The 268895-nt window shown below is 46.4% G+C and overlaps 3 protein-coding genes and 1 long non-coding RNA gene across 11 annotated transcripts; 3 read left to right on the forward strand and 1 right to left on the reverse strand.

Annotated features, from left to right (window-relative positions):
* Window positions 1-7299: 7299 nt before the first annotated feature.
* On the forward strand, window positions 7300-132671 carry DOP1B (DOP1 leucine zipper like protein B). Of its 3 annotated transcripts, none has more exons than XM_070466955.1 (37): window positions 7300-7447; window positions 13320-13484; window positions 43574-43755; window positions 44161-44331; window positions 51053-51242; window positions 53621-53719; window positions 54045-54168; window positions 56195-56304; window positions 57844-57958; window positions 62968-63088; window positions 65118-65237; window positions 67587-67689; window positions 68843-69034; window positions 72320-72977; window positions 75618-75889; window positions 86392-86544; window positions 87631-87731; window positions 88939-89129; window positions 91731-93333; window positions 94054-94165; window positions 95000-95188; window positions 98365-98487; window positions 99904-100038; window positions 104545-104600; window positions 107299-107403; window positions 107514-107580; window positions 109462-109606; window positions 115802-115887; window positions 116111-116220; window positions 116357-116503; window positions 117953-118014; window positions 118527-118655; window positions 126925-127061; window positions 128857-128912; window positions 129191-129352; window positions 131104-131233; window positions 132095-132671. In XM_070466955.1, the coding sequence occupies exons 2-37, from the start codon at window positions 13347-13349 to the stop codon at window positions 132347-132349; spliced, it is 6849 nt and encodes a 2282-aa protein (XP_070323056.1). In that variant the 5' UTR covers window positions 7300-7447; window positions 13320-13346; the 3' UTR covers window positions 132350-132671. The 3 variants fall into 3 exon arrangements, 2 of the variants coding, with proteins under 2 accessions (XP_070323056.1, XP_070323057.1); XM_070466956.1 differs by having other exon boundaries at window positions 115805-115887; XR_011487420.1 differs by lacking the exons at window positions 129191-129352; window positions 131104-131233; window positions 132095-132671 and having other exon boundaries at window positions 126995-127061.
* An 11756-nt stretch (window positions 132672-144427) lies between these two features.
* LOC139034838 (uncharacterized) lies at window positions 144428-147023 on the reverse strand. The gene is made up of 2 exons (XR_011487428.1): window positions 146933-147023; window positions 144428-145545 (listed from the first exon to the last, which is right to left on the reverse strand). It is a non-coding gene; the product is annotated as an uncharacterized lncRNA (long non-coding RNA).
* Window positions 147024-147052: 29 nt separating this feature from the next.
* On the forward strand, window positions 147053-188845 carry MORC3 (MORC family CW-type zinc finger 3). Of its 2 annotated transcripts, XM_070466964.1 has the most exons (17): window positions 147053-147144; window positions 159717-159789; window positions 162245-162377; window positions 163312-163525; window positions 164064-164212; window positions 165652-165799; window positions 167922-168050; window positions 168251-168373; window positions 171768-171865; window positions 173252-173356; window positions 174726-174848; window positions 174956-175030; window positions 175861-175906; window positions 177080-177246; window positions 180604-181492; window positions 184754-184911; window positions 187369-188845. In XM_070466964.1, exons 1-17 carry the CDS (start codon window positions 147106-147108, stop codon window positions 187520-187522), a joined length of 2823 nt encoding a protein of 940 aa, XP_070323065.1. In that variant the 5' UTR covers window positions 147053-147105; the 3' UTR covers window positions 187523-188845. The 2 variants fall into 2 exon arrangements, with proteins under 2 accessions (XP_070323065.1, XP_070323066.1); XM_070466965.1 differs by lacking the exons at window positions 147053-147144; window positions 159717-159789 and adding an exon at window positions 161797-162090.
* Window positions 188846-197993: 9148 nt separating this feature from the next.
* On the forward strand, window positions 197994-225631 carry CHAF1B (chromatin assembly factor 1 subunit B). 5 transcript variants are annotated; one of them, XM_070466970.1, is made up of 14 exons: window positions 197994-198077; window positions 198706-198933; window positions 199850-199982; window positions 201480-201597; window positions 202674-202777; window positions 207068-207164; window positions 209102-209186; window positions 210444-210537; window positions 217276-217345; window positions 217446-217570; window positions 220543-220690; window positions 221473-221904; window positions 222516-222610; window positions 223479-225631. In XM_070466970.1, the coding sequence occupies exons 2-14, from the start codon at window positions 198808-198810 to the stop codon at window positions 223562-223564; spliced, it is 1713 nt and encodes a 570-aa protein (XP_070323071.1). In that variant the 5' UTR covers window positions 197994-198077; window positions 198706-198807; the 3' UTR covers window positions 223565-225631. The 5 variants fall into 5 exon arrangements, with proteins under 5 accessions (XP_070323071.1, XP_070323073.1, XP_020769577.1 ...); XM_070466972.1 differs by having other exon boundaries at window positions 224750-225631; XM_020913918.2 differs by having other exon boundaries at window positions 217446-217537.
* The last annotated feature ends 43264 nt before the right edge of the window (window positions 225632-268895 follow it).

A 268895-nucleotide genomic window follows, 5' to 3' on the forward strand; every position in this document is an offset into this window, starting at 1 on the left:
TTGTGTGGCTTGAAGGACTTGGGAGGAATGTCCTTATCTTGTTGGGTTATGGTTTCCTCCACAGCGGGTTTCCCATTCAGATTTTGCATTCTGTGTTCTTGCCAGGATGTGCACCACCCCTCTCATCTCGTTCATCCTGGACAACTTTGTCCAGGCCATTTCTTTGCTCCGACAGACATGGATATCTTCTCCTTAACCTGTTCTGCTCCCCTGTGAGCTCCAGCCCGGGGTGATGCTTCCAAGTCCTCCCTGAGCCTCTGTCATCATCTCTCTGACAACAGGCAAGCCCACCACTTTCAAATCGGGTTGGTTTTGCAACCAGCCTCCTGGGTTCTGGTTATGCCCTGTGTATTTAAAAAAAAAAAAAGATTTGGTGACTAAAGGATGTTACAAAAGACAAGAAATATACTTGCAAAGAAAGTAATGCCTTTGCAAAGTAGCCCGATCTCTTTCTTCTCCTTTTTTTTTTTTTTTTTTTGGTCTCTAGCCGTGTCCAGACTTGGTATTTTTTGGATCAGCCTGTATCCCACTCAGAAGTCACTTTTCATGACTTTGCTGGTGGTCCAGTGGTTAAGAATCCGCCTTGTAATGCAGGGTTCACAGGTTCAATCCCTGGTCAGGGAACTAAGATCCCACATGCCATGTTAAGCCCGAGCACCACAACCAGACTGAAGCCCGTGCGCCACCATGAAGATCCTTAGTGTCTCAACTAAGACACGATGCAGCCAAAAATAAGTTAATATTTTTAAAAAATCAAAGCTTGCAAGAGAGTCAAGATTTCAGAAAGAATGGCTAGCCAAACAAGAAAAACCCAACATGTACAGGATGGACAAAATACAAAGGAAAGTAACCACAGGTTTACCGCAGTGAGAAACAGCAACGCTGTCACTGGCTTATGACCACGAGGATCACGTCCCATTTCCTGACAACAGCATTGCAGACATAAGTCATAACACTGGTTTCCATTCAGGAAATCAGTGAAGTATGGAAATGCTCAAGGTTTCACGGACGTGGAGGACCAGGACTAACCAGGTGACACTGGTATTTCTGGTCCATGACAGAGGGCATGGTATTTACGAGTCTCCATTCTATGACTTGTATTGGCAGCCTGGCTGCTCACAACCCTCACGTCACTTTTCCATCCACTTTATGTAGAGGGAAGTCTGAATCACTTCCTCTAACCTTCCCTACAGTGCGTGATTAAATATTCGTTTCAGACCATAGCTCCTAAGACATTTTAATGACTGCTTGGCTGGTTCTAAAAACATTCTAATGGCTTTCCGTAAGTTTCCTGAGTACCTTTCCTACCCTGGCCTCCTGCAGCCAGCCTCCAGACTCTTGCCAATGATGGGCAGAAACACAGGAACCATGGAGCCTTTCAGGCTCTGTCTGATGGGATTAGACAGGAAATGTACCCGTAAACGGGCTGATCCCTCTCTTCTCCATTTTTTTTTTTTTTTGTCTCTGGCCTGTCCTGACTTGATACTTCTTGATCAGCGTGTAGCCCACTTAGAAGACCCCTAATTGTAAGCTGCTGATCAGAGTGGCATTTCTCACTCTTATGGAAAGGTCAGAGGGGGCTTTTACTGAACCATCTTCCCAACACCCTCTTCCTGAGAATTCTCTCTTGTTCTCCTGTGAGGAGCTGCAGCAGCTGCCAGGTGACTGTCCTGCCAGCCTCTGTTGACTGCGCCAGTTGCAGGCCCTTCCTCCGAAGGGCAGGACCAGCTGGGCTGGATCAGGGAGTGAGCAAGCGGCTCCTGTGAGTGACCACGCCCCACCCCACGTTGCCTAGGGAGCCTGGGGAGCCAGGCACCGCCAGAGAAGGACGCAACTGACTCTAAGGAAAGCAGCTTCAGAGAACAGATTTGTGGACACAGGGTGGGAAGGAGAGGCGGGACACACTGAGGGAGTACCACTGAAACACACAGGACACCACGTGTGAAATAACTAGCTACTGGGAAGCTGCCGCATATAACACAGGGAGCTCAACCCCGTGCACCCGAAATGGGTGGGATGGGGTGAGGGCTGGGAGGGAGGTTCGAGAGGGAGGCTGTGTATGTGCTCAGGCATGTTCCACTCTTTGGGACCCCCATGAACTGCAGCTCTCCAGGCTCCTCTGTCCATGGGATTCTCCAGGCAAGAACACTGGCGTGGATTGGCACTTCCCCCTCCAGGGGCACGTCCTGGCCCAGGGATCCAACTCCTGTTTCTTGCATATGCTATACTGGCAGGCAGATTCTTTACGTATACACAGCTGATTCAAGCTGTGAGGCAGAAACCAACATAACATTGTAAAGCAATTACCTTCGATTAAAAAACAGTGGTTCAGTTAAAAAATAAAATAAAGCAGCTACAGGAACTTCCCTGGTGGTCCACTGGTTAAGAATCTGCCTTTCAAGCAGGGGACGTAGGTTCAACCCCTGATTGGGGAACTAAGATCCCATGGCAATACTGAGCCCATGTGCTCTGAGCGCACTTGCTACAACGAAGACCCAGCACAAATAAACTTTAAAAAGCAGCTATAGACTGCCCCCTCTCCCTCCCCCTAAAAAAGGCCCCTCTCCTCACAGGGGCATCCATTCCCCATCTTCAGATCATCCCTGATATTCTGGATTCTAAGAGATGCTCTTAGAAACTCTTATTCCCTTAAAAGAAGCTGCCCTTTTCCTTAAGACAGTTTGAAGTGGCTTATTGTTACTTACAACCAAAAGGAACCTAACAAATTGTAGTGCGTGAAAACGTTTCATAGTATGCTGTAAAGGAAAAAGAAGAATATTTAGGCTTGGAGTCAGAAAGGGGGAAAAGTCATGAATTGAGAATCCATGGCATGCTAGGCCATAAGTCATGCTTAATACTTTTCCAACATTGTTTCATATAATTCTCACCACAGTCCTTTGAGATAGATTTTTTTTTAAATATTTATTTATTTGGCTGCACCAGGTCTTAGTTGTGGTACATAGGATCCTTGATCTTTGCTGTGGCATTTGACTCTTAGCTGTGGCATGTGGGATCTAGTTCCCTGACCAGGGATTGAACCCAGGCCCCCTGCATTGGGGAGCGGAGAGTGTTAACCACAGGACCACCAGGGAAGTCCCTGAGGTAGCTCTTAATGCCATTTTTCAAATAAATAAATACAGATTTGGAGAGGATGATTAACTTACCAAGATCACACAGCTAAGAGCCAAGAGTCAGAATTGTATCCAGGAGTGCTGCTGCTGCTAAGTCACTTCACTCGTGTCCGACCCTGCGCGACCCCACAGACGGCAACCCACCAGGCTCCGCAGTCCCTGGGCTTCTCCGGGCAAGAACACTGGAGTGGGTTGCCATTTCCTTCTCCAATGCCTGAAAGTGAAAAGTGAAAGTGAAGTTGCTCAGTCGTGTCTGACTCTTCTTGACCCCATGGACAGCAGCCTACCAGTCTCCTCCGTCCACGGGATCTTCCAGGCAAGAGTACTGGAGTGGGCTGCCATTGCCTTCTCCAATCCAGGACTGACCACAAAATTCCCTGGTGCCTAGCACTTGGTACATCCAACTTCACTATTGCAAGTCTAAAGATCACAGGCAACTCCTTTGGTGTAAAAATTAGAGGAGATGATACATCAAATCTAAAGGATTTGTAAGCCATATGGTTATTAGATCCCCAAACCAGCCTCTATGTGAACTTTTCCATGAACTAGACAAAAGAAATATGGTTTTAAAGTGGCATATTTTCAGCAAAATGGATGGACCTAGAGATTATCATACTGAGTGAAGTAAGTCAGACAGAGAAGGAGAAATATTGTATGATGTCCCTTAGATGTGGAATCTAAAAAGAAATGATGTAAATGAACTTACTTACAAAACAGAAGCACACTCACAGACTTCAGAATGAGATTGTGGTTGCTTAGCGGGAGGATAGGGGGAAGGGATAGTTAGGAAGTTTGGGATGGACTGCTATGTTTAGAATGGATAACTAACAAGGGCCTGCTGTATAGCATGGGGAACTTTTCTCAATGTTATGTGACAGCCTGGATGGGAGGCGAGCTTAGGGGAGAATGGATACATGTATATGTATGGCCGACTCCCTTCACTGTCCACCTGAAACTATCCCAGAGTTGTTAATAGGCTATGTGCGTGCCTGAGTGCTTAGTTGCTTCAGTCGTGTCTGACTCTTTGCGACCCCACAGACTGTAGCCCACCAGGTTTCTCTGTCCATGGGATCCTCCAAGCAAAAATACTGGAGTGGGTCCAGGCCCTCCTCCAGGGGATCTTCCTGACCCAGGGATCAAACCTGTGTCTCCTGCATTGTAAGTGGATTCTTTACTGCTGAGTCACCAGGGAAGCCCCCCCAATACAAAATAAAAAGTTTTTTTTTTTTTAAAAAAAGGAAAAAAAGAGAAATGCATAGAATAGAAATAAAAGGCAGGAAAACAAAGTGGCATATTTTATTTTTTATTTGTTTGGCCCTGCTGCAGGATCTTAATTCCCCAACTAGAGAGCGACCTGTGCCCCCTGCAGTGGAAGTGTGGCAACCTAACCACAGGATCACTAGGGAATTCCCTGAAGTGACATGTTTTAAATGAATAATCTCATACAACGTGTTTTTAGGCACCGAATGGAGCCAGAGATCCCACCCACGTCAGCTTCTCTGTGACACACTTTTCAGGTTGTCACATGTTTTCAGTTTTCTAGGTTGACACCTGTGTGGGGAACCCAAACACAGCATCACCTTTACCCTCACGTACTGAACTGCAACAGGATTGTGACAGCTGAAGAGCCCAAACAGTGACGCAGCGGAGATGAAACAGGAGATAATGATCCCGACAAAGGTTTACTTGTTCCTGCAAGTCAACACAACGTAGGCACAGCATCGACTACAGAGCTACGCAAGACTCCTACCCAGGTGGGTGGAGAAGAGACTGGCTTAGGGAGTCACCAGTAACACATCCTGGAGACTCAGGATGTGTTTCCCTGGCCAATCTCCCTAATAGGGGGGACCAGCCTGAGCCTGGGGTCAGGCAGATCCCCTGGAGAAGGGAATGGCTACCCACTCCAGTATTCTTACCTGGAGAATCCCATGGATAGAGGAGCCTGGCAGGGTACACTCCATGGGGTTGCAAAGAGTAAAATGAGATACGACTGAGCGACTAACACTAAACACTAAGCCTGAGCCAGAAAATGTCATTTCCTGTGATTTATAGAGCCTTCTTTATTGTCAAAAGGTTTACAGTTCTGATTTAAATTAAATCGGAAGTGCCCTAATTAAAGTTGTATTATGCAAGGCACCTAGGCTATTTACATAACTTAAACACATGAACATAGCTCAGTAATAGATCAAGGGTGACAAGGCAACTGGAACCAGGTAAACAGATCCTTATAAGAAGACAGGTTTGAATCTTAGTGCTGTACATTTACCATCAAGCCTGATTATAAATGGAGTTCTTCTTTTAAGGGTTTATATTATCCTGATTTGTTAAAGTTAATTTAAATTAAGTTCCCACACACCTGGCATTCTTCAGCACTAGGTGACCTAACTACAAGGCACACGTATTATTTTATATAAATGCATTAAGACAAAATTGTACAAGGTGGTCTTGGCACAGACAGGCTGATTACCCTTAACGGTGGATACAAGCAATTCTTCTATCTCTATTGCTGTTTTGTCGCCAAGTTGTGTCCAACTCTTTTGCAAGTCCATGGACTGGGGCCGACCAGGCTCCTTCTGTCCATGGGACTTCCCAGGCAAGAATACCAGAGTGGGTTGCCATTTCTTTCTCCAAGAGATCTTCCCAGGGATTGAACCCATGTCACCTGCATTGCAGGCAGATTCTTTACCACTGAGCCACTGGGGAAGCCACCTTAACTCTGTTAGTTCAATGTAATGTGGAAAGTGGTAGGATTTGAGGAGCCTAAGAAAAAAAAAGGAGAAAATAAAAGAAACTCATATGTTTGTCAACTTTGTTTGTGTAAAGATGGAGTTTATCACATCTTCATTAGGAAATCAATTTTCATTAATTCTTTGTCTTGCCAAATGCTCAATCCTTTAAGTTTTCTTCTGTTTCCACTTTAAGACCATTCCTAGAACTATTAGAGGGCTTATATCTGGGACACTTGGTATGGATGGAATGGAGATGGAAAATCAGAATCAGAAGCCTGGGTCAGAGGTCCAGCATCTCAAACTATTAAAATATTCTTGGTATTTTGGGTGAGGAGATAGAGCCCCTGGGAACGTGATACAAATTCTATACCCTTTCTCCAGAAACACAGATAAACACAACATGTTCTATCCAATTTCAGCATGTTCATAGACTCCCCACTCCCATCCCCTCAGACTCTTTCACGGATGGCCTAGTATTTATCAGCCCCAGATTAGATCTGATTCTGCAAAAACCACAACCTCAATCAACAGGTGGCACTGTTCTGGTTGGCTGGGAGCCCCAAGCTGGGGTCATGAGGTGCTCAGGTGAACTCTGCCTGAGCCCGGGCATCAGGTGCCTCTTGCCCTGCAGCTGTCAGGCCAGGCTGGGTGAGTCTGGACTGTGTGGGTCCCGAAAGGGATTAGGGGTTTATCTGGAAATATTAATGCCCTTTAGGCTTGATGTGAGGTCTCCTTCCTGAGCCAGAGCTACATAAAGAAGCTCATTGCAGGAATTATCTCCCTCACCTCCTCTGATGCCAAGGATGGGAAAAGTGAAGCTGGGGTGGAGCACCTTAGCCAGGGTCCCCCAAACCTCCTGCGGCCCGAGCATGTATGGAAGGGTTTGCTCTGCTTCCTCCCCGAGGCTCTGGGGTGTGGTCCCGATGGCCAGGTGCCACGGACCCCACCGGTTTCGGGTGCAACGGTTTCTCCTTGTCTGTCACTCCAAACCCCACCTGGGACCCGCTGATTACCTGACTCTGCGGAACACCGGATGGAAGCGCGGTGCTTGCCAGGCCTGGGCTCAGACCCAGCCCCCGCGCGCAGAGGACCCGCCTCCCTGAGCCCGCCCCGCCCACCGGGACCGCCTCCTCGCCCCGCCCCCTAGCCCAGGAACCGCCCTGGAAGCCCCGCCCCCAGAGTAGAGGACACGCCTTCGGCCCTGCCCTCACGAGCCGAGGGCTCTTCCCTTGGCCCCGCCCACACGCCTCAAGGGCCCCCACCTCCCGACGCTGGCCCCGTCCCGTCCTCAGAGGATCTCCGCCCTTAGCCCCGCCCCTACGCGCTGAGGGCCCGCCCTCGACCCGCCCCCATAGATCACGTCCTCACAAGCCACGCCCCAGCAGAGGATCCGCCCTTGGCCACGCCCTCCCCAGGCGCCGCCGAAGACCCGCCTCCCGGCCGGCCCCAGTATCCCTGAGCCGCTGGGGCTCGGGCGCGGCTCTTCCTCCGCGGTCCCGGCGGACCCGCTCGACCCGTGGCGTCCAGGCCGGCTCCTCCGTGCCTCTCCCGTGGGCGCGCCTTCCGCGGAAAAAGCTGCCGCCGCCGGTAAGTGGGCCGCGCGCTCGTCTGCCAGACGGAAGCCGAGGGAGCCGGGCGGCGTCTCCTCCCGCGGGCCCGCGAGCGGCGGTGGCGTCCTCGCCGGGTGCCCAGGGGTTCGGGCGGCGCCTCGGGGGCGCGCCCGGGCTGCATGCAGGTGGCTAGGTGGAGCGCGCACTGCCGCAGCGCAGGGACAGCCCGAACGAGCCCCGCCAGTGGGCGTGGGGGCGCCGGCCCGGGACCCCTCGACCCCACCCTCCGAGGCTGCCCGCCAGCCTGAGCCGGGCCCCCACCCCTACCCCCACCCCCAGGTCTCACCGGCTCCCGGCGGCGGAGGCGGGCAAGCTCAGCCCGCGTGCGCGGGTGGAGGTCAGGTGGGTCACGGCTCGCCAGCCGGTCGGCGGATGCTGGAGCCGCGCGCGCCTTTGTTTTTGCTCCCAGTCCTGTTCGGGAAGCTGGGCTGAGAATTGAGACCTTTTGTGAGATGAAGGTTTTCCCCGTGAAGGAGCGACCACCCCCGCCACCACCCCAAGTCTTCCAGACTGTCCTCTGGAGAAGGGAATCTGAGCCGCAGTGCGCGCTCGGCCCGCCCGGCCCCTGCGTCGTCCTGCAGTCTCGCCGCCGGCTGCTGACGCCCTGAATGGTCCTTAAAGCATCTCTGCCCTGCTTATGGAGGCTGTTACCCTCAGGTGTTTTCCCTGACCTCGGACAACTGCCTTACCCTCGGGAGAACCCTGGTAGGATTTTTTTTTTTTGGTAAGAAAGTGGAGGCGCCTCTTCCGCGCCAAAGCTTCCCATTGTACGCCTCACGTTTTTCCACTACAATCTAGTTACCATTATGAAAGACCCCATTCAAAATTATGTGTGGCCTAGAGTCGATTAAACCGCTTGCAGATGAATGTTTTTCTTGTGCTGTAACAGAGGATCATTATTTATCGATAAGTGGGTCTCTCTCATGAGAGGTGTGACTTTTTGACATTTTTTTTCACTTTTATGTTTTCATCTCAGAAAACAGGTCCTTCATGTCAGCATCTCTAAAACTAACTTCTTTTGGATCTAGGTGGTTGACTTTTCACTTCAGCTTGCTTTTCTAAGAAATTAAGCGTGGTTAAGGTGAGAGATTCCCAGCTGAGAGTTTTCCGTGTTTTTCCTGCGGATTCATCTGGCCCCATGTGCTTGTTTATAGGACTGCTGTTTTGGGTGTAATGGTTACTAGGTTGTTATACTCACTCTTACTGAGTTAGTCAGGAGAGCTCGAAAAAGGTTACACTCTTGAGTTTTACCTGTGGCGTAATATGGTCGAGGCTCTGTGGCACCCGGCTGGCCTGAACTGGAATCTTGATTCTGCCAGTTGCCTGCCTTGGGACCCTGGCACTTTTTTTGGAAGGCCTCAATCCCAACATCCTCATCTGGAAGCTGATGATACCCATCTCTTAAGACTCTTGTGTGTGGCGTGAGAGAAATACATGCAGAAATGATGGGTTTACCAAGCCCACCCAGGAGTCTTGCTTATGAGCATAGCATCAGGTGCCATATTTTGAAATAAAAGAGCTTGCTTGACAGTTTCCAAACTTCTTACCTGGGCTGTTAGTGACATCAAGGAGGCTTTCTTATAACCAACCATAACGTTGAACTGCTCCAGTTACCCGCTCTTACTGGGCTTACACCTTGCTGCCATGAGCAGTGGTGCCCCTTAGCTATCCCACCTCCTAAACACACGTGCTGTCACTGACACGGCTGTCTTCCTGCTAGCAAGTGCCCGCACTCGTGGACTTTGAGGACTTCTCCGCTGTTCGTTGGGCTCCCTCTGCCCTTCTTGCCAGCATCACTCTGGTACATCAGCCTACCCTCCATCACTCTGTGTACACATTCATTTTTTAAAACGTATCCTTTAGTTTTTATTGTATTTTCATTTTTTTGGCAGTACCTTGAGGCATGTGGGATCTTTGTTCCCCAACCAGGGATGGAACCCATGCTGCCTGCATTGGCATCAAGGAGTCTTAATTACTGGGCCGCCAGGGAAGTTCCATGCCACGTTAAACTGAAATTTCATGTTTAGGCATTTCCTCTTTTATTAGGCTCTGAACTGTGGGAGTCAAACTCTGCCTTGTTCCTGTTTCTTTCCCCGGTGCTTTGACACCTAATAGAGTGAACATACTGCGTGGTGTATTACAGTGGTTCAGAAATATGGAATATCAGACTTACAAATCTCCTGGAATTAAAAAAAAAAAAACAGACCATTGCGATGTACTAAATTCTTATGTCTTTACTTGGCAAAACAAACTACATCTCTCATTACCATCCTTATTATTTTCAAAAACTATGAAATATTATTTCAGAAAAGAAGGCAGGCCTTTCCAGGAATGAGCCAACAATCCTATTGTGTACCTATACATAGTACAGTGTATTTTCTTTTTTTTGAAAGTACAGTGTATTTTTGCAGAGAGGTCCAGCATGTGCAAAACCCTTGTGGAAGGATGAGTTATCTCAGGACAAGCAGAGTGCTGCAAGGAGAGAGGCAGGTAGAGCCTTGCAGGCCCAGAAGTGGGTTGGGCATGAAGGAAGTGTGGGCTTACTATACATAGGCTCAGTGGGAAGAGTTTCACCATGGTGGGGAAGTGCTTTATGTTTTAAGAGGACTTGGAGTGCTGTGTGAAAGTATACACAGGAACAGAGGGACAAGAGTCTGAAGGAGAAGCCTTAGGATGCTTCTGCAAGCTTGCAGGAGGAAGCTCACCCAGTGGAGAGTCCACGGGTGTTTTGGAAGATGAGCTAACAGGATTTGGGCTCAATGTGGCCAGTGAAGAGAAGGAAGAGTTCAGGACGACGTCAAAGTTCTCATAGGTGGAGGGGCTGCTTTCTGAGGAAAGGAAGACCAGGGAGGGAACGTGCTATGCAGGTAGAATCAAGAGTGGAGGGCTTCTTTTTTTTTAAGTTTATTTTTAATTTGAGGATAATTGCTTTACAATGTTGTGTTGGTTTCAGCCGTACAACAATGGAGTCAGTCAAAAGTGTACATATATTCCCTCTAAGAGTGGAGGGCTTTTTTTTACACAAGCAACTTAAATGCCCACTGACCGATGAATGGATAAAGAAGATAAGGTGTATATACACCAAGCAGTAGAATACTGCTCGGCCATAAAAAATGAATAATAACCATTTGCAGCAACATGGATGCTACTGGAGGTTATCATCCTAAGTGAAGTAAGTCAGAAAGACAGGGAAGGACAAATAACATGATATTACTTCTTTGTGGAATCGAGAATGTGACATGAATGAACTTATCTATAAAATGAAAACAGACACACGTGAAGGACAGATTTGTGGTTGCCGAGGGAGAAGGGAGGGGTGGATTGGGAGTTTGGGGTTAGCAGATGCAGACTATTATATATAGAATGGATAAACAGCGAAGTCCCACTGTATAGCTCAGGGAACTATAGTCAATATTCTATAATAAACTTACTGGAAAAGGAAAAAAGAGGGGAGGGTTTTTTAAAAACAGTGTTATAAAGTTAATAAGTTACAGACCATAAAGTTCTTTCAGTGTATCATTCAGTGATTTTTAGTAAACTTACAGAGATATGCAGCCATGGCCATAATCCAGTTTTTAGCACATTTCCATTACCCATCCCCCGCCTCCATAAAAAAGATCCCTTGTGCTCATTTGCAGTTACTCCCTGTTCCTGCTCCCCACCCTAAGCAACCACTAACGCTTCCACTTGCCATCTCTACAGACTGGCCTGTTCTGGGCATTTCATATAAATGGAGTCATATGATGTGTGGCCTTTTATGACCGGCTTCTTCCACTGAGCTTGTATCTTCCAGGTGCATCCCCATGTAACATGTTCAGCGCTTCGTTCTTTCTCATCACTGAGTGGTGTGCCATCATATGGCTAGACCACATGATGTTGATAGACACTAGAGAGTCTAGTTTCGGACACGCTAAGTTTCAGATGTGTAGAGAAGTCAAGGAAGCATTGGCATGAATTTGGGTCTTCGAGGGGGAGGTTTGGAGGGCTATAAACCTGTGAGTCATGAGCATGAAGCTGGTATTAATTAGTTAAAGGAATAGATCATTGAGGGGAGAGAGAGAGGGCGAGAGGGGCCCAAGCATGGTGCCCAGGAATGTCAGCATCTGGCAGGCGTGCAGATGAGGGTGGGCCTGCAGGGAGATGGGTGGGAGCCAGCACAGGGCAGATGGCCCAGAGGAGTGTGGGCTGCTGGGAGGCTGTCTGCAGGAGGAGGAAGTGGCCTGCTGCACCGTCCTCCTGGGAGGGGAATGAGGAAACAGAGTCCACTGGCGTTGATGATTTGGAAGTCAGTTGTGTCGGCCTTAAGAAGATCACAGGGGCCCCGGAGCCATCAGAAAGCGAAGAGGAGAAGACCTCGAGAGTCTTAAAACTTCCCCATAGCCAAGAAACGAAAAACTGAGGCTTAAAGATCACGTTGTCCCTGCAGCTCGGTTTCTTCATGAAGTAATGTTTGCCTTTTTATCTGATTGATGACATGCAGTTTGGTTAGCAAACTGACGCTACCTCGGGGGAATTTACTCACATCACCATTACTCCATGCTTCTCCTTTCAGAGCATGAGCTAGTGAGATACCACGTAGGATCATAAATCAGTCAGGATCATGCTTAGCTGTGAGTAACAGAACACTTGATTTAACAGCTTAAACTCAACTCTTAACATGCAGAAAGCAATAAGTCCAGGGGCAGAGTGTCCAAGGTTGGTGTGGTGCCTTCCTTCCACTTAACGCATGGAAGTCATGCCCTAAAGGTGGCTCTTTCCCCTGGGTTGCAAGGTGAGGCTTCAGCTCCAACATCAAACCTTTGTTTTGAGGCATAAAATAGGGGAAAGGTGGAAGGCAAAAGACCGGAGGAGTCCACCCTACCACCGCTACCTCAGGCTTTGCAGTAGCTGCAGTGGTTCATGTATAATGAATGCATCTAGCCACAGGGGAAGAAAAAGAAAGAAGTAAAGAATGTACAAGGGCCAAAAGAAAATGGCAACCACCTGGACCCTGGTGTAACACACGTCCATCTAGACTCCTTGCCTGTAGACAGAGCTATGGGGCCAAGCAGATAACTGGTGCTTAGAAAATGAACAGTCAAGGCTCCCCAGGTGGCGCAGTGGTAAAGAATCCACCTGCAATGCAGGAGACGTGGGTTTGATCCCTGGGTCGGGGAAGATCCCCTGGAGAAGAAACGGCAACCCTGCTCCAGTATCCTTGCCTGGAAAACCCCACAGACAAGGGAGCCTGGTGGCCTACAGTCCATGGGGGACACAAAGCCTCAGACAAGAGCACACCCACATGCCAATGAACAGTCACGTGGTGGATTTCTGACCCCACTGCTGTCAGACCCTTCACGCTTAGGTCCTTGGGCTTTGTAACTTTTTTTTTTCCCTGCCTGATTTTCTTGTAGAATACTTACAGTCCTCTCTTGGAGTCTAGTTGTAAAGGATTTAGTGCTAAACCAGATGTTCAGTTAGGACCACAGATCTGCTTTTCCTTAGGGCCAGTAGATGCCCCGTGCTGGCAGGAACCACGTGCATTCAGAATTAGCAGTTGGCAGGAACACGCAGTTAGCCACTTTGTGAGTTTCGCTCCTAGAGTTCACTTTGTCCATTAAGTGGAACCCTAAGTGTTTTCCTTCTTTCGGCTCCATTTGTCTCCCTCAGAGTCCAGGAGGACCAGAACCATTTATCTTTTATGTCCCCTAGTGCCTGGCTCAGCAGCCTTGCTAAATATTTGAGTTGGATCACCCAGCCCATCCGGGCACAGGAGTGTTTGTGGCCACGTGGCCTCCAGGGGAGACACTGGGGACACTTTTCATCCTCGAAGAGCTGCCACATATGTTTCTCCTTCAATTCCCTCTTAGATACCTTTTCTGCTGTGAGAATGTAAGATGGATCCAGAGGAGCAGGAGCTGTTGAATGATTACAGATACAGAAATTACGCTTCTGTGATTGAAAAGGCGTTAAGAAATTTTGAGTCCTCGAGTGAATGGGCGGATCTTATATCTTCCTTGGGCAAGCTCAACAAGGTATGTGGGGCTGGGAGTGTTTGCACTGGGTGGGGGGGGGGGGGGGCGGGCACACAGCTGTCCTTTTATTGTTTCAAGGACTTGTCTTTTTAATATTACACTGCATGCCGATTACAGCCGTCAGATAAGAACTGCCGCTAATTTGTCACCCAAGTTACCTGCTGTTAACCTATCAGCGTATGAACCTCCTCTTCCAGCCCTTTCTTTCTGAGCACAGCACCTATAGTGTGGATAAAGTCCATATAACAGCTGAACACTTTTTTTCTCAACAATATTTAGGTCTAAACAAGATAGATTTATAAACGATCCAGTTATTCAAAGGATTTTTATGGCTTTTTTTTTTTCTTCTCTAATCTTTTCCACCATTTTACTGCTAACTGGTAACGCCTAGAAAAATAAAGGATGAAGCAGTTATGGAAATCTGTCCAGAAATTGTGTGTGTGTTTGGACAAGGGAAAGTGGGTTGGGTCTAAGAAGACCAAAACCGATCACGTGTAGGCTTGACCTCGTGTGCCGTGGATGGGGACCTTTGTTTATTTCCGTCCTGCCCAGAAGGAGGGTGACTACTGTGACCTTTAGGAAGACAATAAGCTGGGCTCAGAGAGGCTGTGCCCAGTTCTGTTGCCGATTACCTGGGCTCCTGGGTGTGACAGCTGACTTTGGAGCCCAAGAGTGTTTGTGGCCACGTGGCCTCCAGGGCAGTGGGCTGGGCAGTGCTTCAAGGGGCCAGGGGGAGAGAGAAGGAGGGCAGCCTTATCACAGGGGCAGCGCCTGGGCAGCTGTCCAGCACCAACTGCCCGAAAGCAGCTATCAGCACCCACAGATGGCAAAGAGGAGATGGGCAGTTATTGCAGGTAGTGCCCAGGAAGCTGCGCGGTCTCTGCAAAGTATATTTACAACATTTGAACCCTGTGGCTGGTGCTGGCTGGGAGGAAAGTGATAGTGTAAGTCACTCAGTTGTGTCTGACTCTTTACGACCCCATGAAATGTAGCCCACCAGGCTCCTCTGTCCATGAAATTCCCCCGGAATACTGGAGTGGTTGCCATTCCCTTCTTTAGGGGATCTTTCCAACACAGAGATTGAACCCTCATCTCCTGTATCGCAGGCAGATTCTTTATTGTCTGAGCCCCCAGGGCTGGGGTGGAAACATAGAATACTGCTTTTTTGTTGAGTTAAAATTCTTGCAATGTAAAATTTGCTGTTCTTTTTTTTTTTTTTTTTAATTTTTGTTGTCTTTGCTGGGGTTTTGTTGCCGGGTGGGCTTTTCTCTAGTCGTGGCGAGCAGGGGCTACTCTGTACCTGCACAGGCCCCTCGTGGCGGCGGCTTCTCTTGTTGCAGAACACGGGCTCCAGGGCGCAAGGGTTTCAGTAGCTGTGGCCCCAGGCTCTCGAGCACAGCCTCAGGAGTTGTGCACAGACTTGGTTGCTCCGTAGCATGTGGGATCTTCGCAGATGGGGGCTCGAACCTGTTTCTCCTGCCTTGGCAGGTGGATTCTTTACCACTGAGCCACCAAGCCCCAATCAACCATCTTAAAATACATGGCTTTTAGCGCATTCATGATGTTGAACAACCGTCACCACTGTCTACTTCCCAGACATTTTCCCCACCCCAAGGGAAACCCTCTCCATTTCTGTCTTTACCTAGGCCCTGGTAGTCACTAATCTTCTTTCTGTATCTCTGGATATTTCACATAAAAGGAGTCGTACGATAATGTGGCACTTTTGAGTCTGGCTTCTTTCACTTAGCGTGTTTCTAAGGTCCATCCACATTGTAGCCTGTATCAGTACTTCATTGATTTTTATGGCTAAATAATGTTCCTGGGTATGAACAGACCACATTTTGTTTAGCCATTCTTCAGTTGGCCCTTCTGAGTAGTACTGTATGAATATTTGTGTACAAGTTTTTGTTTGAGCACCTGTCTTCATTTCTTTCAGGAGCGTACCTAGGAGTGGGATTAGTCACGGGGTCACTCTGTATTGAAGTTACTGAGGAACCATTGAGATGTTTTCCCCAGTAGCTGCCCCTTTTCACATGCCCACCAGCTATGTATTAGGGCTCCAATTTCCTCTTGTTCTCAGTTTTCAGGGTGGTTTTCTTTTTTGACAATAGCCATTGTAGTGGGTGTGGAGCGGTGTATCTTACATATCTTAGAGTTTTGATTTGCATTCTCCTAAAGCATCTGCCTACAATGCGGGAGACCCGGGTTCAGTCCCTGGGTTGGGAAGATCTCCTGGAGGAGATGGCAACCCACTCCAGTATTCTTGCCTAGAAAATCGCATAGACAGAAGAGCCTGGTAGGCTACAGTCCATGGGATCACAAAGAGTCAGACACGACTGAGTGATTTCACTTAGCACTAATGACTAAAATTTTGAGTATCTTTTCTCTTGCTTGTTGGCCATTTGCATATCTTCCTTGGAGAAATTTCTATTCAGGTATTTTGTTTATTTTTTAAGCTATGCTATTTGTCTTTTTGTTGTGATTTGTAAGAGTTCCTTTTACTTTCTGGATTCTGATCCCTCACCGGATTTGTGATTTGAAGATTTTTTTTTTTTTCCCATTCTTCAGGCTGTTGTTTAGGTTTTTGATTGTGTCTTCTGATGCACAAAATTTTTAAATTTTTGATGAAGTCTCATTTGTTTTTTCTTTTGTTGCTTATGTTCTTGGTGCATATCTAAGAAAACATTGCCAATTCCACAGTCAAGAAGATTTACCCCTGGGTTTTCTTCTTTAAGAGGTTTTAGTTTTTACAATTAGATCTTTGATTCATTTTGAGTTAATTTGTATTTTTTGCTGTTGTTGTTTTTCATAGATGAATATTGAGTTTGTAGTAAGAATAAAATTAACTCATAGCACACATGCAATTCAGACATTCAAAATTAAACAATCTAGGATTGGGAAATGCAAACAATGTGATACACAAACACATGATATGAATTAAATACATGATAAATGCAATAAAAAAGTACATGATAAACACATTAGCCATATTATTGTATGTAACCAGAGACATTAAATGTCTCAGATGGAAGGAGTATAGGTTTGGGACCTGTGTAAGCATTCTAATGTTCTGGAAATATTCTTTTTTTTCTTTAAATTTAATTTTTTATTTTATATCAGAGTACAGTCGACTTACAATGTTAGTTTCAGGTATACAGCAAAGTGTGTCCATAATACATATACACTTTCCATTCTTTTTCAGATTCCTTCCGCATGTAGATTATTACAGAATGTTGAGTAGAGTTTCCTGTGCCATACAGTGGGTGCTTGTTCATTATCTATTTAGTATCTATATAGTAGCATATGTATGTTAATCCCCAAATCCTAATTTCTCCTCCCCCTACCCGTCCCCTTTAGCAACCATATCTTTATTTGTGAAGTCGGTGAGTCTTTTCTGTTTTGTAAATAAGTTCGTTTGTGTTATTTTTTTTAGATTTCACATATAAGTAGTATTGTGTGATACTTGTCTTTTATATGCTTCAGTTAGTGTGATAAGCACCAGGCCCGTCCATGTTGCTGCAGCTGGCATTATTTCATTCTTTTTCATGGCTGAGTAATATTCCATTGTATACATGTACCACATTATCTCTGTCCATTCATCTGTCGATGGACACTTAGGTTGCTTCCATGTCTTGGCTATTGTCAGTAGGGCTGCAGTGAACATTGGGGTGCATATTTCTTTTCAAATTATGTTTGCCTCTGGATATATGCCCAGGATTGTGATTGCTGGATCATATGGTCGTTTTTGAAGGAACTTCCATACTGTTCTCCATAGGTGCTGCACCAGTTTACATTCCCACCAACAGTGGAGGAGGATTCCCTTTTCTCCACACCCTTTCCAGCATTTATTGTTTGATGATAGTCTTGCTGACCAAGTTAATTTTTGTACATGGCTTGAGGAGGCTCCAACTTCATTCCTTCTCATGTGGAAATCTAGTTGTTTTACATGTGGAAAGCCATCTGTTGAAGAGACTGTTCTTTTGAAGGGCCTTGGAATCCTTGTTGAAAATCGGTCATCTATAGGGAGATGCTTAATTCTGGACTTTCCTCTTTTTCCATTAATCCAGATGTTTATCCTTTTGCCATTTTGTTTATTATAGTTTTGTAGTAAGTTTTGAAATGGGGAAGTAAGAGCCCTTGAATTTAGTTGTTCTTTTTCAGAGTTGTTCTGGATTCCTTGACATGCTGTATGAATTCTAGGATCAGCGTGTCAATTTCTGCAAAAAAGTCAAGTGGGATTTTGCTAGGGATTGCGCTGACTCTTGTAGATTGCTTTGAGGAGTATTGCCGTGTTCACAATATTGTCTTCTAATCCATGAACACAGAATATTGTTCCACTTATTTAGGAACACACACACACATATATATATATTTAGTTTATTTGTTTTTGGCTGTGCTGGGTCTTCCTTGCTGCACGGGCTTTTCTTTAGTTGCGGTGACCGGGAGCGCATCTCTAGTTGCAGTGTGCAGGCTTCTTGCAGCGTGGCTTCTCTTGTTGCGGAGCACAGGCTCCAGGGCGTGCAGGCTTCAGCAGCTGTGACTCGTAGGCTCCGTAGTTGCAGTTCCTGGGCTCTAGAACACAGGCTCAATAGTTGTGGTGCATGGGCTTAGTAACCCCAAGACGTGTGAGATGTGAGATCTTCCCAGAGCAGGGATCGACAAACCGATGTCTCCTGCATCACCAGGCGGATTCTTTACCACTGAGCCGCCAGGGAAGCTCCGAACATGTTTGTTTTGAAGTAGGTAAAATTACGAACTTGAAAAGTGCAGTTCTAGAGCAGTGAGCAGTGAGTTACCCTATGAAGCAGACTTTGTTTCAGCGTGCCGGAAAAGCTTTCAAACATGTTGGATCATTGTAACCTGCCTTTTAAGTGCAGGATATTGAGTACAGTTGAGTCTTTCTTTAAGGAGCTTTGGAAGCGTTAGCCAATCCTTTCAGTGGCCATCTGCATGCCTAGAATGTGCCAGCAGGTACCAGGGTGCAGCAGAGAGCAAAATTGATAAGGCCCTGCCCTCATTCTGGTGGGGATAGGGAAGCTGGATGGGAAACAAAAGATACACGTTGTTAGCAGGTGATGTGTGGTGGGAACGGTAAAGAAGGCGGTGCCTGCTGAGCGTAGCTGAGATGGTGCCATGGGTCCAAGTACAGAGGCTCTGGAATGTCTGAGGCTGGGGAGGCTGTCACCGAGCAGGCCAGGGATGGGGAGAGGGTAGGAAAGGAGGCCGCAGAGGAGAGGGGTAGGGAGGGCGTCTCATCTTGCCAGTCCTTTGGAACTGACATCTGAGGGTGGCCCCTGAGTTGGGGGCGGCTGCCCAGCAGCGGGCATGGCCTGTCTTCCCTTTTAGGTGCTGAAGCCATCTCCAGCTGCTCTGCCGGGTGGGGTCAGGCAGAAACAAGGAGATCATTTAGGAGGCCCACAGGGAAGAGTTTGGATTCTGTATATACTTCGGAGGTGTGGCCAAGAGGCTTTGTCCTCAGAGCAAATGTGAAAGGCGAGGGAAAAAGAGGAGTCGAGTGTGACTTGCAGGTTCTCCCGGGTCAGGGGGCTCGAGAAGCTGAAAGGCAGTGATAGAGAGACTGGGGAGCAGCCGGCCCCTCGGGCCAGGCACGGAGACCACGGGTTCCCACTGGAAAGCGTGCGTTTAAGCATCCGTCAGATGTCCCTGTGTGACCCCCATGGGCCATGGGATGGATGTGAATTTAAAGAGACAGCTCTTTGTTAAAAGTCGACCCCCAATTCCGTGTAACCCCACTCCCGTGTCCTCTTCACTCCAGCTTTCTGCTCTCTGATGCCACGATGGGGTGATGAGGGTGAGCTGCCCCCTGCGTGAATTTGCAGTGTCAGTGAGATGAGGGTGACACTGTCTGTCCCCCTCGCAGCCCTGCCGATGGCGGTGGACATCCGGAGAGAGCCCACTGTGGGCCGGGGACCTGGCGTGCATCCTCGTCCAGACGCAGAGCATGGCCTGAGGCCAGGCCCAGACTAAACAGCCTGTGCCTTATCAGAGCCGGCAGGTAGCAGAGGGGGCCCAGCCCCTGAGCAGAGCCCTCGGCCCCCGGCCCCTCTCACGTCTGTGTCTGTGGCTCAGAGAGGACAGGGGTGCCCCTCTGCTTGTTTCGTTAGCCAGACGAGGGAGACCCGATGATCAGCCCCCTTTTGCAGGTGAAATTACCTAACTCACCCCATGTCCTGTGGCTGTGAAGTGGCTTTTGTGGGTTGGATTGTGTCCTTGGAAATTGACGTGTCCTCACCCCCAGTATCCCAGAGTGTGGCCTTATTTGGAGATCCAGAGACAGGTTAAAACGAAGTCCTTATCCAACATGACGACTGTATCCTTGTAAGAGGAGGCAAGTTGGACACAGACACAGAGATGCCGAGAGGAAAGGTGCCCTGCAAAGGTGAAGGCACAGACCGAGCTGATGCGGGTAGAAGCCAAGGAATGCTGAGATTGCCCCCGAACTGCCGGAAGCCGTGGCGCAGCCTGGAGCGGGTTCTCACTCACAGCCTCGGAGGGAACCAGCCCTGCCGACGCCTTGATCTCAGCCTCCTGGCCTCCCAGTTCCTGGCCGTAAGCCTCCCTGTGCCTGGGGCTTTGTTACAGAAGCCCCTGGCAAACTGACAGAACAGTAGAACCAAGGTATATACTGAACACTCAGGTGCTAAGGACCTGACGTTGAACACCACTTCCTGCTCCCATGGAACATAAGGCTTTGCTGGCAGCAGACAAAACAGCGAATAAACACGTGACGTCAGGTGCTGAATGCTAAGAAGAGAAATGAACCGGGAGAGTGGGTAGCAAGGAAGGAGGGCGGGGCACTCGCTCAGGCAGAGAGGCTCTCTGATAACATGACATTTGAGATTTTGAGCAGAGGCCCGGATGCGTCGAGCTGGCTGGCAGGGACGCCATCTGGGGCTCAGGCCTGAGTCCAAGGTCCAGGAGGGGACGGGCATGGCTGGAGAAGGAGAGGTGATAGGAGATGAGGAGGAGAGGGAGCCCTCCACCCTGGGCAGGTCTCGGGGCTTTATCCTTCGGTGAGGGGTCCCACTGAGGTCCCGGGAAGGCTTTGAGCAGGGTGACCCATCATTGCCTTTTCCCGGGAGAGGAATGCCTCTGACTGATGCCTGGGAAAGGAACCTGATCAGGGGAGCCTGCGGGAGGGAGGTGCAGTTTCAGCACCGGGTGGGTTGGAGTTACTGGACGCAGAGGGTTGGGGAAGGGGCTGGAGGGAGCAAGCCTCCTTCAGCTTAGCGATCTCTTACTCCTGGGAGACTCACAACTACTGCATTCAAGGAGTAGGAGTTGATGTGAATAAAGAATTTTCTTAGGGCTTCAGTGATGGTCAGATTTCTTACATGGACGACTCTTGCATGGGTACAGAAATTCAGTGAGTAAATTAGTGAGGAGTTAATTTTAAAAAAAATCTTTATGATGCAAGAAGAAGCAATGTCGTGGTCTTTAAGTTGCAAAGTTAGGTCAGCTTGTGTTCTAATGAAAGTAGACAATTGCAGGTTCTAAAACATAAACCATGGTCTTACAGCAGAAGTGCCTGTGGCTCAGCTCTTCACAAGAGAAAACCAAGCCCCAAGAGGCCTCCTTTGTCAGATTACAGACAGGTTCTAATTGTATCGTTTCTAAAATTTGCTAAGCTTTCAGTACCATTTTTAAAATTTTTTTCTATGTTAGGGAAAAGTTTATCTTTTGTAGTTGTTATGTGTATCAACCTGAACACAGTAATTTTTGCTTCATTGTTTGAGACTTCAGGCTGTCACCTTTCACTGATCATTTTAAGATAAATTTTAATCAAGTGCATGTTGAACCCTTATGAACCCAACCACCATACCAAGCCTGGACTGTAACTTTAATTATGGAAATGAAGGATACTTTATTTAAACTCTGTACAGTTAAAAAACCTTGGCACTAAAACTTCTTTTTTTTTTTTTTTAAATGTTGTAACAGTCCTAAATGAGCCACCTTCTTTTGACTGTTTTTATGCAATATCCTACTGTTTCACAAAATGGCCTGAAAGTGGGTGACACAAAATGCAAGGGATGTAGGTCTTGGGTGTTCCGTGTTTCAGCTTCTAAAGTCTTACTGCCTAGTGACAAGTACCTGCTTTTTAAAGCAGAGCCTCTTTGTTGTGATGAGAGGAAGGTGGCTGGAACTCGCCAGGTGAACTGTTCTCTTTACAGACGAGCTCCGAGACCTCTTCTACCTGAAAACTTGATGAGGCTCATCTGGATCCTGATGTTTACCTGCTCCCTGATGAGCTACTTCTCTATTAAACAGTATTAGTTCCGCATCTTGCAGGTCTGGAGGCTGGAAGTCCAAGATCAGGGTGTCAGCAGATTTGGTTTCTTCTGAGGCGTCTCTCCTCGAGTCAGATGGTTGCTTCTCACTGTGACCTCGTCCCTCTGTGTTTCTGTGTCCTAGTCTCCCCTTCTTATGAGGCCACCAGTCACATTGGACACACCTGTGTGACCCCACTTTACCCTTGTCACCTCTTTAAGGGCCCGCTCCAGTCCATCTGCATTCTGAGGTACCAGGGGTCAGGGCTTCCACACGTGAATTTTGGGGACACGGTTCAGCATGTAACAGAGTGTAATGATGAAGTACAGGTCATCTCCCCACAGATCAATGTTTTTAAAAAGCTCATTTTTCTCATGGAAGCTCATATGTCTTTCATCACGTGCCTCATGGAAGGGTAGAGTGTTCTTTATTTCATCTCTTCTTACTGCCCTGGAGCACCTTGAAGACCTGCATTTCTCCTGTGTGTGTGTGGTGATCCAAGATGTGCCCAGAACTTCCGGGTCTCTCAGGGCAGCCTTCCTGACCACCTTAGTCCACTGAGGACGCTGGCTGTAACCATCCCATGGCCTGGGGGCTAATCGACAACACACATTTTATTTCTCACTGTTCTGGAGGCTGAAGTCCAGGTCACAGTGCAGGCAGACTCAGTGTCTGGTCAGTGCCCTCTTCCTGGTTCACAGTCAGCCGTCTTTGGTTCTGTCCTCACATGGTAGGGGGCAGGGAGCCCTGCAGGGACTTTTTTTATAATAAAAGGGCACTAATCCCGCTCACAAGGGCTCCACCCTCATGACCTCATCACCTCCCAAAGGCCACTCCTAAGACCATCGCACTGGGGGACACAGACTTTCAGACCACTGATGGGCCTGATGGCTTCTGCTCCACCCAACAGCACCTCACCAGCCAGTTAGTGGGGACTGTTGTGGGGTGTCTTTTAGGGAAGGCCAGCCCTCCAGGTTGGGCTTCCCCATGTTTCCCCCCCGAGAGGGCCCCCCAGTCCTCCTCCCCAGCCTGTCCTCCATCTGCTGAGACACAGTTGGCATTGCCACCCGTGATCCCCACTGCACCAGACTCTGCTTAGTGTGTGAGCTGAAAGTAGGGCTAGGAGCCCCCTCCTTCAGCCCCGTGACGCCTGGTTCCATCATGTGAACTCACCTTTGGGGCCCCATCTTATAGAGAAACAGCGTCTCAGTTTAGGGCATTTGTTTTAGTCATTTTCCAGCAATCTGCGCAATTGTCTGGAGGGGTGACCTTGAGGGTGGAAGGGGTCAGGTAAGTGGGGTGTCCAGGTCATACTGGAAAGACGTGAGCCCGAATGCCTCCTGAGAAGAGACCGCATTTGATGATGTTGGCAATGATTGACACTTCGCTTGTCGGCAGAGTGGATCCTGTGCACTGTGGGAGAGTGGTGAGCAGAGGGCCCGTTTGTTTCTGGCAGTGTTCTAATGTTCTTGGCACTGGGATTTAGGAGACGCAGCTAACAGAACTCCTGTCCCTGGTGCATGAAGGTGATGCCGTTGTTCTGTCATTCTTCACTGATGGGGGATGCCCCGGGCCCAGGTGGCATCACTGACTTCTACCCTCCCCACGTTATCCCGGGGGGTGCTGAGAATTGGCGGGAATGTTGCTGGTTGGGGTCGAGAGAGCGGCCTCGCTGTGAGCCGCTCAGACCCCACAAGGCCAACATAGTCCTGAAAAGAGCATTTCTCTTTGCTGAAAGGAGTCTGACACGCTTCCGATAATTTATAGCTGAGGTAATCTATTTTACATCTGCACAAAGGCTTTTTTCCTTTGTCTGGCTAGTCTTCTTTTCAGATATGCAGAAGGGATGGAAATAGTCCAGATTTGGGCAGGTGAATTATTTTTCCAGTAAGCTAATGATGAACACTCATCTGAAAAAAAAAAAAGAGAGAGAAAAGGCTCATCTAGCAGAATGGAGTGTATGGACAAGGGAAAGGGCTTGTGATGCAGTTACATGTTCTAAATCCTATCAGGAAAGCTAAGAAATGAATTGTGTCCCCCCCAACCCCGACTCCTGCCACCAAATTCCTGTCAGCACAACCCCCAGTGTGACTGTACCTGGAGGTGGCATTTTCAGGAGGTAAGAGAGGTTCGGTGAGGTCATAAGGGTGGGATCCTGATCCAGTGGGACCGTGGCCTTCCCAGGAGAGCAAGCTCTCTTCGCTCCACATGAGGACCCAGTGAGGAGGCACCTCTGCAAACCCAGAGGAGAACCGAATCAGCTGGCACTTTGATGTCGGACTTCCAACCTCCAGAACAGTGGGAAATAAACTTGGTTGTTGAAGCCACCCGGACTGTGGTGTTTTGTTATGGCAAACTAATACAGAAGGAAATGAGTCAAACCGGGCTATTTTTCAAAAAGGATGACCGATGGAACATGAACACCAGTACTCAAGCTTGTGTTTGAGACAAATACAAGCGTTCCCATTTACTTATCTTTTTTAATGGCCTTTTCTTTTCTTTTTTTTTTTTTTTAATAGCTTTGTTGTACTGTAAGCTGTATGTATGTAAAGTGCATAATTGATGAGTTCTGATGTGCGGGGGCATCTCTGGTGTTTCAGACGGTAAAGAATCTGCCTGCAGTGCAGGAGACCCAGGTTCAATCCCTGGGTCAGGAAGATCCCCTGAAGGAGGAAATGGCAAGCCGCTCCAGTCTTCTTGCCTGGGAAACTTCATGGACAGAGGAGCCTGGTGGGCTAGAGTCTGTGGGCCGCAAAGAGCGGGGCAGAACTGAGCGTGTACACACGTAGCCTTCCCCACATAAGATAACGAGCATGCATCCATCACCCCGGAAGTTTCCCCTTAGCCTTTTGTGGTCCCTCCTCCGTCTCCTCTCTTTCCCCATCCCTAGGTAACTGCTGGGCTGCTTTCTTTTACAATCGACTAGTTTGCATTTTCTAAAATTTTATATAAGCAGACTCATACAGTGTATGTTCTTTTTCACCCTCTCCTCGCCCCCCTGCCCCAGAGTCTGGCTTCTTCTTTTACTCAGCAAAACTCTTCTGAGAGTCATCCAAGGCCTGTGTATTGATAGTTTATTCCTTTTTACTGCTGAGTACAGTTTTATGGATATACACCATTTACTTGCCCATTTGCCTATTAATGGACACTGGGTTGCTTCCAGTAGGCAGGTAAATATTTAACTTTTAAAAAACTGCCAAATTGTTTCCTGAAGTGGCTGTATCATTTTACACCCCACCAACAGTTATAATAACTCCAGTTCTTCTATATTCTTATCAACACTTGGTATGGGCAGTCTTTGTTTTTTAAATTGAAGTGTAGTTGATTTATAGTATTATATTAGTTTTAGGTGGGCAGGACAGTAATTCAGTATTTTTGCAGGTTATACTGTATTAAAAGTTCTACAATAACGGCTATAATTCCCTGTGCTGTATTATATAATATATCCTTGTTGCTTATCTATTTTATGCATAATAGTTTGTATCTCTTAATCTCATACACCTAATTTGTGCCTCACCCCTTCCCTTACCCCTTCAGTAACTACTGGTTTGTTGTCTATATCTGTGAGTCTGTTTCTGTTTGGGGCTTCCCATGTGGCTCAGCTAGTAAAAAATCTGCCCACAATGTGGGAGACCTGGGTTCAGTCCATGGGTTTGGAAGATCCCCCGGAGAAGAGAAAGGCTACCCACTCCAGTATTCTGGCCTGGAGAATTCCATGGACTGTATAGCCCATGGGGTCTCAAAGAGTCCGACACAACTGCACGACTTTCACTTTTTGTTTTGCGTATACATTCATTGTGTTATTTTTTAGATTCCACATACAAGCGATGTCATAAAATATTTGTATTATATGATGTCTCTCTGTCTGATTTATTTCACTAAGCATAATATTCTCTCAGTCCATCCACATGGCTGCAGATGCTGAATTTCATTCTCTTTTATGGTTGAGTAAATATTGCATTTTGTGTGTGTGTGTGCATGTGAGCACACACACCCTCCACATCTTTATCCGTTTGTCTGTTGATAGGCATTTAGGTTGCTTCTATGTCTTGGCTACTGTAGATAGTGCTTCTGTGAACAATACATGGGGAGTATGTATCTTTTTAAATTAACGCTTTTATTTTTTCTGACTTGTCAGGAGTAGAAATTAGTGGATCATATAGTCATTCTACTTTTAGTTTTAATTTGGTGACCTCCATACTCTTTTCCATAGTGTCTGCACCAGTTTACTTTCCCACCAACAGTGTATGAGTGTTCCCTTTTCTTCACATCATCTCCAACAATTGATATCTGACTGATGATAACCATTCTGACAGCTGTGAGGTGATATCATTGTTGTTTTGATTGCATTACTTTATTAATTGGTGGTGTTGAGCATCTTTCCACGTGTCTGTTAGCTGCCTGTATGTGTTCTTTGGAAAAACGTTGGTTGAGGTCTTCTGCCCATTTCTGATTGAGTTTTTTTTTTTTCTTTTTGATATTGAGTTGTCTGAGTTCTTGGTATGTTTTGGATATTAACACCTTGTCAGTCTATCATTTCCAAATATTTTCTCCAATTCCATAGGTTTTCTTTTTGTTTTGCCTGTGGTTTCCTTTGCTTTGCAAAATATCTTTTAATTAGGTGCTATTTGTTTATTTTTGTTTTTATTTCCTTAGATCCAGAAAAATATTGCTGTGATTTATGTCCTAGAGTTCTGCCTATGTGCTTTTATAGGAGTTTTACAGTTTCAGGTCTTACATTTAATCTGTTTTGGTCTTTAATCCCCTTTGAGTTTATTTTTATATGGTGTGAGGTGACATTCTAATCTCATTGTTTCACATGTGCCTGTCTCATTTCCCCAGCATCAGTTGTTGAAGAGACTTTTTTCCACTTTATGCTCTTGCCTCCTCTGTATCTTTAGATTAATTAACCATCCAGGCATGGATTTAGTTCTGGGCTCTCTAGCCTGTTCGATTGATCTATGTGTCTATGATCTATGTGACCCATGTGTCTGTTTTTTGTGCCAGTACCATACCGTTTTGATAACAATAGCTTTGTAGTATAATCTGAAGTTTTGAGAGGGTGATACCTCTAGCTTTGTTCTTTTTTCCCTATTGCTTTGGCAATTTAGGGTCTTTTATAGTTCCATATGAATTTTAGGATTATTTGTTCTAGTTCTGTGAAAAAATGTCGTGGATATCTTAATAGCAATTGCATGAAATCTGTAGATTACTTGGGGCAGGATGGCCATTGTAACAATATTAATTCTCCCAATTTAAGAGCATAGGATATGGCAGTCTTTTTATTTTTGGCATATCAATGGATGTGTGGTAGTATCTCCCTGTATCTTTTGAATTTCCCAAATGATTAATGATCAGATGGTTAGTGTGTTATCACTGTATACTTGTTTTAACCTGATGAAAATATAACACAAAGAGAACTCTAAGAATCTACATCATTTCTATATATGTAATAGTGAAACATTGGGAACGACCGCCCTCAGTAGGGGATGATACCACAGTGTGATGACCAGCAGTGTTCACCGGAGGTAGACTGGTAGTTACTAATGTGAAAAATACTCATGATAAAGTCAGGGGCAAGAAAGGCAGGTTGAACAGTTCATGTATAGCTGTGTCTCGTGTGTGTGTGAAGAGAAAAAGGGAGTCGGGGCATTGTATAGCGGTGGACAAGACCTCGAAACCCTTTATTGTTAGACTAGTTCACTTGCGGCTTTTCATAATTCTAAAGCAGGTTCTCGCAGCGTCTTCCTCCCCGTGGCTGTTTGTGTAAGGTGCGTCTCCCGTGGTGGAGCTGTGTCAGTGAACATGGAGTTAAACCTTTGAGCACACAAGTCCGTGTGGACTTTATTCTACTCCACTAATTGCCTGCATGGTGCCAGAGCCACACCTTCAGCTCCGATGCTCTATACCTGTATCTGCGGGACCTTGTTTTCCACCCTGGCCGAACCACTCTTCGATTCCAGAATTTTTCTACCTTTCCCATGTGGTTTTCTTCCAGGTGAACTTCAGAATCATTTGCAAAGTTTAAAAAAAAAAAAACCTCTTACGGGGTGGTTGGTATTAGGTATCAGTTACTGTATATTTCAGGGAGAATGACATCCTCACACAGTCAGGCTTCCTCCCACCTGGAAATGTGGTGGTCTCTTCAGTGACCGAAAAGCATTCACTCAGGTTCCTAAGCATTGGATTGTGCTTCTTACATAAATCCCTCCTGTCTCTTAAATATATTAGATATTTTATGCATGTATTTTTTGCTGTTACCAGTGGGATTATTTTACACTGTATGTTTTAATGACTGTTGCCACGTAGGAAACGATCAATGTACAGAATTTGGAAACTAGCCAACTTGGTGAATTTACTTCTCGGTTTTTTTCAGCTAATTACATTGAGTTCTTTGGGTAGACAGGTGTACGTACCATCAACCAGTCCTGTTAGTGTTTTTTTTGTTAGCATCTTCTGGATCTAGGTTAAACACTGATGAGACTGTCAGGGGCTCAGTAACAGTAACGTTAGCTGCCGTAGCAAAGAAGTCCAAATCTTGAGTGCCACCCCACGGCTGAAGCTTCTCGCTCATGAACTAGTTCTGCCGTGGTGGTCCAGATTGGGCGACTGACGTTCACTTGATCATTCCACAGACTCACGCCAGGGACCCTGCTGTCCTTAACACGTGGCTCCCACATTTACTGACATTCTGTCCCGCTGGAAAGGGGAGGAGCCTCTAGGTGTGAGCTTGGACTTTAACGGCACAAGCTGCACTGTGTCGGCTCAATCACGTCTGACCCTCTGTGGCCCCGTGGCACATGCTACTTCCAATCATATATTTAAGGGAGAAAAACGCTCGGCTGGCACAGCGTCCCTGGCCCAACTCTATCCCTTACTGCAGAAGGGGACTTGATTCAGGTGGGCCGTCCCTGCCCCTGCCCACCTCCCCACCCCACGCCCCAGGGTGCACCAATGTTAAGGGGAGTGCCTCAGCTGGGCAGGTTCATTGTATTGCTTGCCTCATCAAGGGCCAGTTTGCTCCTTATTTACTAACCATAATAACTTCTTACCTCTATATGGCAAGAAATGTATGAATATGTTCATTTCCTGATCAGTATGTCCATTACCTGATCAGTTTGTAAGGTGTTGATTGCTTTTGTCCAAGCAACACAGTTCTGCCTGCGTTTTACTCCTGTGCTTTCGGTGCTTATTGTCTGGCTTAGGTGTCCTCCCAGCACCTGAGGTACGCCTCTGAAGTGAACATGTTGTGCTAAGGTGTGCTGAGTCAGAGGTTGTAGGGCGAAGGAGGGAACACCGAGCTTGGGAGCAGAGCCCTGGGGCTCAGGGGCAGGCTCTGCACTTCGCAGCTTGGGGCCGAAGTGCTGGTCGCCCACCCGGCCGCCCCACTTCCTCCTCGTCGAGAGAACCCAGGCACGTCTAGGGATCAGGGGGCGATGCGCTGCAGGATGGTAGCCCCCGCCTTCCAGCCCCAGTGGAGTAGTATTGTCGAAGGACTTAATCCTAGTAATTCCATTATCCTTGGCACTTGGCAGGGATTAATCCAGATGCGGGCACGTGGCCTCCTCTGACTGTGAGATGTGGCCGGGCGGTTTCGGGAGAGGATTTCCTCTAATATAGAGAGACAAGAAAGGAACAGACCTTTTTTTTTTTTTTTTTTTTTGCTTTTCTCTGTAGTCATGTGAGAATTTAATGCCTGATGTGCAGTGGACCTCTGAGGTTATGGCAGGAAAACTGAAGAGAAGTCAGTTTACCATTGGGAGTATATAAGCATGAAAGCGTTTGGGTCCCTTTAGGATGTCACTGAGCTCTTGCATTGACCAAACACAGAAGTAGGCTCGTCTAGACCAGGGTTTCTTGGCCCAGCGTTGTTAACCTTCTGCGATCCCTGCACCACCAAGGAAGCCCCGCATCTCTTCCCTGAGACGGGGAGAGTCAGATCCCCTACTCTGTACATTCCAAAAGCTCCCCATCTGATCTGCAACCTTGGACCATCCGTAACCTGTGGGCGCCTGTTTCCTCTGTGGGCTGATGCAGGCACACTTGCTTCTTGACAGTAGGGTGTGTGTGTCTGTGTCTGTGTCTGTGTGTCTGTGTCTGTGTGTGTGTGTGTCCTTGATGGATGCAGAGTCTCCTGTGGTGACCTGTGCCCTCGCCACTGGCATTGGCATGGTTCTGGCCAGAATCAGTCCTTATGGAATAACTGTGTGTGTGTGTGTGTTGCTTCTTGACAATAGGGGTGTTTGTGTCCTTCATGGATGAAGAGTGTCCTCCGTGTGTATGCATGCATGTGTCCCGTTCATGGAAGCAGAGTGTCCTGTGTGTGCACGTGTGTGTCCTTCATGGATGCATGTGTCCTCTGTGTGTGTCCTCATGGATGCAGTGACCTGTGGTGACCTTTCCCCCCGCCACTGGCATTGCCATGGTTCTGGCCGGAATCAGTCTTTACAGAGTAACTGGCGAGGATTTTGTCTCCGCGTCCGCTCAGATTTCCTTGTGCGTACGGACCCCCCTCACGTCTCCGAGGAGACCGTATTCCTCCAGCACCTGCCCTGTGCCCGCCGCACGCTCTGCCTCTCAGCCCCGTGTCCCCAGCAGCTTTGAAGATGCTGGGTTTGGAGGAAGAAGGCAGAATTGGGCTCGAGCTGACCTGGAGTGAGCGAGCCAGGCCCTCGGGCCTCAGCCACCACCGCTGGGCATGCTGCTGGCAGCCCCGCCTCCCACCCCGAGCGGCTCCGTTCAGCATCACCTGCTTCCATGCAGGGGCGGACCCCAGGATGGGGGACCTGGACCGGGTGGGCTTCCGACTGGCCGGCGCCGTGGCGGAGAGGCTCAGCCCCGACCTAAGGCTGAACTACCGTCCTTGGCGCTGTGGCCGCCCCGATGGTCGCCCTTCCCCGGTGCCTCCTGGTGCGGGAGGCCCTTGTGGGCCAGGTCAGCCCAAGCCCCGGGGAGGGCGCGTCCCGTTCTGCTCCAGCGGGTGAGGGTTCGGGAGGTGCCCCCCGGGACTTGTAGTCCCAACACTGAGTCTCCCTTGAGCACACAAGTTCTTCTCTCCCTGGTGTTGTGAAGTTTGAAGAGTATTGAGTTCTACCAGTAAAGCTTTTGTGTCTGAAGCCTCTTTGGAATTTGTAACGAGACTCTTACCTGCCACATCTTCTTTCTTCCCTCCCGGCTCTTGACTTTTGACAAGTTGGTTACTGGCTTTTGGTTTGTCTGTCAAACCTGTCATTTGTATGTGGATTAAAATATGTTTAAAAAGCAGAAAATTAACATGTTTTCCAGACATTTCACCATCTTTGTGTCTAAACGGCAGGCTTGCGTTTATTGTTGAATCCGCGTATGCATGGCGGTTAATTATTTCAGCCGTCTCTGCATCAGGTATGTTTCAGGGTTTAGACTGCTCTCTGAAGGGTGCGTTTGCCCCTCGCGTTCATTTGCCGTTCATGTGGTTTACCACGGAGCTCAGTTGCCTTGACCTTCATGATTTTCCATCACTAGCCACCCCCCCTCTACAATGTAATGATTCCCTTTAGTGAACCCATTACACGCTTCTCACCCATTATTTTTCAAACCTAGAATCCTCCAAAATTCTCCGCTCCTTTTACTGATAAAGACAGCGAATGAAGCTCGGGCTGTTCAGCACACGGCGTTTCAGCCCCAGTGGCCCATCCAAGTCCACGGAGTGGGGCAGAGGGGTGGTTGGCGTGTGGACATGAGAGAGGCATGTCTTGCAGTCAGCAAAGAATCAAGTCTGGAAACCCGGAAAGCATCACAGTAGCCCCTGAAGTTCCTAAACTGGGCGGGGGGGCAGGGAAAGGAGGTGTAGTGATGGGCGAAGTGGTTCTTACAGCCCACACGTCGTCAGTTCAGAGGAGAGGAAGCAGAGAGCCGCATGTGCGCACACGTGTAGTAGCCTGCCCCTCCGTGAGGCCGCGAAGCGTTCATTGGGATATTTCGAGAAGCGTTTTCTGGCCTAGTGTCGGACTCCCGAGTCCCGTCAGCCGTGAGCCTGGGATGGCCCCTGGTGCCATGTGCATGCACACGCCTGCACACACATGAGATCCTGACGCCCTGGGGGGCAGGAGTGGCCTCAGCACCCCGGAGGCTTCGGCTCCCTTTGGAGTCTGGTCCGCGGGACCGGCCTGAGAGCAGGTGATGGCGGTTTTCTGTTAATAACGTGAGATGATGGGCGGCAGCTTGGGGCAGGCTGGACAGCCGGTGAGGGCCCGAGAGCTCCCACCCGGGCCCCCATCGGAGCCCCGGTTCCCTGTCACATCGGCTTCCTGATCTTTCTCATGCGTGAGGCCCGCCTGGTCCTCCCTCTGCAGCCGAACCCGCCGCACAAGCTGATAGAAATGAGTTTCTGAGACTCGCCGAGCGGAGCCCAGGCCCAGGGCTCGATCCACTGGTTCTTGGCACACGTGGTTGGTTCGTGCCCCTCTCTGTGCCCCGTAAGTTCTCTCCAGGCGTGGAGAGATTCAGCCTTCAGTCCATTCTTCCTGTGCCACCAGCGTGCTGTTTGTTCAGAAAGTACCAGTGCATGCAAGCTCCAGCAGTAAGGTAAACCAGATGCAAAAGAAATGATCTTTAAGAAAATTTTAAAAGAGAAAACAAAAATGTGTCCTATTGGGTCTCTGACGGATGCAGGAGGCCAAGTGAACCGCCGCGTCCCGGGCTCTGCGGGGGCAGCTTTATGGCTGGGACCGCGCGGCGTGGATGAGAACCGACTCAGTAAGGGCGCAGCTCTGCGGGCTTGCTCTCAGCGTTGATCAGAAAGCAATACAGTGACATGCGAGTCAAGGACCTTTTTCAGCAGGAAGCTTGTCCTGAATGAAGGAGTTGGACCCGTTTCACTCCCTCCCCTCACCATGAAAACTGAAGCTGGCCTCGCTGGCTGCCTGGGATCCTGGCCCCCCGCCCCAGTTCTCAGAGGCCATGGTGACATGCCAGTCTCCCCAGCTGTCTCCTGCCTGCCCCAAGCCTGTGAGGTGGCCAGTCACTGCCGTCTTAGGGCAGGCCGGGTGCTCTCCAGCGAGGCTTGCTTTAACACGGGAAGTCCTGGCGGTTTGTCCGTATGCAGTGCCTGTCCTGTTGTTACTCCGTCTGAAGGGCACCGTTGCTGTCCCTGGTAAGTATTTAACGAGTGTTCAAGCTTGTGCCACCTGGCCGGTCTGACTCACTATGCAGCTTCATTTTTGTGGCATGAGATGAACATCCTTATAAAAATGACCGACTTCCAGAAGGAAGACATGGAGGGCCGTACCATCTGCTTGACCAGAGCCAGGGTTTTAAACTGGCTTCCTCAGCATCCCTTTATAGACGAGCGTCAGGCATTCATCAGGCGTCCTGAGGTCAGCACTAACACCGGGAGAGCAGGTCTGGGCTGTCATTTTCAGATTAATTTATGTTAGAGTATGGAGAAGGAAGTGGCAGCCCACTCCAGTGGTCTGCCTGGAGAGTCCCATGGACGGAGGAGCCTGGTGGGCTGCAGTCCATGGGGTTGCAAAGAGTCGGACACGACTGAGTGATTAACACACATACTAGAGTGTAGTTGCTTTTCAACACTGTGTTAGTACCCACTGTCAGCAGAGTGAATCAGTTATCCGTATACATGGATCCATTCTTGTTAGATTCTTTTCCCATATGGCCATTGGACTATAGAGTTCACTGTGCTATACAGTAGGTCCTTGTTAGTTATTTGTTTTATATATAGCAGTGTGGACATGTTTTCTTCTAGGAGTTTTTAAAGGAAACATTTAAAAGTTTATTTTAAGGGTTAGAGCATTTTTAAAATGTAATTTAACTCTCCCCTCACCCATATTATTAAACTACCCTAACATTTTTAAAATTGTGATTAAAATACACATAACATAGAATTTATCATCTTAACCATTTCCAAGTATATTGAGTTACTTTTTGATTCCACGACTTGCCCTTTTGGAATTTTTAATCATGTTTCCTACGTAGAGCTGTTTTAATCATGCTGGGAGTCCTGGAGAATATCAGATTGTCAGACTGGATAATGTCAGAGTGAAACAAAAGAGAAACATAGACGTTGCCTTAGGTGGAGTGAAGCGAGACACTTCCTGGTCTCTATTAATGGAGCTCAGATGTGGTTCAGACCTTTTCTTTGCAACTTACATTTTGTATTTTATTATTTTGTTCTAAGATCAGTCTGCTGAGCCTGTGAATACAATGAGGTTAAAACTATTGTAATTGTATCTTAATTATAGCTCAAGGAATACTGTAAAATAATACAGTGCCTGGGTGAAACAAATAAGGAAGTTTAATTTCCTGTCTAATCATATTTTTCCTTTCTGGTTAGCATGTTAAAAGTAATTTTGAAAACATAGCCATGTTTTCCTTCCCAATTCATCTGTTTCCCTGAGTATTTATTCTACACTTGGAGAAGAGCGGTTCACTCTGAGTAGACATTGTTTTCGTTCAGTATTCCTGTGTGAGTGTGTGTGTGTCTGTGTGTGTGTATTGTTTATTGGCCAGTCACTTTGGGTTTCTGTTTTTCTAAACAATACGACCCAAACAATGAAGCTTCCCTGGAAGTATTCCCTGAGCTTATTAGCTCACTGGAGAAGTGTCTTGCCAAAGTGAAATGCCTGGATGGAGGCTGGAAAGAGGAAGGCAGAGTCAGGGTGGGTCTCCCTGACCTGAACCGGATCCAGCCTTGGCAGCTCTTAAACAGCTCGAGAGGCAGGAGGAGGGAACTGGGTGTTTTCAAGCTCTAGCTGGTGGGACTCGGTTCTGGGGTGAGGAGGCACTATTTCTATTTTGCTAACTAAAGGGTAAGAAACTCTTAACTCTTGAGAGGCTGGACCAAGTCCCTGGGGCCCTTCAGGACTGTTAAAAAAGAGGCCCTTTGCTCTCTGGTCAGGAAAGAGTGTTCAGTTCAATCCAAGGCGTGAACGTCACTCAAGAGTTCATGGTCCTTGCAGCTCAAGACCGGTCCGGCAAGAGCAGCTGGGTGAACACAGCATTCATCTCTTTCTTGGTTTTTGGTGGTGAAATATACAGGAAGTAAAATTCACCGTTTTAACTGTTTCTGAGCATGCAGTCCAGTGACTTGCAGCGTCCTTCACTGCTATGCAGCCGTCACCACCGTTTATCCCAGAACTTTTGCCTCTTTTTGAGCTGGAAATGCCCAGTCCATTAAACTCACCTCCGTTCCCCCCCTCCCCAGCCGCTGGGCACCACCAGTTACTTTCTGTCTCTTATTAGTCGACTATACTAGACACCTCATATAGTGGTGGGATCGTATAATATCTTTGTCTTTTTGTGTCTGGCTTATTTCATGCCGTGTCTTCAAGGTTCCTCTGTGCTGTAGCACATGTCAGGATTTCCTTCCTTTCTAAGGCTGAATAATATCCCGTTGTACGTACAGACCACATCTGTTCATCCATTCATCCATTGATGGGCTCTTGGGTTGTTTCCACCTTTGGGCTATTGCAAATTGTAGTGCAGTGAACATGGGTGTGCACATAACTGTCTGAGTCCCTGCTTTCAGTTCTTCTGGGTGTGTGCCCAAAAATGGAGTTGCTTGATCAAATGGAATTAATAATTTGGTAAGGAAATCAAGTGTTTAATGCTGTGAGGAGCACAGCAACTGACCCATCTTATATTCCCAGCAGCAGTTCCCAGCACTCAGTTTTGAATCCTCCTACAACAGAGTTGCTCCGAGGACAAGGTCTCCTTCTTCAAAAGCAGCAGAAGCTGAGGGCACCAGGAGCCCACCAGGCTCCTTCCAGAGGAGCTGCAGCAGAATGCCTCCCCCCGCCCCGACTTCCCACTGAGAAGTGTCTCAGTGGGCCGGCCATGCTGGCCAGACGCTTAGCTCATGCCCCAGGGTGACAGCGCTGGCACTGGAGTTAACAGCCCACAAGCAGAGGTGCTCCTGCATCCAGGGTGTCTGGGTGACGAAAGCTGCCAGGGCTGAACCCGCACTCGGTGCTCTGAATACATAACGGCCAGAGCGAGGAATACGTCTTCAGATAACTCCTGTCCTAAGTTTTCCTTAAAGACATAGAGCCGATTCTCTCCATTCATTAGTCCTCAGTGAGATAGTGGGAAAGTCTTGTGAAAGTAGAAAATATATAGATAGATAGATGGATATTTTTTTTTAATCTATTAGGTGTGTATGTATTTGGCTGCACAGGTCTTAGTGGCATCACGTGGGATCTTCTGTCTTCATTGCAGCATCCGGGATCTCTAGTTGCAGCATCTGGGATCCAGCTCCCTATCCAAGGATTGAACCTAGGACCCCTGCACTGGGAATGCAGAGTCTTAGTCACTGGTGTGTGTGTGTGTGTGTGCATGCTCAGTCGTGTCCGACTCTGTGACTCCATGGATCATAGCCCGCCAGGCTCCTCTGTCCATGGAATTCTCCAGGCAAGAATACTGCAGTGGATAGCCATTCCCTTCTCCAGGGGATGTTCCCTACCCAGGGATTGAACCTGGGTTTCCTGCATTGCAGGCAGACTCTCTACCACTGAGCCACCTGGGAAGGTGATTTTTCCAGTAGTCATGTATGGATGTAAGAGTTGAACCATGAAGAATGCTGAGTGCTGAAGAATTGATGATTTCAAACTGTGGTGATGGAGAAGACTCCTGAGAGTCCCTTGGACAGCAAGGAGGTCAAACCAGTCAATCCTAAAGGAAATCAACACTGAGTATTCATTGGAAGGACTGATGTTGAAGCTCTAATACTTTGGTCATGTGATGGGAATAGCCAACTCATTGAAAAAGACCCTGATGCTGGTAAACATTGAGGGCAGGAGGAGAAGGGGGCAACAGAGGATGAGATGGTTGGATGGCATCATTGACTCAATAGACAGGAGTTTGAGCAAATTCCAGGAGTTAGTGAAGAACAGGAAAGCCTGGTTTGCTGCAGTCCATGGGGTCACAGAGTCAGACATGCCTGAGTAACTGAACAACAGTTCCTCAAACGTTCTTCTTAAGACATCTAACTAGTGTCCTTATTTACTTTTGTGACAATGAAGGACATTATTTGTAAGTGATTAGATTTCAGTCAATTCTTTTAAAATGCAGTGCATTTTGTCTCCATCTTTAAATCTGATACTAGCACTATGGCTCAGATCATGAACTCCTTATTGCCAAATTCAGACTTAAATTGAAGAAAGTAGGGAAAACCACTAGACCATTCAGGTATGACCTAAATCACATCCCTTATGACTATACAGTGGAAGTGAGAAATAGATTAAAAGGATTAGACTTAATAGAGTGCCTGAAGAACTATGGACAGAGGTTTGTGACATTATACAGGAGGCAGTGATCAAGACCATCCCCAAGAAAAAGAAATGCAAAAAGGCAAAATGGTTGTCTGAGGAGGCCTTACAAATAGCTGAGAAAAGAAGAAAAGTGAAAGGCAAAGGAGAAAAGGAAAGATATACCCATCTGAATGCAGAGTTCTAAAGAATAGCCAGGAGAGTTAAGACAGCCTTACCTCAGCGATCAATGCAAAGAAATAGAGGAAAACAGTAGAATGGGAAAGACTAGAGATCTCTTCAAGAAAATTAGAGATACCAAGGGAACATTTCATGCAAAGATGGGCACAATAAAGGACAGAAATGGTATGGACCTAACAGAAGCAGAAGATATTAAGAAGAGGTGGCAAGAATCACACAGAAGAACTATACAAAAAAGATCTTCATGACCAAGATAACCACAATGGTGTGATCACTCTCCTAGAGCCAGACATCCTTGAATGTGAAGTCAAGTGGGCCTTAGGAAGCATTACTATGAACAAAGCTAGTGGAGGTGATAGAATTCCAGCTGAGCTATTTCAGATCCTGAAAGATGATGCTGTGAAAGTGCTGCACTCAATATGCCAGCAAATTTGGAAAACTCAGCAGTGGCCATAGGACTGGAGAAGTTCAGTTTTCATTCCAATCCCAAAGAAAGGCAATGCCAAAGACTGCTTAAACTACGGCACAATTGCACTCATCTTACATGCTAGTAAAATAATGCTCAAAATTTTCCAAGCTAAACCACAATGAGGTACCATTACATGCCAGTCAGGATGGCTGCTATCCAAAAGTCTACAAGCAATAAATGCTGGAGAGGGTGTGGAGAAAAGGGAACCCTCTTACACTGTTGGTGGGAATGCAAACTAGTACAGCCGCTATGGAGAACAGTGTGGAGATTTCTTAAAAAACTGGAAACAGAACTGCCATATGACCCAGCAATACCACTTCTGGGCATACACACCGAGGAAACCAGATCTGAAAGAGACACGTGCACCCCAGTGTTCATCAGCACTGTTTATAATAGCCAGAACATGGAAGCAACCTAGATGCCCATCAGCAGACGAATGGATAAGGAAGCTGTGGTACATATACACCATGGAATATTACTCAGCCATTAAAAAGAATTCATTTGAATCAGTTCTAATGAGATGGATGAAACTGGAGCCCATTATACAGAGCGAAGTAAGCCAGAAAGATAAAGAACATTACAGCATACTAACACATATATATGGAATTTAGAAAGATGGTAACGATAACCCTATATGCAAAACAGAAAAAGAGACTCAGATGTATAGAACAGACTTTTGGACTCTGGGAGAAGGCGAGGGTGGGATGTTTAGAGAGAACAGCATCGAAACATGTATATTATCTAGGGTGAAACAGATCACCAGCCCAGGTTGGATGCGTGAGACAAGTGCTCGGGCCTGTTGCACTGGGAAGACCCAGAGGGATTGGGTAGAGAGGGAGGTGGGAGGGGGGATCGGGATGGGGAATACATGTAAATCCATGGCTGATTCATGTCCATGTATGACAAAATCCACTACAATATTGTAAAGTAATTAGCCTCCAACTAATAAAAACAAATGAAAAAAAAAATTTCCAAACTAGGCTTCAACAGTATGTCAACCGTCAACTTCCAGATGTTCAAGGTGGATTTAGAAAAGGCAGAGGAACCAGAGATCAGATTGCCAGCATCCATTGGATCATTGAAAAAGCAAGAGAGCTTTTTATAAGCAGGAGAACTTTCAATAATAGACCACCTGACCTGCATCCTGAGAAATGTGTATGCAGGTCAAAAAGCAACAGTTAGAACTGAATGTGAACAACAAACTGGTTCCAAATAGGGAAAGGATACGTCAAGGCTGTATATTGTCACCCTGCTTATTTAACTTGTATGCAGAGTACATCATGAGAAATGCTGGACTGGATGGAGCACAAGCTGGAATCAGGATTGCTGGGAGAAATATCAATAACCTCAGATATGCAGATGACACCACCCTTGTGGCAGAAAGCAAAGAACTAAAGAGCCTCTTGATGAAAGTGTAAGAGGAATGTGAAAAAGTTGGCTTAAAGCTTAACAGTCAGAAAACTAAGATCATGGCATCCAGTCCCATCACTTCATGGCAAATAGATGGGGAAACAATGACTGACTTTATTTTTGGGGGCTCCAAAATCACTGCAGATGGTGACTACAACTATGAAATTAAAAGATGCTTGCTCCTTGGAAGAAAAGTTATGACCAACCTAGACAGCTTATTAAAAAGCAGAGACATTACTTTGCCAACAAAGATCCGTCTAGTCAAAGCTATGGTTTTTCTAGGAGTCATGTATGGATGTGAGAGATGGACTATAAAGAAAGCTAAGTGCCGAAGAATTGATACTTTTGAACTGTGGTGTTGGAGAAGACTCTTCAGAGTCCCCTGGACAGCAAGGAGATCCAACCAGTCAATCCTAAAGGTGATCAGTCCTGAATATTCATTGGAAGGACTGATGCTGAAGCGGAAACTATAATACTGATGCGAAGAACTGACTCATTTGAAAAGACCCTGATGCTGCGATAGATCGAAGGCAGGAGAAGGGGACGACAGAGGATGAGATGGTTGGATGGCATCATCGACTCAGTGGACATGAGTGTGTGTAAACTTTGGGTGTTGGTGATGGACAGAGAGGCCTGGTGTGTGGCAGTCCGTGGGGCTGCAAAGAGTCGGACACGACTGACTGAACTGAACTGTCATAATAAGAGGAGATGCTTGTCGATTGCTTACTCTGCGGTAGACCCTGTGTGTGATATATCATGATGCTTGCAACCTTGTGAGGCCCCTTTATTCCTGTGAAACTGCAGCCCAGAAAGGTTAAGGGGTTCACCCAACAGGATGGAACTGAATTCCAGACTATGACCCTGAAGCTTGCGTACTTAAATCAGGCATTGTAATAACCTCGGTCTCATTGTTTGTGTAACCTCAGTTTTGAAGCACTTATTAAATGCCAGCCTCTGTGAGAAGTGTGTTAACAAAATCACTGTGGCCCAAGCACTATTTTAGTCCCATTATTTGTGATGAGAGTGGTACAGAGGGCAGTCTGTATCATAGCTGCTCCAAGGAGCAAGCTTGCAAATACTGTGTGACCAAATCCTGACTGTGGGCTTGATGACCCCAGTTCATGATCTCTGGGTGTCTCTGCTCTACTGCTGAACCTGTGTGCTTTCATCTCACTTGCCAATCTGATGGGTGAAAAGAACAGCACTTCACGGAAGTTTTAATTTGTGTTCTTTTTAATCAGAAAGGATGAGCACCTTCTCGTTTTTGTGAGTACTGTCTGATTCTGTCCTTTGTTCTTAGTTGCTCAGTTGTTTCTGACTCTCTGTGACCCTGTGGATTGTGGCACGCCAGGCTTCCCTGTCCCTCACCGTCTCCCGGAGTTTGCTCAAACTCATGTCTCTTGAGGCGGTGATATCTTCCAACCATCTCATTCTGTTGTCCCCTTTGTTCTTGCTGGTCTTCAAATCTGACAGCTTCCTTCATCTTCAGCGTACCTGTCACTCAGAGGCCCTGACCCCTGACTCGGGTATGATGTGTTTGCTTGGGTTAGCGTGGGCAGAGTACAGTGAACAATTTATTCCACGTGTTCTGGTAGGGTCTCAGTTCTCAGTTATGTTTCTTTAACAAAATTAAATGGAGTAACAATTTTGAAGGAGAATGCAATAGCAGCCAGCCTTGTTCATTTGGAATGAATGGCTGTGCTTCCTTGTAATTCCATTTATATGGGAAGATTTGTATCAGTCAGGAGAGGGGAGGTTATGCCATGGTAACGAACAATTCCCCAAAACAAACAGCTCTGGTTTTCACAGCATGGTTGAGTTCTGCCTCTGTGGCTCAGCGGGTGGTTTCTGCTGTCTGTAGTTTCTCAGGGGCCCAGTCTGGGAGGGGCTGCAGTTCATGGCGGGGTCTCCATGATCTTAGAAGCAGGCAAAGAATACCCATTGGGCCTTGAAGTCGGCTTCTAAAGCCTTTACCGGGAGTGACACATGATGCCACTCAGCTCATGGGCCAGGGTAGGTCATGGTGCCCACACCGGTGTTCAGAAGCGTGGAGAAATGAGATCCTGCTGATGTACAGCCCTGGGGCTGGGGGTGGACAAACACTTGCAGGTCCCAGGTGACCTCCTTAGGAGCGGCAGCCCATCTTCTGCATCTCAAGTAGCAGAGGTCCTGAGACTGTGCTGAGCAAAAGTGAGATTGAAGCTCTGCCTGACGGACGTAACAGGCGAGGCCAGAGCTGGTTCTCCTCCTCTGGGGTCGGGGAGAAGGCCCAGGACCCAAGTATCGAGAGCCCGGTGGGTCACAGACATGGTTTCCTAAGAGCCTTGTCATCAGGATCGGCCCGCTCGCACCTGCTGAGCCCAGGTGGTGCGTTCCGATCCCACCTGCCTTTCTGCGTGTCCGAAAGTTGTCAGATGCCCTCTGTCCTGTGGGCTTCCCACGGTCGTCTTCTCTTGGCCTCAACGCCTCAGTTCTCGTCTGCTGTCAGAGGACGTCGTGCCAGGTCACTGCCTCAGTTTTTGTTTTTTTTTTTAACACGAGCACATTAAAGGACACTAGTTGGCTTTCCCTTTAAGTCACCCAGCTGTTACAAATAGTATTTTAGGGTGTTTCTTGATTTTCTCGAGATGATGTGTTTTTTTTTTTTCTTTAGAAGTAGTTTTATTGATTTTGAGAGTTCAGTTTACTCTATGCTTCTGGTGGAAAATGTCACTTTCCTTCTTTTCCCTTGACCTCCTGCATAGCCTCAGTGTGTGTGTTAGAGTTGAGATCATTTTCCTTGCTTCTGGAAAGCAAGCTGTCACGGGCCTGAGACCACACGGCTCTGACACACGTCGGGCGATGTTCCTGTGAGCTGTCTGCCTTGGGAGGGGTCACTGTGCAGGGAGAGGTTTCGAGAACAGCGGAGAAGAAGGCAGATCCGGCCCCACACAGCTCACATAGCTCGGCCCGGGAGCAGATGGTGCTTCGCTCCACACTGCCCATCAGCGACACGTGGAACCCGACGGAGCACAGCGCCATGGGCACCCTGCCCTGGGGTGGGGGGGCGCTCCTGCCTCCCTGAGTAGGTGCTAAGCTGAGTCCAGTGAGGAGAACATTCATGCAGAGCTGCTGGGGGTCGGCGGGGGGCAGGCAGGGTCCGCCGTGGACCTGTGTTGTTAGAAAGTTTGAAGCCAAAGCATTGAGAGATGGGGCTGGTGAATCGGGCTGCAGTCCGCCGTGGAGGCCTTCTTGAGCGACTTTGTAAGAAGCGTAGACTTCACCCTGTCAGCTTTCAGTAAATATTTGTGTGAGTCATGTGGATTGTTCCACGGGAAGGGCAGACATTTGGTGTATAAGACTGAGTCAGGAGGACCCAGCCAGCGCTCTCGGAGCGGCCACTCGATGCTGTGAGGAACAGCATGGCCCTGTTAGGAGGAAGTCCACCCACCGTATTTCTCAGGTGCAGTGAACACCCAGGGACGCCCTAGCACAGACCAGGTCCACAGTCCTGGCTTCCCAGCTGGCGCTAGTGGTAAAGAACCTGCCTGCCAGTATAGAAGCCGCAAGAGACAGGAGTTCGAGCCCTGGGTGGGGAAGATCCCCTGGAGGAGGGCGTGGTAACCCACTCCAGTATTCTCGCCTGGAGAGTCCCATGGACAGAGGAGCCTGGCAGGGTACCGTCTATGAAGCTGCAAAGAGCTGGACACAATTGGGCGACTTAGCACACACATAGGCCCGTGTCCTGCTGGAGGAGGCCCGCTCGGGGTGGGGGTGGGGACTGTCATCCCACACCAGCAGGGATCTGACTTCCTCCTGTGGAACTTACTGGCGAAGACGCCGGGAGTCCTGGCCTAGAAGCACATGGCTCCCCATCTCTGCTGAGCGCCCCCCCGACCCACACTCAGAACACCTGGCCGTGAAGCGCAGTTGGGAGGTTGATGGGAAATGCAGGCCTTCGGCGGCTCACACACAGGGCTCTTCTCGGGGACGGGGAGTTCTGTGTTCTGCCTGGTCTCGGGTGTAGACTCGAGGCTTCCGCAGACAGAAGCATGCGGCTTCACAGGAAGCTGGCCTAATGGAGACAGAGGCCGTTTGAAGGGAACGCATGTACAGCGTGCTCAGTCGTGTCTGTCTCTGCGACCCCATGACTGAAGCCCACCAGGCTCCTCTGTCCATGGGATTTTCTAGGCAAGAGTGCTGGAGTGGGTCGCCATTTCCTTCTCTGTTGAAGGGACACAGGGTCTCCCCCAGTCCTGAATCCATGCCCTGCGTCCCCTCCAGCAATGCCAGGGACTCCCCCAGCCCCGTCTCCCCGGACACTGGCTCGCAGCCCTGGACCCTGAGCCCTCCAGAGTATCCGTGTGTCTTCCTGTCCGCTCACATCCTGCCTCTTACACCCGTGCCACGGCCTGCTGGGTTCTTCCCGGCCCCAGTGGCTGCGTGCGCCTCTGTCCACGTCACCACCTTCTTCCTCACCTGCCTCTCCTCTTGTTTTCCAGGCTCTGCAGAGTAACCTGAGATACTCCCTGTTGCCCAGGCGGCTAGTCATCAGCAAGAGATTAGCCCAGTGCTTGCATCCTGCCTTGCCCAGTGGCGTGCACTTAAAAGCCCTAGAAACCTATGAGATCATCTTTAAGATCGTGGGGACCAAATGGCTGGCCAAGGATTTGTTCCTGTACAGGTAATGCTAGCTTCACCCACCACTTCCCTCTTCTATTCCCCAAGGAATCCACGTTTCGGTTCGCCAGAGCAGGAAAGGATGCACAAAGGGAAACACGAAGGGATGCGTCCGTTCGCCACGAAGCCGTCCGTCAGGAGGTTCCCCCAGCGCCCGCCCTCCAGAGTCCGTCCTCCCTGCCTTTTCCCCCTGAGCTGAGACGCCCTGTGTGCACACTGCCTGTGGCCTGCCCCGGGCCCGCCCTGCCTGGTGACCGTCCCGGGACAGCTGGGCACCTCCGTCACCAGCGTAGACAGCCGGCTGGTTGGCTGGCCGCTCTTGGAACCCCCTGGGGCTGGCCGATCCCTCGGAGCTTCTGAGCAGCCTCTCATTTTCCCTCCTCTCCCTTTTTTTTCTCTGTCCCCAAAGCTGCGGGCTGTTCCCACTTCTGGCGCACGCAGCCATGTCGGTGAGACCCGTGCTGCTCAGCCTATATGAGAAGTACTTCCTCCCGCTGCAGAAGCTGCTGCTGCCGAGCCTCCAGGCCTTCGTCGTCGGCCTGCTGCCCGGCCTGGAGGAGGGCTCGGAGATCTGTGACAGGTGGGTGTCGGCCAGAGCCCTTGGCCCCCCGCCCCCCGGCATGGGGGGTGCCCGCTTGCGTTTCATTCCCTTGCTTTGTGAGAAATGGGGGAGACATGCGGAGAAGACCTCGGAAGCAGGGTAGGTGCAGAAGTCAGGCCAACGTTCACGTTTCTGTGGCGTCTCTGCCTGACGAAGTACCGCGTGCCCCTTCGAATTTTACCACGTTTCCAGGTGGGGGTCAGGAGGTAAGAGAGTTCCCCAGAGTCTCTCGGTCTGTGGGCGGCAGGAGATAGGGTTCTGCCTCTTAACGTGTCAGGTTCTGAAGTTTTGCTCCCTTCTTCTGTATACTCGTGAACGTGAAAGCGTTCGTCGCTCAGTCATGTCCAACTCTTCGAGAACTTACGGACTGGAGCCTGGCCGGCTCCTCTGTCCATGGGGATTCTCCAGGCCAAGAATACCTGGAGGGGTTTGCCATGCTCTCCTCCAAGGGGATCTTCCCGATCCAGGGATCCAACCCAGGTCTCCAGCATTGCAGGCAGATTCTTTACTGTCTGAGCCACCGGTGAAGCCCATTGTTTACTAGGCTGCTTCCAAATGAAAAAGCAAGGCTGGGTTTCATTGATGGGTAGGGCTCAGCTTGACGAGTTTCAAGCACCTTGGAGAAATTTGGCAAGCTCACAGGCATAGAAGTTCATGCAATGGTGTCTGTTTGTTTTTCTTTCTTTTAATTGGAGGCTAATTACAATATTGTGGTGGGTTTTGGTCACTGCTTAGGATGGTAAAGAATCCGCCGGCCATGTGGGAGACCTGGGTTCAATCCCTGGGTTGGGAAGATCCCCTGGAGAAGGCAACGGCTACCCACTCCAGTATTCTGGTCTGGAGAATTCCATGGACTGTATAATTCATGGGGTTGCAAAGAGATGGACACGGCTGAGTGTCTTTCACTTGGAATGGGAGAGAGGATTTATCCATTCAGACCATGGCATGTACACGGAGAATCGTTTCTGGAGAATCGTAGTGTGAAAACTCAACTTCCAGGGTGTGAACTGTTCTGAGTGATGCCCCAGTGATGAGCCTCTCTTCACAGGACCCATTTCCAGAGCCCACATGCAGCTGGCCAGGAGGTCCAGAAACCTGCATGCTTGCACAAGTTTCCACGTGATGACCCAAAGCCCTTCCCCACACCAGAGGTCCCAGCCATTCCACCTTTGCCTTATAGTGTCAGCTGTGGCTGGAGGGTCGGGGGCATGGAGTGGAAGCAGGGAATCCATCCAAGGCCCACTCAGAGTGCTCCCCTCAAGGAAACCAGATAATCAGAATGTTTGCAGGATGGTGGCTGGTGACCCAGGGTGCGTTAAAGTCGCGAGCATCCATCCTCGCGTTTGATATGCACTTGGCCTGTTTCAGGTTTCCACTCAGAACGGGTGGTGGGTCTCCACCTCCCCATGGGGAATCCACCTCGGTGATCTGCCGAGTCACTAGCATCCACTTTCTTCGGAGGCAGGGTCCGTCTCGTTGCTGTTTTAAACCCAGCACCATGGCCTGCAAGGCCGGGTGGGCGTGTGAGTTCAGGAAGAATCAGGGTCATGCAGAGTTAACAAGCCAACCTTTGCCCAACTCTGCTCTTCACTCCTAGCCCCAGGCTCTTTCTAGAAGTTCTGGTCCATTCATGTTTTCCTAACAGATGTTTGCTGTAAATGCTTCCCTCCACCGCCCGCCATCATCTAAAGATGAGCACTTCAGCTCCCACAGTGTAAGGCAATTTTTTTTTTTAATCTGTAAGAATGAATCACACCAGAAACCTGTCAGTAGTCAGGGTGTTGTCATATATTCTCCCGGCTGATCAATGAATGTTCATTTAAACAGTTGCGCTCCAGCCGATGAGCACGAGTGTTTTCTCCTAATATTATGATTTCTCAGCGTTCAGCCTCTAGCTGAGTAAAGCCCCGTGAGTCACGGGTTACACGCGGCTGTGACGCAAAGCCCGATCCGGCGTCTGCAGCGCTCAGGAGTCTGAGTGACCGGCCTTCCGAGGTGGAGGCTGAGGCAGGGTTGTGTGGTCTGTGGGCGCGGGCGTGTGGGCCCAGCGATCAGGTGGCTACATGTATCCAGATCAGTTAGAGAGGGTTCCTTCCTAACCTGCTCAGGAATTGAGTCAGACACCCCACCCCCAGGAGATGCTCTGCAGAGGGTCTGGGGGCGGGGCAGTCACGATGTCCGAGCTGGTGGAAGATGCTGAGGGGTGGGTGAGTGAGCGTGTCGGCGCTGCTGAGTCATGGGTTTCGTGGAGGCGGGGACAGTTTCTGGTCCATGTTTGTCAGTGAACCATAAGGCAATGGAGATTTTGGCCGGCGTTTGGACTTGTTACTCACCCTGGCTTTCTAATAACCCTTTGATGTCCACAAACCATTCCCACCCAGAATCCCTTTTGTAAAGTGCACACGAGGTGCCCGCGTGGCTTGCTGTGGGTTGCTATACGAGGAAGACAGGATTCGTGGTTGGAAGGCAGGCAAAACCCGGCTCCCCAGACATGACCCTTGAACTCGATAGCTCTCAGCCTAGGGTGGCGCTGGCCCCGGGGGACACTTGGTGACACCTGAGTACAGTTTTTGGGTGTTACAGCGGGGTGGGGCGGGCGCTCCTGGCATCTCGCAGGTAGAGGTGAAGGGTGTGCCTGAACGTCCCAGGATGCACACGATTGCCCCCACCGCAAAGGAGGGCCCAGCCCAGGGGTCCACGTGGTACACGGTGAGAAACCCTGATTTAAATGGCAGTGGGCAAGTCTTCATTGGCCTCTCTTCTGGCCAAGGCCCGCACCATGCTGATGAAGCCCTACTGGTCCCAGAGTTTTCTCCCCCTTGTTGTTCAGTCGCTAAGTTGCGTCCAACTGTTTGCAACTCCAGCCCCACGGACTGCGGCACACCAGGCCTCCCTCTCCCTCACTATCTCCCAGAGTTGGCCTGGGTTTACATCCGTTGAATCGGTGATGCCATCCAACCATCTCATCCTCTGCCGCCCTCTTCTCCTTTGACTTTCAATCCTTCCCAGCATCAGCGTCTTTTCCAGTGAGTCAGGTGTGCGCCTCAGGTGGCCAAAGTGTTGCAGCATCAACATCCGCGTCAGTCCCTCCAATGAGTATTCAGGGTTGATTTCCCCCTTCTCTGGTGTATGCCTGATGTGGTGTTGCAGGGTGCTGTTGTTATTGCCCTGCTGGTTCAGATGGTCACGCCCCAGGCTATTTGGTGTCATGACAGTTTAGCTTTCATGAGGGTCCATTCAGAAGTGACCACAGGGCCAGAGTCAGGAAGTGCCCAGGGCCCGCGGCACACAGCCCGACTTCCTCACTGGCTGTCGGTTGAGTAGAAGAGAGAGTGTCAATGTCGTAGGAATGAGCTTGCGTTCACAGAGGACAAAAGCAGCAGCTAAAGTGACTGAGGAAGGGGTTGGTGTGTTTGTTTCGTTTTATTAACCGTTGATTTTAAATAGAAAAGATTTCCATTCTGGATGCTAAACCGTGCACACTTATTTTGGAACTTCACAGTTAAGGTGATATGAGTAATTGTTTAGTAGACAGTTAATTAGCCTTTTTTTTTCTTTCCCTGATAGCTCAGTTGGTAAAGAATCTGCCTGCAACACAGGAGACCGTGGTTCGATTCCTGGGTCAGGAAGATCCGCTGGAGAAGGGATAGGCTACCCACTCCAGTATTCTTGTGCTTCCCTTGGGGCTCATCTGGTAAAGAATCTGCCTGCAATGTGGGAGACCTGGGTCTGATCCCTGGTTGGGAAGATCCCCTGGAGAAGGAAAGGACTACCCACTCCAGTATTCTGGCCTGGAGAATTCCATGGACTATACAGTCCATGGGGTCGCAAAGAGTCGGACACGTCTGAGCAACGTTGACTTTGGCTTTTGACCCCAGTTATCCTGCTGTTTACTTTGCTCGCCATAGCAGTCTTGTTGTTTAGTTGCTCAGTCGTGTCCAGCACTTCTGTGACCCAATGGACTGTAGCCCTCTAGGCTCCTGCCCATGGGATTCTCCCGGCAAGAATACTGGAGTGGGCTGCCATTCCCTTCTCCAGGGGACCTCCCCGACCCAGGGATCAAATCTGCCTCTCCTGCGTGGGCAGGCGGGTTCCTTACCACTAGCACCACCTAGGAAACCCCCCACGGCAGAGTCCTTTCGTAATTGCTTGTTTTTCTGACCTGTAACATCATTTCAGTTTTTAATATCCATTCACTTTTAAGGTAAAATTTTTATTTTTATATTAAGCTGCTTATTTAATGTGAAAGCCACTCAGTCTTGTCTGACTCTTTGCGAACCCATGGACTGTACAGTCCATGGAATACTCCAGGCCAGAATACTGGAGTGGGTAGCCTTTCCCTTCTCCAGGGGATCTTCCCGACCCAGGGATCAAACCCAGGTCTCTTGCACTGCAGGTGGGTTCTTTACCAGCTGAGCCACAAGGGAAGCCCCTTTCTTTAAGAAAACTAGGCAGTGTTCTCTGAATTTTGAAGAAGGGATAGCGTAAGTGGCATTCCCCTGGCTCTCGGATGGTGGAACCCCCTCTGCCATAGCCAGTGTTCCATGGAACATGCTTTGGGGATACGCTTTTGTAAGCAAGGGGCAGGAGACAGCAGTGTCCACGCTGTAGTGTTTGTGATGGGTTTTAGCTTGGCGTTGGTCTTGTGTGATAGGGACGCTGGAGAGGGGAGCTCTCCGGGGGCTTCCTGGATTAATCTGCTGCTCTGGGAATCCCTTCCTAGCTCTGGACCGTCCTGTCTGTCCGCTGTGTCCACACTGACACGTCTGCCCCACTCACCGTAACTGCAGCTGCTGAACAGTGCTTCTACCCCAAATTAGGGCTTTTGGTGGTTTTCAGAGCTGGGCAGAGATAAGCTGTATTTGTTGGCTCAGCCTTGATAGAAGGCTGATCAGTACCTTTAGCCACTAAACCATGCTGTGTCCTTCTAAGCATTTGGCTGTTTCTGATGCTTCTTCATTTTGTTTTTTTTTCCTCTGCGTCATTCGCTACGAATATTTTATGAGTCAAAAAGGTTCACACTAGGTTTAAGGAAAACAAAATTAATTTTTAATGTCGAAAGGTAGTATACGTTTTTTGGTACGAAATGTTTAAGTATATACTGAGCAAGCTGAACTTGGGCAAACTCCGGGAGATACTGAGGGACAGGGAGGCCTGGTGTGTGGCGGTCTGTGGGGTCACAAAGAGTAGGACGTGACTTAGTGGCTGATCAACAAGAGCAAGCTGCAGGCAGCATGGGTCACAGTGAAACGGGGAGAGGAGCATTCGTCTGACAGTTTTCTGGAGGGCCAGCTGCGTGTCAGACGCTCATCTGCGCACTGGGGAGGGTCAGCCACCGGAGCAGACCCGTGTTGAGTGTGTACTCAAGAGACGATCGTGCATTTTCACCTGTTTTCTCCGCCATGGCTGAGAGATGACATGCACACGGCTTTCATTTGTCCCAGGCTCCAGTGCCAAGAAGCAGATAAAGGATTGCTGATTCCAGAACCCCGCTGCTTTATACTGGGCTTGTCCGCCTGTCTTTTCCCCCCCGCCCTGTGGTCGATGCAAATAGAAAGCATGTGAAAGATGGAATCATTTCAGATTTCGAGTCAGACCCTCTCCTTAAGTGAAATCCCTTTGTAGGAGCTGCCTCCACAGTCCTACTGATAAGTGCTGTCACTGGGCCCACAAGCTGTGTTTTCACAGTTGGCGGGAAGGGGCCCCACTAGTCACAGGCGCCCTCCAAGCGGAGAGGGGCTCACGTCGGTCCGTGTTGGTGGAAAAACAAGTCCACACGGCGCCCCCCACAATGCTGCTTCTCTCCGAGGAGGTCCGTCCAAGTGCTGATGTGATGTCATGACATCCCAGGTAAAGATAAGACCTGAATCCATGTGGTGGTCCACAGGAGGGCTTCCCGCAGTGGGAGCCGGGATGTGGAGGTGCTGGGGGCAGACTGTCGGGAAAATGGCCCCAGACCTCCTAGAACATACCAGGGAGTGGGAGGCCCAGGCAGCCACTGTCCCCAGTATTTCTGAAGTCCAGTGTCCCTGGGCACGTGTGGGGCCGTGCTCTAGTCAGGAATGTCTTTATCACTGAGTGATTGAGTGATAGTCACTCATTCGTGTCCAATTCTTTGCGACCCCATGGACCGTAGCCCACCAGGCTCCTCTGTCCATAGGATTCTCCAGGCAAGAATACTGGAGTGGGTTGCCATTTCCTTCTCCAGGGGATCTTCCCGACCAAGGGATCAAACACAGTTCTCCTGCATTGCAGGCGGATTCTTTCCTGTCTGAGCCACTATGGAAGTCTTTATCATCACCTAGCTCTTTAATCAGTCATGTCAGCCTTTGTTTTGTTTTGTTTTTTTTTGGCGCATTAATGGCCCCTCATGCTCTTATACAGGGAGGCGGGTCTGCTCATCTCCTTGGGGCAGTGGGCCCGCCTCCCACAAGCAGGGTGACATCCGTGGCGAGGCCAGAGGTGGAGACGGATCTCTGTGCCCCGAGGGGAACATGACCGGTCAGATGCTGCCCTTTGGCCAAGACACGGCCCCTCTTGGTGACACGCTTGCCCTAGCAAATTCAGTTTTCAGTGACAGCCAGCAGGCGGACGGACAGACACTGAAGGGGCATGCGGCGGCCGCGGCAGCTCAAAATGAGGAAGGTGGCGTTTCCCTGGCCTGCGGGGAGCGCCCTGACGCTGTGCTCTCCCGTCCTAGGACGGACGCGCTGCTGCTGAGGTTGTCCTTGGTGGTCGGCAGGGAGGTCTTCTACGCCGCCCTCTGGGGGAGTGTCCTGGCCAGCCCATCCATCCGCCTGCCCGCCTCGCTCTTCGTGGTGGGCCACATCAACCGGGGCGCGCCCGGCCGGGAGCAGAAGTACATGCTGGGGACTGACCACCAGCTCACGGTGGGTGCCACGGTCCTGGCAGGGGGTGGGGGGCAGGCGGGCACTGCGGGGAGCGGAGGTGTTCCGAGAGACCGGGCAGGCGGGGAGGCGGCCTCACTGTGCGGCCCCGATGGGGACGCGGGTCTCTGACACCCGCATCACCACATGCTGCTCACACCTGAGCAGGGCCCTTCAGGAGACCCCGTGGCTTCTGCAATACAGGTGGGTCCTGAGAGCCCCCGGCCGGGGGTCTGCTGTTGAGCCGCAGCGTGTTTTCAGCCCCCACCCCCCCCACCTCCGTCACGCTGACCGCTGACCGCCACCTGCAAACCGGCTCCCTCCCCGGCTCCCGCCGCCCTCCCGTGTGTTGTCCTCCTCTCCTCCGGCTGCTCGCACACCTACGTTGTCCAGGCCCGTCAGGGGTCTGGCCCCAGGCCTTCTTCCCTGGAGGTGACCTGCCTTCTCGTGACCTTGAAAACGGAATTTCTCAGATTTGTTGTCTTTTCTCCCCAAACTTCTCCAGTTCTCCACTCCAGAATACTGCAGTGGGTAGCCTCTCCCTTCTCCGGGGGATCTTCCCAACCCAGGGGTCAAACCCAGGTCTCCCACATTGCAGGCAGATTCTCTACCAGATGAGCCACCACGGAATCCCAAGAATACTGGAGTGGGTAGCCTATCCCCTCTCCAGCGGATCTGCCTGAACCAGAAATCAAACCGGGGTCTCCTGCATTGCAAGCGGATTCTTTACCAACTGAGCTATCAGGGAAACACTCCCAAACTTCAGTTCAGTTCAGCTCAGTCATGTCCGACTCTTTGCGACCCCATGGACTACAGCACGCCAGGCTTCCCTGTCCATCACCAACTCCCAGAGCTTGCTCAAACTCATGTTCATTGGGTTGGTGATGCCAGCCAACCATCTCATTCTCTGTCATCCCTTTGTCCTCCTGCCTTCAGTCTTTCCCAGTGCAGGGTCGTTTCCAGTGAGTCAGTTCTTCGCCCTAGAAGGCCAAAGTATTGGAGTTTCAGTTTCAGCATCAGTCCTTCCAGTGAATATTCAGGACCAATTTCCTTTAGGATGGACTGGTTGGATCTCCTTGCAGTCCAAGGGACTCTCAAGAGTCTTCTCCAACACCACAGTTCAAAAGCATCAGTTCCGCTCTGAGTCACAGCAATTCTCCCTAACTTAACACTTGTTTAATGGTGTGCAGTCTGTCGCCACCTAGTGGTAGACCCTGCTTCAAACTGAAAACGTTCAACACTGAATTCAGCGTCGAGAAAGCAGGCAGCGATTCCTTACCCCTCTGAATCCATTCCACTTTGCACCGTGGAAATAATAGATCTTCCTGTGGGGCTCTCCAAGGAAAAGAGTGATGAAGGGACATCGTCCGATGCTTGGGACAGAGGAGACCCTCACAGACACGCTCCCTCCTCTGGCCCTCATTCTCTTCCTCCATTTTCACCTCGCTGCTTTGGCTCCTTCGGTCTTGTTCCCGGACCGTCATGTAATTTTCTAACTGATTTCTCCCCATCTCTTCCCTCTCCCATCCAGTGCTTTTTTGGTTGCTACGAGACTTCACTTTGCTGAAGCATAGGTTTCCTTAGATTTTTTCTGTGCTTGAAAAATTGCCGGCTGCCAGCAGATAAAGTCCATTCTCAGGAGTATCCTGATGGCCTGCTCCCAGCCCCCCAGAGGCCTGACTCTCCCCTCTCGGCCATCTGCGCTCCCAGAGCCCGCTGCCCCTCCTGACCTGGCACGTCTATGACGCCGTCTTTGCTCGAGCCGGTCCCTCCCTTGTCCCACGCTCACTGCCTGTCTCTTCCCTCCCATCTCAGTGTCCATCTGGCCTGTCTTTCAAGCTCAGCTTCCCCACGAAGCTTTGCTGTTCCCCCAGTTGAACGATCTTACCCTCTCCTCTTCCCGGTTCTCACAGCCTTTTGTTAAAACTCTTCTTATGCCTGTTTTTCTATCCTGCAGCTGTAGCACATGTATCTGTCCTCGGAAAGGACCCTCAAAATCCACACTGAATTGGTTTGGAGACCATTTGGCTGGATGTCATTGGAGTTTTAGTATAGTCGAAGGTCCCTTATGGAACCTAAAAACATTTCTTTCTGGGATTGTAGGATCTGAGGTCTTAGAGCCTGGCCATCCGGGCCAAGCCCCTCTACTTCTGAAATGGAGCAGCGAGGTCTTCCCCACGACACAGAACCCCTGCTAGCGTCTGGAGCTAGAACCAGGTTTCCCGTATTTACACCGTGTTGTTCTGTTCCACGTGACGTTAACATGGTGGTTTCAAGACGACCAGGAAAAGTTGTTTTCATTTTTACGACTAAAAAGAATAGCTGCCGATGATGTTCAGTGTCTTGGGTGTGAAATGTTCATGGCGTTTTGTCCTTTGCAGATCAAGTCCTTATGTGCATCCCTGTTGGACTCAAACGTGCTGGTGCAAAGAAATAACCTGGAGATTGTCCTGTTCTTCTTCCCCTTTTATACCTGTCTGGTGAGCCGTCTGTGTTCTTCCGGGGGCAGTGTTGGTCTTCCCCGAGGCCATGGGGTCGGCGGGAGAGACCCGAGCCGTCTTGTCAGGAGGGGCGGGCAGGCACTCGGTGACCGCTATCCGCGGTCAGCTCATTTCTGTGCGGGTGGTGTTTCCATAGCAGAATCAAGTATTCTGCCCTGGGCAGTATGTGAAGAACCCAGCCCTTTTGAGAACCCCCTCTTGAAGATAAAGCTGTGTAGGCTGGTAAAGAGGGTCCGCATGTCAGAAGGCCAGCGATTTACTGTGTCATCACCTTGCAGTAAAGTTTCCTCCATCCTCCTCCTAGGATTCCAGTGAGAGAGCCATCCCCCTGCTCAGATCTGACATCGTGCGTGTCCTCTCAGCTGCCACTCAGACCCTCCTGAGACGGGATATGTCTCTGAACAGAAGGCTTTACGCCTGGTTACTTGGTACGTAGGGGCTGGAGAGCCAGAGGGAAGGTGCTGATTTGGGGAATCAGTTCTAATCGTGGTGATGCATTTCTGGATGTCGTCAGTGTGGGAAGATGGCATGCAGACCCAGCTGTCAGCTGGTCAGCAGAGTTCTGCTGTCTAGCTCGCTGCTTTGGTTATTTTGCAGTGAGTATAGAAAATCCAGGGAAGTAACGGGATCTTTTGGAGAAGGAAATGGCAACCCACTGCAGTGTTCTTGCCTGGAGAATCCCACAGACAGGAGACTAGCAGGCTACAGTCCATGGGGCCACAAAGAGTCAGACACGACTGAGCGATCACACTTTCACTTTCTTTGGGTGACTTCGGGAGCGCACAAGAACCCCAGTTCATGCTTCTGTGCACGTGTTTTCTTGTGGACAGACTGCAAGAAAAGAGCCCTTGACTGTCAGTTGAAAGGCTTCACGGGGACGAGCTCAGGCGATCACAGGGCCTAACAGGTAGCACTTTCTGAATGTCACAGATTCCCAAGTTCATGTCCCTAAGAGAAGATGGTGTACAGAGTGATTGTGAAAGGACTCCAGAGTGTCTCTTTTAAGACTTTATTTTTTTAGAGCAGTTTTAGGGTCACAACAAAACTAAGAGGAAGGTATGGAGAGTTCCCATCTAGCCCTTCTCCCCGAGATGCACGCGGGGCTCCCTGCAACCAGCATCCCCCAGCAGGGTGGCACGTTTATCACAGTTGAGGGACCCTACACCGACACGTTGTCATCATCTCAGCCACACACACACCTCCCGCCCCCGTTTATTCCCACTCGGCGCTGTGCATTCTGTGGGTTTAGACAAAGGTCTCTAATAATACATGTCTCCCATTAGAGTGTCACCTGGAGGATTTTCACTGGCCTGAAAATCCTCTGCTTCTCAGCTTTTTTTCTTTTTAACCCTCGTGGTGCCCAGTTGCTCAGTTGTGTCTGACTCTTTGCAACCCCATGGACTGTAGCCTGCCAGCCTCCTCTGTCCATCGCATTCTCCAGGCAAGAATACTGGAGTGGGTTGCCATTGCCTTCTCCAGGGGATCTTCCCCATCCAGGGATCAAACTCACGTCTCTTGCTTGGCAGGCAGATTCTTTACCACTGTGCCACCTGGCACATCAATGTCAGAAAGTCCTCTTAACCCTTTCTTCCCCTGGTTATAAAACTTTCCGAAGTCATAGCATGGAAGCTTATGAAGGCTCTCCAGAGGGATATTTACAGGCTCTTTAAACATTTTTTTGTTAAAAGGATGATTTTGTCAAATGCACAGCTCCCTTCCAGGGGGGCTCAGCACCTTGTCTGTAGGGAGGACCTGGGACCCAAGCTCAGTAACAGCTTCCACTTGTATAAGCCATGACCCCAGGAGTCCAGACTCTCTGCTTAGAAAGATGCTGTGCCTTGCCCTAAGGACTTTAGAGACTTAACCTTGAACCTGGAAATCACTCAGTCGTGTCCGACTCTTTGCAACCCCATGTACTGTAGCCCACCAGGCTCCTCCGTCCATGGGATTCTCCAGGCAAGAATACTGAAGTGGATTGCCATTTCCTTCTCCAGGGGATCTTCCTGACCCAGGGATCGAACCCAGGTCTCCCGCATTGCAGGCAGACTCTTTAACCTCTGAGCCACCAGGAAAGCCCTTTAGAGACTTAGCCATGGCTCAGAATGAGGGCATACAGATGAGAATACCTTGATTTCTCATAGTGCTGTACACGTAAGCACTGGTTTTCACAAATGATAGTCATTCTCTTTGATTCTTATAATCATATTTGTCAAAGACAGTCAGGATGAATTCTTGGGTAGACTCAACTGAGGTCCGTTGAAATGGAATTCTGCCTGTCTGATCCCTGGCACACCACTGTCAGAAAGACAGGACTTGGTTTCGCTGGATCTGATTTTGGTTTTCTGTTAGAGGAGTTCTGTTTTTTGAAATACCAGAGCATAAGACCTTTGCACGATAAGATGTTCTCTAAACATGTAGATTTCTTTACATCTCATGGTTCTTGTTCTTTTATAGGTTCTGATATTAAAGGAAATACCATCGTGCCGGAATCTGAAGTCTCAAATGCTTATGAAGACCAGTCCGTGTATTTTTTTGAGAAATACTCCAAGGATCTTTTAGTGGAGGTAAAGGAGCATTTCTGGAAAGGGGGTCCCAGTCAGGCCCTTCCTAACTGTGGTTTTCTGGTGGGGTTCCTTGTGGGACCTCAGAGTAGACATGGGGCCCATTCCTTCATTCGCAGTTGGGAAAAGTCCATGTGTGGTCATCCCCTGGAATCCACGGGACTGGTTCCAGCCCTTCCCCCACCCCCACCCTGTGGATACCAAAATCCACAGATGCTTAAGTTGCTCATATATATGACACAGCCTGGTGTTTGCATGTAACATATGCTCATTCTCTCGTGTACCTTAACTCATCTCTACATTATTTGTGATACCACCTCTAGATGATTTGTGACATAAATGCTATGTAAATATGTTGCAGAACACAGTGTAAATGCTATATAAGTAAGTTGCCAGTGCCTGGCAAGCTCAAGTTTTGCCTTTGGGAACTTTCTGGAATTTTTTCTCCCCAAATATTTGCAATCTGTGGATGATTGAACCTGAGGATGCAAGACCCTTGGTGTGGAGGGCCACGGGTTCTCCTCTTGTGCCGTGTGACTGCTTTTACTTCTGCCCCAGAGTGTTCAACAAGTAGAACAACCCGTAGTGTCACTCTGAGACTGGTGATTCTTTTTTTTTTTTTAATTGGAGGCTAATTACTTTACAATATTGTAGTGGTTTTTGGCATACATTGACATGAATCAGCCATGGGTGTACATGTGTTCCCCATCCTGACCCTCCCTCCCACCTCCCTCTCCATCCCATCCCTCTGGGTCATCCCCGTGCACCAGCCCTGATGCATCAAACCTGGGCTGGCGATCTGTTTCACATATGATAATATACATGTTTCAATGCTATTCTCTCAAATCATCCCACCCTTGCCTTCTCCCACAGAGTCCAAAAGTCTATTCTTTACATCTGTGTCTCTTTTGAGAGACAGCTGATTCTTAAGTAGGTTGATAAGGAGTCTGGGCCCTCAAGGAGAAAGGGACAAACTTTTTTTTTTCTACATTCCTTCATCTTAGTCACATAGACGTTTTTTTTGTTTTCTTAAACTCTTGAGTTGTTATGACAACAATCTATTTCTTCTAACTTTCTTTAAACCCAGAGCTAATGATTACACAGCAAAACAACTCACTTTGCTCAAGAGTATGTTTTTCCTTAAACTCTATACTAATGATTCTGTAGCAACAGTGCATGCTGCTCAAGGACATGTTTCTCTTCCTTAAGAACCTTCTGACTCATCCTGTTATCTTAAGGGGTATGTTGAGGCAGTGGGTCTGGTAAGACCTTTCTACTGTTAGTAACCAACTGAAAAAGTATATAAAGCCCCACCCGAATTACACCTGCTTCTGATGTCTATGTCGGAAGTGTTTCTCTGTCCACTAATAAAACTTTTGCCACATGAAGCTCTGAGTGACTGATGCCAAGTCTCTGGTCCCAAAGCAAAACCCTCTCCGGAGATTCCGAATCCAACACCATTCACCATAAGCCATCAACACTACACTGTATATAATACCCTAATGTGTGTGTGTTTTTTTTTTTTTTTTAAATCAACATCAGGGTCTGGCTGAGATCCTGCACCAGAAGTTCGCGGACACCGACGTAGAGGAGCGCCACCACGGGTACCTGAAGCCTTTCCGCATCCTTGTCAGTCTGCTCGACAAGCCGGAAATAGGTAACACTAGACGTGCTTTACCGTCACGTGCCGAAGGAGGCTTCCCTGCTGAGAGGGAGTTATTATCGGTGACGTGCAATCACTCCATTGTTTGGTAGTGGTTTAGTTGCCCATCTGGGTCCGACTCTAGTGACCCCGTGGACTGCAGCCCGCCAGGCTCCTCCATCCATGGGATTCTCCAGGCAAGAACAGCGGAATGGGTTTCCACTGCCTCCTCCAGGGGATCTTTCCAACCCACGAATCGAACCCAGGTCTCCTGCATTGAAGGCAAGTCTCCTGCATTGCCAGCGGATTCTTTGCCGACTGAGCTACATGGGAAGCCACCCTGTCGTTTAGAATACAGTTTAATCTTCGGAATTTCAGAATCTCGAGGGACTTCAGTCATGCTCTGTGCTTCAGTTTTCACTATTTGCTGCTGCTGCTAAGTCGCTTAGGTCGTGCCCGACTCTGCAATCCCACGTTCTGTAGGATTGTAGCCCACCAGGCTCCTCTGTCCATGGGATTCTCCAGGAGAGAATCCTGGGGTGGGTTGCCATATCCATCTCCAGGGCATCTTCACAACCCAGGGATCGAACACGGATCTCTCGCCTTTGCAGGCAGTCTCTTCTTAAATTTTTTGCACAATTCCTTGAATTTTTATTTTAGGAAAATACCTTTGAGCTGTGTGCTCACTGGCACACGTGCCTGCAAGGCACGCACAGTACTGACTTCGTGAGACCGTATTTCAGTTAAATGGCTTTGGTTGTATTCTCACGAAAACGGGACACGCCTCTGTCTTATTGCCTTGGGAGCCCAGACAAGCTCCTTCTGCCGTGTAGGCCTCAGTCTTTTCCTCTGTCACATGAAGGGGAGGGTCTGATTTCGGCAAGACAGCAGTGAGTGATAACTTGAAGCGAGATCTTAGACCCCTGCCCAGGAATTGAACCTGGGTATCCTGGATGAAAGCCAGGAATTTTGGCCAGTAGTTCCGCAAGGGCTAGAGGCGAGAAGCAAAACTCCACTGGCCCTTGCCGCCATTGAAAAATGCATTTGTCAAAGAGACAAAAGCTGTAAAAACAGGTACAAAGTGTATCATTAGAGACTCAGAACAATAAGCGGGAGAGCACGCAGAGAAACAGCTCGCTTAGTTAAGACAGAAGGAAGGAGAAAGAGGGCTTCCCTGATGGCTCAGTGGTAAAGAATCGCCTGCAATGCAGGAGATGCAGGAGACCGAGCTTCAGTCCCTGGGTTGGGAAGATCCCCTGGAGAAGGAAATGGCAATCCACTCTAGAATTTTTGCCTGGGAAATCCCATGGACAGAGGAACCCGGTGGGCCACAGTCCAGGGGGTCGCAAAGAGTCGGGCACGAATGAGCATGCACACGTCAGGTCCATCGGTAAGGCAGAGGAAGGGTGTGGGTGTCCCATCTCCTGAGGAGAGCAGTAGAGAGGTGGTTAAATCACCTGCATAGGGCAGTTCCTCCAGGTCTTTGTTTGCCTCTGGCCAGTTAACCCGATTTCTTTTCCCACACCCGACGAGCCTAAGGACCCTTCCCAACATGCATGTGCAAGTTTTTCCCAAGATAGATTCTAGCCCAAAGGCCAGCGGGGGGAGGCTTAGCATTACATATTATGGGATGTATGGGGGTCCCCTCTTTTGACCCCCCCAAGCAGCCTTCTTGTGCTTGTGCAGTGTCCCCCTTCCCCCAAGGAGGGGAAATACATGAACTCATCATCCTTTACGCAAATGGAGTTCAGCCCCTCTGTCCCTGCCCACGGCTGTCTTAAAACAGGAAGGAAGCCTGGCTCTTTACCCTATTTCTGCTGTTATTCCTATTTTGAAGTGCAAACAGGAGGCTGATGGTAAATATCCAGCCTCCAGCCCACCTGCCTCCTTTCCTCAAGAAATGTAAACAGGAGGCTGGTTGTAAACGCCCCGCCTAGAGCCCATCTGTCTCAGGCCTCAGGTTAAACTAGACTGTGGGTCGGGAAGGCTCCCCCTTTATGCACTGTGGTCCTCTGGGTGTCGGTCGGGGAAAGTGCTTGCTTTAAAAAAAAGAAAAGAAACTGCTCCAGTGTCCATTCACCCTGAGAAATCAGCGTCTCATGCCTTGAACAGCGTCACTGGCCAGGAAAGCCCTTCTTCTGCCCTGGATTCAGTCTTGATGGTGTCCTCTGAGCCATCTGCTCAGGACAGCCCGCTGCCGAGGTGCTATTTGCAGAGAACAGGAGCGGAGAGTGTTAGTGAAGTTCCTCTCCATCAGGCGTCAGGACGGGGACCTTTCCTTGATGCTTTCAGAGACGGGCATGGGGCATCTGTACAGCAGGGGAGGTGCTAACCTCTAGGCAAATAAAGGGTGAAGTAGGCTTCTGGTCAAGTTAGACAGAAGGGAGACTGCGGTCCTAATGTGTCCTAACTGTTGTTAATAAAAACAGTGAATTTGGGGGGCAATCACTTTGTGCATCATTAATATGTGTTGTTGTTCAGTCACTCAGTCGTGTCTCTTTGCGACCCCGTGGACTGCAGCACGCCAGGCTTCCCTGTCCATCACTGTCTCCCAGAGTTTGGTCAAACCCATGTCCATTGAGTCGGTGATGCCATCCAACCATCTCATCCACTGTTGTCCCCTTCTCTTCCTGCCTTCAGTCTTTCCCAGCATCAGGATCTTTTCCAATGAGTTGGCTTTTTGCATCAGGCAGCCAAAGTATTAGAGCTTCAGCATCAGTCCTTCCAATGAATATCCAGCGTTGATCTCCTTTAGGGTGGACTGGTTGGATCTCCTTGCAGTCCAAGGGACTCTCAAGAGTCTTCTCCAACACCACAGTTCACAAGCATCAATTCTTCAGCGCTCAGCCTTCTTTACGGTCCAGCTCTCACATCCATCCATCCCTGGCAGCTCAGACAGTAAAGAATCCGCCTGCAGTGCAGAAGACCCAGGTTTGACCCCTTGGTCTGGAAGATCCCTGGAGAAGGGAATGGCTACCCACTCCAGTATTTTTGCCTGAAGAATTCCATGGACAGAGGAGCCTGGCAGGCTACAGACCAACTCGCAAAGAGTGGGACACGACTGAGCGACTAAACATATACATCATTAATATACATCCATGCATACGTCATTCCTCCAAAAACCCTGAGTAACTTTTCTGACTATACATATTCTGCAGATGGAGACTAGGGTGGAGCAAGTCTGAGTCACTTTCCAGGGCCCACCGAGGAGCTGGGACTGAAACTCTGGAGTCTGACTGTATAGCCTGAGCTCTCTTTGTTAGGATGTTGCTCCTTACTTGATGACCTTCTGACGGCCCGTACCCGAGATGTTAAGTCTTGTAACACAGATGAACTTAAGTGCATGACAGGTGCAGCTCTGGTTGCTCCTGACCAAATTCAAACCATGAGGCTTGTGTCTCCAGGCTCTGACCTTGGAGATGGGTGTTTTATGTCAAGGCCTTGACCTGGGTCAAGTGAGTGTTGAACTAACTTGGGCTCCAGGTTGTATTTTCTGGAATGGGGTGAATGATGGGCTTCTGCCTCATCACAGAAGTTGAATTTGTCTCTCTGATAATTTAGTTTCCCATAGAAAGGTACACTTGAAGGGCAAAAGAGTGGATTGATAATGCAGACTGGAAGGCATAGGACGGTTAGTCTTACCTGTGCTTTGGCTACCTGGCTTTAGCCAGTTCCTCATTTCTTCTCCTTGAATGTCAACCACAGGCTTTGCTTCACTAGTAAAAACCACTTGGGTTAGAAAGATCCCTGGAGTAGGAAATGGCAGCCCACTCCAGTATTCTTGCCTGGAAAATTCCATGGTCAGAGAGGAGTCTGGCAGGCTATGGTGCAGGGGGTCACAAAGACCCAACAAGACTGAGCACACACACACACAGTCTTACGCTGTAGATAAAATACACCTGGGGCTTATCATGAGAAAGGGGGCATTTGTCTTTGGAAGCATAAGAGATGAGATTATTTGCTTATTCTTTGTTGACAAAGCTTCTGTTTTCTCTGCCTCCTGCCATGTTCATTCCTCTGATTACAAGGGTGGGAAACCCTTCCCTTCCATCAGGCCTGCGGGTTGGTGCTCGAGGAGCAGACGTGTCCGGCCGCTTTCCACCTGCCTGTCTGGCAGGATCCAGTGCTCTTGTGCCATCTTAAGCTTTTCTGGGTTGGTGATTATTTCTCTTGTGTCATTCTAGCTCATCGTTAAAAGTATTCAGAATAGGGAACTGCCCTACTCTGTTGGGGTTTATGTAGAGGGATTGTCTCTGGCCGCGCAGTTTCTGTGCTCTTAATATTCATGCCCTGCCTCCACCTGGGAGAATCCACCTGGGCTAGTCACCCAGCCTCAGTAGCCTCATAATCAGGACATTACACCTGATTACATACCTGGTTCTTTGGATTAAGGATTAAATAAGGATTAAGTAAGTTAATAGTTACAGAACGCTCACAATAGTGGCCAGTGTATAGTAAGCCCTACAAAAATGTTCCCTTGGACAGCAAAATCAAACCAGTCAATCCTAAGGGAAATGAACCCTGAATAATCATTGGAGGATCTGATGCTGAAGCTCTAATACTTTGGCCACCTGACACAAAGCACTGACTCACTGGAAAAGACTCTGATGCTGGGAAAGATTGAGGGGAGGAGAAGGGGGCAACAAGAGGATGAGATGGTTGTTTGGCATCATCAACTCAATGGACATAAGTTGGAGCAAACTCCAGAAGATAGTGAAGGACAGGGTAGCCTGGTGTGCTGCAGTCCATGGGGTCACAAAGAGTCGGACATGACTGAGCGACTGAACAACAAAAATGGTGACTATCTTCATGGATGTTATTCCCCCAACTAAAGTTGTGATTTTCACAACCAAAGTTAAGTTTCTGTACATTTAAAACTGTATAAATTGTCTATGTATATAGCATTACTCATGATGTATTTTACACATTTGTCATTTATTGGTTGAAAAATGGATTCTTTTAAAAATATTGATATTTTATTTCTTATTCATTCATTCGTTTGGCCATTTTCTTTTTAATTGCAGGGCCTCAAGTTGTTGAGAATTTGTTTCTCGAAGTCATCCGAGCATTTTATTCTTACTGCAGAGATGCTCTTGGCTCTGATCTTAAACTTAGCTACACTCAGAGTGGAAATTCGGTGATAAGGTAGGGGTGTGGCTTTCAAATTCACTCTTCCTCCCTCCCTAATGCTTTTTTTTGTTTGCCATAAATTGTGATGTGATGAGACAGTGGAGATGTAGCAGGTCAAGTCACTCCTTAAGATAACTTTTGCTCTTAAATCGGTCAACCTGAATCGACTTTTCCCTGTTGAATACTGAGAAGGTCACAAGGAGTTTGATCTTGTCTCTGCCCCAACCTCAGCAGTACAGACTGTATTTTTGGCAGAGTGTGAAAAGTTGCTCAACAAAGGCAGCTGGGTCTAGAACACAGTGTGAGTTACCGGGAGGCGGGCGGGCAGGAGGTGGGGTCGGGAAGTGGGGCTGGTGGGTGTGAGTCTTCAGGAGACAAGTCAGAGGGCAAGGGGGGCCCCGGGGCTCGAGCTCCAGGACCCGAAGGCACAGCGCGTGGGGTTTGGGAGACAGCAGACAAGGCGGTAACTTACACAGTGTGTAGTTATCAGTCAGCCCTGTGTCTTGTTCTGTTTTTGTTCTTTTCAAGGTAGTGTGTGTGCTAAGTCGCTTCAGTCGTGGCCGACTCTTCGCAGCCCCACGGACTGCAGCCTGCCAGGCTCCTCTGTCCATGGGGTTCTCCAGCCAAGAATACTGGAGTGGGTGGCCACGCCCTCCTCCAGGGGATCTTCCTGACCCAGGGATTGAACCCCTGTCTCCTGCCTCTTCCTTTTCCCTTTATTCTTAATGTAATTTCCTTTCCCCTGACTTGGCATTGGTCTACTGAAGATTTAGGGTTTCCCAGGTGGCTCAGTGGGAAAGAACCTGCCTGCCGATGCAGGAGAGAAAGGTTCCGTCCCTGAGTGGGGAAGGCCCCCTGGAGGAGGGCATGGCAAGTCACTCCAGTACTCTTGCCTGGAGAATGCCAGGGACAGAGGAACCTGGTGGGCTACAGTCCATAGGGTCACCAAGAGTCAGACAGAACTGAATGCACACACACACACAAGTATTGAAAATTGAAATCTGTTAGATTTTTCTGGTTATTAACTGTAAGTATACCAAGAGTCTTTTGTGTTTGTTTTTTCCTCACAGAATGAGTGTAGTTTACTGTTTTCCTGAATATGAAAGTAATACATGTTCATGGTAGACTGTACCAATATTTGAAAGTGTCAAGAAAAAAAGATACCATCCATAATCCCACTGCCCTTCTGAGAAAAACATAGAACATTCCAGACTTTCAATGCATAAGTATATAGGTGCCTATCTTTTCTTTTTAAGCTGAAGTTACAGTAACTGTTCAGTTGCCTGTTTTTTTTTTTTAATGCAATTTTTTTTTCATTTATTTTTATTAGTTGGAGGCTAATTACTTTACAATATTGTAGTGGTTTTTGTCATACATTGACATGAATCAGCCATGTTTTTAATGCAATTTATGACTGGCTGTACAGCCTTCTCCTATGAAGGATAATGGTTGCCTTAGAGTCCTTAGTAAGGCGCTATCACTTACTTAAGAAATCCTGATTAATTGATCAATCTCTTACTGACTTTTGGGTGGTTTCTACTTTTTCAGTATTTTATAAAGACATTCTCATAATACCCTTGTGTGCTTGTACAAGGGTTTCTGTAGCATAAATCCCTAGAATGAATTCCCTGAGTTATAGAAGATGTGCATTTAAATGTTAGCCAAATTTCTCTTCCAAACGGCTGTACTATGTTATTTTACCAGTAGAGCATGTAATTACCAATAGTTGGACTGAAGCTGGTTTTCCATATCACATTCTTTTTTCAGTAGCTCTTAAGCTTGCTTCTGAGGGAATGTATCAATATAAATACTGTTTAGGATGGCACGTGCTTGCTCTTCCCTATATAACAACAGTAATATTTTATCTATGACCACGTCTGTCAGCCTCTCCAGAAATAAGTCGTGAAAGATTAGAATGGGTTTATTCACACACTGCACCCCAGGTGAATGAATGGCACAGTGAATTTGCACTGTTCAGACATGGTATTCCCATAATACAGGACCGGTCATAGATATATTCATAAGCATCCTTCTTCCTTTACAGTGCAATAAAGGAAAACAGGAACGCCTCTGAGATCGTTAAAACAGTGAATTTGCTGATCACATCCCTGAGCTCAGACTTCCTCTGGGATTACATGACAAGGTGTTTCGAGGACTGTTTCAGGTAAGCCTCCAGGTCAGGCTTTATAAACATGTGGGAAGAAATTGAGGCTGTCGTGAATTTTCATAGCTGCTCATTGTGGTCAGGTTATACTCAACGGCTAACACTGGGATGATCACTGCTGAGTACATGATTGGATTCACTTAAACTCATAATAGAATTAAGAACGTTGCCATTGAGACGGTTCACATGATGCTGATGCTTCCTTATTAAAGTCAAACTTTAGAAACAAACCCATGCATTTCCTGGTTGGCATCAATCTAATCTGGTTTCTTCCCACGGTGCCCTTAGAGGCCTGATCTATCCAACAAGCTTGGTTTTGGGGCCCAGGGACTGGAGAGAGAGTGTTTTTTAGATCATCAGTCATCTTAAATTCTTCCTGAAATCAGCGTATAACTGTTCAGATGAAAGCATTTATGTTCTGAGCTGCCGCAATCAGCTTTCCCGTCACTTTCAATCAATCTGGTGTATTGCACCGACTCCGAACTGTGGGACGGTGGCCAGCTTGGGACTGCAAGCTTCCCCTCAGGGCCCTTTCCCAGGAGATTTTCCCTGTAAAGGAGGACGGGTATAATCTCTCAGACCCAGTTCTGTCCTGTGATTCATGCTATAGAACTGAATTCCTGTCGCCCCTTTGGAACGGCCTGCGCTGTCACACTGACTTCCATACCTGCAGCTGTAATCAAAGCGTAACTTACTAACGTTGGTCTCAGGCCATCCCCTGCACACACTCCCAGGAGAAGGAGGCACATCCATCATGCAGGAGAGCCCGAGATCAGAGACGTGACGGGTCCCGTGTGACACAGCACAGCAGATCAGCAGCAGCTGAGCCTGGAACCAGGCCTGCCTGCCTGACGTCCCAGCTGCTCCTGCCGTATCCTTGCCGCTTCTGGTGCCAGTCCCAGCAGGCGCTCCAATCTGCGATGAATAAATTACTTGTAATTGGATCCACGGTGACAGCAAGGCCATGTTATACTGAGACCAGAGTGTGTTTTGGTCAGCTTAGTTCCATTTCAGAGTTACGAGGAACACTTTCTTTAAAAAAGAAAATTAACTATGAAACATTTCAGGCACAGGAAAAGATGGGAAATAATGTCAGACACACTTGAACCCATTGCTAAAATCGTGGACAGTATTTGACTTTTGGTTTTCACATTTTTTTTTAAAGGAATAAAACGTTACCACCCAGACAGAGCTAACCCCTTACATTCCCACTGGCTTCCCTCCTTTCATCCCAGCTTTAATCACTGTCCTAAAGTTCATGTCTGTCCCAGTGATGTCTGTGCTTTTATAACAAAGATTAAAAAAGTATCCAGTATAAAAACAAGTATCCAGAAATGATACAGTCTGTTTTGCCTCTTCAAGTTTTACATCAATGGTATCAAATTGTATATAACTTTTCACCCCTGCGTGTTTGGTTGGGAGGTGGGAGTCGAAGCCCTCTGGAGATTGATCTGTGTGGTGACTTACACACCTGGTGGGTTTACCTTGGGTGCAGTCATCCAGCGTGTGGATAAACCAGTTTCAGTCTTTTAATCACTGCAGGTCGTACCCTGCTGACCGCACTGGTCCCGTCTCTACATGCAGACCTGGGGGTCCGTTTAGAATAGGCACCTAGGAGCAGACTCTTCTGGACCTAGTGAATGCAGTTCTTCCATTCCTTACCCAGATAAACACTGACATACCTAAGCGATCATTTACAGGGAAGAAAGTTAACTCAGGTCGAACTATACTGTGATAGCAAGATGAATCCAAAATTTGTTGTTTTGAGAATCAATATATTGATTTTTTAACTTAGGTGTCCAGTTGCCTACTTACTGAAAAGGAAGTGTCGAGTTTGAGAATAAGATAAGCAGCTGCCAGTAGAGTTCCCCAGTGGAGCAGCAGTTCTCTGGGAGCTGAGACATTCTAGGCTCATGGGGACGACGCAGGGTTGGGGTGGGTGGGGGCGCTGTCTCTGGTTGCTCCCACAGCAAATCGAACAGCTGTCCTGCATTCTGTAGCCAGGCTCCTTCCCTGGGAACACACCTTTGGTTTTGGGCTGCGGACCTGGAATTGTTGCTGTTGACAGCTTGAGATCAGATGGGTATGGAATCCCATGGGGGCATGGACCACCCTCGGCTGCTATGATAAAGTTCAAGTCAGAGTCAACCTGTTTCGGAGATAATCAGATTCAAGACTTACTGACGCTTCTCTGTGTCAGATCGTTTTCGGCATCAAGGCTGAATTATTAGACCTACAGAAGCTGTCTTTCAGTGTGATTGAAATAGAACAAATAACTTTATTGGAAATCATAGGAATTGCTTGACAGTATTACAAGAGAGTGACTTTTCTTTCCTATGGCTCATGCAGAACCACGAAGCGGAGTCCCAGTGTTGGGAGAAGCATCGGCCCTCCCCCGACGGTCTCAGAGCTCTGCACCCTCCTCGTGTTCCTTCTGGACGTGATCCCCCTGGTAAGTCCTTTGCTCTCAAGAGATGGCTCTGTGCTGGCTGTCGTATACATTCTTATTTGTGGTGTTGGTCTTTTTCTGAACCTCATCTTACCAAGGGACTTCTCTCATATAGCTCAGTCGGTAAAGAATCTCCCTACAATGCGGGAGATCTGGGTTCGACCCCTGGGTCGGGAAGATCCTCTGGAGAAGGGAATGATAACCCACTCCAGTATTCTTGCCTGGAGAAGCCCCACGGACAGAGGAGCCTGGCAGGCTATAGTCCCTGGGGTCGCAAAGAGTCAGACACAACTTAGTGACTAAACCACCACCACCCCACCATCTTACTGAAGAAGTGGTTGTAAATAGACACATAGCACTTTTAATGTTTGTTTCAGCATGGAAGATGTGATCGCATATCTTTTAGGCCCTTGTGATATAAGGGGTTATAACTCTTCAGCCAGTGGTAAGTGGGCTGAGCTGCAGTTACAGAGAACAGATAAGGAGCTGGGTGGCATCCTTGGACAGCAGTTACTTAGGAATGAGTATCGTGATGTATAGATAGTTAGAATGAAAGTCTGACTCTTTGCGACCCCATGGACTGTACCCTGCCAGGCTCCTCTGTGCATGGGATTCTCCAGGCAAGAACGCTGGAGTGGGTAGCCTTTCCCTTCTCCAGGGGATCTTCCCCACCCAGGGATCGAACCCAGGTCTCCCGCATTGCAGGTGGATTCTTTACCGTCTGAGCCACCAGGGAAGAATTGTTATTCCTTTTTTTAAAAAAAATTGTGGTCCCGCTGCCCCGGCACATTGGTTCTCTGACCAGAGATCAAACCCTCACCCCCTGCGTTTGGAAGCATGGAGTTTTAACCACTGGACCCCCAGGGAAGTTCCAGAAAGTAAACCTATTTCTTAAAGTTGCATCCTTGGCTAATTTTCTCCAAGGAAGCAGATTCCCTTAATAGAGACATGAATTTGGCAGTCATTTTCTACTAGAAAGAGGGAAGCCACTTGAAAGGAGAGAATGTCCATGGATGTATTTAGATCAAGAAGAAATACTATTTTGTTTTCCGACTTGGAAAAAAACATGTAACAAACTTACGCTGAGAAAACACTTGTGTTTTCTAAGGCGCTGCTTGCTGCTGATGACACATGAGTTAAACCCCCTGTTTCACAGGAACTTTACTCAGAGGTGCAAACCCAGTGCCTCCCACAGATGCTTGGCTGCCTGCTGCAGCCTCTGGCCGAGGAGATGGAGATGCTGAGCTTGTCCGAGCTCACGCACGCCCTGAGGACCTGCTTCAAAGTGCTCGGCAAGGTCCAAATGCCGCCTTCCTACCTGGACACGGAGCCCACCAGTGGGAGCTTGGTACGTGCTGGGAGGAGCCGGTGTGGTTTTTCCTGGCTGACGGGCCCTTGGGCCTCCCTGGGTAGGAATAAAGGCTAGAAGACGTATCGGTAATATCCAAAACGTGCTCCTAAGAGCCTCATACGCTTCATGAAAACTTGTCGTGTTGAAGTAACCCCGTTCATTTCACCCTCTGCCCTGCTGTCTTTCGGCTGAAGCCCACTACTAAGCTAATGGTTACACACAGCTCACCATCTCGACCTTTCTATGTGCATGTTTGTATATGAGGAGTTTTGCTTTTTTTTTTTTTTTAAGTACAAGTGAGATGGTAGTCCCTGGGGCTGCAGTAACAAAGTGCCACGCTGGGTGACAGAACAGCAGAAATTTCCCGTGTCACAGCTCCGGAGGCCAGATGTCCGAGGCTAAGGTGTCAGGGTGGTTCCTTCTAGGCTATGAGGGAGTGTCTGTTCCGTGCATCGCCCCTGTCTTCTGATGTTCCTGGCGTTCCTTGACTTGTAGACCCGCCGCCCCAGTCTCAGCCTCCGCCTTCACATATCTCCCCCGTGTGCATATCTGTGTGTGTCCAGATTCCCCTTTTTGTAAGGACACCCATCATACTGGATTAGGACCCACCTAATGACCTCGCTGCACTTGGTCATCTGCAAGGACCCTAATTCCAAATAAGATCCCAGTCACAGGTACTGGTGTCAGGACTTCAGCACTTTTTTTTTTTCTTAAGGGAGCATAATTCAACCTATAACAGACATTATTTCTCTGATTTGCTTTGGTTTTCATCCAAACACTCCTCGGAGAGCATCTGTATCTGTATACAGACAGAGGTATCTTGCTGGTTTCACTGTTTCTTCAACCACTCCCCTATCGAGGTTGTCTTTGTTTTTGTTTTTTTCAGTTATTTCTAGCTTTTCACTGCTACAGTGCTGCTGTCAACATCTTCATACAACCTGCTCTCAGGGCTGACAGTGTCTCTGAGGAATCAGTTTCTAGAAATTGGAATCAAGCCCATTTCTTAATGTGAAGAGATGCTGCCAAACTGTCCTCCAAAAAGACTATAACAATATGGTTCCACGAGCAGCTTGAGGCCCATGGTCTTTGAATTATTTTTTATTTTCTGCTTTGTTCAGGGATTTGAAAGTTCTGCCCTTGAGAGCCATTCGGTGCAGTAGCAGATAGGAACAGGCTAAAAAAGGAAAGCTTTCCTGAAAGGAGGGTGGCTTCCCTGGTGGCTCAGAGGGTAAAGTGTCTGCCTGCAGTGAGGAAGACCTGGGTTCGATCCCTGGGTCAGGAAGTTCCCCTGGAGAAGGAAATGACAACCCACTCCAGGCTCCTCAGTCCATGGGGTTGCAAAGAATCGGACACGACTGACTGAGCAACTTCACTTTTTCCTTTTCCTGAAAGGAGAGCCATGCGTGTTGGTTAGTGCTGGGAGGCAGGTAGGCTGCCCGTGGGGCTTGAAGCTCAGCTTGCAGAGTAGTTACCGGTTCTTCCTTCCCTCTCAAAGCTAGTTTTTTTCTTCCCCTAGCTGTTACAGCTGTTGGAAAAATCCTAAAAAGGATGTAAACTGTAAAGTACAAGCATGTGTCATGTACAGATATAAATAACAATGTTTCCAAACATTTACATAATACTGTATCATTCTTCCCCAGAGAGTGGGTCAGGTGATGATAAGTTTTCAGTTTAATGTAGTATTCCCTGAGTAACAGTATGTAAGAGGTTGATTCATTGAAGTGTCATCCTTTTGAAAAAGCCACAGAATGTATGTACATGTGTGTGTATGTGAGTCATGTATGTGGTTAATATTTTGTTCTTGCTGTCTCTTATTCATTCCTTTATGCCTGTATTTTATGCTCAACCCAGTTTCCTCATTCGTATTCTTAAATGTCAGAAACTTTTTTTTTCATTTCATTTTGCTTTCTTAAAATTTGGCTATTTCACGTTGGAGTACTGTGTCCAGTCATTTAGTCTTGTCCGACTCTTTGCGACCCCATGAATCGCAGCATGCCAGGCCTCCCTGTCCATCACCAACTCCCAGAGTTTACTCAAACTCATGTCCATTGAGTTGGTGATGTCATCCAACCATCTCATCCTCTGTTGTCCCCTTCTCCTCCTGCCCCCGATCCTTCCCAGCATCAGGGTCTTTTCCAATGAGTCAACTCTGCGTGAGGTGGCCAAAGTACTGGAATTTCAGCTTCAGCGTCAGTCCTTCCAATGAACACCTAGGACTGATCTCCTTTAGGACGGACTGGTTGGATCTCCTTGCAGTCCAAGGGACTCTCAAGAGTCTTCTCCAACACCATAGTTCAAAAGCATCAATTCTTTGGCACTCAGCTTTCTTCACAGTCCAGCTCTCACATCCATACATGACCACTGGAAAAACCATAGCCTTGACCAGACGGACCTTTGTTGGCAAAGTAATGTCTCTGCTTTTTAATATGCTATCTAGGTTGGTCATAACTTTCCTTCCAAGGAGGAAGCGTCTTTTAATTTCATGGCTGCAATCACCATCCACAGTGATTTTGGAGCCCCCAAAAATAAAGTCTGACATTGCTTCCACTGTTTCCCCATTGATTTCCCATGAAGTGATGGGACCAGATGCCATGATCTTAGTTTTCTGAATGTTGAGCTTTAAGCCAACTTTTTCACTCTCTTGTTTCACTTTCATCAAGAGGCTTTTTAGTTCTTCACTTCTGCCATAAAGGTGGTGTCATCTGCATTTCTTCATGTCTGTGCTTCTGTGTGGTCTGTCACAGCCGGTGTGTTTGGCCCCCCCAGGCCCACATAATTCTCCAGGCAGTGCTACTGCAGGCGGGTGCCGTTTTCTCCTCTGGGCTATCTTCCCCACCCAGGGATGGAACCTGCGTCTCTTGCACTGGCAGGCCGATTCTTGACCCCCTGGCGCCCCCTGGGAAGCCTGTAGTGGAGGAGAGCCGATGAACAGGGTTGTGCTAGTTTCAGGTGCACAACAGAGTGACCCGGCTGTCCACACACGTGCATCCTTCCTCCCCGACTCCCCGCCCATCCCGGCTGCCACGTCACACTGAACAGCGTTCCCTGTGCCGTACAGTGGGTCCCTGCTGGCAGAAACTGTTTTTAAATAACTTTTTTGGATTCTGAAGGGTCTGAATAACTAGTATGAAGAGGGCCATCTGATGATACACATGGAGATCCTCTTGGCGTGGAAAACTGTGGTCTCAGGGAGGATGCATTCATAGCTTGATTCCCTTGATGTTTGAACCCCTCGGTCTTACAAGATCCACGATACAGACTTCCTTTTTCTTTTTTTTGCAGAGTCCGGTCAGAGGTGAAAACACCGTAGTGATTGCCAACACAGATGCAGTGCCCGTGGGCGACGAAGACGCACCGTTTCCCCCGCTGAAATCAGAGGACAGCGGCATCGGGCTGAGCGCCTCGTCGCCCGAGCTCTCAGAGCACTTGCGGGTGCCCCGGGTTTCCCCGGACAAAGACGACGTCTGGAAGAAGGGCGGGAGCATGCAGAAGACGTTCCTTTGCATCCAGGAGCTGATCGCCACCTTCGCCCACAAGAACATTTTCGGGGCGCAGCTGACAGCATCCGGGGAAGAGGCCAAGTCAGCGGAGGAGCCTGCGGGCCGGCGGGATGAGAGCGGGAAGGGCTCATGGGAGGCCCGGCCCCTGGGCGGCGTGCCCCAGTTCAAGCAGATGCTCTCTGACCTCTTCACGGCCCGAGGGTCCCCCTTCAAGGCCAGGAGTGTGGAGCTGCCCTCACCCCCGCCCCACAGCCCTGGCCACAAGAAGGACGAGGGGTGGGCCGTGGACCAGGTGGTCCTTGACCTGGGGGGCTCCCGGGAGGGCGTCCGGGAGGCCTTCGCAGCCGCCTGCCACCTGCTTCTGGAGTGCGCCACCTTCCCCGTGTACCTGTCTGAGGAGGAGATGGAGCGGCTCTGTGAGGCCCTCTTCCAGCCTCCGGGTGAGGGGCGCCCCGGGAGCCTGCCGGGAGGGGTCGGGGAGTCTCGGGCCCCTGAGGGTTATAGAGGAGTTAAAATTTCACAGCGACTGAGAGGGCGCTGTCTGCCCACCCCCATTTTCCTTCCTTGTTTCGTAGTTACTGTATACGGTTTGGGTTTGTCTTTACCAGACGGAAACCTAAGGAAGCTCCCTCTATATCTTTACAATTCCTTTCTTTTCTCTTTTGGCTGCACCTCATGGCATGTGGGATCTTCCCTGTAGGTAGTTCAGATGATAAAGAATCTGCCTCCAATTCAGGAGACCTGGGTTTGATCCCTGGGTTGGGGTGATCCTCTGGAGAAGGGATCATCCACTCCAGTAGTGTTGCCTGGAGAATCCCCATGGACAGAGGAGCCTGGCGGGTCACAGTCCATGGGGTCACAAAGAGTCGGACACGACTGAGCCACCAACACTACACTACGTGGCATGTGACATCTTAGTTCCCTGACCAGGTATTGAACCCACGCCCCCTGCAATGGAAGCGCAGAATCTTAACCCCTGGACCACCAAGGAAGCCCCTGGGTCTGTATTTTTTAACCTTCGGGTGCCCAGCACAGCCTGTTAAAAGGTCTGAGACATAAAAGGAGCCTCACCCTAGTCAGTACATAGACTGTTTCGTGAGACCTGTTACTAAAGCTTTATGTGTTGTGTGCCAGGGCTCCCATAGCAAAGTACCACCCACTGAGCGGCTTAAACCACAGAAATGTGTTGTCTCACGGTCTGGAGGCCAGAAGTCTGAGGTCAGCGTGTTGGCAGGGCCGCGCTCCCTCTGAAGGTGCTTCAGAAGGGTGTGTTCCGGCCACTCCTCCAGCCTCTGGTGGTTCCTAGGCCGGTGGGAACCCAGCCCTCATCTTGCCATGGCATTCTTCCCTTGTACATGTCTGTGTTCCCGTTTCCCTTCTCTAAGATGCCCATTCGGCTTCCCAGGTGGCGCTAGTGGTAAAGAACCCGCCTGCCAATGCAGGAGACATAGGAAGCACGGGTTCAATTCCTGGGTCAGAAAGATCCCCTGGAGAAGAGCATGGCAGCCCACTCCAGCCTTCTTGCCTGGAGAATCCCATGGGCCGAGGAGCCTGGTGGACTGCAGTCCGTAGAGTTGCAAAGAGTCAGACACGGCTGAAGCGACTTAGCACGCATGCACTCAGGGCACCCGTTATATTGGATTATACCCACTCCTTCTCTACCAGGGCCTGTTTTAAGTCATTACGTCTGCGACCAGTTTCGCAAGAGGGTCGTTCTCAGGTCCTACGGGTTTATAAACTTCAACATAAGAATTTCTGTGAGGACGCAGTTTAAACTGTTACCGGCAGCACGTTAAGCCCAAGCTGCCACAACAAAATACCATAGGCTGGGGGACTTAAACCGCAGAAATGTGTTTTCTCACAGCTCTGGGTCTAGAAGTTTGAGATCAGGGTGCCAGCATGGTCGGCGTCTGGTGAGAACCCGTCCCTGTGTTACAGACTGCCACCTTCTCACATGTTCACATCCTGGGATGTGTGTGGGGGCGTGTAGGGGGTCTTTCTGGTGTCTTCTAATAAGGGCTCCAATCCCATCATGTCGGCCACCCCTCAGGACCTCATCTAGACCCAGGCACCCCCTCCAAATACTGTTACCCTGGGGAGCTGGGGCATTTGCATGTGAATTTTGAGCACATGCGGTTGAGTCCATTGCAGGCAGTGAAGACTTTAAAGAAAAAAGGATCAAGGGGAAGGTGTAAGAAAAGAAGAGTGATTAAGTTGGTAGGAGCTGAGGGTGAAGATTTCCCCTCTCATTATCACCTCTATTAAACGTTCCATGCAATGTGTCTCTTGACTCCAGAGCTGCAGATGACAGTATACTTGGAAGAAATGCATTTAGAATTGATATCTTCACTATATTTTTAGCCTCTTGTAAAGCTAATGCCATGCGCCCTACCACCAAGAGAACTCTGAAAACACGTTCGAGCTCCGCACCAACAAGTGTAACTTTTCCTATATGTAAATTTTACAAGTATTTTCATTCAGATTTTACTGTGTTTACATTTTGTGTCTGTGTGTGGCTGTACTGGGTCTTTGTTACGGTGCATGGGCCTTTCATTGCTGCTCAAGGGCTTTCTCTAGCTGTGGTGAGTAGGGGCTACCCTCTAGTTGTGGCCTACAGGCTTCCCGTTGCGGTGGCGTCTCTTGTTGCAGAGCGCAGGCTCCAGGGCGCGAAGGCTTCGGTCATTGTAGGGTATAGGTTTAGTTGTCTCAAGGCATGTGGGATCTTCGCAGACCAGGGATCCAACCCGTGCCCCCTGTGCCGCAGGCAGATTCTCAACCACTGGACCACCGGGAAAGTTCCATCATTGACAAAATTTTTAAACAAGAGAAGCATGTTTTGAATCATCTCAAAGCCCCAAGAGTGACATTTGCAGAACTTGAACAGTCTGTTAGCACATGACTTTGGTCTCATCGGTCCCCTGGCCCTGAATGGGGACAGTGGACTGTGTCACCACCGGGAGGTTATCACACTGCTATGCAGGTGGCCTCCTGGATTGGAAGGTCTTAGAGGCCGCTGGCTAGTGAGCCAGTCTTGAGAGGTTTTTGTGTGTCTTCATCCTCTCTGGTTGTCATCCTTTCAGGAGCAGGCGATTCCGGTTTTCCACCTTGGCTGAAGTCCCTGATGACCATCTGCTGCTGTGTAACTGACTACTACCTCCAGAACGTGGCCATCTCCACCCTGCTCGAAGTGATCAACCACTCCCAGTCCCTCGCCCTCGTCATCGAAGACAAGATGAAACGCTATAAAAGCTCCGGATACAACCCATTTTTCGGCAAGCTGCAGATGGTGACGGTTCCTCCCATAGCTCCAGGAATACTGAAAGTCATTGCAGAGAAAACAGACTTCTATCAGGTATTTCCCACCAGGAAGAGGAAGGCTGGGACCCTGAGACCTTCTTCGCAGACTCTTTCTTTGAAGTTGTCCCTGAAGTTTTGGGGGTGGGGTGGGTGGATGTGTGTGTGTGTGTGCACGTGTATGCATTCAGTTGCCTAGTCATGTCTGACTCTTTGTGACTCCATGGACTGTAGCCCACCAGGCTCCTCTGTCCATGGAATTCTCCAGGCAAGAAGCCTGGAATGGGTTGCCATTTCCTTCTCCAGGGGATCTTCCCAACCCAGGGATTGAACCTGTTATGTCTTGCATCTCCAGCATTGACAGGCGGATTCTTTACCACTGCGCCACCTGGGAAGGCCTAAGGTTTTGGTGGTGATGACAAAGAATATGGTGCCTTGCGTAGCAGCCAGAGCAGGTGGCTGGAGACCTGGGGCTGCTTTGTCTGTCTCTAACCCCAGCTCCTCAGAGAAGGCAATGGCACCCCACTCCAGTACTCTTGCCTGGAAAATCCCATGGGTGGAGGAGCCTGGTAGACTGCACTCCATGAGGTCGCTAAGAGTTGGACACAACTGAGCGACTTCACTTTCACTTTTCACTTTCATACATTGGAGAAGGAAATGGCAACCCACTCCAGTGTTCTTGCCTGGAGAATCCCAGGGACAGGGGAGCCTGGTGGGCTGCCGTCTATGGGGTCGCACAGAGTCGGACACGACTGAAGTGACTTAGCAGAAACCCCAGCTCCTGGCAGTTTCTGGCCCCGCAGCAAGTGTTCAGTAATATTTGTGTTCAGTTTTAGGCTGACTTACTCCATAAGTAAGAATTGCTAACTTATCTAAATACACAGAAAAAGAAACTCTGTCCCACTTTGTGAGATTTGAGGCTTTGAGGTTATTTAGCCTCAAGGAAAACTTCAGTTGTTCAGTCATGTCTGACTCTTTGCGATTCCATGGACTGCAGCACGCTAGGACTCCCTGTCCATCGCCATCTCCCAGAGTTTACTCAAACTCATGTCCATTGAGTCGGTGATGCCATCCAACCATCTCACCCTCTGTCATCCCTTTCTCCTCCTGCCTTCAATCTTTCCCAGCACCAGGGTCTTTTCAAATGAGTCATTTCTTCGCATCAGGTGGCCAAAGTATTGGAGTTTCAGCTTCAACATCAGTTCTTCCAATGAACATTCAGGACTGATTTCCTTTAGGATGGACTGGTTGGATCTCCTTGCAGCCCAAGGGACTCTCAAGAGTCTTCTCCAACACCACAGTTCAAAAGCATCAATTCTTCAGCACTCATCTTTCTTTATAGTCCAACTCTCATATCCATACATGACTCCTGGAAAAACCACAGCTTTGACTAGATGGACCTTTGTTGGAAAAGTAATGTCTCTGCTAAGAGCTTGCTCTAATTCATATCCATTAAGTTGGTGATGCCCTCCAACCATCTCTTCCTCTTAGGAAAGCTTAGTACTTGTCAAATGTGAGAAAGATTATTGCTGAAGATGGCGAGCAGTTGTTGTCCATCTTCCTTGGGGACAGAGTAAGAAAAGGTATTATAGGGCTCAATCAACTGCAAGAAGCTGAAAGCTATTCCAGCTAGCTCATGAAAAACAAAACAAAACTGAGGTTTATTATAAAGATGGAGCCCATGCAAGGCCAGGGTTGGGAGTGGAATGCCGCTGGCTCTCACGGGCCTCACCTGGGGAGCTGTCAGAGCCCAAGGCTCCTGTCCACGTCTCCCTGCCAGCCAGGACCTAACCTGCTTGTCACTTGACCTTCAGTCAGCCTCAAGACCCTCAAGCTTGGTTGTCAGAGCTAATGACACTGGCATCTCTTTTTCACAGTTCCGAGCTAGCCTTTCAAGGCTCTTAAATAGGCAGTCGGCAGGGCACGCCTGGGTCAGGCGGCTTCTGCTGTCCAGTCCACCACAACAGTGATCCAGGCCAGGGCAGAGTGGTCATGCGGTGTAGACAGGGACAGGGTCACTCACCAGGGCCTCTAGGGGGAACGCGTTTCCCCTGAGGGGAGGAGGGGCGCCAAATGCCCTGCAAACTCGGAGACCCTGAGGAAGAGAGATTCTCGATGCTTTATGTGAGGTGCGGGAAGTAAACTCTCCTTTGAGGACTTGACAGCCCATCCTCTGAACGGCTGTTGAAGTGGGCTAGCTTTTACCTATTGGGTTGACCTCTCCTCAAGCAAGTCATGTAGCTGAAGCCATCTCCAGCTTGGTTCTGCCCTCTCCCCCCACCTTTTTTTTTTTTTATTTATCTGGCTGTGCCAGGTCTTAGTTGTCACATATAGTATCTACTTTCCTAACCAGGGATCAAACCTGGGCCCCCCTCTCCCTGCATTGGGAGTGTGGAGGCTTAGCCACTGGAACACCAGGGAAATTCCTTTTTTTTTTTTTTTTGTTAACAGCATTATTTAGATATAATTCACCCAGTTCAAGTACACAATTCAGTGGTTTTTACTATATTCATAGAAATATACCATTTTCCTTGTTTTCTATGTGTGATTTTTTTTTCCCACCTGTTTCCCCTTTTTTATGTTCTTTTTCTTTAAGTGCTCTTTTCCAGTGTAATGTTCTAATCCCCTTATTGGTTTTTTTTCAATGTATTTTTGGAGTTTTTTTTTTTTTTTAGTGGTTAGTACTCTTAAGGTTTACCGCGTGCATCTTATCAGAACTGACTTCACTTCCATTCTGAATTCCTGGGAGTTGTAGAATTCCTGTGCCTGGCAGGCTGCAGTCCATGGGGTCGCAAAGAGTCAGACATGACTGACTGGCTTGACCCTTCTTCACCTCTTGAATAGCTCTGCTCCTCTTCCCTTTCTTGTGCTGCTGTTATTATGCATAGTACATCTAGGTATGTTATAAACTGAACAAGATGTGGCTGTATAATCTTACGATATTTTAAGAACTTGGTAAAGGAAAGGAAAACAAGTATATATGCATAGAGTTTGGTTGTTCAGTTGCTTAGTTGTGTCCGACTCTTGGTGATCCCATGGACTGCAGCATGCCAGGCTTCCCTGTCCTTCACAATCTCCTGGAATTTGCTCAAACTTGTGTCCACTGAATTGGTGATGCCATTCAACCATCTCATCCTCTGTCATCCCTTTCTCCTCCTGCCTTCAATCTCTCCCAGCATCAGGGTCTTTCCCAGTGAGTCGGTGCTTTGGATCAGGTGGCCAAAGTAGTGGAGCTTCAGCTTCAGCATCAGTCCTTCCAGTGAACACCCAGGACTGATCTCCTTTAGGATGGACTGGTTGGATCTCCTTGCAGTCCAAGGGACTCTCCAGAGTCTTCTCCGACACCACAGTTCAAAAGCATCAATTCTTCGGTGCTCAGCTTTCTTTATAGTCCAACTCTCACATCCATACATGACTACTAGAAAAAGCATAATTTTGAGTAGATGGACCTTTGTCAGCAAACTGACCTTTGTCTCTGCTTTTTAGTATGCTGTCTAGGTTGGTCATAGCTTTTCTTCCAAGGAGCAAACATCTTTTAATTTCATGGGTGCAGTCACCATTTGCAATGATTTTGAAGCCCGAGAAGATAAAGTCTGTCACTGTTTGCATTGTTTCCCCATCTGTTTGCCATGAAGTGATGGGACCGGATGCGATGATCTTCGTTTTTTGAATGTTGAGCTTTAAGCCATCTTTTTCACTCTCTTTCACCTTCATCAGGAGGCTCTTTAATTCCTCTTCTCTTTCTGCCATGAGGGTGGTGTCCTCTGCATATCTGAGGTTATTGATATTTCTCCCAGCAATCTTGATTCCATCCTAAGGTTCGTCCAGCCCGGCGTTTTATATGACGTGCTCTGCATGTAGGGCTTCTCAGGTGGCTCAGACGGTAAAGAATCCGCCTGAGATGCAGGAGACCCAGGCTCAGTCCCTTGGTTGGGAAGATCCCCTGGAGGAAGGCATGACAGCACACTCCAGTATTCTTGCCTAGAGAATTTTGTGGACAGAGGAGCCTGGCAGGCTACAGTCCATGGGATTGCAGAGAGTCAGACGTGACCTAGCAACTGACGCTTTCACACTCTGCATGTAAGTTAAATAAGCAAGTTGACAAGATGCAGCCTTGACGTACTCCTTTCCAGATTTTGAACAAGACTGTTGTTGTGTGTCCCCGCTCTGGCTCTCCTCACTTGTGGGTCCAAGTTCACGTCTGGTACTGTTTCTTTACTCCAGTCCACCTTCGCTTGTACTGTTGTAAAATACATCTCCACAAGTGATGGGACTGGCAGTGCAGTGTGCGCCTATTGTTTTATGCAACTGGTTTTTAAAATTATTTGTAAGAAGAGAAGAGAAGGAATATGCATTCATGCTGTCTCTTTATAATTACATAATTACTGTTTCTGATGCTCTTTTCTTTTTGTATGGATTCAGATAACTGTCTTGGGTCAATGATTTACACCCTGAAGAACTTTTCCATTAGTCTTGTAAAGTAGGGCTGCTAGTAACAAAATCTGCTAGATTTTCTTTATCTGGAAATGTCTTTATTTTTCTTTCTTTTATATAAGATAGATTTATGGGATATAAGATCATGTTTGTTTGGTTTTTTTTGTCTTTCAACACGTTGAATATAAGAATAAGCCCACTTTAATCTTTTCCACATACACTTGATTATAAAATATTTAAAGCAGCACTTGTTTAGTAATCCATAACAAATGCTCAGCTAAATGTTTGAGTGAACGTACATTTGAATTAATTGTTTGAATATGTCATCCACCAGTCTTCTGGCTTCCCTTGTTTCTGATGAAAAGTTGGCTGTTACCTTACAGGGGTTTGCTTGTAAATTATCAAATCAGTTCTTTCATGTTACTTTCAAGATTTTCTCTGTCCTTTGTCATTCCACTAGGATGTGTCTGGGTGTGTATCTCTTTGTATTTATCCTTCTTGGAATACATTGAACTTCTTGGATATGTAGATAGAGATTTTTCATCAAATTTGGGAAGTTTTCAGCCCTTATTTCTTTAAATATTTTTCCTGCTCATTTCTTTTTCCCGGCCCCGCGCTCCACTTACGTGTATGCAGGTGCCCTTAATGGTGTTCTGCATGTTTCTCTAAGGCTTTATTCATTTTTCTTTTTTTTTTCTATATACTTCAGATTTCATGATTTTTATCAGTCTTTTTCATTGACTCTTCTGCTAGTTCAAGTAAATTGTTGAGCCCCCTCTAGTGAATTTTTCATTTGTTATTGTACTTTCAACTCCAGAGTTTCTTTTTTGTAATAATTTCTAACTTCTTATTGTTATCGTCTATCTGATGAGGCATTGTCATCATATTTTTTTTTCTTCTTTGACCATGGTTTCCTTTAGCTATTCAAACACATTTATAATGGCTCCTTTGAAGTCTTTGTTAAATCTGGTTCCTCTCTTGGCTTGTACTGTCTGCTTCTTTAATCCCTGCGCGTGGGTCATATTTTCTTGCATCTTTGCCCTGTCTTGTAACCTTGATTGAAGGCTTTGTGTTCTGGCATCTCCCTCCAACTCCACCAGTGACTTGTTGTCTCTCTTGTTTGTTCAGTGACTTGACTGTTTTAGTTTCCCCTGCAGGGTGAGGCATTTGCTGCTGCTCCTTGGAGGCTGCCGCCTTCGGAATGCGCAGCCACTCTTGAGATGATGGTGATTTTAGCAAGATTTTCATTGACTTTCCCTGATTTCTGTTAAACTCTGTTGGTATCACACCCAGATATTAGGCTCCACTAATCACTGGATGATGGCTCTATTATTTTTAGCAATTCCCCAGGGCACAAATTACTCCACAGCCTGATCCAGTTTATACTCTTGACTCAGGTAGGTTTTTTCTTTTAATGTTCGTTTATTTGTGTGTGTGTATAGAACTATATTATCTTTTTGGCTGTGTTGGGTCTTAGTTGTGGCATGCAGGATCTCTGTTGTGATGTGTGGGCTTCTCTTTGCAGTGTGCAGGCTGACTTGCCCTGTGGCATGTGGGATCTTACTTCCCTACCCAGGGATGAACCCACACCCCCTGCATTGGAAGGCAGATTCTTAACCACTGGGCCCCCAGGGAGGTCCCTGTCTCAAGTAGTATTTTGAGGCCAGTCTTAGAGATTTGTTTTGACATAGGAGGATTTTTCGTAGCTCTCTGTGTCCCTGACAGCTCAGTTGGTAAAGCATCTGTCTGCAATGCAGGAGACCTGGTTCAATTCCTGGGTGGGGAAGACCCACTGTGGAAGGGATAGGATACCCACTGCAGTGTTCTTGGGCTTCCCTTGGGGCTCAGCTGGTAAAGAATCTACCTGTAATGCGGGAGACCTGGGTTCAATCCCTGGGTTGAGAAGATCCCCTGGAGAAGGGAAAGGCTGCCCACTCTAGTATTCTGGCCTGGAGAATTCCATGAACTGTATAGTCCATGCATTTGCAAAGAGTCAGACAGGACTGAGTGACTTTAATAAGATATTAAGATAAGATGTGTCCCTGTTTATTTCCGGTAAATGAGCTGGCCTGTGGTGTAGCTTGTTGCTATCATGGAGCTCACAGCCTCCTCTTAATTACTTACCATTAAAATCTCTTGTTATTTCTGAGAGCACTCCTAGGCTTGACCTTATCCTACACTCTGTTCCCTTACAGAGAGCTGTGCAACTCTGTTTTGTGGCCTGCCTGTCCCCCTGGGCAAAATCTCTGAATCCTGTTGTGCAGGAAGAGCTGTAACTGCGTCAGTTGTCTGCTTCTCTTGGTGTGATTTCCTGGCGGGGTGGTAGTCTCTGGTCTTCTGGGTGTGCGTCTTTTCCTCTCCTCATGAATGATCCAAACCCTCCTGTTCTTAGCCTGCTATGCTTGGATAGAGCCTCCACCCAAGAGCCAGGGCAGAGGAGTAAAATACTGGAGGCCTGTTCCTCCCAGGGAGATGCAGAAGCCTTATTAGCTGGGGAGCTGGGAGGAAGGGAGGCCCATCTTCCTGGCCACCCCCTATCAAGTCAAGCTGGATTGAGAGGTGGGCAGGTCGTAGTTGAAGTGCCATAGACTTGTTGCTTCTTGTGCTGGAATTTTCGTAGATTCTCTTGAGTTTTTCCTCATTTCTTGAATGCCCTTAGGATGATGTCCAGCAACTCTAAATGGCTGGCTGTTTTCTTTTTCTATAATTTTCACTGGGAGAGGGTCCATGGTTTGTTCAGTCTAGCCCCATTTATGATGTTGGGTCCTGGCAGATCCTGGATTTAGTTGTTCTTCAGCTTTTGCCCCTCGTTCTTCCTGTCTTCCTTCCTACCAAAGTTGAGTAACAGTATAGATCTTGACTCTGTAAAACTTGGAACCACAGCGACTGGGCAAATCTTTTTTCCTGGTCCTGCATACATCACAGAGTTTGGCAAAGCTCCATCATAGGCACAGAGACGAAAAAAGCAGAAAAAATTTCATCCATGAATTCTTGGAAGGCTATTAATAGAATAAAAATGATAGCACTCAGTACTTTGCTCTTGTTTGGGTATGCTTTTATGAGTTCTTTCTGAAGCCTTGATTTTTATTTTTATTCAGATTTAGTATGTACCTGAGCATGTACTGCTTGCCAAGCACTGGAGCATACATTATATATTAATGTTACCAGGTTCTCAAGAACGAGGCAGGGCTGAAGCCTACCTGCATTGAGATGCTGGAACTAGAGATGGTAAAGTAACCTATACAGATAGCCAGGGTGCGCCCCAGGTTCTCAGACTCCAGGCCTCGGGCTGGTTCCAGATCCTCTAGCCTTTTTCTTGTTCCCATGGAACAGCTTACATACCAACGTTCATTCTGCCTACAGTGCCAACAAGAGTAAGGTCAGATGTCCCAAGAGTGCCCTGCCCTTGCTAAGTAGTAATGGCAGATTGCCAGCCACTAAGAAAATGTCCAGGGCATAGGGACTGAGAAGGCAAAGATGATGAATGGGCAGGCGTGTTTTTTGTGATCAAGTCTCAAAAACCCTCCAAAAAAACTTTAAACCTTCCAGATGGAGCATCTTACACATAAATTTGCCCTAGGGACTGAAGGCAAAGGGACTACTTTATTTTATCTGAAAATGACTTCAGTTAAGTCACTCAATCGTGTCTGACTCTTTGCGACCCCATGGACTGCAGCACGCCAGGCTTCCCTGCCCATCACCAACTCCCAGAGTCCACCCAGACCCATGTCCATTGAATCGGTGATGCCATCCAACCATCTTAGCTATTCAATAAACTTTCATCACTTAGTTTAGCACAAACCCTAGACATATAAGTTACTCCTATCTGGAGAGACTGTTTTAGACATTCCTGAAGCATAATTATTCTTAATAAAGTTTATCTAAAACCTCATATCTCATTTACATTCTTTTAGAAGTTTCTTCACTCGAGGTTCTTTCCTTGCTGACCAACTTGTAAAAGGTATAACAATATTTAATTTATATTAAACCTTCAGTTCAGTTCAGTTGCTCAGTCATGTCCGACTCTGTGACCCCATGGACTGCAGCGCACCAGGCCTCCCTACCCATCACCAACTCCCGGAGCTTACTCAAACTTATGTCCATCGAGTCGATGATGCTATCCAACCATATCATCCTCTGTCATCCCCTTCTCCTCCCACCTTCAATCTTTCCCAGCATCAAGGTCTTTTCCAAGCAGTCAGTTCTTCGCATCAGGTGGCCAAAGTATTGGAGTTTCAGCTTCAGCATTAGTCCTTCCTAGAAGGTCAATATATAAGATTTCAGTGAAGGAAGAGTTTAATGCAATGAAGTGCTTACTTTACAAGAGATTTTCTGCTAGTCAGGAGGAGCTGATGTAACCATGAAGGGATTTAGTGCTTTTCTAGATATGAAAGTGAAAGTCACGTCCAATTCTTTGCGACCTCATGTACTATAGAGTCCATGGAATTCTCCAGGCTAGAATACTGGAGTAGGTAGCCTTTCCCTTCTCCAGGGGATCTTCCCAACCCAGGGATCGAACCTGGGTCTCCCGCATTGCAGGTGGATTCTTTACCAGCTGAGCCCCAAGGGAAGCCCAAGAATACTGGAGTGGGTAGCCTATCCCTTCTCTAGCGGATCTTCCCAACCCAGGAATCGAACCGGGGTCTCCTGCATTGCACGTGGATTCTTTACCAGCTGAGCTATCAGGGAAAGCCCTTTCTAGATATGAAGAGATGCAAAGGTGGGGATCCTGAAGTCAGTTCTTGAAAATATCTATCTAAAGACCTGTCCCACCAGACTCCCTGGAGCACAGAGTCCCCGCATCCACCCCGCAGTCCTGAGGGTCAGCGGCTGCAGCAGCACAGAGCTCAGTCTCCGGAGAGGCAGGTGGCAAATGCCCTTGTTCTGTCGCTGGCGATGCTCTTGGCAAGTGTCAATTTGTAGTTGACAGAAGTTTTTTGTATGAAGTTTATGTGTAACTTGATAACTGGAACTCACATTTCCTTAAGTAAAAAATAAATAATGGTTAGGGACTTAGGCCAGTCAGTGGTTAATTTGATCTGTGCAAAGAAGAGTTTTATCAAACAGAAATGTGTTAGTGGCTCAGTCGTGTCTGACTCTCTGCGACCCCATGCACTGTAGCCGTCCAGGCTCCTCTGTCCATGGGATGGCAGAGTCTCACCTCTGTCATCTGCAGCTGATGACAGTCTCACCTCTGTCCAGGTGAGAACACCGGCATGGGTAACCATTTCCTTCTCCAGGGCATCTTCCCGACCCAGGGATCGAACCCATGTCTCCTGCACTGCAGGTGATTTCCTTACCACCTGAGCCACCAGGGAGGCTCAGAAATAAACGAGTCAAAAGAAGTTCTTGTAGGTCTTAAAACATCATAATCTGTCAGACATCATCTTTTTCCATGACCCCCCAAAAAATGCCTTTAGAAATTCCCCCTCCTAGGAGTGGGACCAGCCTTCTTTCTGAGTCTCACCCCGGTTGGTCCAACTGGTGTCCCCGGGAACTTGGGAAGGGGCTGCAGCCACTCGCAGACGTCATATGTTTAAAGAGCTGAGATCGGAGTTGAGGAGATGAAGGACTTGATCCTGGGATACAGTTTGGGCCCCGAAGATAAGCCAGGCCTCTGCTACAGCATTGAGCATAGAAATGGGAACAAGCAAATTTGTGGGATTAAAGCTGAACACCAGTTTGAGCCAACCACCAGTGGTAGGGTGCTAGGGTGTCTACCCCAGGACAGCGACCACCACAGATCGCCCCCAAACTTCCTAGAGGGTGTGACCCTGGCACCCCAGCGTTGGCAGGTGGGGAGCTTTGGTGTGTGCTAGTTGAGGGGACGTCTCCATCATCGACAGGTGCTTGCTGCCAGGTGATTCCCCTCTGAACGTGGCGATCTGGGCTAGAGCGTCCCAGGTGGGCGATCCCCACATTTCACCTGTGCCGTTACCCTCGCCCGGTGGCTCCTGAGGGGCCTGTGATGTGGTTCATTTCACCTGGCGGTGGTGGTTCTTTGTGTATTAAGGATGCTCACATAGCAAAGGTAGGCAGGAACCGGCAGCTGGGGGCCGGACCGGCCTGCCAAAGGAGGAAAGGGGCAGGACTTGCCGGTGTTCACGCTGTCTCCCCTCCGTCCAGAGGGTAGCTCGTGTGCTTTGGAATCAGCTGAACAAGGAGACCCGGGAGCATCACGTCACATGCGTGGAGTTGTTCTACCGGCTGCACTGCCTGGCCCCCACGGCCAACATCTGCGAGGACATCATCTGCCATGCCCTCCTGAACCCCGACAAGGTGAGTCTCTGCAGCCAGCGACCCCCATCTGACCCCAGTCCTGACACCCCGCCCCCCGCCCAGGTGTCACGTGGCAGCATGTGTTAGTCATTCAGTCGTGTCCAACTCTTTGCGACCCTACAGACTGTAGCCCGCCAGGCTCCCCTGGCCATGAGGATTTCCCGGGCAAGAATACTGGAGTGGGTTGCTATGCCCTCCTGCAGGGGATCTTCCCGACCCAGGGATCGAACCTGGGTCTCCCACATTGCAGGCGGATTCTTTACCATCTGAGCTATCAAGGAAGCCCTCAGGCAGACTCACCTGTATCCGACAGGAGTCTTCTGGGGCGCAGTGGACATCCTGTTTAACGGACAGGTGTGTTGCCTCAGCAGCATTTCAATACATCAATAATTTCAGGACCGGAAGGCCTACAGAAGCGTGAGCCACCCCGTGTGTCGTATTAAAGCTTACCAGGGACATCTGCCCAGGCTCCCGTGATGCTTGCAGGGCCCCCAGAGCTCTGGGTGAAGCAGGCAGCTGCAGAGACCGTGTCACCCCCGGAGCCCTGGCTCTGCACTGCCGTCAGGTCCTGTCCTCTAAGCCGGGGGTCCCCAGTCTTCAGGCTGCAGATGGGAACCTCCTGTGATATCAGCGGTGGTATTAGATGAGAAATGAAGGGCACGATAACTGTCAGTGATCATGGAATCATTCTGAAACCATCCCCCAACCCCAGTTCATGGAAGAAAGTTGTCTTCCATGAAACTGGTGCCACAGAGGCTGGGGATGACACTGCCAGAGGCCACAAGGAGGCCATGCCCTTTTTCTTCCCCAGTCGCAGACCTGGCCGTGGCCCTGGACTCCAGTGGTCGTGGAGTCTGGAGCATGGACTGCCCCGAGAGCGCGTCCACAGCAAGGAGGGCGAGGAGCGGGGTCCTCCTCCTCCCTGCTCCGCCGGACACCAGGCCCTTTAACTTGGGCACCTCTGCCCTGCCTGCTGTCTTTCCGCTGAGTTCTCATTTGTCATTTAAACAGGGCTTGCTGCCCCGAGAATGCGTTCTGTTAAGACAGAAACCAGGCGCCTCACTCACGTTTTCTCTCCTGTTCAAGGGAACCAGGTTGGAAGCTCTGTTTCGATTTTCTGTCATCTGGCACCTGACCAGAGAGATCCAGGGCAGCAGAGTGACGTCTCACAATCGCTCCTTTGACAGGTGATGGGGGCTTCTTTTTTTTTTTTTAAATAACTTTACTCTTAAAGGAAAAGGACACTTTGGGAAGGTGCTGGGTCAGCATGCCAGGCTGGGCTCGGGGAGATGCATGAAGTGGAAACCAAGCCCCTCAGCCCCTGTGTTCTTGATGCGGAGCAAGGATTCCTGGGATCCCCTCAGTGAATTCAGGCCAGACAGGTGTGAATAACTGGTAGGGGGTTTCTTGCCTTGATTATGGAAGGAGGAAGCCCCGCGTGCCTCGGAGTTACCTGAGGAGCCGGCAGAACAAGCTCCCCGAGGGGGCTTGGTAGGAAGACGAGGAGGGGTAAATCTTGGCCAGGCTTCCCTGGTGGCTCGGTGGTAAAGAATCCACCTGCCAGTCAGTGCAGGAGATGCAGGTTCGATCCCTGGGTCGGGAAGATCCCCTGAAGAAGGACAAAGCAACCCACTCCAGTATTCTTGTCTGGGAAATCGCATAGACAGAGGGGCCTGGCGGGCTACCATCCACGGGGTTGCAAAGAGTCGGACACACCAGAGCACGCATGCACGCACATGGATCTTAACTGGGGTGGCGGCCACACTGGGTGTGTGCGGCTGCGATGTCCTCAGTCTCATGCCCAGAACCGTGCATTTTATTACAGGCATGCTCTGTTCTACATTGGTTTTTAAAAATCCCTTACCTTGTTTCTTGTAAGCTTCCCTGGTGGCTCAGAGGGTTAAGCGTCTGCCTGCAAGGCGGGAGACTTGGGTTCGACCCCTGGGTCGGGAAGATCCCCTGGAGAAGGAAAAGGCAACCCACTCCAGTATTCTTGCCTGGAAAATCCCATGGACGGAGGAGCCTGGTGGGCTACAGTCCGTGGGGTCACAAGGAGTCAGACATGACTGAGCAACTTCACTTTCGCTTTTACCGTGTTCCTGGAGCCCTAGATGTGGGGTCAGACACGCAGCCTTGGAGAGATGCCAGCTGGTCCTAATGCACCCCACCGCCCCCCCCCATTTGTGAGGAGACCGGGGCATCAGGATTTTTAAAAGCTCCCCTGACTTAGCAACTCAACAACAAAGCAGCAACAGTGACCCTAGCTGGAAGCAGGGTTGACCTTGTGGTCCTCATCTGCCTGGGCATGCAAGTCCAGCCCCCTGGGTGGAGCTCCCCGAGGGTGTCCTGAGCACCCTGACGGTGCGCATCCACAACCCCCCCGACCCACGGCAGGTCCCTGTTCATGGTGCTGGACAGCCTGGGCAGCTCGGACGGGGCCATCGGGGCCGCCGCCCAGGGCTGGCTGGTGCGGGCACTCTCCCTGGGTGACGCGGCCCGCATCCTGGAGCCCGTGCTCCTGCTCCTGCTGCAGCCAAAGACCCAGCGGACCGCCATCCACTGCCTCACGCGGGAGAACTCGGCGGGTGAGTACACCGCGCGGGAGCCCGGGGACCCTGGGCCCAGGGGGAGGGAAGGGGCAGCCAGGACCTCCCTGCCGCCCTGGGGCCGCAGTCAAGGCACTCAGACTGACAGGATGGTTTCGCCAGATTCGAAAGCTGGGGGAGGTACTTTGTGGGGCCTCCTAAAATTTCCGGATCAGATGAACCAGCACTTCGAAATGCAGTAGTAGGTTTGTTGTTTTCACTGAAAAATATATGATATCCTTTTTTATATTAAAAAGGAAAATACTAGCAACCCATGTTCCAATAAATATAGCTGATTCTTGGTTCTTTTGCTGGAGAAAACAATTCAGGTGCATCCAAGGTAGTAGGAGAGAAAAACAGACCATCCATCTGAAGGTCCCCAAGGCCACCTCTTCACTTAGGAAGGAAGTCTGAGGTCTGGTGTGAAGGTCATTTTGGGCTGGGCAGACTAGCTCTTCTCAGACCTGGGACGGGAGAGCAGAGGTTTTTCCCAGGTATGAATGATCGAGCGTGTCGAAACCTGCATGTAAGCTAATCAGTCTTGCTATATAAAAATCACTTCTGCTCAAGAACCGTCAACAAGGTAAGTGGTTTCTATCTGCTCTCCAAGGTTCTTTCCAGCTTTAACCTGAAATCAGAGAAGAAGAAACAGACCTCTGGGCTCTGAGAATTTTCAGAGGCATCTTTAACTAAATTTTAAAGAATAGAGATAGAAAAAGAAAAGAAAGACTGAAATGAAACCGATGATTTCAATTTCAGTGATTAATACTTAGTACAGTTTATGGTCTAACATCACTTTGCACAATAGGTGTATTTTATGATTTCCTGCAGTTAGTCCTCTAAGCAATGGCTTTACAGACTTTAACTAGTTTGTTTAGCTTAGTGGGTTGTAAATACTCAGTGTTCGTCAGTCTCATCTTAACAGAGGAACGCAGCCCAACACCTAAATAAGCAAAGATTCCCAGGTGGCTTCCTCTCTTTGCAAGGTTCCTTGCCTGAAAACTAGGAGGCATTTTATTACTCCACACTTACAAGAAAGTAAAATACAAAGAACTGTAAACTATAAAAGTTTGGTCTTCATTTATGGCAGCTCAATTTTGAAGCATTTCTTTGCTTTAACAAGAAACTAGAGCTCGTCGGGTGTTAAAGGTCTCGGGGCACTTCCTGCTGCGTCTTCTAATTCCTGTCTAATGCTGCCTGCCTGTTAAGAAAAAAAACGTGTCTTCTCTGCCCTGTTCGCTCCCTGGGAACCACCTGAAGGGTTCTACTTCCCCTCCTTGCTACTGCAGTAGTCCTTTGGAAATCTCATTTTTAAATACTGTTGTGAACAACTGGAAGCTCATATTTCTAATATCTTATCCTTCCTTCTTTCCTAACCTGGCTCAATGTTCATGGAATAGATTTGTTGAAAGCTGCCTATTAAAAATGTTTGGCAGTGCGGAAGACATCTGGCTTTTCACTCCTTTTTAAGAGCCCTGAGCACTTTAAAGCATTGTGTTTAAAAGAGTATCTGTAAAAAGTGGACTTTTTTGAACAGCAAGATTCTGCAGCTTGCTGTTTTCTTTTAATACTTAATATAATCTGGACATTGCGCCATATCAGTGCATGTAGATGTGTCTTTAGAAAACCCAGCAGTAGCCTTCTGCATGCCTGCACCATGAGGTTTCAGTCTTCTTACTTTGTGGATGCTTTGTTTTTATACAGCACATCTCAGCAATACCCTTTCAATTTTGAAAAACCTTCTATTGACGTTTCTTTAGGGTACCTTTTTTTGAAAGGAAGGTCCTGGGAGAAAACAATAGGCATTTTTATAGATCACCCTTCCCCTAAACTTGGTATATTTATATTTTCTATGATAATATAACTAAATTATCCAGCTTCTTGAACATTTTAAAAGACCTGTTCACTTTGCTTGTCTGACTTCCATCTGTAATGTAACCTAGACTCCAGTGTTGTCGTTTCATACAGGAGCTGTGTTTTGTTGTTTTTTTATGCTTTATTTTTTATTGCAGTATTGTTGATTTATAGTGCTACACAAGTTTCATGTGGATAGCATAGTGATCCATGATTTTTAAAGGTTACATTCCATTTATGGGCTTCCCTGGGGGCTCAGTTGGTGAAGAATCTACCTCCAACGTGGGAGACCCAGGTTGGATCCCTGGGAGGGGAAGATCCCCTGGAGAAGGAAATGGCAGCCCACTCCAGTATTCTTGCCTGGAGAATTTCAAGGACAGAGGATCCTGGTGGGCCACAGTTCATGGGGTCACAGAGAGTCAGACAGGACCGAGCCTCTAAGCATACTCAATTTATAGTTACTATGTCATATTGGTTATATTCCCTATGTGAAAGTGAAAGCCACTCAACCGGCCATGAAATTCTGCAGGCAAGAACACCGGAGTGGGTTGCCATTTTCTCCTCCAGGGGATCATCCCAACCCATCCACGATATTGCCAAGAATTTGTCTTGGCCTTTCCCCACCCCCATGGAGCGTTTTACTAAAATTGATCTTCCTGCCTCCCTTTAAGACCAAGATCACCGTGGAACTGCCTGTCATAACTAACCCTTCTGTGCTCAAGCTGTCTGTCGTTCTGTCCCTTGCAGAAGACTGGCACCGCTGGCTCAACAGAAAGCAAGCCTCGTTCGCGGAGGCCTGGGACGCACCCGAGCTGCCGGAGGGCGGCTGTGAAGACGGCGCGCTCCTGAGCCAGCTCACCACGGTGGACCGCGAGGCCATCTGGGCCGAGGTGGAGACGGAGCCCGAGGCGCGCCCAGCGAGCGGCGAGCCCCACGAGCACGACCGCCCCCCGCGCCTCGAGGACCTGCCCGACGGGCTGGCCCGCACTGCGGCCGAGGACGGCAGCGAGCGCACCGAGTCGGCGGACACGACCTCCGGCGCCACGGACAGCAGCGAGAACACGTCCTCCGTCTCCTCGCCGGCGCACGACCCACAGGAGCTGAGCGGCGGCGAGCAGTGCTGCGCGCCCCTGGCCGCAGCCTCCCGGGCCCCCGGCCCGCAGGCGGGCGGCCCCACGTGCCTGGTGCGCTCGGACTCAGACCGGACCCAGGCCTCGGAGTCGCTGCAGTCCAGCGATGACGAGGCGGCCGCGGAGCTCCAGGCGCTGACGGCGGCCCGGCTGCGAAAGCAGCAGCGCGAGAGGCAGGCGAGGCTGGAGGCCCTGTTCGCGCACATCCTGCTCTACCTGCAGCCCTACGACGCGCGGCGGGTGCTCTACGCCTTCTCGGTGCTGGAGGCCGTGCTCAAAACCAACCCGCGCGAGTTCGTCGAGGCCGTGTCCAGGACCAGCGTGGACACCAGCGCCACGGCGCACCTCAACCTCATCTCCAACCTCCTGGCCCGCCACCAGGAGGCGCTGGGGGGCCAGAGCTTCTACGGCAAGCTCCCGAGCCCGCCCTCCAGCGCGTGCCCGCACTCGCTGCTCATAGAGCTCCTCACCTATCTGTGCCTCAGTTTCCTCCGAAGCTACTACCCTTGCTCCATGAGGGTCTCGCACCGGGACGTCCTGGGCAACCGGGACGTGCAGGTCAAGAGCGTGGAGGTGCTGATCAGGCTGATGACGCAGCTGGTGTCGGTGGCCAAGGCGGCCGAGGGCAGGAACGTGGAGTTCATCCAGGGCCTGCTGCAGAGATGCCGGGTCCAGGAGTTCGTCCTGCTCTCGCTGTCCGCCTCCATGTACACGAGCCAGAAGCGCTACGGGCTGGCCACGGGTGCGCCGGGCGGAGCCCTGCCGGAGGAGGGCGTGCTGGAGGAGCACGTCATCAACCTGGGCCGGGGCCAGGTCTGGAGCGAGCACCCGCTGCAGATCGAGCTGCTGAAGCTGCTGCAGGTGCTCATCGTGCTGGAGCACCACCTGGGCCAGGCGCCCGAGGAGGCAGAGCAGCCGCCCGACCTCCCCCGGGAGTGGCGGCGGGCCCTGAGCTTCCAGCAGGCCATCAGCGCCCTGCAGTACGTGCGGCCCCACCCGCTCACCTCGCAGGGGCTGCTGGTGGCCGCCGTGGTCAGGGGCCTGCAGCCGGCCTACGGCTACGGCATGCACCCGGCCTGGGTCAGCCTGGTCACGCATTCCCTGCCGTACTTCGGAAGGTCCCTGGGCTGGACGGTTACACCCTTCCTTGTCCAGATCTGCAAAAACTTGGACGAGCTGGTCAAGCAGTATGAGAGCGAGTCGGTGAAGCTGTCCATCAGGTACAGTGAGCCGTGAGGCAACTGGTACTTGTGTGCTGAGTCCCTTCAGTCGTGTCTGACTCTCTGCGACCCCATGGACTGTAGCCCACCAGGCTCCTCTGTCCATGGGATCCTCCAGGCAGAGATTCTGGAGTGGGTTGCCATTTCCTCCTCCAGGAGATCTTCCCGACCCGGGGATAGAACCAGCATCTCCTGCGTCTCCTGAGTTGGCAGGCAGGTTCTTTACCACTAGCGCCACCTGGAAAGAGGCATTGTTACTGCTTTAATTACAGCTTTTGTCATCAATGTCTGGCTGATTGGCCCTCGCCATCAGCTGGGGGGTCATTTCAACCTAATCAGAAACCTAGGTAGCATTGTCAGGAGAGGATAACAAGGAACTGAAGGTGGATTCCTTTAATTTTAATTCAATATGACTACCCAGGCCAGATCTGGGTTGTAGGACAAGTCAATCTGTCTCCATTATTTTTGCAAAACAGAAATAAAAGTGTGAATCCTCTGCACAGAAATCCTAAAACATCTGGAAACATTTTTCCAAAGCGACCAGATAAATGTAAAACAGCTTGAAAGAGGCCTGTCATTTTTGCAGCGGTGTTTCATTATGAGAGCCCCAGTTTGTTTTAAGATGGTGATTTCTCTGTGGTTTCTCTGTTTAGGATTAAAAACTTTTCTGGCTTCATTCTTAAAGATTCTCAAAACTGGTTTCTTGTTTCTTCACCAAAGCATAACCTCCAAGAGGGAAAACATCTCCCCGGATTATCCACTCACTCTGTTGGAAGGCCTAACAACCATTAGTCATTTCTGTCTTTTGGAACAACCCAACCAAAGCAAAAAGGTAAATTGCTTTTTTTCCCAAGTTCGAGGCAGTTTTCATATATTGTTTTGTCTTCTTTGGGATTTTGTCTGTTTTCAAATAAGAAATGTATGTATGTATGTAATGCAGACATGTATGCCAATATTAATGCCAAATAACAGATATGCAAATAATGCAAGAGTGTGTTCAAGTATATGTGCAAATGTATGTATGTAAGTAACACACATGTGGTTTTGTTCTCACTGGTCACTCTGTGGGCAACTTCAGCCCTTGCCCAGTGTGGCACAGAATGTGATCTTTTTTCCATATATTTTTTTTACTTGACTTTATGGAGTTTAAAGGCATTTTATGTCTTGATTACTCTACCCTAGAAAGTGAAAGTCACTCAGTCATGTCCGACTCTTGGGGTCCATGGAACCCAAGGACTGTAGCCCACCAGGCTCCTCTGTCCATGGAATTTTCCAGGCCAGAATACTAGAGTGGGTAGCCGTTTCCTTCTCCAGGGGATTGTCCCAACCCAGGGATCAAACCCGGGTCTCCTACAATGCAGGCGGATTCTTTACTACCTGAGCCCCCAGGGAAGCACACTCTACCCTATCTGGGATTAAATTTTAGAACAGAGCTTGTACTTTGGTTGAGGGACTGGCAAAGTTTGTAATGAGCCTCAGACTCACACACATCCCTCTCTGAAGGGAAGTCATGGGTTTAAATGCTCAGGGAGGCATCTTATTTCTAGACCACCCGTGGGCCTTGCCCTGGGCAGTGCTCCAGCCCAGACTCCATCCACCAACCCCAGGTTCCTCGTGGAAAGGGAAATGCTTCTGGGTCTCACATGTGTTCATCTCTGTTTTTCAGACCTCTGCTGTGACCGACCCTACCAATCTGAAGAATGCCAAGAATGCTATTCTGGAAGAGCTCCCTCGAATCGTTAACACCATGGCCCTTCTCTGGAATGTCCTCAGGAAGGAGGAGGCTCAGAAGAGACCCGTCGATCTCCTCGGAGCCACGAAGGGATCCTCTTCCGTTTACTTTAAAACCACCAAAGTGAGAGAGCTTCCTCTGTGGGCTTACGATTTCCTTTGTCTTGCATTGTCCCGCCAGAAATAAAAATACGCAGGGGTGTATACATACTTAATCAAAGACCATGTGCCCAGAGAAACCCACGTTAGAAGTCCTGTTACAAGTAAACCGGAAACAGGAATCTCCAGTTTGTTTATTAGAGTAAGCCTTATATTCATGGGAAGAAGGCTTTTGTGAGTACTTTTCAGTTTATTTTTTCCTCTTTGGCTATTTAGAGAAATTATCTTTGGCTGTGCTGGGTGTGCATTGCAGCAAGCGCTTTCTCTAGTTGCGGGGAGCAGTGTCTATGCTTCATCGCGGTATGTGGGCCTCCTATTGCGATGGCTTCTCTTGTCATGACTACGGACTCTCTGGCTTGCAGGCTCCAGTCGCTGCAGCTCCCGGGATCTGGAGCACAGGCTCAGTAGTTGTGGCAGAAGGAGTGAGTGAGTTGCTTGAGTGAGTTGCATGTGGGATCTTCCCGGATCACGGCTTGGAACCTTGTCTCCTGCATTGGATGCTTGACCGCTGAGCCACCAGGAAAGCCCCGCAGTCATCAATTCTTGAGCCAGGCATTGATGACTCAGGGGAGGCCTGGGAGGCGAAAGCTTTTCCACAAACAAGAGGCCAGCAGACAACAAGCAGGGAGGGATCTGTCCCAGGAAGTCCCCAGAGGGTCCCGCACCACGTTAAACCCTTGACTCTCCCTGGGAGGCACCCAGGCACGTAACTCAGTCTATGATCGCCATGTCCCATGGCTCCCAGTTGTCCGGCCGTGTCTCCTGTCCGCTGAGCATGGCTGGCATGTGCCCTCAGGGCTTACCGCTGGCTTCTGGCAGCCTGGGTTGAGCAGAACAGTCAGGGCCCAGGGACCCAGGTCACCTGGATTTGGCTCCCTGCTCAGCTGCTCTGTGGGACCTTGAGCATGTGCATTAAACCACTGTGTGCTGTTTCCTCCGCCGGAAACAGGATGCTGGGCGTCATCTGAGCACTCTCTATTTACTGGCGTATTCAGTCCTCACCTGCAAGGCAGGTGCTATTATATTCCCAGGTGACAGGTGACGGGTGTAGAGAGAGCATGTGATTCTTTTCTGTGGTCAGCCAGGCAGTCTGACTCCCAGATCAGCGGGCTTTTAGGTTCCGGGAGGCACAGGTAGCCTCCAAAAATTTTCTATCGGTTCCAGGGATGACCTCCAAGGGAATCTGCCATAGGAACCTGCTTAAATTCAGCCTAAAAATTAATCTCTTAAAAGGTCCAGAAGGTTCGCTCAGCCTGAGCCTCGGTTTCCTCCTCTGTGAAATGAGCCTGTCACTAGTAGCCTACCCCCTGGACTGATGGAAGAGTTCGTTGTGGTGCTGGCTGACATTTATTGGGGGTTTCCAGGGGCTTCCCAGGTGGCTCAGTACAGGGGACATGGGTTCAATCCCTGAGTTGGGAAGATCCCCTGGCAAAGGGAATGACAACCCACTCCAGTCTTCTTGCCTGGAGAATTCCATAGACAGAGGAGCCTGGCGGGCTACAGTCCATGGGATCGCGAAGAGTTGGACATAACTGAACAACACAACATTTACTGAGTACTTAACCCAAGCCCTCCCTGAAGGCCCCAAGGCCCTGAGCTGGGGCCTGCATGGTCTCTCTCAAGCAGAAACCATGATAGGAGGAAGAGGACGTCCCCATCCCCGGCTCAGTTGTATCTAAAGTAATGCTAGGCAAAGGCAGAGGCGACAGGGATGTTCAGTTCAGTCGCTCAGTCGGGTCTGACTCTGCAACTCCATGGACTGCAGCACACCAGGCCTCCCTGTCCATCACCAACTCCAGGAGTTTGCTCAAACTCATGTCCATTGAGTCGGTGATGCCATCCAACCATCTCATCCTCTGTCGTCCCCTTCTCCTCCTGCCCTCAATCTTGCCCAGCATCAGGGTCTTTTCCAATGAGTCAGCTCTTCTCATCAGGTGGCCAAAGTATTGGAGCTTCAGCTTCAGCTTCAATTCTTCTCATGAATATTCAGGACTGATTTCCTTTAGGTTGGACTGTTTGGATCTCCTTGCAGTCCAAGGGACCCTCAAGAGTCTTTTCCAACACCACAGTTCAAAAGCATCAATTCTTCGGTGCTCAGCTTTCTTTATTGTCCAACTCTCACATCCATACATGACTACTGGAAAAACCATAGCCTTGACCAGACGGAACTTTGCTGGCAAAGTAATGTCTCTGCTTTTTAATGTGCTGTCTAGGTTGGCCATAGCTTTTCTTGCAAGGAGCAGGGGAAGCCCAAGGTAAATCCATTCATTCCACAGGCACATGTGAGCCTGCTGCTGTGTACCTGGCCCTGCCTGTCCACGAGCGGATAAGATAGAGGAGGAAAGTCCTTGTCTTCCTGGCAGGCACAGACATTAACCATCCGCTTTAAAAAGTGATGAGAAGCGCTGCAAAGAGACGCAGGGCACTCTGCCAGCCTGCGACCCCTGCTCCGAGGGTCAAGAAGGCCTTCCTGAAGCAGAGGAGCTGAGCCAAGACCCAGAATGAGCGAGTGTGCCTTCCCAGGGGTGTGTTAGAGGTCAGGAGACCCTCTGCATCCACAAAGGAAGGAACACGGAGGTTTCGGGAATGCAGAGAAAGCCAGGCACAGCAAAGGGGAGGGTGGCGAGTGATGTCCCCGGGCCGTGTCATGGGTCTGTTTTTAGTTGGCTGCATAATAAAATTAGGTAAATAGCACATATTTCTGGAAACTGAAGCACATCCTTCCTGGTGCTTACAAGCCATCCCTGAACTGGTTGAGGCCAGTGTGGCTGGGGGCTTCCCTGCAGGGTCCCCACTTTCTCGCTGGGTCTGCAAAACCTCAGGTGACTTGCTCTGAGCCCTGCCCCGCTCCTGTGTGCTCGAAGGTGGTATCCATCACTTCCCAGGAGTCTCCCCTCCGCCTTTTGTGCACCTGGACGGCCCACCACGCGTCCTGTCCAACTTCTCCAGGAGGTGCTCTGCACCAACACCATCCCCCCAACGCCGCCCCTGCCGCCCCCAGACCCCAGCATAGTGCCTGCGACACTATGACAAAGGCTCCTAAGGTCACAGGTGCTCGTGGTGAAGGGCGCGGTCCACGGGAGCCCTGACCCTGCTCTCACTCATTGTTTTTCTGTTTTCTGTTGTTGTTTTTTTTTTAAGACCATACGACAAAAAATTTTAGACTTCTTGAACCCGTTGACAGCGCCTCTTGGAGTTCAGCTGATGGCAGCTGTTGCAGCCGTGTGGAGCAGGAAGAAGGGGAAACGCCACAGTAAAACGAAGGTAAAGCCGGAAACGGAAGCTGCGCGGACAGCCCCCTGTGATCAGAGGTGACCCCAGAGGCCGCCAGGGGAGGCAGGCCCCTGTGTTAAACTTGCGACGTCATCTTAGCTGTGCCTGTTGCAGCGAGGTGGGGGGAGGGAGTGGAGCCCACCCAGCCTCTGTTTTCTTCTCTTTCTACCTTATGATGAGTATATTGTACTTTTCTTTTTAATCTACTGTCTAGCAGTTGCTTCCAAGAATGTCTATAGCATGTACATTTCAAAGGAAAACACCACCAGGGGACCTGCCACCCAGCTTAAGAAATGGTTCCTCGTCCTACCCGTGAGGACCGCTGGGGGCCCCTCCCTGGTTATAGAGCCTGCTAAAAGCTTTCTGGGTTTTTTTTTTAAACCAATTTTTTTTAGAGACCTTCTTTTTCTAGGGCAGTTTTAAGTTCGCAGCAGAGTGAGAGGAGGGTATAGAGATTTTCCCTAGTTCCCTGTCCCCACACATGGATTTCCCCACCCCCGTCAGCATTCCCCGCCTCTCTCCCCAGAGGGCTATGCTTGTCACAGTCGCTGACCTCCACTGACAGTCACAGTTGACATTTGGCTTTTTTAATTTGTAAGAATAATACTCGTTTGTGATGGTAAAGAAATCATCGCATTCCTCTGCCCAGACTTCAGTTTACATTTTGCATAAGCGTTCTCCACGGACGGCTCCATCACAAGTCCTGCCAGGAGCTTGGGTCTCCTGTTTCCGCAAACCCAGCACGGGCTTCACACTCAGTTCCCCCCGTTGTCCGTGTAGGTTCCTACCCGCTGCCTCCATCAGAGCATCTGCCCCACCCCCGGGCACTGGCTCAGTGCCCAGCGTGGACCCCATTACCCAAGGAGGCGTGAGAGGCTGCTGGGCCAGGCCACCCAGTTTAGCACCTGTGGGGTCTTCCCCAGCGAGGACCCTCACGCTTCCAAGGGCAGGCCCCCAACTCCACTGCAATCACCGAAACACACCTCCCATGCCGGGACTTCCCTTCCGTGGCCAGCTCCCATGAACCTGGTTTTCCTGTTCCGCTTACTCTCCTCGTGCTTTGGGGGCTGGCTCTTGGTAATCAGCCTGTTTCCTTCAAGTTAATACTATCTGTTCCCAACACGCTTTCTCAGCTTGAACACATAAAGACCAGAGTGATTGCCCATCACCGGCTGTGCCTTTTATTCCTCATCTGTATCAGATACTGATTACATTCCTGTGATTAAAAGCTTTTCTTTTTAACCTCACTCTTCTTCCTACCAATACAGTCCTTTACCTAGTATTCCTTTAAATATTCGTTTGAAAGATTAAAACACATCTCTTCCTCCGGGAGCGAGTATCACAGAGTGCTTTCTGGGAGTCCTCATTTTTGTTGTCTCACTCGAGGAACGGTCCTCTTCTCGGCAGATCATTCCAGCGGCCAGCACGTCCCAGCTGACCCTCGTGGATCTGATCTGTGCGCTGAGCACCCTGCAGACGGACTCCGTGCTGCACCTGGTGAAGGAGGTGGTGAAGCACCCGCCGCAGGTCCACGGGGACGAGGTCAGGAGCCCGGGGGGCCCTCGGATGAACGCAGGACTCCTCCAGTCCACATCTTGTAGATGGCATCTGGGAAGGAAACAAAGGAGACAGGAGCACCTGGGGATTCAAGGAGCCATAAAACGGAGGTGTTCCTGCCGGGCCTTGTGGAAATGCACGAGACGTGCTCCATGGACTCCCGTCTTGAGGTGTGAACCACCTGAGATTGGGGACCGGCTTCCACCCTTCCAGCCCACCCCAGAGCACTCTGCCCGTAGTGGCTCTGTTCTCTGCAGCGTAGTTTGTGTATTTGACTGCCCCAGGTCTTAACTGCGTCTTGCAGGATCTTTTGTTGCGGACACATAGGCCCTCTAGTTGTGGCACTTGGGCTCAGCAGTTGCGGCGCACAGGCTTAGTTGCTCCGAGGCAGGTGGGGTCTTAGTTCCCCAGACCAGGGATCGAACCTACGTCTCTTGCATTCTCAACTATTGGACCACTAGTGAAATCCCTGGTAGTGGTTCTTATCAAGGGCCCACTGCGCGCCAAATCGAATAAAGCTAGAAAGAAGAAATGGCACTTGGCTTCCAGGAACTGGCAGCCTAAAAAGCATCAAAGATAAGCAAAGCTGGATATTAGTTAAAGGTGAGAAAGACCGACTTCATTCAGTAGCTACGGCAGTAGCAGGGAGAGGCGTGCTCAGTTCCAGTTTGTGCAGAGGTGAGCGGGTATTTTATGGGGAGGATGAATAGGAAGGGTGAAGGAGCAGGGCTTCAGCAGAGTCAGGGGAGTGGAAAGTTACAAACAAGTGGAAAGGGGCTTAGTGGATGTAATTAGACCATAGTTACTGACTGTGATGTGAAAGGTAGATTCCTATGCTCCCCAGGGGACTGGGAGACAGGGGCCCTGTCTTTCTTGATGATATTTTAAAGGGATGGCTGCCAGGTCCTTGGGAAAGACATTCCCGGGTTGGGAGGAGATGCATACACATCTCAGAGGGACAGAGGAAGGATTTGTAACCATAAGCTTTTCCTAATAAATGCTCAAAGGAGGGGAGGTCAGGAACCCATCAGGACTTGGCTGAACACACAGCAGATTCCTTCCGAGGCCATGAGCTTTCTTTCTCATTTTAAGGGGGTCGAGGTCATCTCCCTAGGACACAGCCTTGAGCTGCTGGGAACTGTAGTCGTGTTTGCTCAAGCCTCCTAGTGTGTGGGGTGGACAGAATCGTTTGTGCCGAAGGTACAACCTTGTAGACCGAGGTTGAGGCTTGGTCACGACAAGGGCTCAGAGGAGCCTGGCTCAGGACTTCCCTGGCAGTCCAGTGGTGAGGACTCTCCACTTTCACTGCTCAGGGTACAGGTCAGTGCCTGGTCGGGGAACTAAGGTCTCACAAGCCATGCTGTGCGGCCAGAAAAATAAAAACAAACCCAGAGACTTCTCCGGTGGTCCAGTAGCTCTAAGTCTCCACGCTGGCCAATGCAGGGTGCCCAGGTTTAATCCCTAGTCAGGGAACTGCTTTCAGCATGAGTTTGAGAAAGCTCCAGGGGATAGTGAAGGCCAGGGAAGGTTGGCGTGCTGCAGTCCTGGGGGTTGCCGAGTCAGACATGACTTACTGAACAATAGTAGTAACAGGGAGCTAGATCCTCTAGGATGCAACTCAAGCTTCCGCATGCCAGAACTAGGACCTGGAGCAGCCCAATAAATAAGTAAATATTTAAAAAATCCAAAGAGCAGAGGGGCCTGACTAGACTAGGTCAAGGAGAGCATCTTTGTCCATGGGCAAGTTAAAAGTTTGCTTAATTTTTACTAAAGTACAAAGTACACGTGAGAGGACTTAACTCATACTGGACATTCTGAGAAAGCAGAGCTTTCATCTGGCTACAGGGAGATCAGTGGTCTTTGAAGGGTGACATGATTAAACCACAAAGCTCCTATAGTTTTTCTGCCCAGTTTCTGCATAGCAGTTGAGGGAGCCTTTCTACTGCTCAGGCACCTTTTCATTTACGCACAGTGGTTTTTTTTTAGTTCCCTGGTGGTTCAGATGGTAAAGCGTCTGCCTATAATGTGGGAGACTCACATTCAATCCCTGGATCAGGAAGATCTCCTGGAGAAGGAAATGGCAACCCACTCCAGTATTCTTGCCTGGAAAATTCCATGGATGGAGGAGTCTGGTAGGCTACAGTCCCCAGGGTCGCAAAGAGTCAGACACGACTGAGCGACTTCACTTCACAGTGCATTGCAATAGAACAGTGTCTATGGTTTTATACCTGAGAGGTCTTTGATTTCACCAGAGCAGACCTCTTCATTGAAAGTGTTGGAGCTATTTTGTTCTGAATTAATTTGATAGAAACCAGGGATTTGTTCTGACCTTGAAATAATTGTCCACTCTCAGGTAATTTAAGATGATATAGTCAGAAACACTCTTAAGAATAATTCCCTAAATGAAAATTGAGTGGACCAAGCGTTCACTAAAAAATAGTTTTTAACTCAAAATGATATTTGTATACCAGAGCCAAAAAGTAGAAATAACCCTTCAGCAGATGAATGGATAAACACAGTGAGGTATATATGCATGCAGTGGATTATGACTCAGCCTTGAAAAGGGAGGAAATTCTGACACATGCTGTACCATGGATGAACCTTAATAGCATTATGCTAAGGGGAATAAGTCAGTCCAAAAGGACAATATTGCATGATTCCACTTATCTGGGGTACCCAGGAGTGGTCCAGGCCACAGAGACAGAAAAGAGAGTGGTGGTTCCTAGAACCTGGGGGAGGAGGGAGTGGGCGTAGGTGTTTAACAGGAACTGAGTTTCACTCTGCGAAGGTGAAATTGTGCTGATGAATGGTGATCGTAGTTGCCCAGCAGTAGCTGTGAATATCCTGAATGCCCTTGTCCTGTACCCATAAAAATGTTTTGAGTGGTAAATTTTTTCAAATATATTTTACCAAAATTTTATAACAAATAAAATAAATCTTGCTCTTAGATATTTAGGTCATAGCACGAAGGGTGGTGAACGGAAGCTAAACCTTGAAGTCGGAGATGCGTTCATGCATTTTCCCCACAGAGGGAGAAAACTGACCAGGAATACCTTTAGCAGTTTTTACAGCTCCACCTGCCTTGCAGGAGACCCCTTCACTGGGGGCGCCTCCTCTGAAAGGGCCCGTGGCTCAGGGTCGCTCTCTGCAGACATATCCGCGCTAGGAGGAAGGCCTCCGGGGCCTCTAACCAGTCAGTTACACTTGCGGTCCTGCTCGCCTTCCTTCATTCCACGTGTTCTTTGAACATCAAGTACATGCGTCCACAGTGGGGAATCCTGAAGAATGACACTGCCCCCGCCCACGGTCAGCCTGTATTCTAGTTGGGGAAAGAAGATGAGGCAGCCTACAACTTAACCCCATGAGGCCAGATCATGGAACCAGCTTAAGGAATCAGATGTAAAAATGGTCACAAGTGGCTTCATGACATCTGCCCCCAGGTCTCTCCATGGCCTAGAACTCTTGTTGCCTTGGGGCTTCCCAGGTGCTACTAGTGGTAAAGAGCCTGCAGGAGACAGGAGACCCAGGTTCAATCCCTGGGTTGGGAAGATTCCCCTGGAGGAGGGCACGGCAACCCCCTCCAGTATTCTTGCCTGGAGAATCCCTGTGGACAGAGGAGCCAGGCGGTTACAGTCCACGGGGTTGCAAAGAGTTGGACACAGCTAAAGTGACTTGGCACACACAACACTGGTTGCCTTTTACCCCTTTTAAAAAATATATTTATTTGTTTATTTACTGTGGGCATCGAGTCTTAGTTGCGGCACTTGGGATCTTTCGCTGCAGCTCACAGGCGTGTTAGGAGCGGCACTGAGGCATAGTCACCCTGCAGCACGTGGGATCTTGGTTCCCTGAGCAGGGATGGAACCCGCGTCCCCTGCATTAGAAGGCGGGCTCCTAACCACTGCATGGCTGGCAGGAAGTCCCGCCTTTTACTCTTGAACGTGAATGTTCACGTGACAGACCTTGGGTTGGCATTTATAACTCCGGGAAGGTCGAGTTGGCTGGAGACCGGCCTTCCCTGTGGCTGTTTAGTCCCTCCAAATGATGTCCAAGCTACAGCCACGGGGAAGCTGGCCCTCCGACAGACAGCTCCGTGCACAGTGCAGGCGCTTTCCCGCTTTATTCCTTCAGTACTTGATCTGCAAGCATCTGCAAAACGTGGGCTTAAAAACCCCCAAAACCCTAGATGTCATCTGGATGATTGGTTTTCGGCCTTTCTTAAATACTTGCTAAAAGTCTGGGGTGGAAAGTAGGTAAACGTGGGAAAGGACTGGGAGTCTGATGCGCAGGGACCTAAGGATGTGGGCCGTCACAGGATACCTTTGCTTTTATTTCACTGAGATCCTTTGTGTTATTACATTCAGAAGACTCCTGGAGCTGGAAACCTTTGCTTTGTTAGCAGATAGAACCTGTTTTATTTCTGTATTTGAATTCTTGTTTTAGCCTTATTTCCTCCCAACTTGGAGTAATTAGCTGTGCTTTAATTTTCAGAAATCGCCCCTGGTGGATGTCCCCGTGTTGCAGTTTTGCTACGCGTTCATCCAAAGGTAACACAGCCCCTCAAAGGCATTTCTCAATTATAGATGCTGTTGCAGTGATTATAAGTAACTACTCTTGATTGTCCTCCTTTTGTTCTTTTAATTGAAGCGCCGTTGATTACAATGTCGAGTTAGTTTCAAGTGTGCGGCACCGTGACTCAGTTCGATATAGGGGGGTGTGTGTGTGTGCGTATATGCTTTTTCAAATGCTTTTTCATTACAAGTTATTATAAGATGTTGCGTATAGTTCCCTGGGCTTTAGAGTAGGTCCTTATTGCTTACCTTTTTTGTATGCAGTAGTGTGTCTGTGTTAATCCGAGCTTCTTCTTTATCCCTCCCTGCCTCCACCCGTATGTTTCTTGATTACTGGAGAGCCTTAGTTCAGAAAGTATCTGTGTGTTACTAACCCAGTCGTGTCTGACTCTGTGTGACCCCATGGTCTATGGGATTCTCTAGGCAAGAATACTGGAGTGGAGTGCCATTTTCCTCCTCCAGGGGATCTTGCTGACCCAGGGATCTGAGAGGTGTCCTAATTCCCTCTCAAGCCATTGGAACACCCCAACAGTCTTACTTTTCCCTTCTGCAGAGAGCTAATCTGACATCTTCAAGTCTGTGTGCTGTAGCTTGAACACTTTTATCTCAGCACAGCTTTGTGTGAGACCTGTGTGAGAAACAGTTTGCATTACCTTGATAACCTAAAAAAAGGAGAGGAATTTTAAGAACCTCTTTTAGGGAAAGAAGTGACTATTTTGGATGATGTCCTCAGTGCTTTGCCCTGTTTCCTGCTGGGAGGCTTCATGTCAACGGACGTGAGTTTGAGCAGGCTCCGGGAGTTGGTGATGGACAGGGAAGCCTGGCGTGCTGCAGTCCATGGGGTCTCAAAGAGTCAGACACAACTGAGCGACTGAAGTGAACTGAGGTTCTGCGTGGGTTCCCTGAGCTGAACACCCGCCTACCGGGGCCTCAGCTGCAGTGGTTCCCCAGGTGGCTCTCTGCAGGAGAGAGGATGCTTTGCTGGCTTCCTGTGGCTCTTAGGGCAGGTCCTGGATACAGCTACCAGATGCCTCCACCGTGCGGGGAGGTTAGAGCTGCAGTAATGAGGGTGAAGGGGGTGTAGCCCCATCTCACGGATGCCTTGATAGCCTCACGTGTCTCAGGGGATTTACCATTAGTAAATTTGACCACCAGCTGCAAGCTCCCTGGCTAGCAACTTCACATCCCATGGTTATTCTGACCCATGACTCCCTAGGGTTACAGGAAGGTAGGTGGACGGTCCTAGTCCCAGGAGTCCCCAGGTCCAGGATTGAGTTCAGGCCAGCCGTTCACCCTCCACCACAAGCATCACTGCACTCCTTTCCTCCAGGAGGAGAAAATGAGCTAGTCATGTCCTTCCTCTGTTGTTCAGTCACTCAGTTGTGTCCAGCTCTTTACGACTCATGGACTGCAGCACACCAGACTTCCCTGTCCTTCACTATCTCCCAGAGTTTGCTCAAATTCACATCCGTTGAGTCAGTGATGCCATCCAGCCATCTCATCCTCTGTCGTCCCCTTCTTCACCTGCCTTCAATCCTTCCCAGCATCAGGGGCTTTCCTAATGAGTCGGCTCTTCGCATCAGGTGACCAAAGTATTGGAGCTTCAGCTTAGCGTCAGTCCTTCCAATGAATATTCAGGGTTGATTTCCTTAAGGATGGGCTGGTTTGATGTCCAAGGGCCTCTCAAGAGTCTCCTCCAGCACCACAGTTCAACAGCATCAATCCTTCGGCGCTCAGCCTTCTTTATGGTCCAACTCTCACATCCATATGTGACCACTGGAAAAACCACAGCTTTGACTCTGTGGACCTTTGTTGCTAAAGTACTGTCTCTGCTTTTTAATATGCTGTCTAGGTTGGTCATAGCTTTTCTTGCAAGAAGCAGGCGTCTTTTCATTTCGTGGCTGCAGTCACCGTCCTCAGTGATTTTGGAGCCCAAGAAAATAAAGTGTCACTGCTTCCACTTTTCCCCATGTCCTTCCTAGTGCTCACTCATACGTGTCATAATCCCAGCAAGCACCGGCTGCAGTGGCCTGAGTGACATCGTCCCGCAGCCGCAGGGACGGCAGCCTCCTTTCAGGGAGGAGGCCCTGCCCAGGACTCTCAGGAGGCCGAGAGTCGGGGACCAGCACTCGACCCTGGGACCCTCTGGCTGCAGCCCAGCTGCCTCCCTGTGCAGTGCAGCATCACCCCACGGCAACAACCCGAGTCCTCATTTCCCGTGAGGCCTGACCTGAGAGCTACTGAAGATCAGCCTCCTGCTGGGTGACCCCTGACTGCACCCTCCGCGACCTCCCCATGGCTCACTCTGCATTCCCAGTGACGTGAGGGAGGCCAAATGCTAGATGGAGCCAGAACAGGCCCAGAGATCCGTCCTCCAGTTCAAGGCTTTCACTTTATAGACAGTGAAACCAGGAGCATCTGACCTGTTTAGACGGGTGGCTGGTAATCCAGGCCCCCAAGTTCTTGCCAGAATGCTGCAATTTAGCACGTGTGTATTTTAATTTAAAAAGAACAAAACAGGTCAGGCAGATAAGGCATCGTCCTGTGCCTTCTAACCGCCTGCACCTAAAAGGTGCTTATAAGAAAACATTTTGATTGGACCTGTTCATGGCTAGATGTTTTTTTTTCCTTATGGTTTTTTGTTGTTGTCTGTTTATTTGTTTTTATTAAATAGGCTCCCAGCAACAGCCTTGCAAGAGAACTTCCCTTCGCTGTTGGGTGTGTTGAAGGAGTCCGTGCAGCTGAATCTGGCTCCCCCCGGTTACTTTCTGCTTCTCAGGTACCGTGTTCCCAGCCACTCAACGTTACTGCATTTTTTTTTTCTCCAGGAACATGTATGTTTTCATTTCTGCTAGCATTCTCATTCTGAAGCTGATTGTCTCTCAACAGCATGCTGAATGACTTTGTGACAAGAACTCCAAACCTGGAGAGCAAGAAGGACCAAAAAGACCTGCAGGTCTGTATGTGCGTGTCCAGTAGGATGGTTGCTCTCCCAAGAGAGCATTGCCCGCCCCCCACCCCCAACCCTCCTCACTGCCCCTAACTGCCCCCCCCCACCACCTTCAGATAATCTCACTGGAGATAATAAACATTAAGCATGGGGCAGAACCAGATCTTAGGTTTGCACGTGTTCCCACATCTGACTCCCTGTATCACTGTTTTCAGAGGACTCGATAGAGTCTCCGGATGACGGTTCTCATGTCAGCCTTGAGCCATCCACCTTGCAATTTGCAAGGTGCCCGCTCGCTTCCGCCTGGACCCCGATGTGTGCAGGCTCACTCTTCAGCATGGCTGGAGCAGTAAATCTGTCTTTATACACAGATTCCCTTCCTTAGAACCTTCCCCCCTCCTCTTTTTTAAAGCAATTCAGACTCATGGGAAACTTCAAAAACACTGAAAAGCAAAAGTAAAGCTCAGCCACCAGAGAAGGAAAATCTCCTTTGAGTAGAAACCCAGCCAATAAGTAGAAGTGACGATGGAGTGACGAGGAGATGAGGGTACTCAGTGGGCCCCTGCATCCCAGAGGACCCAGAGGGTCCCAGGCTTCCTGACACAGACCCCTTCCTACCACTTCCAGGCACCCTGACTTCCCCATCTGCTCACTGCCCTCGAAATGGCGGCTTCTCTTAAGTTCTCAACCCCTTGTGTTGATGTTTTTTTCATATTTATTTTATGAAGCATAAGCAGCGCCGTGTTAATGTCTGCAGTAGAGCAGAGTCACTCAGTTATGCACGTGTATGCATTCTTTCTCCTCTTTCTTTCCATTATGGTTTATCGCAGGATATTGAATGCAGTTGCTCTCTGCTCTGCAGTAGGACCCCGTCGTCTGTCCATCCTGTATATGTAATCGTTTGCATCTGCTAATCCCAGCCTCCTGCTCTATCCTTCCTGCGCCCCCTTCCTCCTCAGCACCCCTAGGTCTGTCCTCTGTGTCTGTGAGTCTGCTTTCTGTTTCCTAGGTAGGTTCTGTTGTGCCGTATCGTAGATTCCCCTTGTCAGTGTTGTCATCTGACGTGTGTCTTTCTCTGCCTGGCTTCCCTTTCGCGATCATCCCCAGATCCATCCATCCTTCCGCCATCTCCCTTGCTGCCAGCGTCCACCCCCACACCTCTTCCCCGGGTGTGCCACCCCCATCCCTCCCACCAGGGAGGGACGGACTCTTGCTTCATGCCCGAATGCACCTGCTGCAATCAGAGCAGAAGCCAGGACTGCTCACGTGTCAGGGATGTCTAGCCCCTCTTAGCTGACGATACCCCATGATACCCGCTCCGTGTCTCCTCTCATGTCCCAGCTGCTTGACCAGATTCTATACTGAGAGCACTCCTATGCTCTTCACCCTCAAGTCAGTTTGAAGCTCCTCAGTTTTGTTTCTGGTCGTGTTCGTCAAAAGTGCGTCTCTAGTAAGAACCCGTGGTCCTAAAGAAACCGGAAATCGAATCTGCCAAATGCCTTGTGTGGCTGTGACATCCTGTGTATCCGTTTTACCCACTGACCATAGAGCAGCCACAGCTCAACATATGGGTGCTGAGCCCTTGTAATGTGGCTTGCCTGAACTGAACGTGCCGGAAGCGTAAGACATGCATCAGGTTGAAAATACTTAGCACAGAGAAGAATGCTGAATCTCACTAATTTTATATCGATTATATGTTGACACTACTTTGGATGTATCGAGTTACACACCGTGAACTTGTTTCTTCTTTTAAGGTAGCTCCTTGAAGACTTTATTACCTGTATGCTTCATAGCTGTGATTTGCATTATATTTCTGTTGGATGGTGCTACCTTAGGCACTTAAGACTCTCTTAACTTCCTTTCCTCTTTTCTCTCGGTTCCTCTCAGGAAGTCACTCAAAAAATTCTGGATGCTGTTGGGAACATTGCTGGGTCTTCCTTGGAACAAACCAGCTGGCTGAGCAGGAACTTGGAAGTGAAGGCCCAGCCTCAGATCTCTCTAGAAGAATCTGATGCTGAGGAAGACTTGCATGGTAGGTATATATGGCTCAGAAAGTAATGCCTGCTGCCAGCTAGCAGGTCTCTCTCTGCATTAAAAGTGACCTGGCTTTGCTTCTTACAATATAAGTTGTAGTGTCATAAACATAAGTCATAGTAAAATAAACAGTAGAATTCCACTGGAAGGGTGCCAATGACCCATGCTACCGTGTTCAGCCCTCCATGAGCCTAGATGAGAGTCCTGGGAAATAACTTCCCAAGATAATTTGCATGGACTCAGTGGTAGAAATCTTTGTGAGGTAAAGAATAGGGAGAATGCATGTGTTTTTTTTTTTCTTTTTTTTGTGGAGCTGTGGAAAGAAAACTTAGTAAACCAGCTCACTGTTGTCAAGCAATTGATGTGTTTCATTTCTGGCCTGCTTTCCAGAGATCCTTGTATTTGGTCATGGCCCAGGTCACTAAGATTTTATCATGGAGGTCACACACAGTAGGCTCACCCCAGCCTTATTATTAGTTCTAACTTCCTAGGCAAATGATCGGGAGACTCTGGAAGGACACTCATCTGTTAATTTGGAGGACCGCTGACCAGCCAGAAACCCCCGTGGGGTCTGAATTAAATGCCACGGTGTAGACTGCCAGTTGCCGGTGCCCTAAAGACCACCAGGCGAATCTTTCAGTCAGGCACATCTCAGGTTATTGGATCCGCTGCAGCAAGCGAGAAACTTGGCCGAGTCAGAGGGCTGTCTCAACAGGGGACGCTTGGGGAGGATGGTAGGGGGATGTGGGGCATAGGTCAAGCTGTCTGTGGCAGATGTTTCAAGGTGGGGACTGGGTGGAGTTAGTGATCAGATACGTCTGCACTGGTGGGCACAGTGCTAGATGGGGGCCCGCAAGTGAATCTTCATGAACACGCTGCTTGTTTTGATAAGTGAGCCGCTTTAGTCAGTTTAGTCTTTCTTACAAGATTAGGCATATCTTGGAGCAAGTATTAATGATTATTTCTGCAAGTTCCCAGTATAATTTAACACGCAGACACTACGCCCAGTCCCCACACTGCTCAGCACTAGACAAGAAAATCGGGCTCCCCTGGTGGCTCAGCTGGTAAAGAATCCGCCTGCAATGCAGGAGACCTGGGTTCAGTCCCTGAGTTGGGAAGATCCCCTGGAGAAGGGAAAGGCTACCCACTCCAGTGTTCTGGCCTGGAGAATTCCATTGACTGTATAGTCCAAGGGGTCACGAAGAGTCAGACACGACTGAGCGACTTTCACTTCACTTTCACGTTTCCCTTTCCCTCCTCTTTTGATGTGACCTCGATCATTATCATTAGCAGTTGTTACAGCAGCAGAAATGAAACTGAATTCGTGGGTTTTAATGTACAAAGGACGGCGTGGGCTCTTTTCTCTTGCAAGTAGCAGAAACCCACTTCGGGAGAACAGAAACACAGCAGCCCCAGACGTTCTGGCTCACGTCTGTGAAATGCCCAGGCGTCCATGTCTGGTTTTGAGGGCAGAGTTGGAACCACGTGTTCAGACGCAGTTCATCACATCTTGTGCAGGCGTTCTGGTTGGTTCTTCCCTGGTCCGCAGCTGGCCCAGCAGCGGGCAGGAAGGGCTCGTGCCCAGGAGCCCCGAAAAGTGGTCTCCCACCCAAGAGGGGCTTCTCTTCCCAGGAGGAGAAGGGATGGCGTTGGGCAGACAAACCGCGGTGCCCCTTCCCATCACTTCCACCGTGTTTATCTGACAGCTAGCTTTGCGGTTTACGTAAGAAAAGTAATCATACTTCACTCTGTATCAAAGATCCTGTAGCTCGTGTACTATCATTTGCTAACATAAACCAACAGTTACGTTTTCTCAGGCTGTGGCTCTGATTATAGTTGTGGTTCCAGGGAAGGAGAGTCCGTGCCTCTCCTTGACTCCTTTGCTCTCAGTTACTCTGCCGAAGTTTCCGATGTGCGGATGAAACTGCCTCTTGAATCCTGGCGTGCTGCAGTCCGTGGGGCCGCAGAGAGTCAGGCACGACTGAGCCACTGAACCCATCACCACCAGCTCAGCTGAGCCGTGTCAGGTGTTTCTGGGCTGACTTCTCTGCCGTCGTTAGATTTAACCTCAAGACAATAAAGTAGTCAAATAATTATCTGAGTTTTTATTTAAGAAAAGGAATCATAGGACTTCCCGTTGGTTCAGTGGTTGAGACAGCGCTCCTAATGCAGGGCACGTGGGTCTGATCCCTCATTGGGGAACCAAGCTCCTACATGCTGTGCAGTGCAGCCTAAAAAAACAGAATTCCAAAGCAGAAAGTGACTTGGGGCGTCTTAATTAGCAATTTGGGTAAACTCCGAAAGTTGGTGATGGACAGGGAGGCCTGACGTGCTGCAGTCCATGGGGTCGCAAAGAGTTGGACACGACTGAGCACCTAAACTGAACTGAACTAATTAGCAAAGTGTAGAGTACCAAAAGAGTCTCTGGATCGTAACTATTTTTTTATTTCAGTCTTAAGCAAACTAAGCGATATAAAGCATGAAACAGAATGAGCCTTCAAGTGACGTGTTTTTTTCGGCTTAGAGTCTTTATGCACGCAGCGGACATGCGGGGTCTTCCGTGGACGTTTGGGTCTGGTGTGTGCCGCGCGCCATGTTCTGGACGCTGCTGCGCCAGCAGCAATCAGAATGAGCAGGGCCTCTGCTATTGACGGGGTACATGGAAGTGATGGTCCAGAGTAAATTAACAAAAGGTATCTTTCAGTTCTTCTGGAAATGCAAAGTCATTCCAAAATGATATATGCGTTTATATATATATTTTTTAATGGGAGTGGGGCAGGATTCACTTTAGATGTTACAGAACATGTCCCCAAGGAAGTGACAGTTGTGCTGAGAAATGAAAGATAAAGTTGCGGGGCAACTTCCTTGGTGGTCTAGTGGTTGTGTGTCCGTCTGCCAATGCAAGGGACAAGGATTCCATCCCTGGTCAGGGAGCTTAAGATCCCACGTGCCTCAGGACAGCTAAGCCCATGCACCGCAACTATCAAAGCCTGCACACTGCAACACAGTCAGAAGACGTATTAGTGTCTCAGTCACGTCTGACCCTTTGTGACCCCATGGGCTGTAGCCCGCCAGGCTCCTCTGTCCATGGGATTCTCCACGCAAGAACACTGGAATGGATTGCCGTGTCCTCCTCCAGGGGATCTTCCAGACCCAAGGATCGAACCCAGGTCTCCCTGGCAGGCAGGTGGGTCGTGTGAGCCAGCAGGGAAGCCCACCACAACAGAGAGGACCCCCAGTTGCTGCAACTAGAGAAAATCCGTGCACAGCAGCAAAGACCCAGCACAGCCAGAAATGAGAGATAAGAGGGCGAGCGTGCAGAGACCTAAGAAGGCACTCCCTGGGGTGGGGGTGGAGGATGGTGAACCCTTGGGGTGGGAGTGGGCTGAGAACCTCTGGGAACCTACCGAGCAGTCAGGCGAGGTCCGGAAGAGCGCGGGGGAGGAGGGCCATGGGGCTCGAGGCTGAGCTCGCCTCGGGGCTTGGCCGTCCGCCCGCTTGCTGTGGGAAGCCATTCAAGCGTTTGGAGCAGTGACAGGATCTAACTGAGTTTTCAGAAAACATCAGTGTGGCTGCTGGGAGCAACATGGGCCGCAGCAACCCAGAACAGAAACCAGAGGTTCAGGCAGAGGACTCTCATGGTGCTTAGGGCGCAGCTGACGCTGGTTTAGAGGCACGGATGCTAAAACACAGTGGGCTGGTGGGAGGGCAGGGTCCCCGGAACCGGCTGATGGCCTGGACATGGGAGTCACCAAAAGGCAGTCAGGGCGACTTCGGGTTTAGGTTTAAACAGCTGCCGGTGATGGAGAAGACTGCAGCAGGAACATCTGGGGGGAGGGAAGTGGAGCCTGGGTTTGCATGGCCGTATTAAATCTTGAGATGGTCTGGGAAAGGTCACTGGGGTAGGAGGAGAAACCGAGAAAACATCAAGTCATGGAAACTGTGAGGAGAGTGTTTCCAGAAGGAGGGAGGAGGCGCGCGGTAGAAGGCTGCTGAGGAGTAGTGTGAGATAAGGACGCAGGCTCTCTGGACGGCTGGGTGTCATGGCACGCTGGGGTCGGGGGGGATAAAGGACTGAGATGAGAAGGACCTGGCAGTGGGTGTCGATAACCCGCTGAGGCTTACTCATCAGTGGGACAGGAATCAAGTAGTGAATGCGGGCTCAGTGGTGTCCGGCTCTTTGAGACCCTATGGACTGCAGCCCACATGCTAACCCTCCCATAGAGCGGTGGTGGTGGTTTCGTCGCTAAGTCATGTCTGACCTTTTGTGACCACATGGACTGTAGCCCGCCAGGCTCTTCTGTCCATGGGATTCTCCAGGCAAGAATGCTGGAGTGCGTTGCCATTTCCTTCTCCAGGGGATCTTCCTGACCCAGGAATCGAACCCGGGTCTCCTGCACTGCAGGCAGATTCTTCACCGACTGAGCTACAAGGGAAACCCCATAGAGAACCCCTTACCCTGCCCACAATGTACCTCGGCACTATGCTGCCTTCCCCACTCGCCAACGTAATGCTCCGAGAGGCTCCTCTGTCCACGGGATTCCCCAGGCAAGCACACTGGAGTGGGTTGCCATTTCCTCCTCCAGGGATCATTCTGACCCAGGGACCAAACTCACGTCCCCTGCACCGCAGACAGATTCTGTACCGCTTCGGGCATCAGGGAACCCTACTGATGTAGTACTAAGGGCCAAAGAATGTTGTTTACTTGGCTTACTTTTCAGTTAGAGTTCATCAAAGCGTAATTGTGTGGTGCCGAAACAATGCAGCAGAGCGGTAGAAATCAACACCAAAAGGTGAAAGGATAGTTAGAAAGTGACATCTTGACAGCCATCTGTTCTGTCGCTCAGTCGTGTCCACCTCTTTGTGACCCCATGGGCTGCAGCACGCCAGGCCTCCCTGTCCATCATCAACTCCCAGAGCCTACTCAAACTCATGTCCATCTAGTCAGTGATGCCATCCAACCATATCTTCCTCTGTCGTCCCCTTCTCCTCCTGCCTTCAGTCTTTCCCAGCATCAGGTCTTGACAGCCACAGGGCCAGAATTAACATGGTCAATGGAATTACTGTTCTTTGACAAGAGCCGGGAACATGTCTATCAAACAGACAAGACAGAGAACGTGGATATCAGTGTGCTAGATTAATAATGTGTAGGGGCAAACTGAGGGAGTTCCCATTTGTTTACATTCATTTTCTGAATGAAATATGAAGTGAGATTGCCAGCTGAGAAGGTGCATGTAGTGGTGGCTCTGGAGGGAGGAGGCGAATTAGGTTGGAGAGTGAGGAAGCCAGCATCGCATTGAGATACATGGAGGAGGTGCATCTAGTAGCATCAGGTGTTTTTTTGAGGTTCATGGTCATGAAATAGAGTGAGATCTATTTCATAGTGGTTTGGTTTTTTTCTCCGGAGCATTTCACTGTGCGGAACCAGGCAATCACTGGGTTTAGCCAGCCTCGCATGCTTCTGAGTGATTGCTTCAGGAGGGAGAGAGGAGATAAAGAATGAAGGATGCTCTCAGGGTGGCTGATGGACCTCGGGTGTGGGTGGGGAGGAAGAGAAGTGAAGACCTGGGAGGTTGATGGGTTGTTAAGGTGAGGAGTTCCAGGGGCTGGAGGAAGCTGTCAGAGCAGCATTCCAGGAGTAAGCGAGCAGGTAAAATAAGACACGGTCATGACAGGAGGCTCGAGATGGAGATTTGGGAAACTGGTGCGACCATGTGTGTGACGGAGACAGTGGCTAGCTGAGCTGGAGCAAAATAAAAAGATCGCTGAAAAGACTTGAGGGGCTCAGAGGCCAGGGTGACAGAGGCACCACCCAAGGGGATGTTGAAGTTCCAAGAATGATGATGGGAAGAGAAGCAGGGAGGAAGATGGTGAGCTGGTGCTGAACAAAGGTTCTCGGTTGCCAAAACTGAACTTGTGAGAAGAGAAAAGTACCTAACACATACTTAACACGCGTAATCAGCGTGAAAGGTAGAGACTCGTGACTCACGTTCACGTGATGCTTTGGGGGCATAAACGGTGACCAATCCATCGTGATTTTTTTTTTTTTTTTTGGCTGTTCGGCCTGCGAGATCTTAGCTCCCTGATTAGGGAGTGACCACCAGCCCCAGCAGTGAGATCGCAGCATCCTAACCACTGGGCCAGCAGGCAAGTGCCCCATCTGTCACGGTTAAAACGCAAATGCCTCTCTCAGCAGACGCTGCCGCTGCCGCTTCAGCGATGGTCTCTGCCTCTGCGCCCTCGGTGTACAGCGTGCAGGCCTTGTCCCTCCTGGCAGAGGTAAGTGTGCGTCTGCCTCGTCATCCCCGCCGGGGGAATGAGGCTTCACCAGGGCGCGTCCATTCTCAGAGACTGGGGGCTCGGGCTGCCCCATCCCAGCCGAGCCAGTAAGCCAGCCTGGGCCTCTGGCTGCCCCGTGGGGTTGTCCTGCTAGGCTAGGCTGTGTGTACCCCATATGCCACTCCCTTTAGGAGAGCCTGTTTTCCGACTCCTGCTCTCCTAGGTCCTGGCGTCACTCCTGGACATGGTTTACCGAAGCGACGAGAAGGAGAAAGCAGTGCCCTTGATCTCACGTTTGCTGTACTATGTCTTTCCTTACCTACGCAATCACAGGTATGGCCGCCTCTGTAGCCCCGCAAACCCGCCCACTCCTGCCCAGGTGCGGGAAGATGGCTCATGGGAAATGCATCCAACAGGGCTCCTCTCACGGCCTCTGACTTGACCCTTTGCCCTTCCCACGCCCTTGCAGCGCCTACAATGCCCCCAGCTTCCGGGCGGGCGCCCAGCTGCTGAGTTCTCTGAGCGGGTATGCCTATACCAAGCGAGCCTGGAAGAAAGAAGCCCTGGAGTTATTCTTGGACCCAGCCTTCTTCCAGATGGACACGTCTTGTGTGCAGTAAGAAATGCCGTCCTGATTTATAAAAACGGGCCGGGAACCTTCACGTGGCAAAGTGTATGGGTTTCTGTAATTAGTTCCCATTCCTGAACTGGGGAGCAGAGCTGACTGTTATCATCCCAAATCACAGGACACCACTCACAGGTTAGCGGTGTATTTCCGGGGAAGGAATGTAAGTCTTTTGAAAATGACATAGGTGCCCTTTTTTTTCCAATCAAGAGATGAATTGTTATTCCTAAAGAGCATAACAAGGGGTTCCAGCGGTACTTGGTCCGTGCTTCTCTGTCTTGTAATCATAAGATGCTGGACCAGTATTGAGACGACAGGGCCCTGCGGTGACCCTCCGGGTCCTTCCCCCACTTCTGGGCTCACACTCCATGAGTCCTTGCTGAGACCGTGCAGCCGCCAGGCTCTGCGTGGGCAGCGGAGATGCCTGGCATCAGGATGAACTGACTGCACCTTCTACTCGGAGGTCAGCAGAACCACTCGTAATTCTGCCTGTAGCTTGGCTGAATGTGTCTTTATTAACAACAGGGGTCGAGGGTAGAGACTGGTCAGCTTCTTTGCCCATGGTCTTTCACGCTGCATCAGGAAGATCTGCTGGAGAAGGGACAGGCTACCCACTCCAGTATTCCTGGGCTTCCCTGGGGGCTCAACTGGGAAAGAATCCACTTGCAATATGCCAGAGACCTCGGTTCAATCCCTGGGTTGGGAAGAAACTTGGAGGAGGGAACAGCCACCCAATCCAGTATTCTGGCCTGAAGAATCCCATGGACTGTATAGTCCCTGGCGTCGCAAAAGAGTCAGACACGACTGAGCAACTCTCACTTTCACCCTGTAATCCTGTTGCACTGTGGGAGACTCTGATGAAAACTAGTGGTATTTGTCTTCAGGACCCCTCTGCTGTTCCTCAACACGAGTGTATGGACTTCATCTGTGCAAACACATTTAAGGGAAGCTTTTGCAAAAGCCTCTTGATTCAGATGGTAAAGGACTCCACCTGCAATGAAGGAGACCAGGGTTCGATCCCTGGATTGGGAAGATTCCCTGGAGAAGGAAATGGCAATCCGCTCCAGATTCTGGAGAATCCCATGGACAAAGGAGCCTGATGGGCTACGATCCATGGAGTCGCAAAAAGTCAGACACGACTGAGTGACTAACACTTTTCTTTCTGCAAAAGCCAAAGAACTTTGAACGAGTGCTTTCTTTTATGGTGGTCTGGCAATTATTTATTACTTCCTAGGTTATTTATTCCCTATATTAAGGTTATAAATGAAGAGCTTCTGCTTAGCTTCTCCTTATGTAAAAACTATTCATCCCTTTCACTAACTTTTCAGAAAAGAGTTTTTAATCTTAAAGGGACATGTTATTTTTCCTTGCTCTTTTTGACTGAACTGTCTGTCACCCTTTGCATATTTAACTTTGCTTTCTTTTTTTTAAAATATCCAGTTGGAAGTCCATTATTGACCATCTTCTGACTCATGAGAAAACAATGTTTAAAGATCTAATGAGTAAGTTCTTCTGTGTTTACATGCACATAAGTCACACTTTAAAGGACCAAAGCCTTTTGGTCATAATCAGCTTTTACCACGTATTTCAGAACATGACTCAAACTTTTTATGGTGCAGTTTCAGCCACAAACTGTAATGTGACGCATAGGATTTGTCAGGACTCCATGAATGAACCTTCCTAGTTCTGGTCAGTTGACAAGAATGCCTCTAACCACCATTTTTGCATTTTTATAGTGGAGAAAATACTTTTGAAAGCAATGATAAGGTGACCATAGTTTGTTAAGAGTACTTTCCTATACCACATATCGTCTTCAAACACCCTGTCATTAAGTATCACTCAAGAAGTAAATACTTCTATAAATTTTAAATATTTGGATAATAGCTACATGCCCTTAATCAAGATCACATTCCACCAGGGGAGATAGGAATGAACACTTGTATGAATTTCTCATCACTTACCTCTCATTGTAGGTTTCTCACTAAGTGAACCTTATTTGCTATATTTATTCCAGACATGCAGAGCAGTTCTTTAAAACTGTTCTCCAGTTTTGAGCAGAAAGCCATGCTGCTAAAGCGCCAGGCTTTTGCTGTCTTCAGTGGAGAACCTGATCAGTACCACCTTTACCTTCCTCTGATCCAAGGTAAGAAGGCCCACCCTCCCCCCAACCCCCTCCCCACACAGACAGGCCCAGAGGGGCCAGCACATGCTGGCAGAATGGGCCAGTGTCGGATGAGCGTTCTGCAGGGGTGATCATAGAAGAACTTCGGTAAATCGGGAACTTTGTTTTAAAAATTAATTGCTATAGTGCTGTTAGTTTTTATTAGGTCATCTTTAAAAATCTGGCCGTACTTCTTCAGCACTGTCTCCTGCTCGATCCCTCCTGCAGTCCAGATGCTTGGAGGGTGCAGTCCTAACGGAGGCTAGCGGAGGAGCAGGACTGTGGAGGAGTGCCTCTTTTCCTCTCCTTCACCCTCGCAGTATCCTTTATCTGCTTCAGAAATGAATGACTGGGACTTCCCTTGTGGTCCAGTGGTGAACACTTCACCTTCAGCGCAGGGGGTGAGGGGTTCGGTCTCTGGTTGGGGGACTAAGATCCCACATCCCTCTGGGCCCGAAAAACTGAAAGGTGAAGCAGAAGCAACATTGTAACAAATTCAGTGTTGTGCTGCACTCAAGTTGCTTCAATGGTGTCCCACTCTTGGCAACCTGTGAACTGTAGCCCACCAGGCTTCTCTGTCCATGGGAATTCTCCAGGCAAGAATACTGGAGTGGGTTGCCATGTCCTCCTCCAGGGGATCTTCCCGACCCAGGACTCGATCCCGTATCTCCGGCATCCCCTGCATTGCAGGCGGGTTCTTTACCTACTGCGCCACCTGGGAAGCCCAACAGATTCAAAGAGGACTTTAAAAACAGTCAGCATCAAAAATGCTCTTTTAACAACGAATGTGGATATAGCCCATGACTTTGGAGGGTTTTTTCTGCTCCTCATGAAGTGTTAAGATGAACGTTCTAATTCACCCTCCTCCAAGATGTGCAAGAATTCTCAAATAGAAATGTGTTTTTCTTGAGACTCATAGCCTAAACGGGATATAATGAAGTAAAAAAAAAAAAATCTTTCAAGATCATATTAAATATCATGAGTACTAGTGTAAAAACAGTTTTACAACTACTAGAACTACGATGATGTCAGTCATTTGGGGGGAGGGTCAGGTTTATTAAGGTGTAATTTACATACAGTAAAGATGACATCCCCTAGTGCCTCAGATGGTAAAGAATCCTCCTGCAGCACAGGAAACCCAGGTTCAGTCCCTCCCTCAGTCCAGAAGATCCCCCGGAGAAGGGAATGGCTACCCACTCCAGTATTCTTGCCTGGAGAACTCCATCAACAGAGGAGCCTGGTGGGCTACAGTCTATGGGTTGCTCAGAGTCGGAAACGACTGAGTGACACTTCACATACAATAAAAGTCACCCTTCTGGCTGTACCATTCTGTGAATTTTGATAAACACATACAGTCATGTAACCACCACTACAATCAAGATACAGAACATTTCCATCACACCTGAAAGTTCGCTCTTGCCCCTCAGAAGTCATCTCCTCCCCTGACCCCATCAACCGGTAAATCTGCTTTCTGTTCACGTAGTTTCATTTTTTCCAAAATGTCTTATAAATGTGAATGTGATTAGACAGTGTAGAGCCTTTGAGTCTGGCTTCTTTTGTGTTTGAGAGTCATTCATGCTATTGTACTTATCCAGAGTTATTCCTTTTTATTTCTGTTTATTTATAGTGTTCCATTCTGTGAGTTGTTTACCTGTTCACCAGTGGAAAAGCATTCAGGTTGTTTCCACATAGAATTATGCAATAAATCTCTTAACACTGCCCTCCTAAAAAATTTTCATGTAAATATCTGTCAGTTCACAAAATACATGCTTTTCCTAAATATTAGTACTACTAGTTCTCAGCCCACATCCCTACTTGATTGACCATTTGAAAGGTCTTAATGATTTTAGGCCAAAACATTAACAGCTTTCCTAGGTATTAATTATGGTAGTATTTTACATTGGCAATAATAAAAGACACCATTTTCTACTTCAGCTGGCATAACTTCCGCAATGTCAAGCGCATCACGGAGATGTTCATGCCATAAAATCCTGAATACCTACAATGTGTGAAAGTGAATATTCAGATAGGACAGATCCTTACTCGAAGTACTAACGGGCTGATGTGATCAGAGGGTGACCAGGAGTGCCAGTAAAGCCCCCCAAAGCCTTCAGCTCAGAGCAGAGTCAGAGCTGAATTTCGTGGCATCCTGACAGGATTTGGGAGGGAGGAGGAGCAACAGGAACCATGTTTCCTGTGGTTCACGGGCAGCATCTGGGATGGTGCTTCACACACCTGGCCGGGGGACAGGGGCCTGAAAGGGCAGCGTCAAGCCCCTGTCCCGGAAGGAGCGCGGGGGCCAGTGAAGCAGGCGGTCCACCTTCTCTCCCGTCAGACGCTCTCCTAAAACCCGGGCTGAGCCCCAGAGGGCTGAAGAGAACTGTCCAGAGTGTAGAACAAGAAGAGGACAGACAGTGGCCTTCCTTAACCAGCGGCGTGGCGAGTCTGACCACGGCAGGATTTCTGAGAAATCATGAAAGGGGGAGAGAAGTAGGGGGCCACAGAATAGTATACACATTCTATATGGTACTTTTATATATGGCTTATATGTATATGGGGGCTTTCCTGGTGGCTCAGAGGGTAAAGCATCTGCCTGCAATGCTGGAGACCTGGGTTGGGAAGATCCCCTGGAGAAGGAAATGGCAGCCCACTCCAGTATTCCTGCCTGGGAAATCCTGTGGATGGAGGAGCCTGGTAGGCTACAGTCCGTGGGGTTACAAAGAGTCAGACACGACTGAGCTACTTCACTTTCACTTTCTTATATGCATAGAGGTCACCTTCATGCTGACTTTAAGTAGGAAATGGTTTGGGAGCCCTTGGAGAAAGAGGAATTTCTCCATAGACACACCCTCCACTTTGGATAACTCAAGGGCTCTTTTTTTTTTTTTTTTAAATACTACCTGTTTGAAAAAATAGAGTGGAACTCCCTGGCGGTGCTGGAGTGGTGGGTTTCAGAGTGTTCTCTGACAGTCTTGGGTCACTGACTGGCCCCTGGAGCAATGAGGTCAATGGAGTAAACGATCCATAAGGTTCTAAATAATTGCACACCATGGTAAAGAGTCAAGTCCTGATCAGAGGAGGCAGGGATGGGAAAGGCCTGGCATTTCTCCTCTGGGGTAACCTTTGGGGTCCTTTCCCCCACTGACCCCCATCAAGCAGCCCTGGGTGTGGGTGATCGTTGTGCGTGGAGTGCGGAGCTAAACAACGCCGTATATCTTGGCTCCTCATGACATAAATTTTACATTGATCTCAGAAGAATCTGTAAATGAGCTCAAAGCAGTTTGGGAAGGATGATGAAATGCTGCTTGTCTAGAATGAAAGGAAGACAGGCATCACCCCCTACAAAGGACCCTGACAAAGGGATCAGAAAGACCTCGAGGCAACACTCCAGGCCCTTTAACTGATGAGGGCGGCTCCGTCCAGGTCCACTGAAGTCCTTCCCATCTTTTAAGTCTTCCTCGTTGTCCTGTGTTAGCTCCATTTTTACATCGGGATACCGATGCTCAGAGGGATTAGCACCTCCATAAAGTTGCATTGCCACTACCTGGCAAAACCTGGACTGAAGTCTGAGCTCTCTGGCTCCCTACAGTAGGCTGTAGTCTTCAGGTGGTACCCTTTGAGGCAGGTGAGTTTCACAGATGGGAAGCGGACTCAGCGAGATTACCTGGCCAGACTAAAATGAGATTCCGCAACCTTGACAGTGGTACAGAGTCCTGGCTCAGGGCTGTCTCCGCTCTCTGCTCACAAGAACTCCTTAAGCCTCTAAGGTTTATCACTCAGCTAAGAAAGGAGTATTAGAGATTCTAAAATAGCTCATCTTGACTGAAGAAGAATAATCAGGAATTTAGTTTTTATTTGAAGTATCAATATGAAATATCCCCTATGTGTACAAACCACTTTTTTAAAATCTGTTTTTTCTTGAAATAGATTAAGACTCACAAGAAGTTGCACCAAGAGTACCTAGTGTTCCTGTGTACCATTTATCCAGCTTTCCCCGTGGTAACATCTCACATGAGCATAGTCCCTCATCAAGGCAGAAAATTGACCTGGGAATATTACCGCAACTCAACTAGAGACTTGTTCAGATTTCACCAGTTTCTACAATGCATTCTTCTTGTGTATGTTTATCTGTGTGTCCAGTTCTGTGAATGAATCTCCTCTACAAATTATTGTGGACAGCATTGCAGTTAGGACGTAGAACTCTTCCCTCACCACTAAGCAATTCCCTGAAGCCACTCACTTCTTTATAGAGTCACACCCTCTACCCAGCCCTAACCCTTGGAAACTGCTCACCTATCACTTTCTCTACCACTTTTATTTGTCACCTTGAGAATATTGCGTAAATGGAATCAATGCAGTATGTCACCTTTAGAGAATAGCTTTTTCATTCAGTCCAATGCTTCTGAGATCCATCCAGAGGCAAGTGAGGTAGGTTCATGGGTGTATCAAGAATTTGCTCTTTTTTAGTGAGTAATAATACTCCTTTTTATGAATGTTTCACAGTTCATTTATCCATTTAACTGGAGGACATTTGTGTTGTTCCAGTATGGGGTTATTAGAAATAAAACCTCTATGATAAATGTGCATGTACCATTTTTGTGTGGTTGTAAATTGTCATTTCTCTACACAGGGTTTGATTACAGGGTCCTGTGGTAAATGTGTGTTTAACTCTCTAGTTCAGTTCAGTCGCTTAGTCGCGTCTGACTCTTTGTGACCCTCATGGACTGCAGCATGCCAGGCCTCCCTGTCCATCACCAACTCCTGGAGCTTGCTCAAACTCATGTCCATCGAGTCGGTGATGCCATCCAACCATCTCATCCTCTGTTGTCCTCTTCTCCTCCTGCCTTCAATCTTTCCCAGCATCAGAGTCTTTTCCAGTGAGTCAGCTCTTTGCATCACGTGACCAAAATCTTAGGGTTTCAGCTTCAGCATCAGTCCTTCCAATGAATATTCAGGATTGATTTCCTTTAGGATGGACTGGTTGGATCTCCTTGCAGTCCAAGGGACTCTGAAAAGTCTTCTCCAACACCACAGTTCAAAAACATCAGTTTTTTGGCGCTCAACTTTCTATATTGTCCAACTCTCACATCCATACATGACTACTAGAAAAACCATAGCTTTGACTAGATGGACCTTTGTCATCGAACACTCTAAGGAGCTCTTAAGAAACTCTCTAAGAAACTGCCAACCTGTTTTTCAGAGTGAATTTACCATTTTGCATCCTCATTTAAGCAATAATTCAAATGTCATTATCCTTTTGGATGCCTGTAGAGATAATCTTTGTTTCATTCCTGATATTGGTAATTTACCTTCTCTTTTTGGGGGTCAGTGTTTCTAGAAGTTTTATAAGTTTTATTCTTTTCAAATTACCAAACTGTGGGGTTTTTTTTCTGTATTATTGTTGTCTTGTTTGCAATTTCATTTATTTCTACTCTTTATCATGCCCTTCTCTGTCCTTGTTTTGGGTTTAGTCTGTTCTTTTTCTAGTCTCGTAAGTTGGTGGTGGTGGTGGTTTAGTCGCTAAGTCGTGTCCGACTCTTGCGACCCCATGGACAGTAGCCTGCCAGGCTCCTCTATCATGGGATTCTCCAGGCAAGAGTACTGGAGTGGGTTGCCATTTCCTTCTCCAAGTCTCATAACATAGAGGCTTGAATTATAGAATTGAGCGCTTTCTTCTTTTATAATGTAAGCATCTAGTGCTATACATTTCCCTCTCATTACTTTAACTATATCCCACAAAATCTGATAATCTTTTAATTTTCATTCATTTCTTTATATTTTTTATTTGATGCTTGCTCTTTAGCCCGTATCTTATTTATTAATAGAAGTTTGTTAATTTCCAAGTGTTTCCAGTTGTTCTTCAGCAATTAATTTCCAGTTTGAGTCCATCATGGTCAGAGTGGGCTTCCCTGGTGCCCCAGACAGTAAAGAATCCACCTACAATGCCGTGGACCTGGGTTTGATTCCTGGGTGGGGAAGATCCCCTGGAGGAGGGCATGGCAGCCCTGGAGAATTTGCCTGGAGAATCCTCATGGACAGAGGAGTCTGGCAGGCTGCAGTCCACGGGGTCACAGTCAAACACAGCTGAGCGACTGAGCACACACACGTGGTCAGAGAACATTCTTTGTAGAATTTAAATTTGTTGAAGTTAGATTTTATCACGGGTCATAAAGCAGTCCTGGTGAATGTTCCACGAGCAGTTAATGAGACGAATTCTGCTGCATTGAGCGGAGTGTTCTGCAAGTGTTGTTTAGATCCTACAGGCTGATGGTATTGCTCGGTTCTTCTGTATCCTTCAGTTCAGTTCAGTCGCTCAGTCACGTCCAACTCTTTGCGACCCCGTGAATCTCAGCACGCCAGGCCTCCCTGTCCATCACCAACTCCCGGAGTTTACCCAAACCCATGCCCATCGAGTCGGTGATGCCATCCAGCCATCTCATCCTCTGTCGTCCCCTTCTTCTCCTGCCCTCAATCCCTCCCAGCATCAGGGTCTTTTCCAATGAGTCAACTCTTCGCATCAGGTGGCCAAAGTATTGGAGTTTCAGCTTCAGTATCAGTCCTTCCAATGAACACCCAGGACTTTATCCTTACTTGACTGTTTTTTCCCTAGGGCTTCTCTCAGTCATGGGGTAGGGATGTTGAACCTCAGCTACAGTTGTCAGAAGCTACTCTTCTTTGAGTTCTGGTAGTTCTTCCTGCTTGTAATCTAGACCTCTTGTCCGGCGCACAGGCGTTTGGGAACGTTGTCTCTTCCTGCTGAATTGACCTTGCCCTCTGCAGTGTCCCTCTGTGACCCTGGTGCTTTGCTCTGCCCTGAAGTCCATTCCGTGTTATATTAATAGTGCCACTCCAGCTTTCTTAAAACGTTGGCAACCTTTAACCTACTTATATCATTATATTTGAAGGCAATTTTGTGTAAGATAGCATACAGCTAGGTCATTTCTTTAATCCATTCAATCTGTCTCTTTTAACTGGCCGGTGTAGACAGTTTACCTTTAATGTAATTACTGGCATGTCAGGATATATTATGCCTTTTTATTTATTTTCTGTTTGTTCCTTGTTTTTTTGTTCATTTGTTTGCCTTTTTGTATTTTCCTGAGGTTGCTTGAACATTTTTTTCAGTGTTCCTTTTTGATTTATTTAAAGTGAGTTTAGGGATGTGTCTCTTTTTAAAGCTTTTTGCAGTGGTCGCTGTAGGGATTGCAGTGAACATAGACTGTATGTACTTGTATCAACATTTTACATCATTTGGGATGCTCTTCTTTTCACCCATGTGGTATAGTTATGTGAAATACTACTTTTCGCACTGGAACCATAAGAGATTGAGATAAACTTTTTGCTTTTACTGTTGAACGTAGGTTAAATACTCAGGAAGAAAGAGTATTATTTATATTATATGATTTTAAGAGAAGTTTATTACTAATGTACTCCAGTGAATCTTAACCAGCACGACCACAGTTCAGCTGTTTGCCATGTTAATTTGTCATATTCCTCAGAAACCCTAAATTATGGGAAGAATCACATTCTACAAGCAGTTATTTCAATGGAGAAATTGGGAAGACTTAGGGACTAGACAGTTTCCCTCAACTTTTTTTTTTCCCTGCAGGAATTGAAGTTTTTGTCGTAGTCATCAAACCTAAACTTAACTGAATAATTCTTTTATTCACTCATTTCACTCGTCACTCCTCACCCCCAAAATACAGTGTCATCTGCCAACCAACCTCTGTGGTCTTATAGTTCCAATCCTTACCAAGAGCTGTCTTTGGTTTCGATGTCTCATGCTTCATATTCTTAGAAGAACATTTACAGGACTTCCCTGGAGGTCCAGCGGTTAGGACTCCATGCTTCTACTGCGGAGGGCATGGGTTTGATCCCTGGTCAGGGAACTAAGATCCCGCAAGCTATACAGCATGACCAAAAATTTTAAAAAGCCACCAGTATCATTTACATGCTCACTGATGATGCAGTGGATTTCTGGCTTGAGCCAGAAGTTGATGCCCTCCTTCCTACTCAGCTGTAGCAGGGGAATAAGAGACCCTTGATTCACTTCTTTAGCAAAGGCCATGAACTGCTGTGCCTCACAAAGAAGAGGTCTGTGGGCAAACAAGGAGAGCAGTACGATTCTCCCAACGCCCCGCTCGTGTACGGTTGTCAAATGTCAGAGCAGCTGCAGTTGTGTTTTTCCTCTGTGTCTAGTGAGAAGCTCCAAACTCCTCATTTGTGTGACATCTCGAAAATCTTCTTTCCTTAGAACGCCTGACAGACAATCTCAGAGTGGGACAGACATCCTCAGTTGCTGCTCAGATGTTTCTGTTTTTCAGAGTTTTGCTGCTAAGAATATCTCCCCAACATTTGACTTCACTGTGGCCAATAATGGTCTCTGAATTGGTAAGTGCAAATACTTTATTCTTGAGATAAAATTGGAGCTTTTTAAAATGCGTTTTCAGGAATAATGTATCCTTTCGCTTATATCTAATTTTATCTGTAAAATTTTCAATCAAGTTGGTAGTGCATGGTCAGCTCTTGGTTAGGTAGAGATATTTTATCCTCTAATCATAGTTGACCTCTCAACTGTAGTTATTTAAATTAATTTGATATTATTTGCTTTTTTTTGGCCATCCCGCGAGACTTTTGGGATCTGACTTCCTCAACCAAAGATTGAACCCAGAAGTGAAAGCATTGAGTCTTAACCACTGGACCTCCATAGAACTCCCTATTTGCTAGTTTTTAAACTGGACTTTTCCCACTTTTATTGAGATATAAGTGTCATGCAGCAGTGTATAAGTTTAAAGTGTACAACATAATGATTTGACTGAAATATATCATGAAACCCTTATCACATTCACTTAACATCCATCATCTGATAGGGATCCAAAAGAAAAGAATTTTTTCCCTTGTGATGACAACTCAGGGTTTACTGTCTTTACTTTCACCTGTGGCTTACAGCAGCTTTAACTGCAGTTGTCACATCCTGCATTACATCCCTAGTAATAACATACGTCTTATAAATCGACATTTGTACGTTTCGACCACCTTCATTCAATTTTCCCTCCTCCCACCCCCTGCCTCTGATCTCTTCTGTGAGTTTGGTTTGGTTTTGCTTTGTTTCTTAGGTTTTCCTTATAAGTGAGATCATACAGTTTTTGTCTTTCTCTTCTGACTTATTTTACATAGTGTAATGCCCTCAGAGTCCTTCCACATTACTGTAGATGTGCCAATGGCAAGATTCCTCCTTTTCATGCTGAATAACATTCTACTGTGTGTGTGTATTCTCATACATAGATACATGTGCATGTATGTGTGTATACACATATGCATATATATATGTGCATATGTGTGTATATACATATGCTTGTGTGTGTGTATATATGTGTATGTGTATATATGTATATATTCATATATATATATGAAACCGTTTCTTAATCCCTTTATTTGTTGATAGACACTTAGGATGTTTCCATGTCTTGGCTGTTGTATCGGGTTGACCAGAAAGTTCATTCAGGTTCTTCCCATGTCACAGAAAAACCTGAACGAACTTTTTGGCTAACCTAGTAAATAAGGCTGCAGTGAATATGGGGGTGCACATATCTCTGTGAGAATATTTTCATTCTCTTTGAGCATAGTCCCAGAGTGGGCTTCCTGGATCACGTGGTAGTTGTGTTTTACTTCTTCGAGGAGCCGTCCTACTGGTTTCCATAGTGACTGCACCAGTTTATCATCCCACCAACAGCGCACAAAGGCTCCCTTTCCTCCGCACCCTCACCAACATTTATAATCTCACCTGTTGGATGACAGCAGTTCTAATGGGTGTGAGGTGGTGTCTCATCGTGGTTTCGATCTGCGTTTCCTTGATGCTTAGTGATGTTGAGCATCTTTTCATGTGCCTGTTGGCCACTCCTATATCTTCTTTGGAAAAATGTCTATTCAAGTCCTCTGCCCGTTTTTCAGTTGATTATTTGCTTTTTTGTTATTGAGTTGTATGAGTTCTTTATGTATGTTGGATATTATCCCTTACTGTATTTGGTTTGCAAATATTTTTTTTACCACTTCATAGGTTGTCTTTTCATAGTTTTGATTACTTCTTTTGTTTTATTTGCTGACTTTTATGGATATATAAATTTTAAACATTAAGCTAGATCTGACCTCTCAAATAGTAACTTGAATTCACTTTTTTTTTTTTAAGATTCAGGCATTCATACAACTTGAAGAAGAGCTGAAAAAGGACAATGAATCATTGAGGTAAGTAGTGTATGAGTCTCTGCACATATGTGAAGGTTAATGGACATCACTGTATTTTTTTTGTTATTGTTTTTTCTTTTTAGATCCAGACTGTGGACATCAATTTATAATGTAGGGTTAGATAATCCTAAACACGATTTTCTTGAAGTAGTTGTGAAGGGACCAGCTATTCTGACCACTTCTCAAAAGGAAAAACCTTCTTATGGACATTTCATAGGCAAAAGGACTATAGCAGATGTCAATGAATTTCTAACAAGAGTTTCTTTGCCAATTTATAGAAATAGCAACAAAATCAACAGAATGAAAGTTGGAGCCTCTGATGGAAATGGGCCATTGGTGGGGGAGATACCCCAGAGCGAGCTGGTCCTCTATTTATCAGCTTGCAAGTTCCTGGACACGGCACTTTCTTTTCCACCTGACAAGATGCCGTTATTTCAAATGTAAGTCATAGGAGACCATGTGTCCTCTTCGAAGGAAGTGTTTTTTCTTTCCTAGGCAGCCCTTTCACTTGTTCTTTCCTATACACCATGTGGGTTACCAGTGGCCGAGGAGCCTCCTCAGAATACCGAGTTTCAGATTACTCGCAACATCTGTGGTTTGGTGAATCTGGCTCACAGTAGTGTTTACGGATGGGTTTCTGTTCCTGTGTGTGTTTCAGTGGGTTTTGCTATTGGGTGCTTATAAGACAGAGTCCCCCACTGGTGAGCCTCACTGCATTTGTGTATTTTTTTTTTTTTTGGTCTCTTTGTTTTTAATTAACTAAATGGAACACACTCTCCACAGTTCACTCTGCCCTTGTTGGCTCACATATCCTGTGGGCTTAACACAGCTGCTCGTATGTTTCATTTCATGCCTGGCCCCAGATGCCACTTCTCTCCATCCTGCCCCCCTAAAGAGAGAAATCGTGTAGAAATGTCTGTGGTTAGAAAGACAGAATGAAAGAAGCCAGTCTAAGCTACATACCATGTGTTTTCAACTACATGGTGATCTATAAAGGACAAAACTGTAAAGGCAGTAAACAGATGAGTGTGTCCCAGGAGTGGAGAGGGAGGCAGGCCACAGGATTTTCAGGGCAGTGAAATGACTCTGTATGACTCTATACTGTGGACACATATCTTCACACACTTGTCCAAGCCTGTGGAAGATGCAGCTCCAAGAGTGAACCCTAAGCTTAACTCTGGACTTAGGGTGACAATGGTGAGTCCGTGTCAGTTCATCGACTGAAACAAATGTACCCTTCTGGTGGGAATGTTGACAGGGAGGCTCTGCATACCAGAGCGGAGGCAGGGGGCAAATGGGAAACCTCCATACTTGCTGCCCAATTTTGGATGAACCTTAAACTGCTCTAAAAAAGAAAGTTTTTTTTTTTTTTCTTTAAGTGAGTTTCAATGTACGTGAATATGCATAGCAGCATTAATCATAATAGGCAAAAAGTAGAGAAAACCTCAATGTCCATCAGCTGACAAGTGGATAAATAACATATGGTGTGTCCAGACAATGCAGTAGTCTACAACACAAAGAGATGAAGTGCTGGTATGTGGTACAGCAGTACATAATGGGCAAGCCTTGACGATAGTAGGTTAAGTGAGAGAAGCCAGGTACAAACAACTGTGTAGTACATTGGTTGGAATGTAATCATGTACAACCTTGATTCTATTTGTATGAAATGTCCAGAATAAAAAAATCCTGTACAGACAGAAAGTAGTTAAGTGGTGGCCTCGATTGAGGAGTTAATTGAGGGATGATTGGAGTGGATTGAGGGGTGAGAGCTAAAGGGAGCAGGGATTCTGTTGGGGGTTATGAAAATATCCTAAAATTGATCATGATGGATGGTGGTGGATGTACAAATCTGTGAATATGCCAAAGGCTGTTGAATGGTGCAATTTATTTTTTATTTATTTGTATTTTGGGCTGTCCTGGGTCTTAGTTACAGCACGCGAAGTGTTTAGTTGCAGTGTGTGAAGTCTTAAGTTGCTGCACATGGGCTCTAGTTCCCTGACCAGGGATTGAACCCACGTTCCCTGCACTGGGAACGCGGAGTCTTAGCCACTGAACCAGCAGGGAAGTCCTGAATAGTGCACTTTAAATGAGTGAACTGTGTGGTACGTGAATTACATCTCAGGGAAGCTGTTTGAAAACCTCTGGGTGGGCTCTGAGCCCACGTGCCTGACCTCGGATTCTCTTCCTCCAGTTACAGGTGGGCATTTGTTCCCGAAGTGGACACAGAAAGCCCTGCCTTCTCCTCAGATTTAGAGGAGGATCACCAAGAATGCAAGCCCCACACTGTCAGGATTCTTGAACTCCTAAAATTAAAATATGGGGTAATTGTTTTCCTTTTTACAAAATTTGTATTTGTGGTGGAGGGGGACAGGCTCAGGGTGTGAGTGAAGTACTTCATATGTCATTTGATTTCAATGACCTCAAACGGTGTTCACAATGCCTCTTAAGTGTTCAGACTTGGAGAGGGTTATGCATTTCATCTTTGTCTTAGCGTTTGTATGTCACTTTCTCATCCCGGATGCTAAGAGGTAAAGCCTCCTGGGTGGACACAGTCCTACAGAACAGCAGTCCCCAACCTCTTTGGCATTAGGAGGCGGTTTTATGGAAGGCAGTCTTTCCATGAACCAGGGAGCTGGGATGGTTTGGGGGTGTGGTTTCAGGGTGATTTCATTACCTTTATTGTGCACTTTCTTTCTTTTATCGTTACATTGTGACAATGAAATAATAATCCAACTCACCATAATGCAGCATCAGTGGGAGCCCTGAGCTTGTTTTCCTGCAACCCGATGGCCCCAGCTGGGAGTCACGGGAGACAGGGACACCCGAAGTGTGTTGCTAATGTCCAGTCTACTCTGTAATCTCATCTTGTTCCACCACTCACCTCCTGCTTTGCAGCCCGGATCCTGAATAGACCACAGGCCTGGGACCCCTGCTGTAGAAGGAGACGTGCCCACAGAGTCCCTCCGTGACTCAGAGGAAGGGCCTCCAGGAGGGGTGGCAGGGCCCCAGCGGGATGGCTCACAGCGAAATCTGGTGGAAGACGGCAGTGGGGACATGGGATTCGAGTTGACGCTGCTGCTGTCAGCGCAGACAGGGAGTTTTCCTAGAGGACTCTTGTCTTAGCTTTCACCGCCTGCGTGCACCTCTCTAACCCCTAGCATGTCGTCACTGGTTTTTTGCAGGAAATCGGCAGCTCAGATGAGATCGCCATGAAGAGTGAGTTCCCTCTGCTGCGCCAGCATTCTCTTTCCAGCGTTAGGCAACTGATGCCCTTCTTCGGGACTCTAAACTGTGCTTTTAAAACCCAGAGTCGACTGCCCACCGACACCCAAGGCCCTCCTCCGCTCGCAGAGTTTCCTGTCACAGATAACCCAAGGGTCTTGAAACAACTGGAAGAATGTGTTGAACATGACTTTTTGGAACATCTGGAATGTTAACCTTGGACCGAAGAATTTGTGTAAGCCATTTACTGAGACCTTGAGAAAAGCCAGGATATACTGAAAACGGAAAAGGAGCCAGGACAGTGGTTCTAAACAAGTCTATCTCAATTTCGAAAGTAAATTTCAGATCTTTTTTTTTTTTGGTGGCCAGCAAAACACACCTCCCTGAAATGCCTTGTAATATATTTAGGTCTGATTTTATGTTTCTTCCTCAATGTATGTAAAGAAGTGAAATTAATATATCATCTAACGGTGGCACAAAATTTGTAATATAAAGTGAACCATGAAGAGATTAAAAGTTGGGTTTTTTTGTTGCAGATATATGGGTCTGTGTCAATACATCTCTCTAAACATTTCTAACTCATTGAATATTATTTTTAACCTTTCATACATGTGTCCCTTTAAGCGTTTATTTTGGTACCACATTTTAAAAAGATAATATATTATTTTCTGAAAATACTAATAGCCCATTACCTTTGACTATTCAGCAGAGGTGTGAGCGTGAAGACAATCTCAGTGTATTTAAACTCTTGCCGCATTAAAATCACGTGTTCACACCTTCTGCTGGGTTAGAAATACACCGTTTTCAACCCTCTGACAGCTGTCACCTCAGTTATGCACTGCAATGTGCCTGGCCAGCACTTTCCACTTCACATAAATCAGTCATCATGGTCGTGGAGGCTTTAATGCCTGAAACTGCTGTCGGGGAAATTCACTCTGGACTCTTCCTTATTCCTCTGTCCTCTCTGGGAACTCTGGACCGCTGCAGACATCGCTGTTCGTGGAAATAATTCCTAGGTTCCTAGGCACAGGCGCCTCGGGGCTGGCAGCATGCCAGCCCACTCTTTTCCAGCCTCTTTGTCTTATGCCAGCTCCCTGTTTAGAGTCCACTTGGCACCCGTCCTGCTCGGCTAGTGCCCTCGCTTTCTGCCTGTGCTCCGGGCTTGCCCGCCAGCCCTGCCTGTCTCTTGTTCCCTTTTCAGCCACCAGGGCCTTCCGTGACATCACTTTCCAGGTCAGACGATGCAGACTGCTCTGATGCGGGCTCTCAGAGACATCCTTTCTACAGACAAGGGTGTTTGGGGGCTTGACAAACATTACTGGTTTCGTTTCTTGTAACATCCTACCATATATGAGTTTGTGAGCAGGGCAGAAGCAGTTTGTGTCACTGGCCCCAAGATAGGATGTGGGGAACACAGAACCACTTGGTTCCCTACATAATGGCTGAAAGTGAGGGTCAAAAAGTACCATCACATATGGGTATTCATACAAATTACATGCAGGGACTTCCCTGTTGGTCCAGCAGTTAAGACTCTGTGTTCCCAATGCAGGAGTTCCAGTTTCGATTCCTGGTGGAGGAACAAACATGCCACCTAGTACGGCACCCCCAAAAATTGACAACAAATCTAATAGCTTGTGTATGTCATCAGTAGCTATTATGCTATGAAAGATAGTTCTTGTATCTGTACTTAGATTTACAAAGTTTGTTTTTTCCTTTTTTTTTTCTCTCCAGTGTCTAAAACAACTCAATACCATATGTAATTTAATCCTTTTTTATTAAGTAGAAATCTTAAAGGGATTTAATAACACATCTCTGTTTAGCATAGAACACTAAAAAAGTCTTGTAAATGTGATGCTGAAGCTGAAACTCCAATTCTTTGGCCGCCTGATGTGAAGAGCAACTCACTGGAAAAGACCCTGATACTGGGAAAGATTGAGGGCAAGAGGAGAAGGGGACGACAGAGGATGAGATGGTTGGACGGACATGGGTTTGAGGACTCAGTTTTACCCACATGCTAGACCAGGCATATACTCTGTGCCTCAGTTTTCTCAACTACAAAGTGGAATTATCAATGGTAATTACCCCCTCAGAGTTGTAGGAATGAATCATCTCTGTGTTCCCTCGGTGATGTATTTTTTTTTTCCACTTTTTTTTGGATCTTCTGTGTCTTATTCTCTTGAGTTTTTATTTTATATTGGAGCATACCGTTAACAACACTGTGTTAATTTCAGATGTACAGCAAAGTGATTCAGTTACACATGTGTCTATTCTTTTCCCATTTAGGTTGTTACATAATGTTGAGCAGAGTTCCACATGCTACACAGTAGATCCTTGTTAATTATCCATTTTAAATATACCGGGGTGTACATGTCAACCCCAAACTCCCTAAATATACCTCCCCCAACCCGCACCCTTGCCCCCACCTGTAACAATAAGTTTGTTCTCTAAGTCTATGAGTCTGTTTCTGTTTTATAGGTTCCTTTGTATCATTTTTTTGGTATCATTTTTTATACCACATAAAAGCGATATCATATGATTCTTTATCTGACTTCACTAAGCATGACGATCTCTGGACCCATCCATGTTGCTTCAGTGGTCTATGTGGTTTTGATCATGCATTGTGTGTGCTCAGTCATATCTGACTCACTGCAGCCCTCCAGGCTCCTCTGTTCATGGAATTCTCCGGGCAAGAATACTGGAGTGGGTTGCCATTTCCTTCTCCAGGGATCTTCCTGACCCAGGGATTGAACCCACATCTCTTGCATCTCCTGCACCGGCAAGTGGATTCTTTACCACTCTGCCACCTGGGAAGTCCCCATCAGCGAAAGCGAAGCTTGTGTTCACTCTCAGTATCTACAAGCGTATGTGTTGCATTAATTGACCTGAGTATCCACATAGATTGTATATTTTATAAAAAAGAAAATGGAGATTTTTTTTTTTTTTTTTGGCCACAGCATGCGATATGTAGGATCTTAGCTCCCCGACTAAGGATCAAACCTGTGGCCCCTGCAGTGGAAGAACAAGACCTCAATCCCTGGGCAGCCAGGGAAGTCCCCGTGTTTGTTTTTAAGTATGAGGAAAAACCTTTTTTTTTTTCCTTCCTCATGGAGGCTCTTCTCCACCCCGCTTTGAAGATGACTGTTCTGACTCAGTTCCTCCTAGAAGGTAAACCAGATGTCCAGCCCAACGACCAAAGTGCCACTGCTCTGGGTGCAAGCAGTGAGCTGGAACCCCTGTTTTCCCATCCAAGTACTAACCAGGCCCGACCCTGCTTAGCTTCCGAGATCAGACGAGATCTCGGAACGGGCGCGTTCAGGGTGGTATGGCCATAGACTGGAACCCCTGTTCTAAGAAAGCAGGGTTTGGAATACACGCAGCTGCAGGGAGGTGCGATGAGAACAGAGCCTGTATGTATGGGGTGGCACGGTCATCACTGGGTGCTTTCCAGCAGCTGGGCGTGGACTGTGTCATGGGGGTTGTTTCCTAAGCCCCGGAGGAGGTAAGCAGTGTTACCCGATCCTACAAAGTCAACACTCTATGTTCGGCTTGTTCTAGAGCACTCCGTTCTCAAGCCCGGGGCTGAGAAGAGTTCAACAGGAAAACCCCAGGAGGGCTGCTGCTGCCCGGTGAGGTGTGGAAGGGCACTTCTGAGGGCACCCCGCCCAGTGGGGTTCCTGCCAAACCTGGCCACGGGGGGGGGGGGGGGGGGCGTCACAGCACAGCTGGTGGCTGCCAGCTCTCAAGGTGTGGTAAGGAGTGTCTTAAAGGAGAACAAGCCTCATGTCCCAGTATGTGTGTATGCCCAGTAAAATTCGAAGGAGCTGGATGGGTCAAGACAGCTGATGAAGCCTGTAATTAAAACTTTTGAAAAACAACCTGGGAGACCAGACAGAATCTGGTCTTTGGAATAAAATTCTGATGTAAGACAATGCCTTCTACTAGATATTATTTGCAGTTTAATTGTTCAGTCACTAAGTCGTGTCTGACTCATTTGCGACCCATGGGCTGTAGCACGCCAGGCTTCCATGTCCTTCACTATCTCCTGCAGTTTACTCAAATTCATGTCTGTTGAGCCAGTGATGCCATCCAACCGTCTCATCCTCTGTCATCCACCATTCTGCCTTCAGTCTTTCCCAGCACCAAGTTCTTTTCCAATGAGTCAGCTCTTTGAATCAGGTGGCCAAAGTATCAGAGCTTCAGCATCAGTCCTTCCAAGGAACATTCAGTGTTGATTTCCTTTAGGATTGACTAGGTTGATCTCCTTGTTCTCCAAGGGACTGTCAAAGAGTTTTCTCTAGCATCACAATTCGAAAGCATCAATTCTTCGGCGCTCAGCTTTCTTTATGGCCCACATCACATCTGTACATGATGACTGGAAAAACCATAGCTTCGACTACATGAATCCACAAACATGGAAAAGTAACAACATCAAAGGACAGACTGTGGTCATGTGGACCTGGACCAGCAAAGGAGTACATTCTACACCAAGGGGCAACTGGACATTGTGACAATCACTACAGTGGTATCTTGGTGATCAGGGGCGCTGTGTGGGCTTCTCACTGAGGGGGCTTCTCTCATTGCAGAGCGTGGGCTCTAGGCACATGGGCTTCAGTATTTGCAGCACACAGGCTCAGGAGTCGTGGCGCACAGGTTTAGTTGCTCCACAGCATGTGGAATCTTCTCAGACCAGGGATCGAACCAGGGACCCCGCACTGGCAGGCAGACTCCTGTCCACTGAACCACAGGGAAGTCTGTCCTAAGTTATTTTTGACGCCAATGCTTCCTGGACCACTCATAGAGAAATGAGTGAACTAGTTCGCAGAGCAATGAGTTCACAGAGATGATGGCTCTTATGGGAACAAGGAGGAAGCCCGCAAGGCTGAAGCTTGTCTGGTTCCTTTTCATCCCAAACTGGTAGCTCTTTCCAAGTGGTACTCTATCTAAATCAGTCTACCTACCTTCAAGCCAAGGGGGAAATGGACTTTAAAATCGGGTCTAGGAAGAGAGTCCCTCAAAGAATTAAAGATAGAATTACCCTGTGATCCAGCAACTCCAGTAAAAACCGAAAGCAGCGTCACAAACAGATACTTGTACACCCACATCTGTGGCAGCATTATCCACAAAGAGTTTTCTCTAGCTGAGAGATGGAAATAACCTGTATGTCCATCAATGGATGAATGGATAAACATGGTATAGACACACAGGGGAAGATTATTCAGCCTTAAAAGGGAATGAAATTCGGACACGAGCTACAACATGGGTGAACCTTGAGGACATGATGCTAAGTGAAATAAACCAGTCACAAAGGGACAAATATGATTCCACTTACATGAGGAACCTGAAATAGTCAAATTCATAGAAAAAGGAAACAGAATGGTGGTTGCCAGGGGCTGGAGGAGGAAGAACTGAGGAATTATAGTGTTCAGTGGGTACAAAGTTGCAGTTAGGATTGAGAAAGTTCTGGAGATGGATGCTGTTGACAGTTGCACAACAATGTGAATATAATTACTGTTGCTGAATTGTCCACCCAAGGGCTAAAATGATAAATTTTATGCTTTGTACATAATAACACAATAGCAATTTAAAACAAAAATACTGTGAATTTAAAGTGAGGGGAGGGGAGACAGCCCGGACCCCACCTTATCTGGTGAACAAGCATTTGTACCAGCCCAAGTTTCCCCTGACCCAAAGTCAACCAGAAGCAGGTGGGAGGTGGAATAATGACAAACTTGCCCTTCAATGTTTCAGCTTTAGAAGAAGAAGTTGCTTCACATTTTACCCTAAATTGAAACTGTAATAATGATTATTGGGACTTCTCTGGTAGTCCAGTAGTTAAGACTTTGCCTTCTAATGCAGGGCGTGGAAGTTCAATCCTTCTTGGGAAGCTGATATCCCACCTGACTTGTGGCCAAAAAACCAAAAACATAAAACAGTAAAACAGAAGCAATATTGTAACAAATTCAATAATGAGTTGAAAAATGGCCCACATTAAAAAAAATTTTGTTTTATTTTTTTTTTCTCCTTCATTTATTTTTATTAGTTGGAGGCTAATTACTTTACATCAACTTGATTCTTAAAAAGACCTTTGAAAGACAAATAAGTGAAACTCTGAATATGAATACATTTGACTACCAAATATCTCTTTGATTTTCAATATTTTTCCCACCTTCAGACCACTTTCACATCCACAAAGACTGTATAGAAAATAGTCTCACATTGCACAAATGTATAGAACAGACTGTTGGACTCTGTGGGAGAAGGAGAGGGTGGGATATCTCAAGAGAACAGCATCGAAACGCGTATATTATCTAGGGTGAAACAGATCGCCAGCCCAGGCTGGATGCATGAGACAAGTGCCCGGACCTGGTGCACTGGGAAGACCCAGAGGGATCGGGCGGAGAGGGAGGTGGGAGGGGGGATCGGGATGGGGAACACATGCAAATCCATGGCCGACCCATGTCAATGTATGACAAAAACCACTACAATACTGCAAAGTAATTAGCCTCCAACTAACAAAAAAAAGAAAAAAAGAAAATAGTCTCACACTGCAAACAAGCTATTTTAGTATATAGTAAGATAAATTACTGCAGAAAAATGTTAATGACAGACTTTCATTGTAAAAATGTGACAAGATAATAGTTGCACATGTAAATGTGCAAAGATTTTATTTTAAGATCTCAAAAAGGGCAATAATTTCACTCCCATTAGTTCCCACTAAAAATGGCCCACATTAAAAAAAATTTTGTTTTAAAGTTTAAAATCTTGATGCCTGATGGGGTTTCTAGCCTCCTGAAGGCATTAGCTCTCTCTCCTGTCTCCTCCAACCACTCGGGATTTCTCATCTGCTGCATTTCTTACATATGTTGTTTCATCCACTTGATACTGTTTTCTCTTCCTCTTTTCACCTGGCAAAGACCAACTCAAGTCATTTCTTGGTTTTATTCAACAGATATACAGGCGCCCGTCTTTGAGATCCAAGCTCCCCAGTCCTGCTTCTTTCTACATCTCCTCAGGCTCAGTAAGGCACCTTCCCAGAGGGACCCTATGAAAACACCCAATAATGTAGTGCCCATAAGTGGTCCAAGGCAAGTGCCATTTTGTGGAAAAGACAGAGCCTATATCTTTGGTTCCTAGCATCTTCAGTGTCTGGCATCTACGGGAAGATGGCAGAGAGCTAAATGAAGAACAGAAAGGTTGACTTATCTGCCCAAGATGCTGCTAGAAGGAAGAAGAAAATTGGGAACTGAAACTAAGTTTGAATGAATCAGTCTGTAGGACTATAGAGAGTGTGGGCTCAGGGAACAGTGGGTTTTCTGCCCCCATCTTGGCCTCTCCATCACGCTTAAGAATCCCCTCGCTGAGATTCTCATGACCTCCCTGTGTGGACACAGGAGGGTCCTATGCTTGGTGGGTTTTCCCCACCATATCCTGCTGGTCCCAGCACTGCCCGATGACACAGTCAGCCCAACCCAGCTGTGAGGACCGCCCACTCTGATTTCACCAGGCTCATGCTTAATTCTTCCTGGACCCATGGACGTGGACAACCAAACGCTTCCATACTGAATGGAGAGGGGGCACTTGACCGTGCAGTAACCGCGCTGCTCAGGGAGGTTTGTGTTGTAGTAAAGGCACTACCGGGACTGACAAGCCCTTGATTGTATATTGTCCCATATTTTCCTTTCAGTTATTTTCTGTTTGTTTCTGAAGCTAAGCCAGGCTATCAATATACATCCATCAGGAAAAAGACAAGTTGTTTAATACTGTTGGGGGTGGGGGCGATGGAGCTTGTGGCCAGATGAATGGTATGAATGGCCTAAAGGCAATAAATTCAATAGAAAGTTAACAGGGGGGACTTCCCTGGTGGTCCAGTAGTTAAGAATCCACACTTGGACTACAGGGGGCCTGGGTTCGATCCTTGATCAGAAAATGAAGATCTCACATTCTCTGTGGCACAGCCAGAAAAAAAAGTTAATATGTACACATCAATATAGTTTTTTGATATCAATGTAATATATATATATGTGACCTGTTATGAGATAGATGAAATCTCTCTTCCAATAACAACAATACTAAAACAGGGGAAAAAAACACTTTATAAGAGGTCCTTGAAGACAACACTACCAAAGCAGACAAGAAGACTTGGAGCTAAAGGGAAGATTTACTAGATCTTGGAGAGGAAATTCAACATCATCAAGTTATAAATTTTAACTTACTGAAGAGTTGAGAGAACTAACCTCAGATCTTTATATTATAAAGCTAAAATAATTGGTACCAGTGCAGAAATGGATGAGAGATCAATAGGACTAAACTAGCAAGTCTATCAATGGACCAAAACACACAGAAAAGTTTAACATGTAATAAAGGTGATACTTCAAACTGTAGCAGGAAAGAAAGGTGTCTTATTCAACAAACGGTGTTGGGAGAACTGGGTACCCAATAGGAGGAAAATAAGTTGTATTCATCTCTCACATCTTTCACCAAAATAAATCCCAAACAGATCAAAGATTGGAAACCATGAAGAAAACATGAAAATGCTAGAAGGAATAAAGAAAAGATATTTATAAAAATAAGACAACAATGGAGATAGATGATCTTTCCTAAATGAACATAAATTCTATAAGTTTTGGCTATATAAAAACATTTTTTAAAACTCTGCACAACAAAAATCATCAGAAGCAAAGTAAAAGACGGCAGACAGAAAAATATTTGAGAAATATTACAAAGGGCTAATTTCTTCAGTACTGAAACAATGATCAAAAGAAACAGAAATAAGAGCAACAGATATAAATAGGGAGTACATGGACCCACACACAGTTGGCTTTGACAAATGTATAAAGATACCCATACTTACAATATGAGAAAAACATTGCTCTGAGGTATTAGTGACCATTGCAGCCAACATCAATTATAGGTGAACAGCATCTCCCCTCCATTGCTATAAAATATAGATTGGTACAAGTTCTGTGGAGAAAGTGCGGGTAATTTCTACCAAAAGTAAAAATGGATGGAGACTTCCCTGGCGGTCCAGCAGTTAAGACTCTGTGCTTCTACTGTAGGGGGCAGGTTCAATCCTTGGCTGGGGGGACTATGATCCTGCAAGCCACGTGTATATTTTTGATTCCACAATTCTACTGCCAGGAATTTATCTGACATAAATGCATATGTGCAAAATGACTTACGTACAAGTTATTCATTGTAAATATTGATAATAGCAAGAAGTTTGGCAACAACCTCAATGTGTCCACCAGTAGGAGAGTGGCTAAATGAATGACCACACAATATAATAAAATGTTAGGAAACCGTAAAATAATGTGATTAAGTTTTTCATGTACAGCTACGGAAGGATTTCTGAGATATAGTCCATGGAAGTCAAGATGCATAGCTATTAAGTTTATGAAAGCAACCAGTTTTCATATTGTGTTTGATTTAGGTCAGTGGGAAATTTTACTCTATTCTGATATTCTTACTCTTGAATGGAATTTTAAAATTTCTCTTTTCTTAGTTTGGGCTGCTGACACCACAGATTGGGTGGCTTAAACAATAAACTCATTTCTCACAACTCTGTAATTGGGAAGTCCAAGGTCAAAGCACCTTGGAAATTTCCCAGTGGTCCAGTGGTTAGGACTTGGCACTCTCATCTGCCCAGGGTCTGGGTTCAATCCCTGGTCACAGAACTAAGATCCCACAAGCTGTGTGTGCGGCCAAAAAACTCCAGCACTTTCTTGGTTCTACCTGATGTGTCCTCACATAACAGAGGGTTGGTTGAGGCATCTCTATAGTGTCTCTTTTACAAAGACTCTAATCCCATTCATGGGCTTCCCTGGCGGCTCAGATGGTAAAGAATCTGCCTGCAATGCAGGAGACCTAGGTTCAATCCCGAGGTTGGGAAGATCCCCTGGAAAAGGGAAGGGCAATCCACTCCAGTATTCTCACCTGGAGAATTCCATGGACAGAGGAGCCTGGCGGGCTACAGTCTATGGGGTTGCAAACAGTTGGACTCAGTTGGACTGAGTGACCAACACGTTCACACTTTCAATCCCATTAATGAGGGACCCTCCCTCTTGACCTAATTACCCTCCCAAAGGCCCCACCTCCAAATGCCATCACATGGGGCAGGCTAGGTAACATGGATTTTTTTTTTGGGGGGGGGGGGGATACAAACATTCAGCACTCCCCAAAGAAGGTAGTTTTTACCATTCAAATCATATCAACCTCAGCTTTGACATTTTTAAAAAAACAGAGATTTCCAAGTCAGCTTGAGTTCATCGGACATAAGCAAAACTATTTACTTTCCTGAAAAAGCCCCTTTTACACCAATGTGGTTTAAGTTTAGCCCATACATGTCTGCCTCCCATTTCTCTCATATGAGTAAGCCTTGAGAATGCAGAATTCCGCAGTATGCACAACTGGGTTAAAAAACTTTCGGGGTGGGGAGGCAACAATTTGTATGTACAGGTAAGTATTTGCTTCTACATGAATAGACTACTGTCTATTCCTGTTGCTGTTCTAACAAATTACTGTAATTTAGTGTCTTCAAACTGCAGGAATGTATTCTCCTAGAGTTCTGGAAGCCAGAGGTCCAAAACGAGCTGAAACCAAGGTGTCTGCAGAGACTCGTTCTCTCTGTAAACTCTAAGGACTCTAGAAAGGGGTTTCCTTGCCTTTCTAGCTTCTGAAGCTACAGTCCCTGCATTCTTTGGTTCATGGCCCTTCTTCACTTTCTGGTCCAGCCACATAGCATCTTCAAGTCTCTAAAGAGATGCTTCAGTGCTCAAGTGGCCTTCTGTGACCAAGTCTCCCTCTGTCTTATAAAGACACTTGTGATCGCATCTAGGGCACATCCGGATAATCCAGGCTAATCTCATTTCAAAATTCACATTGCCAAACATCACATGGTTAATAAATGAATAACTTGGATTTGGGCCCAGGCAGACACTGCAGTAGGCTATTCTAGTCTTTTTTTTTTTTTTTTTTTTTAACAAAGTGCTAGTTGACACTCACCAAATTGATCTCACAACAAATGGGCTGCAACTTATTGAATAAACATAATTCCTGTAGATTCCACAGGAATAGAAACCTCTGTTTTACTCATCACTGCGTTCTAGGACCTCTCACTCTGATAGACACAAAGTAAGTTCTCAATAAACAGCTGATGAAAGAGCCTCTATTGTAATAATATGATCTTAAACCTGGAAGGAACTGAGAAATTACCCAGTCCAGAGCATTGCAAATGATATTAACTAGCACTCTCACTTAGGTGTTTCACATGCCATTTATCCTGTGGACACAGAATGTTACCTGCTGTATCAGTAAAGAAAGGATGTTGTGGCCATCAAGTCATCAGCCACTGCACACCCTGAGGGGATTCAGGATGGGGGAAAATAGGATACTGGCCCTACATAGTTAATGTACACATCAAAGGGTTGATTTCAATAAGCCCAGACTCGCCTCTTCCCATATCTAGAAAAGCACTAAATTCACTAACTTGAGATGATTGGTTTTCTTTCAGTTCAGTCGCTCAGTCGTGTCTGACTCTTTGCAACCCCATGGACTGCAGCATGCCAGGCTTCCCTGTCCGTCACCAATTCCCAGGGCTTGCTGAAACTCAAACTCCCAGAGCTTGCTCAAACTCATGTCCATCGAGTCAGTGATGCCATCCAACCATCTCATCCTCTGTCGATTAACTGTAATCTTTTGACACTCTGACTTCCTAGCTGTTTTGCAAAAACCGCTCTCTATCCTAGCTCCACCGTTACATCTTCAGAACAGTCCCTCAGAGTCTGAGAGGCTGTCTTCTTGGCCTCGGTCCTCAGTATGTCCATTGAATAAAACATAATTCTCAACTTTCAGATTGTGCATTTCTTTTTTCCAGTCGAGAACCCAGTGGTCAATAGTAAGGGTGACGACAGAGCACAGGGTGTTCTGCGTTGTTGTTGTTAATTTTATTTACTTATTTTTGGCTGTGTTGGATCTTGGCTGCTGCGTGTAGGCTTTCTCTCATTGTGGTGAGCAGGGGCTACTCTCTAGTTGCGATACTTGGGCTTCTCATGGCAGTGGATTTTCTTATTTCAGAGCATGGGCGTTAGGACACCACATGGGCTAGCTATCTCGTGGCATTTGGGATCTTCCAGGACTAGGGATAGTCCCCTGCATTGGCAGGCAGATTCTTAACCACTGGACCACCAGCAAAGTCCTGTTTGTTTTTACCATTTCCTCCTTTGTTCATTTATTCAAAACTATTTGGGCACTTACAAATCTCAAACTGAAATAATTAAATAAAACAAAAACACGAGTTGCAGAGGAGTATGTAATGTCTAGTTCCACACTGTAAACAGTATTTAGCATATATATTTAGCATATAGTAAATATGGAGTAATGTATACCAAATTCATATGTTCCAGTAAACGGATTGGGGTAAATGTTATGTTTTATATTTCCATGTTATTTGAATTTTACAAAGCAAATGTATTTCTTTTACAATTATAAAGATGCAGCGAGGACTTCCCTGATGGTCCTGGGGTTCGGACTCTGCGATCCCAATGCAGAGGCCTGGGTTTCATCCCCGGTCAGGGAACTAGATCCTACATGCTGCACCAACAGTTCACATGCTGCAACTAAAGATCCCGCATGCCACAAGTAAGACCTGCACAGCCAAATAAGTATTTTTTAAAAACCGCAGTGAATATTTTAAGAAAAACCTTTTAACTCTTTCTTTAACTGCAGTATCTGACAGCTCTTGACTTATCCATTTCTTTCATTTTTCTTTGGCTGCTCAGCAAGCAGGATCTTAGTTTCCCACCCAGGATGGAATTCCTGCCCCCTACAGAGGAATCTCAGAGGCTTAACTCCTGGACCACCAGGGAAGTCCCAACTTACTCATTTCTATATCCTGCTAATTAGCCCAAGGCCCAGCTCAAGGTCGATATAGATACAGGAGCAAAGACTGTATGAGAAAGGACTTTTTTTTTTTTTTTTTTTTTTTGAGAAAGGACTCTTTTTATCAGAATGAAGGGTGATAATTTTCAGTGTAAATCCCCAAAGTACAAATCTTCATCTCATTAAGTGTTAGTCACTCAGTCATATCCAACTCTTTGCGACCCCATAGACTGTAGCCCACCAGGCTTCTCCGTCCATGGGATTCTCCAGGTAAGAATACTGAAGTGGGTAGCCATTCCCTTCTCCAGGGGATCTTCCCAACCCAAGGATTGAACCCAGGTCTCCTGTCTTGCAGGCAGATTCTTCACCATCTGAGTCACCTCATCTCAATAAGGTTTCACAACATGATGACACTGGCAGGCATGTGATGGCTTTCTTCAGTGTAATTCATGTCCAGTCCAGTCAAGCACTTCAAGTGCACCTTTTTGGGTCACCAACACCCATGGCACCTGTCTTCAAACTTGGGGACCTCAGGCTGCAAAAGGAAAATCAAAAGAGAATCAGTTTTGTACTGCTAAAAGAACTCTCCAGAGTGGAGCCAGAGGCCACTGAGGAAGTGATTTATGTCTCTGCCCAGATTGAATCTGACCTTTTGCCCACTTATCGTCTAACAAAGATATTCAGAACATTTGCACAGGGTTGCAGAAATTCAAGATACTTATCCGGCCCATATCCTAAATAACTGGTCACAAATCCATCCCTTAAAGAGGAATATTTCCTTTTAGTATCAAAGTCAATCATAATTCCTGCAATACAACTTTAACAAAACTTGTGGATTTTGCCTTTATAACTCCCCCAACTCTTTCTCTTCCCCAAACATTCTATTTTGCTAGAACATGTGTATCCCCAGTTGTCATTCCCAAGACTCCAGACAGGGCTCTTTATTATTTGCAGCCTCCATACTGATTAATATCAACTAATCAGGAGAAATATCAATAACCTCAGATATGCAGAAGATACCATGCTATGGCGGAAAGCAAAGAGGAATTAAAGAGACTCTTGATGAAGGTGAAAGAAGACAGTGAGAAAGCTGGCTTAAAACTCAACATTCAGAAAACTAAGATCATATCATCCAGTCCCATCACTTCATGGCAAATAGATGGGGAAACTGACAGACTTTATTTTCTTGGGCTTCAAAATCACTGTGGACAGTGAATGCAGCCAAGAAATTAAAAGACGCTTGCTCCTTGAAAGAAAAGCTATGACAAACCTAGAAAGCATATTAAAAAACAGAGACATTACTACGCCTACAAAGGTTCGTTTAGTCAAAGCTACGATTTTTCCAGTCCTCAGGTATGGATGTGAGATCTGGACCATAAAGGAGGCTGAGCACCAAAGAACTGACGCGTTCGAACTGTGCTGCTGGAGAAGATCCTTGAGAGTCCCCTGGACTTCAAGGAAATCAAACCAGTCAATCCCAAAGAAAATCAACCCTGACTATTCATTGCAAGGACTGATGCTGAAGTTGAAGCTCCAATCCTTTGGCCACTTGATGCAAAGAGCCGACTCACTGGAAGAGACCCTGATGTTGGGAAAGATTGAAGGCGGGAGGAGAAGGGGACGACAGAGGATAAGATGGTTGGATGGCATCACTAACTCAATGGACATAAGTTTGAGCAAACTTCGGGAGATGGTGATGAACACGGAGGCCTGGTGTGCTGCAGTCCATGGGGTCGCAGACACGACTGAGCGAGTGAACAACAAAATACCGATTACTGTTTGGCAAAGCCTGTAGGTTCAGTTACTGCAGTCACCCGGTTGAGCCTCACGCATGCGCCTTACTCTGCAGGGCTCCCGCCCGGAGCCTGAAACCCACCCTCCTCTCCAGCGGTCCTGCTTCCTTAACCCCTGGGGGAATTTACCTGCCCTACACTCCCAACTCCAAGGCGCCCGGAGGCGGAAGTCGGGGGGCGGGGCCAGCCCGCGCGGACCCGCCCCGGAAGTAGGCGGGGCCTCGCGGGCTCCTCGGCGCTCCGCAACCGCCTCCCAGTCTGATTGCGGCTGAGGCCGGTCCTGGCTTTGTAACTCGCTCAAGATGGCGACGCAGCCACCCAGCGGGATCCGCCTCAGCGCGGTGAGCAGCCGCGAGGGGTGGAGCGGGCCGTGTCCCAGGAGGGCGGGCAGGCCGGCAAGCGAGAGCGGGGTGCGGGGCGGGGGGGGAGGCTGGCGGTGGGCGGGGGCGGCTCGTCGGCCCGGCACGGCGGCTTGGGGCCGCGGCGGGGCCGGGGCAGGCGGCGGCGGCCATCTCGCTCCCGACGGTTGAGACGCTCGGCGGCGGCGGCGGCGGCGGCGGGCAGGGCCGGGCCGGGCCCCGTCTAGTTTCGTTTCCTCGGCGTTAGGTTTCTGTTTTGCCTCCGCGGCTTCGGGGCGGGGCGGGCAGGGGCCGCGGCCCCTCCTCCTTGGCTCCCTCCCCGGGTTTGCCCTGCAGCTGTCGTCCGAGGGCGAGGCCTCGGCGGCCAGCCCGCCCCTCGTCCCGCGGGGGCCCCCTGACCCTTTCCCGGCCTCTGCGGACCCTCGGGGCGTCCCGGAGTGCGGGGGGAGTGGCCGTCGGCGGCCAGAAATGCCCCGCGGCCTTGACCTCCTGGCGGCGGGCCCCGGGGTGCTGCGAGCTGGGACTCGTCTTCCTCATTCATTTCAATTCCTGCCGCCTTCCCTCCAGCTTCCCTGGGTGGCTCAGACGGTCAGAGCGTCCGCTCGCAATGCAGGAGCCCCGGCTTCGATCCCTGGGTGGGGAAGATTTCCCTGGAGAAAGGGAATGGTAACCCAGTCCCGTACTCTTGCCTGGAAAATCCCATGGACGGAGGAGCCTCTTAGGCTGTACAGCCCCACGGGGTTGCCAAGAGTCGGACACGCCTGAGCGACTTCACTTTTCCCTCCGCTGCATCCTTCGGGAGCCCAGATCGCTCCTAGGTGGTCACCGCGCTTTCCCGGTTTGCCCCGTCTCGTCTCCTGGCGGTGTCTCGTTCCGGAGCATCTCGGCCTCTTGGAAATCCTTGAGTGTGTTTTGTACCAGTGCGTCTTGTTTGAGGGGGTGGGGTGGTGGAGGGAGCAGTCACACAATAAGTGAAAATTTCGCTGCCTCAAGAGTGTAGGCATGCCCTCCCTACCCGATTCTCCTGGAAAAGTTGGCCTTGTTATGCAAAAATATACCTCTCCTCATCAGGGTGTTTCCTCCGGCCAGAGAATGGCTCTGCCAGTCTCATTATTCGGATGGTAATGAGTGATTGAAGTCGTTCTGTCTTGTCCGACTCTCTGCGACCCCATGGACTGTAGCCGACCAAGCTCCTCCGTCCACGGGATTTTCCAGGCAAGAATACTGGAGTGGGTTGCCATTTCCTAATCCAGGAGATCGTCTTGATCCAGGGGTTGAACACAGGTCTCCCGCATTGTAAGTAGACGCCTTACCGTCTGAGCCACCAGGGAAGTCGAATGGTAATACCATTGCTTTAACATGGTATTTTTTCCTTTTGACTTTGATTTGGCGAGATTCCTAACGGACCCCCTTCTATCATCAGACTTTTAACGTTTTTTCCTGATGAATGTGAAATTTTACTTTACATTTGACTGAGAAGCTGAAAGTTTATCACACTTCATTCACCCTTTTGATTTTGGGTTAAAAGAAACCTTCCTAAAAAAAAAAAAAAAACCAACCCTTCACATTCCTTGCCCGTTTTTCTCTTTTGTTTCTTTTGAGGGGAACTTTTAATTGGTTTATTAGCGTTCTTTACATATGTTTAATAAAGGCTCCTTGGTTCCTAAGTGATTTATTGAATGAGCTTGTATTTAGTAGATGGAATATGGAGGGCAACTTTATTCTTTCTTACCACTGGCCTTAGACATTGTTGCTAATTCACCTCAGTGAATCTGGGCACATCCTAATGCTTTCCAGTTAGCCTCAGGCACTGTTTAATCTTGGAGGAGGAAATGATAACCCACTCCAGTATTCTTGCCTGGAAAATCCCATGGACGGAGGAGCTTGGTGGGCTACAGACCACGGGGTTGCAAAGACTGAGCGACTTCACTTCACTTTCACTGTTTAATCTGGGCTTCCCTGGTGGTTCAGACAGTAGAGTCTGCCTGCAGTGCTGGAGACCCGGGTTCGATCCCTGGGTCGGGAAGGTCCTCTGGAGAAGGAAATGGCAACCCACTCCAGTTTCTTGCCTGGAAAATCTCATGGACGGAGGAGCCTGGCAGGCTGCAGTCCATGAGGTGACAAAGAAACACGACTGAGCTACTTCAGTTTCACTTTCACTGTTTAATCATCGGGCTTCCCCGTGGCTCAGAGGATAACGAATCCACCAGCAATGTTGGGGACCTGAGTTCGGTCCCGGGTTGGGAAGAGCCCCTGGAGGAGGGCTTGGCAACCCACTCCAGTTATCCTTGCCTGGAGAATCCCCATGGGCAAGATAGCCTGGGGTCTGTGGTCCATGGGGTCGCAAAGAGCCTGACACGACTGAGCGACTAAGCACTTTAGCGCTGTTAATCTACTTGAGAAGCTCTTCAGTTTAAAGCCCGCTCCTTCCCCTCAGATTGGGCCTAATTCTGGTCTGGAAAACTGTGGTGAGGAAAAGTGAACTGGGTTGTTTTGGGTTTTTTTTTTCCCTTTCCCTTGCTGTTTCTGCACTTTGATTCTCTTCCCCACTCCCCAGCCCCTCCCAAGTTGCTGTCTCTGTCTCTTCAGGATTGAGAAGACAAAGGGAGCAAAGATAAGGGTCGGTACAATCTTGAGAGACTGGCACTGTGGTTAGCTGGTTCTTGGGGTGTAGCAGCTGTCCGTGTGCTACATCTTTGTTTTGTGGGTAATACAGACTGTTTTGAAGCTCACTGATGGAAATCTCCTATCTGCAGCTTCTGGACTGTATTCTAGGTGGTCTGTTGCTTTAGGACAGGAGTTGGCAAACTGCGGTTTATGGGCCAAATCCAGCCTGCCACCTGTTTTTGTATGGCACGAGATCCTTAAATGGTTGGGGAAAAAAAAGGATCAAAGAATAATGTTTCGTAACATGAAAATTATGTGAAATAGATATTTCAGTTCCCATAAATAGTTTCATTTTTGAAGGTTTGCTCATCCCTTTGGTATCGCTCTCAGATGTTTGCATTTGGAGTGGAGCTAGGAATTACTGAATTTATGGGTTTGTCAAAAATCATAGAACATAAAGTGACCCATAATGTGTGCAAATTTAAAAAATCACTAGGTCTGTAAATTCTGAAATGGAATGCAGAGTAACAAAAACTTAAGTTTTTGCTTTTTGCCTCCATGATTCTAAGTAAATGCTGATACCATTTTGTTGTTTTCCAGAAATGCTGCTATAGATTTAAGTGACACATATGCACACTCTTCAGTTCACTTTTTCTTTTGGTTGAATTACCATATGATTTATTATCACTCTTAGCATTATTCAGACATGAGCCAGCCAAAACTATGATTGCTTTTTCTTTGCTGTGGAGCTTTCTGTTTTCCTTGAAGTTAGTAATTGATTTGTGTTTGTTTGCTTAGTTTTTCTCTGTACTGATTACTCTTTCATCCACACTTTCACAGAACTGGAAAATCTTTGCCAGATGTGTTCAAGCACACCCAAATTTTGTCATTTTTGCTGGCTCAGTTGTGAGTTGGCGACTTCCCTTTATCATTTTTATGGACATTTCCTTCCCCTTTCCTTTGTTTCTCCTTCCCATCACATATTCCTCTTCTGGGGTTTACTCTTGGCCGCCAGCAGTAGCTTAGTGACTGAGAGCATGGGTTCTGGAGCCCATTTGCCTGGGTTCAAAGTCTAACAGATAACTGGATGTGTGACCTGAAGAGAGAATAATCATCTTACCACCTAAAAGGGCTACTTTAAAAAGTAACTGAGCCAATACACATAAAAGTCTTTTATAACGTCCTGTGTGTGCCATAAATACTCAGTAAACATTTGCTGTCTTTGTTCCTGTTAACAGTGAAGCCTGTCCATTTTTCCAAAAACTGGTGTAGCTTCTTGAGAACAGAGTACATGGGAAGAACATTTATGTGTCTTTTCTTGGAAATATATTTATGCTACCCTTGCTCTTTCTTTACATATAATTTGGCTGGGCTTGCAATTCTAGATTAGAAGTGATTTCTTGTCAGAATTTTCAAGGCATGCTTTATTGTTTAGTAGAGTCCTATGCATTATATTGGGGTTCCCCTGGTGACTGAGTTGGTAAAGAATCCACCTGCAGTGCGGGAGACCTGGATTTGATCCCTGGGTGGGGAAGATCCCCTCGAGAAGGGAATGGCTACCCACTCCAGTATTCTTGCCTGGAGAATCCCCATGGACAGAGGAGCTGGCTGGGCTACAGTCCATGGGGTCTCAAGGAGTTGGACACAACTGCGTGACTAAGCACACATGCAATACACTGTTCTGGTACTTAGGCTAGAAACCTGTAATAATATCAGGGAAATTTTCTTAGATTTTTGACAGCAATTTCCCGTCTGTTTCTCTGCTTTTGTTCATCTTCTGTTTTCCTTTAAATTGCTTTTTCTTTTCTTTTTGGGAGATTTTCTCCATTTGATCTCCTACCTTTTACCATGTATTTAATTATTAGAAACCTTGTCTTGTTCTCTAGAAACATTGTCTTTAGAAAATCACAACAAAGTATTTGTTCTTGTCACTGGCTGTATTATTCATAGTATTTTTGCAGTTTTCTTTTGTTCATTGCTTCTGTCTTCTTCATGTTCTTTTTACTGTGTGTTTTTTATTCTAATTTTACACATTCTCAAGTGTGCTTATATTTCCAGATGAGACACTAAAAGCTGGATGTTTATACCTGAGTAGAGCTTGTCGTTCGGTGGGTTTTAGTATTGGCTGATCGGGTAGGAAGAGCCAGCTTGTTGTTGGAGTACTCTGTGTCAGAATCTGTTGATCCTAGAGAATAAAAATGTTAGACCAGAAAAATAAGGATGTTTAGAATAACTTTGGGGCTTCCCTGGTGGCTCAGGGATAATGAATCCACCTACCAATAGGAGTTCAATAGGACAATGGGGCGGGGAGGGGAAAGCAGTCAAAAAGCAAGGAATTATCATTCCCCAAATCTGTCTTCCTTTGTGGCTTAGGAGGTTCGGGTTCTATCCCTGGGTCAGGAAGATCCCATGGAGAAGGAAATGGCAGCCCACTCCAGTAGTCTTGCCTGGAAAGTTCCATGGACCCAGGACCCTGGCGGGCTACAGTCTACAGGGTTGCAAAAAAGTCGGACACAACTTAGCGACTAAACAACAATAAAATGACTTTTAAAATAATTTTTTTTTTAAAGTGAGGGGGGAAAATGCTGTCCTGAGTGGCATGGTGCAATTGTAAAAGAACCAAATAAAAATTTTAGAAATCATTCCTTTTTTCCAGAGGGGAATTCTACATCTGGTCTCCAGCCATGGCATAGATAATCCTAGCTGCTTGCTCTTCTGGTAGCTCAGCAGGGGATAGGAGATAGGAGTGTCACATTGATCAGTTTGCTCACTTGGTTTTTATTTGTTTATTATTGTGGTAAAATACACATAACTTAAGATTTACCGTCCTAACCATTTTAAGGGTGCTGTTCAATAGTGTTATGTACATTCACATTGTTGTACACTGAATCTCCAGAACCCTTCATCTTGCAACGCTAACACTCTGAACCCATGAAAAAATAACTCTTCGTTCCACTTTCCATCAGCTCCTGGCAGCCACCATTTTAACCTTCTGTGAATTTGACATCTGTGGATATATCGTATAAGTGGAATCATACATCATTTGTCTCTTTGTGGTTAACTTATTCCACTCAGCATAACATCCTCGAGGTTCATGCATGTTGTGGCATGCGCTAAATTTTCCTTCCCTTTTAAGGCTGAATAACATTCCGCTGTATATTCATTCAGATGTGCCACATTTTGTTCATTTGTTCATCAATTGGTATTTGTGTTGCTTTCACTTTGGCTGTTAGGATAATGCCGCTCTGTTCACGGGTGTGCAGATGCCTCTTCAGGACCCTGTTCTCACCGCTGTACACAAAGTGAAAAGTAAGGACTTGCCTACTGTACAGCAGCAGCGCAGGGAGCTCTATTATATCCACCTTACGGTAACCTGTGCTAGAGGAGCATCTGAAGAAGTGTCTGTGTGTGTGTATGTAGAGTCCCTCCGAGATGCACATGTGGCGGAATCACCTTGCTGTATACCTGAGGCTATCACAGCGCTGTAAATCAGCTATGTTTCAATTAAGGGGAAGAAGACCCTGCTTTCAGTTCTTTTCAGTTTATCCCTAAAAGCAGAATTCCTACATCATATGGTAAATCTATATTTAATTTTTTGAGGACCCTCCATATTGTTTTCCACAGTGGCTGCACCATTTTTGTTATTCAGTCGCTAAGTCGTGTCCAACTCTTTTTGACTCCATAGACTGAAGCATACCAGGCTTCCCTGTCCTTCACTGTCTCCCGGAGTTTGTTCACACTCATGTCCACTGAGCTGGTAATGCCATCCAACCATCTAAACATTCTGTCATCCCCTTCTCCTGCCCTCAGTCTTTGCTGGCATTAGGGTCTTTGCCAATGAGTCACCTCTGCCCATCAGGTGGCCAAAGTATTGGAGTTTCAGCATCAGTCCTTCCAATGAATATTCAGGGTTGATTTTCTTTAGGATGGACTGGTTGGACCTCCTTGCTCTCCAAGGGACTCTCAAGAGTCTTCTCCGACACCACACTTCAAAAGCATGAATTCTTTGGCACTCAGCCTTTTTTTTTGGGTCTAGTTCTCACATCTGTATACGACTACTAGAAAAACCATAGCTTTGACTATACGGACTTTGTCAGCAGAGTGATGTCTCTGCTTTTTAATATGCTACCTAGGTTTGTCATAACTTTTCTTCCAAGGAGCAAGTGTCTTAATTTCATGGCTGCAGTCACTGCCTGCAGTGATTTTGAAGCCCAAGATGATAAAGTCTGTCTCTGTTTGCATTGTTTCCCTATCTGCCATGAAGTGATGTGACTACATGCCCTGATTTTAGTTTTTTGAATGTTGAGTTTTAAGCCAGCTTTTTTTCTCTCCTCTTTCACCCTCAGCAAGAGGCTCTTTAGTTCTCCTCACTCTCTGTGTTAGAATAGTATCACCTGCATGTTTGAGGTTGTTGATATGTCTCCTGGCAGTCGTGATTCCAGCTTGTGAGTTATCCAGCCTGCTATTTCACATGATGTGCTCTACATATAAGTTAAATAAGCAAGGTGACAATTTGCTGTCTTGACATACTCTTTTCCCAATAACCAGTCTGTTGTTCTATGTCTGGTTCTAACTGTTGCTTCTTGACCTGCATACAGATTTCTCAGGAGGCAGGTAAGGTGGTCTGTCTGAGATTCCCGTCTCTTTAAGAATTTTCCACAGTTTGTTGTGATCCACACAAAGGCTTTCACATAGTCAATGAAGCAGATGTTTTTCGGGAATTCCCTTGTTTTTCTATGAACCAGTGGATGTTGGCAATTTGATCTCTGGTTCTTCTGCCTTTTCTAAATCCAGCTTGAACATCTGGACGTTCACGGTTCATGTACTATTGAAACCTGGCTTGGAGAATTTCGAGTATTAACTTTGCTAGCTTGTGAGATGAGTGCAGTTGTGCGGTAGTTTGAGCGTTCTTTGGCATTGCCTTCCTTTGGGATTGGATTGAAAACTGACCTTTTCTAGTCCTCTGGTCATGTGCACAGGGATTCCAGTTGCTTCACAGCCTCTCCAATACTTGTTATTTTCTGTTTTTTATTTTCTGTTTTTGTTGTTGTGTTTCTTTGTTTTTGTTTTTAATAATGGTCATGTCTTTGAGTGTGAGGTGGTATCTCATTGTAGTTTTGATTTTCATTTCCTTAATGATTAGAGATGTCGAGCATCTTTGGAGAAATATCTTGAGTCCTTTGCCCATTTTTAAATCTGTTTATCATCTTCTTGTTATTGAGTTGTGAGAATTCTTTATATATTTTGCATATTACTTGATTTGCAGGCTTTTTTCCCCTATTCTGTAGGTTGCCTTTTCACTCTGTAGAATGTGTCACTTGATGTACAGAAGTTTTAAATTTTAGTACAATTCAGTTTATTTTTTCTTTTGTTTCTTGTGCTTTTGGTGTCATGTAAAAATCATTGCCAAACCCAATGTCATAAAATGTTTCCTCTATGTTTTCTTCTAAAGAGTCTAGAGTTTCAGCTCTGAAGGTCAGGTCTTTGATTCATTTTGAGTTAATTTTTGTTTATGGTGTAGGGGAAGGGTATGACTTCTTGTACTGTTCAGGGGATTCTTGTGGCAAGAATACTGGAGTGGCTTGCCATTCCCTCCTTCAAGGACTGTGTTTTGTCAGAACTCTCCTCTGTGACCTGTCTGTCTGGGGTGGCCCTCCATAGCATGGCTCGTAGCTTCATTGAGTGATGTAAGCCCCTTCGCCACGACAGGGGTATGATCCATGAAGGGGGTTGAAGGCAGAAGGAGAAGAGGGTGGCAAAGGATGAGATAGTTGGATGGCATCATCGGCACAATGGACATGAACTTGAGCAAGCTCTGGGAAATAGTGGAGGGTAGGGAATCCTGGCGTGCTACAGTCCATGGGGTCACAAAGAGTCAGAGACAGCTTGGTGACTGAACAACAACAAGGGTACAACTTGATTCTTTTTGTGGATACCTAGTTTTCCCAGCACTATTTGTTGAAAAGCTGTCTTTTCCTCATTAAATGGCCTTTACAGCCTTCTGGAAAATCGTTTGACCATTTATTTCTGGACTGTTGACTGGTTTACTTGTAACCCACTTGTTTGGAGTTGTCTCTGAGTCCATGGCCATCAGTTTCTCCAGGGCACAGACCTCTTGTCTTTTCATGGTTTGCTGAGTGTAGTTACAGGACTTGCTCAGGGTAAAAGGGTCTGGGGGCTCTTTCTTCTTTTAAATACTTCAGCCTGTCGCGTTTTTCATACGACTTCAAAGGAGCGAAAGTCTCATTTCCTAAGCCTTCCTGGGGTTGCCAAAGTTCCTGACTACTTCTTGTTGGTTTTCCCGTCTCCTGCAAGCTTTGGGTTTAGCTCTTTCCAGGATATTAAAGCAGTTATCACTACTCTGTACTTTACAGTTTCCAAGCTACTATTTTGTCTGCTATTATTAATCACTTCTTTGATTCTTTTTATTCTCCTGGGTTTATGTCCCCCACCCTTTTTCCTTCATTAGATAGCAGCTCCAAGAGGGAGCCGAAGTAAACATTGTCCATTCAGGCTTCCACATTTAAAGTCTTATATTTAAAGCATTTTTAAAATTTGGGACCATTTGTTGATTCTAAAAATTCTGTTGATTCTTTAAAATATCTAAATGGTCTTCATTACATCTCCTTTTTGGTTTTTTTTTGGAGGGGCATCTTACTTTTTAAAGGTCTAGCTATTTCAAGGGGTTCTTATTTTATAGGGCTTCCCTGGTGGCTCAGTGGTGAAAAATCTGCCTGCAATGCAGGAGACCCAGGTTTGATTCCTGGGTTGGGAAGATCACCTGGAGGAGGGCATGGCAACCCACTCCAGTACTCTTGCCTGGAAAAGTCCATGGACAGAGGAGCCTTGTAGGCTGCAGTCCATGGGGTCGCAAAGAGTCAGACACAACTGAGTGACTTCACTTTACTTCAGTGAGGTTGGGTGCACGCTAAGACTACTGTGTCTTGTCTGCAAATATTTTCTCTTGGTGGATTGTTTCCTTACATGTTATTTTAGATTGTGTACTCAAATATTCCCCGAGTAATGACCCCAGAGAATCTTGGGCAGTCGGGTTGAGACTGTGTCTCCACAGTGGTTCTGCAGGTTAAATTGAAACACTTAACCCAAGTGAAGATGTGCCTCTTTACAGAACTTCATGGTAGACTTTTTTTTTTAACCTTGACTGTAGACTGAAACAGACAAGCTTCTCATTGGGCATATTTCCCCTGCCCCGTTTTTATTGAGGTAGGAGGGGTAGTCACCTCCCAGTGCATGCTTCTCTGCCGTGTTTCCAATCCACAGTCACTGTTAAAGTGAAAACCTTCACATTCCAGTTATGCACCCCACTCTAGTCCCTGCTGCTGCTGCTGCTAAGTCACTTCAGTCGTCTCCGACTCTGTGCGACCCCATAGACGGCAGCCCACCAGGCTCCCCCGTCTCTGAGATTCTCCAGGCAAGAACACTGGAGTGGGTTGCCATTTCCTTCTCCAACACATGAAAGTGAAGTCGCTCAGTCGTGTCTGACTCTTAGCGAGCCCATGGACTGCAGCCTACCAGGCTCCTCCATCCATGGGATTTTCCAGGCAAGAGTACTGGAGTGGGTTGTCATTTCCTTCTCCAACTCTAGTCCCTAGGGTATCCCTATTTTCAAATCTTATTTTTGTTTTTAATTTTTTCTTTACTTGAGGCCCTTGAGTATTTTCTTTATTATATGAGCTCAGTTGTGCCTTTAAAGGTATGCTTACCTTAAAAAAAAAAAAACAAACCACACACTTATAATGCTTATTATGTTCCAGGTGTTCTTCTAAGCATTTACAAATATTAAGTTATTTAATTCTCTTAACACCTTGGTAAGCTGCTATTACTATCGTCCTCATTTTCACAGATGATAAAACTTGAGGCACAGAAGTTTCAGTTGCTTACATGGGATCAGGATCACACATCTAATTAAAGATACTCCATAGGCTGTGTGTGTGTGTGTGTGTGTGTGAGTGTGATATCAGTGTATGTGATCTGTGTGTGATCAGGATCACACGTCTAGTTAAAGAAACTCCGTAGGCTGACTGTGTGTGTGTGTGTGAGATCAGTGTATGTGACGTGTGTGTGTGTGTGTGTGTGTGTGTGTGTGTGTGTATGATCAGATACTCCATAGTCTGTCTGGTGTGTATGTGTGTGTTGGCTGTTCTAGGGAGTTTTTCTTTCCAGCTAATTGTTTTAGAGATGAGAATTAATAATAGCTATAGATAATGCTTGTGTTTAAATATACCAAAAGCCATACATCTCAAACCAGAGTGTTACAGCATGGACCGAAATGCCCAGTCTCTAACCCAGATTTCACCCCTGTGTCATTTGTGCACAGTTGTGGCTGGCTCTCTGAACCCCATGGACTATCGCCCGCTGGGCTCCTCTGTCCATGGGATTTTCTAGGCAAGAGTACTGGAATAGTTGCCATTTCCTACTTCAGGGGATCCTCCCACCCTAGGGATCAAACCTGCATCTGCTGCAGAATATCCAGTTTCTAACTCCAGACTTCACAGCTAACAAATTCATAAAATAGAGAACAAAGACAAACTCTTCTAAGGGTTTCTGGTGTAGATTTTCTCCTTTGGCAGCTGACCCCCCAAGACCATAGCCCATAGCAGGACCTCGAATGGCTGAGGAGTGTTCTTTTATGAATGGAGAGATGGTGGTTGCACAAGAGGGGCTGGGCTAGGGCTCAGGTGGGCTGACTGACAGCAGGTTTCTTGTAGAAGATGAAGGTCTGGAAATTGATTTTCTTTATAAAAACTCTTTGTTTTAGAAAGTTCGGGAATTCCTTATACTCCCGTTATTACATAGATATATGCTATAGAAAGTTGGAATTACATATACTCCAGTTTGCAAACCATTCTTCTACAGAATACCTTTTCTCACATGTGTACTTCAGCCTGATGGTAAACATGCTTGAGGGTTGTCTAAAATCGAGGGTGGACAGAGGAAAAGCAGACCTCTTTCTGACACCTTGTGGCAGCAGCTGAACACTACAAATGTTTGGTTATAGTCATATCTCTAGGCTCTTCACATGAAACACTTAAATTGCCTCTTTTTTCTTCCTGAAATGTAAGATAATCTGTTCAAAATGAACACAGAAAAGTCCTCATTTCATGAAAATGCTCTGCATTTTGAAATATCCAAGCCTCAGCCTTTTTAAACCATTTATACATTTTTACACATTTGATATCTGCACTACTCAGGATTAAGAGAGTTCCCCTGTAGCATGAAGTTGATTAATATAGTCTTCCATACTTTATTATGACGAGTCAGACAAAATCTCTAGAAGGCAAGGAGGTTTGTTGCATTTGAACTGTTACTTGACGTTGGTTGAGGGCTTTTAGATATGTTAATTAAGCCTAATGCACAAAAGGCGAAAACATCCCTTTGACCAAGTCTTAGTTTTATCTCATGGTTATTTTGAGGTGGCTCTAGTGGTAAAGAACCCTCCTGTCAATGCAGGAGACATAAGAGATGCAGGTTCAATCCCTGGGTCTAGAATATCCCCTGGAGGAGGACATGGCAGTCTACTCCAGTACTCTTGCCTGGAGAATCTCATAGACAGAGGAGCCTGGTGGGCTACAGTCCATGGGGTCTCAGAGAGTCGGACACTGAGCGACTAAGCCTCTCAATTCTGAGGCAGGCCTGGCAGGGTGGAGCACTTGAGAATTGGGCCCCTTCTGATACAGCTCTGGATTGGTGGGCGCAAGGAGGCAAGGGGTTTGCTGCCCATCTTAATGAGAAACTGTTTGGCTGATAGTTCAGCCTTATTTTCCAGGAATCTAATCTGGGTTTTATCTTCCAGGTGTCTCCTGACACAAGCAGTTAAGTCATTTTTGCTTGATCTTGGTGTTAATACTGGGACAGAAGAATATTTTGGCTTCTGTTCGAGAAAGTGAGGCCTTAATTAATTTACATGAATCATTGATTTGTTTCAGCTTTGCCCGAAGTTTTTACATACAAATTCTACAAGTCACACTTGGCCATTTAGTGCAGTCGCTGAATTAATAGGTAAGTAAATTGATGTTTCATATATAATCTGTATGAAGATACGCTTTTTTAAAAAACCAAACGTGTCAGTGATAACATTAGTAAAAGTTACCTTGCATCACACCCATTCAAACTAGTGTCAAATCAGTCATTGCCCAGCTTCCCCTGTATGCTGTTGTTTGAAGTGTTACCCTATACTACTGTCAGAGCAGAGTTCCTGAAGCATTTATGTTGAAAATATTTTTAGTCTCATCGTAAAAGAAATAGATCTATTGCCGAAAAATGAGAACTATGTTTAAAGTCGGAAATGATTTATAGCACTTTTCCGACATTAGTAGTTAGGAGGTTTGTTTGCCCATGGATTTGGCTGTGGAGGGTCTTCATTGCCGCACGTAGGCGCTCCAGAGGCGGCGAGCAGGGGCTGCTCTTCCTGCGGTGCGTGGGCTCCTCTCGTTGGGAGCGCAGGCTCTCGGCGCACGGGCCTCAGTGGTTGCAGCTCTCAGGCTCCATCGGCTGCTCGGTAGTTGTGGTGTACTGGCTTAGTTGCTCTGAGGCATGTGGGATCTTCCTAGACCAGGGATCAAACCGGTGTCCCTTGCATTACAAGGCGGATTCTTAACCACTGGACCTCCAGGGAAGTCCTAAAAGTGTTTTAGTGAACATGAGAAAAGAGGCAAGGTCATGATCGGATTTGCATTATGGGTTTTCTTTGGTAAAAGTCATGCACATGAATTGTTTCATTTAAACATGTTTGAGAAACAGATAATAAAGGAAAACTATATTCTTGGGAATTCTTAGATACACTTTAGATTATTTGTCAAGGAGCGGTTCTAAAGTGGATGCGCCAAGAATAACGAAAGAAAAAATTTGAGAACCCTTCTTTTCTTTATGCCTGATAGCTCAGTTGGTAAAGAATGCATCTGCAATGCAGGAGACCCAGGTTTGATACCTGGGTCAGGAAGATCCTCTGGAGAAGGGATAGGCTACCCTCTCTAGTATTCTTGGGCTTCCCTTGTGGCTCAGCTGGTAAAAAATCTGCCTGCAGTGTGGGAGACCTGGGTTCAATCCCTGGGTTGGGAAGACCCCCTGGAGAAGGGAAAGGCTACCCACTCCAGTATTCTGGCCTGGAGAATTCCATGGACTGTATAGGCCATGGGGTCACAAAGAATCAGACACTCTGAGTGGCTTTCACTTCCTTCTTTTCTTTGGCGTAGTTAGATTTTCCAAAGTCCATAACATGTTCTGTTCAGATGTAAACTCTGAGGTGTAAATGAGATAACATTGCAGCTATTCACAGTCACTCTTTTTCCTTTTTATGGCAACCCAGAGGAACTACTCAGCTGGGATTGTTCATTCATACATAGTACTTGTCTAGTTTTGGGATAGGGCAACTGAAAGCCATTATGCTCTTTGTGGTGTATCACATTTTAAGTGCTTTTTTTTTTAAATGATGCTGAAGTGGTTGATAAAAAGATTATTTTATTTTAATTGAAGGCTTACAGGAGTTTGAGAGCCACTTCTTATATTATAATAAAGTCTTCAGAATATACCTCAGAAGTATTTTTAGTCAGTTAGGAATATTCAGATAGATTTTAGACAGTTCATAAGTTGATTTTTATTACAGCTACTGTTGAAATTTTTTTCCTTTTTCTTTGCTGTATTCCTTAATACTTAATAGCTGTTCTGAGAGCAGCAAGTATGCTGGACAAGGGTGTTAAATGATGAGGTGTACAGAGATGACTTCCCTGGTGGCTCAGGTGATAAAGAACCCTGCCTGCAATTCTGTAGACCCGGCTTTGATCTCTCGGTTGGGAAAACTCCCTGGAGAGAGGAATGGCTACCCACTCTAGTATTGTTGCTTGGAGAACTCCATGTACAAAGGAGCCTGGCGGGCTACAATTCATGGTGTTGCAGAGTAGACACCACTAGACGACTAACTTTCATGAAGATGATAAAAATGTACCTGTCGTCAGAGGCTTATATTAGATTAAAAAGGGCTAAAATTTTAAGAACTGTGTAGAAGGTGGACTTTCATCTGTGTATAGGTTATCGTACTGCTTTCTCATTCACTCAGTAATCCTGTGTGGACCTTCCATACCAACTTGAAGTGCTGTTGACACTCGGCTCTAAGTTTCCTTTATGATAGCTAGGCTAGTTCTTTGGGCCGAGACCTTCCTGTCTTAACCATCTCTTCGTCGCAGTGCTTCTTTTGGTTTCACACTTCCATAGTGTCGCGGGTTCCCGCCCCCATCCTCTGTGTGACGAATGGAGAGCTGTCGATAATTCCGTAAGAGTCAGCGAGTGATATACAGCATGGTGCAGGTTAGTTTCATGTCGAATTTCAGACGTTCGGGAACATTTCAGCTGTTAAAGTTTCCTTAAAACATATTCTGTTGCTGGTTATAAAGGGTTGTTCAAAACTGATTGCTCTTCTTTAAAATCCAAAATCAAAATTTCTCAAACTTGTGTTTCCCAGATAATGCTTATGACCCTGATGTGAATGCTAAACAGATATGGATTGACAAAACAGTGATAAATGACTGTATATGCCTGACATTCACTGATAATGGGAACGGTATGACTTCAGACAAATTACATAAAATGCTAAGGTATGTAAAAGCGTCACACTCCTTAAAATCATTGTTTTTACCTAGTTGAAGTGTTTCATGTGTCATACTCATCGCCTGTAGTTCCTGTTTTTTAAACATGAGATGTACCCACAGTGTGCTCTGTTCTGTAAGTCTTCCATTGTTTTCTATCAATGTTAGGTTATTAGGCAGTCCCGGCCATTCTCATCATCCCTGCCATGTCTTCACTTACCTAAATTCCCCCGTTCCTTTAGAGTTGTAGTACATTGTCCTCTCTTTGTGCTTTAGTAGAAAAATAGTTTTGGCTACCATATCCAATAAAACTTAACACTTTGGAGATGGAAACTAGTAATTTTCAAGTGATTCAAGGATGAGGAAGTAGCATAGTCACAAGGTCTTGGGCTCTAGGGCAAAGAACAGGATGTCAGAATGAACCCAGATGTACCTGACGTGGAAGCTAACACACGTCGTACAAGAGCGAGATGGAGGGAGGTTTGGAGCAGAGGCCCCTCTGCTGTCCTCCAGCGCTCCTCACGCTGCCAGAGAGGCGGGTTCTCCCCACTAGGAGGGAGACGGGAAGGCTCAAGGTCCCAGAGGCCTCAGCTCCTTCATCCATCTAGCTGGGCTGTGCCAGGCAGGGAGCTGCTGTGTTAGTGTGTGTGTGGCAACCCAGTCCAGTATCCTTGCCTGGGAAATCCCATGGACAGAGGAGCCTGGTGGGCTACATTCCACGGAGTCGCAAAGAGTGGGACACGGCTGAGTGAGTGAAAAGCAGCAACAGTCCTTCCATCCCTATAGTGTGGATTTGGCTTCCTTCATCTCAGAGATGGGGAGACACATCAGTACAGATCATCCAGCAAGGAAGGGTAGGGCTGGCATTCAGACTTAGGCATTTTACTTGATATTAACAATGTTTGAACTCAAATAAATGAAGATTATACTTTTTTCTTTTTAGCTTTGGCTTCAGTGAGAAAGTCACCATGAATGATCATGTCCCAGTTGGATTGTATGGAAATGGCTTCAAGTCAGGTTCTATGCGTTTGGGTAAAGATGCAATGGTTTTTACCAAAAATGGAGAAAGCATGAGCGTGGGTTTCTTGTCTCAGACGTACTTGGAAGTCATAAAAGCAGAACATGTTGTTGTCCCAATCGTGGCTTTCAACAGACACCATATCCTTTTGATTTTGAAATTAAAACTGAGGAAATAAGTCTGGACCATTCCGTCCTTTTGGCCTCCTCTGGGTTCTTGTTTTTAATCATACCTTCCGTTCTAGCTCTTGTTCCTGTCCACTGCTTCTGCTCTGCGTCTGGGCTAAATGTTTCTCCCTCTCTGACCTTTGTTGGAATTGTGCCATGGAAATACTCAACATAAGGCGGTTGCATTTTTATTAAGCTTCCCAGAGCTCACCTTTTTATTTCAGTCTTTTTGTGGTCAGTAAGACTTAACGGTCTGGCTTGAAATTTTCACCAACAACCATGAAAAACAAGATATCTCTAGGAAAATATATTCTGTATAAACGTTCAAATATTTGAAATCACTAAATTCGTTAGGAGTCATAATATACTTGTTCATATTTCTTGTTGTTCATTTGAAATCACACTGTGATTTTAAAATTTAGAGGATAATTTAGTAGTTTTTCAGTTTGAGTTGGTTTCCATATTATAATTGAAAAATGGTGTTGGTCTAAGTCTTTAACTTAAAATATACGACAGGTATTAAATTCAACAGAATCAAAAGCGAGCCTTGCTGCAATTCTGGAACATTCTCTATTTTCTAAGGAACAGCAGTTACTGGCAGAACTTGATGCTATCATAGGCAAGAAGGGAACCAGGATCATCATTTGGAATCTCAGAAGGTAAGTGAAACAGTAGCCCTCAGCTGGTTAACCATTTGGGAAGTAAAGTGCATGGAGTAATTTCATTATGTTCATCCATTGTTATACCAAGTGGAAATGTATTGGAAGGGCTTCATTTTATGGCATATTTAATGATTTACCTTGTCCCAAATGTGTTTCATTGAGGTTTCTTTGGCTTCAATTTGAGATAATTTTATATTGTTATAAATAAATTTCCTGGCCCTGCCACTGTATCTACATAGCACTGTTTTTTTTGCTCTTGGTTATACTATCCCTCGCCTCAAAAAAAAAAAAAAAAGACATGACAAGATAAAGCCCAGCCAACAAGTCCCAACTTGGTAAAGTTAGAAAAATCCTTTTGGTTCATTACATAAAGCTAAGCATGATTCAGTATCTGTTGAGAAAAGTAATATAGATGAGACTTCTGTGTTGCTAAATCTTTGTGAGGATAAAATCCTTTCCAGATGAAGCTATGAACTTTAGAGTGAGTGTATAATATTGAGAGATCTAATTGATCTGTTGAACTGTAAGAGTTAAGCAGAAAGAGTGATAATCTTAAAATCCTTTAATTCTTATGCTTTTCTAACCTCTTGCATTCCCTTTTTCTTTTCTCTTCCTTTTTCCCTGCCCCTCCCATCCTCACCCCCATTTTTTTTTTTAAACTTAATTTTGAGGTACTTGCAGACTCCTTTGAAGTTGTAAGAAATCTCAGGTTCTCCTTCCCTAGGTTCCCCCCAGTGGTAACATCTTGAAACACTGTAGTAAGAGTACTGTTGATACATTGATACAGTAAGGACATTTTCATCAACTCAGGATCCTTTTTATATTCACACCCACTCCTTAATCCCTGGCAACTGCTAACATGTTTCTGTGTCTTTGTCATTTTAAAGAATGTTATTATATAACTGGAGTCACATAGTGTGAAACCTTTTGGGATTGGGTGTTTTCATTCAGCTTAATTTTCTGAGGATTCATACAGGTCCTTGTGTGTGTCTGCTCCCTTCCTTGCTGAGTAGTAGTAGTGCGTTGTCTGCATGGACCACAGTGTGTTTACCAGTCTAGTTGTTTACAATTTTCAGTTACTACAAGCAAAGCTGTAAAATAAGTGCATAGAGGTTTTGTGGGAATATGGTCGTCATTTTATTGGATAAATGCCCAGGAGTGTAATTGCTGGATCACATGGTAGTTGCTTGTTTAGTTTTTTATGCTATTAGAATGTGGCTCTCTCATTTGACATTCCCACTGGCAACATGTGAGTAAATAGTGTTTCTGCACCTTCCTGGATTCCTTTTCTTCCTTCCTTCCTTCCTTCCTCCAGCTCCTCAGATCTTGACTCTTACCATGTATTTGTTTGTGCTTTGTTTTGTTAACGAAAGGTTACTTGCTTGCTTCTCTTATGATGAAGTTAATATTTAGCTCTTTAAAAAAATTTTTTACAGCTACAAAAGTGCAACAGAGTTTGATTTTGATAAGGATAAATATGACATCAGAATTCCAGAAGATTTAGATGAGACAGCAGGGAAGAAAGGGTACAAGAAACAAGAAAGGATGGACCAAATAGCCCCTGAGAGTGACTATTCCCTGAGGGTATGTATTCTGCTCTCTGTGGGAGTGAGAAAACCATCAAATAATGGAAATTATATTATCCACTTGTGTTATAAATGCTGCCAGAAATCTCTAAATGAAAGTGTCTCAGACATGAAACAAATGTATTAAATTTGTCATGCTCGTTGGCTGTTTTATTTTTTTAGAAAAGTTTTTAAATTGTGAAGTCATCAGGTCTAACTGTGGTTGTAAAAGTTCTTTCACTGTGTGATTAATTATTTGAATTAGAAATACTAGAATCAAGATGCCCTGATGACCATATTGGTTAATTCAATCAAAATACCAAATTGTCTTTTTTAAAAATTAAAATATTCTAGAACACACGCATTAATCGGTACTCTAAAGCAGTGTTACGGATAGCTTACATATAATGCACATTAATATAATTTTGTGGTAAATATCTCAGATCTGACCTGAAAGTGGGTTATGCTTCTAAGATTGAAGGAATTAATATCTCAGTATAACAATGTTGATATGAGAATAATATTGTTTCTTAGTCACTATGAGACATACAATACTGACTTTCCCCGCCCCCTCCCCCCTCCCTTTTTTTTCCCCCCTTTCGGTCAACCACATCATGGCGTGTTGGATCTTAGTTCCCCAACCAGGAACTAAATGGGGCTTCCATGTCCCCTGCAGTGGGAGTGCAGGGTCCTAATTACTGGACCTCCAGAGACTTTCCCCATTCCCTTTTTTTGCATTAAAATTATCTCATAACCCAAGCTAAGGATACATTTGACATTGACAGGTTTACTGTTTAAGTTGTTCTGAGATTCTAGCAATTACAATGGCAGAAGTTACTATTCCTTGCCATATCCCATTGTGATAGGGAAGTATGTCTTAGTGGTTAAAAAGTCTTGCTCAAGAATCTCTAGAGGCAGCCAGAGCAGATGGAATAGTTTTAGTATACCACAAAGTAAAATGTTTTGAAATATCATTAATGAATTTTATAAATGACAAAACACTACTTTTGAAATCAGGAGTCAGGAGGGAAAAAGTAAGAGAAATGTTCAAATTTTAGTTTTGTATTGAGTTTTTCATATTAATAGATCCTTATTGAGTTGTTCAATTCATTTCCTTTAGAGATTTCTGATAGCTTGCAGACAGGCACAAGAGATCATATTTTAACATGTTTTAGGATGCTAAGTTTGATCACGACTCTCAAGTATCTAAGCTTTGATGCGTTAAGAATTGAAAACACACTTACCCTCGCAGTGCAGTGGTGAGGACTGGCGCTTCCAAACTGCGATCCATTCCGGTTCAGTCCCTGGTCAGGGTCCTAAAAAAATAAAGAAAAAGGAATTGAAAGCACATTTGGAGGACTGCTGATTGTTACAATTCCATATGGAAAAAGTGTTGTTTGTCCACTCCACTTAAATATTGCTGCATTTTTTTTTTCCTTTTCAAACTTACAATAGTCTCCTTTGTTTATATTAGATTTTTGCTTATTTGTGCACAAGTAAAATTTATTGATGCTTTAAAATTATAATAACAAAATATGTTTTTGATAGCAGAGTCAGAAAATATAGGTCCTTTTTTGTATACATAGACATTTTTTAAAATTTTATTTATTTATTTTAATTGGAGGATAATTCCTTCACAGTCTTGTGGTGGTTTTTGCCATACATCAGCATGAATAAGCCACGGGTGCACGTGTCTCCCCCCTCCCCCTCCCTTCCCACCACTTCTCTCTGGGTTGTCCCAGAGTACTGACTTTGAGTGCCCTGCTTCATGCATTGAATTTGCACTGGTCATCTATTAAAATGAGATCATATCATACATGCTCTTTTTAAACTTTTTTCCATATAACTTAGCAACATCTGTGTAGGTCGGTTGATTGTTTTCTGTAAACCCTTTTTACTGGCTCCAGTATATTGAGCTTGCTTGTTTACTGGCTCCATTATATTGAGCTTGTTTTTAATACAGTAATCAAATGCTAACTAAAGCACCTTTATAGTCTGTAGTATTTTATTGAAGAGTTAGTGAGTCTTTTATTGTCAAAGCACTGAGCTAGCCTTCTTTTTAAAAACATATGTAAGTAATGTTGAACAAATCCATTGGTAATTGTTCGGAAATAACAGTCAATTGTTGTGTGTCTTTGCAGGCTTACTGCAGTATATTGTATCTAAAGCCACGAATGCAGATCATCTTGCGTGGACAGAAAGTAAAGACCCAGCTGGTTTCGAAGAGTCTTGCCTACATTGAACGTGATATTTATCGACCCAAGTTTTTAGTATCCTTTTTTGTTACGATGCTGTATATATATATAGAGAGAGAGATCAAGTGTATTTCCCTTCCCCATTTCTCTTTTTATCCTGACAGATTCTAATCCTGTCCAACTTTGCCTTTAATGCACCTTTGAACTCAATGAAATAGAGAGGATGAATTAAAGGAAGTGAAATGGTGTATTCAGAATTTTCCTTAACATTTAAGACTAATAAAACTGTGAGAATTACTTTTGGATTCAATTGCCGAAATAAAGATCATTATGGAATAATGATGTATCACAGAAATAGACTCATCAAAGCTTATGAAAAAGTTGGATGTCAGTTAAGGGTAAGCTTATATCTGAAAATGTCTGAATCTTTTATAAAAGTTAGGATAACATGTTACAGGTCAAACGTGAAATAATGTGCTTTTTGCCTAATGATTTTTTTTTTTTTTGTCTTAAAATATTTATTTACTTGGCTGCACTGTTTCTTAGTTGTGGGATGTGGGATTTCTTCACTGTGGCATGTAGGATCTTAGTTGCTGTATGTGGGATCTAGGTCCCTGAACAGGGATGGAACCCAGGGCCCCTGCATTGAGAATGCGGCATCTTAGCCGCTGGACCACCGTGGAAGCCCCCTGCCCTTGCCTCGTGACTTCTGATGTCAGTGTTTTTAACAGCATTCGTGTGGTGCTTGACCGTAGAGCACTTGTGTATTGTTTTCTCATTTGGTCTTGAATATCATCTTACAAAGAGGACAGAGCCTTTTCTCTGATTTACAGATGAGGAAATTGGGGCTCATACGTAGCTTGCCCTGGATCTAAAGATGAGTGTGGCTCTCAGACACAAATGCAGATCTTGTTGCTGCACTTGGATGAGGATCCTGGGTTATTTTATGCGAGAATAAACTTGATCAGTTTTAATTTGTTGTTGCTGCAGTAGCCTAAAAAATAGTATCTGATAGGTGATTTACTTTTCTGGAGTTAGTTCCTAAATATGTTAGAATTTTCCTCCTAAACCCCTTTCTTTTTTGTAGAGTTCAGTTTAGGATGATGAACATTGCCTACTGTGTCTGTCTGTTTATCTTTTACATGTTTCCACAGAGGGGTTTTTTTTTGATGTGTGTGTGTTAAGAATTTAGTGTTAAATTCTGAAATTCAGCTTTGTTAAAAAGACTTAAAGTCTAGGCATATTTTGTTTTCCAGTTCCATGATTTTCATTTTCTGTTCATTTCATTTTGTTCTGAATTCTTTGCAACAGTGTGGATGGACCTAAAGAGTATTATTCTTAGTGAAATATATTAGAAAAAGACAAAAGACTGTATATTATCACTTACATGTGGAGTTAAAAAAAATAAACAACTCAATGAATGTAATAAAACAGAAAAAGACTCAGATATGGAGAAGAAATTAGTGATTACCAGTGGGGACAGGGTGGTGGGGAGAGATGGGGTAGGGGATTAAGAGGTACAGACTACTATGTATAAAATAAGCTATAAGGATGTATTGTACAGCACAGGAAATGTAGCCAATGTTTAATAATAACTTTAAATGGAGTATAATTAAAAATATTGGATATATCATATACCTGTAACTAACATAGTATTGTAAATCAGCTATACTTCAGTTTTTCAAATTGGGTTTCAAAAAAACCAATAGTGTCTGCTACAAAATACACATTTTTTTTCTTTTAATGAATTTGATGTAAGATGTGTAGCTCATTTTTCCAACCCAGCTAAATTTGTGTTATTTTTGGTTAAGTTTGACTTTGTTAAAAAATAAGCTTTTACAGCCAACTTTTAATGTTTTTCTGTACCAAAAGATGAACTGGTTCTAGTATTTGGATTCAGTAAACAATTTATTAAGTATTTGGTATGATTTGCCATGATAGATGTTCAGCAGAAAAAGAGGAAAAGATACGCATGTCCCCAGAGCTCTTTTTGCTGAGGGGAATATGGTATCTATCTCCTTGGAGCATCAGGCGTCCCTCATAGCTCAGTTGGTAAAGAATTAGCCTGCAGTGCGGGAGACCCCGGTTCAATTCCTGGGTCAGGAAGATCCCCTGGAGAAGGGATAGGCTACCCACTCCAGTATTCTGGCCTGGAGAATTCCATGGACTGTATAGTCCATGGGATTGCAATGAGTTGAACACGACTGAGCAACTTTGACTTTTACTTGGAGCATCAGAATGGGCTTCTTGGAGAAAGCGGTGACTGAGAGGAGACTGTGTTAATTTACTATTTTGGAAAGTCTAACGAGTTTTCTAGGCCCAGAATAGGAGATCTGCAGAGGAAAAGAAAGAGGCTTCTGAGAGAATGGCAACCTTAAGGGAGTTATTTGGACCAGATGGGCTTCCCTGGTGGCTTAGCTATTAAAGAATCCGCCCAGCAATTTTGAAGAGTCTCCTGCATTGCAGGAGACCTGGGTTCGATCCCCGGGTTAGAAAGATCCCCTGGAGAAGGGAAAGGCTACCCAATCCAGTATTCTGGCCTGGAGAAATCCATAGACTGTATAAACCATGGGGTCGCAAAGAGGCAGACACTTGACTGAAGGACTTTCACTTTCACTTTGGACCAGATGATAATTGTGAATGCAGTAATGGCGGGCGGGGGTGGGGGGGTGAAGAAGGTAAGGCCAGAAAGAACATGAAAAGAGCTACAAGCGAAGGGTGCTGTGATTTACAACTTGTATGAAATGAGAAGCCACTGATGGCTTTTAGTAGAGTCACATTGTGATTAGGTTTTTACGGTTTTGTCTATAGCTCTTATCTATGAAAATTTTCATCTTATAAGTCAGTATTTCACTTTTATCATTGTACTTAAGACTACAATTATGAACAAAATACACATGTTGATTACATATAGATAATCAGAATATGATTCAGATACGTTGAGTTCAATATTTTAGCTAGCAAGTTTAAAAAATAAATTAGGTCAGTTGAATTTAAAGTTTTTATTTCATCACAGCAATTGAATGCTTAACTTTGGATAAATGACTTTAATTTCTATCTAGCAAACTTATGGAATATTAATGTGCCAAAGCCTTTGCTGCTGCTGCTAAGTCACTTCAGTCGTGGCCAACTCTGTGCGACCCCGTAGACAGCAGCTCACCAGGCTCCCCCTTCCCTGGGATTTTCCAGGCAAGAACACTGGAGTGGGTTGCCATTTCCTCCTCCAATGCGTGAAAGTGAAGTCGCTCAGTCGTGTCCAACTCCTATCGACCCCATGGACTGCAGCCCACCGGGCTCTTCCGTCCATGGGATTTTTCCAGGCAAGAGTACTGGAGTGGGGTGCCATTGCCTTTGCTCTAGGCCCTGATATAGGAAGGAGTTAGTTGTGGTTTCTACCAGCTAAGATACTGCATCCCAGTAGAGAGGATCTTTTTTCATGTTGTATAAAACTGGGAATGATAGTACTTATCTAAGTGAATGCTTGACAGTGGAAGTCATTTTGGAGGAAAGCTATTAAATTTTTAGGAATTATCTCCCCCAGAAGTAAGTTACACTCCAGATACTGTTATTCAATCTAAATGTCATAAGAATCATGAGATAAAATATGGGAAAATGTTTCATAAAGCTCTTAAATTTTGGTGAAGGAATGATTGTTTTGAGCATCATGAAGGGTTTCCCTTGTAGCTCAGCTGCTAAAGAATCCATCTGCAATGCGGGAGTATCATATCTAATGTTTATTTATTTATTTTTCATATCTAATGTTTAAAATGCCAGTTTCATTTTATTTTTCAGGCAAACAACATGGGTGTTGGAGTAGTGGGGATTATAGACTGCTATTTCCTAAAACCAACTCATAATAAACAAGATTTTGATTATACTAATGAATACAGGTATGTTACTTATTAAAATGATTGATGACTGACTTTTTACAATTTATTTTGGAAATACTTCCTTAACTTTTTCTAAGCTGAATTTGTTTCTGTTTTGTGGGAGGCTTACCTAGAAAACACATGTAATCATTTTTTACCACCCTAGGAATTATATTCTACTCCATCACAAATAGAAATATATTCTCCTCTGCCTGTAATAGTGAAGTATTTCTGAGATTTATACTAAATAGAGGAAGTTCATGCTTTCTTGGTAACATTTTTTTGTGTATTATAAAATCTAGAAATTTCCATCTTGGATGGGAACTTCAAGAATGTTTAGTCCTCTGTACTTTAGACAAAAATACTCCTATCTTTTTTTTTTTTTTTCATTTATTACTCCTAAGAGTGATTAGAAGCCATAAAATAAATATGATCATGATTTTACTTGTAAATTTAGGAAGCATCAACAGCTGTCCTAGTGAGCATATATTATAAAATAGAGTGCAAACTTGTTATAAATAAAGAAAAATAAAGTGGAAGGAAGGGACTAATAGCAGAATCAGCAAATTATGAAACACATGATAGAGAAAATCAATAAATATATCATTCAGAGTGCAGTCCCGAGACTACAGCTACCTCTGTTATTTAAACAAAGAAAATACAAGGAGCTGTTAGCCACAGTAGTAGAGGGCGATTGCTCAGAGGGTTCAAAAGGACAGTAGCTTATCCAGAACTGTCAGATGCAAAACTACAACTGTTACCTCTGGGCTGAAAAAGAGTAGACAGTGAAGGAGCTAGGAGAGCGCTCCCAGTCCCGGAAGTCTGAGGCTCAGATCTTGGTAGAGGTTGTGACCGACAGGGGAACACACTACCCGCCATGGCAGGAAGCTTGCCAGAAGGCCTGGCCACTGTCCGTCTGTAGACATGGCCTGCTTTTGGCAGGGGATGTAGGCGGGCTTGGACTGAGCTGTCCCTGGAGGAGACCTGTCTCTGCCCAGGGGGTTTGTAGGCTGGAACAGTCTCTGCTGCTGGAGGGAAGAGCGTGGCCTGAGGGCATAGCTGGAGCTCCTCTGGAAGGGTCAGTGCACTGAAATTCAGAAAGCAATTGGTGGGTTGGTTGGCAACATACTTTCTCAGCAGAGGACCCCGAAGTACTCGTATTTTCTGTTTTATTCCTGTTGACCCTGGCTCTGTTCTGTGAACTTCTAAAGGTCCTCAGAGATTGCCATGACTCTGTGTTCTTACTTAACTGAACCTTTCGGAGAGCCCTCCACCCTGCCCTCCCCACCCCCAGTGTTCACATAATCGGTAAATACTAGGTTGCTTATGCTTTCTTTGTGTTTGACAAAAATTTAATCTTTATCATTTTTTTTCTTGAATTGATTTTGTAATTTACTTCTTTTTGAGGCTAACAATAACAGCACTGGGAGATAAGCTCAATGATTACTGGAATGAAATGAAAGTGAAAAAACATGCAGAATATCCTCTAAACTTGCCAGTTGAAGATATTCAGTAAGTGCATTTAAAAAATAATTGACTTTACTATCAGGATGTGGTATTGGAGGGCATGGCGATTGTACAGTGTTCATAAACTTTGGAATCTAATACGTAGTAAGAAATAAATCCCATAGCTCAAATCAGCATACTGTAAAATGAATGTATGCACTTATACACAAAAGATTCTCGAAACAGTATTTACCTGTATTATTAGTGTTGATAGCACTTACTTTATTTAAAAATGCTCATCTTGACCCACTAAAGTGACTTCGTGATCCACTAATGGGTTGTATCTCATAGTTTGAAAATCTCTGGTCTTGTGTAATAGGATCAGGAGTCTGAAGCCAGATTTCAGTTTACATTGTAGTTCTGCTTAAGTAGCTGTGTGACATTGAACGTGTTATTTGACCTAGTTTAAACTTCCATTTTATCGTTTGTAAAACGGGAACAATAATAGTCTTTACCTCCTAGAGTTGTAAGACTTAAAAGATAACAGTGCTCCTCAGTAAAACACATAAGCCCTCTGAATGAATAACAACTCTGTGTACTGATGGAAGGATGTCCGAGATAGGTAATGGGAAACAAAAAGGATGCAACTCAGTGTCTTAATTTTTCCATTGTGTATGTGTTTTTTTTTTTATTGTTCACACACATATGCATACTTTAATAAGCATAGAAAATTTATACCAGGATTAAAGAAATAAGCAGTAGTAACCTCCTGAAACAAAGGGTTTATATTTATTTTATAAAGTTCTGGATTGTTTGAAGTTTCTATAAAACCATTTAAATGTATTCTTAAAAGTTACCAGCATTAAGGTGAATTCATTGTATGTTAAAAGAGTCTACGTAAATTCTTTGCAGGATCATCGTAATTTTTGAATGATAAAAATGTGAAAGCCTTATTTTATAAACTAAAGAAATGCACAAATTTAAGTTGTTCAGAGATATGCTATAGTAGAGGGTAAAATGTAATATAGTTTAAAAATTGCTTAAATTGCAATAACACAACTTGCCTATTTTCTGTACTTGAGTTGTTATTGTGCTAAGAAGTATATTGGATTTGACACTACAGAGGCTAACTTAATATAAATTTCAGAGCAAGTCATTTGTAGTGTTTTCTTAGGTTTTTGAGTTTTTACTATAGAAAAAATTTATAATGTGCTGTTAAACAAGACATTTAAATCACTTTGTGTAAATGAGTCTGTCACTTCAATAGTAGCCAGAATTGTTTTTAAAAACTAATTGTCCACCAAAGTAGTTATGTTACAGAATTTTCAGGGACAGAATTAATAAGAGAATTTTTTGGGAGAAATGATGTGGCAAGTCCAGTGAAGTACTTAGGTCCGTATTTCCATGTTAGTATTGAATTGTTATTTTGTTACAGGAAACGTCCTGATCAGACATGGGTTCAATGTGATTCCTGTCTAAAGTGGCGAAAATTACCAGATGGGATAGATCAACTTCCAGAAAAATGGTATTGCTCCAATAACCCTGACCCACAGTTCAGGTACCATATAGTTGGTAGTACCCTTTTTTGGAAAGGCAGAAAGTACTGTTCAAGATGTATGAATAGGCGCTGGTGACGTGTTATTCCCATGTGATTTTTCTGACTAGAAATTGTGATGTTCCAGAAGAACCTGAAGATGAAGATGTGGTGCATCCCACTTATGAAAAAACCTACAAAAAGAAGTGAGTGTTGTCTGAAAGTATGTGGGAGAATAAAGCCCAGATCATTCGCAGTACTCTGTCTACAGTATCAGTCAATGCGTCTCTAAGAGACAGCAGGATAGCCACAAAAGATGACGACTCCAACAAGTGCTTTTTAAGTTTATGCAGTGGATACCTGCTGGTTATTGCTGTCCTGTCTACAAGATACTTTGCCTGTGCAGTATAGTTTTGTCTTTTTGGGCTAAACACCAATGAATCAGAAGTGAATACTGCCCTTTTAACAGAGAAAGTGAGACGTGTGCGCGTTACCAGTGTGAAGTTGACAACCCCTGTAAAAGGCCTGACTCTGTCCTGTGAGGAAGCCCATAAGGATAAATCCCTTTGGCTAGGGACATGGATCAGGAAAATTCCTGCTGGGTGGGATTTGTTGGGTGGAGAGCAGTGGTTTGTTTAGCTTAAGCAGAGTAAATAATGCGAATGGGCCTAGTGGAGAATAGAGGTGGAGAGAGAAGCTGGGAACAGCAGTGAGCCACGGGGAGCATTAGGCTAGCATGCCACTCATTTATGAAGATCGAGTTCATGAAGGTTTATAGTGCACTATTGATGATAACGTTTGAAGCAAGAGTGGAAGACATTAGGGTGTTTCTGAGATAAGAGGCAGAAAGCTCCCTGCCTCGGGCTTAGCACTTACTATAATGACACTGAAACAAAGTTCAGTGTACCTACCTGTCTTAGTGACTTCATAGTGAAGTGGCAAGTATGTCATTGGAAAACAGTTGAAAAATGAAGTAAATTTAAATTTGTTCATTTTTCTTTTTCTTTTCTCTCTCTCTCTCTCTTTTTTTTTTAAGAGACAGGGAAAAGTTCAGGATCAGACAACCGGAAACAGTCCCTCGGGTAATGAGGCCTTCCATATTACAGCTGTGTCCTGGATTGGGTGGTGATTAACTTAGTACTCAACTTTAAACTCAGGAGTTACATAGCAGATTGAAGCAATCTTGTTCATTCAGTTCACATTCTCTTCTCTTCTTGTACCTGCTTCTTACCCTTTTCCCCAACGCTGACTTCCTAACCCAACAACTTCACTCAAACGGTTCAGTTTTATTCTCAAGTTGGGCATCTGGGGAAAGGCAGATATTCTTTTAAGAATCTTCTCATTAGGTAGACAGTCAAGGAAAAAAATTCATAGGAACACCCTGGGTGCTGCATTCTAGTACTGACTTGGACCAGAGCTACATTGTTGACCCTCCCTCCCTTTCTCTCTCTCTATTTTTTTAACTGAAAGTATAGTTAATGTTGTAATACTAGTTTCAGGTGTGCAGCATGTGATTGAGAATTTTTACAGATAATACTCCAATAAAAGTCACTACAGAACGATGGCTGTAACTTCCTGTGCTGTACAATAATATAGCCTTCTCGCTTGTCTCTTACACACAGTTTGCCTCTCTTAATCCCACAGCCCTGTCTTGCTTAATGCTTAATGGTGTTGAGCTTTTTTTAGTGTCTAAGTAGGTAGTTGTACTTCTTATTTAGGAAGCTGTGGGCTGCTGCATTGGTATATGTATGCTTATCAATACATTGAGATGTTCTCTTATATAAAGGCTGAGGGTTTGAGAGTGAGAACAGAACTGGGAGAAAACGAATAGTGGGCTTAGGTTTTTTAAAGGCAGTGTCTTTGTGACTTTATCTTCAGTTTCTTTCTCTTGGGAAAATGTTTTTATTATGTATCTGTGTAAGCTCTCTATATAATCCAAGGTCAGCAAATCTTTCTGTAACAGGTCAGGTGGTATTTTTAGGCTCTGTGGACCACACATACAGTCTCTGTGGCGTATTCATTCTTTGCTTTGTTCATGCGTTTAAAAATGTGAAGCCAGTCTTGACTCACTTTCAGGCTGGACTTGGCTCTTTGTCACTCCCTGGTGTAGTGTACACTGTGCAACGATTTCTCGTGGTTAGGATAGTTCTCAGTGCCTTCTGGGGTATGGGGACAGGGAAGGAGTATTTTGTGTTTGGGACAGGACACATTTTAAAAATCTCTTTAAGATCAGTTTTTTTTTTTTCCTTCAACAGATTCATGCCGAACTCCTGTTTCCAAAAACCCCTGTGTCAAGTCAAACCTTTACTCCCGTTAAGGAAAGTGTTCCACGAGGACATCTTTCAGAAGTAGCAAATACTTACTCAACAAGGCTTATAAACCATCATCGAGGTTCACCCCAATCTGAACCTGAGAATAACAGGTCAGTCGCTAAAATGTGTTTTTCCATTTGGGAAACGAGTATGAGACAGCCTTTACTTGACAGTTTTATGGCAATAACGCACTTCTAAGAACGTGCAGTTTTTATGCATATTAAAAAAAAGTCTTACGGATGAGTTGGTTTTTGTTTAATCTCGAAGTCATGTCCGACTCTTGCGACCCCATGGACTATAGCCTGCCAGGCTCCTTCTGTTCGTGGGATTTCTCAGGCAAGGATACTAGAGTAGGTTGCCATTTCCTACATCAGGGGATCTTCCTGACCCAGGAATCAAACCCACGTCTCCTGCATTGGCAGGCGAATTCTTTACTGCTGCGTCACAAGGGAAGCCGTAAGGATGAGTTATTTTGCTTTTACTCTCTAAATGTACCTCTACCCTACTTATGTTACTGTTTAAATCAATTGAAAGAATATTGTTTTCATTGTGGGAATTAATCATATTATCACCTCTTTGCAATTCTGTATAGTGAAAAAATCCCTGCTTTTAAGATTATCACTATCTGAGCAAAGAAAAACATGAAGCAATAGCAGTTCACAGTACAAGAGTATAATATCAGGTGTGACCCATAAGTTCTCAGCATAGCCCATGACATGCTGTGTACTTTGGATGAGTGGATGGAAAAAGAAGAGGAAGATGTATGAGTGATAACGTGAATTGAACGGTTCCCTCTCTTGACCGGAATGGTCAGGGAATGCTTTATGATGAGGCGGTGCGAGGTTGTTTCCTGAAATTCTAAAAGTAGTGCTGTGCACAGGTTGCCCTTTGAAAGCGAATAGAAGGAACACAGGTGAAGAATGAAGTGTGTGATGCCAGTTAACTCATACATTAGACTCCGTCTGGATTTGTTTGAAGAGAAACACTGAAATGAGATTCTCTGAAATAGACCAGACATTCTGAGAGGTTTTTCTTTGATTTGTTAATTTCTTTATGTCTGTGCTGGGCCTTCGCCACCACGAGGGCTTTTTCTCTAGTTGTGGTGCATGGACCTCTTGTTGTGCAGTGGCCTCTCTACTCGTGCAGCAGGCTCCAGGGCTGGCGGGCTTCCATGGTCGTAGCACATGGACCCAGCAGTTGTGTCTGGACCCCGCTGCCCCAAGGTATGTGGGATCCTCTTGGATCAGGGGTTGAACCCACGTCTCCTGAACTGGCAGGTGGATTCTTTGCCACTGAGCCGCCAGGGAAGCCCTTCAAAAGAATTTTTGAAAATTGAGAAAAGATTCAAAATAACTGCGTTTATGCATATATACATCATGGAGGGCATGTTTTGAAATAGTTTGCTATTTATATATAGCCTACATTTTGAGGTCTTATTTTGTGTCTGGATTGCTGCTTAACTGAGAACATGTGTGAATTTTTTTTAAACTAGTCTCCATGATATTCTTGGCTTTTCTTTATAAAGCTGGTTCCAGACAAAGTAAGTAAAAAGTAAATTTTTTATAATGTTTACAGACAAGGTAATGGAATTTATCTTTGAAAGTAGACTGCCATCACTGGAGGAGGGTATGGCAGTCCACTTCAATACTCTTGCCTGGAGAATCCCATGGACAGAGGAGCCTGGTGGGCTACAGTCCATGGGGTCGCAAAGAGTCCAGCACGACTGAAGCAACTTGAGTGCACACACAGAGCCACCAAAGTGGTAGAAGAGAAGAGAGCAAGATTTTTCATTTGTAAACCTCTGTCCTTGAATTGATAGAGCCAGAGTCTGTGGGGAGATGGTTCCTAAACTAAGTCTTGACATACAAATAGGAATTAGCCTGGTATAAAAAAGAACAGGGCAACTTCCAATTAAATGCTCAACTGCTTGGATCACTCGACTGTCTCAGAACTTGGAAGCACTGGACATTTCTGAAGGTGGGAAACTGGGGGTAAGACCAGGAAGCTCGTAGGAGAGTTTAGGGGAGGGTGGTTCCCTGGGCCTTTTCGCAGCCTGCAGAGGCCAGAGGAGCTGCTGCTGTTCCTCCGTCAGAAGGCAGGGAGCTTACTCTCTGGAGCAGTTTTCACGGCAACCGTTTCAGAAACAGAAGGAGTAGGGGAACATTTGAATACTGAATGGTGAGGAGCCTGTCTCCCCTCCTCCCCTCCCTGGCTCCCAGGAGGAAAGACCCAGGTGGTGATGATGGCATCCTTGGACTCCCACACCCAGCCCTCACTGCTTCCAGTCCGAAACAGAAATATAGCCGAGGATTCCCCCAAGGTACATAGCTCAAACAAAGGGAGTAGAAAAAGCCATGTGAAACTAACTGAGAGCTGGGTAGATGTTTACCAGATAAATCTCCCAGGATGAAGAGAAACGGAAGACAGAAAAAAGAGGCAATGCACTGGAGGGACCAACCTCTGAATAAGGATATTTCAGAATGGGAGATCAGAGAAGGGAGAAAATAATAGAAGAAAGGCTTAACTTCCACAGTGTAATGTCTGGGGAAAGATAAGAAATATCATCATGAAGTTTTAAAGCACTCGGGAAAAGAATTTTTGGTTTCAGAGAGGAGGACATAGGCTATAATCAAAAGATAGGAATCAGAGCGGCAGCAGCGTGACTGAAGGTAACGATGGGATAATGCCTTTAAAGTTTCGAGAAAGTAATTCCCAACCTGGACGTCTGTATAAAAATCAAACCATCATTGGACTTGAGAGGTGAAAAAAATATTTTCACTGTGTAATATTTCACAGTCTTTATGTCATGTGTACCCTTTCTCAAGTTCTTGTTGAAGATTATGTCCCCTCCATATGAGAGAGTAAGCCTAAGGAAAGGGGAGTTCTTTCTTGAGAAATGAGGTCTTAACATGTAAGACCCAAATGGCAAATTAGTACAATTGTCCCTCTTAAATGGGACAAAAAGTGGTCAGTTGGTGATAAATTCACAGAAAACTAATCAGGTGCAGAAAACGAGGCAATTTTTAATGGCAGGGTAAGTTGTCTCCCAGGAGAGGGCAGGGCGTGCCATTTTACTTTGTGACCCACTTTTGTTCCCTGACTGTTGATGGAATTACGATGGACAGATGGGAATGGCAGTGCCACGCAGTGACCTCTGGGTCACAGAGAGCACCCCTGGGGTGAGTGGTGGCATTCTGTCAGGATGTTAAATGGAAATGCCAGTAGACATCAAATGAAGAAATACATCAGCAGCATAAGGATGTGGTACTTTGAAGAGGTCTTATCTGTAAAAGGAAAAAATAATTTCTACTTTATTAAATCATTGAGCAATATTCTGTAAATATATTGTTTAAGAAAATGAATGTGGGCATTTCTTAGAATTTCAAGATATATTACTTCAATGTTGTCTTACTTTTTCCATATCTACATTTTATAATCTTATATTTCATGTATGAAATTTTTTCCAGCCTGAAACGGAGACTCCCTACTCGCTCCTCAATTTTGAATGCAAAGAATCAGAGATTGAGTAATCAAGTATTTGAAAATTCTCATAAAGATGATGATGATGATGAAGATGTCATCATCTTAGAGGAAAATAGCACTCCCAAGCCTGCAGGAGATGATGATACTGAAGTGAAATTGCAACAGAGTCCCATGGATCAAAGTGGTGTTGACGTGGAGCCTCTGGGCAATAATGAACCTTGTGGCCAGACGGGTTCCACAGGCACCTCAGCATCCCGGTGTGATCAGGGCACCACCACAGCCACCCAGACGGAAGTGCCAAGTTTAGTTGTGAAAAAGGAGGAGACTATTGAAGATGAGATAGATGTAAGGAATGACACGGCTGCACGGCCAGCCTGTGTGGGAACTGAAGGGAAGACGCCTGAGACCCAGGGAGCCTTGGATAAGTCTGCTAGCGACGCTGGTTTCCAATTAAATGAACTAAGAAACGAACTGCTTCTAGTCACCCAAGAAAGAGAAAATTATAAAAGACAGTGCCACATGTTCACTGACCAGATTAAGGTGTTACAGCAGAGGATACTGGAGATGAACAACAAATACGTGAAGAAGGAAACCTGCCATCAGTCTACTGAAACCGATGCTGTGTTTCTGCTGCAGAGCATTAATGGTAAACCCGAAAGTCCGGACCACGTGGCATCTCAGTATCGGCAAGCCTTGGAAGAAATTGAAAGGCTGAAAAAGCAGTGCAGTGCTTTGCAACATGTAAAGGCTGAATGCACTCAGTGTTCCAGTAGTGAGAGTAAAAGTGAGGTGGATGAAATGGTTGTGCAGCTTGATGATGTATTTAGACAGCTGGACAAATGCAGTGTTGAGAGGGACCAGTATAAAAGTGAGGTGAGTTATGTCCCTCAGCATAATGAGAGGTGTGGGTATCCAGGGGCATCCCAACCTTAACTCCCCAGTGGCTAGATCTGAATAAATGACTTCATAATATTTCCATTTATCGACTACCTACTAGTCCACTGGTTCTCGACTGGGAGTGGTCCTGGTGTGGGCATCTGGAAATGCATAGGGTAGTTGTGCTTCTTTCAGTATCTTGAAGGGATGGGCAGTGCTGGAATTGAAGGGGTGGGGACCAGGTCTGGTAAATGTCCTGTATACACAGGACCCTGCTATACCATGAGGGATTGTTCTGCTCACTGGCCCTGAGACAGTCAGTTACTAATATGCTGGAAGCTCTATGTCTGTTATTTATAAGCCTGAAAATAACCATATGAGGTAGATGACGATGTTTGTTGTTGTTCAGCCACTAAGTCATGTCCGACTCTTTGTGACCCTGTGGACTGCAGTATGCCAGGCTTTCCTGTCCATCACCAACTCCTGGAGCTTGCTCAAACTCGGATCCATCAAGTCGGTGATGTTATCCAACCATCTCATCCTCTGTCATCCCCTTCTCCTGCTTTCAATCTTTCTCAGCATCAAGGTGTTTTCAAACGAGTCGGTTCTTCGCATCAGGTTGCCAAAGTATTGGCACTTCAGCATCAGTCCTTCCAATGAATATCCAGGGTTGATTTCCTTTAGGACAGACTGGTTTGATCACCTTGCAGTCCACGGGACTCTCTAGAGACTTCTCCAACACCACAGTTCAAAAGCATCAGTTCTTCAGCACTCAACCTTCATTATGGTTCAAATCTCACATCCATACAAGACGACTAGAAAAACCATAGCTCTGACTCTGGACCTTTGTTGGCAAAGTGATATCTCTGCTTTTTAATAGACTGTCTAGGTTTGTCATAACTTTCTTTCAAGAAGAAAGTTGTGTTTTAATTTCATGGCTGCAGTCACCATCCCTGGTGATTTTGGAGCCCAGGAAAATAAAATCCGTCACTGTTTCCACTTTTTCCCCATCTATTTGCCACAAAGTAATGGGACCACATGCCATAATCTTCTGTTTATTGAATGATGGATTTTAAACCAGCTTTTTCACTACTTTTTCACCATCATCAAGAGGCTCTTTAGCTTTCTGCCATTAGGGTGGTTTCATCTGCATATCTGAGGTTAGTGATATTTCTCCCTGCAATCTTGATTCCAGCTTAAGCTTCATCCAGCCTGGCATTTTGCATGATGTACTGTGCATGTAAGTTAAATAAGCAGGGTGACGATATACACCCCTGACTTCTTTTCCAGTTTTGAACCAGTCCATTGTTGCATGTCTGTTTTTAACTCTTTGCTTCTTGACCTGCATACAGGTTTCTCAGGAGGTAGGTAAGGTAGTCTGTCTGGTATTCCCACCTCTTTAAGAATTTTCCACAGTTTGTTGTGATCCACACAGTTAAAGGCTTTAGCATAGTCAGTGAAGCAGAAGTAAATGTTTTTCTGGAATTCTCTTGCTTTTTCTCTGGTCCAGTGGATGTTGGCAATTTGATCTCTGGTTCCTCTCCCTTTTCTAAATCCAGTTTGTACATATGAAAGTTCTTGATTCACAAACTGTTGCAACCTAGCTTGAAGGATTTTGAGCATTACTTTGCTAGCATGTGAAGAGAGTGCAATTGTATAGTAGTTTGAACATTCTTTGGCATTGCCCTTCTTTGAGATTGGGATGAAAATTAACGTTTTACAGTCCTGTGGCCACTGCTGAGTTTTCCAAATTTGCTGGCATATTGAGTACAGCACTTTAACAGCATCATCTTTTTGGATTTAAAATGCCTCAACTGAAATTCTGTCACCACCACTAGCTTTGTTTGTAGTGATGCTCCTAAGGCCCACTTGACTTCACACTTCAGGATGTCTGACTCTAGGTGAGTGATCATACTATCGTGATTATCTGGGTTGTGAAGATCTTTTTTGTACAGCTCTGTGTTTTCTTGCCACCTCTTCATAATGTCTTCTGCTTCTGTTAGGTCCATACAGTTTCTGTCTTTTATTGTGCCCATATTTGCTTGAAATATTCCCTTGGGTATCTCTTATTTTCTTGAAAAGATATCTAGTCTTTTCCCATTCTATTGTTTTTCTCTATTTCTTTGCATTGTTCACTGAGGAAGGCTTTCTTAACTCTCCTTGCTATTCTTTGGAACTCTGCATTCAGATGGGTACATCTTTTCTCTTCTCCTTTGCCTTTAGCTTCTCTTTTTTTATCAGCTATTTGTAAGGCCTCCTCAGACAGCCATTTTGCTTTTTTGCATTTCTTTTTCTTGGGGATGGTTTTCATCACCGCCTCCTGTAGAATGTCACAAACCTCCACCCATAGTTCTTCAGGCACTCTATCAGATCTAATCCCTTAAATCTATTTGTCACTTCCCTCCTTCGTAAGGGATTTGATTTAGGTCATACCTGAATGGTCTAGTGGTTTTCTTCAATTCAGGTCTGAATTTTGCAATAAGGAGTTCGTGATTTGAGCCACAACTAGCTTTTGGTCTTGTTTTTGCTGAATGTATAGAGCTTCTCCATCTTTGGCTGCAAAGAATATAATCAGTCTGATAATCAGTATTGACCATCTGGTGACGTCCATGTGTAGGGTTGTCTCTTCTGTTGTTGGAAGTGATATTTGCTATGACCAGTGCATTCTCTTGGCAAAACTCTATTAGCCTTTGCCCTGCTTCATTTTATACTCCAAGGTCAAATTTGCCTGTTACTCCGGGTATCTCTTGACTTCCTACTTTTGCATTCTAGTGCCCTATGATGAAAAGGACATCTTTTATGGTGTTAGTTCTAAAAGGTCTTGTAGATCTTCATTTAAGTGAAACTAAACAAGTGAAACTTTATTTATAGCATGCTGTTTTTTGTCTACATTTTGTTGGTTTTCTTTTGGTTGGTTTTCTTTTTTCTTTTTGGAGTGTAAAGTGAAAGTGTTAGTCTCTCAGTCGTGTCCGGCTCTTTTCGACCCTATAGACTGTAGCTTGCCAGGCTCCTGTGTCCATAGAATTCTCCAAGCAAGAATACTGGAGCGGGTTTCCATTCCCTTCTCCAGGGGTTCTTTCCAACCCAGGTCTCCTGGATTGCAGGCAGATTCTTTACTGTCTGAGCCACCTAGGGTAGTGTCTTAATTTTTTGATGGAGATTTTCATCATGCAGGGTTTTGTACATTTCTTAGCTTAAATTTGCACTTTGATAGTAGTATTTTAAAATTTTACAGTTATAAAATTAATTTTTTGTCAGATTGAATTATTGGAAGTGGAAAAATCACAAATCCGTTCGCAGTGTGAAGAACTGAAAGCTGAAATCGAACAGTTAAAATCTACAAGTGGACAAGTAGGAGCTGATGTATCAACTTCAAGTAACATCGAGGAGTCTGTAAATTACACTGATGGGGAAAGGTAATACGAGATGAGGCAGTTTGGCTGGGACTGCAGTTCTGGTTAGCATGATACTTGCTAGTACTCATCAAAGGTTGTTCTGTCAAAAGAAGTTGCTTGCTGTTGTGATCCCAGCATTATGATAGATACAAAAAGAAGTATATGTCATCATCCTTTCCTTCAGGGAACTAACAGTTTAGTGAACCTAAGTGAAATAGGAATTTCAAAGGAATAAAGCTCTGATTGGTCAGAGTGGTTAGGAATATTTTTGGGGGGAAAGTGAAAATTGTCCCAGATGTTAAAGAATGGGCTGAATTAGGCAGTGACTAGAGGATAAGGGTCCATTTCCTGAAACTTAGTTTTTTACCTTGATTTCTTTCTGTGCTTGGCACCATTTATTTATGGTTTGCTCTCATTTTACTACATGCTTCACTACAGTCTGCTACTCATTTTACTACAGTTTTCCCACAGTTTTAACTTAGGAAATCCACAATTACTGAGAGTTGCTGTTACGGGTGATTAATAAGGAAGAAGTTCTGTGAAAATAAGAAAACATAAATGAATGATTACTCTCAGTAGGGCATTAAATGGACTTGGGGTTCTGACAGTATTGGTGGTCTATTGATAGCTTATTATTCAAAAACATTCACTAAGAAAAAAAAATGGTCATTAAGTGATAAAACTGTATAACTCTTCCTGCTAATGTAATGAGACTTAGCACCTGAAACATACCGTTGTTGGGAAATAGTTTACCATCCTTACCTGACATTTAAGTTTTTGAAGGATTTAATTAAATCTGTTTATGGAAATAGAATGAATAGATTAGTACATATAACTGTGGGGTCAAGGGTTCAGAAAATAAACTCCCAACTGGTGTGTCTGAAAACATTAGCCACAAACATCTGTAGTGCTTGTAAAATACAGATCCTTGGGCCGAAGTATGGGTTACTGAGTTGGAAACTTTTAAACAGTTTTCCAGATTATTCACTTGCACACTGAACTTTGAGTCATTGATGACCATTTAGATTTGTGCTTTCCAAGACAGTATAGCCACATTTGGCCACTGGCACTTGGAATATAGCTAGTCTAAGTTGAGATGTGCTTTAAGTATCAAATACATGCTGGATTTTGATGCCCTCATATTCAAAAAAAGGAGAAGAAACCACCTCAATATTTTGATTATATGATGAAATGATATTTCATGTGTAACAAATGTATTGCTTCATTTTAGTTTTTAATGTGGCTACATTCTTTAACATTGCATGTGGAGCTCACAGTGCTTTTTCTCGGTGCTGTTACATATACTGAAATAGGGTCTTGTGATGTGTCCTGTAGAGAAGGGCAGTTAGCCAGGACAATCCAGAGACTTAAAGGATAGGAAGATCAGAGATGGCTCTAGGGTCATGCTGGCCCTTTGTTTGTTTTTTGTATAGAAATTAGGCATCTGATTGGAGATGAGTGGGTAAGCTTGGACAGAAAGCAACTGTTATGGGAATGGTGTAAAATTTTATCCAAGATCCAATGGAATCCTAAGATAAGCTCACATACCAAATGTAAAATCACATTTTTGTGTGTTGTCAACCTAAGATGAGCATCTTGTTCCTTAAGAGATTTCTACCCTAGAAAGATCAGTATCTAAACTAAAGATAGGCTTCTTATATTTGGGAGAGGGCAGAATAGGAACAACTCTAACATTCTCTTGATCCACGTGTTTCACTCAATCTTCAACGAAAGACCACTTGCTGAATACTTGTAGGTATGTCTCTAAAGTCCAGAATGTTGATATTCAGATACCTGCATGTATGGAAATCAGGAAGGCATGATAATGATCATTTAATCTAGAGTTTCCCAGTGTTTATAATGAATTCATAGTATAATTGATAGTGAACTTTATTTAGTATGTGATAGGTTCAGAGAAATCCTGCATTTAAAAAAGATCTTGTCTAACATTATTTAACCCAAAGTTTATTAAGCTTAGTTAACCTCAAATCCATTTATACAACTGTGGATACCTCACAGAACATGGTTTAGGGAACAGTTCAGTTTAGTTTCCTCAGAAGGAAGCTGAAATTCAAAGAGCTATGTCTTATTCTTAGACCAGTGTTCTCACTAGTATATCAATACCGTTTTCCAGGTAATAACAAGATTTTCAGTTGTAAATAGCATCTTGTTATTTATGTATTTGCCAGTCCACAGTTTCTCCAGTCTCAAATTGAAATTATATTAGTTGGAACCAAACAGAGCCACTAGTTTTATGAAACATTCCGTTTACCAACAGATAAATATTTAGTTGTTAAATTATAAATTATTAAGTGAATTATTAAATCCAGTTCTCTTGAAGTTTTGCTTTTCATTTAGTTTGTGTGCCATTCTGCAGAGATTCCATTTTAATATTTCTCTTAAATTTTAAGCCCTACGTGAGTATTAAGCTGTATTATTATAATGTTCGTCTAATAGGTGTAATGTTTGTATTTTCAGCCTCAAACTTCGATCTCTTCGAGTTAATGTAGGACAGCTCCTGGCCATGATTGTACCTGATCTCGATCTTCAGCAAGTGAATTACGATGTTGATGTAGTTGATGAGATCTTAGGACAAGTTGTGGAACAAATGAGTGAAATCAGTAGTACTTAAAGTGTATTCGAGATAATAAAAAATATTTGCTCAGTCTTCTGGTTGTACAGCTTTTGAAATGTAAACAATTTTGTTATAGGTATGATAGGTAACAGACTGAAGAACCATAATCTTTGCTGTATTCTATGCATCAAGTGTGGACACAAATACTGTGGACACATTACCACACCTTTTGAAATGCCTGTGAATCATGGATATTGAGAAGCTACACAGCTAACTCATGATTCTGCTTTGAAATGTAAATACTTAATAATTAAGTCTGCACATATTTTTTTATCACCCTAAAGGACTCAAGTGTTTTTCACCAAGAGGATTTCAGGTTGCCCCTAACCTTTGTGCAATCTTTTCTGGTTACCTAAAGTGTATTTTTCTCTGACTTGAAGGCTGTGCCATAATACGAATGGAAATGTTCCTTTGGTTTTCTTACAGAAAAGTTTAAAACAGGGTTTTTTAAAATGGAGTAACAGTCCTGATAAGTTTTAAGTGAATTGAGCATTAATGTTTTTTTTTATAAATTCCTATTTCCTGAAATATTTTATTCATGAAAAGAAAGTAAAGCAGAAACTCCATTTTTGCCAGGATTTTTTTTGTGTGGAGATTGCCAATCATGTCAAATGCAAAGTGTTTTTTACAGAAAAAAGTAATGATTTTTAGTATAAAAATATCAAAAATAGTAAATGTCCCACATTTACCTTGAAGCCCATTTTTGGCTGCTTTAGTTCGCATGGAGTGGGCACAATGATTGTTTAATATTTCTTTTTGTGAAATTTCTTGTACAGCCTTTTGTAGAATTACTACAGGTTAATAGGAGTTGAGGAAGACAATCTTTCTCCAGCAGTCCTGCATACTTTTTATTATATTACAAACCTAAGTGTTTTATGTCCTGGAGTTAAGCAACAAACCACCTAGGATTATAGTATTACATGCCCTAAAAATGATGCTTTATTGGTCCCATGTTTTGTGCAATTATAAAGAGATGGCTTTCTGTTAAGTGTAACTGTGTATATAGTTAAGAATCGTATTTTCCACAACTAAAATGTGCATTATTTTTTTCAAAGTTTTATTGTTGCTATTTATTTTTACTTTTGTTTCTGAACATTGAATACATGTTCCTTTTATATGCTTAATTACATGTCTATCATGTACAATGTTAAATTTTTACTGTACATTAACTTCTAGAAAAAGCAAATAAGTGAAATTTTATTTGCTTGATAAGGTAATTGAAAGTGTATTTTTGGTATGAAGCTGGTTTTCTGTCACAATTGTATCTGCTCAGATTTTAAAAATCTTGTAATAAAATAAAAATATATATGATGGCTGACATTTCAGATATTACTTTTGAGAAATTCTATATTCAAGTTATATTTTGAAAACTAAGATTGTGTCTGTTAAGACCCTCAAGTTGAGCTCGTTATATTTATTAGAAGTTACATTTAGAAGACTAATACTGTTTGTTTCCATTAAGACTCTTTAAGACTGGGCTCACCTTGAGAGTGTGTATGAGCATTTTACACTGAAAAAGAAACTTTCTTTGTATAAATCATTTAAAGAAACCTTGACTAAATGAGAGCAGCTGTGTATAGCATGTCTAAGTTTGTGAATATTTATGTAGCACTTATTTCTGGAATTTGCAATTTTCCCCTTCCTTTTGGTCAGCTATATTCTTGCAAAAACCCATATTATATGGCTGTTAACTGGCTTAATGGGAAAATTAATCATAGAATTAGTAAGAGAAACTTGCTTGCTAAGTTGATTCTTTGAAAATATTTAACCTAATATTCACTCTTTAAGAAAATATTGCCAAGATGAGACTGAAAATGTGGCTAGCAAATTTAAGAGAAGAACAACATGGACCCACATCGCATATATTGAGGTACCTCTACCTCTTTTTTTTTGTTTGTTTAATTTGTTAAAAGGCTAGTGTGGGAGGAGTGTGTTGCTTAAACCAGTTGTTTAAAGCTTTAAAACAAAAACAGTATGAGGACATAAACTAGAATTGTCCACAGTACCTACACACAGGACCTCAGCAGAGACTACAAACTCAGTAAAAGCTAAATGTTCACACAGCAAGGCCAGTGTGGCATATCGATATTCCCTTTATTTGGCCTCAATTCCTAATGTGGGCAGGAGGCGCTGGTGACTGCCCATGGTCTCAGACAGTCGACTTGTGGTATTGTACGACCCGTTAGGTCATTATTTGACATGGAGGAATAATCAAAGATGATACGTCCTGGTGGGTCTCACCACTGGCTACATTTTAGAATCACTTGCAGAGTTCTTAGAAATCCCAATGTGAGGATGCTCCCCATACTATAAGAGTTTTGAGGGTTGAACCACTTGTCAGGCTTTTTTTTAAGTCCTCCCAGTATACCATCAGAGCCAAGAGCCATTGATAAATACCCTCTAGTGATGAGTGTTTGTAAGTGTTGAAATCAAGTGGTTCCTGAAACCAACCCAGAATCTGCATGGCCACTTTCTCACCGGGGTATGAGGTCAGGGAAAGGGAAGCAGAGCTGGTGCCCAAGTTAGAAATGTAAATAACAACAGAATGGTATAATGTGAAAAGACTTCCCCACTGCTTCCCTGAAGGTGACCAGTATTCTCTGTATGTCCTTCCAGAAAATATTAGCTGCATACATATACACATTCATATATATGCATTCCGTTTCTATTAAATTTTATATCTTTATATTTGATTATATATTTGTATCAAATCTATATAGGTATTAAACCATGTAATTGGTAACATTTCCATATTACTCTTTGAACAGCATTTTTAAATGACATGAATACACTCCCAGTGCTCCTTTATTTCTTTCTGGAAAAAACACTACTGTGAAATTAATACCCACCACGCATACTTTTTCAAGAATATCCAATATGTAAATTCCTTGTAGTGAACACTGATTGATCAAAGGGTATATGTTAATTTTAATAAATGTTGCCATCCAGAAATCATTGTACTTAAACTCCTATGAAAAATAAATGTACAAGTGTGTTTTTTCCTATCTCCATCAGACTTAACTAATATGTGGGAAAATGGCAGCTTGCTATTCTTTGTCCCAGGTTGAACATGTTTTCATGTTTTATTGGCCACTTTAATTACTTTTTCTGTGTTCCCCATCATAACTCTCTGCCACCTCTTTTGGGTTCTTCCATTTATTGTTTGTTTTTTCCCAATTATTTTTATTAGTTGGAGGCTAATTACAATATTGTAGTGGTTTTTGCCATACATTGACATGAATCAGCCATGGATTTACATGTGTTCCCCATCCTGAACCCCCCTTCCACCTCCCTCCCCATCCCATCCCTCTGGGTCATCCCAGTGCACCAGCCCCGAGCACTTGTCTCATGCATCCAACCTGGACTGGCAATCTGTTTCACATTTGATAATATGCATGTTTCGATGCTGTTCTCTCAGATCATCCCACCCTTGCCTTCTCCCATAGAGTCCAAAAGTCTGTTCTAAACATCTGTGTGTCTTTTTCTGTCTTGCATATAGGGTTATCGTTACCATCTTTCTAAATTCCATATATATGCGTTAGTATACTGTATTGGTGTTTTTCTTTCTGGCTTACTTCACTCTGTATAATGGGCTCCAGTTTCATCCACCTCAGAACTGATTCAAGTGAATTCTTTTTAATGGCTGAGTAATATTCCATTGTGTATATGTACCACAGCTTCCTTATCCCTTCGTCTGCTGATGGGCATCTAGGTTGCTTCCATGTCCTGGCTATTATAAACAGTGCTGTGATGAACATTGGGGTACATGTGTCTCTCAGTTCTGGTTTCCTCGGTGTGTATGCCCAGGAGTGGGATTGCTGGGTCATATGGCAGTTCTATTTCCAGTTTTGTTTTTTGTTTTTTTCCAGTTTTTTAAGGAATCTCCACACTGTTCTCCATAGTGGCTGTACTAGTTTGCATTCCCACCAACAGTGTAAGAAGGTTCCCTTTTCTCCACACCCTCTCCAGCATTTATTGCTTGTAGACTTTTGGATAGCAGCCATTCTGACTGGCGTGTAATGGTACCTCATAGATTTATTGTTTTAAAGAAGCTGAGTGCCTGTTAATGTGGCCACAAACGGCTCCAAGCTTTCAGAAAACCTAATGTTGGTTAAATCTTACTTTGCACGGTGTCTCATAGATTCATTGGGATGGAGGGAGTCTCACTGGAGTCAAGTTTTTCTGGCTTTATGGGTGCTGACCCCCACTTAGTCAAAAAATCCACATAATTTTGATCCCCCCCCCGAAGTTAACAATAACTTGGCCAGAAGACTTACTGATGAATAGTCAAGTAGCATATGTTATGTTATATGTATCATTTACTGTATTCTTAAAGTAAGCTAGAAAAAGTCATAAGGAAAATGTTTAAAGTACTGTACTACCAAAACTTGTCATTTGTTTACAAAAAGATGGTCCATCTCAGTGTGTATGTCAGTATTGTCTTGTATGATAGATACTGAAAATGAGAAGGTAATGTGAAGAATTCATGTTTATTTACAGGTATAATGATTCATGCACCAATAATGAAGAAGCAATATGATTGCTTTATGGCAGCCTAGTATAACCAATATAATTGCTTCATGGTAGCCTATTCTGTACACTAATTATTATCGAATTTTTATGGTATACAGTTTTATAGTCATGGCATACAGTATTATAGTCATATTCTTAATACAGTATTGGAAATGTTGCATTTTTTTTTGAAACTTAACTGTGATGATAAGCCGTTTTTCCAGTTAGAAACATACTGTATGGTAATATAATTCTTTGAGAGCAAAGTTATAAAATAGGAAACAACACATTAATTTTATATTTTCACTCACTCTATAGTATCTGTATATTTTATACTTTTATGACATACCTAAATTTTCATTATATCATGCACTGTTATATATGAATTCTGAAGTATAAATGATTTACAACATGTTAATTTCAGGAGTACAGCACAGTGATTCAGTTATATATGTATATTTTTAGATTCTTTTCTCTTACAGGTTATTACAAAATATTGAGTATAGTTCCCTGTGCTATACAGTAGCTCTTTTTTGGTTATCTGTTTTACATATAGTAATGTGTATATATTGTTGCCAACCAACTAATTCAGCCCTCTCCTCCAACTGTTTCTCAGATTTTTAGATATTTCTAGGTCATGCAGCTCAACTGTATTTTTAAGTTGTAATCTCCCCCCCAAATTTCCAATATTGAAAAAAATCCGCATATAAGTGAACCCAGGCAGTTCAAGCCTGTGTTCAAGGGTCAACAGTATTTGTCTTTTGGACATTGGTTATAGCTCACAAAGAATGCCATTGATATCCTTCCACTTGGCATAGAGGAAAACACATACGTACTGTTTTCCAGGATTAATTTTGTGATCACAAAGTTAATTTACATATACTCGCCTCTGGGGAGAAATTGAAGACCAGAGAAGACAGTCCTGGTAAATTCAAGCCAAACCATTATAATGTGTGAATCACAAGTTAAATTTCTTGCACAAGCATTCTTCTAAGAATGGGCTGAGGAAATTCAATTACCTATTTCAAACAGATAAAACAAGTTGAAGGTTCAGTGTTAATTTCTTGCAAAGCAGTCAGGACTCAGTATTATGGTAACAATACATAGACTCAAAAGAAGTTTCTACCCCAGCCTGGCTAATCCTTAGCTTGAGTGTCTTTAATAGGTAGGTATAATCCAGAACTAAGCTGTATCCTCATAACAGTGTAATGGTGCTTTATATCTACAAAGTATTGAGACCTGAGTCAACAGTCTTACCTATGGGTTTCCTGTTAAATACTGTTGAAAATCTTGGCCTGTGTTTTGAACTATGTGGCCAGTTTTCAAAGTTTGTGCTGTGATCTGAACCAGGGCTGACTGGAAGTAAATTGGGGCTTTTTGTTTTCTTTTTCTGAATAGACAGTTGTCTCATGTTTTTGCGAGTCCTTTGGTGCAGTGTCTCCCTGTGCAGACAGCTGAGACCCTGCAGGGTGCTTTTCCCAGCTTGCTGTGTGACTCGGGAGTTGTCTGTATTATTTATATTTACACTATGTAAACTAATATGATAATAGTATTCACTGCAATCACTTTAACCAGTAGTTTCTCATTTTCTGTTAATTTTCTGTGTCCTTAAATTAAATTGTTTACTTCAGTATCAGATAGTTTAAGCTCTCTAATGGAAATTCTTGGGTTTTTTGGGGGGCGGTCATGCTGGGTGGCTTATGGGATCTTGGTTTTCTGACCAGAAATGGAACCAGGGCCTTCAGCAGTAGAAGCACAAGGTCCTAACCACTGGACCACCAGGGAATTCCCTCCATAATGGGGATTCTCAGATGTATGCAAAAGTACAGAAACTGTTCACTGCAGCACTGTTTACAATAGCAAGGACATGGAAGTGACCTAATTGTCCATCAACAGAAGAATGGATAAAGAAGATGTGGTCCATAAATGCGATGGAATATTACTTAGCCATAAAGAGAATGAAATAATGCCACATGGAGCAACATGGTTGGGACCTAGAGAGGGTCATTGTGAACTATGAGAAAGACAAATATATGATTGCTTATGTGTAGAACCTAAAAAAAGGATACAAATGAACTTGCTGCAAAACAAATAGATACATAGATGTGGAAAACAAATTTATGGTTATCGGGGGATAAAAGGAAGAGGGAGGGGTCAATTGGGAGATTGGGGTTGAAGTACACACACCACTAAGGATAAAATCGACAACCAACAAGGACCTACAGTATAGCTCGGGGAACTTCACAGTGCTCTGTGACAGCCTGTATGGGAAAAATGGATATATCTATCACACTCACTCTGCTGTACACTTGGAACAGACAACATTGTAAATTAACTGTACTCCAATAAGAAGAAAAGTCAGAAACTCTGAACTCTGTGTACCCATCACTTCAACAGTTTCCAACTCATGGTCAGTCTTGTTTTAGCTATATTCCCATTAACTTATCCCTCTGGTAATAATTTTTGTGTGATTGTAAATATTGACTCATTTTTAATTGTGGAAATATATACCATTTTAAAGTGTATGATTCAGTGGCATGAAGTTCATTCATATCATTGGGCAGCTACCTCCACCATCCATTTCCAGAACTTCATCATCATCTCAAATAAACTCTGTATCCTGTAAACAATAACTCCCCCATCCCCATCTGTCCCCTGGTAGCCTCTATTTTCTTTCTTTTTTTTTTTTTTTAAATTTTTATTAGTTGGAGGCTAATTACTTTACATCATTACAGTAGTTTTTGTTATACATTGATATGAATTAGCCATGGATTTACATGTACTCCCCATCCCAGTCCCCCCTCCCACCTCCCTCTCCACCCGATCCCTCTGGGTCTTCCCAGTGCACCAGGCCCGAGCACTTGTCTCATGTACCCAACCTGAGCTGGTTATCCGTTTCACCCTAGATAATATACATGTTTCAATGCTGTTCTCCTGAAACATCTATTTTCTGTCTCTACGAATTTGCTTATTCTAGATACCTCATCTAAGTGGAATCATAACATATTTGTTCTTTTGGGTCTGGCTTATTTTACTTTGCATAACATTTTTAAGGTTCATCTCTATTGTTGCAAATAACTAGTTTCATTTCTTTTTAAGGCTGAGTGATACCCCATTGTATGTATGTACCATATTTTGTTTATCCATTCATCCATCCATGGATGTTTACGTTGGTTCCACTTTGTGCTATTAATAATCCTGCTATGAACACTACTGTATAAATACCTATTTGTGTCTTTGCTTTTAATTCTTTGGTGTACATACCTAGGAGTGGAATTTTCCTTTTCTTCCCCCCTCTTATCTGTGCTTTTCAAACAATTAGATTATCTACAGCACAGATTAGTCATTCCCACTCCAAGTTCTCTAAATCCTAGCCATAACTCAAGAGAACATCTAAAAACTACATCGTCCTAGCTTCCTGTAGACTTAAGGAGCATCCAGTCATATTCATCAACATGAGACATCATTTGTAGACAATTTGTATACCTTTCATAAAACTGGCTAAAAGCGTTTGACTAGCACTTATATAAGAATCCACGACAACTCTTTTTCCTAAAAATGCCAGAAAAGAAAAATTTTTTAAAAAGTCAGCAAGAGTTGGCTCAAATAAACCCATATTTCCTTTCATCAAGGCTTTGCTTTACAGGGTATTTGTTTCCTTGCCTTCCAGGAAACTCACAGGTAAAATGTCACATTTGGAAAATTAACCCATTTCAAAAGGCCTTGTATATCCATTTCTGCCTTCTGATTGACAACCTCACTTTAAAATGTCAAGTTCTATTTTTAGGAAGTATTTATAAGCACATCTGTTAGTTGAGATATACTATAAACAATCCAGGTATTGAACAATCACATAGTTTTGAATTCTCCAAAATGATCTAGAGACTATATAAATATATCAAAAATATATAAAAAACCAAAATCCCAATTTTTGTTTGCCATAAAGAAGGCTGAGCACCGAAGAATTGATGTTTTTGAACTGTGGTGTTGGAGAAGACTCTTGACAGTCCCTTGGACAGCAAGGAGATCAAGCCAGACAATCCTAAAGGAAATCAACCCTGACTATTCATTGGAAAGACTGGTGCTGAAACTGAAGTTTCAGTACTTTGACCACCTGATGCACAGAGCTGATTTATTGAAAAAGACCCTGATGCTGGAAAAGATTGATGGCAAAGGGAGAAGGGGGTGACAGAGGATGGAATGGTTGGATGGCATCAATGGACATGAGTCTGAGCAGACTGGGAGATAGTGAAGTATAGGGAAGCCTGGCAGGCAGCAGTCCATGGGGTTGCAAAGAGTCAGACATGACTTAGCAAATGAACAACAGCAGCAACAAAATACAGTGAAAAGGAACATGAAAGGAACAGCGTGCTTTTACAGTCCTGAATGTGAACTTTAGGTTTGAAGGCTCAAAGAAAGTTTGAAGAGAAGGAGACATTTAAAGTGGGCTTCAAGTGATAAGAGTTTTGGGATGAGCAGCTCTGGGAAATGAGAATTGAAGGTTCTCAATTCACTGTCGACAAGAGAGACACACAGCAGCAGCGGGACCTTCTTGATGGTCCAATTCTCACATCCATACAAGACTACTGGAAAAACCATATCTTTAACTATGTGGACATTTGTTGGCAAAATGATGTCTCTGTTTTTAAATATGCTGTCTAGGTTGGTCATAGCTTTTCTTCCAAGGAGCAAGCGTCTTTTAATCATGCCTGCAGTCACTGTCCACAGTGAACTTGGAGACCAAGAAAATAAAATCTGTCACTGATTCCACTTTCCCCCCATCTATTTGCCATGACATGATGGGGCCAGATGCCATAATCTTTGTTTTTTGAATGTTGAATTTTAAGCCAGCTTTTCCACTCTCCTCTTTCACCCTCATCAAGAGACTCGTTAGTTCCTCTTGTCTTTCTGCTGTTTGAGTGGTGTCATCTGCACATCTGAGGTTACTGATATTTCTCCCAGCAATCTTGATTCCAGCTTGTGATTCCTCCAGCCCAGCATTTCACATGATGAACTCTGCATATAAGTTAAATAAGCAGGGTGGCAATACACAACTTGACATACTCCTTTTCACTTTATTTTTTAATCATAATTATTATTTGGATACACAACAGGAGGCCCGAAGACTGTTTCTGTGGTTTATTTATTTTGAAACACTAGTGGCCAAAACAGCTTACAGCTGTCAAATATTCGCTGCACTAGTGAAAGTCGTGGTAGTCTTGGGTGAGTCTCAGAGTTACAGTGCTCCCAGCTGTCCTACAGGAGGGCCCTCCTTTTTCTTTTACCAGACCGCAAATTCTCCTGAGGGTAAGTCTGTATTTGAACTGTGGTGTTGGAGAAGACTTGAGAGACTTGGACTGCAAGGAGATCCAAGGAGTCCATCCTAAAGGAAATCAGTCCTGAATATTCATTGGAAGGACTGATGCTGAAGCTTAAACTCCAAAACTTTGGCCACCTGATGCGAACAACTGACTCATTGGAAAAGACCCTGATGCTGGGAAAGATTGAGGGCGGGAGAAGGGGACGACAGAGGATGAGATGGTTGGATGGCATCACCGACTCAATGGACATAAGTTTGAATAAGCTCCGGGAGTTGTTGATGGACAGAGAAGCCTGGCGGTGCTGCCGACCCTAGGGTCGCAAAGAGTCGGACACGACTGAGCGACTGAACTGAACTGAAGTCTGCATCAGCTACGCTCTCCACTGTGTATCCAGGTCCAGCATAGAGTCCAGCACATGGCAGATGCTCAGTAAATGTTTGCTAAAAGAATAAATTAATAAGGGAAGAAGTGATCGGACTCCATTCTTTCACCGATGCGTCGGTCCGCAGGGAAATAATAAACCGGTGGGAGCCAGCCCAGTGTCCGAGGGCCCTGGTCACACCTCCGCGGCGGGGCGGGGGCTCTGTGGAGACCCGCCCACGAGGCGGGCAGTCTCGAGAGCCCCGCCCCACGAGGAGGCGGGGCCTGCAGCGCGCGGGAAGCTGCGCGCGCGCGGCGGCGGGAGCTGGCGGCTCAGCGGCCTGAGCGCGTCCCTGCAGGTACTGCTTCTCCCGCGCGGACTCTCGCGTCCCCGCGCTTTCCCGGCCGGGCCTGGGTGAGGGGTGAGGGGCCGGGTGGGGGTGGCGAGCGGCCCTCTGCGAGGGCCAGCCGCGAGGACCCGGAAGATCTTCGGAGAAGCGCGCGTGTGCGCGGCGGGCCTCCAGCCCGGCCCCAGTGTCCCCGGAGGCCTCCTCTCAGCCAGGTCCCAGTCAAGTCCGGTTCCGGCTGCCCCCTCGTCCCCGGCCTCGGTCGGCTTGCCGAGCAGCCCTTCCCCCGCGGCCCCGGCCTTCCCCCACCCCCGGTAGCCGTCTCCCCGCGGCGCCCACCCCCAGGCCCCCGGGCTCGCCACCCCCTCAGCCTGGCCCGGCCCGGCCCGGGCCTTGCTTTCCCCTCCCTGGGTGTCCGTTTCTCGTTGCTTTTCCGGACGTACTCGGAGAATAAACTGAAAACAGCCGCGGACTCCGGGAACCATTTGAGGTGGAACTGCGAGGGTTGCGTCGGAGGGCCGCACTGACATCCTCTCCCAGGGCAGCGTCTTTAATGGTCGGCAGGGCTCCTGGCTGAGGCTTCAGCGTTCAGTGCCTGGTCCCCGGCTCGAAGATTCACCTCGTCACCAACCATTTGCAGCTCTCTCTCCTCCGTCTTTGGAGAACCAACGCCCGCCCCCCGCCACCTACCACCCACCCCGCCCCTGAGGAACTGTGTTTCGCTCCTTGAAGACTCTGGAGGATGAAAGTCATCACTTGCGAGATCGCCTGGCACAACAAGGAGCCGGTGTACAGCCTGGACTTCCAGTATGGAGCCGCCGGGAGGATCCACCGGCTGGCCTCCGCGGGGGTGGACACGGCTGTCAGGGTAAGCGGGGCATGGGGAGTGGGAAGGGCCCAGGAAGCAACGTTGAAGCGGCATTCTCCACTCTTGTGTTTTTATAACGACTGTTAAACTCAGGGCTTCCCAGGTGGCCGGCTTGGCGGTAAAGAATCTGCCAATGCGGAGACGCAGGTTCGATCCCTGAGTCGGGAAGATCCCTCTGGAGGAGGAAATGGCAGCCCACTGCAGTATTTTTTAACCTGGGAAATCCCATGGACACAGGAGCCTCGTGGGCTATACAGTCCATGGGGTTGCCAAGAGTCGGACAGGACTGAGCATGCGCACTGCAGGCACTCATCACAAATTATTGTACTAATGAAGTTACCTAGCCCAGGGGCTTCCCAGGTGGCACTAGCGGTAAAGAATCCGCCTGACAAAGGCAGGAGATGCCGGTTGGATCCCTGGGTGGGGAAGATCCCTTGGAAGAGGAAATGGCAAATCCACTCTAGTCTTCTTGCCTGGAGAATCCCATGGACAGAGGAGCCTGGTGGACTACAGTCCATGGGGTCACAAATAGTCGGACACAGCTGAGCCACAAAGTGTATGTATATGTGTATCTAGCTGAGGCAGATAAATTGTCAGGGCCTTCATTGTCAACAATGAAGGCAAAAGAGCAACTTTCTTCCTAGGGTCCTGTTACCTAGACTGATGTCACTGGATGTGGTGATGTTATTATTTCAGAACCCTGAGCCAGTTTCCTCTAGGGGAAGAGTTTGCACAAGAAAGAGGTGGGAGGCAGTGGCACTGGTGGTTTATGTTTCAGATAGGAGTTACTTCCTCTTACATTTCAAAAGAGAAACTAAATTTTCTTTCTGAAAATCAGTGCAGGGTTGTTTTAATAGGTGCAGTATGAAGCCTGCTCACTACATGTTTCTCTGAATGCGTGTTTTTGTATCAACAGATCTGGAAGGTAGAGAAAGGACCAGATGGAAAGGCCATTGTTGAATTTTTGTCCAATCTTGCTCGCCATACCAAAGCGGTCAATGTCGTGCGTTTTTCTCCAAATGGGGAAATTTTAGCATCGGGAGGAGATGGTGAGTATTTCACTTTAAGTCTTCAGAAATCAGATACACACATGTCTCAGTCAATACTGAGATTTGAGCTAGATATACTTTCTCATTTCAGAGGTGCCTTGACCCTTTAAAGCTGTCATTTAGATAGTTCAGTAAAATGATGTTATGGGGAGTGTGAACAGATGGAAGACAGTAAGCTTAAATTGAGAAGAGCTGTTTGAAAGTGACCCCTTTCCCATTTACTCCCTCTGGGCTGGTTGGAGACAGGTAGGTCTGTGCTTACCATTCTAAGTCCCAAGGCAACTGACCTGACCTTGTTAGGCTTGTTGGCTTAGTATCTGTAAGTGATCATAGTCTGTTCTGTGTCTCTGTGTAATTAATGAATTAATTGGCCTGGGAAGTGTTGTTGAAATGGCCCTCTGTTTGTTTGGTGGGCACAAATCGATTCGTATTTTCTGCTTGTGTTTAAACAGCATAAAGCTATACAGAAAAAGTAAATCTTTTTATCATGCTCTTAAAACCAGAATAGTCTAGAAGTGAGAATAAAAAGAAAATTTTTTTTTATTTTTTATTTTATCTCAGATGTTGTTGGCAGGAGGAGGAAAAGAGACCTGGTGGAACTGAGTGCCCTGATGCCCAGTGTGTGGTCGAGGGAGAGATGGGGGGTGAGAGCTGCCCGGGGTGGGGGAGACGCTGGGCAGCTGGCAAGGCAGCACGGGTCCAGAACACATGTGTCCATATAGCCAGCTCCTTTAGTCTCCTCCTGACACATACATGAGAGTGTCTTCCCAGGTCACTAGCACTAAAGATCCTGCCTGCCAATGCAGGAGACATAAGAGACGCGGGTTCAATCCCTGGGTTAGGAACATCCCCTGAAGGGCATGGCAACCCACTCCAGTATTCTTGCCTGGAGAATCCCATGGACATAGGACAAGTCCATAGGGTCGCAGAGTCAGGCACGACTAAAGCAACTTACCATACTCACGCATATATGGGCTGACCATGTGCCGGGCATCGTGTGGTATGTGCTTTATACATCTACCTCATTTAATCCTCACAGTGGCCTATGTGCTCATGTGTGCTCAGTTGCCCAGTCGTGTCCAACTCTTTGTGACCCCCCGGACTGTAGCCTGCCTGGTGAGGGGACCAAGGCGTCTAGACAGTGACTCTGTAGGCTGCACAGCGGGGAATGACTTGCCAGCGCCTGTGTTGGTGCCTCTGTTGCTTTTTCTCCCCTGTCAGGTTATGCCTGTGTATTTGTTAATAGAGTCGTTTTGCAGTCATGTTTTGCTGGCCCGGGGACCCTTCTGTTTAAGGTGACCTTGTATAACTCTGATCTGGTATGAGTTTGATTTTGGAGTTTTTGTTCGGAAGGGAAACTTGCTTTTCCTGCCCGAATTCTTAGAGGTAAATCCTCATGGCCATAGTGTCTGTAGATATTGTTTAATGTCCTAAAAACCCAGAAGTGAAAAGCCGTGCAGGAAAACGTGACTTGCATTTAATTGACTCACTCTGTAGACGCTGTCATTCTGCTCTGGAAGGTGAATGATAACAAGGAGCCGGAACAGGTTGCCTTTCAGGACGAGGATGAGGCTCAGCTGAACAAGGAGAACTGGACTGTTGTAAAAACCCTGAGGTAACCTTGGGAGGGACCTGCGAAGGTGTTAGCTTTAGGACCTACCTGAATGCATTCAGCTGATAGGCATTTAGACTTTCGTATCTCACTTAAACTTTTTCTTATGCGAGACAGTAATGCAGGTATAGTTTAAATCAGCGGTTCCCCAACCTTTTTGGTACCAGGGACGGGTTTCGTGGAAGACAGTTTTTCCACAGACTGGGGGTGGGGGTGATTTCGGGCTGATTCAAGTGCATTACATTTATTGTGCACTTTATTATTATTATTACACTATAATATATAATGAAATAATTATACAGTTGTCACTTGCTGCTCAGTGATAGAGTTTGCATATGCATCTGCAGACAGTTGATTCATCATGGTCTTGCACGGTCATCCTGCCCGCTGATGATAATCTGTGTTCATAGCCGCTCCCCAGTGCTCACATCATGGCCTGAGCTCCACGTCAGATCCTCAGGCATTAAATTCTCACATGGAGCCTGCCACCTGGGTCCCTCGCAAGCACCGTTCACCGCAGGGTTCTCGGCCCTGTGAGGATCCAGAGCCACCGCTGACCTGAGAGTGGGTGGAGCTCGGGCAGTAATGCGATCGCCGGGGAGTGGCTGTAAATACACACGAAGCTTCACTCGGTGAGAACACCACCTGCCGTCCAGACCAGTTCCTAACAGGCCATGGACTGGTAGCAGTCACTTAAAGGTTTTAAGTGAGATACAAAAGTCTAAATGCCTAGACTGGTAGCAGTCCATGGCCTGGGGGTTGGGGACCCCTGGCCTAAAAAGATAAAAATATGGATTAAAATGGATTTTTAATTAAAAGCCATTAAAATAGATTTTCCTAGTTTCTCTCATAAAATTTTTTTAGTAAACTTGAATCAGTTTTAAAGATACAAATCTCCTTGAAGGTGGTAGTTTATAGCTACAGCTAATATAGCTATATAGCTAATGTAGTTCTAGTGGGAATTCTACAATCCCAATGCGTGGGCCCTGAGTTTGCCTTTAAATTTTTGACATTTGTTTGTTTTTCTCTCCTCAAGACAAGAATTGCTTTTTCTTTTCTTTTTCTTCTTTGGATTCTAGGGGCCACTTAGAAGACGTGTATGATATTTGCTGGGCAACTGATGGGAATTTAATGGCTTCTGCCTCTGTGGACAACACGGCCATCATGTGGGACGTTAGTAAAGGTAGCTGATGTGTTTTTGCTGTTGTTGGGGGAAAAGTGCAAGTGTTAGTCATTCAGTCGTGTCCGATTCTCTGCGACCCTGTGTACTATGGCCCGCCAGGTCCTCTGCCCATGGAATTTCCCAGGCAAGAGTACTGAAGCGGGTTGCCATTTCCTCCTCCAGGGGATCTTCCCGACCTTGGGTTGGAACCAGGTCTTCTGCGTTGCAGACAGGGTCTTTGCTGTCTGAGCCACCACGAAAGCCCATTATTAGGGGAGCGACATTCCAAGTGTCTGAAAAGCCGAACCATGAAACGCTTCAGAAGAGTTTCTTTAGCGGACTGAAACAGAAGTTTAGCTCGACAGCTTAAGGGTTATCCCCGTATGCCAGGGATGCAGTTGGAATGTATGAGGTTTAGCAGTGGTGTTATGAGTCCTGAGTTGCTGATGCCAAAGCAAGGTAGACGCCGCACACCTGGGGGTGCAGACATGACGGGGCAGGGGGTGGGGAGGGAGAGGGCTGATCCCGGCCTTCACGGACCTGAGGATCTTGAAAGGTTATCAAGTCATCATCATCAGTGGGGCATTGCCTGCTCAATATAGGGGTAGGTGTGATCAGGTTTCCTTTGTGGCTCAGCTGGTAAAGAATCTACCCACAGTGTGGGAGACCTGGATTCGATCCTTGGGTTGGGAAGATCCCCTGGAGAAGGGAAAGGCTACCCACCCCAGTATTCAGGCCTGGAGAATTCATGCACTGTATAGTGTTTGGAGTCACAAAGAGTCGGACTTTCACTTCACTTCACTTCACTTTGTGGTCAAGTTTACATTTCAGGACATCAAATAAAGCAAAGGATACCTCGCTGCTTTGAAAGAACCTGTTTGGGAGGGGTGTAGGAGGAGGTGGGAGGTAAACATATGAGAAGTTAACTACAGTTTGAAAATAGCAGTGGTGGCCAATGCCTAACCACTTTTCCTCGCCTCAGTCCTGCAGTCAAGCTTGGTGTTTTCTTCCAAACCTCTTCCTCTCCTCTCCTTTATCTGATCATTCTCCACCAGCCCAAATACCCATTTCAGGGGTCAGGCTGTGGCGTTGGCATCCCCCGCAGTCTCAGCGCTGCATCCACCCGGTTTCCGTCCATGCTGTAAAAGCCTCTCTTCTGTTAATAGTTCTGTGCCGTCCACTGAAGCAGCCTCTCTTGCCTCCTCTGTGTCACACTCTTTCTAATCAGTCCCTGACATTTCGGCCGAGGGGAGGACCGGCGTGACCAGTATCCTCATCTTCTTTCCCCAAACCTTGATATTTCGGTGTCAGCGGACACTCCATCCAGCACCTCTGAAGCCAGTTGTAATGACCTTGAACACTGCCAGCACACTGGGCACTCTTGCAGGTGCTGGAAAATACCCGAATATGATGGCCGTGTTCTAGCAGGATGTGAATAAGTACGCAAACATCCATCTGATGTTAGGAAGTGATAGCACCCCGAGGGGGTCAGAGAGTAGTCAGGTGATCAAGAAGTCTTCTCTGAACACATAGAGTTTTAACAGAGACTGGAATGAAGTTGGGGAGCGAGCTGTGTGCATTGTTTCAGGGAACAGTGTTCCCGCCTGTGGGAGCAGCAGGTGCGGAGGCCCTGTGGCCGGAACGGCTTGTTGTGTCTAGGCAATAGGAAATCGAGGGTGTGCAGGAGCAGGAGGGGGAAGGAGGACCCAAGGCTGGAGGGTGGTGGTGGGCCGGGGCACCCGGGTCGGGTCTCAGGTTGTATCCCAGGTGTAATCGTGAGCTGCCGAAGGGCTTTGAGTAGTAGAGCAACCTGATTTTACTTATTAGCACGTGACATGCTGATCCTGGGACAACAGAGAAGGGGGCAGGGTCAGGGGGAGGAGCAGTTTTTAAGGAGTATTAAGACTTTATTGTAAGCCTTTGTTTAAATGTGTAACATGGGTAAGGTTATTCAAAGTCAGTAAGTTTTTGTATTTGTGAATATGCATATGCTGTGATTCCCTCTACTGCCCATCACCTTCAGTTCAGTTCAGTCGCTCAGTCCTGTCCTACTCTTTGTGACCCCACGGACTGCAGCAGGCTGGACCTCCCTGTCCATCACCAACTCCCAGTTTACTCAAACTCATGTCCATTGAGCCGGTGAGGCCATCCAGCCATCTCATCCTCTGTTGTCCCCTTCTCCTCCCGCCTTCAGTCTTTCCCAGCATCAGGGTCTTTTCAAATGAGTCAGTTGTTCACATCAGGTGGCCAAAGTATTGGAGTTTCAGCTTCAGCATCAGTCCTTCCAATGAATATTCAGGACTGATCTCCTTTATTTATTTATTTATTTTTTTTTTTTTTTATAGGCTAATTACTTTACATCATTACAGTAGTTTTTGTCATACATTGAAATGAAGACTGATCTCCTTTAGAATGGACTGGTTGGATCTCATTGCAGTCCAAGGGACTCTCAAGAGTCTTCTCCAACACCACAGTTCAAAAGCATCAATTCTTTGGCGCTTAGCTTTCTTTATAGTCCAACTCTCACATCCATACATGACCACTGGAAAAACCATAGCTTTCACTGGGTGGACCTTTGTTGGCAAAGTAATGTCTCTGCTTTTTAATATGCTGTCTAGGTTTGTCATAACTTTTCTTCCAAGGAGCAAGTTTCTTTTAATTTCATGGCTGTAGTCACCATCTGCAGTGATTTTAACTCCAGAGTTGAAGTCATCATCCTCAAGATGGCCCTTGAAGAAGAATGCCCACTTGGTCTGCTCTTGTCCTTTCTGCTGTCTGCTGTCCCAGAGCTGGGCGTCTGTCTCTGAAGGCCTATCCTTCGACAGATCTGGCCAGGTGGCCTGCCCCCTCATCACATCTCCGGCTGGTCCCTCAGTACCTCCGCTTCTTGCTCATCTCCTTCCTGGAGCCCCGCAGTCCGCTGAGCCCTCTGTTTCCTGGTCTGTCGGTCCCTCTGGCCTCTCATGTTCTCCCTGTCCAGCTTGCTCCCCAAGGGGTTTGTGTACGAACACAGACCATCTTCATCCACCTGCTCTTCCAAGACAAACCCCAGCTCAGGATCAACTGTGGTCCGGGTCCCAGACTGAGCACAGCTGGTCACAGACCCCCACGCTGCACCCCGGGCCCCTGCAGATGTGTCCCCAGCAGCCTTTGGGGGCGGGTGGGTGGTCCCAAGATCCCTGCCCCTTTTGCTTGTGAGGTCTAATCCCACCCCTGTTTCCCCAGTATCATCCCCTCCAAACCTCCGAAGATCTCCCGAAGCTGCTTCTTCAACCCTAATCTCAGCAGACTCACAGAGAAGAGCCTCATGAAGGGGAGGGGGACGGACAGTTAGTCTGACATCTGTGGTGTGTACATTAAGGTCCCTGGCGACCTCGGGGCCTGCGATTTTAGGGGGCAGTGGCGGGCGTGGGGAGCGGGTGCCCCCGGCAGAGGGTCAAGTGAGTGAGAGGTGAGGAGGTCGCCAGAGTGAGTGACCAGGTGTAGGGCGCTCCCCCCAGAAGAGTTTTGTTTCTCAAAGTCTGGCCAAGGCTTCCTAACTCCCTCCTCGCTTCTTCCAGGTCGTCTTTGTGTGCGGCTGGTTTTATCCTCCACATCTCTCCCCCGCAGCCCCTCCCATCCTGGCCCGCCTCCCTTTGGGGCAGGCCCTTGTCTCTCGCCCGGTCTCCGGTCCCCTCCAACTAGTGACACTTGCTCTGTGTGCTCTCTTCAGCCCTCAGCTTCATCCTGAACATGCAGGTCACTTCCCAGCTCAGCACTGCTCTGAGCCACACTGTGAGCCCCCAGAACCCTTCTTGCGTGCACAGGGGTGTTGCACCACCAGTGGTCTCAGCTGCCTGTCATTTCCCCGAACGCCAAGCTGGCTTTCACCCTGTGGGTTTGCTCAGAATGCTGCCTTCTCTCCCCACTGGCCCCCTACGTCCTGCCTGACCTGGAGACCTGAACTCCGAGCTCGCGCCTTCTCCACCCTCACCCCTGCTGTGTTGGCTGCCCCTCGTCCTCCCCGTGGTGTCCGTGTGTGTGCCCGGGGGTGGTCTGTTCCCCCCCGCGCCCCTGCCATTCATATTCTGTCTTTCCGCTTGCTCCCCAGGGGGATTGTGTGTGCATAGCTGCCACTGGGAGCTCTGAGCTCCCTGGAGGGGGGACCATGTGAAGTTATCTTTGACCCCAGAGCCTGACGTGGGGTTTGGTACAGAGGCTCAATCGCCCGCTGCTGAATGATGGAACAGCAAAGGAATAATACTGAAACTGTAGTTTATACCATTTGTGCATTAGCAGGTTTTAGTAATATGTTGTATGCTTTATCCATAGGCCAGAAGATCTCCATTTTTAATGAACATAAAAGTTACGTACAAGGAGTAACCTGGGATCCCTTGGGTCAATATGTTGCTACCCTGAGCTGTGACAGGTAAGTTAGTATTTGATGAGGTGTCCTCATCTCTATTAGCTTGAAATTTTCTTCAGAGGTATTTTTATTACAACTTAACAAATATAAACCACAGTCTAGCTTTGATTCTTTTGTTCCTGATTTCGTAAAAAGTGTTTTATTTTACTGTTATCCATAAAACAGAGTAAGAAATTGGAAACTGATTAGGACAAGAACCTTACACAAAGTTAGTACTTAATGAATCTTTATTGAGTGGGTGAATGAATGCAAAAATATCTGAGTTAAATCTGAACTTCTTTAGCAACTTTTAAAGAGAAAGTCTTTAATAAATATGACTCAGGAAAGAAGAGATACCTAGTAGTAAGTTTGGATATTTATTTCATTTTTTTGATTAGTGTTTCCTGCTATAGTGATTTTAATAACTCTGTTTAAATTAATTTGAAAGAAGATATTTTGTCTTGTTTTCCTCCTTGTTTCAAGGAGGTCTTGTTGCTGTATTTACTGGTGTAATTAAACACAATAATTTAATTGTGTTCTTGGAACAAAGAATTAGAAAAAAAGCCAGGAGGATTTCATCGGTGGTCCGGTAGTTAAGACTCAGTGTTCCCACTGCAGGGGACCTGGGTTCAATTCCTGGTCAGGGAACTAGACCCTGCATGCTGCAACAAAGACCTGGCCTAGCCAAATTACAAAAAAACAAAAACAAAATGACAGAGTTACCAATCATATTGCTCACTAGTCTTAATCCTTTTTCATGTCTCTTCGGCTTTGCTTCTCAGATTTATAAAGGTCCTGCTCTAGCCATTTGCCGATTTGTTTTAGATTGAAAATTATCACCAGAAAAAAAATACATAATGACAGTTTTAGTATAGAGCATATAGAGCCCAATTTTACTAAAGTCTTCTGTTAGGTTTATTGCTGCCATAATTGAGAAGTGCCTCCCCTGGTGACTTCAATGGTTAAGAATCTGCCTGCAGTACGGGAAATCCGGGTTCAATCTCAGTGGGGAAGATCCCTGGGGGTAGGAAATGGCAACCCACCCCAGTGTTCTTGCCTGAAGAATTCCATGGACAGAGGAGCCTGGTGGGCTACAGGCCATGGGGTCTCAGAGTCAGACACAACTGAGTGACTAAGCACGTACAGCTACTTTTAAGTATAACAAACTGGATTTCAGATAACCCTGGAATGAAAACACTAAGGAAGAATTAGTGTTTATCTTTTGTAGAATCTCCTGTAACATTCCAGATGTCATTTATTTTTCTGATATATGTGAATTCTTTGGCTTTGCCCCAGTGACATGTGGGATCTTAGTTCCCCAACCGGGGATTGAACCCATGCCCTCTGCAGTGGAAGGGCCGAGTTCTAACCACTCGACTACCACAGTTATCCCCTGGTGTACGTGTTTTATTCAGCACTCAGGAGTGAAACAGTCTGATCAGCTTGGGGAATAATATGAATTACCAGAAACCAGTGTACCTTCTGGTGTTTTCCTTACTCTTGTCAATCCCTGAGGCCAAGACCATTCCACACAAAATCAACTTCACGACAATCATGCAGATGGCCACTGGGCCACACGTCCAAGACCCGAAGTTCATCTCCCTTGACAAGTTGAAACATTCCGTAGAAAAATGAAGTTATGGTGTATTCCCCTTTCATTAGCGGTAGCCTTTCAGTTGTTAGTCTTTGCCCGTGTCACTCAGTTAAGTGTGGAGGTCTTCGGTCAGCGGTTTGCAGGCTGCCAGCTGCTGAAGCAGCCTCTAGCTGGTACTCGGCTGTTCCTGTGTGGGTTTGCAGGCTGCCAGCTGCTGAAGCAGCCTCTAGCTGGTACGCGGCTGTTCCTGTGTGGGTTTGCAGGCTGCCAGCTGCTGAAGCAGCCTCTAGCTGGTACGCAGCTGTTCCTGTGTGGAGCGCAGTTCACTCACTGGAAGAGGTGGGTCAGACTTGTCTTCTCCATCCAGGGTCCTGAGAGTGTATGGCACACAGAAGAAGCGCGTGGCTTTTAACGTCTCCAAGATGCTGTCTGGAGTGGGGGCCGAAGGAGAGGTACAGGGCTGACATCCCATCCCACCCGTGCTTAAGTTGGGACCCAGGAAGTCGTGAGCACCTCTGTACCCTGTGGCTAAGCCCCTGGTGGCCAGGCCCTGACACCGGAACTGCGGTGACTTCCTCGCAGACTGCCGCGTCTCAGCGTGGGGGGCTGGGCTGATCTGAGTGGGGGTGGGGACCTCTGGGGGCCAGGGGAGGAGTAGGCGATGGAGCTCAGTGGTTTCCAGTCCTGAGGGCGCTGTGGAGTCACCTGGACAGCGCCCCAGGGATGCGTTTCATGTGGCTGGAGGCAGCCAGGGCCCCGGGGCCTGAGGTGCAGTGAGGGTCGGGAACCGCTGACCAGGAGCATCCCAGCCCTATGTAACAGGAAGGAGGGGGGTCTGGCACCTTCCAGGCAGGTAGAGGGGCAACAAGGGCCACTGGGCTGGTACCCAGGAATGGGAAAGGTTCTGATCTTTGGGAAGAAGCGGCAAATAAAGGTAGCATCCTAGTCCTGAGATGTCAGATGACTGAGTACTAAGGCAGGCAAGGAGCTGAGAGGGAGCAAGTTGGTTACTGGAGCAAAGGAGGGCTGACTGCAAAGCAGTCCTGGGGCCGCGGGCTGGGCTGGGTCTGGAAGATTAAATGCTTAGTGTTTCTAAAGTATCAGGCGCATGGCAGCAAAAACTATTCCATGTAGGGGTTCAAGCAGCATTGTCTGGGAAGATGATGGGGTTACTATTTTCTGTTTAAAAAGGGTTCATTCAGTGGGAGATTCTAAATATATACACACAGATAACAAACAAAAGGGCTCCTCGTCACCTTCCTGCCTTTTCCCAGTCTCATTTCCCAGGCAAAGCTCTGCTCACAGCATGGGTGTGTTCTTACAGAGGTGTATTCATTTAATAATTGTTGAACCACACAAACATGTAGACCCACTCCAGTATTCTTGCCTGGGGAATCCCAGGGACAGAAGAATCCGGCGGGTCACAAAAAGGCAGACACAACTGAGTGACTTAACACTTTCACTTTCAAACACGTAGACACACACACACACACTTAAAGCTTTCCTTACCCAAAATGGGAAATCTGTTCAAGAGTGATGGCCTTTGCAGTTCTGTGTGATTATTTGATTTGTAATGTGTTTCAATTTTATACCTATTATTATGTCAGTAATAAATGAATGACAATATGTAGTAAAAAGAGATATGAATTGGTAAGCCTTTAGTGTGAATGCGAAGATTCGGGGTAACATGTAAATTTCGTGTGCTATAGGCGAGAAGTTACCGGATGTTCCATGATGACAGCATGAAGTCGTTCTTCCGTAGACTGAGTTTCACTCCTGATGGATCTTTGCTCCTCACACCAGGTGTGTTTCACGAAGCTTTGGATTTGAGGGCGGGAGGGCAGCAGTGCTGGTGTCAGTGCTCCTGATCTGTGATGCTCTTTGCAGCTCAGGGAATTCTGATGAAAGCAGTGGTCCCAACTTGTCCACACACTGAACTCTGTTAGGTTGCTTCAGTCATGTCTGACTCTTTGCGACCCATGGACTGTAGCCCGCCAGACCCCTCTGTCCACAGGATTCTTCAGGCAAGAATACTGGAGTGGGTTGCCATGCCCTCCTCCAAGGGATCTTCCCGACCCAGGGATTGAACCCCCACCTCTTACGTCTCCTCCATTGGCAGATGGGTTCTTTACCACTAGCGCCACCTGGAAAGCCATTCCAAAATCTCCAGGGAGCTTCTGAAAATCCTGCTACTTGAGTCCTACACCCCTCGAGATTGTATTTTAACTGGTTTGGAGTGTGTGGTCTGGGTTTTGGAATTTAAAAAGATCCCCAGTGGTTTTAACACACAGACAAGTTTGGGAGGCACTAGGCTAGAGTGATAAATGTATTCTCTTAGGTAAATTCAGCTTAAAAGTTTTCTTAACAAATTTCTTTTCCCTAGACATGTACATGGAGGTCACAGTTCTAAAACTCACGAGAAAGTGCCCTTATCATGTTTACTCTGAGTGATCAAGCAGCCTGTTGTGACAGGGTCTAAACGCAGACAAGTTGGGTTGGAATAACCTATGGGAGTGTAGTGGTCAAGTCTGACAGGTCAGCAGAATCAGCGAGGACACGTCAGGCTTGTTGTCTGCAGGAGGGCGAGAGGGTGAGCCTAGCAGAATCAGCCAGGGCGGTGCTATGGCCAGCATGGTCTCAGAGGAGACCGACCCCTGCTCTCCACTGCTCGGGTACCATCCTGTTTGTGATTCAGTGACGTGAACCAGGGCTCAGCCAAACAGGAGGGCGCGGGTCAGGTTTGCCACTGCGTGTTCCAGCCAGGCTGGGTGGGGGCCCCCAGGAGTGTGTGAATCACACAGACATGTGTGTGGATTAGACTATGAAAGGACAACAGAGAGCATGTGGGAATGACATTGGCGTGGGGGGTGGTCCCAGGACCAAGAGTAAATAGTTGCTTGAGTATATTAAAAGTTACTTACTAAACTCAGTATCAAATCCTTTTTCTAAATGGCAGCTCTGAAAACATTTTCAGTTCAAATCGGACACCAGATAGGTATCTGCTGTCACTGTTAATGATTCTCAGTGATGTTAATAAATGCAGGAAATGCAATGACAGATTGGAAAAGGAGAGGGAAAACGTTGTGATAGGATTATGTTTCTAGAAAATCCAAGAGATTTTAAAAAGTACTATCGGAATCAAAAAAGAATTTGGTAAGGTGGCTAGATATTGTAAAAATACATAAAATCTGAATCTGCTACACTAGAATAAGTACTTAGAAATGTGAAAAGGACAGTTGTTCATTCGTAATAGTGCAAAGTCCAGAAGACATGGGAATACATAGGAAAAAAATTTAATGAGGCACAGAGCCTTGATGAAGAAGACTAGAAGGTCTTATTGATTGATGGTTATAAAACAAGTTCTGAACAAATAGATATTTCATGTTCTAAAAATTAACATACTCATTGTTTTCCAATTAGAATCCCATTTCAGGTTTTTTTGGTTGTTTCTTGTGGTTTTCTGTTTTTTTTAATTGGATGACATCTCAGATTTGTTTAGCTGAGTAAATGCAAAGAATAATGCAGTCAGCTTCCGAGGTGGCTCAGTGGTTAAGAATCCACCTGCAATGCAGGAGATGCAGGTTCAATCCCTGGGTCCGGAAGATCCCCTGAAGAAGAAAATGGCAACCCACTCTAGTATTCTTGCCTGGAAAATTCCGTACACAGAGGAGCCTGGCAGACTGCAGCCCACAGGGTCACAAAGAGTCCGACATGACTGAGCAACTGAGCATGTAGCACATATGAAAGGAGAGTAACACTTGAGCAGGCATCTCCTTGTCTGAATGTCAGAGATTCTGTAGTGCAAAAAAAGATGTGCTTTTCATCATAGGGGACTAGAATGCAAAAGTAGGAAGTCAAGAGTCACCTGGAGACAGGCAAGTTTGATCTTGGGATACAAAATGAATCAGGGCAAAGGCTAACAGAGTTTTGCCAAGAGCATGCACTGGTCACAGCAAACACTCTCTTCCCAGCAACACAAGACTCGACTCTAAACATGGGCATCACCAGATGGTCAATACTGAAATCAGATTGATTATATTCTTTGCAGCTGAAGATGGAGAAGCTCTATACAGTCAGCAAAAACAAGACTGGAAGCTGACTGTCACTCAGTTCATGAACTCCTTATTGCCAAAGTCAGACTTAAAATGAAAAAAGTAGGGAAAACCACTGGGCCATTCGGGTATGACCTAAATCCCATCCCTTCCAATTATACAGTGGAAGTGAGAAATAGCTTCAAGGGATTAGATATGATAGAGTGCCTGAAGAACTATGGATGGAGGTTTATAACATTGTACAGGAGGTAGTGATCAAAACCATCTCCAGGAAAAAGGAATGCAAAAAGGCAAAATGGCTGTCTGAGGAGGACTTACAAGTAGCTGGGAAAAGAAGAGAAGCGAAAGGCAAAGGAGAAAAGGAAAGATATATCCATTTGAATGCTGAAAGATATACCCATCTGAAGAGTTCCAAAGAATAGCAAGGAGATATAAGAAAGCCTTCCTCAGTGAACAATGCAAAGAAATAGAGGAAAACAACCGAATGGGAAAAACTAGAGATCTTTTCACAGAGAAGGCAATAGCAACCCACTCCTGTACTCTTGCCTGGAAAATCCCATGGGTGGAGGAGCCTGATAGGCTGCAGTCCCTGGGGTCGTGAAGAGTCTGACACGACTGAGCAACTTCACTTTCACTTTTCACTTTGATGTATTAGAGAAGGAAATGGCAACCCACTCAAGTGTTCTTGCCTGGAGATTCCCAGGGACGGCAGAGCCTGGTGGGCTGCCGTCTATGGGGTCGCACAGAGTCGGACACGACTGAAGTGACGCAGCAGCAGCAGCAGCAGCAGCAGAGATCCCTTCAAGAAAATTAGAGATACCAAGGAAACATTTCACACAAAGAAGGGTACAGTAGACAAAAACTGTATGGGTGTAACAGAAGCAGAAGACATTAAGAAGAGGTGGCAAGAATCCACAGAAGAACTATACAAAAAAGATCTTCATGACCCAGATAACCACAATGGTGTGATCACTTACTTAGAGCCAGACATCCTGGAGTGTGAAGTCAAGTGGGCCTTAGGAAGCATGGCTGTGAACAAAGCTAGTGGAGGTGATGGATTTCCAGCTACACTAGTTCAAATCCTAAAAGATGATACTGTGAATGTGCTGCACTCAATATGCCAGCAAATTTGGAAAACTCAACAGTGCCCACAGGACTGGAAAAGTCAGTTTTTATTCCAATCCCAAAGAAGAACAATGCCAAAGAATGTTCAAACTACCATACAATTGCACTCATTTTACTTGCTAGCAAAGTAATGCTCAAAATTATCCAAGCTAGGCTTCAACAGTTTGTGAAACAAGAAATTCCAGATGTTCAAGTTGGATTTAGAAAAGGCAGAGGAACCAGAGATCAAATTGCCAACATCCATTGGATCATAGAAAAAACAAAAGGATTCCAGAAAAACATCTACTTCTGTTTCACTGACTACACCAAAGCCTTTGACTGTGTGGATCACAACAAACTGGAATATTCTTAAAGAGATGGGAATACCAGACCACCTTACCCGCCTCCTATGAAACCTGTTATGCAGATCAAGAAGCAACAGTTAGAACCAGACACAGAACAATGTACTGGTTCCAAATTGGGAAAGGAGTACATCAAGGCTGTATATTGTCACCCTGCTTATTTAACTTCTATGCAGAGTACATCATGTGAAATGCCAGGCTGGATGAAGTTCAAGCTGAAATCAAGATTGCCAGGAGAAATATCAATGACCTCAGATACACAGATCACACCACCCTTATGGCAGAACGTGAAGAGAAATGAAAGAGCCTCTTGATGAAGGTGAAAGAGAAGAGTGAGAAAGCTGGCTTAAAACTCAACATTCAAAAAGTTAAGATCATGGCATCTGGTCCCATCACTTCATGGCAAATAGTTGGGGAAACAACGGAAACAGTGACAGACTTTATTTTTCTGGGCTCCAAAATCACTGTGAATGATCACTGCAGCCAGGAAATTAAAAGACGCTTGCTCCTTGGAAGAAAAGCTATGACCAACCTAGATAGCACATTAAAAAGCAGATATTACTTTGCCGGCAAAGGTCTGTCTAGTCAAAGCTATGGTTTTTTCCAGTAGTCACGTGTGGATGTGAGAGTTGGACCATAAAGAAAGCTGAGTGCCAAAGAATTGATGCTTTTGAACTGTGTTGTTGGAGAAGACTCTTGAGAGTCCCTTGGACTGCAAGGAGATCAAACCAGTCCATCCTAAAGGAAATCAATCCTGAATATTTATTGGAAGGCCTGATGCTGAAGCTGAAGTTCCCATACTTTGGCCACCTGATGCGAAGAGCTGACTCATTGGAAAAGACCCTGATCTTGGGAAAGATTGAAGGCAGGAGGAGAAGGGGACGATAGAGAACAAGATCGTTGGGTGGCATCACTGACTCAATGGACATGAGTTTGAGTAAACCCAGGGAGATATTGAAGAACAACAGCGAATCCTGGTGTGCTCCATGGAGTCACAAAGAGTTAGACAGAACTGAGTGCCTGAACAACAATAACTGTTATCAAATCAGTATGGAATTGGTATGGGTGCTCAGTCACTTCAATCATGTCCAGCTCTTTGCCACCTGTGGACTGTAACCCACCAGGCTCCTCTGTACCCATATTGCTATAGGAATAAACATACAGATTAGTGGACCAGAGCAGAATCCAGAAATAGATCTTGGGATAAAAGGAAATTTAGTAGGTAACCTGAGGGTATTTCAGTGGGAAGAATGGGTTAGTGAGTGAAGAATACTGGAATGTCCAGATGTATGGAAGAAAATGAAATTGAACTCCTAGCTTATATATAAAAATAAATCTCAGGTGAACTCCATACTTAAATATAAAAGGTGAAAATATAAAACTCTTACCAGAAAATCTAGAAGGCCTTTCTAGGACTGGGGAAGATCAAGCAAAAGACTGGAGACCCAGAAGCTCTTAAATGACCTACTTGGCTATAGAATGTAGAGCTTGCCTACGGGCAAGAGATGCAGTAGGCAATATCAGTAGTCATATTATGGAGCTGGGAAATAATGTTCATGGAACAGGAAAGAAAGTGCTAAATGATATCGTATGTGAGCGCTCTTCCAATTGGCAAGAAGAACAAAAAAACAAAGGGGAAAAATCTGGAAGAGAGAAATGAGAGCCAGATAGAAAAGGCAGTGTGCAGAAAAGCAGGTCTGCATGTGGTATCAGCACACACAGGAGAGTGTTCGGGAACCCAGCAACAGTCAAGGCAGTCCCGGCTACCTTGATATAAGTTAGGTATGGCTCTAGTCATTTCACACTGAAAAACAGTGAAAATACCTATGGCTGACCGGTGTGGGTATGGCTATTGCTGGAGGGAGTGTGGATTATCAGAGCAGTTTTGGAAAGCAGTCTGGTAACCGTTCAGTGCATCTGCTTTGCTGAGTCATCTGAGATTCACTTCGTTAAGAAATGAAAACAGTACATAGGATATTTGTCCAAGCGTGTTTATTGCAAACATGGTTTGTAGTTGGAAAAAAAAAAAAAAAAAAACCACCAAAAAGCAATACTCACTTAGAGAGGATGAATTACGGTATTTTCATACCAGTGCACAGTAGGTAGCTACTAAGAAAAGGATCCATTGGTGCCATGCAGGTAACGAGCACAAGTGTGAATAATATCCCATTTTGTAAAATAGATTTTAAAAAGCCACTGTATAATATACCTGAAGTTGAGTTATAACTGGTTGTGATGATTATGTGAGCATGGAGGAAATTAGCAATGACCTGATCGTTTGTTAAGATGGATTATTTGGGGATGGAAGGATGGGTGAGGGGGAGAGGGTAGGGAGACACTGGCTCTGTCTGCTGCCCTCCCCAGGGGGTATGGAATGGTCTTGTGGAAGACTGTGTGGCTGTGTGGAAATGTCAGTGTAAAACAGGGAGATGTTCCCAAGAGTAGCTGTGTGTGACGGGCGTTCTCCAACAGGATCTGACCTGGTTTTGAGTATAGCCTGCGGTAAGCTCTCAGATGTGGACTGCTCCCCAGGGCAGAGGCAGCTTCTGCAGGGGCTGGAGATGTCAGTGGAGGGCTGGCTCCCTGGCAGCCTCGGGGCGCCATCAGGCAGAGAGAAGAAGCCCAAGTCTCAGGCTTTGGGTGGCAGCTGGGGTCAGAATCGGGGAGGACAGCAAGCCGAGGGTCTGATCACAGTGCTTCACCACAGGGATTGGCTGGATTCCCAGGCAGAGGTCTGCTGAGGCCGGGGTCCCTGCTTTCTGTTCTTCCTTCCCAGGCCCAGTAGGGGCTCCCAGGGAGCCCCCTTGGAAGGTGACACTCGGGGTGACAGGTCGCTAGAACCGCAGTAAGGGCTGAGCCCAGACAGGGATGAGATGTTTGCACTTGTCCTCAACCATCAAACACTGGCCAGGAAATAATCTTTCCGGGGAATCTAACATAAACCAGAACTGATGATCGTGCGTCTCTGCTGGTGAACAGTCTGTTAATAATACAGGCCTCACCTTCCTCTCCTGCTTCTCCAGCTGGGTGCGTGGAATCCGGTGAAAATGTAATGAACACGACTTATGTTTTCTCCAGGAAAAACCTTAAAAGGTAGGTGATTAAACAAATATATGAGACGTGCACCCATTCTTTTTTTTTGCTTTTGTTAACTTGACGGTGCCTTTTTGCAAAACCGTAATTCATCTTCTAGGCCCATCGCCCACCTTCCGTGTCCTGCGAAGGCAACACTCGCTGTCCGCTGCTGCCCTGTCTACTTTGAGCTGAGGCCGGTTGCGGAAGCAGGTGTGTTAAGTAACCGGGGCAGGGAGGGAAGAGGTGAGTGCGGGGTTGCTTCTATTTGACCCCTCTCAGGAGCAAAGACTGACGTTACCAAAATACGTGTCAGCCTATGCATTGTCTAGAATACACTTCTTTTTTGCTACAAGCAACTTTAAACGAATGAAAGTAGTAGCTTTCATTGTTTCTCTGCTGCTTGGTTGACGATCATTCATCATCAACTTCCTGTGCAGTAAAGATGATACATGAACTGGATTTCTGTGTAACTGTTTTCCCTCCATTGGCTGCTTTGAAGATTTCTCTGTCTGTCAGCGGCTTTAAGTAGTCCTGCTGCTGTGTGCCTGCCACAGTTTTCTTTGTGTTTCTTATGCTTGGGGTTCATTGGCTGGCTTAGATCTACACATTTATAGTTCCCATCAAATTAGGGGAGCTTTTTAAAAAAATATATTTATTTATTTGGTTCTACCCAGTCAGTGGCTTCCCTGGTGACTCAGATGGTAAAGCATCTGCCTGAAATGCGAGAGACCCAGGTTTTATCCCTGGGTCGGGAAGATCCCCTGGAGAAGGAAATGGCAACCCACTCCAGTGTTCTTGCCTGGAAAATTCCATGGATGGAGGAGCCTGGTAGGCTACAGTCCATGGGGTCGCAGAGTCAGACACGAATGAGCGACTTCACCTAATCTTAGTTGTGGGTGCTGGATCTTTAGTTGAGGCACCAGGGAACTAGTTCCCTGACCAGGGATTGAACCCCAGGCCCCCTGCATTGGGAGCACAGAATCTTAGCCACTAGACCTCCAGCAAAGTCCCAGATGTGGGGAACTTCGCCAGTTACTTCTTCAGATACTTTCTTCTGTCATCCTCTCTCTCTCTCCTCTTCTTCAGGGACTCCAGCTACGCGTGTATCAGGCTGCTTGAAGTTACCCACGGCTTACTGGTGCTCTGTTGACTTGACTTGCCCCAGCTCGGCCCCCTGCCCACCACTGTTTTATCTTGGATAGTTTCTACAGCTGTATTTTGAGTTCGCATACCTTTTCTTCTCTGTCACCTGCCCTTGGTGCCGTCCGGTGTATTTTCTACCTGCGACAGTGTGGTTTTCATCTCCAGAGTTCAAGCTGGTTCTTCCTTATGTGTATCTGCTTTCCTCTTGCTTCTTGAACACATAGACTACAGTTTCTTAAAACAACTCTTTCAATGGCTTTGTGTACAAAGGGTTGGTTTCGATTAACCTTTTTCTCATTATGGGTATTGTTCTGCTTCTTGGCATGCCTGATAATTTTTTATTAGACATTGTGGGGATTTTACCTTAGTGGATGCAGATGTATTTTCATTTTTTCTTTTTTCTTTTTAAATTTTGGCTGCGCTCCCTGGTTCCAGCATTTGTTGTCTGTAGACTTTTTAATGATGGCCACTCTGACCAGTGTGAGGTGGTACCTCACTGTAGTTCAGATTTGCATTTCTCTAGTAATTAGCGATGGTGAGCATCTTTTCATATGGGCCATCTGTATGTCTTCTTTGGAGAAATGTCTGTTTAGGTCTCCTGGCCATTTTTGGATAGGGTTTTGGTTGTTGTTGTTGAGTTGCATGAGCTGTTTGTGTATTTTGGAAGTTAAGCCCTTGTCCGTAGCATCAGTTGCAGATACTTCCTCCCATCCAGTGGATTGTCTGTCTGTTTGATTGCTGGCCTCCTTAGGGATGGCTCTTTCTTTCCCATAGTTTTCTCACATGCATGCACTGCCAGCATCAGCTGAAGACTCGGGAGGCCCCTGCAGCTCTCTCTGTGCCCCGCCACCACACGCTCCGCCAAGCCTCTTGGCTCTCAGCTCGGGGTTTCTGGTGGCCGCCGCCTGAGTTCCCTCCACCTTTGTGGGGCCTGGAAACTCCAGGCAGAAAGCAGGGGCAGTGAAAGGGCTTGGGTCTCCTGCTTCCTGTCTCTGCGAGATTGCTGTCCTTCATGGGCTCATGGACAGTGTCCCCCAAACTCTGGTTTCAGTATTCTATCAGGTATTTTAATTTTTTCAGGGTCAGTTGTCAGTTGGTCCCTGTTACTCCAAGGCTAGATACAGAAACTTTTCAACTTTCTAAACCTTTATGTGAAATGACTTTCCTGCTAACTCAGCTGGTAAAGAATCCGCCTGCAATGCAGGAGGTCTCAGTTCAATTCCTGGGTCGGAGAGATCCTCTGGAAAAGGGATAGGCCACTCACCCCAGTATTCCTGGGCTTCCCTGGTGGCTCAGCTGGTAAAGAATCTGCCCGCAATGCGGGAGACCTGAGTTCAATCCCTGGGTTGGGAAGATCCCCTGGAGGAGGAGATGGGAACCCCCTCCCGTGTTCTTGCCTGGAGAGTCCCCGCAGGCAGAGGGGCCTGGTGGGTACAGCCCATGGGGTCACAAAGGGTCGGCCACGACTGAGCGACTTAGCACGCACACAGCATGAAAACACCCCTTGATGAGACATTTCTACATGACCCTGATTTTTCCTCGTCAGGTGCTGACCCCAGGGTGACTTGCCTCATCCACACATCTTCCTTTCCTTCTTTTCGGATCTCAGGTGTCCGTGAGTCTCGGATCATAACATGGTGTCCTCATTGGTTCATGTGTAGTTCTCCTTGATTCTTACATGGGTGTCAGTCACTCAGTCCTGTCTGACTTTTTGTGACCCCATGGGCTGCAGCCCACCGGGCTCCTCAGTCCATGGGATTCTCCAGGCAAGAATACTGGAGTGGGTTGCCATTTCTTTCTCCAGGGGATCTTCCCGACCCAGAGAGCAAACCCCGGTCTCCCACACTGCAGGCAGCTTCTTTGCTATCTGAGCCACCTGGGAAGCCCTGGATTCTGATATTCGTATATAAAGTAAGGCAAAACTGAATTCTGTAAAGCATACAGCAAGCTAGTCTTTCATGAAATTATGTCACTTACGTCCCCAGGGAGCGGGCTTTGGTGGGGGTGGAAAGGTGTTTTCTCCAAGAGCTTGGCTTGTTTGACCGTCTCTGCCCCTGTGCGCCCATCACCAGAAGCGGGCGTGGAGCTGGTGAGCCTGCCCTACCGCCTGGTGTTCGCGGTGGCTTCCGAGGACTCAGTGCTTCTCTATGACACCCAGCAGCTGTTCCCATTCGGCTACGTGTCCAACATCCATTACCACACCCTGAGCGACATTTCCTGGTGAGTGGGCAGTGAGGACGCACCCTCCCCTGGAGCAGCCCTGCAGTTGGCTTGGTTGGCCCTTATTTACCAGCTTTTTTTTTTTTGGAAAAGATTAACATTAAAAGGAAATCTGTGTCTCACTTGCTACAATACTGCTTCTGGTGGTCATGTCAGTGGGTGTTGATGCCACACAGATCGCCCTGTGGATTCTTCCCATTCTTATAAACCAAGGGGAAGACACCTGGGCTCCCTGGTCATCTAGGGACTCGCAAGAGTCCTCCCCGCCAGAGTCGAGAGGAGGGAAGCCCAGACACAGAGGGGGACCCGGAAACAGGCCCATCCTGGGGGGTCGCCACTCTGGCCTTCCTGCTTGGGGTTCTTAGCACCCCCGGGTCCCTTACTCCGTCTCTCCCGCCCGCTGGGGCCCAGCCTGGGCCTGGCCACCCTGCCAGCCAGCCAGTTCCTGCTTTTTGTAACTCTTGATCTTCTTCCTGTCCTCTTTTTATCTTGGTGGGCGAGAGGAGGCCGTCTCACCTAGATTCCCCGGTGGATTTTGTGAAGAGGCAGAGACACTGGGGCCCTGAGAAGCTTGAGGCAGTGGTGCAGGGGATGGGGGGGCAGGGAAGGGGCTCCAAGAGTCCTTCCTCAGCCAGGCCCCCTCCCCCGGACGACTCTTGCCTTCAAACAAAGCTGGGGACGGTGTTCGAACTTCTGTTTTCCTGCCTGGTGATGAGCGCGCCCAGAGTGGCCTACAGCATTCGGTAAACTTCCTCCCTTCTGCTTCTGTTTTGGGAATGAAGGTCCAGCGACGGGGCCTTCCTGGCCATCTCTTCCACAGACGGTTACTGCTCCTTCGTGACGTTCGAGAAAGATGAGCTTGGAATCCCCTTGAAAGAGAAGCCGGTTCTGAGCGTGCGAACTCCTGATACAGCAAAGAAAACCAAGAGTCAGACCCCCTCGGGGTCTTCGCCAGGACCCAGGCCAGGGGAGGGGACCCCCACCGGCAGAGTCCAGGACCCCAACAGTCCCTCTGCCACCCCCCCACAGGTGAAACAGTCTCCAGCCCCCCCGGCGGCCAAGGACACCCCCGCGGCCGCTCCCGGTTCCAGGGTCTCCCCGGCAGGACCCCCTAAAGAGAAGCCCCTGCAGCCCAGCAGTCAGAACACCAAGGCCCAGCCATCCCGGAGGGTCACCCTGAACACCCTGCAGGCCTGGAGCAAGCCCACACCCCGGTGAGCACTCGGATGCAGAAAGAAAGCATCCTTGAGGTTGAGACAACACAGCCCCCCACCCTGTACCGTGTGGTCTCCCACACGGCGGCCGGAGAGACATTTCCTGACATCTGTGGGGCCCCATCTTCGCTCAGACCTCCGTCCACCTCGCTTCTAGGTGGGGGAGGGGAGTGGGACAGTGTTTGAAGTCTTTTTGGTATTAAAGTTCCCCCCCTTTAATTTCTTGTGAACTTCTTGCAGTTAGAGTTTTAAAAAAGTGACTGTTGAGAATTGAGACTGGATTTTTTAAAAAAAGAACCATCCGTGTCTTAGAGCTTCCATACCAGAAGCCATGGCCAGTAGGCTTTATATGAAGCATCTAGCAGAGTGGTTAATGTGTCACTGAAAATTCACAAAGCACAGATTCTGAAGCTTTTAGATAACTGGTTGACTGATTTATGTGCCGATGTAACTGAGTAAGTGGTCCTTGGTTACTGAGTAAGGAGGCACATTGACACAGTATTCAGCGCCTCCGTGATGTCAGCTGATAGCTGTGTTTCCTTGGAACCTTGGTACCACATACAGTCAATCCCTGTGACACTCACGACCTTTTACTTCTCTTTTTAATCCAGGAGAATAAACTTAATACCCTTAAAGACAGATTCTCCACCGAACTCCATATCAACCCCCATAACTTCCAGCCCTTCCACAGAGGAAATTCAATCAGGTGAGCAATACTGTGGGCTTTCCTGGTGGCTCAGCTGGTAAACAATCCGCCTGCAGTGCAGGAGACCCGGGTTTGATCCCTGGGTCGGGAAGATCCCCTGGAGAAGGGAATGGCCACCCACTCCAGTATTGCTGCCTGGAGAATCCCATGGACAGAGGAGCCTGGTGGGCTGTAGTCCATGGGGTCACAAAGAGTTGGACACGACTGAGTGATTAATACTTTAACTTTCAAGCGACACTGTTACTGGTCTAATATAATTAAAGAGAATCTCGTCTCTTTTGGAAATGAACACCGCTTGAGTTTAAGTCCGTTCTGAGAAAGCAAGGATGCGTCTTGGGACTTCCCTGGTGGTCCAGTGGCCAAGACTCCACTCTCCCAATGCAGGGAGCCTGGGTTCAGTCCCTGGTTGGGGAACTAGATCCTGTGTGTCTCCACTAAGACCCCACACAGCCATATAAATAAAAATAAATAAAACCTGGCTTTAAAAAAGGATGCATCTTACCAGGCTTGTTTAAACCTGGGGGAGACGGTGTAGAGCTGGTTCCCAGTCTAGTCTGGTTGGCGCTGTGGGCATCACTCCTGGCTGTGGGGCTGTCCTTGGATGCAGGCAGCGTAGCAGCACCCCTGGGTGCGCTCCTCCCTTCCCCCTCCTCGTGACACTCTGCAGTGTCACCAGACTCTGCCCACTGCCCCTCGAGGGCACAGCCACCCCTGGCTGCGAACTGCTGGGTCACATCTCCCCCTCAGATCCACGAAGGACCTGGCTAGGCAGTCCAGTTCCTTTGTCTGGACACGAAATTTATCTCGTAAACTTCAGCTCTTAACTTTAGAGATGTCTTCACTCACCTGCCAACCCTGTGTGTTTAAGCCTCAGAGATGCTTGCAGACCCTCAGGTCAGCCCCCCGGAGCTGAAGCGGCCCCGATTCGGTGAGCACGGAGAAGGACCCCAATGAGACCTGTCCTGTGCCTGAAGGCACCTGAGACCAGTGGCATCCGACGGAAATGGATTTCAGTAACGGAAGATACACGTGGACTGGTCTCCAGAGATATGTCGCCTCTTGTATTTAGGATACATTTTTACCTCAGAGATGTGAACATCTTAATAGACTACATTCTCTTTTTCTTGAATTCCTGAGATGGGAGCCCTGTGTCATCCATGGGGTTGCAAAGACTCGGATAAGACTGAGCAACTTTCACTTTCAGTGCTACCTAGTGTGAAAATGAGTGACTCTCGCCTCGGAATATTTGTATAAAAATGCAGACACTTGACGGTGGATTCTCCTACAGCCAGAATTAGAGGAGACCGTACTTTGAGAAGGTTTATTCCATTTAGGTTTTAGTGTATTGGATGATTTGATCAACTTGGCTCCTAAATAGTTGATTAACTTTTGGAAGTTTGTTATGTTTGCTTTCAGGTTTTAACGGTAATAATGCTCTTTCTAGAAAGATAGTAGACTAGAGTGAATTAGGACAAAAGAAACTGGCTTGGAGGTGGAAATCACCCATCTCACCACCAAAAGGAAACCCTTGCTACTGTTTCAGCATATTTCCTTTAAAAAAAATTTTTTTTTAATGTTATTTTTGGGAGGAGGAAGGGTTCCAATCTCACTTTATATGCAGTTTGGTTAACACATAGGTTACCTTCTTGATTTTTCAAAGCAAAAGAAGTACCTTTCCTCGGTGGTCTGTGCTTCTGCCCGCTCAGCACCTGGGGTGCTGCTGTGGTCCTTTCCCACCTGGGAGTAAATGGGCCTTGCTGGCTGAGATGTGTGACGTGCCGTCCCCGCAGCAGGCGTCACACGTTTGGAGGCTCCTCTTAGCCCGAGAGACGCTGGTGCCGTGGCCGACGGTGGTAACGGGCGCGGCCCCCGGCGCCGGCGCGGCTGCGTCACGCTGAGCAGAGCTGACAGCTGCTTCCGCGACGCCTGATGCCGTCCGTCACCCTGGCAGATGAAGCCCCCAGGCGAGGCTGCACCAGCGCCCCTTGCCCCAGCTGAGCCAGACCAGAGGGCGAGTTCAGGGCCCGCACATCCCACCTCTGCGGGGAGCCCCTGCGGGTGGGAGGACGACCCTCAGCTCAGGCCTGCAGCAGGAAAGAGAGTTGGAAAGAACTTGGTTCTTTGTTGTCTCATCCACAGCCTGTGCACGTGTGTGTGCTCCGTCGTGCACGTGTGTGTGCTCCGTCGTGTCCGACTCTCTGCGACCCCGTGGACTGTAGCCCCAGCCAGCCTCCTTGGTCCATGGGATGCTCCAGGCAAGAATACTGGAGCGGGTTGCCGTGTCCTCCAGAGCACCTTCCCGAACCCGCGTCTCCTGCATCGTCAGGCAGATTCTTCAGCACTGAGTCACCTGGGAAGCTCCGTCCACAACCCAGTTAACCGGAAAAGGAGCCCGCCTCCCTCTTCACGGGAAAGAGGCAAAGGGATGATTTACAACGCGGAGAGCTTGCAGGTGAATCGACGCAGAGTTGTAGTAACACAGGTGTGGGTCACGTCCGGTAGGAAGATGTTTTAAGAGGTCGAAGAGCAGCTGTTTTGACCAGGGGTTTTCCACCTTGAGGCCCCCCAAAGAGCTGCCAGATATCACGCCCGGGTCCTGCCACCCAAGTCTGGCTTCCTTGGTCTGTGGCGCCGTCTGAACCTCAGGATTCTTGAGGGCTCCACTGGCGATCTAAGGCGCAGCCAGGATTAAGAAGAGAGGGAAGCTCTGCCTGGAGGCAGCCTCCGCCTGTTAAATGCATCTGCACCAAAAGCTTTCTCTTGCTTTCCTGGTCCATCACTGAGGGACAGCAGCTTTCTTTACCAAACCGAAAGGATAACAACATGTGGGAGATGCCATCAGCTCTTCAGAGGAAAAATGACTAAATTTCTTGCAGCTGGGGACTTCCCTGGCGGTCCGATGGCTAAGACTCCTGCGTGCTTCCAATGCAGGAGCGGGGCACAGGTTCGACCTCTATTCAGGGAACTAGATCACATGTGCTAGGGGGCTCAGCCAAAAAATAAAAGTATCCTGCAGCTGGAGTGAGGGCTTTTTTTTGGGGGTTGGTCCCCGTGCGAACAGGGGTCACTGTGGGTCCCACGTGCCTCGGTGAGCAGGACTGCACTCTGACCACCCCTAGCGGAGGGGCGGCAGGCACGGGGCAGGAGGAGGCAGGGTGCGTGTTTGTGGGCACAGTTATCACCTGTTTGCCACCCTGACTATAAATTACACACTCCGCAGTAAGGGCCCCGGCGGCGGCACCCCGCCTCCTGATCCAAAGCCGCCTGCTTCCACCTGGCGGTGGTGGGGGAGCTGCTGGGGGGACCGTATCCGTGCTGAGCGCAGGGACCTGCTCAACATTCTGGGTCTGTAGGGGATGGGGTTTGTGTCTGAATCCCGGCTGCCTGCTGGGTGGAGAGGCTCGGGAGAACTTGATAACAAGTTCCCTGGAGTCTGGGGAGGAGTGGCCTGCAGGCCCGCGGGAGGAGGGCTGGCGGGGCGGCTGGCAGCAGAGGAGACGGCTCTGTCACACCAGGCGCGCGGGCAGGGCCCGTGGTGGGTGACCAGGCCCATCAGGGCGCCCCGTGGGGAAGAGGCAGGAGGGGAGCAGGAGGGTGAGTCAGTGTCCAGGCGTCTGACCCATTTCTGTCCCCTGCCAGCCACTGTGGTCCTTGCTGAAGGCACCCCGTCTGCATTGTCATGATGCTCTGGACCCTTCTTACCAAATGATTTGTCAGTGTCCATTTAAGTAACGTAGATCTCAAGTCCTGGGGGTGGGGGGTGAGTGAGGGGTGCAGGATGAACGCGTCTGTTCCCCCGTCCCAGCTAGACTCTCCCAGCCCTCCTGCACCTCCCCTTTTGGATTATTTTTGTTGTATTGCAGCCTCAGCTCCCTCTCCCCTGATACGTGTCTGTCTGCCTGTCTGTCTGTCGGTCTCTATGGGAGAGGCAGGACCTCGGACAAGCTGCTTCATCTGAGGAAGTTTCTTCACAGCTCTAAAGACTGTGCCTCCTTTGGCAGGGGAGAAGGGTCAGAGAAAAGGCAGGAAGGCAGACATGAGAAACAGAATTAAAAGGCGGAGGGTAAACCAGAGCCCATCTCCTCCCTTTGTGTGGGGGTCACAGGCACAAGGGTTTCCCTGGTGGCTCAGCTGGTAAAGAATCCGCCTGCAATGCTGGAGACCTGGGTTCAGTCCCTGGATTGGGAAGATGCCCTGGAGAAGGGAAAGGCTGCCCACTCCAGTATTCTGGCCTGGAGAATTCCATGGACAGTCCATGGGGTCGCAAAGAGTCAGGCACGACTGAGCGACTTTCAACAGGCACCTGCTCTCGCCGAGGTATGAACTCTCGTGGGCACTAGAGGGCGCTGTCCGCACTGGCCCGGCCTGGTACTAGAGTCTGGGCTGATGCTGGAGTCTGGTACTGCCTGGGCTCCGACTCTCTGCTGCCCAGTAAGTCCTGCCTCTCCTGGAGGGGTCCACGTCCCTGTCAGGCTTGACGTGAGTGGCCTTGGATGCCGGCTTCAGCCCCTGCTGGCCAGACAGAGCAACAGATCACGCTGGGAGAGGATTATGGAAATAATCCATGTGTCCTCATCTGCTCACTTGGTTCATCTGTCTGTTGGATACCTAGATACCCTGGTAGCTCAGCTGGTAAAGAATCTGCCTGCCATGTGGGAGACGTGGGTTCGAGCCCTGGGTTGGGAAGATCCCCTGGATTGGATCCCTCTGGTATTCTTGCCTAGAGAATCCCCATGGACAGAAGAGCCTGGTGGGCTACAGTCCACGGGGTTGCGAAGAGTCGGACACGACTGAGTGACTAGGCATAGCACAGCACGCAGACACCAGTGGATACATCACGGCGCAAAACAGCTCTGCCCTCCCACAGCACACGTTCTGCTGGGGGGAGACCAACCATAAAGCTAGTGCATATAAGAAGATGACTTATGGAAAAAAGAGAAAGGTGAGGGGCGTCAGGGGAGCTGGGTGGAGGGTGGGTTGCAGCTTACAGTGGAGGAGGCCTCTTAGGAGGTGGGAACAAGGGAGGGCAGGGAAGGAAGGAGGCAGATCAGGCATTTAGGTTTTCCCAAGAGCAAGACACCCTTCTCAGCCCATCTCTGATGCATCCAGTGGGCATCCCCTGGGCTCAGGCTGCTCCTGAGTGATGGGGAGGGGACAGATGGCAGCCCCTGCCGGCGAGGTGCCCCACTGCCAGCTCCTTGGCCTCCCTTGGTGCCTCACGCTCACCTGGCATTGAGAATGGGTTCAATTCAGTTCAGTCGCTCAGTCATTCCAACTCTTTGCGACCCCATGGACTGCAGCACGCCAGACCTCCCTGTCCATCACCAACTCCAGGAACTTACTCAAATTCATGTCCATCGAGTCAGTGATGCCATCCAACCATGTCATCCTCTGTCGCCCCCTTCTCCCGCCTTCAGTCTTTCCCAGCATTAGGGTCTTTTCCAAGGAGTCAGTTCTTCGCATCAGGTGGCCAAAGTATTGGAGCTTCAGCTTCAGCATCGGTCCTTCCAGTGAATATTCAGGACTGATTTCCTTTAGGGTGGACTGATTGGATCTCCTTGCAGTCCAAGGGAATGGGTAGGAGTTGTGAAATCCAGACAAGATGCCAGTGATGGGCCGTTAAAATTCTTTTAACTCACTGATTTCATAAAGAACCTCCATATTCAGCTACTCAAGAGGCCTAATCTTGAAGAAAACTTCGCTCTTCCCCCCCGCCCCCAGCGTCACTGCATTTCTAACCCAGAAGTCACAGGATTGAGTTGACGCTCTGCTCCTGGAGCCGCCCCCCAGAGCGAGAACCAGCTCTCGGTTACCGGTGGGACGAGCGCTCCGACTGGCCTCTAGGGGGCGATATTGCCAGGCCTTGGCTCCACCGTCAAATTTATTAACTCATTTCAAATATTTTCACTGAAAGGGTTTCTAATCCCGTTGTTATGGAAGCAGTATATTATCTATTACAATACACTTTTCATGTTTATTACTTTCTAGATAATTAAATGCTATTTTGTCATCCCAAAGAGCTCTATAAATCCAAGTCACATGCTGACTCAGGGCACACCAGGAGAACTTCATATATATGTAAGTTAGGTTGAAAAGGCACTTATATTCACTGTACCAAAAGTATAAGGAGCTTGAAGACACTAGCTTCAGACAGGTTTTTAAATTTTTAAACCCCCCCAAAAAAAGTACAGTCCTAATAATGACCTTTCTCTACATTAGCAGCAAAGGTAGTATCTGCTGCGCCCCCCAACTGTACAAAGACATATGCACAAAGATTTGTTGCAATATTTGGGAATGGAAAACAAGACCAGAAGTCACCAAAGTGTCTGCCAAAAGGAGGTTAAGTCACGGGGTAGCTATATGGTGGCATGCGATGCAGCTGTTAGCTAGACCTCATCGCTGCTGCGGAAAAATGTTAATACTGACCACAGTAGTATGCTTTTTGTTACCCGAACATTACTGACCAGAGATGCTTCAGTATTCACCTACATAACAAATCTTTGACCACAGTCCTTAGCTTCTGCAAAAATCCCCTGTTCAATAATGTGGCGAGTGCAGAAACAAAGGTGAAATCTGATTTATCACGTTCCCTGCAAGCTGACAGGGGACTGGCCTGAAAGGCTCCGGGGTAAGCTGGCACCACGCTGGGACCGGAGCAGCGTTTGGCTCCGAACCTTTTCCTCGGGAGTCGAGGGAGAGGGCAGCTTCTGTTCTGCTTAGGACGCTCGACGCCCTTCCAGTTTTATTTTTTTAATTTTTCCAGCCTCCTCTGTCCATGGGATTCTCCAGGCCAGAATACTGGAGTGGGTTGCCATTTCCTTCTCCAGGAGATCTTCCCGATCCAGGGACCGAACCCAGGTGTCCTGCGTTGCGGGCACGTTCTTTACCTTCTGAGTCACCAGGGAAGCGCCTCCTTTTTAAAATTTATTTATTCTTAATTGCGGGATAATTGCTTTTACATTATTGTGTTGGTTTCCACCATATATCAACATGAACCCTTCCAGCTTTAGATTTCAAACCAGCACCTAACAATTCTAGCCCTGGTTCCACTTGCTGGTGCACGCGAGACTGGCGCGGGTGTGGTCCTAGATGCTGGCGGGGGACTTAGGCCTGCAAGCCAAGTGGTTGTGGGGTTATCACCACAAATGTGGCTGCCAGAGTGTGTGAGGTGGCGTGAAGGGGGCCTGGTGGGCACATAACCAGGCATGGGCTTTGGAGCTAGAACGGGTGCAGTTTTCATTCTGGCTCAACTGCTAAACGTCCGTGTGACTTGGCACATTTCACATCCTCTCCCTAGGCCTCAATTTTCCCATCTGTAAAATAGAAATGTAGCTTTTGCCTCATATGGTAGTTGAAAGGATTGACTAAGACTTGTACCTTCCTCTTAAACTGAGACTTCCATTTTCTCAGGGGAGAAATTTTGCCATCCCTGGGGAGATATTTAACCACTATACTAGGGTTCTCCAGACAAGTACACAATAGGATATGTGTATATATGAATATGCACATATCTTTATATATATATTTTTTTATATATACATGTATTTAAATATACACACACTTCCCAGGTGGCACTAGTGGTAAATAATCCACCTACCAATGCAGGAGACTCAGAGATGCAGGTTTGATTCCTGGGTCGGGAAGATCTCCCGGAGAAGGAAATGGCAACCCACTCCAGTATTCTTGCCTGAAAAATGCTATGGAGAGAGGAGCCTGGTGGGCTACAGTCCATGGGGTCACAAAGAGTTGGAAATGACTTAGTGACTGAGCATGCATGCAGGTAAATTTACATACATATTTATATATATGTATATAAGTATACATACACATGTATGTATATAACCATACCCACATATATGTATATAACTATACATATATGTGAATTTATACATATGTATAAATACACAAATGAGAGGGAAAGGGAGAGAAGTTCACTATAAGAACTGGCTTACACAATCATGGAAGCTAGCAAGTCCCAAATCTGCAGTGTGGGCCAGCCGCCTAGAGACCCAGGAAAGCCGATGCTGAAGTTCTGGTCCAAAGGCTGCCAAGTGGAAACCCAGGAGAGTTCCCTCTTGCTTAGTGAGGCTGGGCTTTCTGTTCTACTCAGCTCTTCGACTGATTGGACGAGGTCCCCCAGGTTAGGGAGAACAATCCACTCACTCAGAGTTCACAGATTTAAATGCTACTCTCACCCCAAAACACTCTCTAAATGAACACTTAAAATTAGCCATCATGTAAATAACAAGGGCCTACTGTATAGCTCAGGGAACTATATTTGATATCTATACATTAGGGATCAAATCTGGATCTTTGGCAGATCTGAATCTGCAGGCAGATTCTTTACCATCTGGGTCCCAGGGGAAGCCCCATATAATGGAACGAATCTGAAAAAAAAAAAAAAAAAGATAACTGAATCAACTTGCTGTAGATCTGAAGCCAACACAACATTACAGGTCAACTCCATTTCCCTAAGAAATAAATTCACATAAAAAAAATCAGCCACCACAACCACCAGTTCTGGCCAACCTTGGAAACTGAGAATGCCATGGTCTGGTGGGCAGACCAGCAGACTGGACCCTGACAGTAGATCTGGGTCCCTAATTCACGGTTAATTTGGTCTCTTAGATACCTAGGTAAAAGGCCCTCTCTTCACCCAAATAATGCTAATCTACGAGAATCCACGATATTCTGACAGCTCCTAGAAGAGCAATTCAGGAACTACTAAAATAGCATGGAAGTGGTTTCCTATGAGACGGTACAAGCGGAAGCACCCGTGAGTTAACCTGTGGCAGCTGAACCCAGCAGAACCCAGGTTCTCGGCAATCACAGGGGTTGAAGATCAGCCAGCTGGTCTGGGCTTGAACCCTGGCTCCGCCACTTGCTGTGTGGCCAAGGGTTTGTTGCTCAGCCTTGGTGAGCCTTGCCTGCCTTGCTCACCTGTAACATGAGATGACAGAGAGCCCCAGCCTCACGGACTTGCCATGCCGATTCAGTGAGAAGCCATGGGGGGGCGGTGCACGGAGTAGGTGCCCCCCACCCACCGAGCCTCAAACACAACAGCCATTCCTGCTCCTGTTAACACCTCCATCACCTCCACCACTGAGTGTGACCCCTCCTCGTGGGTGCACGCTACAGGGCTTTAGGATGGGGTAGGGCAAGGACTGACTTGAAGGATGATATTTAAGCCAAGACTTGAAATATGAGGAGGGGTGGGTAGAAGAAACAGCCAGAAAGGCCCCAAGGTGGGACGGCCTGACCTTTCAGGAATGGACAGATAGACTGATATTCGTGTGGCTGGAGCTTTGTGAACCAGCCAGTAGACAGTGTGTGATGAGTTCAGAGATGGGGGCGGGTTAAGCTTGGAGGGGAGCCTGAATACATTCAAAGTGCAAAGGGGAACCCCTCACAGGCACCCACTGCCCGCTGTGTTTTAGAAAGAGCTCTCTGCATGCACACGGAGAATGGTGCGGAGAACCCCGGTCAGGAGGCTACTGTAATAGTCCGAGCAGTGGCGATGGGCCTGGGCCAGAATGTTGGCCTGGGGTGGGAATGAGGGGAGCCACACTTGAGGAGCATTCCGGAGATCAAAATGACAGTCCTTGTAGCGACTCTGACTCTGATGACTGTGGTTATTCACTCGTGACATGAAATTCCAAGACCGCACACCAGGGGGGCCTTAGAGCTTGGCGTTACAGAGCTGGAAGCTGTCAGCGTGGTGGGATTCCCGCATGTTCGGCCAATTGCCCTTCTTACAGGAAGCGGAGGGACGGAGGCCCAGGAAGGGTAGGTGCCCACGCTGGGCTGTATGAGGGGCAGAGGCTGAACTGGCTTCCAGGAGAACAGAGCCCCAGGGCCAGGCCCTTGACCACCACCGGAAGTCCTGCTCAGGTAACTGCCCCCTGGGCCCAAGTGTGGTTGCTGTGTGTTGTGGCTTCATCTCACCCAGCCTCAACTTGGACCCTCCCAGTGACGGGGAGCTCACCACCATGTGCTCCGTCTCTGCTCAGCCTAGGTGGATGCATCTCCCACCTGTGGAATCAAACCCGGGTCCGCTTATGTCCACACAGAGCAGCACGCACCCTTGTTTCGGTGTGTAATGGAATTCCACCGCCTCATTCGGGGGGTTCTCTTTTCCAGGCTAAACATGCTCCAGGAAGAGCAGGGTCTCCGAACACACAGCTGCCAAACCACTGCCCCGCCCCAGGCGGTGAAAACCATGGCAGTGGCGGCAGCAGTGGCAGAAATGACAGCGTCGTGGGGCAGCCTGGCCCGAGTCACAAACCTGGGTCTGTCCCGTCCCCAATGGCCATTTTTACCTCTAAGGCCAGACCTTCGGCTTCATCGGGTGTCTCCTGTCTCCTGGCTGACGCAGCAGATGGAGGGGACACCATCTGGCCATCCAGAGGCCTCCGTAAAAGGCGTGAGACCCGCAGGGTGTTTGGGGGGTCGCGGCCAGCGGGGCGGGCAGACACCAGGTCTGTGCCCTCGACGGTCTGGCCTTCACATGCAGCCTCGGGTTGGCTGCTTGTGCTTATCTGCTCAGCAGCGCAGCGAATTGTGCAACCAGAGCTCTCGTCTCCCTTGCGACGTGGGGGTGCCATACTGTGCTTCACTAAGCAAGAGGGTTGGAAGGAGAGCCTTGGGACTTCGAGGGCGGTCCAGTGGCAAAGACTCTGCACGCCCAATGCCGGGGGTGGGGGTGTCCAGGTTCGATTCCCAGTCAGGGAACTAGATGCACATGCCACAAATGCAATGAAGATCCTGCATGTGGCAACTAAGACCCAGGGCAGCCAAATGAATACATATTAATATTTAAAAAGAAAACAAGAAAGAGGGCCTCAGTGGAGACGCCCCACCCGCCACCCGCCTTGGGGAGGGAAGTTGGTTTCTCTGGGCACGAGCCATTCAAGGCTCAGCTCTGAGATGCTAGAGGAATCAGGGCTGGTCCTTCATCCTGGGGTCTTTTTTTCTGTTCCTGGGTGTGTCCGCTCCAGCCCTGAGTGCTGGCAGAATATGCAGTGGAGGGCCTGGGGCTGCCAACACACTCAGGGGGACCCCAAAGGGGAGACCGAGCTTGTGGCCGCCTGCCTGGCCTGGCCTGGCCCAGGACCCCTTCCCAGTGGCTAGGATGGATCTGCTGGGCTCCCCTTGGCAGAAAGGGGGCGGCCCTGGGCCCAGAGAACTGGCCTGGAGGCCCAGCCCCACTGATATAATGCCTGTGGCCATGGGCAAGTCACGTGGCCTCCCTGCACCTTGGGTTCCCTGGGGAAGGCCAGGGTGCCGACCGCTCTCATCTCCTTGGTTCCGTGAGAAGGAAGCAGTGAAGGGCCTTCTGTGTAGTAGACGCTCACTGAGCACCAGGGATGCTGAAATGAAATTCATATTTTTGGCAAGACAAGAAGCGTTAGATGTAACATGTTCTCGGCCCCTCTGGGCCTCCTCCCTCTCCTGCAGTGTGTCTTATGCTGCGTTAACCAGACTTCCTTAACAGATAACCCTCCTGCTTAATCTCAAGGGGCCAATGCCTTAGGAGATGCCCTTCATTTTTAATCGTTAAGGGACCACAGCGAGCCATAACCCACTGCTCGCTTTGTACATGTAGCTCTAGATTGTGTGAACTGTCAATATGCTGTCTGATGTATAATCCTTTGTCTTAAAAATGTATATAACTGTGCTTTAACAGGCAGAAGGGTCCTCAGAGCTTTCTGAAAGATTGTCTCCAAGGTTGTAATCCTCAGGCTGGTGCTCATAAAATTTTCCATGTCTATCTTGCTAAGTTGCTTCAATTCTATCCTACTCTTTGTGACCCTATGGACTGTAGCCTGCCAGGCTCCTTTATCCATGGGATTCTCCAGGCAAGAACACTGGAGTGCGTTGCCATGCCCTCCTCCAGGGGATCTTCCCAACCCAGAGAGTCTCTTAAGTCTCCTGGGTTGGCAGGCGGGTCTTTACCACTAGTGCCACCTGGGAAGCCCATTTCTTTCTTTCTTGAGGGCTGGTCATTCAGTCGTGTCTGACTCTTTGTGACCCCTGTGGATGTTAGCCAGCCAGGCTCTTCTATCCATGGGATTTTCTCAGGCAAGGATATTGGAGTGGATTGCCATTCCCTTCTCCGGGAGATCTTCCCAACCCAGGGATTGAACCCGGCTCTCCTGCATAACAGGCAGATTCTTTATCTTCTGAGCTACCAGGGAAGCCCATTTCTTTCTTAAATTGATTGGTTTTTTTCATTAACAGTGTTTTGCTTTTAGATTTGAAAACCACTGACAGGAAGTCACCTTGGTCTTTCTTGGACAAGCTTGTGTCCAGCCTGAGGTTCCCACCCATCACCACCTGCAGCACCTCCAGAGCGCCTGGGAGCCACTCCTTCTGGCCCTTGTCCAGGGTGATGCTGCCCCCAAGTCCGTTCCCAAGGGGAATTTCTGGAGCAGAACCAGTTCTCTCTTCAGCTCCATCTCTCCGCCACTCCCACCCCACCACCCATCTGAGAGCTCAGGGAAAGCAGGGACTGGATTTTCTTTTTTAAAGTTATAAAAGAAAGTGAAAGTGAAAGTCACTCAGTCATGTCGGACTCTTTGCGACCCCATGGACTATGCAGTCCATGGAACTCTCCAGGCCAGAATACTGGAGTGGGTAGCCTTCCCCTTCTCCAGGGGATCTTTCCAACCCTGGGATCGAACTCAGGTCTCTTGCATTGCAGGTGGATTCCTAACCAGCTGAGCCACAAGGGAAGCCCAAGAATACTGGGGTGGGTAGCCTGTCCCTTCCCCAGCGGATCTTCCCAACCCAGGAATCGAACTGTGGTTTCCTGCATTGCAGGCGGATTCTTTACCAGCTGAGCTATCAGGGAAGCTCAAAGTTATGATAACATATATAAAACATAAGATTTGTCATTTTAGCCATTTTAACTTATTATTGACCAAAGATGTATCAATGTTTTTAGTTACCAGAATGTTATTGACCAGAGATGTTTCAATAGTCACTTACATAACATTCCTCTTACCCCACAGCCTCTGGTAACCTCTATTCTACTTTGTCTGTATGAATTTGCCTCTTCTGTATGTTTCATTTAACTGGAATCATACACTGTCTGTCCTTTCGTGACTGGCTTACTTCACTTAGCATAATTTTGAGGTTCATCCATGTTGCAGCATGTACTAGAACTTAACTTCTTCTTATGACCAAACTATATTCCATTGTATAGCTATGCCACATTGTGTTTATTCATTCATTTGTTTATGAACACTTGGATTGTCTCCACTTTTTGGCTAGTATAAATGATGTTCCTATGAACCCTAGTATACAAGTATCCATTTGAGTCTGTCATCAGTTCTATTTTCTTGGGCTCCCAAATCACTGCAGATGGTGACTACAGCCACAAAATTAAAAGATGCTTGCTCTTTGGAAGAAAAGCTATAACAAACCTAGACAGCATATTCAAAAACAGGGACATCACTTTGCCAACAAAGGTCCGTATAGTCAACTATGGTTTTTCCAGTAGTCACATGCAGATGTGAGAGTTGGACCATGAGAAGGCTGAGTGCTGAAGAATTGATGCTTTTGAATTGTGGTGCTAGAAAAGACTCTTGAGAGTCACTTGGACAGCAAGGATATCAAATCAGCCAATCCTAAAGGAAATCAACCTTGAATATTCATTCACTGGAAGGACTGATGCTGAAGCACCAATACTGTGGCTGCCTGATGTGAAGTCGACTCATTGGGAAAGACTCTGATGCTGCAAAGATTGAAGGCAAGAGGAGAAGGGGACAACAGAGGAAGAGATGGTTGGGTGGCTTCACTGACTCCATGAACATGAGTTTGAGCAAACTCCAGGAGATAGTGAAGCACAGGAAAGCCTGGCGTGCTGCAGTCCATGGGGTTGCAAAGGGTCGGACATGACTGAGCAACTGGACAACAACAACAATAGCACAATAGATTGAATTGTGTCCCCCAAAAAGATATGACGGAATCCTGACCCCAGCACATCAGAATGTAATTTTATCTAGAGATAGGATCTTTATTTAGAAACAGGATCTTTACAGAGACAATTGAGTTAAAATGATGTCATTAGTGTGGGCCTTTATCCAACATGCCTGTGTTCTTATGAAGAAGAGAAATCTGGACACAGGGGTGGAGATGCACAAAGGCAGACAACGTGAAGACGCAGGGAGGAGACGACCATGGAGAAGCCAGCTAGAAAGGCCTCGTGGGCCCGCAGAGCCGCAGAGGGAACCCAGCCTGCCCACACCCGTGGCCTGGGACTTCCAGCCTCAGAACTGGGAGACCAGACCTTTCTGTCGTCTAAGCTGCCCAGTTCGTGGTTCTTTGTTACAGCAGCCGTAAGACACAAATACAGGAACTTCCCTTGTGGTCCAGTGGTTAAGACGCCCCCTTCCAATGCAAGGGCTCAATCCATGAGTTCGATTCCTGGTTGGGGAGGTTAGATCCCACGTGCCTCATGGCCAAAAAACAAACAAACAAAAAATCCCATCAAGACATAAAACAGGAGCAATATTGTAACAGACTCAGGAAAGACTTTAAAAATGGTCCATATTAAAAAAAAAATCTTAAGGAAACCAGCACATATGGTAATTATCATTGTGATCTTGATTTGCATTTCACTGATGACTAAGGATGCAGAGCATCATTTCATGTGATTATTAGCCATTTGTTTGTCTTCTCCTTTTCATTTTTAAAATCTCCAGTGCATAGCATAGTATCTGATACGCTCAGGAAAGATATTTTGATTTATGGATGGACAGAAACTCCTGGTCTTGAGTCTCCCAGCTGCCTTTACGTGCACGTGGTACCTGAGAAAATTACGGAAGTCCTATCAGCGGTTTCTCAATGTGCAGAGACAGAACTCCTCATGAAGCCAGCGCGCTTGGCTCCCAAACTTCCCTCTGATGTGTTTACACTTACCTCTTATCCTCAGGGTGACCCTGAAATAGATTGCCCCACCCAGGGCACTTTGGGTAGATACATCAGGATAACTGATGACCCAGGGATGCTCCCAACACACCATATATGAGGTCAGCCTGGACAGCACACTTGGGCTACCCTGGCCGGCCGTCCAACCTGAACACCGAGCTCTTTGCCTGCACAGGGCCTTTGCATACACCACGTCTTCCGCCTGGAGGCCCCTTCGCTGCTCTACTCCCACCTGGCTCTTTGCCGACCCTCAGGTCTTGGCTTCAACCTCTTCTTTTCGAGAGGTCCTCACTGACCTCTTCCTGGCTGAGACCCACCTGTCATTCTCTCATGACTTCATGGCACTGATCACAGTGTATGATTATAAGTTCATTTGCTTGTATGCTTTTTGTCTGCCTAGACTGTCAGGATTTCCCTTTTATTTGGAGGGGGAAAAATAGAACAAACATATTGCATGGTGCCTGTCAAAAGTGAGACAATGAATAAATAGCTGTTGAAGGCTGCTGCTGCTAAGTCGCTTCAGTCGTGTCCGACTCTGTGCAACCCCGTAGATGGCAGCCCACCAGGCTCCCCCGTCCCTGGGATTCTCTAGGCAAGAACACTGGAGTGGGTTGCCATTTCCTTCTCCAGTGCATGACAGTGAAAAGTGAAAGTGAAGTCTCTCAGTCCTGTCGGACTCTTCGAGACCCCGTGGACTGTAGCCCACCAGGCTCTTCTGTCCTCGGGATTTTCCAGGCAGGAGTACTGGAGTGGGGTGCCATTGCCTTCTCCAGCTGTTGAATGAATGAGCCGTTAAGGTGAGAAAGACTCTGTCATGTGACTCTGCAAAGGACAGCTGGGAAATAATAAAAACTTGGCTGAGAGAGACAAGGTCTGTGAAGAGCGAACTCACAAGTTGGAAAACATTAAACCAATGAGGAACATTTGTCTCTTAACCTGCTCTTTAACCAGGGGATTTTCTGGAATCATTGTGAACACTGATCGTTTCTCTCTAACAGCTCTTATGAAGTGACTTCCCTGACGGTCCAGTAGTTAAGTCTCTGCATTTCCACTGCAGGGAGAGGAGCTCTATCCCTGGTCAGGGAGCTTAAAAGATTCTGCATGCCGCTCCCGGTGCAGCCAAAATAGCCATTATGAAAATGGCCTCTTTCCTGTAGCCACACACTCACCCATCCGCCTATCTACCTACCATGACCCAGCCATCATTCCAACCAACATCCATCCATCCTTCCTTGCACCGTTTCCCTGCCATGTAACCATGCTCCGCCCCCCACCCCGCCCCGTCCCTTTCATCTACCTCCCACCTTGCGTCACCTGTTCCCTCCCTACCAGCCTACCCTGGTCCCTGTCCCTGGTACCTGGCTTGGACATGCAGTCCCATTGGCTCTGAACAAATCACTCCAGCACGAACAGTAGTTTGCTTGGGTCCTCGGTGCCCATTTGAGGCATCCAAAGATGAAGGTTACCTGCATTCAAAACAATGAAGAGAGGGACTTCCCTGGTGGTCCAGTGGTTTGGAATCCGCCTTCCAATGCAGGCGACACGGGTTTGATCCCTAGTCAGGGAACAAGATCCCACAAGCTTCGGAGCAGCTAAGCCCACACACCACAACTAGAGAAGAAGATCTTGAGCTACAGCTGGAGGGAATTATGCACCACCACGAAGAACCCAGACGTTATCAGGGGAGATGCCACATACAACAACTAAGACTCGACACGGCCAGAAAAAAAAATCGTATATTAACGCATATGCGTGGAATCTAGAAAAATAGTACTGGTGAACCTATTTACAGGGAAGAAATGGAGATACAGACGTAGAGAAGGGACTTGTGGACAGAGGAGGGGAAGGAGAGGGTCAGAGGAATTGAGGAAGGTATGTTGGCACATATAGACGATCACGTGTGAAACACAGCTAGTGGGGAGCCGCTGTATCACACGGGGAGCCCAGCCTGTCGCTCTGGGATGACTTGGGGTGGGGAGCAGGGGAGGAAGCTCAAGAGGGAAGGCATATATGATCGTGAGAGATTCACCCTGTTGCACAGTAGGAGCCAACACAACATTGTAAAGCAATTCCATCAGTTCAGTTCGGTTCAGTCGCTCAGTCGTGTCTGACTCTTCACGACCCCATGAACCGCAGCACGCCAGGCCTCCCTGTCCATCACCAACTCCCGGAGTCTACCCAAACCCATGTCCATCAAGTCAGTGATGCCATCTAACCATCCCATCCTCTGTCATCCCCTTCTTCCGCCTTCCATCTTTCCTAGCATCAAGGTCTTTTCTAATGAGCCAGTAAAGCATTATCCTCCAATTAGAAAAAAAAGAAATCATGAGGAGACTCCTGGGGTTCCCCCCAGACCGTGCCAGTTTGAGGGTACAGAAAGGCTGAGGCCCAGCAACAGGTCTGGGTCCTTTGAAGGTCAGCCTGCAGGTCTGTCTGCACCCAGCAATTCTGTGCTTGCCCTTCTCCCACCAGAGGGAGAGATGCCGCGAGTCTTAGGGGCCCTTGGAGGGGCTCCCTGCATGCCCACCACTCTCCCTTTCCTCCCTGTCTCCTGAGAACGCAGGAAGCATTGGCAGCCAGAGAACGCAGAGTGGGCTGGGGCTTTGGGGCTGCTCTGTCAGCGCTCTCGGTTACAGAGGAGGAAACCCGGGCATATCAAGGTCCGCTGCACGGGGAGCTGCTCTTACCAGCGTCCAGCCTGAGACTTGGGGCAGGGGGCCTGCCAGGCAGAAGAACAAGCTCAGAGGAGGCCCAGTTCTCTTGCCTGGGGGGGCTTCCCTTTGCCTGATGCAACATCCGAGCCAGAGACAGCACCTGCCAACATGCCCTGCAGCTGGGAGCAAACAGACTTATTATTATTATTATTATTATTGTAGCTTTAAGGAGGACCAGGAGAACAGCGTCTGTTAAATAAATCACATGGATGCCATCTGGGGTTTTAACTTGCATGGCCGTACCTTATCCCTAAGATAGCCCCTTCTGGAAGCGTCCAGATCAAACGGAAGCCAAAGCCTCGGTTCAGGAGAGAGAGGTTTCCAAGAATTAGGCAGGTGGTGGGAGGCCCCACAAGCCCCCGTCATCAGGAGTCGTATATAACTGGGCGCTCCCCTCCCCACAAGCTCTCAGCGTATCACTAACACCTTCTAGGCTGTTCTGCTGAGACCCGCGTCCGCGTCGGAGCCTCCTGCTGAGCCCCGGGGCTGCTGAATGCTATTCCTCTTGCCAGACAGACTCAGGCTGTTTCCCAGATTCCAAAACACACCTCCAAAGAGAGATGCTTTATCGAGTCCCTGGCAAGTACATTTCCTGCCCGGAGAGCTCAACATGTCCCCCATATCCTGCTACGAAGTCAACCTTTCACAGACTTATTTATTCAGCCCATTTAGAAAAAAGAAAATGTACCTTTGGAGATAAAAAGTGGAGTAAAGAGAGGAAATTACTGTGGAAATGCAAAAAACCAAAAGGCGGTGACCAGCGCATGTTAAAAAAGTCAATAAAATGCCTAGTTGAAAGGTTCTTTTTTTTTTTTTTTTTGGTTCCCTTGTAACGAGTCCAGCGGATTGAGCCGCTCTCGTGGTGCTATGCTCAGTGGAGAAAGTGTTTTTACAAGTGGGCCCCATTTGCAATGACATTCTGAAACACGAAACACTGTGGCCACCTCCTGGGGCGCCTGGAGGTGCATATTTATGAGCTTCATAACCAGTTACAGTCGGGATTCTCCTGTGTATGTCGGTTGTTGGCTCCCCATTTTCCAACCTGGGGATCAGAGAAGGTGTCAACTGCTGGATGCTCAGACAGCTCTCAGATTTATTAGTTTTCCTTTAAAAAAAAATCACTCTGCAACAGAACAACATTCAAGATGAAGGGAACAGGAGAGGATCCTAGGGTTTACTGAGGACATTGATTAGTCTGTTTGTAGCTAATTTCCTTTTTTTTTTTTTTTTTTTTGGCTGCACTAGGCAGCTTGCAGGACCTTAGTTCACTGACCAGGGATCAAACTTGGGCCCCCTGCAGTAGCAGTGCAGAGTCCTAACCACTGGACCACCAGGAAATTCCCTAATTTCCAATGTAGGAGGACAAAGAAGTTGGACCTGGAATGCAGAAACACAGGATGGCTAACATCAAGTTTCTGGACAAACAGTAACTAATCAACTAAACTTAAATTGTCACTTTTTAAAAGGCACCTTACTATATATACTTGGTATCAGATAGTTGAAAGATTTAAACACAAAAAACAACTACATCATGTATGTCGCTTTGTGGTCATAAAGTGGCTGCAAACCACCAGTGTCACATCTGTGTCCCAGGCATTGATAAGAAAAAGATGCTAAAGATGGCTTTCCAGAAGACTTAGCAACTCCCACTTGTATTTAATAGGCCCAAAACTGGATGTAAGAGAGGCTTGGAAATATATGTGTTTATCTGGGTACATTGCTCATTGTTGTGTTAGTCACCCAGTCGTGTCTGACTCTTTGTGACCCCATGGACTGTAGGCTGCCAGGCTCCTCTGTCCGTGGGATTCTCCAGGCAAGAATACTGGAGTGGGCAGCCATTTCCTTCTCCAGGGGATCTTCCCAACCCAGGGATTGAACCTGGGTTTCCCGAATTGCAGGCAGATTCTTTACTTTCTGAGCCACCAGGGAAGACCAGGGCTACCCCTAAGAAAACTGGGGTTCTGTTGGTAAGAAGGAACAGTAGAAAGGATAACGGGTGCACAACTAGTAGCATCTCTCCAGTGTCTTACTGCCTAACTGTCATAAAGAAGATGAAAATACGAATGACACTAGGTTTAGAACTGAGAGGCCAGTGATACCATGGATCGTTATGGTCAGATGGGAACCACCCTGTCCTCCTGGAAGTCTCCTCCTTAGACCCAAGGACACGTGGTCACCAGGGCCTCCTCCAGCTCACCGCCTGCTCTACTGTGGTCTCTTTGCTCTTCTTCCCTTCCAGACCCAGATCTCCGTCCTTGGCATTTCTCTCTTCCTTGACTGGTGCGTTCGTTCAGTCCCTGATTTTAAAATTTCATTCACATGTTGTTCTTCCAGAGTGCCAGGGCTGACTATTCCACAGACCCCTCCATTTCCCCACTCACTAGTCTCCCAGCGTCTCCAGCAACACGGCTGAAAGAGAAACCAGGGAAGAAGGGCAGAGACCGCAGCAGATAGGGTGGTTCCCATGTGACCATAACGATTAAGGTTAAGGACAGAAAAACTGGCTAGAGGTTTTTGCAAAGTAAAGGCCATCTGTGACCTTGGGGAGAGTTTGGTTTTTTATTTATTTTTGGCTATGCTGGGTCTTCATTGTGGCTCAGGGGATAAGGAGTCTGCCGGCAATGCGGGAGACCTGGGTTCGATCCCTGGGTCGAGAAGATTCCCCTGGAGAAGGAAATGGCAACCCACTCCAGTACTCTCACCTGGAAGATCCCATGGATGGAGGAGGCTGGCGGGCTACATTCCGTGGGGTCCTCATTGCTGGGCATGGGCTTTCCCTCTTGAGGTGGGGTGCTCGGGCGTCTCTTGTGGAGCACCAGCTCTAGGGCACGTGGGGCTTCAGTAGTTGCAACATGTGGACTCAGTCTTTGCAGCTTCTGGCCCATAGAGCACAGGCTCAGTAGTTGTGACGCGTAGGCTAAGCTGCTCTGCAAATAACATATGGGATCTTCCCAGGCCAGAGATTGAACCCATGACCCCTGCATTGGCAGACGGAGTCTTGACCACGAGCCACCGGGGAAGCCTGGGAAGAGTTTTTAATAGGTGCTTAGTGGTCTTAGCATGGTTTCCTTAATCATTTCCCCCATTAGGCACCCCTAAGTCATCTTTTCACTTTTTTCCTTTTCTTTTTTTGGTAGTGAAGAAGACAAGAGCTTCCCAGATGGCTCAGAGGTAAAAGAATTCTCCTGCCAATGCAGGAGACACGCGTTCAATCCCTGGGTCGACCCTCTGGAGTAGGAAATAGCAACCCACTCCAGCCATTCTTGCCTGCAAAATGCTACACAAGTGAAGACAAATGCTACAAGGAATATCTTGTGCAGCTATTTTTGCTTCCATGTGAAAGTATTACTTCTGGATAAGGCCAAGAAACCACTGAGCCAAAAGATATGCCTCTGTCAAAGGGTGATCTGTATTGTCAAATGCTTATGAAGTGGTCATACCGATCCACACTCCCACCAACCATGTGTGTGTCAGTTTAACACACAGTGACATCTTTGGTAAGCTGGTAGTTAAAAAACACTTTGCTTTTATTTGGAATTTCCATTAATTTTTTAAAGTTTTTTTTTTTTTTATGATGATGACCATTTTTAAAGAGTTTATTAAATTTGTTACAATATTGTTTGTTTTATGCTTTGGTTTTTTGGCCATGAGTCATGTGGGATTTTAGCTCCCTGACAAGTGATCAACCAGCACCCTCTACATTGGAAGGCAAAGTCTTAACCACTAGACCACGAGGGAGTCACCCATTAATTTTTTTTAAATGGCTGTTTTTATGCCCATCTTTCCCCCATTTTTCTTTTTAGCTTTTTTTTTAATTAATTTATCAGAGTGCCTTTATATATGTATTATTAATTTTTTTCCTAGTTTGTCTTGATTTTTTATGTGTAATTTTTGCTAGCTTTAAATTCTACATTGTATATAGTTAAGTTTGCTTTTTCTCTTTCTGCTTAGAAAAGCCTATGTCACCCCAAGACTATAAAAATGTTCACTCTTTCTCTTCTAGGTTTGTCGTTTATTTTTAAGAGTGAATCTTTGATCTCTATGAGATTTATTTTATTTCGGTGTCAGAAGTGAAGTTGAAAGTTAAGCTTTATTTTCCAAAGTTGACCAGGCATCTCAACACCTTTCCTCGAGTAATTTATCTTTCCCCAATTAGTTTGAAGTCACTTTTTTAAAAAATTTCATACATTTCCATATGTCCATAAATCTCTTTCTCTATTCTTTTTTGCCCCATAAATCTACCTAGGGATATGTCTACTGATACTGTTTTAATAACTGCAGCTTTATATATCAGTTAGGGTGTGTTTCTGTTGCCAGTGATGGAAAGATCCATCTCAAACTGATTTTTGCACGTTGATTTTGTATCCTGTAACTTTATTAAAACCATTGATTATTTTCAATGGCTTTTTTTTTGGCTGACTCAGGATTTTCTGTATACAGAATCTGATCATCTGCAAACCACAATTTTATTTCTTCCTTCCTGATTTTTTTTGATCTTGTCTAATTGCTCTAGGTAGGCCTTCCAGCACTGTGTCAAGTAAGAGTGGTGAGACCAAATGAGCAGAGATTAAACCAGAAACCAAAAATCTCCCAACACAGAGAACCTCAGGCCCAGATGGTTTCACAGACGAATTCTATCAAACATCAAAGAGGAATTAATGCAGGTCATTCTTAAACACTTCCAAAACATTGAGGAGGGAGTACCTCCAAACTTTTTCCACAAGGCAAGCGCTGCCCTGATAAACCAGATAAGGACATCCCAAGAGAAAAACTATAGACCAATATTCATGATGGGTGTAGATACAAAAATTCTCAACAAAATATTTGCAAACCGAATTCAAGAACACATAGAAAAGATAATACACCATGACCCAAGGGGATTCATCCCTGTGGTGCCATGGATGCAAATCAATAAGCATAACACCTCACACTAAGAAAATGAAAGATAAAAGTCACACAACTATCTCAGCAGATGCAGAAAAAGCATTTGACAAAATACCTCTTTTCATATACAAATCTTCAGTAGACTGGCTACAGAAGCAACATGACGTTAACATAATAAAGGCTGCATACGACAAACCCACAAGGAGCATTATACTCGGCGGAGAAAAACGGAAAGCTTCTCCTCTGATGAGGAATGAGAGAGGGATGCTCGTACTTACATTTTCCTTTGTGTGTTTGCTTTGGCTGCTTGTGGGACCCCACAAGGCTGGTGGGACCTTAGTTCCTCCACCAGGGATCGAACTTGGGCGTCCTCTCCCACGCCGCACAGTGAGCGTGCCAAGTCCTAACCACTGGACCGCCAGGGGGTTCCCACAACATTCCCCCTTGGAAGCTGACTGTGCGTTCGTTTCTGTTAGCAGCGGCTCAGAGGGAGACCGCAAGGCTAGAGAAGGTGAGCTCACATCTTGCTTTGCTTGTCATCCTGTTGGCCTCACCTTGCAGGGCCCTCAAGGGCCCTGGCGTTGGTGCCATTCTGCACCCCCCGAGCCAGCCCCCCGCAACCCTCAGAGGTCCTAGCTCTGCAGAGCTGTGCTTTGAGCTTCCAGACCATTCAGCTCTTCCCCTGCTTCCAAGCACCGCAGAGCTCAGCTGCTTCCTGCAGTTACTTTCTTTGTATTAACTCACTGTCCCCACACTGGTTTCCTGTGACTCCGGTAACAAATGGTCACAAACTTAGTGGCTTAAAACAACACAAAACAGAGACTTCCCTGGGAGTCCAGTGGTTAAGGTTCCATGCTTTCAATGCAGGGGGTACGGGTCTGATCCTTGGTCAGAGAAAGGAGGACATCAAGGCAGTATATTGTCTGCTTATTAAACATATATGCAGAGTACATCATGAGAAATGCTGGGCTGGATGAATCACAAACTGGAATCAAGAATGCAGGGAGAAATATCAACAACCTCAGATATGCAGATGATACCACTTTAATGGCAGAAAGTGAAGAGGAATTAAAGAGCCTCTTGATGAGGGTGAAAAGAGGAGAGTGAAAAAGCTGGCTTAAAACTCAACATTCAGAAAACTAAGATCATGGCATTTGGTCCCATCACTTCATGGCAAATAGATGGGGAAAAAACAGAAATGGTGACAGAATTTTATTTTCTTGGGCTCTAAAATCACTGTAGATGGTGACTGCAGCCATGAAATCAAAAGACGCTTGCTCCTTGAAAGGAAAGCTATGACACACCTAGACAGCATATTAAAAAACAGAGTCATCATTTTACTGACAAAGGTCTGTCTAGTCAAAGCTATGGTCTTTCCAGTAGTCACATATGGATCTGAGAGTTGGACCATAATGAAGGTTGAGCACCAAAGAATTGATGCTTTCAAACTGTGGTGCTGGAGAAGACTCCTGAGAGTACCTTAGATAGCAAGGAGATCAAACCAGTCAATCCTAAAGGAAATCAATCCTGAATATTCATTGGAAAGACTGATGCTGACGCTCCAATACTTTGGCCACCTGATGCAAAGAGCTGACTCATTGGAAAAAACACTGATGCTGGGAAAGATTGAGGGCAGGAGGAGAAGGGGATGACAGAGGATGAGATGGTTGGATGGCATCACCGACTCAACAGACATGAGTTTGAGCAAGCTCTGAAAGATAGTGGAGGACAGAGGATCCTGGCATGTTACAGTCCATGGGGTCACAAAGAGTTGGACATGACTTGGTGATTGAATGACAACAAAAACAGGGAACTAAGATCCCACGTGCTGCAGGGCGCAGCCAAAATATAAAGCAAGACACCAGGTTATCGTCTTACAGTTCTGGAGGTTAGGCGCCCAGTGCTGCTTTCCCTGGGCTGAAATCAAGGCGTTGGCAGAGCTGGTCCCTCCCGGAGGCTCTTGAGGAGAATCCTTGCCTTTTCCAGATGCCTCATTCCTGGGCTCATTCCCCTTGGCCATCTTCAAAGCCAGCAGCAACGCTGGGCTAAGTCCTTCTCAGGCTGCCAGCTCTCCGCTGGTGCCTCCTCCCCACGTTCCCTCCCCACTGCATCCCCCACCTTGCATTCCCCCCTGCCCCCTGTCCCCCTATAAAGACCCTTGAGAGTACCCTGGGCCTACCTGAATAACCCAGGCCACTCTCCCTCTGAGGTCCCCTGATTAAAACCCTAACTCCACCTGTAACCTCAGTTGCTCTTACCTTGTAACCCTCCGTGTTTCCAGGTTCTGGGTGTTACGATGTGGACATCTTTGGGGGTACTTAATTTTGCCTACTACAATCACATTCTCCCTTTTTCCATCCTCCAATACCTGTTTAACTAATTCCTTGTGTTAACTACTCTCTCTTACAACTGCTGCAGTTTCTGTATCCTTAAATAGATCCTTCCTTGATCTGAATATAATTGCTATTGCTTGTTATATAAAAGTTTTACATCTATCTCTATCTACCTATTTATTTGTTTTTTATATATCTATGTGACTTCACCAGGTCTTAGTTGCAGTATGTGGGATCTTTATTTGCAGCATGTGGTTTCTAGTTTTCTCACCAGGAATTGAACCCAGGCCCCCTGCCCTGGGAGTGCAGAGTCTTAGCCATTGGACCACCAGGGAAGTCTGTTTGTTTTTTAACCAACAATGTTATTGAACTAGATTTTCTAGGCTTTCAACCATATTATCAGGAAATAATATAACTTTCCCTCCTATTTTCAGTGATTTATTTCTCTTCTTGATTCTATTGTTCAATAGTCTAGTTTAACACTTTCATAATAATGTTCAACAACTAGGCAGGTCCCCTAGTTTTATATCTAAAGAAGTGCTTTTCTCCCCTGACTTTGTTTTCTGCTTCTTTCTGTAATTAGAAAAGGCTGTGGAAAGGGAGAGGGAGGGATAAATTAGGAATTTGGGATTAACAGGTACTACCACATATAAAATAAATAGCAATGTCCTACTGTACAACATAGGAAACTATATTCAATATCATATTTAATGGAAAAGAACCTGAAAAAGAGGATATATATATATGAATCATTTGGGGCTGGATGAAGCACAAGCTGGAATCAAGACCTCAGTAGCCTCAGATGTGCAGATGACACCACCCTTATGGCAGAAAGCGAAGAGGAACTAAAGAGCCTCTTGAAACTGAAAGAGGAGGGTGAAAAAGTTGGCTTAAAGCTCAACATTCAGAAAAATAAGATCATGGCATCCAGTCCCATCACTTCATGGAAAATAAATGGGGAAACAGTGGAAACAGTGGCTGACTTTATTTTTCCGGGCTCCAAAGTCACTGCAGATGGTGACTGCAGCCATGAAATTAAAAAGATGCTTACTCCTTGGAAGGAAAGTTATGACCAACCTAGACAGCATATTAAAAAGCAGAGACATTACTTTGTCAAAAAAGGTCCATCTAGTCAAGGCTATGGTTTTTCCAGTAGTCACATATGGATGTGAGAGTTGGACTGTAAAGAAAGCTGAGCGCTGAAGAATTGATGCTTTTGAACTGTGGTGTTGGAGAAGACTCTTGAAAGAATCTGAAAAAGAGGATATATATATATATATATTCTGAAAGTGTAGAACTAGACTATTGAACAATAGAATCAAGAAGAGAACCCAGGTCTCCCACATTGCAGGCGGATTCTTTACCATCTAAGCCATCAGTTCAGTTCAGTTCAGTCACTCAGTCATGTCCGACTCTTTGCTTCCCCGTGGAGTATAGCCCACCAGGTTCCTCTGTCCATGGAATTTTCCAGGCAAGAATACTGGAGTGGGTTGGCATTTCCTTCTCCACGGGATCTTCCCAACCCAGGGATCGAACCCAGGTCTCCCGCATTGCAGGCAGATGCTTTAACCTCTGAGCCACCAGGGAAGCCCCTTTTCTCTCACTTTCTTTACACCTTGGAAGGAGAGTTATGGCCCACCTAGACAACATATTAAAGAGCAGAGACATTACTTTGCCAGCAAAGGTCCATCTAGTCAAGGCTATGGTTGTTCCAGTGGTCATGTATGGATGTGAGATTTGGACTGTAAAGAAAGCTGAGCGCCAAAGAATTGATGCTTTTGAACTGTGGTGTTGGAGAAGACTCTTGAGAGTCCCTTGGACTGCAAGGAGATCCAACCCTGGATCAGCCCTGGGTGTTCATTGAAAGGACTGATGTTGAAGCTGAAGCTCCAATACTTTGACCACCTGATGTGAAGAACTGACTTATTTGAAAGGACCCTGATGCTGGGAAAGATTGAAGGCAGGAGGAGAAGGGGATGACAGAGGGTGAGATGGTTGGATGGCATCACCAACCCAATGGACATGAGTTTGGGTAAACTCTGGGAGTTGGTGATGGACAGGAAGGCCTGGCATGCTACAGTCCACGGGGTAGCAAAGAGTCGGACATGACTGAGCGACTGAACTGAACTGAACTGATGGCTTAGATGGTAAAGAATCTGCCTGTAATGCGGGACACCTGGGTTCGATTCCTGGGTTGCAAGGATCCCCTAGAGGAGGATATGGCAACCCACTCCAGTGTTCTTGCCTGGAGAATTCCATGGACAGAGGAGCCTGGAGGCCTACAGTCCATGGGGTCACCAAGAGTCGGACATGACTGAGCCCAGCACAAAGAACCCACGGGCTTTCCCTCTTTCTCTGTGCCTTTCAATAATTTTTTTAAACTGATGAATAAATTGTTTCTCTTTATTCATATTAAAGCACATAAAATTTACACCCTTTCCTTATTTTCTGTGCCTGGTCTCCAGCAGGTGCTCAGTAACTGTGAAAGGAATGCTTTCCATTTGGGGCTGTTGACTGTGTTCTTACCATCACCCCAGCCTCCCTACTGAATGGCCCGCATAGAGTTCATGCCCTTGGTCACTTCTCCTAGGTCTGTGTTTCGGTGACTTGAGCATCAAGCCACACTGGATCTAAGTTTGTGCTTAGCCTTCCTAGATTTCTTTCTTGGGCTGTTTTTCCTCCGCCCGTCCTCCTGGGATGCACTGGGTCTTTGTTGCTTTGCAGGCTGTTCTCCGGTGGTGGTGATGATGGGGTTCCTCTCCAGTTGCGGTGCTCGGACCTCTCATTGCGGCAGCTTCTCTTGTTGTGAAACACACACTCTGGGTGGGAGGGCTTCGGTAGTTGCAGCGTGTAGGCTCAGGAATTGCAGCTAATTTGGGCTCTCAAGCGCAGGCTCAACAGCTGTGGCCCCTGGCTTCATGGCTCAGAGGCAAGCGGGAATGGTCCCAGATCAGGGCTGGAACCCATGTCTCCTGCATCGGCAGGTGGATTCTTATCCACTTCGCCACCAAAGAAGACCCCCCTCTTGCCTTTTTCTCCTCTGCGTTTCTCAGGGGTGAGCTAGTAGATCACCTACCTAAGGCATCACCTACCACTTGTGAGCTCACATCCCCCAAGCTGTGTCACTGGCTTATTATATGGTTCTTCTGAGATCGGAACCTGTAGCTGGGAAGGCCGTTCCAATTTCAAACGTGCTAAGTTTCAGCGGGAACTCTGCCTCCCTTCATCCTCCACACTTACAACTGTCTTAAGTGGAAGGAACCACCATCCACTGAAAAGTTTAAACAGCCTAGAAAGTGCTTGTTCTCTCATAGTTTGAAAGGCTTGCCATCAGACCATCTGAGCATGAGGCTTTTGTGGGGGAGCAGTTCACTGACAGCCTTTACTGTTTTCACCCAAATTACTGAGTTAGCTTCCCCATCTTTTCTTCAGTCCAGGCTTACGTAAGATGCACTTTCTCAGAAGACCATTAACTGGCAAGAGATGTCAAAAGTATTGTTTAATAATTGCTTCCCTTGCTTAACCTCGATTTTATGTATTTGTGTTCTCTCATCCTTATCTTTTTTTTTTTTCAAAAAGTGATCAAGCTGGTTTGTGGTCTTTGTACTTTGTTTTGCAAAAACCCTAAATCTTGAATTCATTACCAATTCTTCTGGTTTTTTTTTCCCTCTATGTTTTCATTAAGTTTTGTATTAATTTTTCTAGCCCTCCCCCACCCCACCCAAGTTCGTGGTTCATTTTTGCAAGAAGTGTTTAAGGATATGATTATTACTTTGCCTTCAACTTTGACCCTATCCCCTGGGGTTTGATATTTAATACCCTCATTATTGTAATTTCCTAGATAGGCTGCAGTTCTAGTTTGATTTCCTTTTTGAAACAAGGAAAAACAGACTTTTTTTTTTAACATTTCCGATAGCTTGGGTATTAATATTTTTTTGCTTCAACTTTATTATTTTTAGTTTTATTATAGCTTTAGAATGTGGTTTCTATTTCACTTCTTGGAAATTATTGAGGTTTTCTTTGTGATCTAATATATTGCAAAATTGTATAAGACTGCCATTGTTTTTGAAAAGACAGAATACTATATTTTCTCTTTCTTTTCAGGATGCAGAATTAGACATATATGTATAAGATCAACCTTCTTTATCTTATTATTCAGGTCATTTATATCTGAGGGTTTTTTTTTTTTTTGCCTTGTTTTATTTGGCCTTACTTGATGATACTGACTTAAAATGTTTTGCTATGAATGTGTTTCTGCCAGTTTTTTCCAGTTCATGAGAGAGACTTTTTTCATTATGGATTATAAAATTGACCATGATAAAGTGACACTTATGCATAACCTAGTTTTCCTTGAATTCAAGTTTCTTTAGTTTTAATATTACATATCTTCCCTTGCTTTACTTTTACTTGCCATGATTATACTCACCATTTACCTATCATTTTGCTTGTAATTTTGCTTTCTGTTTCTCTAAGTTATTTTGTTTTAATACTAATATATGGGCACATACTTAGATTTTTAAAAATCCAGTATGAAAATTCTTACCTTTTAGTAAGTTTACCTGATTACTTTTTAAATGATCACATCTAAGTGAAAACATATTTGTGTGTGTGTATTTAATATTTCCTTTCTGTTTTTTTCTATTTCTAACCATTTGCTATGTTAACTTTTTTTCTCCTTTGAATTTAGAAGGCATATAGTCTGTTTGCATTCCAAATTTACCTTTATAATTTAAACAATATACTTAAGCCTATTTTCTCACAATATATCAGTTTCAGTAAACAGTTATCTCTTTTTTATTTTCTCTTATGAAAGATGAAAAACAGAGCATCTGTTCTCCTTTTCCCCAATTTTATTTGCTTGTTCTGGAGTTTTCGTCCTACTGTATACTATTGTCAATTAAAAATAATTTCTTCTTTTCCAGGAATTAAAACAATTATATTCTTGCAATTAGAATGTCTGCCTTATTTAGGTATAATTTATATTTAACAGATTAAAGACTCAAAACTGATATTTCATCCTATGACTTCCTCATTTTTAATTACTTATATTTATTTTAACTCTCAAACAGCTTACATTTTAAGTAATTTTTAAAATTGAGGTATAATTAAAGTATATCAAACTGTGCATATACAAAGCATGCCATTTGATCAGTCTATGTACACATACACACACTTCTGTGAAGCTGTCACTGTGATCATGATAACAACTCTTTCCATCTGAAAAAAGCAGTGCTCAATGTGGAGGACCTACAGCCCAAATATCCAATATACAGTTAATTTTGTAGACCTAAAAAATATAATAGAACAAGTTGAGTAGAAAAAACTAAAAGGTATAATAAAAACCAGAATTTCCTGAAATGAAGGAAAACATACACACATTTGTACATTGAGTCCTTCATTATTTAGGACAAAAATAATAAAGAACTATAAAGTCTGAGTGAAATTACTGAAAGGGCAAGGTTAAAGGGCATATAGCAAAAATAAAGTTATATATTAAAAGAAAATTATCTAACTTCAGATTTATCATTAGCAGTTTTAAATGAAAGAAAAAAAAATGGAGCAATGTCTAATGAGGGTTTTGTTTGAGGAGTTCTGTATGACCCAATTTTCCATACCCAGTCAAGTTATCATTCCGATGACAAGGCAACAAAAATATATTATCAAATGGTCATGAATTCATGAACTCTAAGGTGGGAGGAGAAGGGGACGACAGAGGATGAGATGGTTGGATGGCATCAGCGACTCAATGGACACGAGTTTGAGCAAGCTCCAGGAGTTGGTGATGGACAGGGCAGCCTGGCGTGCTGCAGTCCATGGGGCCGCAAAGAGTCGGACACGACGGAGCGACTGAACTAAACTGAACTGATCCATTCATATAGTCCCTCTAAAATATACTTGACCGAAGTTAGTGTGTTAGTTGCTCCATTGTGTCCAATTCTTTGTGACCTCTTGGACTGTAGCCCACCAGGCTCCGCTGTCCATGGAATTTTCCAGGCAAGAATACTGGAGTGGGTAGCCATTTCTTTCTCCAGGGGATCTTCCCGACCCAGGGATTGAGTATGGGTCTCCTGCATTGCAGGCAGATTCTTTACTGCCTGAGCTACCAGGGAAGCCCAAACTAATATTATATCAAATGTTGAAAGACAGTTGTTTTCCCTGAGATTGGGAATAAAGTAAGGATTCTCACTTTCAACATTTCTATTCAACATTGTTCTGGAGGTTACAAATACTGCAGTAAGGCCAGAAAAAAAAAAAAAGACATAAAAGTCATAATGATAAGAAGTGACAAAGTGTAATCATCCCTGTTTGTATTTTCTAGAGTTTCTTTTTTAAAGTTGAGATATAATTTACGTATAACATTGTATACGTTTAAGGTGTGCAGCATGTTGATTTGATACATTTATATGTTGCAATATGATTACTATCATAGCTTTAGCTCATACCTTCATCATATCACTTAATCATCTTTCTGTGTATAATGAGAACATTAAGATTTGTCTAGAGTTTTCTATAAAGAGCACCATATAGTAGTCACCTGTGGATGCAGGTGGAGAAACGGATAGATTGCAAAGAGGCATGACTAAATTTTTGGAGATGTTTATTAATCTTGGTTGTTCAAAAGCAATATTCGAGGAATTTGTCTTTTTGTGTTTCTGAGCACGATTTGAGCCATGCCCTTGGTATTTATTCTGGAATATGGAACGCTAATAATTTATATTCTCTGTTTAGATCTTCAATTGTTTGAGCGTTTAGAAGGGGGAGCAAGGTTATGGACATCAACGTTCTGGAAACTCTCATCCTGTGTTTTCATTCTGAACATGTTGACTCTATTGGAAACTGGGTTGATGGCTTACGTCGTTCTGTGCATGAGGGGGTTACCCTTGGATTTCAGTTTATTCCTCTGCATCAGCTAGAGAGGTTGAGTTGGAGCAGCATGGTTTGTAAGATTTTCCTTCTATTAGCACTTATTTCATCCAACAGTTGCCACTGGTCAGCAGCTTCCAGATCTTCCTAGAGAGGAAATGAGGGCATCTTTGAGGAGTTGACATTTGAGAAGGAGCGTGAGTGAAGGAAAGTAATTAGCCATTCGATGATTTAGGGGAGAGAATATTCCAGGTAGACGAAACCATGGATTTAGAGTTCCTGAGCTGTGAGAAAGCTTGGTGCTGAGTTAGCTGACAGCCTTTTCTTTAAGCCTTGATGCAGCTGCAGTGGAGAAACTGATCTCACAGTTCCCCCCTTGTTCTTCTCCCCCCAAAACCCTGGGAACCTCCAATCTGGATGGGCTGGTCCAGCAGGGAACATACGCAGCACGTGTGGTCTAGCTATGCAGTGGAATATTATTCAGCCTTAAAAAGGAATGAAGTTACGATACATGCCCAATGTGGATAAAATCCTGAGGATATTATGCACGTTCATATAAATGCAGTCATACAGTGGGTGACCTTTGGTGTTTGGGCCCTTTTCCTTAGCATGTTTTCTTTGAGGTTCATTTAAATTAAAGCTTCCCAGGTGGCCTAGTGTTCAACAATCTGCCTGCAGTGCTGGAGACGCGGGTTCGATCCCTGGGTCGGGAAGATCCTCTGGAGGAGGAAATGGCAACCCACTCCAGTATTCTTGCCTGGAAAATCCCATGGACAGAGGAGCCTGGCGGGCTACAGTCTGTAGAGTTGCCAAGAGTCAGACACGCCTATAGCAACTTAGCATGCACACATACATACACATTAAAACATGTATTTGCACCTTATTCCTTTTCGTGTCTGGGTAATATTCCATTGTATGGATATACTGGGCTGGAGAAAAAGTTTGTTAGGGTTTTAAACCTGAATAAACTTTTTGGCCAACCCAATACTACAGTTTATTAATTACTCACCTGTTAATGGACGTTTGGATTTTTTTTGTCCACCTTTTGGCAACTGTGAGTGGTGCTGTTATGAATATTCATGTACAAGGATTTGTTTGAGTATCTGTTTTCTTTCTTTCTTTTTTTTTTAGTTTTTTTTTTTCAATTAATTTGGGTATTTGCCTGGGGGTGAAATTACTGGGTCATTATTACATTTTAATTAAAAGGATGCTCTTCTTTTCAAAACATGTTGCTTGCAATTTTCTGTGGCTTCCTATAGTATTACCATCCATCATTTAACACTTTCTCAATTTCTCAATTCTCCAGTCTCACCTACTTGAAATGTTCCCACTGAACCCACGGTGTGTGCTGGTAGACCTAGGCCCTCATGCACTGCTTGGGCTTTGCAGTTTGGTGTTGCAGGAGTGGAAAAAGTAGTTGGCTGAAATGGAAGGAGTGCATCAAAGAGGAGGATTTCTATGTCAATGTGGCCTGGCCAATGTGGAAAAGGCAGACAAGAGACTGAATTTAACTCAAGCTCCAAAGGCAGCTTTTGGGCTGAGGCCCCTTCCAGAAATGTCCTTTTGTTGGATAGGCTGCCACGTGGTGTAAGGACCCAAGTAAACCTTGGTGCCCTTTCCCTCCACCCTTAGGCACTTGGACTTGCTGAGGTAGCAGTCATTTACACCATAGTATGAGTCAGTGCTGCTTTGCTAACTTTCCAGCGAGGGACTCATGCCTCCTGCCTTCTCTGCTTCCCTCCAATTCAAACACAGACTTATTTTCAGCCTCACACACACAACAGTGAATAAGACAGACAAAATTTCTGCCTTGAAGGACCTGGAATCTAATGGAGGAGCCAGAAAACAACAACAATAACAAAAAAAAAACCACGTATGTGTGAATTAATAAAAACAGTCACACAGTCTAAGAAGGCCTATAGGGGGGTGGACAGTATGCTGAGATAGAGACTAACGAGAATGTAGAGCTGCTTTGAATGAGAAAAAGCCGGTTATTCTTTCTATATGATCTGGACATTTTTTTCTCTCTGGGTTTTTTTTTAAGTCTTCTCTTCTTTTACTTTGATGTTCTGAAATTTCATGGGAATGTATCTTATTAGTGTAGATTTTTGTTTATTCATTCCATTTCACACATTCTAAGCCCTTTCCAATTTGGAAAATTCAGGTCTCCCTTCTATTTTGGGAAATTTTTTTCATCGTTTTTTCCACTGGTCCTTTTCCTTTATTGCTTTCAGGAACTCCTAGTTGTCAGATATTTCACCTCTTAAAATGATACTTTGTGTCTTTCATAGGTTTTACATGATGTTTTCTAGCTTCTGGTTCCATTTTATTTGTACTTTAAGCTTTGTTATGCTCTGGAACATTTTCTCTACTTTATGTTCCAATCCCTCTATTTAACTCTTAAAAATGTATTCTATTAGAAAGGCTTTAGCCTAAGAGCCTTTCCCAGTTTCTTACCTTTTTCATGGCATTCTGTTGTTACGGATGGAATAAGATCTTGAATTTCTCTGAGAATAGAGAAGAGAGATTTTAAAACCTTCTCTTCTCCGAATGATCTGTTTCCTCTGGTGTCAGTTTTTTCTCTTTTCTCTCTCTTTCATGTTGGAGGCTTTCCTCAAGTATCTGATACGTCTTTGTAACGTAAAGCAACACAGAAGCTGGCAAGGAGTGTTATTTACAGAAGCACACAGCTTGGCAAAAGGAAGTCTTCCCTTACGCCAGAGGGAGCCGGAAGCTGGATTTGCCCCCAAGGACTTCTCAAATACCCAAAGCAGAAGTACCTACACTACATGCCTCTCCCCAGGTAATGGTTCTCTCCCCAGTTTGTCCACTTGCTTTCATGTTCTGTACGTGTGTGGTGGGGCTGGGGGGAGGCAATAAACAAGGAATCCCCCGACATTTTGCATTTCCCCCTCCTCTCTCCTCTTCTGCAAGCCTTCATTTTGAACATCCCTAGGGTCTGCCATAGGTTGAGTCCATCTTCTTAACTGCAGACTTCTTACTGGTACTCTCAGCTGTGTCTCTCACCATCCTGATTCAATAATTATATTTTTCCTATTAGCTTTATATCTTCACAAATTAAAAAAACCCTGCTGTCCCCTCTCCCATTCTCTTTGTTGTTATATTTTGTCCTTTTATTATTTATTACTATTTTGATGGGGTCCTGGGAGGGCTAGGCACTTAAACACGTGAATTATTCTGTTGTCCTGAACTCAGGTCAGTGTAGCCACTCAGTCATGTCCGACTCTTTGTGACCCCATGAACCGCAGCGTGCCAGGCCTCTCTGTCCATCACCAACTCCCAGAGTCCACCCAAACTCATGTCCATTGAGTCAGTGATGCCATCCAACCATTTCATCCTCTGTCATCCCCTTCTCCTCCTGCCCTCAATCTTTCCCAGCATCAGGGTCTTTTCAAATGAGTCAGCTCTTCGCATCAGGTGGCCAAAGTACTGGAGTTTCAGCTTCAATATCAGTCCTTCCAATAAATATTCAGGACTGATCTCCTTTAGAATGGACTGGTTGGATCTCCTTGTAGTCCAAAGGACTCTCCAGAGTCTTCAACACCACAGTTCAAAAGCATCAATTCTTCAGTGTTCAGCTTTCTTTATAGTCCAACTCTCACATCCATACATGACTACTGGGAAAACCATAGCCTTGACTAGATGGACCTTTGTTGACAAAGCAATCTCTCTGCTTTTTAATATGCTATCTAGGTTGGTCATAACTTTCCTTCCAAGGAGTAAGCGTCTTTTAATTTCATGTCTGCAGTCACCATCTGCTGGCAGCTCCCAATTTATTTATTTATTTATTTTTTCATTTATTTTTATTAGTTGGAGGCTAATTACTTCACAACATTTCAGTGGGTTTTGTCATACATTGACATGAATCAGCCACAGAGTTACATGTATTCCCCATCCCAATCCCCCCTCCCACCTTCCTCTCCACCCGATTCCTCTGGGTCTTTCCAGTGCACCAGGCCCGGCAGCTCCCAGTTTAAAAAGATTACTTTCACTGTCTTATGAGAAGGAGCTGGAAGAGTGAATAGAATCCAGAACAGTTCAGAACTGCTATGACCCCTTCATCATTATTTTAACCTTTTAACATCCATGTTAATTTTCTCTAGTTTAAAACCTATTTTGTCTGATATTAATATAGCCACTCTATCTTTTTAAAAAAATTATGTTAACAATGTGTATCTTCCTATTATTTTGCCTTTAACTTACTTTGTCTTTTGAAAAAAATTTTATCTTTAATTGGATGGTAATTGCTTTACAATGTCATGCTGGTTTCTGCTGTGAAGCAACATGAACAAACCATCAGTATACACATATCTGCTCCCTCTTGAATCTCCCTCCTATCCCTTCATCCCACCTCTCTAGGTCATCACAGAACTCCATGTGCTATATAGCAACTTCCCACTAGCTATCTATTTTACACATTGTAAGGCATATATTTCAATGTTACTTTCTCTCTCAATTCATTCTATCCTCTTCTAGAGACACAGACATAGAGAATGGACTTGACTTTATTTTTAAAATGGATTTCTACATAGGCATCTTATAGTTGGGTCTTGCTTTTTTATCCACTTTGACAACCTCTGTTTTTTAATTGAAATATTTGGACCATTTACATTTAATGCGACTATTGATATGGTTAAGTTTAGATCAATAAGACATAATTCTTAGTTTATGCACCTGATAACAGAGTTTCAAAATACATGAAGTAAAAACTTACAGAACTGTTACGAGAAATAAGCAGATCCCCAATTTACAGTCAGAGATTTCAATATTCCTATCTCAACTCTATGTGACCCCATGGACTGTAGCCCACCAGGCTCCTCTGCCCATGGAATTCTCCAGGCAAGAATACTGGAGTGGATTGCCATTCCCTTCTCCAGGGGATCTTCCCGACCCAGGGATTGAGCCTGGGTCTCCTGCATTGGCAGCTGGATTCTTTACCATCTGAACCACCAGGGAAGCTGCATCTCAATAATTGATAGAACAAACAGAAAATCAGGCAAGATATGAAAGAACTGAGCAATACAGGGCAGAGAGAGATAGTCAAGGAGGCAGTTTAGAGAAATCTGGAGGGCTGGGGACCCCAGTTCAGGTGAAGAAGGCTTTTGAGAGGAGACGAGAGGAACACAAAAGAAGCAGGAGATGGGAGTGGCCATAAATAAGTGTGACGCTTTGGAGATGATCAAATGGGGGAAGCTTAAAGCCTTTTCTTTATATATGAATGGAAAGCCTTTGCTTTCATGAAAAGAATTTTGTGTAAAGGCTTCTGTGCAGGTATTTTAGAACACCGGAATCATACTTCAGAGCTTCTCTTCAAAGAGCCCAGTTTAACCATAACCCTGGTCACATTTGGGCATGGTAGGGGCATGTGTCTATTTCTGCAGTCTACCACTGGCTCTCCTCGTGAAATGAGGGTCAACCGCCACTTGGGAAAAGGGGTGGGTTCTCGGGCACCGTGTAAAGTCCATCAGCCTGCACTTTCTCCTCCCTTTCAGTTTTAGTGAAGTCCTTTGCCCTGTAGTGGAGTTTCCACTAGCGGAGTGGCCCACAGTGCTAGGAGGGCTTATGTTCCACACAGTGTGGTCCCGAGAAGTTCTGTGCAAATGGCTTTTTAAATAAAATACTGTGTGGTGTGGTTTGGTCGCTAAGTTGTGTCCGACTCTTTGTGACTCCATGGACCTTAGCCTGCCAGGCTCCTCTGTCCATGGGATTTATTTCCCAGTCAAGAATACTGGAATGGGTAACCGTTCCCTTCTCCAAGGGGGTCTTCCTGACCCAGGAATTGAACCTGGGTCTTCTGCATTGCAGGCAGATTCTTTATTGACTGAGCCATCCAGGAAGCCCCAAATAAAATCATGTCATAGGTAAAATATATGAGTGGCAGATCTAAAGGGATTCAACAGTGGCATTCTTTTGTAAAGCCCAAAGCCATGCCTTCAATCACAAGTCACTTGTTGAGGAACTATGATTCCTCACTCCCATACAAGGGCATGGGAGTAAAAAAGTGACTAAAACAATCTAGTGGGGAAGGAGACAAGCATAGCATGAGTTGTAAAGAAAACAAACATTGAAACGGAGTATCTCAATTGTTAGTATCCATCTGGACACATGATTACAGAGTGAATACCCCAGGGTAACTACCTCCCAGGTCAAGGGAGGGGACATTACCAGCACCCAGAAGCACCCCCAAGTGCCCCCTCGGAATTACCAAAGCATTGGCTCGAATTTACATTCCACCTCCCAAGAATGTAAGTTGTGGTTGCTTCACTTCCTTGTCAACATTTGATATTGTCAATCCTTTAAATTTTAACCATTCTTATGGGCATGTAGTGGTATCTCATGATGGTTTTAAACAGAACCACAAGTTTTAATTTAAAAGGAAAACAAAGGCAGGTGATATTCTTATGCATGGTGCTTGCTTGCATGCTAAGTTGCTTCAGTCATGTCCTATGGATTGTAGCCCGCCAGGCTCCTCTGTCCATGGGATTCTCAAGGCAAGAACACTGGAGTGGGTTGCCATGCCCTCCTCTTACGCTCGGTTATTATGGAGCAATTCATAAACCCTACAAAGCTGAATGATGAATGTCATAGCAGAAATATCTATGGAGCTATGGATGGAAAGGAGACTACCCCTCCTGCTGAGACGGTTGTCTGAGCAGAGGGCTGGGGTCAAGGACTCCCAAGGGCAGCACTGGGTCTCCCCCTTCCCACAACCTCTTCTCTGTCCTGGGAGCCCCTTGACTCCAGCCCCTGTTCAGCAAGGTCGCAGTGAGCTCCCACCCAAGGCAGTTACCAGCTTCCCCAGACACCTGTTGAAGCCGCTCAACCAAAACTCTCCAGTGTTTTCCTGGCTGTTAAGTCCTGCCTTCTTGCTATTTATTATGCTGGATAGGAATCCTATGCAAATGCTTTATTTTGGAAGAATGCCTGGGATGACAAAACAAAAAACAAAAAAACCCAGACCTCCTTAGAGCTGGAGACCGGCGATGCTCCCTGTAGGAGCCCCAGTGTGCTGGAAAGCTCCAGGCTGTCAATCATTTACCCGGCAGGGAAGGGAGGGTGGTGAGCTTCATAAATAGAAATGCCCTCAGGAGAGAAGAATTAAGGTGTGTGTGGTGCTGAGCTTTCCTGGGACAGACCTGGCCGAGTGAGAGGGGAGGGGAGGGTGCAGGTGACATGCCCGGGGTGGGGGTGGGGGGTGGCTGGGCCCAGGTGGGGGGGTGGCTGGGCCCTCCCGCATTTGCGGGGTGACCTCCACCAGCCTTTCTCTGGCAGGAAATGGGCTGTTTGCTAATGCCTTGCCCCTGCCCACAGGCACCTGTGAAAGCCGGTTGGTGGTGTTTTAAAATAATTTACTAGAATGAAATTTCTGTGTTTTCCTTTGGATATTTGCCCAGCAAATGGCTCTGTGCTTGTGATTCAAAAAATGGCTTCAAGTATTACAGGACCTCAGATTCCACTCTCTCTTTCCTTCTCTCTCTCTCTTTCACACACACACAGAGACACAGACACACAGACAGACAGACAGACAGACACTCCTGTGTCTCTTGGGTAGGAAAGAATGAGGATACTGTAGAGGAGAAGTAATCCTCCATGTCTTAGTTAAATCTGTTTCACTCACTTGTCATCCCTTCCCTCCCCACACCCCACCAGCCTGGGTTTTCTCTGATTGTTCCTCTCTCTCCCCTCAGTGGCTGTTCAGTTTCAGAGCTCTGCCAGTTCTGATTTCATTTGTCTAAAATGGACGTTTTCTGCAGAAAAAATGTGCGATGGACTTGCCTTGGCCAGAGGCCTGATTTGGTTTAGCAAGCATCTCCCCATTCCTCCTGTGTGATACTGTTGCCCAGCCGTGTCTGACTCTTTGCGGCCCCATGGACTGCAGCACGCCAGGCCTCCCTGTCCATCACCAACTCCCAGAGTTTACTCAAACTCACGTCTATTGAGTCGGTGATGCCCTCCAACCACCTCATCCTCTGTCGTCCCCTTCTCTTCCCGCCTTCGATCTTTCCCAGCATCAGGGCTTTTCCAATGAGTCGGCTGTTTCCTGTAATCAAGGAGATGAGGGACACAGGAAGGCTCTGTGCCCCTGGGCCCCCCAGGTCCCGCCCGGTATCATTAATGGAGGACCAGGCTTCTGCCATCTTCAGGTGCTCAGCTTCCCCCCTGCTGCCCCCACCCCAGGGCCCCCAGGGAGCATTTAATGAGCAATCACTTATGTGCAGAAGGAAATTTGGATTTCCGGTTGCATGAATGTCTTCTCACGCTCAAGGGGCTTTAAGTGTCTTCAAATCATCTGAGCAAGTTGCCTTAACACTTTTTTTTCTTTTGCTATTCCAACCCTTGAGACTTTGCAAATTGCTTTTCACATCAGATTTCAACTGTTGCAAATTTCTTAAACTATCCTTTATACTCATTATTGCTTTGAAATTGCAGCGTTTATTAGACTTTTCTTTCTGGATAATGCCATTTCGTGCATGAAAGAAGGAGTTCAAATATTACTATTGCCTTATTTTAAAACTATCTTGATAACATATTTCAGTATAATGGTTTCCTCTTGAAATCTTACATATTTGCCTTTTCTCCCCTTTATATTGAAAGTATTAATCTGAGGTGAGTCCATGATCACCAAGCCTTTCTAGGGGTGCACAGTATAAACCTCGGGGAGAAGATTCAGTTCCGTTATCCGGGTCTCCTGCACTGCGGGCAGACGCTTTAAGCTCTGAGCCACCAGGGAAGTCCATACTGTAACTAGGCCTGTCAATGTTTCTGCAGAAAGAGCAGGAACATGCATCTTTTTCTTCAGGGTTATTGCAACCGTAAATGAGAATTTTCTAATCTGGTGTGCCTGTTTCCCTACCAGGCAGGTTACTCTTTCCATGGAGCAGTCCTCAGCAAGTCCATTTCTTGGAAAAAAAAAAAAAAAAAAAACATAAAATCCAAGACTAAGAGGTCCTGAAAATATGGTCCTTGCGGACTTAGATATTAATTACGTTATACATTTATTTAATTTTATTTTTGGCTGTGCTGGGTCTTCACTGCCGCACCCTCCCGTATGGCACAAGAGCTTCTCACTGCTGTGACTTCCCCTGCCGTGGAGCAGGGCCCCGGGCGCGAGGACTCAGCAGTCGTGGAGCACGCGGACTCCGTTGCGCGCTGGCAAGTGGACTCCTCCCGGACCGGAGACAGAATCCACGTCCCCTGTACTGGCAGGCAGACTCCCAACCACTGGACCCCCGGGAAAGTCTGCCCGTGCCTTTCTTTCCAAAGCCCCATGTCCTCATCCTGGAAATGCAGTGATCGCAGTGGCTAAGTCCTACGTTTCCTTGAAGACAGGAGGTGACTGAACACCGCGGATGGCTCCCTTCTCCTGGCTTCCGGAGCCTCCCCTCCTTGGCCCTCCTAGCTCACGGGGTGTTTCTCGTCTGGTCGCCTTGCCGGACCCCCCTCACCCTCCCAGCCCCCAAAGTGAAATCCTCAGCCTCTTCGGTGGCTCACCTGAGTTCACGTCCCGTGGGACCCTTTCTAGCTGCAGGGCTAATCGCATCCCGGGCTGAGGCCCCACGTGGGTCTGCCCCTCAGCTCCAAGTTCATACAAGTGAGGCCCCAGACGCCATCTCCACTTCAGGCAGCTCAGATCAAACACACGCCAAACAAATCTACCTCACCAGAACCCTTTCTTTCTTTCTTTCTTCCCTCCTTCTCTCCCTCCCTTCCTCCCTCCCCTCCCCTTCCCTTCCCTCCTTTCTTTCTTTCCAGAGTCTCCTTTCAGAAAATGGGGATCCCATTCTTCCAGTTAATTCAGTCCCAAATCTTGGCACCACCCTTTAAGCCTCTTTTTTTTCACACCCCACAACCAAGCCATCAGCAAATTTGATCACCTCTATGCACCTTCAGGCACACCCCGATCTCTTCCCCTCTCCATGGCTGCTGCCTAGTCCAGGCCCCCGTCTCATGCCCAGATTGCCACCATCCAGCTGAAAAGACCCTGATGCTGGGAAAGACTGAAGGCAGGAGGAGAAGGGGACGACGGAGGATGAGATGGTTGGATGGTATCACCGACTCAGCAGACACGGGTTTGAGTAAACTCTGGGAGTTGGTGATAGACAGGGAGGCCTGGCGTGCTGCCGTCCATGGGTTCGCAGAGAGTCAGACACGACTGAGCGACTGAACTGAACTGAGTTGAACTGAGTCGTCACAGGTGATGTTCCCACCACCTGGGAGTGAGAAAGCGCAGAAGGTCCAAGGCAGGAGAAGCAAGATGGCATGGGGCTTTGTGGCCATTTAGGGTGCAGACCCCGGTTTCATCTTTGGTACCCAATAAGTCCTCTACGTATGAATGAGTTCTGTCCCGAGAACTGGATCGTAAGTTCAATTTATTCACAACTCCAACAAAGTTAGCCTAGGAACCCAACTAACACAAATGGCCATCTGGGACTGTACTGTAATAGGTTTATATGCTTTTCATACAAATAACATGTAAAGGACAATCACAAAGAATAAAGACAACATTTTAATCTAACAGTACAGTACTTTGAAAAGTACGGTAGTGCAGTATAACAGCTGAGACGTCTTAGCAGCACCAGCTACATCAGTGCTGCTTTTATGCATCCTGGACTTGAGATAAAGATACTATACTCTGTACTCTATACAGTCCTGGGCGGGAAATTACACAAAAGCATTCACAACACACAACCACTCACAGTGGATGCACACCCATGTGGCAGTATGCAGCAGACCCATGAACTAACTGAAGTGACCGAACATGTGAATGCATATCTGCATCTTTAAAAGTTCAAACCCTGAAGGCTTGTATGTAGGGGACTTATTGTATTACTGTCAAGTAATGGACAGTTATACACATTGTGAACGTACCATAGTTTACAAATTATTCCTATTCAGGACAACAGTGGCTGATATGAATGTGGGATTCTCTGGGGATTTCAGAGGTTTTTTGTTTTGTTTTGTTTTGTTTTTTTCCCCCAGAAGGCTTGAGTTTCCCAGGTGGTCCTAGTGGTGAAGGACCTACCTGCCAATGCAGGAGATTTAAGAGATGCGGGTTCGATCCCTGGGTCAGTAAGATCCCTGGAGGAGGGCATAACCCTGCTGATTTCAGAAGGTTTAAGCAATTAGGGTGTCTTCTCCAAGAAGGAGGACATCTTGGTGCTTTGAGTACAGAAGGGATGTGGATCCATTTCAGGAAGTGGATTCCCGGAGACTGGGCCTGGGTCTAGTGTTCCTTGGGGTAGAAGATTCCAGCACCTCTTCCCATAGAAGGGCCAAGGAGGGGCTGGGTAGTGGCCACATGGCTGAGGACGGATGAGCAGTCAGCAGGTAACCAGGGAAACACCAAGGACTAAAGGCTGGTCCTCACCCCTCCTCCAAGTCCAGGGCCTGCAGGGGAGGGATGCAGGGGAGGGAACAAGGAGACACGGCAGAGTTTAAACCTCTCTGGATCGGAGCCAAATTTGATTTGATTTAGGGAAGCAAAGACATCTAGCATTCCTTATCCCATGAGGGTCATAGGGTAATTTACATTCATAACAACAGTTTCCTGGAACACATCAGAGTCTGGCTCATGTTTCCTTCTCATTCTGAAATTTGGGGTTATGCACTGTACCTTGAAAGGAGACCATACTTCAGACAAAACAGGCTTGGTTATGCGCAGAGACAGGCATTTGCAGGATGGCCCCGGTGGTTGTCATGTGACAAGAAAGGGGAATCACAGGACCTGAGGTCGTGTCTTGGGCGTGAATGAGAGCAAGAGAGCAAGAGGAAACTGGGGCAGCGTTCTTGCACACTTATGTGAAGGAGGGAGTGGAAATCTTCTCTGGTGGGCCCGCTGCAGGCCAGAGTCAGGTGTGTGTCACTTCCTGCTTTCTATAAAGATTCAGGCTTGGATCTACAGGACCCTATAATATTTCATCTAATCCAGCCAGAACCCAGTTAATGGAAGCTTTGTGGAGTGATGGTTCTGGAAAGAACTAAATATGGTCATGAAACGATTCACCTGTTTGGAAAGAGTCTGAACGTGAAAGTAATGAGGCTACAGGTCATGCCTGTGCGCTTTCCAGGTGGCACAGTGGTAAAGAATCTGCCCGCCAGTGCAGGACAGGCAAGAGAACCGGGTTTGAAACCTGGGTCAGGGAGGATTCCCTGGAGTAAGAAATGGTAACCCACTCCAGTATCCTTGCCTGGAAAATTCCATGGACAGAGGAGCTCCAGGGAGGCTTCCATAGCCTGGCAGGCTACAGTCCATGGGGTTGCAAAGAGCTGGACATGACTGAACGCACACACACACACACACACACACACACACGTTTCTGCTTGAATTAGTGTGTGTGCTTACTGCTTACCTGTCTGGGTTCGAATCCTGGTTCTTCTGCTCACTAGCTCTGTGACCCTGGGCAAATAATTTAATCTCTATGCACTTTGATGTCCTCTTTTGTAAAATAGGGTTAAAATAGTATTCATTGGGTTCTCATGTATCTCTTTGGACCAAATTAGTAAATAAAGGGTATGTATGGAACACAGTTAAGTGCTTAATAAATTGTAATCATGATTATTATTAGTCTTTCACCTGATAAGAAGAGAGAAACATATTTTACTTGAGGAATGACAGAATTCAGAGAAAGAGTTTGGTAAAAGCTGTTTTAGAATGGAATATCGCCATTTGGGGTAACAGGGAGGGACCTAGAGATTATCATACTAGGTGAGGTAAGTCAGACAAAGACAAATATGATATTACCTATATGAGAAATCTAAAAAATGATATAATAAAATCTATACACAAAACAGACTCACAGACATAGGAAACAAATTTATGGTTACCAAAGACTGGAAAGGAACAGATTAAGAGTACGGGGTTAACAGATACAAATTACTATACATAAAATAGAGAAGCAACCGAGATCTACTATATAGCACAGGGAAATATACTCAATATCTTATAATAACTTTTAACGGAAAATATCCTGAAAAGATACATAACTCAATCACTTTGCTCTACACCTGAAGCTAACACAATATCATAAATAAACTAGACTTCAAATTTTAAAAAGCTATTTTTATCTTTAAATTTGTAATCGATCTATTAACGAGAACAACTTCACTAAACACATCCTAGATTGTAATCATCAAGTAAGGACTGAAGATGTCATTTTATTTTAAGGAGATTTTGTTTCTCTTCTTTACTGATTCAGATATAATTTGAAGAGTAGAAATTGCTTATCATAAATAAGTGATAATCTTTCTGGTCTAAATCCTTGACCTAAATAGGATAGCATATCCCAGACCCTTTTAGCTTCTTCAAGATTGCCGGCATGCATGCTCAGTCATGTCTGACTCTTCGCGACCCCATGGATTGAAGTCCACGAAGTTCCTCTGTCCATGAGATCCTCCAAGCAAGAATACTGGAGTGGGTCACCATTTCCTCCTCCAGAGGAACTTCCCCAGACAGGAATTGAGCCCAAGTCTCCTGTGTCTCCTGCATCTCCAGGGTTAGATGGAGGTTAAGTGTATGGTACCCTCTCCTTCCTAACAGAAGTGGCCCCTGTTGCCTGGGGTCTAGAGGTCAACTGAAAACAGAAAAGAAACGTGTATGTGTTGGACTGTCCTTTACACCCTGATTTTTCATGTTGCTAGAAGGTTTGCCTGTTGTGAGATCTCATCAATGGGGCAGCTTATTAGGTGTAGCTGATGAGGCTTAAAGGAATCAGAAGAGGGTAGCTGGGTGCACACACTTTCCTGATGGGAACCTCTGCCTGCGGGTAAGCACATGGCAGCTGGCTTCTTGTGACCCTCTCATCAGGGTCCCCTCCTGACGACCTGGTCAGGAGGAAGTGTGAAGTCAGGGCGCATCGGGCAGCCTCCAGCCTTCCTGGATCCAGAGCGGCAGGGCTGGGCCTGTCCGGCCTCCTGATCCTGGCCGGGGGGCCTCCCCTTCCACCCCCCTGGTCCCTGGGCCAGGGACTCGCCAGGCCAGGCCAGCAAGCCTGGCCACCCGGCCCCGTGCTCATGCTGACCCTCTGTGGCTCTCTTCTCTGCAGACAGTGACAGTGGGAGCCCTGGTGGCCCCCTTCCAAGACCCCTTGAGAACGGAGGGGCTTCATGGGACAACCCTCAGACTCAGCTGCTCCATGGGGTCGTGAAGAGCTGGACACGACTGAGTGACTCAACAACAGCCCTTCCCCGGGACAGGGTGCTTTCTTCCGAATTACAGCTTGAGGCTGAAACAGAGGCTGGAGCAGGATGCCTTCGGGGCACATCATCAGCAAACGACAGACTCAACCTCCCTGGCTAATGGGGTAACTCTGTGTGTGTGTGTGTGTGTGTGTGTGTGTGTGTGTGTGTGTGTGTGTGTGTGTGTGTGTGTGTGTGTGTGTGTGTGTGTGTGTGTGTGTGTGGTTTAGATCACAGCCAGAAAGCAGCGTCAGGGTGCTTAAGGCAGTCAGCCTTCACCTGGCCCTTCCAGCCGTTCTTTCCAGCTGGAAGAGCCTCAGCAGGCTCCCGTGTCTGTTCCGGAAGCAGCTGCCATCACAC

The sequence above is a fragment of the Odocoileus virginianus genome, chromosome 4 (genome assembly GCF_023699985.2).
Source record: "Odocoileus virginianus isolate 20LAN1187 ecotype Illinois chromosome 4, Ovbor_1.2, whole genome shotgun sequence".
NCBI classification, from domain to species: Eukaryota; Metazoa; Chordata; class Mammalia; order Artiodactyla; family Cervidae; genus Odocoileus; species Odocoileus virginianus.

Excerpts from the sequence above, each read along its gene's own strand:
- DOP1B (XM_070466955.1), top strand. The coding sequence starts at position 13,347 with ATGGATCCAGAGGAGCAGGAGCTGTTGAATGATTACAGATACAGAAAT. Across the intron at positions 118,015-118,526 it reads AATGTTTAAAGATCTAATGA|ACATGCAGAGCAGTTCTTTA; the intron begins GTAAGTTCTTCT and ends TATTTATTCCAG. Across the intron at positions 118,656-126,924 it reads TTACCTTCCTCTGATCCAAG|AACGCCTGACAGACAATCTC; the intron begins GTAAGAAGGCCC and ends TTCTTTCCTTAG.
- MORC3 (XM_070466964.1), top strand. The coding sequence starts at position 147,106 with ATGGCGACGCAGCCACCCAGCGGGATCCGCCTCAGCGCG. Across the intron at positions 163,526-164,063 it reads TCGTGGCTTTCAACAGACAC|CGACAGGTATTAAATTCAAC; the intron begins CATATCCTTTTG and ends ACTTAAAATATA. Across the intron at positions 173,357-174,725 it reads TTGCCAGTTGAAGATATTCA|GAAACGTCCTGATCAGACAT; the intron begins GTAAGTGCATTT and ends ATTTTGTTACAG.
- CHAF1B (XM_070466970.1), top strand. The coding sequence starts at position 198,808 with ATGAAAGTCATCACTTGCGAGATCGCCTGGCACAACAAGGAGCCGGTG. Across the intron at positions 202,778-207,067 it reads CATGTGGGACGTTAGTAAAG|GCCAGAAGATCTCCATTTTT; the intron begins GTAGCTGATGTG and ends CTTTATCCATAG. Across the intron at positions 222,611-223,478 it reads CACAGAGGAAATTCAATCAG|CCTCAGAGATGCTTGCAGAC; the intron begins GTGAGCAATACT and ends TGTGTGTTTAAG.